General features: G+C 44.3%; 3 protein-coding genes and 5 long non-coding RNA genes across 24 annotated transcripts; 4 read left to right on the forward strand and 4 right to left on the reverse strand.

Annotated features, from left to right (window-relative positions):
• Positions 1-105,215: 105,215 nt before the first annotated feature.
• On the reverse strand, positions 105,216-152,627 carry SUPT7L (SPT7 like, STAGA complex subunit gamma). Of its 7 annotated transcripts, none has more exons than XM_083604579.1 (7): positions 152,536-152,627; positions 152,404-152,495; positions 136,766-136,890; positions 114,413-114,931; positions 109,989-110,313; positions 107,854-108,091; positions 105,216-106,387 (listed from the first exon to the last, which is right to left on the reverse strand). In XM_083604579.1, the coding sequence occupies exons 4-7, from the start codon at positions 114,823-114,825 to the stop codon at positions 106,125-106,127; spliced, it is 1,239 nt and encodes a 412-aa protein (XP_083460705.1). In that variant the 5' UTR covers positions 114,826-114,931; positions 136,766-136,890; positions 152,404-152,495; positions 152,536-152,627; the 3' UTR covers positions 105,216-106,124. The 7 variants fall into 7 exon arrangements, with proteins under 7 accessions (XP_083460705.1, XP_083460701.1, XP_083460702.1 ...); XM_083604575.1 differs by lacking the exons at positions 136,766-136,890; positions 152,404-152,495; positions 152,536-152,627 and adding exons at positions 115,445-115,742; positions 116,504-116,713; positions 118,685-119,171; XM_083604576.1 differs by lacking the exons at positions 136,766-136,890; positions 152,404-152,495; positions 152,536-152,627 and adding exons at positions 115,445-115,742; positions 118,685-118,810.
• On the forward strand, positions 118,425-137,549 carry SLC4A1AP (solute carrier family 4 member 1 adaptor protein; the record flags this gene model as incomplete). 3 transcript variants are annotated; one of them, XM_083604518.1, is made up of 14 exons in its annotated part: positions 118,425-119,409; positions 120,917-121,106; positions 121,438-121,560; positions 123,708-123,768; positions 125,675-125,814; positions 126,188-126,348; positions 127,636-127,705; positions 128,921-129,110; positions 129,603-129,714; positions 130,212-130,449; positions 132,310-132,408; positions 133,248-133,303; positions 134,849-134,918; positions 137,222-137,549. In XM_083604518.1, the coding sequence occupies 14 exons, from the start codon at positions 118,609-118,611 to the stop codon at positions 137,269-137,271; spliced, it is 2,361 nt and encodes a 786-aa protein (XP_083460644.1). In that variant the 3' UTR covers positions 137,272-137,549. The 3 variants fall into 3 exon arrangements, with proteins under 3 accessions (XP_083460644.1, XP_083460646.1, XP_083460645.1); XM_083604520.1 differs by having other exon boundaries at positions 118,804-119,409; positions 132,310-132,399; XM_083604519.1 differs by having other exon boundaries at positions 118,804-119,409; positions 130,215-130,449.
• On the forward strand, positions 130,465-132,300 carry LOC310758427. Its single transcript, XR_014545772.1, has 3 exons — positions 130,465-130,621; positions 130,990-132,075; positions 132,109-132,300. It is a non-coding gene; the product is annotated as an uncharacterized lncRNA (long non-coding RNA).
• Positions 143,155-166,369, forward strand: LOC310758414. Of its 3 annotated transcripts, XR_014545759.1 has the most exons (5): positions 154,591-156,205; positions 156,460-157,252; positions 161,403-161,625; positions 163,334-163,484; positions 166,216-166,369. It is a non-coding gene; the product is annotated as an uncharacterized lncRNA (long non-coding RNA). The 3 variants fall into 3 exon arrangements; XR_014545757.1 differs by lacking the exons at positions 154,591-156,205; positions 156,460-157,252; positions 161,403-161,625 and adding exons at positions 143,155-143,355; positions 161,248-161,336; XR_014545758.1 differs by lacking the exons at positions 154,591-156,205; positions 156,460-157,252; positions 161,403-161,625 and adding exons at positions 152,821-152,999; positions 161,248-161,336.
• Positions 163,321-165,084, reverse strand: LOC310758438. Its single transcript, XR_014545783.1, has 2 exons — positions 164,390-165,084; positions 163,321-164,349 (listed from the first exon to the last, which is right to left on the reverse strand). It is a non-coding gene; the product is annotated as an uncharacterized lncRNA (long non-coding RNA).
• A 1,909-nt stretch (positions 166,370-168,278) lies between the features above and the next one.
• On the reverse strand, positions 168,279-234,163 carry LOC310758390 (uncharacterized protein). 7 transcript variants are annotated; one of them, XM_083604625.1, is made up of 7 exons: positions 234,072-234,157; positions 218,578-218,656; positions 216,488-216,532; positions 216,355-216,394; positions 215,675-216,165; positions 190,057-190,110; positions 168,279-171,091 (listed from the first exon to the last, which is right to left on the reverse strand). In XM_083604625.1, exons 2-7 carry the CDS (start codon positions 218,635-218,637, stop codon positions 170,963-170,965), a joined length of 819 nt encoding a protein of 272 aa, XP_083460751.1. In that variant the 5' UTR covers positions 218,638-218,656; positions 234,072-234,157; the 3' UTR covers positions 168,279-170,962. The 7 variants fall into 7 exon arrangements, with proteins under 7 accessions (XP_083460751.1, XP_083460750.1, XP_083460754.1 ...); XM_083604624.1 differs by lacking the exon at positions 234,072-234,157 and adding an exon at positions 227,257-227,956; XM_083604628.1 differs by lacking the exons at positions 216,355-216,394; positions 216,488-216,532 and having other exon boundaries at positions 215,675-216,286; positions 234,072-234,163.
• On the reverse strand, positions 208,552-210,677 carry LOC310759258. The gene is made up of 2 exons (XR_014546289.1): positions 209,975-210,677; positions 208,552-208,709 (listed from the first exon to the last, which is right to left on the reverse strand). It is a non-coding gene; the product is annotated as an uncharacterized lncRNA (long non-coding RNA).
• Positions 234,164-234,184: 21 nt separating the features above from the next.
• Positions 234,185-240,782, forward strand: LOC310758415. Its single transcript, XR_014545760.1, has 2 exons — positions 234,185-234,323; positions 240,536-240,782. It is a non-coding gene; the product is annotated as an uncharacterized lncRNA (long non-coding RNA).
• The last annotated feature ends 3,011 nt before the right edge of the window (positions 240,783-243,793 follow it).

The raw sequence follows: 243,793 nt of genomic DNA on the forward strand, positions 1-243,793 counted from the left end.
CAGTTCGGCAGTTTTGAACATAGCTAGGGCAGATCTACTATGAAACTAATGAAGCTTAGTTTCAGGGTCCCTAATCCTGGAGGGGCCCCAGGAAGCAACTTTAGCCATGCATGTTTATAACATTTCCCTAATTTTTAAACATGCACCCGCCATAACTTGAAAGCTAAAAAGCGTAGGAATTTTTTTATTCACACCACTGACTTTGATGGATGAGATAATCCAATACAGCAATCTAATCAAAATCTGAGATATAGAAGTTATTTTTTATTTATTTTAAAAATGTGGTGATCTGCCATGGAACAACCCCACTAAAGAAGAGAACAGTGGTTACCCAGAGCTCATTGCTGGTTGTGAAGGGCCCCCCATAACAGTTCAAGCTTCAGGACCCCCAAAATGTAGGTCCACCACTGGCCATGAACTAGAAATAGTTCTGAAACTAGCTGACAAGATGGGGCCTTCTGAAACTCAAAGAATATGATGGTGCTGGAGGCAGTGGATGGAAGAAACTTTAAAGAGTAGCATAGATCATCCAGATACTTGCTTGTTCTTCTCTGCTCCATAAATTTGACATCTTTAAGTGCCCAAGGCTCTCTCCTTGAAAGGAATCTGCTCCTGGCACTTCCCCAGTAAACATGGAAGCAGGTGGGATCTTGTGGAGATGGGAAAGGTTCAGAAAAGGGCAGCCAAAATGATGAAGGGGGTGGAGCAACACACACACACAGCATGAGGAAAGGTTACAACAGTTGGGGCTTTATGGTTTAGAGAAATGGTAAGTAGGCAAGGACATGAAGGAAGTGCATAACACTATCCATGGTGCAGAGAAAAGTGGACAGAGAGAAGTTTTTTTCCTTTCTCTCCTAATACTAACACTTGAAGTCATCCAGTGAGGCTGAATGTTGGAAGATTCCGGAAATACAAAAGAAAGTATAGTGGTACCTCAGTTCCCAAACCCCCCCGTTGTCAAACGTTTTAGAAGCCAAACGCCAAAAACCCGAAAGTAAAGGCTTCCGTTTTCGAACTTTTTTGGAACCCGAACACGTAGCGCGGCTTCCACTGAGTGCAAGAAGCTCTTGCAACCAATGGGAAGCCGCACCTCAGTTTTTGAACATTTCGGAACGGTTTTCCGGAACGGATTACGTTCAAGAACCGAGGTACCACTGTATTCCTTCATGCAGAGCACAGTTGGAACTTGCTTCTGCAAGAGGCAATGATGGCCACCAACTTGGGTGACTTTAAAAGAGGATAAGGCTATCAATAGCTACCAGCCACGAGGACAATGTTCAGTGGCAGAAGCAGTATGTCTCCAAATATCAGTTGCTGCTCATCAAAAGTGGAGAAACTATCACTTCCCTCATATCCTGCTGCTTGTTGGACTTCCCATAGGCCTTTGGTTGGCCACTGTGAAAACAAGATGCTGAACTGGATGGGTCTTTGGCCTGATCCAACAGCGATCTTCTTATGTAGTATAAAAAATGCATTCATGCCTGTAATGCATATGATTCAAAGACGGGTCCCTGTTTGGTAACCTTCTTTAACTGACAACATTCAATGACTATCAGGAAAGGAAGCTCTGACTTGAGAAGCAGAAACACTGACAAGTGGCATTTTAGACTGTTCTTTGTCTGGCATGTTGACCATTGACATACACAATCCCTATTTGCAGAGACCCAATAAGTGGGTGCTATTTCAGCCAAGAGAGTCCTTGCACTTCAGGACGTGGGGACCTATTTTCCTTGTTCTCCACACCTCTTACAGTCACACGAAGCTTCAGCACAAGTTCCCTGACAGCTAGTTCAGACACCAATTTAAAGGCCTTAATGATGTGCATTCATCTTGTTTATTGACCCTCTTGACACAGCCAACTACACTAGTTTGTATTCTACAATCAGAAAATGTTCTGGGTAAAAGAAAGCCAGCCACAGATAATATAGCTAAAGTAATAATAAGAACCGTTGCTGTTGGTCTTGCAGACGAGGGGAGTGGAAATATATGTGGCTGCATGGATATTTCCCTTTTATACATCAGTTCCCAGTTATTGGTATATACTTATGGAAAGGAATAGGACTGCATTCAAACACATAATGTGTAAGTTCAGTGCGCCCATGCTATAACTACAGACAGTAACTGTGACAAACAGTAATTAAATGTGGAGGAAGTAGGCATGAGCAATAGGTTCAGTAGATTCTATGAACTCTAAATGAGGCCGGACCTTTGGTTAGTTTGGAAATTAACCTTTGGTGCCATTACCATCGTTCAAACCCTTTCAGAGAAGCTTGGAGAGATGCATGGCCAAAAGATGTGGCCCAGCTGCTTGCAAAACCTATCATTTATTCTGTTATAGTGTATTAATTTAGTACACAAGCAAGATTTATGTCCTTATGTATATTTGAACACTCCCACAGGATTGGCCTCTCCTTGCTCGTAACAATAAATAACACAGGACAATTATAGTTCTGTTATTTCCCAACTCGAAAGTCCTGAACTATAAAATGCATATTGTTGTGAGTTTGGGGTGTTAAGTTGGGTGCCAGGGCCCCTAATCCCTGGATCCAGCAAGTGTTAGAGTTTAATCAAGGCTTTTAATTCTTGGAATAGCCAGGCTAGCCTCCCGGTGAGGTGATTAAGGGGGATTAAGGGGCCTGGTGCAAAATGGTTGGGACCCCTTTCTAGAGCTGATTAACAAACATGCAAAAAGGAGCGATTTGGTAGTCATGGGAGACTTCAATTCCCCTGATACCTTTTGGAACACAAAATCTGCCAAGAATGTAAGGTCCAACAAACTCCTCCTTTTCCTCACTGACAATTTCATTTCACAGAAGGTGAAAGAAGCCACAGTGGGATACTTTATATTGAACCTGGTCCTCACCAACAGGGAGTAACTGATCAACTAAGTGGAAGTACTGGGAGCCTCAGGAGGAAGTGATCATGTTACAAGCAAGGAGATTCCGACTAAAGATCAGGAAGAACTTTCTGTCAATAAGAGCTGTTTAGCAGTGGAACAGACTTCCTCAGAAGGTCGTGGCCTCTCCTTCATTGAAGGTTTTAAGCAGAGGTTGGATGGCTTCAGTTGAAATTTCTGCATTGCAGAGGTTGGACTAGATGAGTCTCCTTTCCAACTCTACAGTCTTATGTTTCTACTTCTTGTTCATCCGTGTAAACAGGGTAATGGAATATTTAAATCTCGAAATGCATATACATCCTCGTTGTTGTTGTTGTTTAGTAGTTTAGTCGTGTCCAACTCTTCGTGACCCCATGGACCAGAGCACGCCAGGCATATCGCCCTTCGTGGATCACTGCCTTGCCGTGGCAAAGGGGCTTGAATAATTCAGAGTAGCTATGAGCTATGCCATCCAGGGCCACCCAAGATGGACAGGTCATAGTGGAGAGTTTTCACCTAACGTGATATACATCCTCAGAGACCACTTATTAGTTTTTTAAAAAAAAATGATTTCCTCATGTTGATTGATATGAGAGATTAATACTGACATTTTAAAAAGAGAGTGATATGCTAGGTTTTGTAAACATAAGGAAGAGGAAGTTTTCTGTGCCAGCAGGTAGAAATACACAGCTTTGATCTGCTAAAGTCTATGAACCACCTCCCGCATGGTTTTCTGCATGATTTATATTATAATGCTGTTATACAAGTTATACAAGTTTTTAGTGCAACTGCATCTGGAATGCTGTGCACAATTCTGGTTGCCTTACCTTAGAAAGGTTGAGCTGGACAAGGTTCAGAAAATGGCATCCAAAATGATCAAGGAGGTGGAGCAACTCCCCTATAAGGAAAGGTTTGTGTGTGTTTTTTAGTTTAGAGAAAAGGTGAGTGACAAGATAAAAGTTTGTAAAATTATGCATTGCAAAGTTTGTAAAATTGTGCATTGCAAGTTTTTCTGTCTCTCTCGTAACACTAGAACTTGTATTCGTCTAATGAAGCTGAATGTTGGAAGATCTGGGACTGATAATAAAAAAGTACTGCTGCATGCAGAGCATAGATAAACTATGTACAGTCATACCTTGGATTTTGAACACCTTAGCCCCTGAACAAATAGACTCCCGAACGATCGAAACCCGGAAGTGAGTGTTCCGGGTTTCAAATGATTTTCGGAAGCCAAACGTCCAACAGGACGTCTGACAGGGCGGGAGCTTCCTGCAGCCAATCAGAAGCCACGCTTTGGTTTCCAAATGTTTTTGAAGCTGAATGGGCTTCCAGAATGGATTCCATTCGACTTTCAAGTGTCACTGATGGCCACCAACTTGGATGGCTTCAAAATTCATGAAGGATAAGGCTATCAATAGTTAACCCTAATGGCTATGTTCTATCTCCACCGTTGGAAGTGGTATGTTTGAGAATACCAGTTGCTAGAAACTGCAGAAGGAGAAAGTCCCATGGCACTCAGGTCCTGCTTGCAGGCTGGCCACTGTGAAGATAGGATGTTGAGCTAGATGGCCCATGGGACAGATCCAGCAGGCTCTTTTCATGTTGCTATATTCTTACACAGGTGCATGTCCAAAAGAGCCATTTCTAGTAACACAGGTATAACATTTCAGCATCAACATGTTGCTCCATATGTACTACTCAGTGGCCTAGCATTGTTTTCATATTGCCAGAAATTATTCCTTTCCTGATGACAGAAGGCACCATGTTCACTGGGATCAGGGGGGCATAGACTTTGATGTTACAGGGGAACCCAGTTGGGATCAATGGGATTTAAGCATGTAGTGAATTACCTACCTTCTCTGGATTGTATTTCTAATGTCAGTAACCACTTCCAACAATATAGGTCTTTCCATTTGTCATTCAGTATTACAGATGTCTGGCTTCTTTTCTGTTGCACGAACAATCAATCATGTGTCATTTTATGTTAGCCTTGGGGATTTCATGGCCGTGAAGGTTTACATTAAGCAATCAAAAGTGTTCGAAACTAAAAAGAATGGAGAAGTATTAGTCAATTTCCTCTCAAGAAATGGAGATTCAAATGACTAAGCAAATCTAAGTGGGCAGGGGAAGGTACTGTATATTCCATCCCCCCGTCTTCTCTCTTATTATTCCATCATCTGTTTACCTTTTGCTGGATCTGCAACTTCATTTCCATTTAGTCCTCTTCCTCTCTCTTGGCCAAATACCAAATTTGTGTGTGTCGACTATTTGCAGTAATCTTTGAAATAACCTTCCCCTCTCTTATTATTCCAGACCTTGATTTGATCAGCTCGACAATTGCTATAGCAACCCTCACAATCAAGTTCTACCTGAAACCACTGGAAAAGTAATATCAACTCTTCTCAAAATTGAGTTTGAAATGCAAAAAGTCTCGGCATTCAGTTTGAAGAGATTGCTCTGCCATAGCAGGCGGTACTACGCAGGAACCTGCTTGATAGTCAGAGACATGCTATTCAGCATGGGTTTTGTTATTATTTCCAGTGCTTACGTTTCACACAGAGATCAGCTACAAAACTTATTTGGCATGTCAGAGCTCAGGCCCAGGACAAAAGAGTGTCTGAGGCTGCCCAGAGAGCACAGGTCCCAAACTAGAAATTGTAGAAGTGCCTGGGAATTAGGATTTAGGCAGATGTAGAGAACTGTTGGTCCTTCAGATGTTGCTGAACTACAGCTTCCCTTATTCCTGGCCATTGGCCTTACTTGCTGATGGGAATTGTAGTTATGCCACAACTGGAGAACCTAACTCCTAGACTAGGGCAGCATTTTGGGACCTTTGCCACTCAGCCTGACAGTAACAAAAATCTATTAAGGCTGTGCAATCTTATTAAATTTATTACAATTCTATTCTGGCCTCACTCTATCCCCTCCATGAGGATAGAGGGTTCCGTTTCAAAGTACTCTTGTGTATCACTTGTTATGAAAAGTTGGACCGCCCTGATCTGAAACCTTATATCCCAGGTTGATCATTGAGGTCCTCTGTAGGAATGTTGCTGATCATCCCTGAATTGGTGAGGCTCATTTGACAATGACTGAGTTTTTAGTGTCATCAGCTCAGTCCTTTGGAATGCTCTCCCAACAGAGATTCAGCTGACATCTTCTATATTAACTTTTAAATATTTGCTAAAAACTTTTCTATGCCATTTTCTGTAATAGTTAGCTGATGTCCTCTGTAATATTAAGTCTTTTTTATTGTATATAATGGTTGTAAACAGCTTTGGGATTTTATTATGAAATTGCAGTATGAAAGTATTTTTCTTAATAAAGGAATAAACTAAAATGTCCATCATAAAGAGACAACCAGAAACCAAGAAAATATAACAAAATGTGTAACTGGAACAAGTTTACATTCTACAGTCAACAGTCATAACTGTACTCTATGCTCAGTTTGAACTGTTTATGGCTGTTGGTGTTACAGGAAAAAATAATTATTTTATTTCATTTTTTAAAAGCAAAACACAGCATTCCACTATGTGGCTCAGAAAGAAGAAATTTGATTCAACTTTCTGTTGACTGTTTTGATCACAGAGGCACTGGGATGGCTGATAAAGGACACTGTGGCTGGCAGGCAGGGGGTTCTAAACCTCTGCTGTGCCTGTAGAATGGAGGTTGAGGCCTTATGGTCTTCTAGATCTTGCTGGACTACAACTCCCATCATTTGTGATCATTGGCCATACTATCTGGGGATGAACAAATGTCCGTATAGTTAAAGCTATGGTTTTCCCAGTAGTGATGTATGGAAGTGAGAGCTGGACCATAAAGAAGATTGATCGCCGAAAAATTGATGCTTTTGAATTATGGTGCTGGAGGAGACTCTTGAGAGTCCCATGGACTGCAAGAAGATCAAACCTACCCATTCTTAAGGAAATCAGCCCTGAGTGCTCACTGGAAGGACAGATCGTGAAGCTGAGGCTCCAATACTTTGGCCACCTCATGAGAAGAGAAGACTCCCTGGAAAAGACCCTAATGTTGGGAAAGATTGAGGGCACAAGGAGAAGGGGACGACAGAGGACGAGATGGTTGGACAGTGTTCTCGAAGCTACCAGCATGAGTTTGACCAAACTGTGGGAGGCAGTGGAAGACAGGAATGCCTGGCGTGCTCTGGTCCATGGGGTCACAAAGAGTCGGACACGACTAAACAACAACAAATCTGGGGCTGATGTCCAACAATACCTGGAGGACCACAGATTCCAAAATCTAGAAGTTCCTTGTGCCATGGATTGGAATCTGGCCATTAACTCCCAACAGAACCCTTGCTCTCCATGTTAAAAATAAAATAAGCTTAGGTTCCTCTGCTAGTCCTTTTATTTCCCCAGCCTTTCATCCTTCCCCACCTCCCACCATGCAACCAAATTAATTAGCACCGCTTCTGATTTTGTGATTAATAGAATGATTAGGCAACAGCAAGTCAGCAACAACCAGCCTGTGTTTCTCTCACCAGCCGTCTCCCGCTGGGCCACTTCATCAAATGCTGTCAGGTGTTTTACCTTCCCCAAAGTTTAGCTAATCACACTCTCCAAGGAGCTCAGGTCTGTCCACTGGTGATGAAGGCATTTAGAGGGGCAAACAAGTAAAAGCAGGGCAGTGTAAAGAAAAGGGCTTTTTTCTTTCCCCCCTGCTGATAAGTATATGGTCTTTCAGGTAAAAGGACTAGTGTAGAAGAGACTTCCGGGGGCGGCGCGAACGGTAATGGCGGTCTCCTTCCACTTGTGAAGGGGAAGCTCCGCAGAAACGGGTCGTCCGCTACGGCAAAGCGGAGACCCCTGCTAGAAACCCACAGGTGGGGATAGCCTGTGGTCGTGGGACTCGGCGGGCGCCTGTAGCGCTCCTCCGCTACGTGAAGGGACCCCGTAAGGAGCTCCGGATCGTGTCGGGGGTGGCGTGGCGTTGTGAGTCGATCGCTCTTTTTGCGGAGTGATGCCGCTAAGCTGCTGCCGGTGAGCGCTGACCCTTTTCCTGGGACTATTCGGCTACAAACTTCAACCCGTAAGTGGGGGACTTTATTTGATTTATGAAGATAAATTTAAGAATTTGGCACACAAGCGGGAGACGCAACCAGGAAGTCCGTCTCCCGGGTTTTGTTTCAAGAACAAAGCAAAGACTCTTTAAAAACCCAAGCCCCAGACTTTGGGATAAATAAGTTGCAAACTCTCACATCAAGCTTTGAAGACCCCCTCTCAATTTTATTGAGGGGAGGAGGGTGAAAAAATCAGCTTCTTCCAGCCGATTCCTTTGAACTTCGGGACCGTAGAACATTGAATCCCTGGCTACTGAGCTGCCAGGGTTTGGAATTTGAAGGCTACTTTGGAACTGTTACTTTATATCTCGCACTTTGCTGAGACAACTTATCTTTGCCAAAGAGTAACTCTGTGGAAATTTAAGGAATTAAAGAGGAGTCTGAAGGTCTTTTATAAATTGGATATTGTTTAACGTCTAGAGGGAACTTTTAACTTTTATGAACTGCGACATTTCTGAGCTTTCCTGACTACAGTATCCCTCTAGTGGAATAATTCGGTTTGGCAACCTACTGGGGGAATTTTCCATCTGTTGATTTGGGGATTTCCATGAGAAAGACAGACTGTGAGAACGACCTTGACGCATAGATAAGAAGGGTTATGAGCGGAAGGACAAGATCAGCCAAAGCCAAAACACTGCAAACTACTTTAACTTCTCAGCTGCGCAGATCCTCTGTCCCTACAATCCCTGTGGCACAAGTGGAAGATATAGAACAACCTAGGCCGGAAGGAATGGCCTCAGGTGGGGACTTTACTTCAGTGTTAAATAAAATATTCGAAAAGTTGGAAGGTTTAAGTAAACAAGTCTCTGACCAGTCAGACAAGTTAGACCAAAACACCGCAAGCATTAATAATTTGACTCAACAAGTAAACTTAAATGCACAAACTATTGGAAAGTTGGTGGAAGACACTACCGCAAACCGTAAAATTGCTGAAGAGGCAAAGCAGAAAGTTGAAGAAGTTCAGGGAGAAATCAAACCTATGCGCAAACAGATAGGAGAACACCAGGCACTGCTGTCTATGATCGAACTGAAAAATAAGGGAAACAATTTAAGGATCAGATCTGTACCGGAAATTGACAATGAAAATCTAACTGAGTACCTCACGAAGGAATTTACACAATCTTGGCCCTTGGAAGAAGAAAAGGACTTTAAAATTGTGAGTGCATTCAGATTGGGAAAGGGAGGGAGGAAGATTAAGTCGAGAGACTGTCTAATCTCCCTCAGAACGAGGGAGGAAAGAGACAAAATCCTGAGTGCGCACTTCAAGACGCCATTAGAGATCCAAGAATCAAGGTTGGAAATTTATAAGGATATTCCTAAGCATTTGTTGGAGCTCAGAGGGAATTACGGTGATCTGGTGCAACTTCTGAGAAGCAACAGGATTATCTTCAGATGGGAATTCCCCCAAGGGATTTCCTTTACCTTCAGAGGGAAAAAAGTTAAGATCAAATCGGTGGAAGATAAAGACAATTTTTTGCACGACTACGGAGAAGACCTTCAGAAAGGGATTGAAGAGCCAAGCGATCCAGGATCGGGATCATCAAGTCTAATACCTGCACCTGGGGAATTGAAAGATCCCAAAGACACGCCACTTCTGGGAGCAACAGGAGGAAAATAACACCATCTCAACATGTCTCTGCAACTACTAAGTTGGAATACCAACGGTCTAAACTCCCCGGAAAAGAGGAAGAAGGTTTTTCATTTATTAAAAAAGGAACAATTGGACATAATTTGCTTGCAGGAAACACATGTGATTAGGCTGCACAGAAAAGTGTTAATTAATAAAAAATTAGGCCAAGAATTTATCTCATCAGACAAGGTTAAAAAGAGAGGTGTGGCAATTTATGCAAAAGAAAGCCTATCACCAAAGCTTCTCTTTAAAGATGAACAAGGAAGAATTTTGGCAATAGAAATCCAAGCACAAGGAGAGAAATTTCTGATTTTAGGAATTTATGCACCAAATGAGGGGAAATCAGAGTTTTACAAGAAATTGCATGAGACGTTGATGGACTTTATTGACTATAACAATATTATTATGATGGGAGACATGAATGGAGTGGTGTCTACGAATATGGATAAAGCACAAAGACAGACCATAACGAAAGAGGGCAGACTACCAAAAACCTTTTTTGAACTGACTGACAATATGGACTTGATTGATATTTGGAGGACCAAAAATCCCCTAGGTAGAGAGGGAACATTCTTTTCTGAAGCCAAAATGACATGGACAAGGATCGACCAAATTTGGACAACTAGAGGCCTGGCACCTAAAATAAAAAAGGTGGAAATCTGCCCAAAAACCTGCTCCGACCATAATGCGGTAAAGATGGAAATGAAACTAACACCTATCGGCTCCTTCAGATGGAGGATGAATGACACCTTACTAAGAAACCAAGATATCGTAAGGAAGGCCCAAAAGACTCTGAAAGACTATTTTGAAATTAATATGAGAACTACGGTTGAAAAAAGAACGGTTTGGGACGCAAGCAAAGCGGTCATGAGAGGGTTCTTGATTCAACAGAATGCAATAAAAAAGAGATCTCAAAATGAGAAGAAAATGAAAATTTTGGAAAAAATAAAACAAGGGGAGAAGAAGTTAAGAGTTAAACCAAACTCAAAAGAGATTCTAAGAGAGATTAAGTTATATCAGGTGCAATATATGAAATTGATTAATGAAGAAATAGAGTGGAAAATTAAACAAATGAGACAAAAGACTTTTGAGTCAGCTAATAAATGTGGGAAACTATTGGCGTGGCAACTGAAAAAAAGACAGAAGTTAAATACGATCACAAATCTTGAGATCAACGGAAAAAACATACAGAACCCCGAGGAGATTAGAAGGTGCTTTCAGAGATATTTTAAACAACTCTATACGCAAGGGCCGCAGAAAGAAACTGAGATAGACCAATTTTTAAGAACCAATGGATTACAAAAAATATCTTCAGAAAATAAATTAGTATTAAACCAGCAAATTACAGAACAAGAAATTGAAGGTGCCATTCAGAACATGCAACTGGGCAAATCTCCAGGACCGGACGGACTAACCTCCAAATACTACAGAACTTTGAAAGATCTCTTAATTCAACCATTAAAGGAGGTGTGTAATGAGATTTTGGAAGGGAAAAAGGCGCCTGAATCGTGGAAAGAAGCATACATCACATTGATACCCAAGACAGAAGCTGAAAAGACACAACTAAAGAACTACCGTCCCATCTCCCTTTTGAATGTGGATTACAAAATCTTTGCAGACATTTTAGCTAGCAGACTTAAAAAAGTATTAATGGAAGTAATACATAAGGACCAGGCAGGCTTTCTCCCAGGCAGACACTTGTCTGATAATACAAGGAATATAATTGACATTCTGGAGTTGTTGCAAAGGAATATCAACACGAAAGCTGTTTTAGTTTTTATCGATGCGGAGAAAGCCTTTGATAATATCTCTTGGAGTTTTATGAAGAAGAATTTGAAAGGGATGGGAGTGGGTCAGGGGTTCGAAAATGGTATAGGAGCAATATATTCAGAACAAAAAGCGAAATTGATTGTAAACAATGTGGTGACTGAAGATTTTAGGATAGAAAAAGGAACACGTCAGGGCTGCCCTATCTCTCCATTATTATTTATCTCGGTCCTGGAGGTGCTGCTAAACATGATAAGAGGGGACCGATTTGTAAAAGGCATTCAGGTCGGAGCCAAACAATATAAATTGAAAGCCTTCGCAGATGATTTGGTTCTAACTTTACAGGAGCCGGAATCCAGTATGAAAAGAGCTTTGGAATTGATTAAAGAATTTGGTCATGTGGCGGGATTTAGACTAAACAGGGTAAAAACTAAAGTATTAGAGAAGAATTTAACTCCAATGGAAAAGGATAGGTTTCAGAATGAAACAGGTTTAACGGTGGTTAAGAAAGTGAAATACCTAGGGATTAATATGACGGCGAAAAATTTGAACTTATTTAAAGAGAACTATGAGAAATGTTGGGCAGAAGTTAAAAAAGATTTAGAAATCTGGTCTAACTTGAAGCTTTCCTTGTTGGGTCGAATTGCAGCTATAAAAATGAATGTATTGCCTAAAATGCTATTTTTATTTCAATCCTTGCAAATTTTGGACAAGATGGATTGTTTCAAGAAGTGGCAGAGAGACATCTCTAGATTTGTCTGGCAGGGCAAGAAACCTAGAATTAAGTTTAAAATTTTAACTGATGCAAAAGAAAGAGGTGGATTTGCCCTGCCAGACCTTAAATTGTACTATGAATCAGCAGCATTCTGCTGGCTGAAAGACTGGCTGCTTCTTGAAAATACAGACATTTTGGATTTGGAAGGTTTTAATAATGTTTTTGGGTGGCATGCATATCTTTGGTACGACAAGGTTAAAGCTCATAAGGCATTCAAAAACCATATTGTCAGAAAATCTTTGTTTAATGTCTGGATAAGATATAAAGACCTGCTGGAAAGTAAAACCCCAAGGTGGTTGTCACCTATGGAAGCTAAGGCTCAGAAAAAGCTCAATATGGAGGCTAAATGGCCAAAATATTGGGAAATTTTGGAACAAGAAGGTGACAGATTGAAACTGCAGAGTTTTGAAAAATTAAAAGACAAAGTGCGAGATTGGCTTCATTACTATCAAATAAGAGAGGCCTATAATTTGGATAGAAAAATTGGCTTCCAGGTGGATAAATCGAAATTGGAAACAGAACTGTTAGAACCAAAAACTAAGATTTTGTCAAAGATGTATAACTTGCTGTTGAAATGGAACACGCAGGATGAAACGGTCAAATCAGCAATGATCAAATGGGCGCAGGATCTAGGTCATAATATTATGTTTGCTGATTGGGAGCAGTTGTGGACCACCGGTATGAAATTTACGGCATGTATTGCTTTAAAGGAGAACATTATGAAAATGATTTACAGGTGGTACATGACCCCAGTCAAGCTTGCTAAAATCTATCACCTGCCTGACAATAAATGTTGGAAATGTAAAGAAGCTGAGGGAACATTCTTTCACCTCTGGTGGACTTGCCCAAGAGTTAAGGCTTACTGGGAAATGATATATAATGAACTTAAGAAAGTACTTAAAAGTACCTTCCCCAAGAAACCAGAGGCCTTTCTCTTGGGCATAGTTGGCCAATGGGTGCCAAAGAAAGATAGAACATTCCTTATGTATGCAACAACAGCAGCAAGAATACTTTTAGCTAAATATTGGAAGACACAGGATCTACCCACCGTGGAGGAATGGCAGACGCAAGTGATAGACTACATGGAGATGGCTGAAATGACTGGCAGAATCCGTGACCAGGGAGAAGAATCGATGGAACAGGACTGGAAAAAGTTTAAGGACTATCTACAAAAATACTGTAAAATCTTCGAGTGTCAATAGGATGTGGGAAGTAAAAGTAACAGGGTTTGTGTGACCTTGGCCAAAGGTGTGTGAAAAGAAGAATCTAAGAAAAAAAGGATAAGGGGTTATGAACAGAACAATATTATGTCATATTTTATAAGATGAGGTACGGATTAAAAAAAACGGAAAATGGGGACATAATAATTAGAATATAACATTAAGTATGGTTGAAACAAGGTTTTGAATTTGCTGAATCTGATTGGAGTAAAGTGGAACACAAAAAAGGGGGATGTGAGGAGGTCAAGACAGAGGGGTATGGAACTTTACAAATTTAAGAAAGAGTGTTTTTCTTTTTTCTGTTTTTTTATTTTTCTTCTTTTATTTTTTTTATTTTTTCTGTCACATATTGTTGTTTTTCTTGAGCTTTATGTATGGAAATGATACATTTTGAAATGATGAACTCCTTGTTTTCTAAAACTTTAATAAATATGTATTTTAAAAAAAAAAAAGGACTAGTGTAGAAGAATATGGTTTGCTATGGAAGGAGGAGAAGGTTGGTTTGGATTTTCCTACCTCACAACAACGTACTGTTGTATGAATCCCAATCTCTGACTGGCAAGAGACTCCAAGGATGCCTGCAGTTTCCCAGGGTTTTGTTTCCTTGGAATGGTTGTCAGTAGAGACTGTGGTGTCTTTTGGATATAATAATAATAATCTTCTTCTTCTTTGGTGATCACTTGTACCCAAGTAAAATTGTCTTCCATGAACACAGTCTTAACAATGAGTCTGTAAGTGACTGTGGAGGCCAATTCTGGATCCACATGTCCTTCCACAGTGGGGACATAAGTTTCCAGGCAGGAGTTGACCATGGTGAGGGTTTGCCAAATGTGCCTTCCTCTTAATGTGTTTCTCCCTTTTGTCCTGAATTTGAGCGTCTTCAAAGCCCATGACACTTTTGGTAAAAAGCTGTTTTCCAATTGGAGCACTCCCAGGCCAGTGTTTCCCAGTTGTCAGTGTTTATCCTACTTTTTAAAGATTTGCCTTGAATCTTTAAACCTCTTTTGTTGGCCACCAGCATTACGCTTTCCATTTTTAAGTTCGGAATAGAATAGTTGCTTTGGAAGACGATAATCAGCTATCTGAACAACATGGCCAGTCCAACAAAGTTGATGTTGAAGAATCATTGCTTTGACGCTGGTGATCTTTGTTTCTTCCAGTACACTGGCATTAGTTCACCTGTCTTCCCAAGTGATATGTAGCATTTTTTGGAGACACCATTGAAGTGGTCCATGTTTCACAAACATACAGTAAGGTTGGTAGTACAATAGCTTTGTAAACAGGCATTTTGGTTTCCCTGAGAATGTCCTGGTCCTCAAACACTATGCACTTCAGTTGGGAGAAAGCTGCACTTGCAGAGCTCAGGCGATGCTGGATTTCAGCATCAATGTTGGCCCTTGTGGAAAGATAACTGCCTAGGTAGGAGAAGTGACCGACATTTTCCAACGTTACACCATTGAGTTGGATTTGTGGCGCTGCAGAGGGGTTTTTTGTACTTGTTGGTGCAGCACTTTGGTTTTTTGGATGTTGAGTGATAGGCCAAGCTTTTTATAAGCTTCTGCAAAGATATTTAGGATTGTTTGGAGGTCATCCTCTGAGCATGCACACGCTACGTTGTCATCAGCGTACTGAAGCTCTATGACGGAAGTTACGGTAACCTTACTTATTATTATTATTATTATTATTATTATTATTATTATTATTATTTCTACCCCACCCATCTGGCTGGGTTTCCCGAGCCACTCTGGGCAGCTTCCAACAGAAGGTTAAAAATACATTAAAACATCAATCATTAAAAATTTCCCTAAACAGGGCTGCCTTCAGATGTCTTCTAAATGTCATATAGTTGTTTATTTCTTTGCCATCTGATGGGAGGGCATTCCATAGGGCAGGCGCCACTACTGAGAAGGCCCTCTGCCTGGTTCCCTGTAACCTCGCTTCTCACAGTGAGGGAACCGTCAGAAGGCCCTCAGCGCTGGACCTCAGTGTGGTTTTATTTACACATATATACAACCTGAGCCTAGGATTGAGAATCTCACAGCTTTAACACTCCCTTCTCCATTGGGTTTCTAGGACAATCCCCAAGCCTTAGCTTTGGATCGAGCACTGAGCTAGGCAAGCCTCTATGTCTCCAGGATTCAGCATGAGTCAAAACTCACATACACACCCTGGCTTCTTCTACCTTTCAAGCTGATGCCACTTCCAACTAGGTGCACACCCGCCAATATTTCTCCAATGAAAATAGGGATGTCTCTACGGCAACAGGGCAACCGCTTTGCCCTGTACATAACTGTGCAGGCAGTACATAACTGGACGGCTAGGGCCATTATCTTCCAGAGCTACTGATCTGACTAGTTCAACAGCTTCTACAAGACTGACTGTATCCTTACTGAATACAGAATCACAGGACTGCAAGCAGCCCACAGACTGACCCCACCCCAAACCTGTAACAATATAAAGAGTGCTACTGGACCATACAAAGGACCCATCTAGCTCAGCATCCTGCTTCCCACAGTAACTAACAGGATGTCTCTGAGACAAGCAGGCAGTGGTGCCATCAGGACCAGATTTTGGGGCATATGTCAAGGGCATCACTCATCAGGGTGAACAGGGGAGGCTCCAAACATAGCTTAAGGCAGGCTTCCTCAAACTCGGCCCTCCAGATGTTTCTGGCCTACAACTCCCATGATCCCTAGCTAGCAGGACCAGTAGTCAGGGATGATAGGAATTGTAGTCTCAAAACATCTGGAGGGCCGAGTTTGAGGAAGCCTGGCTTAAGGACATAAGAAGAACCTGCTGCATCAGGCAAGTGGCCCATCTAATCTAGTATCCTGCTCTCACATGTATTATTATTATTATTATTATTATTATTATTATTATTATACCGCCCTATACGTGGGGGTCTCAGGGCAGTGCACAGAATAAAATCAAGATATAAAACCACAAAATACCTAATAAAAATAAAACCAACCCAATAGCCCCCCACGCGCACACACACACACACACACACAAACACATTTTAAAAGCACATATGATTTAAATTGGAGCAACCAAAGGCCTGGTTATAAAGGAACGTTTTTGCCTGACACCTGAAGTTGTATAATGAAGGTGCCAGGCGAACTTCCCTGGGGAGACCATTCCAGAGATGGGGAGCCACTGCAGCAAAGGCCCGTTCTCATGTTGCCACCCTCTGAACCTCTCGAGGAGGAGGCACACAAAGAAGGGCCTCAGAAGATGATCTCAGGGTCTGGGTAGGTTCATATGGAAAGAGGCACACCCACTTATTGGAATGTTTACACAGAACTAGTATAAGACAGCTTCTTCTGTGGTGGTGGTGTTGTTTAGTCGTTTAGTCGTGTCCGACTCTTCGTGACCCCATGGACCAGAGCACGCCAGGGAGCCCTGTCTTCCACTGCCTCCCACAGTTTGGTCAGACTCATGTTAGTAGCTTCGAGAACACTGTCCAGCCATCTCGTCCTCTGTCGTCCCCTTCTCCTTGTGCCCTCAATCTTTCTCAACATCAGGGTCTTTTCCAGGGAGTCTTCTCTTCTCAGCAGTCATTACATTTTACCACTTACATTTGATGGAGTTCGCAATTATAATAAAGTGCATAATATACCTTATGATTATATAGGGTACATCTTTTAAACTGTGGGGCCTACTTCTGAGTAATCATGCATAGGCTTATGATGTAGATGCCTTCCAGTTGTGCTACACTTAGGGTGATAAGCCAAGGTGTGGGTGGTGGTGTTTTTTTCCACATTATGCAGTTTCCTGAAATCTCCAGTACTATTGACAAGAAAGCCTTTTCATGACTCAGATTTGCAAACCATTATGTTATCAGCCAGCGCGCTCTCTCTCTCTCTCTCTCTCTCTCTCTTTCTCTTTCAAAAAAAAAAGAAGAAAGCATGGTGGGAGGTGCAATAATAAAGAAACTTGTCAGCATCCAGCTTTTGGACCATGACACAGGTAATACAAAATTAGATTCATTAGTTCCCAAGCTTCAAGTGGGTTCCTGACTACCCTTTTTAGCAGGAAAAATTATGACACCATTATATGATTCCCCCCTTCCTCCCCCCAAAAAATCAATGTTGATTAATAAAAGTAATTTCAGGAAACTGTACCGAAGAATATTCAATTTCAAATTCATTTCCCATGCTTAATTGTCTGAGAATATCTGAGTGGTGATACAGTAATAGGAAAGCTTTCTCATCTAAGGCCTAGGTAGCAAATGGCTCCTCTGTACAATACCTAATTGAGGGCACATGATGGCAAATCAAAAGTGGCTCAAGGGAGACATGTGAAGAAAAGAAAGCATGAGAAAACACTGCCTTGGGTGGGTGGGTTTTTTAAAGTGTGTATTAAATTTGTTTAATTTTGACTTACTAAACTTTTCCAGTTGCCAGTGTTTGCTGGATAGAATTAATTCATTTGAGGCAGAGGCAGGGAAACTCTGGTCCTGCAAATATATCTACTCAGCAGAGGAGCCATTTGTGAAAGAGTACCCTATAGAATTCTCCAAAATCCCGAGTTGGAGCTTGTGGGCTTGTGGTGGCACTAAAAAGGCAATCTTTTACCAACGTGGAGGATCAAGGGCATCCAAGTAATGGCAATCTTGTATTTGATTTGGGGGACTCTTCTGATCTCGTCACATTGAGTAAGTTTCTAATGCGGATCAAATTGCCAAACTTGAACCACCCAGCCTTCCAGAAACTGGTTGTTTTCCAATGACAGGCCACCTCCAATCTAGCTCCAGCTAAGAAAACAATCGAAGCCCTATGCACCAGTTTGCCCTTTGGGATGTCATCATTTATTTGACAAAACAAAGAGAATCAGTCCATCCATTAGCTTAGCATTCCAGCTGATCATCATTGCTCCTGCTCAGAGGAGGGGGGGGTGTTCCCTGATCTGTGCTTCTCCATGTTCTCATTCCATCACACCATTGTTTATAAGATGGTTTAGTTTATCAACCTGCTTTGAGGGTGTTTGGTTGTTGTTGTTTTTATAATCAAGTGGTGTATAAGTTTTATGAAACAAATAGTAGTAGTAGTTGTAGTTTGGATTTGATATCCCGCTTTATCACTACCCTAAGGAGCCTCAAAGCGGCTAACATTCTCCTTTCCCTTCCTCCCCCACAACAAACACTCTGTGAGGTGAGTGGGGCTGAGAGACTTCAGAAAACTGTGACTAGCCCAAAGTCACTGAGCAGCTGCATGTGGAAGAGCGGGGAAGCAAACCCGGTTCACCAGATTATGAGTCCACCACTCTTAACCACTACACCACACTGGCTCTCTGGTAAGATACATTGGTAAACATCCCAAACAATTCTGGCTGAACTATTTCTGAACGGCAATACATCCATACATCTGATCAAGGCCACTTTCACCCTTCCATACTTTTAAATACTGCTTTAAATGTGTGGGGTCCAAATCAAGTGTGTGCCACTGCTATAAAAATGGAGGAAAAAAACAAATGAGTTGCAGACAGAAGCAGAAGCTGCAACGGAGTGAGTCCACTTCAGTTGTGTAATTAATGTTTAGAAATTCTCCTAATGGAACTACAATTCAAGATAAAATGGAAAGCAGGGTAGAGTAAAGTCAGGGAATAATGAAGGAATAGAACAGGAGAAATCAACCTCAGTGTTGCTGCTATCAATGTCTCAGCTGACATGGGACAACTCGCTCTCAACCCTGTTTCCTAATTGGTAAAATGAGGAATATAATGGCAACCTTTCTATGGTTGCTGTGAGACAAGATGAGATAAAGCCTCTTGACAAATGTGGAATTTGCAATACACATGACTGAGATGGGAAACAAAGAGGCCAGCCAAATCAATATGAATTTCTGCAGCATCCTTGACACAGAAGAACATAATGTTTCATATGCAAATACAGAAGGAGCTTATCATGAAAGGAAAGAGCAAAGGCAAGTGCTGGAAAGAGAACAGCCAGCAGGGTGAAACAATTCTCAAAATAGCCTTGAAATACCAAGAAACCTGGAGGTGGGAGAGAGGAGAGGCCACGGCCACCATCACAACAGAAGAAGAATGGGTGAACAAAAGCAGATGGTTCTGTGTTAAGATGTGAACAATGCTCCATTCTCCTCCTCCTCCTCCTCTTCCTTCTCTCTTTTTTTAAAAAATAATTTTTATTAACCAATCAAATCAAATCAAATCAAATCACATAAATTCCGAATTACAAAGCCAAATTTTAAATTTTTGTTGAGGGGATTCATATTTCAAGTTCCGAAGGGGGATTCCGATCATCTTCTTGCTACTGCGTTAATATCCAAATCAGTCCAAATAAAGTTCATAATTCTGTGGTGTGGGCCAAAAATGGCTGGAGTATGTAAAATCCAAGCAGAATTGGACAGAGCACTCGTTCTCTTGGGAAACTTGCAAGATGAATACAATGCTTTGTCTATAGAGGTATCATTACTACACTGGACAGTAAACAACAGTTTTGAGCCTGATAAGGACTTGAAACAGGAAGCCTATTCAACTGAACAAATAAATGAAACTGAAAGTGTAGATATGATGGAGCAATATGTTGTTTTTGAAGAAAAGGAAGGAGGAGCAGGAGATTTGCAGGAGTCAAAGGAGAGTTACAATATGAGGCCTGACATGATGATAAAAAAGGACAATAAAAATTGGATGTGGAAAGCCTGGTCTGAATGGGACTTTGGAAAATGGAGAGATCCCCTTTGGAGGAGATCTGAAGACCTGAGGATTACAAATTCGTTGAAGGTGAAAGCTGGAGCTTTGGGGACATATGGATCTGAAAGAAATTTGAAACAAGAGTTGGAGTACCCCATAGGCTTTGTTTCTAAGTATGGAGGACTGGCTGGAAGCAACATGGAGTCTGTTGGGTCGGAGCCCCTCCGAGACTTGGGGCTTAACATCAAGGACTATCAAAGAGACCGGCAGAAAGGAACTGAGAGAGATATAAGGTCCTCGGACGTGAGATCTCCAGGCTAAATAAATAACATAAAGACTGATGGATATTGGTTGGGGACTGGAACCGGGAGAAGGGTGGGTGGAGGTTGGGAATCCAAAGGGTACATAAGGATAATTTGCTTTTTATATTTTGTTAGTGGTAAGGAAATTGGGTAAATCGTGGAAGGGAAATTTTGGTCGACTTTAGGAAATAGGCTTAAGAATAATTAATGAGGTATAAGTATTGATGTGTGATTTTAATAAGGTAAAATTGGTTTTTTCTTTTTAAATTAATTGAAAATAAGGCTGTTAGAAATAAATTGAGGAAATGGAAAAAAGAAGTAAAGTAAAACAATAGTATGTTAGAACAAATGTTTAAGTTAAGGTAAAGAAATAAGTTAAGGACTTGCTGAACTGACAATTTAAATTGGAATACAAGAAGGGGAGGTGTGAGGAGGTCTGAGAAATAAGGTTAAGAATAATAAGAATCAGAAACTTTATGTGGTTTTTTCTAATTTTTTTTTGTTTAGTTTTGAATATTATGTATTTTTGTGTTTTTTTTTCTGTTTTGTTTTGTGTATTTCTTGTTTTTGTTTGTTGTGTGTTTCTTGAAAATGCCAATAAATATTTAATAAAAAAAACAAACAAATAAAGTTCATAATTCTATCCAGTCTTATCTTGCTTTTTCCACATCTCATCTTGTTCGTATATATTTTTTCTTTTTTTCTTTATGATCTCTTCTGATAATCTCCTTAAGCAGATAAACACCAATTATAATCCTGTGTGAATTTTCCGTTCGTCCAATCCTCATATCAAGATGGTTTCCATATATCATCACTTCATAAATAACATCGCTCTTTCCATCATTTATCTTGCAATCTGTCGTTCTTAAGTCCCTCTGAGGAGTCTCCCACACAATATAAAAGCAGCTCTATTCCTCCTCCCGGACTCAAGTCCTCCGACAGAGCTTGCTAACATGGCGACGGTATTTTTAACTGCGTCATTCCAAAGCTCTTATACTTTTCACGATCTTCTTAAAACATGCTTTGGTTAGAAAATTTATCTCCACACAGTCATAAATCCACAGCTTAAGTCATTAAAACGACATTTCTGACTTGTGAGGGGGGGATTCTTGTTTAACCACATAGAGGAAAGAAAGGAAAGTTTTTTCCCCCTCCCCCATCCAGTCCCTTTGCCATATCTTGGCATATCTTCTCATGATTTATTCTTGTTCCTCCGACTCGTCTTGTTTATCAGAGATCTCTTCAGTTAGCAGTCTTTACTCCACCTCCTTCCTTGAAATATGTGCATTCGCTTCCTCCTAATTGTTTCTTTTGAAGTTCTTGCAGCTAGGGGCGCGGATCAGAGACAGCGTCCAGGAGCGCCGAGATCCACAGGAGGGCATTCTGCCTAGTGCCTCCATCCCCACAAATTCGGGGGTGGTATAGGGCACAGCAGGCAAGGGCAGCCCCCCCACAACCTTGGGGGGGTAGGGAGGCTATTTACTCCCATCACAGCCTCCTAATTACCTTGTGTGGGTCGGAGAGATGTTATTGTCAGCCATCTTCCGATGCGCCCCTAGTGGCCCCTCCTCCCTCCTCTTCCTTCTCTTCCTCCTCCTCCTCTTTTTCTTCTTTTATTCCACCCCCTAAGGATTATTATCTACGTAGTAAAATGCAGCCAATGTTTACTCTATTTTTATCTTCAGAATTTCCATCAAAGGGTGGATCTGCCAGCTGATGGAGGTGTCAGCTAACAGAAGAGGACAGAGGAGCTGCCTCGCACCCAAGACTGAGGGGGCCCTGCACGTGGCACATGTGTGTGACACTGCATCATTGGGAGGAGATAAAGCAGGGAGCCTAGTGTGGCGTGGCTTCAGAGGCCGGTGGCTCCTCCTTTCTCACACTCAGGAGAAGCCTGCGCCATGCTCAGCTCCGTAATCTGCCTCCTCTACCCCCTCGACTTTGAGGGGGGCCAGCTCCCTGCCAAAAGGGAGGAGAAATCCAATCCCACTCCTATTTAAAGGTAGCCCTATCTAATTTGCACTTTCCAAACCAATCTGCCAACCGAAACACGGCCATCCTTTGAAACTGGCAATTCTCTCTGAATTTTGCAAGGCAGTTTTTCAGCCAAGCATATAAATGGGTACATTAGCAGCAACTAACACAAACCTGCATTATATTAGGATGAATCACTTTGCAAAAAATGTGTATATTAGGGGAAATTGCATATAATAATGTATATAATGCTGGTGGATTTTCATGAGGATGTTTTTAATTTTTAAAAATCACAAAATGGTGTGGAAATGTGGAGGGCTGAATTTAAGATGGGGAGGGTGATAGGAGAAAACTCTGTGCTGAGAATAATTATTGCAGGGTTCTTCTTTTGCAACAAAAGGCAACTATTCAAGGTGGGTGAAGTATCATTTAAACAAAAATAAAAATGCAGCCTGGAGAACATGTCTCTATTTACAGGCCTAGCAAATTGAAGGGTGCTTTACAAATAAAATGTTGGCCTTTTTATTGACAAGGCAGCTTATTCATTTGCAAGTGAATCTTCAAGCTCAAAAATACTAGAAAAAGACCTGAATCTGTTGGAGCTGGGGCTTGGCTCCCCCAAGAGGCATTGCAAGGTAAGCGGAAGCTAAGAAAAGGCATTTGTTATTTTTTCTTCTGGAGATGCAAGTTCATTAATGTGTGTGTCAGTCAAGAAAATGTAGAGGCTCATTCCACAATTGGCCATGAGCATTGGGTACCTGGAAACTCCGGTCTTTTGCGTAGCAGGTGCCACTGTCTGGTGCAGGATTTCAAACCCAATGGACATGCAAGCTGCTTTGTGACGGCAAATCTCCTGTTCGTGCCACTTCTTGCTTAGATAGATTTCCAAAGAGATTCGGACATCTGTGGGTGTATGAAGAACATATGCTCTTCCAGCGCACCTAAAGCTCTGGAGCTTAAAGGCATCATCTGCAGTTAAAAAGTATTTCCGTCCATCTCGGTGATATAATACTACAGAGTTGCCGGGGTGCATTATGTTTTCCAGCTACTCTCTGAAGCATCCATCACTGGGCATTAGCTGGGAGAGATAAGCCACTGTCACTTCTGAGAACTACAAAGCTCAATTTCCTAAGAAACGGGCAGGTCTGCAGTTGACAATTACATTGAGCAGACAAAAGCCAAACTGTCTGCTGGGTAGTTTCGAAAGATACCCCAGGCTTCAGGCTTCAAAGAACCGCTGTGCTACTGGCTCTTGTGACAGCCATATGTACAGGTGGAAGGGAGGTAACAGCTGAGCTATGAGCCAGGATGCCCCTCATTCAAGATCTCTGCTCTGCCACCAACTTTACGCAAGCTGTCCTTTCTCAGCTTCAGCCTATGCACCCACAGCCCTCAATGTGAAGATAAAAAGGATAAAAAAATAGTGTCTGGCTAGAATGGGAAAGGGTTTTCTGCCCAAGCACCATATTTTCTTGTGTGCAATTATATGGCTTGCCAGGGCAATTCCTCTGTTTTATGGTTCAAGTGGGGGTATAAGATGTACATTAAGGGAGGAATTCAATCTTACCCTAAGAAGATCATACCATCAGGGCATGCAGGACCAATTGCACAGAGACACAGGGGACACTACTACCCAAAAGGCCTGCTTTCAAGATGTCATAAGCTGGCATTCCACCAGCCGTGGTATGATCAGCAAGGCCTACCTAGAAGATCTCAGAGATCAATCAGGGAGGCAGTCTGCTAGGTATCTTGTCCCAATTGTTTAGGGAGATGTTAGCAATAAAACCTTGAGCAAAAGTTGGGAGCAAGGACAAAGATATTTAGAGGTGTGGCAATTGCTGTTCTAAAGGCGCAGCCACAAATGGCTTGAGACCAAGCTACTTGTTTCTGCCCTTACTATAACCTTCTTGGCATGTGCCAAGCCCTTTTGATATACACCTGGGAGCAATGCTGGACAGTCTTTTGTTTCCACAGCACCCTGTATGTGGAACTCCCTGCCTCATGCACTTCAATTTTATTCTTTGCAGTTTCCTGCCATTGCTTGAAACACTTTCATAAGTGTTTCGATTCTGCTGCTCTTCAAGTGTTATGCATTACCTATTGAAGGAATATCTAAGTTGTCGTTTTTCTTAGGCTGTTTGTGGTTACTGTCGTGTGATGTAGTTTATCATTTTACTGGTGTGGATTTCTGTTTTAATGCTGACTCCTTGCTGGATTCTGCTAGCCACTTTGATCCCCTCCATAAACGAGGAGGAAGCGGGATTTTAATATTTAATATAAATAAAATGGTTGGGGAAATCTCAGCCCTAGAACTGAAACGTAGCCCTCTAGGCTTCCCTATTTAGCCCTTGGGACTCTCCCTAGCCACACCCTCTCTCCAAAAGCCACACCTCTTTTCCACAAACCACGCCCCTTGCTGGTCCTGCTTTGCATCTTTATTGAATGTTGTTGCCTGGCTGTTCCCTTGAACTCTGATAATGCTTCGTGCTGGCCTGGATAGAGAGAGAAGTTGGACTGTGTGTGATGCAGTCTATACCACAAAGGTAACTTTTAATTTCATTGCTCTGCCCACTTTTGTCTCTGGCCCTGTCCACCACAGGTAAGTGGCCCCCGTGAGGTTAACAAGAAAAGAATATGGCCCTCAGACTAAAAAAGGTGCACAACATATTCCGACCCCTCTTTTGGCTTTCCATGGGTTCCAAGAGGTGTCTGCAATCCTTCCAAACACCAGCCATGCACAGTCAGCATCTTGGTATATAATAATAATAATAATAATAATAATAATAATAATAATAATAATAATAATAATTTATTATTTGTACCCCGCCCATCTGGCTGGGTTTCCCCAGCCACTCCACAAAGACCAAAAATACACTAAGATGTCACATATTAAAAACTTCCCTAAACAGGGCTGCCTTCAGATGTCTTCTGAATGTCAGGTAGTTGTTTATCTCTTTGACATCTGATGGGAGGGTGTTCCACAGGGCGGGCACCACTACCGAGAAGGCCCTCTGCCTGGTTCCCTGTAGCTTTGCTTCTCGCAATGAGGGAACCGCCAGAAGGCCTTCGGCGCTGGACCTCAGCATCCGGGCAGAACGATGGGGGTGGAGACGCTCCTTCAGGTATACTGGGCCGAGGCCGTTTAGGGCTTTAAAGGTCAACACCAACACTTGAATTGTGCTCAGAAACATACTGGGAGCCAATGTAAGTCTTTCAAGACGGGTGTTATGTGGTCTCGGCGGCCGCCCCCAGTCACCAGTCTAGCTGCCGCATTCTGGATTAGTTGTAGTTTCCAGGTCACCTTCAAAGGTAGCCCCACGTAGAGCGCATTGCAGTAGTCCAAGCGGGAGATAACTACTGGTACTCTTGGTACCATTGCCTTTATGTGAGAAGCTAACATTTTGAATCAGGGAAAGGACAAAAGCCACAATCTCAAGAACATGGTAGATAGGCACTCTGCATGAAAAGAAAACCTAGATCTATCACTGACGCCATAGTTATTTGTTTATATTTATTTTACGCATGAAATCATTTTTATCCTGCACCTTTCATCTCAGTGGGAATCTCAGCATGCTTAACTATTGGCAAGTTTGACTCTGAAAGCAGCAACTATTTTGCAGCGAAAAGCATCCCCTGCCCCTAGAGAGTACAGCCCTTTTAGAGAAAACTTGGCAGCCTCCCACAGACACCACTGTTTGCTAGGAAATGCCACCCCCATGATAAAAAAAATTCCAAAGTAGTTTATGTACAAGCATCAACAGATTCTGCTTCATTATTTCTAGGTAGTTTTCCACCTCCTCTCCCCCTGTCCCAACCTTTTTATTTTGTGGTAAACACATAAATCAGCATCATCTATATTCATTAAAATGCATGCCTTCTTCGGTGCAAAATTACCCCTGCTTTGCATGATTTTATCCCTCTTCTGATTAATATAAATGACTTGTTAATTATGTTTCCCTTAATAGAAAAATGTATTTGTCACACTGTAAAAACATCAATACACATAAACCTATTGATTTTGAAATGGGGCTAGATTTGCAAACAAAACCAAAAGCAGCCTCTTGCCAGCTTTAACAGAGACAATTGTCTAGCTACATCATCTGTGGCAGACAACCGTGTTGCGAATTGCCAAAACACCCCAATGAGCAGAATTTATCTTTTGTAAAATGAAAGATGCTTAACCATATAACCAGGGATTCTGTGATTAAAAATCCTTGATTCTGTGCAGGTTAATTGGTTGTATGTATGCTTTTTTTTCTTCATTTCTTACATTTAGACTCTCTTGACTCCCCAGAGAGCACAAAGAAACACACACAATGCTCTAAGAGTGTTTTCTGCCTTCATTACCTTCATACCAATATCTGAGCCTAATTTGTAACCCCCCTTGTTCAGTCTGCGTTCAAACAGCACAATCTACTATGGTTTATTTATTTATTTTTTATCATGACAGGAATGAACCTAACTTCCCCTTGGGCCATGGAATCCCATTTTCTCCTCTGCCTTGAATGTGAGAAGTTCAGAAGCTTTCACTCATGTGTTCAGTTAACCACAGTTTAGCATTGTATGTGGACCCTAAACTGTGGTTAACCTTCACTATGATTAGTTGAAACAAGGCAGCTTCTCAAACTATGATTTGAAGTTGGATTGTTTCAAACAAGCCATAGTTAATGTCAACCATGGTTTCAGTTTCAACCACTGGGTTCAGGTGAACACAGCAAGCTGCAGTTAATTAAAAAAAATTGAAGTGATCCTTGTGATTGTGTCAGAGCAGGGGAAAATATATGATTCAGGAGGGGAGACTCAACATGTTCTAGTCACAATAAACCATGATGTATTATGATGTCCAAACACAGCCATTGTCTCAAGCTAAGCATCTGTAAACTTTTCCAATAATTTAAAGTTCAGAACCTAGAAAGGCCCTATAAAATGTTGCAAGGAATCATTGTTCCTGGTGCAAAGGCATGTCAAATGCAACACAGAAGAGATGAGGAAAGAACATACTTACTAAGGTTCTACATTAACCAGTGGATAACATCCTTCTTCAGCCCTAGTTATACCACAGGTAGAATTGATACAGAGACATATTATAACTTAGCTTCAGTAGCATTCAGTGGCTAAAATTCTACTGCAAATATCTGGGTAGAGAAGCTCCTGGTGGAGCAGGTCATGATGGGGAATGGATAGAAAACAGAATTTCCCTTCCTTCAAAGGTTTTATTTATTGGATTCTTCCTAATCAACAGGAAGCTAACTAATGAAAAGCAGTGAGTAACTCATTTCTCTATTGAACACATTCTTAAAAGGGATGAGTGCCTGGTGGTCATTTGTTTGAACTTGTGAATGCACACGAAATATCAAGAGCTTCCAAACAGCGGCAATATTGTCTGCATGATATTCACACAATGCTTTTCCATTATTCAAATGACTCTGCCCACACATCTACAAATAGTCTACCCACTACATCCCAGTGTCAGATGCCTTGTTGATTAACAATCCAAGTCTCGCCTTAAGAAGCTGTTGAGATTTGTCAGAGATAATAAGCCCAATTCTCTGTACTGTGGCACCTGCATTAAGTTGTCAGTTATTGGTATCCCATTGGAGGGGGAAAAGAAGAGAAGTCTACACTGCAGCCAAGTATCAAAAAATGTCCTTCAGCTAAGTTTGTGTAGCCACACTTTCACAGCTAACATCAAGGAAGAACCAGATTCAGTGCTTAATCATAGCCAGCGATATTTCATCTCACATTCTAGTACCTGGCAGAGTCTCCATGGCCACATCAAGAGGCCTAGATGGCTGCATTTGGTCCCCAAACCTGAGGTTCCCTACCCCATGCTGTAAACAAAAACAAAAACCCAGATTCAGCTACCTTTAGAAGAGAACATATACAGTTGTTGCAATATGTTTACAAATGGGCAAGTGGAGCAAAAATAGAAGCAAGCAAGTCTACTGTCTCCCATCAGAGAGAGAGACCCTGTACCACAAGGTGCTCCCATCATCGATATCTCTCTCTGTGACTCTCTCTCTCTCTCTCTCTCTCTCTCTCTCTCTCTCTCTCTCTCTCTCTCTCATAAATACATGCACACACAGTTTTCCTTAAGTTGGGGTGGGGTGGGATGGGCTTTTAACATTTCCCAAGCTCTGATAATTTTATCCTAGAGAGAATGCCGTATTGAGAAACTATCTTCTGACAATTAGCAATTATAAAACGATGTGACCATCAGCTGGCCCTGCTAAGCCCTGTAGAGATGCTAACATTTTTCTCTTAAACTCCATACTCTGATCAGGCATTGCATTAGGGCAAAACCACAGTAATAGACCTATCTGCAGTGATCAAACCACAAAACTAGCACCATATGTTTGATAGTGTAATCTCAAAGGCTACTAAAGCTGCTAATAACATTTCCAATTGTTCGGTGCAGGGCTTCAGTACCCTGGATAGCTCCTTGGCCCTACCTCTCACTAGCAAAACATTTCTACAGAGAGAGAGAAAGAGAGAGAGAGAGTAATACAGTTTTAAAAAACATTACCGGTAATTAAGCTAAATAAGAACTATGCAAATTTACAGAATTTATCCTGGTTGCAAAATCCAAGTTTTCTTCATGCAGGCAGAATTTTTGTTGTCCAGGTACAAAATCTAAAGAATTTTGATCACTATTATATAGTGGTACCTCAGGTTAAGTATTTAATTCGTTCTGGAGGTCTGTTCTTAGCCTGAAGCACCACTTTAGCTAATGGGGCCTCCTGCTGCTGCCGCGCCGCCGGAGCCCGATTTCTGCTCTTATCCTGAAGCAAAGTTCTTAACCTGAAGCACTATTTCTGGGTTAGCGGAGTGTGTAACCTGAAGCGTATGTAACCTGAAGCGTATGTAACCCGAGGTACCACTGTACACATAACCTAGACTGTAACAGAATGCAAAAATACAAAGCTGCATTTACTAAATATGGATACCTCCTGACAGTCACCACTTCGCAGGAGGGATTCAAGTGGGAAATTTAGGTCTGAACAATGAAAGTGAAATAAAGCGCTCTGTCTCCCAAGTGCAGCAGTACTATTTAAAAAAAGAAAAAGAAATGGATGACTCGTGCTTAGGAAAGTGATGAATAAATGCATTGAAAAGTCTGGTGTGAACCGATGATTAACAGAAAGACATATAAAAGCCCTACACAAATAGGGGGAATGCTCATTGTAGAACCTCTCCACTCAATAAAGACTGGATACTGATATAATATAGATGCTCAGCATTATAGCCTGTGTGAGAGGGAGGGGAGAGAGAGAGAGAGAGAGAGAGAGAGAGAGAGAGAGAGAGAGAACAACAATACTTGGTGTGTAATACTATTCCCTGCCATGATTTTGCAGACCTCAAACATGAAATCTAGTTCTGGCACCAGAGTCAAACTAACCACTTTGTATGTCATTTGGCAGCCTTTTATCACATATACAAATGAAACATGACTGAAAGACAAGCTTTAAGCAGTGAATCAGCAAGTTTGGATGTCCAGACTCAACAAAAGAGACTAGTTCATGTTTTGTTTTGTTTTGTTTTGTTTTGTTTTGTTTTGTTTTGTTTTGTTCTGTTCTGTTTTAATTTTTTAAAATTATAAAAAAGAAAAAATAGAAAAAAGACAAAACACAAAAATGGAAAGAAAAAATACATCCATCATTCTCAAGTTTTTAACTTTCATTACCTTCTTTCTTTGACCTCCTCCTCCTCCCCTTTCTTGTATCCTGGTTAATAATTATCACAGCAAATCCTATCCATAGTTCATAATATTTTGTCCTTACATTATCTTGATCTATTTTCATCTTGTCTTATAGCAAACCTTAAAACTTAGAACTTAAATCTTATTTTTACCGACTTCTCATAACTATACCATTAACCTAATTCTTTAAACATTTTTACTAGAACCAAGTAGTTCCCCTTCAACATTTTTCTAGCATTCATCAATTATTTTAAAGCAGTCCTAATGATAAAAGAAAAACAAGTAAAACAATCCAATCTTCATCCAGCGTCCCTTCCTCCTGGTTCCGGATTTTGTCAGTCCTTTTTGTCCCATTTATCTAGCGCATTAACCTGGTGTCCTTATATCCGAGGCCCTCAAGTCTCTTCCATGTCCCTTCCGCGACTCTTCTTCATATTTTCCTTCCACTCGTAGGAACTCCATCTTAGTAATATTTTTGACCCTTTTCAACAAATCAGCCCCATTTCCATAGTCCAGACTAAACTCCATGTGATATTTAAACACCTGTTTCAGATTCCCTCCAAAATTAAAAGCCCCCACAGCTCCAAACATCTGACGGCCCATTACCAGACTCAGAAAGTCCAAACATCCCGGCATGGGAGGGTCATTCCAACCCCCCATTTCCAAACCAAACCTAACTTTATCTTTCCACATCTGGTTTTTTCCAAATTCATTTATCGAATCCAGAGGCTCATGATCCTGCAGGGCCGCAGCTCCCTCCATTTCTGACACCCAGGGTTCAGCAATATCCTCTTCTTTCATCTGTGCTGTCATGGCACACTCCTGTTTTAGTTCCTGGGTAGGCTCCATGTAGTTTCCTACTGCCTGTTCAAAATTTCTGGTCGCATTAGTCATCAAGTCCGTCTTCTGGCTTAGCTGATCCAATAGGGCATTTATTTTACAGAAAGCACCCAACAGAGCTTCTGAAAACATTGTCCTGCAAGGTCACGAGTCCTTTCCCACGATTGTAATCTGTAACAGCTGCAAGCTCCTTAAGTTGGTTACAATTTCACAGTCTCCCTCTAGGGGGACAACTTGTTTATTCTTTCTTTTAAGAACAATAGCAACAAAGTTTCTTTTTTAAAATATTCAGACAATATTTGTTCCTTTAAAATGCAAAAGGAAACAATGGAGTCACTATGTTACTTTTCTTTTAACTATCTCTCAAAAACATTTGTCTCTGGTCAATGAGCTTCAAACGTCAGTCCTGACACTCCGCTCCAGGATCAGGACGGTGGAAAGTTACTTTACTTTAAACTCACTTCTGCAGGTTTAAACAATCCAAAAAGAGATCCCCCTTCTTCTGCTACCGAAGGGGGGGTTCCACGATTTTAAATGATGAAAGCCAATCCTTTAAAAGTGAATTTCTATGCTCTAGTTATGTTGTCTTTGCTTTATTCTGACTACAAAGAAACGGAAGGCTGACTTCCTGTTTAGACCTTCCCGTTTCAGTACCAAATTGAAGTAAATTTTAAGTCCAATTCCTCTCTGCTGGCCGATCCTTATTTAAAATCCAACTGTTCGAGTTTTAAGCACTCACGGGTGATTCTTTAGATGCCAAATTGTCCCAGGAAAAAGGCAGCGCTCTCTGGCAACGGCTATGCGGCTTCGCTCCACGGAAAAAGCAGTAGACTCACAGCACCACGCCACTTCCCCCCTCTTCGCTTCGGAGCCCGTTTATGGGTTCCTTTGCGGGTTGGGGGGCGCTAAAGGTGCCCGCCGAGTCCCATGGTCACAGGCTTCATCCGCCTGTGATTTTTTAAAGGGTCCCCGCTTCGCCGTAGCGGAAAAGACCCGTTTCGTGCGGAGCTGGTCCCTGCAGTTCAGAGGGAGTCCGCCATTGCCGATGGCGCCACCCCGGAAGTCGAGACTAGTTCATGTTTTGGGGATATTATATAGATCATTGCTGGATTGCAATATGGACATTTTCCTCGGCAGTACAAATATAATAATATTAATTAACCTGTAGCACTGGTGTGGGGGATATACTATATGGCATCTTTGGTTTAAACTGTCTTAGTTTTTTGCCTATATGACAACAAACATTTAAACAAATAAAGACCAGATACAATTTAACCTCCATGTAAGCTTTATGGAAGGAAAGGGGGGTAATAGAATCACAGAACTGTCGAGCCAGAAGGGACCCAAAGGGTCATCTAGTCCAACCCTCTGCAATGCAGGATGAAGACTCAATAAACAGATTGTCTGGAGAAGTAGGAGCATGCTGAAGGGCAAGATAGCATTGGCAACCTTAGGAACTGTCCTTGTCCATATGTAACGCTGGATAATAGAGATTATTTTCAAAGGTTGTCAGTCTGGCGTGTATTAGGCGTTGTAAATTCATTCGGTGTTAAAGAGGAAAATGAGGCAGGAAAATAATTGCAGGAGGAAAACTTAATTTAGCCATTCAGAATTGCTAATGTCCTCTTGAGCGTAGTACCACAGAAGCAAGCAAGCTAAACTTGCAGAGAGCAAGAAGCTGCCTTCTGGCACCTTGTTCCATATTCCAATATATTATCCGCAGAAAGGGTCTGGGGCGGGGAGTGGTGGGAAGAGTGGCAATCCGAGAAAGAGGAACCTGAAATTTGTCATCAGAAGCAGAGGCTTGGCTAGCTGTTTTTTTATTTTTATTTTTATTTTTGTTCTTGTTTCCTACAGGGAAAGAAAAAGACAGGAGAATTGGTGTCAGCAATAAAAAAAAAACCCCAACTTGAATCTACTTCAGCTTGAATAGCATAAATGTCATTTCAAAATGAAACGGTGAGGGCAGTGTTTGGGGGAACTGTAAAATCGGAAAGAGACTCTGTTAGTGAGTGCTGCGGGCATCTGTCACCATTAACATCACCCGGCGCTTCGCAATGTATGAAATATTCCTGCCTTTAGGGTCATTTGGATGGCTTTGTTCCCTCCTCCTTTTGATTTTCTGATCTCCTCCCTCAATAATTTGACTTCTTGGTTCTTCTCTTTTCCTCCAGCTTTTTCTGTTTTCAGGGCCAGGCTTGACAGGACGACAGAGATGGATGAATGCATCTCGGGCTCTTTCAACATGAGGCAAAAAGCAGTCCCCGGGTGGAGGTACAAAGCAATTCAGATCAGGGCCATGGCATCAGGGGAGGGGGTGTTAACTCTTTTCTTCCACCCTGATTCCCTGACGAAAATCCTTATGCCATCCCCCTGCAAAGATGCTATTTTCCCAGAAAGAAAAATATGCTTTTGCATATATGTTTTTCCTATTGGTAAACACAGCAGCTTTAAGGAGGCAATTTACATTTGGGGGAAAACAGTGCAGGGGAGAAACGTTAGTCTCATCTCAAGGGTGGAACTCCTTGATTGCTATTTCAAAAAACAAAATTACATGTGGGAAGACCAAAGACACACTAGATCACTCCACTCCACTTCTTTTGTCAAATCTCCATCACCTGATTTCACTACCTTCCACATGGGAGGCCTGCTGTACTCATGAAGTCTCCCAGAACCTGACAGGAATGTGATTAAGGCAGCAGATCCAGCAATCATGTCCCAACGTTCTCCTCATTGCATAAACCTTTTAATAGGCCTGTCTTCAGCATTGCATCTCATCTTATTATTATGAGTTACCTGCCCTTCACCTGAAGGTCCCAGGCCAGAATACAACTACTAAAACACAATAATAATAAAAACAATTTAAAGCCACTTACAGAGATGAATCGGTCCTTAAAATATAAACCTCAAGTGTCAAAAGCTTTCCTCAACCAGCCACTCTGGATGGCTCTCAACAGAAAATTAAAAACACGATAAAACATCAAACATTAAAAACTTCCCGGAACAGGGCTGCCTTCAGATGTCTTCTAAAAGTCAGATAGTTGTTTGTTTCCTTGACATCTGATCTGAGGGCGTTCCACAGGGCAGGCACCACCACCAAGAAGGCCCTCTGCCTGGTTCCCTGTAACTTCACTTCTGTCAGTGAGGGAACCACCAGAAGGCCCTCGGCGCTGGACCTCAGTGCCTGGGCTGAACAATGGTGGTGGTGATGCTTCTTCAGGTATACTGGGCCGAGGCCAATGTAGGAGCTGGTGCAGAGAATGCCTTCCTGGGTCACCACCATCCATGCTTCTGAGGGCAGTGGAACAATCAAGAGGAGCTCCTCTGCCAGTTTTAGCACCTGTGGTCTTTGAGGTCTTGGGGGCTTGAGGCATTTAGGGCTTTGAACACTAATGCAAGCACCTGGAACCAAAGCAGCAAGCAGCACAGCTATTTAAAATGGGGATTAGAATCTCAGCTAAAGCATCCATGACAGTGGCCATCCCACCTCTGCTTAGAAACCTTCAAGAAAGGAGAGTCTATAACTTCATGAGGGAGTCTGTTCCACTGATAACCAGCTCTTACTATCAGAAAGTTCTTACTGATGTTTCTATGAGTTATACGAGATCTAAACTGATGCCCAGCTAGCAATCTGGAAGGTTAACCACAAGGCTATGTGGCCCATGGGCTGAAAAATGTCCCCTGTGCCTAGTATAAATAAAACCATGGTGCCAAGTTGAAACATAAGACCAGTTACCATCAGGCCTTGCAGTGGGGGTTGAGGAGACAGAAGTCTGTGGAGACTGCTTATTTGAGAGCCCAGAGTCCCATACAAGTAAAGACAATGCCCAGTTCAAATCTTACCTATAGCATAAGCTCACTGGTTAGACCTGGGCAGTATGCCTCAGTATGCAATATGGCATTATATTTGGGTAAATTGTGTGTGTGTGCACACTTTAGTCAAAGCTGCATACAAAAATTCACACTAAAATGGTGGCAGATTTTCATGAGGTGTTTTTCTAAAAAGAAGAAACCCTAGTTGCTGCCAATTATGGAGAGCTGAATTTAAGTATGAAAGAATGAGAACATGAGACAATCAAAAGCAACAGATCCTTCCATCCCTGATAGCAGCCAAGCTGGGAGACATCCGCTTCTTGGCAACAGTTATTTGCCTTTGTTGATTCCTCCACATGCCTAAATAAATAAATTAAAACACCAGCATCTACACAAGAAATGAGGGACCTCACCCCACCAGGTGTTGTTGAGGAGCAACTCCCCTCAGTCCCAGGCCACCTAGCCAGCATGGCTAATGGTTAGGGGTGATGGGGGAGTTGTAGTCCAAAACTTGTTTCCCATCCCATATTTGGAGCTTCCCTATGCTGTCTATATATCAGCCCATACACAATGAATACTCTGTACTGTGATTAAAATGCATGACTGCACCTCCCCTTCGTGCAAGATATCATCACAAAACATGAGAATACCTAAGACAATGGGCTTTATTTCCATTCCTTTTTTGTTTTATTAATGACAGCACTGACTCCCTCAGCACAGGGAATGACAGGAAGCAAGCCCTCCATCAGTCAGGTGTTTCAAAAGACATTGTCAACATCATGTTGTATTTCTGATTTTTGTTCCCTTCTCATACTCTCTTAGGCAGAAGCAAACCCTGCAATCCTCTTTCGGTTAAATCCGGGAGACTTGTTTCGCATTGTGTGAAAGGAGAACTCTTAGGCACAAGGCCACAGCTCAATGGCAGAACATCTGCTTGGCATCCAGAAGGTTCCAGGTTCAATCCCCAGCATCTCTGGGTAAGGCTGGGAGAGAAGCCTGCCTGAAATCTTGGAGAACCACTGCACACCAGTGTAGACAACACTGTGTTAATTGAACCAATGGTCTGACTCTTGTGAGCTTCCACTGTTCTTGCACTAGACATGAAATTGCTACCTGAGCGAGGGCAAAGGGAGTAACAGCCTGGTCTCTTTCTGCACCACCACCAACAGCTTGATCAACAGCAACCTTCCCCCCAACTTGGTATCCTCCAAATGTTTTGGACTACAAGTCCCATGAGCCCTAACAAGCACAGCCAGTGGTCAGGGATGATGGGAGTTGTAGTCCAACAAACATCTGGAGGGCACCAGGTTGCAAAAGGCTAATTTACAAGTGAATGCTGCCTAGCACAGAGATAGGTAATGGAAGTTGCACATAATGGCAGGGAACAGAAAAAAACAGTTGGCATTTCTAATTGGGAAATGTGAACAAAACTTTGGTTTATGACTACAGTGGTACCTCGGGTTAAGTACTTAATTCGTTCCAGAGGTCCGTTCTTAACCTGAAACTGTTCTTAACCTGAAGCACCACTTTAGCTAATGGGGCCTCCTGCTGCCGGTGCACCGCCAGAGCACGATTTCTGTTCTCATCCTGAAGCAAAGTTCTTAACCTGGGGTACTATTTCTGGGTTAGCGGAGTCTGTAACCTGAAGTGTATGTAACCTGAAGTGTATTTAACCTGAGGTACCACTGTAGTATAAATGGGGAAGCCTTAGACAGCTGTACCTAACACTGGGGGGAGGCAGAGAACATAAGCAGATCAATGATGCACACATTTTACACGGAAGAAAACCCTGCTAAATTTGTTGGAACCAGTTTCCAAGCCTGTCCAGAGTTTCAGTCTTCATTTCATAGTTAGTTTTTCTCACGTTGAAATACATTTTTATATGGACTATTTTTTCAGATGTATGTTGTACAAATTTTCTGCATCCTTAAAAAGAAAAGAAAAGAAATACAAGAGTCAGTAAAAATTTAACAATCATTAAACCTGACTCCAGAGCAGAAACTATGGAAATCTACCAGCCTGGTAGCTTCACCTGGATAATGGAATCCAGTGTTAGGTACAAATTGCTACACAACAGTAATTAGTGCACACTATTCAGAAAATAGGTAGTGTATTCTGAAAAGTATGTAGAAGCAATTTCCAGAAGATAATGCCACTACTTATAAACCCAGGAACAGACATGACTGTGTTGTGCTTGTAGATCGAAGGGATGTACTGCATTTCCACAAATAATTGCTACAATGCTGTTCATTCAGTTCTTACCATGTAGGTGGGGACACTTTAAGAGCTAGTCTGAGGAGGAGATTGTTTTGAGTTCCAATCCCTGGATGCTTTCATGCATTCCTTGTGTAATGTCCTTAATTGAGCAAGAGCTGACTCAGTTTAGGATACCTAGTGGCAAGTTCTCTCTCTCTCTCTCTCTCTCTCTCTCTCTCTCTCTCTCTCTCTCTCTCTCTCTCACACACACACACACACACACACCACATGCTGACCACAACATGAAGGGAAGACTTGCCCATGGGAAATATTTACTGCACACAGCTCAGCCTCAAGCATCCCAGGCAGGGCTTATGTTCTCACCCTGCATCACTTCAAACCTAACACTTCTTGTTTTTAAAATGTATTCAGTCCCTCTCTGCTCAGAGACCCATGGCAATGTGCAAGAATATATATATATATATATATATATATATATATATATATATGCATGCCTTGGTGCTGGAGGAGACTCTTGAGAGTCCCATGGACTGCAAGAAGATCAAACCTCTCCATTCTTAAGGAAATCAGCCCTGAGTGCTCACTGGAAGGACAGATCCTGAAGCTGAGGCTCCAGTACTTTGGCCACCTCATGAGAAGAGAAGAGAAGACTCCCTGGAAAAGACCCTGATGTTGGGAAAGATGGAGGGCACAAGGAGAAGCGGACGGCAGAGGACGAGATGGTTGGACAGTGTTCTCGAAGCTACCAGCATGAGTTTGACCAAACTGCGGGAGGCAGTGGAAGACAGGAGGGCCTGGCATGCTCTGGTCCATGGGGTGAAGAAGAGTCGGACACGACTAAACGACTAAGCAACAACATATATATGCCTAAAACACATCAAGAAACGGAAGTCAGAAAGCAGGCATTAATTCAAAACAGGAACTGGAGAATAAAGACCTATGTCTTGTCGCGTTTGCTAATTTCTGGACTAGGCTAAATGGCTGGATCTAGATATCTGCCCATGGAAGGCGGTGGGGGGTGACTCTCCCTAACAGATTGGGGGCCCTGCTGAACGGGGCAGGCTCGGGAGGGGGCTGAGGGGCCAGAAGGAGATAGTGGAAATTGAAGTGCAGGCACCTTCTGTGAGCAGAGCCACAAAAGATGCCTTCAGCTGATTTCTGCCATTCCCCCTTGCCCCTCAGGGAGCACCCACACCACATCGTATCCCATTTAGCATGGTCTCCCTAACCCCAGGTGAGTCTTGGGGCATGGGGATGTCAGGGTGAGGATGAGAAAGGAAGTGCCCTTGCCTCCAGCCACTTTGACGTCTCTGGATCCAACCCACTGTGGTCTTCATCCTCCATCATTACACTTTCCCCACGACAGAGAGCAGGATAGTTATTTTCCTGGGTAAAGTCATCACAATCAACAACCACCTCAGTTAGTTAGCAGCCAGTGTCAATCTCAAGTTTGCAGTCCCCTCCCCTCCTTGCAACTGCCCAATTGCTTGCCTCTCTTTCCAGCTCCATTTGGTACCAGGCTTTTTCCAAAGCGAAGCCAGGCTGAATTTTTACAGCTTTGTGGCTAATGCATCCTGACAAAAATAAAAAAGGCTCAAAGCAGAGTGCTTGGCGTAGTGGTCTACAAACACTGACTACACATGACTGACAGACCTCTAGAACTGCTGGAGCAGAGAAAGTCTTTGATTTTCCATCTCTAGTTCAGAAGCACAGTGAGGGGAAATGAGCATGAGAGTGACTTAGCATATATTCTAGGAAAAATGGACTGTGGGGGAGAGAAATTGAGAAAACAAAAATGAGACAGAAGAATGGGTGTCAGGAATAAATCACACAGAGTAAGTGAAGTTAACTCTTTATTAGAAGAAACTGTGCCAGGCCTAATGAGCACATTAACTCTTCTCAGCCAATCTTGCCTGTATGAGGCAGTTGTGGAGCCTAAAGGTACTTAACTCTCCAGGACCTTTCCCAAGCAATCTGAGTGTCTGCCAGTGTGCCTGTCTTTGCTGCTCCCTCTTCATACCTCTTCTGGTTCTCAGAGATCAGGGGAAGGGGAGCTTATTTCAGCAAGAGGGGGAGACACCCTGGCTTCTTCACCAGCATGACTCATCTCTGCCTCTCCTGCGTCTGCTTCCAGACTTCTCTCTGCCACAGAATCTCCCTGCTCACTAAACCCTGTTACCTCCTTCAGCTTCTGACACCTCCTCCTCCCAGGCTTCTTGCTCTTTTCTCTCTGACCGCTCATTGTCATCTCACCACCAATGCCGGGGCTCTGAGCCTTTGTCCCTTTAGGGTTCCCCAGTTGGTGCCTCCCACCTTTCCTCTGTGTCCAGCCAGTCCATAGCATTCACCAGGCTTCCTCAAACTCAGCCCTCCAGATGTTTTGAGACTACAGTTCCCATCATCCTTGACCACTGGTCCTGCTAGCTAGGGATCATAGGAGTTGGAGGCCAAAAACATCTGGAGGGCCAAGTTTGAGGAAGCCTGGCATTGACTATTAAAGTAGTTAAGTTTTTATTTCTTTAGAAAGATTTATCAACCACTGAATCAAAAAGCTCTCTCAGTGATGTGCATAATAACAATTGTAAATAAAACATAACTAAGATCCACAAACTATTTTTTTAAAAATGAAATATACATCAAATAATTATCATTAAAAACAAATTAAAAATCATTAAAACTTTAAAAACAAATTTTGTTAACTAAATTGCATATCTAGGTAGAATATAACAATATAAAGAGTGTGCTTGCCCAGGTAAGTTATGCCCCTAGAGGTCAGCAGGTGGGTACTTATTATTCACATATCTTCTAGGGATGCTAAGAGTCATCCTGGTTCTAGCAGGTTAGAGTCAACAGCTGCTATAATAAGATAAGGCCTTGCATTGTTTTGGAACCAAAGTTCTCAGAAGCGTTGAGTGCCTAATTCCCTCATATGGAGAGCCCTGTGTCCTGGAGTGCCCTCAAGAGCCGATTGAACTCCAAATGCGTCATTTCCTATTGCCTAGTTCTTTGTCGAGCATCCAGTAGCCTCCTAGCAAGAAACAGGTTCTATCAAAATCATTTACCAGGGAGATCGTAAAGCCAGATGCTTTTGCTGGGCAAACAAGTGCAGACATTTCAAAGCTTTCTTTTTAAAGAGATATGCCAGGGGCCTATGGGCCGAGAGTAACTAAAATCTCAAACTGCAGGTATCTCTGATCTACCAGTTTCCTTCTTGCTTTTCCACTGCCTGGCCTCCTCAAAGGAATGCTAGTTATTGTTCTTTTACTGTTGGTAAAGGTGAGACACATAGATTTTATAACAAATGTAAACATTCTAAAATATCCTTTTTTAAAGGGGAGGGAGCTGAGGAAATTTCAATGCATAAAATGGCTTTAAAAGAGGAATGGACACATTTGTGAGTGATAATCCACTAACAGAGGCATCATGTTTCTGAATATACCAGTTGCTGGTAATCACAATTGGCGCGAGTGCTGTTGTGCTCAGGTCCTGCTTATGGGTTTCTGCCAGGTATTTGGTTGACTGCTGTGAGAACAGGATACAGAACTAGACAGACAATTGGCCTGGTCCAGCAGGCTGTTCTTAACATACAATAACATCTAAAACAAATAGGGAACCATGACTGGCCATGTCCAATGTGAATTGCATTTTTATTCTATTTATAGAATTGCCTTTTGGAATCCTCAGTTCTGTCCATTTCTCGTTCCTGTAAACACTAATACAGACACATATTCTCACTCACTCTCACACACAGTGGATAATTGGTTTAGGGAATAATTTGGGGGTGATTTCGGAGGATATTAATTCGAGGAAGGACATTAATTTGATGAAATTAAGAGGAAATTCTTTAGAGGTTATCTGAGGTGGAGGTAATAATGGAGTAATTAATTGAAGGCAACTTGATCTAGAGCAGACTTGGGGAATTTATTTAAGAAAAACTGATTTGGGGTGATCTAGGCAAGGTAATAATTTGGGACAGGGCGTAAATCAGCTGAAAATGTATTTGAGGTGATGTTGGTGAGGATTGGATAGGAAATTAATTGGTTATTCTGTTGAAGCAGGAAAATGTGGGCTTCAATGAGTGGTTTGGTGTTTGGGGGCTCAGATCCCACCTCTGCCTTGTACTCAGTTTCTGGAGAAGTTTAATTGTATGTCAGCCACACCGGTTCAACTTCAGTGGTGTGGGTGTTTCGTTGCAGTAGCTTCTTCTTATTTGGCGATCACTTGTACCCAAGTAAAATTGTCTTCCATGAACACAGTCTTAACAGTGAGTCCGTAAGTGACTGTGGAGGCCAATTCTGGATCCACATGTCCTTCCACAGTGGGGACATGGGTTTCCAGGCAGGAGTTGACCATGGTGAGGGTTTGCCAAATGTGCCTTCCTCTTAGTGTGTTTATCCCTTTTGTCCTGAGTTTGAGCGTCTTCAAAGTCCATGACACCTTTGGTAAAAGCTGTTCTCCAATTGGAACACTCCCAGGACAGTGTTTCCCACTTGTCAGTGTTTTTCTTACTTTTAATGGATTTGCCTTGAATCTTTAAACCTCTTTTGTTGGCCACCAGCATTACGCTTTCCATTTTTACATTCGGAATAGAGTAGTTGCTTTGGAAGACGATAATCAGGTATCTGAACAACATGGCCAGTCCAACGAAGCTGATTGCTTTGACGCTGGTGATCTTTGTTTCTTCCAGTACACTGGCATTAGTTCACCTGTCTTTCCAAGTGATATGTAACATTTTTCGGAGACACCATTGATGGAATATTTCAAGGAGTTGGAGATGGCATTTGTAAGTGGTCCATGTTTCACAAACATACAGTAAGGCTGGTAGTGTAATAGCTTTGTAAACAAGCATTTTGGTTTCCCTGCAAATGTCCTGGTCCTCAAACACTCTGCACTTCAGTTGGGAGAAAGCTGCACTCGCAGAGTTCAGGTGATGTTGGATTTTGGCATCAATGTCAGCCCTTGTGGAAATAAAACTGCCCAGGTAGGAGAAGTGATCAACACTCTCCAACATTACACCATTGAGTTGGATTTGTGGCGCTGCCGGAGGATTGTTTTGTGCTTGTTGGTGCAGCACTTTGGGGTTTTTTGGATGTTGAGCGATAGGCCAAGCTTTCCGTAAGCTTCTGCAAAGATATTAAGGATGAGTTGGAGGTCATCCCCTGATTGTGCACACACTACGTTGTCATCAGTATATTGAAGCTCTGTGATGGAAGCTATGGTAACCTTACTCTTTGCTTTCAGCCTATTCAAGTTAAAGAGCTTTCCATCTGTTCAATATATGATTTCTACCCTGGTGGGGAATTTTGTTGTGGTAGCAAATGTGGGGTCAACTATGCAAGTTTGGTTTTTAGGTTCAGACCCAGCCTCTGCCTTGTACTTAGCAGCTCATGGTTGCAGGCACTCTTTACAGTGGCCGGTCAAACGCCTTTGGGAAAGTTTAAAAGAAGCAGGGCATGAGGGCATGAGCATTCCCCACTATGCTGAGCTATATTGTATCTCTATTTAACTTACAGCAATTCTTTCTAAAGTTGCATCTGTGATAGACAGGCCCTAGGCCAGCCTCCCAGTCATCCAGAAACCAATCAAGGCTGGATGGAGTGTCCTCCAATCTGGTGAGAGAGAGTGAACCTGGCATCCTAACTGTCAAATAGGGCTTGACTGTGAGAGCTCAAATGGGGCTGGCCTGTCAGTGAGCGCTAGTTAGAGCTTGGAAAGCATCTAGATAAGGATCAGTTTAGAACTTAGAGCTGAATTAAGGGTTAGCTAGGCAAGGCAAGGCAAGCCAGGTTGTTTCCCTGACGGGAAGGTAAAGATCCTGGAAACGGCCGGGAGTGTTTTACTAGCAGTGTAAAGAGCATTTGCCATTCAGAGACAGGTTTAAATAGAGAATTATCTCTTTAAAGAGCATATGTCGGCAACAAAGGGTTGTGCCTTATTAGAGTAACCTTAAGCTATAACCCTCAGTGAGTGTATGTAAATAAAAGTTTAGTTTTGTTCCAAAAGGGTCGCATCCTTCCCTTGATCCTTTGTGTGAGGGATAAGTGGTCACAAGTTTCCCTTTTCACATAGTTGCCATACTTTGCTGCTAGACAGGTAATCGGCATCTAGGGCATGGCTATTGTTGCAATCCCATTCAACGCTCTCACATCCCTTGAAGTGACCAATTAATGGCATACACTCCACCGACCTGTTCTGAGCTCTGTCTTGTTTCAAATCATGCCTATGCACCAGTCTAGGCAGAACAGTGCTTTCACTTTTGAAGGGCACTTTAACTCTGAGCTCCTTTGTTGCTGCTTTGAAATTGTTTTAATCGAATTTGCCTTTGCTCTGGTTAGATTCACCTAAGCCTTCGGTTCTAAGGCCATGTCTTTACTGAATGCCTAAGCTAGTTGAACAATCATTCTCTCTCTCTCAAGGGAACCCAGTGAACTTCAGTTATGTAAAGCTCTCTAACAAGAAAGTATAACCATGTTCGCCAACCTAAACTAGGATTCTATCGTGAAAATTATGACAGCTAAACTGATTATGACAAAGGTAAACCCTAAGTGTAACATAACTGTATTATTATTATTATTATTATTATTATTATTATTATTATTATTATCTTATACCCCAGCAACTCTAGGTGGCTTCCAACATAATAAAAACACAGCAAATGTGTTTTTAAAGAGGTTGTTTTTAAAATAAAAATTACTTAGTAGTATTGGCAATAATGTGAGCTGAGCATTCTACGGCAAAGCAAAACTCTTTGCTAGACTGTCCCTCGGCAGCTAATTAAAAGAGGCTTTGCAAAACCTGAGCTGCTAGATCAAACGGGACTTCCATAAAAGTTCTTGGCACCTTTGCAAATTAATTTTTGATTAAGATTGATAGATGTGTTTGCTTAGGCTTAATTTTTGCATTCGATTCTTGCAAGATTTCCTTCACTCTCTCCGTTGCAAACTGAATGGGGTACTTAAATTAGAATTGACTAGCAAAGTAGAAGCATAGAGAGGTAGTATGGCAGTGGGGCACCATGTAACGTACTCGCTCTTAGCATATATTTAGGAAGGAATATAATCCAAAAACAATGCGCAACATTACAAGTCAATTAGAATGCAAGTGTTCTCCAACAACACTCATAATTGCTGAACCAATTCAAGCTGAGTGGAGTTTGCCTGTAACTAATTAATATATTTACCTTGGTTTTCTTGTATTTTCATTGCTTTCATCTCTGGTCACGTGGTTGGATAGGAAGGGAGGAAGGAGGCTCCATCCCTTCCTGTGGATTTTAAAAACCTGGCAGGTATAAATACACTACAGGATATCTATGCCCTGAGAAGCTGTCTCACACAATCTGCCACCCTTGACTTCAATCATTCATCAACTGTGCACATAATGGGTATACAAAAAGCCGGCCAATATGCAAATTCCAAGTTAGAAAAATGTTACTATGACCCAGATCAAATGAGCTCCATGCAAAAGGGGGGGGGGGATCTCATAAGGATAAAAACCTTGGAAACAAAATTTGCACCGGGTCATGCTTGTCTCCGCATCCTGTTTGATGCTCAACTGAGGAACAAGAGATGATGCTGGGTTCATTTCACTCGCATTGATGAGAGCCAAACCTGTTTCTAACATCAGCAACCACAGTGATGAATTGTCCTAACTAATACGGTATTATTCTAGCTGCTTGTTACTGTGTCATTAGGCAAATAGCCCAGAATGCACAACGGACCTCTCTCAGTATGAGATCAAATAGGTAGGAAATGGTAGCTTCCGGTAGCCAGAGATCTTGACTGTTTGGAAAGGGACTCCACTCACTCATACAGCTAAGAGGGAGAGATGTCGGGACAAAATTGCTAAGAGTCTCCCAGTTGCACATCACCAAAAAACAGAATGAGAGAGAACACTGATTTTTGTAGTATGCTAATTTATACAGAGATGTGAATGTAGAAAAAAGTTACTCTTTAAGCTGGCATACCTCTCACTGTAGACTGTGATCTGTTGACCTGATCAGTCTGCTTTCAGGTGCTACTGATAACTGGTGAATAATTAGGTGGATAACTTCAAGATCCTCCTGTGCCCCTTTCTATGGCGTCATCTTTAAACCTGACTTGTAACTTGGTGGGAGTGCTCACTGGTAAAATTATTTCTGGCCTAAACAGGAGTTGTCACCTATCCTAAAGACTCCCGTACATATAATCCTGTAACTTTCATTTCTAAATATATGAGGTGGTCCTATGCAAAGAACTGGTAATGTGACTGCTGGTAGCAGCTGGGTTATACTTAGCAAAACAAAAACAAAAACCAGAAGACTTTGTAGTTGTAAAAATATAGAGTCTGGCAATTGCAGAAAAGGCAAGCCAGAATAGAAAGGCTTCAGAGATCCAAAACATTTTTACAATGTGTGACGGGACTCTATATCATTTATATCAGTTATCAATTATTTTGTGTTTTTTATATTGTAATTTTATGTTGAGAACCACTCTGAGATCTATGGATGAAGGGCAGTATACTAATTTTAAAAAATAAATTAAATTTAAAAATACCAATACAACTAACCACAATGCAAATATTTCCCCAGTCTCTGGTTTCAAATATAGATTCAGCACTAAACTATGTAGGGTGGCAGGTAAACTCTTTGGTGCTACCCATGCAAGAAATATGGGCCTCGTGATATTTCCACTAACAGGTGTCTCCTTACACCTTCCAAGTTTGATGACAAATTAAGAGAATGGTTATGCTGTCTCCTTTGTCATTTCTGATACAGTTGTACCTCGGGTTAAGAACTTAATTCGTTCTGGAGGTCCGTTCTTAACCTGAAACTGTTCTTAACCTGAGGTACCACTTTAGCTAATGGGGCCTCCCGCTGCCACTGCACTGCCGCACGATTTCTGTTCTCATCCTGAAGCAAAGTTCTTCATCTGAGGTACTATTTCTGGGTTAGCGGAGTCTGTAACCTGAAGCATCTGTAACCTAAAGCTTCTGTAACCCAAGGTACCACTGTATTTCTGTGTTGGTTGTTCTTCTTCTTGTTTGTGTTTAGATATCATATATAATGTAATAACAAAAAAAAATTAAAAGTAAAGTTAACAAAAGAAGAGATCTTGCCCCCAAAGAACTTAACATCTAAACTTAGACAGTTGGTAAAGTGACAGATGGAGAGGAGAGGAGGGTAGCAGGGGATGAATGTGAGCAAATGTGCTTTCAGTTCTGGCCTGTCCTTTGACCAGGCTGTCAAGTTCCAAGCCAGTGAAAGAACTGGTAGATCAAGTAGCTAAAAAATGAGACCGTTTCTTAAAGGCAATTCAGAATCTTATCAGATGATGAATATTAAATTCAGGTGCTACATGGGCAATTTCACATTTGCTGTGAGATAATGCAGATTTATGCTCACACACAACAATGGCTTTTGAATATTCATAGGCTTGCACCTGGACATTATCTGACAGAGCCATGCATATTCATGAATCCATCATCTGCAGGAAAGAAAAAGAGCTTCACCTGAAGTGTGAACCACAGGCATGAGAAATTAATATAATGAGTGGCCACTTATGGTTCAGGCACAGAGTCCCTTTGAAAGATATCAGATTGGGCACGCTTGAAGATGCGGGTTGAAGGGTTATAAAGCAAGTGCCTCTGGCAAAAATAGATAATGCATTCTTTTCCGAGAGGATTTGTGCCATCATCTGCAAGGCACCTGTGTCAGCCAGAGCAAGCGCAGCACCAGCAAATGTGCCAGAAAGCGAATTACAGCCTGCTGGAATTGGCAGAGCAACTTCTCAGGGCTTGCACCAGTTTCTCAGTCAAACCCAACAGAAGCAAGTTCTGGGGAGTGCCTCAGGAAGAAGCATCACATGTGTGCAACAACTCAGCCACACTAATAGTGGCTCTCATCTTTGAGATGGATGCTTAAAGACCTTGGCTGCATGCACACCACACATTCAAAGCACACACATCCCAAAAGAATCTCGGAAACTGGGAACGCTACAATTCCCAGCACATATAACAAATGACAGTGTCCAGGATTACTTGGCTGTGAGTACTGCCTGCCTTGCAGGCCTTTATCAGCCTGGCATGGGGGACCCCGCGGGTCCTGACTGACTCCAGCAACAAACGCTGCGACTGCTGAACTTGAGCTGGGGTGTTGCTGTTTTTGGTTTTTTGCACCCTTATTTTGCATCCTCACTGAACGTAGAGATTATGGGGAGTCTGCCCCACCCCTTAGAAACCTATCCGTGTGTGTGTGTGTGTGTGTGTGTGTGTGCGTGCACACACATTTTATTGCATCTGTGATCATGTGGTGAAGGTGCAGGATAAAATTGAATCCCTTACTCCTGAAGTAAAATGAGGTAACCGCCATTTGTCTGGGTAACCATAAGTGGCAGCGTGAAATCTGGAAGAATGAATTACAGAAGGCAAAGAAGTCTTCTCTCAAGAGAGCAAAGGCATTCAGTCTGTACTGTATCTCACAATGAAAACTACTGGTTGACTCCCTCACAGTATTTAAGCCTGCAAAATATGGGCAAAGAGCCAGCTCCTAACTATATGCAGCCAAACAGCAACCAGAGGCCAACAAAATGGCTTCCATTACAAATCTTTTGACCTGTCACTACGAATCACTCTGTTCTAGTGCATAATTTACTAGGACCCTCCTGAGAGTTTTCATCCAGTGTTTAGCAGAAGCTGGTGTCACGACAGCTACCCATTTCTAGGAATTACCAACAGTTGCATGAGTCAAAAAACAAATGCTGAAGACATGTCAGCTTATATTCCCTTATGCTCTATCACCCCACAACCTGCTTTTCAAAAAAAGAATTGGCACAACATGTACTTATGGGGGACCTTAAGTAACCCACCCTCCGGTGCTCTGAGCCTGCCCAACAAGTGTTTCTTTGGGGCCTCAGATAAACTCCACAGCAAACTCTTTGACCTAAATTAATCCAGGCAGATGAAAGCAATGTGTCTATGTAGAAATATCAGAAATACCAAAGGATAACACCTCTTAGTCTCTCCCCTAACAATATCTAGTCAAATGGTACTTTTAAGGTACCTGATCCCATACAGGAAAGCAGTATTTGTGTCTATTTTTTGGCCATATTAGACAATGCATAAAACGCGATTGTTTCGCTTCTCTGTTTTGTTGTTGTTAAATAGCAGCCATGGGGACTGGTCATGATTGGGACGGGGGTTAACCCTTTCTGTGGTGCTGCTCTTTGCTGCTTTGGGAGTAGCCCTTCTGATGTAAAATATGAAACAGGGAATTATGGATTTCACCTAGACTGATTTCCAAATCAGTCCTCTGGTTCTGGTTATTATGCATATCCATAGATACCACATACACACCCGTTATACATTTACTGATATGTTTTTGGTTTTTAAGTACAATGTTGTGGTTTTTGGAATGTACTTATTTTCTTCTTACCTGTCCCCATTGGCCCTTTCCATCTTGCTATATAAGCAGTGGAGAATGCCTGGCCCTGCAGGCCTAACTGAGCCCACCAGGCCTCTCCATTCCACCCATGGGTCTGTTTCAGTGAAGTCACACTCACCTGCCATGCACTCACCTGGCCTACACCTAACATCATATATGACATCAGGTATGGAGCAGGTAAAAAGGCCAAAGGGTTTGCAAGCCCTGATCATCCATGTGGCAAACAAACACCACTGGATGTCACTGTGATGTCAGGCAAATTGACAGGTGGGTGGCCCCACTCACCTGTCAAACATGGTCCGCAGGAGGCAAGGGAAATAAGGATCTGGCCTGTTGACTGCCAATTAGCTACTGAGCTAAGTCCAAGGTGCTGGAGCTGGTGCACAAAGCCCTATATAGCTCAGGACCAAGATACTTAAAAGATCATTTCGCACCTTACATACCTAGTCCATCACTGCAATCTGCAGGTGAGGGTCTCCCGCAAATATTTATCAGGAAGATCATTGTGTGTGATGTAGGAAACAGACCTTCAGTATGGCGGCACCTACTCTTGGGAATTTCTTTTTCTTTTCTTTTTTTGTTACTCTTTTTCTTATTTTGCCCCACAAACACACACTAATAAAAAGAAAAGGCACAAAAAAGAAAAAGAAAAAATCAGTATCAAAGGTAAATACAAAAACTTATACTAAACAAATATTAAACAATATGTATATACCATATTCCAATTCTTCTTTTCCTCCAATTGACTTCCTTCATCCTCAGCACAGTTCTATTTCCATCTTTAGTAAAACTGTTTGATTTTTACCCCTTTTTCTTTCTGTTTTTAGCTTTTACACCATAATTCGTTTTGCAAAACTTAATCAAAACAGGTCCAAGTATTAATTTGAGGGCATTGCTTTTTAAGGTATTCTCTATATTTTTCCCATTCTTTTTGGAATTTTTGTTTGGTCTGACCCCTAATTGCATCTGTCATTCTGGCCAATTCTATATAATCAAATAATTTATCTTGCCATTCTTTTTTTGTCGGTGTTACTTCTTTTTCCCAATTTTTGGCAATTAATGTTTTCGTTGCCACCATGGCGTAAAGAAATGTTTTCTTATTTTCCTTCATAATCTCTATATCCAATATCCTTTTCTTGGCAAAATTTTGTTTGAACATTTTCTTTAGTTCTTCATATACCATATCCCAGAAGCCATTGATTTTATCACACGGCCACAACATATGCAAAAGCGTCCCCTCTACTTGATTGCACCTCCAACATAATTTTGATTTTGTTTTATACATTTTACATATTTTGGTTGATGTTAGATACCATCTGTAAAACAACTTTTTCAAATTTTCTTTTATTGCCTTGCAAGCCGTAAATTTCCAATTCTCCTTCCATAATTTTCCCCATGATGATAGTTTTAATTTCTTCCCATTACATATTAGGCCTTACCACTGTTGTCTTTTCAGTGCCTTCAATGCATGCCCAAAAGATGCATTTCTGCAAGCAATTTATCTGAATTTTTAAAATCTTGATTTTACTAATATGTGGATTTTTGCGCACACTTTTCCCTAAAATACACATTTTAATATCCATTCTTGGGTTGGAGATCTGCATCACAAAATTATGTGAAGTGCAAATTTTAAAGCCTAGCTGTGTTTTAGTCCACATATCTGTTCAAGGCATGCAACTGAGGTGGGTTCACATAAAAATGCAGACCAAATGAATTCATCTCCAGCACTACACAACACTGTTTTATTTCTTGATACTTGACTTGGAGCAATGGAAAATGCTTGCAGGAAGAGATGGGGGTCGCCACCACTATTCCATATTCTATTTTCCTCATGGCTAAATTCTACAGTGGTACCTCGGGTTACATATGCTTCAGGTTACAGACACTTCAGGTTACAGACTCCGCTAACCCAGAAATAGTACCTCGGGTTAAGAACTTTGCTTCAGGATGAGAACAGAAATTGTGCTCTGGTGGCCCGGGGGCAGCGGGAGGCCCCATTAGCTAAAGTGGTGCTTCAGGTTAAGAACAGTTTCAGGTTAAGAATGGACCTCTGGAACAAATTAAGTTCTTAACCCGAAGTACCACTGTACTGCCAAACGTTAGTGGTCCTACAAGTGGCAAATTACTTTAAAGTGGACATCTCTCTAAAAGTGACTCAAAGTCACTGGCAGAAGAAAGCAAAGAACAGCTGCAATTATACAGCATCTCATTTAGTCAATGGCGATTTTCACAAACGTGTTTCTGCATCTATTTGAAACAACTAACAACAACAACTATTGCTAAAAGAGGAAGCAGATGCAAAGGAGAGCAAGATTCCTATATGTTGAAGGGGCCTAATTGCCAGCTTCCTCCAAAGTATCTTGTGGCAGATGGTTTATTACACAATGAGGAATATTTACTAGCTAGATTCATCATTCTGAATCATATTTCTTCTTCACAGGGATAAATGGGCACTGTTTTTAACTTGGAGTGGGCATCTCTGTTCTTTGCAGGCCAGGAATTATCAGAGTAAACATATTTTTAAAAACAAACAAGCAAACAAACCTCCCTACCAACTGTCTTCATGTGTGACGGGGTGATGCACACCCTCTTTAGTAATGCTCTCCATTTGGCAGATTTCGAGCGCTATAGCCTTGTGCGTTGCTTTGGGGCTAATCCTCCAACTGGTACAGCGTTAGACGCATGCTATATGGAGACTGCCTTTGATTGTCCAAACCTCAGGCGTTAGGTATGCAAATCATAGAGGATGGTACTGCGATGAGCACACTTGCCACAAAGCCCTCCTGCTGCTTAAGTTGTGCGAACCATATGTCCCTGTCGCTTTCCTTTCTTCCTTTTTTATTTTTAAATGTATGGAAAAGAATTAGCAGCACTGCAGGCATAATCAGGCTCCATTAGAAACAAGAGGGGGAAAAAATGTTTTAACTCATATGCAGCTATTGATTCTACAGGCCTATTTTATAGTTTTGTTTTACGTCTTTTAATTTTTGTCTGTTGTTTACCAAAAAAGAAACAAGAGGAAAAATGCTCCCTGTTGTGCTCCAAGCCCCCAAACCCATCCCTCATGGAAATAAAGACACAGTGGAGACAGAATTTAGTTTAAATGTTAATGGGAATATTTTGGCCACAACTTTATTGAGTACACAAATGTGACTGGTATTGACTTAGGCATTGGTATCAAAACTATAACTGGCTCCTGCCCCACACTGTAGGAAGCCTGGAAGGGTAAACAACCAGCAGGGAGATCTCCGTCAGTGTATATTGACTGGTGCTCACCCCTGGGGTTCCCGGGGGTCCTGGCTCAACAACTCTGGGCAATCTCTCCCCATTTTCCTAATTTGGAGTCCCCAAAAATAGGGGGCATCTTATACATGGAAAAATACGGTAGTTTGAGGAAGCATATTCTCCTAACAATATCCTTTCACATACCCTTTTCTACATCTCTTCACAGGAAGGCTGTCTATCAATACATATACGATGGTGCCCTCTAACAGTGTCATCGAACAGTAGGCTCATGTAGTTCCCCCTCATCTCTACTGATCACACCCCAAATATATATAAAACCCAAGTAGTAGCACCATTTTAGTACACAATAGTTCCACTTTCTCCTTTACTCAGATAGCTTCCCTATATTCAAACTTCTCTCTGCTATTTTGGCTTAGAGATCTAATCACTTTTAAAGATTGAGACATGCTAGAGGCAATGAGGAGGAGATCCAGGATGTGGCTTGATCTTTTTTTTGCCTGCACTGTCTGGGCGCCATCAGAAGGCATTAATTCCTCCATTTATCATGGTGCTATCATTAGAAACTTCAATTATTTCTGAATACCACACTGGCAAAATGCTTAATTTAGCGAGTTGGTGGTGTTAATCATTTGTGGATGCAAAGAACAATAAAAACTATCTGTGATGAGGGAGGCCCCATGATTCTCTCTCTTTTTATCAGGATGGATATGGAATGGGAGGAAGTAGTAATAAATATTCCAGTCATTTACATAGACATAAAGGTCAAATATCAGTGCAGGGAAATGTATCTCATTCGTCTTTCTCAAGCAGCACGCATACCGATCAGGAAGCAAAGCTTTTCAGCACACAATGGTACAGTAGGAAATATCACCAGAGGGCGAAAAGGTGCTTCAGAAATAGATAGTGACCTCTTTAGAGAGAAAGGACCCTTTACAGATTTTTCTTCACCCATTTCTTCCACCTTGTTACATATCTTGAACAAGGCAGATAATGGTTATTTCCACCCTGGCTGCTTAACCTGGAATTGCCATCCTTTGTTCATTCACTTTGCATGGACAATCCAGACCAAGATATTGCCTGCCTGTTAAATCTTCTTCTTTGTCTTGTTTTCCTTCCCAATTGACTTGTGGCCATTCCCTGTGTCCCTGCTTAAAATGCAGCTGCAGTGCAAACTGCGCGAAGAGCTGCGTGAAGTCTGGACGTGCTGAGCTCAGCGCGTCCAGGCTTCAGCACGCAGGCAACTCTCCGCAAGCCGTGGGAGCCAGGCGCAGGCTCCCACGGCTTGCGGAGAGCTGCGTGAAGCCTGGAGAGCAAGAGGGGTCGGTGCGCACCGACCCCTCTCGCTCTCCAGGCTTCAGCGAAAGCCTGCATTCACCCCATAGGAAGCACACACATTTCCCCTTCATTTTTGGAGGGGGAAAAGTGTGTCCTATAGGGCGAAAAATACAGTATTTATCTACTTGCACTTTGACGTGCTTTCGAACTGCTTGGTTGGCAGGAGCAGGGACTGAGCAACGGGAGCTCACCCCGTTGTGGGGATTCGAACCACTGACCTTCCGATAGGCAAGCCCTAGGCTCTGTGGTTTAGACCACAGCACCATTCTCACTAATTTCTTTCTTTCTTTCATTGCAAGGTAGTCTTTTGCCTATCTTCCTTTCTAAGGGGAAAAGAGGGCATTTGCTCTGCTCTGAACTCCTGTGAGCTGCAGAAACCGGTTGTGCTTCATGATGACTCCTCTGAGTTTCCCACATTGAAAACCAGGCTATAAAGCAAATATATGTAATAATATAGGAAGATGTCCCAGCTCATAAATACCAATTAATTTCAATAAAATGCCTCACCATAAAACACTCTTGTTTTCCGCAAAGTCATCACTAAATATTATGGTATGGCGATATAAATGAAACTCATTAGTTTGTTGACAGTCAATGGCTGCTCAGTGTATAAGAAGCCATCCAGCCCGTTATTGATGTTTTTTAAATAGGACAACATAATTAAGCATTCTTCTTCTTTTTTTGCACTTAAGATCATTTGAGCTGGATTTTAATAAGTGTGTCATTGGCAATGTAGCAGGTGAATAATATATTTCCTTTTTATAACAATACCTTTATTAAAAAAAGAAAATCGTAATTACATTTTACGGGGCTATTAACAAGAAGAGCACAGGCAGAAATAATACATATACTTCTCACCTATAATGGTGCCTTTCATCTGTGCAATTCAGATTCCCCTTTTAGCTACAAAAGACAGTGCCCATGAAATTGCTTTGAAAGGGGTTTAGTATATTATGCAACCAGTCCCTCCCAAAAAGCAGGACCAATTTTATTCCCATTTCCCATCCCATATAGACATGCAATAAATATATGTCCATGATGCATAAACAGAAACAAAAACAGGACAGCATATTCCACATCTCCCATTCCTACTAAGCCGTTATTACACTTTTAAAGTTCTTTGTAATATATTTGCCTCCCTGTTGGCCATTGCCTCTTGCTTATTTCTGCAATCAGCCTATTTTTAAAAAATCTGCACTGAAAGTTCCTGAATAACTGAAAGGCCCTTTTTGAGAGTACATATAGCATTTTTTTGTACCTATGTTTGTTTGTTTTTAAGGAAGAGGTCTGTGTAATATAGAAGAGTTCACACAAATAATTTTCAGAGAGAAAATCTGTAAAGGGATTGGTTTTTTTGTCAAATCACAGTTTTATGTGCTATACAAAATGGAAGCAGCAGTTGGGGAGGGCTGTGATTATTGTAATAGGTTTTAGCATTTCTGTTGTGCTAGTAAATTGCTTTGAGTCACTTTTGTGAGTTAAGCGACTAATAATAATAATAATATCAAGGGTGCAATCTTATCACCACTTACCTGGGAGTAAGCTCCATTGAATTCAGTGGAACTTACTTTTGAGTAGACTTGTATGTTTCCATAAAAGGCTTCAGCTTTGCAGAAGCACAGTCAGAGAAACAAAGGGCAAAGACACAAAATTGTATGTTTTCCCTTGGTTGCTCTTGCTGCTTTGTAAATACACATATTGCTTTTGTCTTGTTCTGTTTGCTAGGGAAGCACAATAAACCATATTATTTGCTTTTCATACTTTCTGGTTGATTTGGAATGCGGCGTAACTGCAGGCCACTCACCAAGGACTGGCATAAAACCCTCCTAGCTGCAAAAAAATGACTGAACCATTCATAGAACAGACCCCAGCCATCCTCCTTTAGGCCCATGTGGTTTAGCCACAGATTACAGACTCTTTAACACAGCTCCATAATATATAAAGGAACATGTCTAAATTAAACTATTGAAGGTGGTGAAGGTCCTGTGTGAGTGTTGGGAGGTGGTTGGAGGATGGATGGCGGCTAACAGATTGAGGTTGAATCCTGACAAGACAGTAGTACTGTTTTGGGGGGACAGGAGGCGGGCAGGTGTGGAGGACTTCCTGGTCCTGAATGGGGTAACTGTGCCCCTGAAGGACCAGGTGTGCAGCCTGGGAGTCATTTTGGAATCACAGCTGTCCATGGAGGCGCAGGCCAATTCTATGCCCAGGGCAGCTGTTTATCAGCTCCATCTGGTACGCAGGCTGAGACCATATCTGCCCACGGACTGTCTTGCCAGAGTGGTGCATGCTCTCGTTATCTCTCACTTGGACTACTGCAATGCGCTCTATGTGGGGCTACCTTTGAAGGTGACCCAGAAACTACAACTAATCCAGAATGCAGCAGCTAGACTGGTGACTGGGAGCGGCCACCGAGACCACATAACACCGGTCTTGAAAGACCAACAGTGGCTCTCAGTACGTTTCCGAGCACAATTCCAAGTGTTGGTGCTGACCTTTAAAGCCCTAAACGGCCTTGGTCCAGTATACCTGAAGCAGTGTCTCCACCCCCATCGTTCTGCCCGGACGCTGAGGTCCAGCTCCGAGGGCCTTCTGGTGGTTCCCTCACTGCGAAAAGCCAAGTTACAGGGAACCAGGCAGAGGGCCTTCTCGGTAGTGGCACCCACCCTGTGGAACGCCCTCCCACCAGATGTCAAAGAGAAAAACAACTACCAGACTTTTAGAAGACATCTGAAGGCAGCTCTCTTTAGGGAAGCTTTTAATGTTTAATAGACTATTGCATTTTAATATTCTGTTGGAAGCCGCCCAGAGTGGCTGGGAAAACCCAGCCAGATGGGTGAGGTATAAATAAATATGTTGTTGTTGTTGTTGTTGTTGTTGTTGTTGTTGTTGTAAAATCTATCACTTCACTACATATACCCAGACTGCTGCAGATACACGATGGATTGGGACAAATCTTGCCCAGACGAATCAGGGTGTTTCAGAGGAATCCTGTGCTTGCTCTAGGTGATTCTAGATCTGTCCAAAGTGCCCTGAACCAAAAGAGGGAAGCTGAAATGTCTTGTGGTGCCTTGGTGATACAGACATTAAAAAATAATAATACTGCAGACAAGTGTTTGCTAAAAGTGAAACTAACGTTTCTACACTTTCCATATAGGAGAGTGAAGTTGGGGACGGGAGAGGAGGGAGAGTTTCATTGTGACTGAAAGATTTAGTTTGTAAATAGAGAGAATGGTTTCACCAGAGCTCTCCAATCCCAATGCTTTGTAGGAGGCATGTTGAAGTAATTAAATAGATTTGCTCTGCACACACATGTAATAACTTCACATACATGTCTAAACAAGAATGCAAGCAGATCTGGCAACAAGCATGAAATCAAAGCGCCATCACTTTGAAACCAATTGCAGCACAAGTAATGGCTTCAAGGCAATGTTTATCATTTGCACTAAGGCAATGCATATTCCTTTTGCAATACCCAAATAACCACATCATCACCCAAGCAGGAGATGCTGGGCTTCTTTTGTGCTTCGTTTGCTATCCCATTACCCTGACTGGCACATCCCGGTGTTTATTTACTTTACTGATAGAACCTAATTGGCTATAATTGCCATAGCATCTTAATTCTAAATACAGGAATTGATTTGGGGATTAAATGGAATATGATAATTGCGTAATTGAAACGAAGTAGCTGGAGTCCTCACCCGGCTAAATGGATTTCATGATTGTGGCTGATTGCATCAGTCAGAATATAAATCAGGTGGATTTGCATGCCTGGCATTGGCTTGTTCCCTTCCTCCTTAGAACTCTGGATTAATATTCTTTAGCAGATCTAACGATTCAAGAAACTCTAGCACATTGGACCTCCTCGGCCTTCTCTGTAAGCTCCTAGCCAAAAAAGCTTCCTTTGGGCAGGACGCCAAGGATGACCACCTCACCATAGGCCATTCCACACCAGATCAGACATTTGCCTTTTACAGAGAGACTCTTGCATTACACAGACCATTCAAAACCTGAAATGGATGCAGGATTCAGGAGAATGGGTTCACAATGTCAGTTCAGATAAATGATGGAATTAGCTACTCACTCCTTCATCTGCAGCCAAGTGGCAATTAGCCCTGTGTGAGAGTGGCAGCACTCTGTTCTTCTTCAGGTCAACACACCACACTTCATTACCTGAAGCCTTATGGTACTGTTGTGAATGGCTCCCCCGGAACTTTGAAATCAGGAGAGCAAGGTGATGCAATTCCAGAGGTGAAAAGCGGGTGAAGCCATGGGTGTAAATGTTGACATTTGTACAGGTTTCTTTGCACACTGATGCACCCTTCTCATTATCAGGCATTATCAAAGGTCAAGGATACATTCCAGCCAGGTGAAAACACTCAAAAAGCATACAAAACAGGACCAGTAGAGGGTGGGGCCTGAGGAGAGGTCCAAGTGCCAGAGAGAGAAAACAGGATAGATGGATACCTTTTGCTGCCGCCACCCTGGGTCTGAGGTTTCCTACTCCTGTCCAATGGTCACAATCCCCAAATTTTGGCCTCACCATTGTTCAACACATATTAGTCCTTGTCCAAGATGCAGTGGTGGACGTCAACTTGCACAGCTGACATACTGATTAATTTTTAGTTCAATTATTTCATATAGATGAAATTCCAGCGTCTTTACCCAGTTTGATCTGTGGTAGTCAGAGAAGTCACGAGAAGAAGTCAGTCGGCAGATGGCCCTACCTCCAAGCTCATTGGTGGACCTATCCCAGAGGATGGTGACTCCCCTCCAGCCTTTTCCCAAGAACAGCAATTCACAGTAATTATAAAACTCCTGTTATTTGTGCATGGCATGGTCCAAAAATATTACAGGTAAGCCACAAGGAAAGAGAAATGCAGCCTGTGGGATAAATTGTGCTGCACTCAATTACACACTGGATTTAATTTCAGTGTTTTTGTGTTTATAAGGTTCAGATTGCTTTTGGCAAGGACCAGTAGGATGAAAGGGAAGGAGGTAGTAGATACTGGAGATGTAGGAGAAACTGAAGAGCATAAGAAGAGCCTGCTAAATCGAGCCAATGACCCATTTAGTTCAGCATCCTGTTCTCATAGTGGCCAATCAGATGCCCGTGGGGAACACTCAAAGAGTATTTGAGCACAAGACCCTCCTGTGGTCTCCAGCAATTGGTATTCTGAAGCATTACTGCCTCCAGCTGTGGAGTAGTAGCGCATAACCATCATTGCTAGCACATTGATAGCATTATCCTCCACGTATTTGTCCAATCATTTTTTAAAGCTAAGTTGGTGGCCACGATCGCTTCCTGTGAGACCGAATTCCATAATTTCACAAAATGCTGTGTAAAGAAGTACCTGTCTGTCCTGGAGATTCCAGCCTTCCGCTTCAGCCATGTTTAGCCTTCTTGAATCCTCTCTACGTTGCAAAGGGTTAGAACCTTCCTGCCTATGGCAAGTTGCCCAGTAAGTTTGGAGCTCTCCCATTTAAAAATTCCATTTAGAAGAGGAACATGGTCCCACATCCCCAGGCTTGTCTATTACTAAGGTCACCAATGCAATGTCCATGGATACAAATGTCTTCCCTGATGTTGCCTCACTGGAAATAGGCTTGAAAGAAGCTTTCTGTTGTAGCTAGCAGAATAGTTGTGATGTGTGTAGGTGGTGCCCATGACAATTTCTCTTGGCTGCAGATGTGCCCAAGTTAGTGATGTGCAGACTAGAACACTACAATGTCAATGTTCACTATAAATTTGCAGGGACTCAATGGTTGTAAAACACATGCACCAAACCAAAGAGCATCTGAGATAGCTGCTCAGCATAAATGCACTCACTCAGTAGCGCTTTCTGTTCTCATTAAATATGGCCCCAGTTTTTGGATTCAGAAGAGTGCTTAATGGGAAGAGACCAGGCCTGGAGATTCGGTGACACTTCATTTTGCTGACAAAGACAGTAACAAGAACTGAGAATGACACAGCCCTTATCGGTCCCTGTGACAACTTTAATGGCTGCAATGAGAACAGACAATTGAACAGTGCTGTACTTTGGGGCTTGTAAAAGTGTCAGCTCACATCCTTCCTTATGAGCCACGCCAAAGGCAAAGAGATGAAACCACAGCAAGGCTCCAAGGTGTTTACTTTTGTCTTCCAAGTTGTAATATGAGACACAGCATTTTTACATGACCAACATACCTTGGACAATACAGCCAATGATCCCACCATGAGTTCTGCATCCCATTCAAGGGTTAAAGCCCACTGCCATTATAGGTGTGAAGCCAATGGGTGGTTTTCAACTACATTTTACTCAAAGTAGACCCAGTGAAATTAATGGCCCTGTTAGTCATGCTTATTCATTTCAGTGGGTCTAATTTGAGTAAAATTTAGTTGACTAGCATCCAGTATAATATCCACTTCATTAATCTACAGGTGTTTAGAGAATTCCCTGCAGAGAATGCAGCTACACAGACTCAGATCAGAGTAGTCTGCCTCATAGTGTGTTCAGCCACTAAAAGGACTTAATGATTTTTAAACCAACAGGGTTTTCAAAGCAAGGCCAGCCTTAGGACACCTTTATTTATTTAAGACATTTGTATGCTGCTTAATTATTTGGATTTCTTAGTGCTGTACATAAAAAAGAATCTACAAACAATGGGACAAGATCGTACTCTGGGTCTTGCAAGAGGCTATTTAGAGTCAGGAGAGAGTGTATTTCATTTCTGCAATGTGGAGCAGGGCATATGATGGATTCATAGGTCAGGGTTTAGCCCTAGGGTGACTGTTGCCGATTCCCTTGCTGATACTAGCTATACTAAACAGTAGCCATGGAGAGAAATAGCACATGGGCACATGGCAATGTGCAAATGATGACGAGTTGAACAGCAAAAATCCCCACAACTTGGCAGGAGCAGGAACCTGTTTTGTACCAAGTCAGACCATTGCTCTATCTAACTCAGTACCATCTGCATTGACTGGCAGTGGTTCTCCAGGGTTTCAGGCAGAGGACATTCCCAGAGCTACCTGAAGATGCCAGAGATTGGACCTGGGACCTTCTGGATGCAAGGCAGATGCTTTACTGCTGAGCTATAGCCCTCCCCCAATGGGTTTCTGCTCCTTGTACTGACCCTTGCATTTTGATATTTAATCATCCCATTGGGAGGCTGCTTGTGAGCACATAATACTGGAGGTTGGTCCATTAGAGTAAAGGGGATAATGCCCCCCCACATTGATCTACCCTCAGTACATACCCCACCTCCCTGCCTTATTACTGACAAGTGGTCCAGAGGATGACATTGGCTTCCTCCTCCTTAGTCTCAGTATTGTCCTTGTAGAAGTCAGAAGAGAGGAAGTTGGAGACAAAGCTAGAATCAATCGGCTCTTGCTGTTCTTGGCTGCGGATGCAGCTGTCATAATCTATGGCTCCACCTGCTGTTGGCCTCCTGCATTACACCCTACCAGTCCCAATGGGCCCCAGTCATTACTAGCACATAGTGATGTGCTTTTCTTATGCTTGCATAGCATACAGCACTAACAAAAATGCCATTTTCTGCAAAACTATTAAGGGTAAGGATCTGATCGTCCCAGTGCATCCACAGCAATGATGCAGCGTACAGTGAAGCACAGTCTGCAAGCCCGACAACCAAAGATATTCCTTCTGTTTTAAAAAATAAAACAGTAGGGCGGTATGCAAATGTTTCAGAACTCCTTCATAAGGTTGTGCTCCCTCTAGAGGGTTCGCTTTGCAAGGCATTTCTCCACCCCCCTTTTCATCTCCCCAGTTTGCTCACGTCCGCCGTTGTTTCCAAACAACACAAATAATTCCTTCTCCCTGGACTCACCCACACACCAGATCAGGGAGCGATCAAGGCCGTCTGAATGTCAGGATAAATTTACACAGCTGCAGCACAGGCTGATGGCATCTCTTTCAGTTGTTTTCCTAATTAGCTGGTGGAGACATCAGAAGCATCGCCTTGAAAGGGAAGCATAGCAGGCAGGGCACGTATGGGGAGGAGGCCATGGGGAGCAAGAGACCAGTATGTGTGCAGAGAGAAATGCAAATGAGGGGACCAGAGCACTGTGATTGCTTCAAATTAGATGCAAAATGCACGCACACTTTTCATCAGCTTCCAAGGAGAGGGCAATGAATGTACGCCTTTCATTAAGGGAGCTACACACTTAGGAAGCTTAGCTGTAATGGGACAGCTCTATTTTGTTAAAGAGCAAGGGAGGGGTAAAACAAATCTCATTGCATATGACAGGACTGCTAAGTATTCCTTGTAAACCTATCCCCCTGATTGTACACGAAGCTATTCTTGTCTGATCTACAGGAATCCGCCAAGTAGAAAACACACCACTGAAGCAGGGATGCTCCTCCTGGACCACTGATGCTCCAGGGGCTGGAAAGATGGACTTGGACATGGGCAACCAGCCTTCGAGTCTCTATTGCACATGAGCTGCATGAGGACAGATATATCTAGACACTTGCTTTCCAACACATGGCCTCCAAGGGTGGCTTGCAAGAAGACTGAAGGAAAACAACACAGCAAATAAATAATGCAGCATCAAAACCCTATGATGACCAGCTAGAAATCAACAACCAATCACGTTGGTACTGTGGCTAAAAATCCTGGCAGCTTTTCCTTTTTTTTAAGGATTTTGACTAAACATGAGGGAGAACATTGTGTTTGATAGTGGAACAGCCTGCCTTGGCTGGGGGCGGGCTCTCCTTCATTATTTAATAATAATAATAATAATAATAAATTTTATTTATATCCCGCCCTCCCCAGCCGAAGCCAGGCTCAGGGCGGCTAACAACAATAAAACAGTACAAAAGTACAGCACAGACAACACTCTAAAATCATTCATTATAAAATTAATTAATTAAATTAAATTAATTAATTTAAGCAAACACTTGATAGCCTCCTATTAGGGATGCTGTAGAATTTTAACTACTGGCAGAATTTTTAACATGGGAGTGCATTAATAATGGCATCTCCAACAGCAGCCTGATGGGATACAGCCCACTTTATTGCTAAAAGACTTCCAAGATAGGGTGGGTGTCTTGCCATACAGAGGGCAATTCTCTGCTCAAAGGGCTTTCAAAGGGCTGTTTTCTATTTGAAGATATTCTCTGAGTCAAGTCTATTGGAAGAACTATTGGAAGGGAGAGCAGAAAGGGTCTTGAAGTTGCCATCAGCAGTTAGCACCTAGACAGCAGACTAGCAAGGCACACATGAACCACCTGATAACAATCTTCCCCACTGAGCTACATTGGGGTTTTTATCATTTAGATTAAAGCAACTATTTCTAAGTATGCACTGAGACCTAAAAAAAATAGCATATACAAAATGTATGCAGATCTCTTACCTTTTGGGGGTGCATTTATTATTAATAATAATGATTGCATTAAAAAGTCTCAAACTGACTTAGCAACGAAAGGAAACACATACAGAGAAAAATGATTAAAAGTCACATGAAAAAGGACATACAATACCTAGCTGCTAAAATGCCCATCCAACAACAAGTAAAGGTACCCCTGACCATTAGGTCCAGTTGCAGATGACTCTGGGGTTGCACACTCATCTCGCTCTATAGGCCAAGGAAGCTGGTGTTTGTCCGCAGACAGCTCCCGGTCATGTGGCCAGCATGACTAAGCCGCTTCTGGCGAACCAGAGCAGCACACGGAAACGGCGTTTACCTTCCCGCCAAAGCCATACCTATTTATCTACTTGCACTTTGACGTGCTTTCGAACTGCTAGGTTGGCAGGAGCTGGTGTAGCACCCTGCTTGTGGTTAACGCTTAGCTGGAATGAAATATTCAATGCAGCAATAGAGAAATTAAAATAATAATTTATTTGTCAGACAAATAAATGAGAGACACAGTGGTATATGGTTACCAAAGCTCTGCCCACTCCAGCCCTAATGGCCAGCACTTATATTTCCTCAGCCCAGCCCCCTTGCTCCTCCTTTGGCTGCCTCTGTCCAATCAGCCTGGTTGAAATTCCTATTGGCTGTTTGCTAGAACCAATCATAAAAGATACACCCATTTCCTATTACCTTTTATGGGAGACAAAGAGCTATATTTCCTTCTATCTATAAATGGCAAACAAGTAGCCATATATCTTACATTTGCCTCAACAAGGCACCTTAATTACCAGATCACCTCTTGCCCTTCTTGCCCTATTGCCCTCCAAAACAGATGGTTAATGGTTTTAAATTTTTATCTTAAACAGAGATCAGAGATCTTGGGTTCACATTCTCACACATCATCAATGAAATAAGAATCTAACATAAGAATCTAACATTTCTTACTTTCTAAATCCTTTGCATAATTACATTTAAGCCAATATATTTCATACATAACATATATAGATTTTTAGAAGCAAAGGCCTTTTCAAAGTAAAATGGAACTTAGTAAAAAACACTTTCCAAAAGCAATCCCTTAAATTTACACCCCCCCTTTCAAGCCAGCTGCTGTTTCTATTAGCTCTTGCCCTTTAACCTTAGGAAAATATGGCTCAAGTCTAATGGGAGGCACCTAGTATTATTTTCTGTTAAACAATAAATCCTACTATTTACCAACTCTTAATTGTGTTTTTGCAGCTTGATTCTATTCTGTAATATGTATGGTCAGTATGACCTTTTGCTCCCAGCCTGTAATTTTCTTTTACAACTTTGAGAATTTTGGCTCCTGCTATAAATCAGGGGGCCCTTGTCCAGGAGGATAAACATCTGCCAAAGCCAGCTGGTCTTCTGCCTGGCATAAAAACATCTTTAAGCTCATTTTTAAAATACAGGCCTTGATCAGATGCCTCACTGGGACCACAATGGGAGTTCACCCCATTGCGAATACAACCATACAATTCCCAATTTTGGGATGATGAACAAGCAGGAAATCCATTTCCTAGGTCAGCCCCCAAGCGTGGGCTGTGAGCTTGCTCACAAGAAGGGTTCTCAGGAGTTTAAAAGCAAGCTCCGCCCAAAATTGCATGGGTTATCAGACTCCATGCTGTCGCCGCCTCTGAGTCCTTGAGTCACATCCCAGAGCAGCCTCTTGACTGCAGGGCGAGCAGAACCTCACCGGGAAAAAGCTTTGCTCTGGCAGGCATGAGATGAGCTTCCATGAAATAGAATATACGAAAATGTTCCCACAAAATCCCAGCCCACTGCTAATAATGAAAGCACCTTGTATTGACAGCTGATATGGCAGCAGGAAATGCCAGCCTGACTATTATCACTTAGCTGATGGCAACTCTGACCTTTGCTGTGCCCTGCAGTAATTTGCTTCTGCAGCTGCCATGAAACTGGGTGGCAACCAGGGGAAGTGTGGAGAAATGATGTGTGCCCCAACCCCGCCCCCTCACAGCTTGCAAGGAGATAGGTCTCTCAACTGCTTTGTCTGCCCCGGTTCTTTAGCTACCTGCAGGCTCATTATGGTGACACTGGAAGCAGCTTAAACAGGATTGCTCCTGTCTGAATAGCTGGGCTTTCAATGACACTGGAGGTAGGGGGGGCGGGAGCCAGAATGAACCAGCATCCAGGAGCTTATACATTCTATGTATAACTGCATATATATTTTAGATATTGTTAACCTCTGGGTGCATATGGGGTATGAAAGGTTTGCAAGGCCAACCCTTGTTACAATGATTGCAATTAAAAAAACCCCCAATCTTCTCTTACCAGACAAATGCCTCTAATTCCCCGTCAAACTTCCCTGTGAAATCGATAAGCATGCGAGAGGAAAACTCCACAGCCCCACTGCCTTCTGTGTTATTAACAGCAGCTTGAAGAATGGTGCTGTGGAGTTAAAGCCAGAGGTGGACCAGTCAGTTGCTTGTATACACACAGAATAAGCCATATGGCAATGAATTCCTTGTGTGTCCATCCCTTCCAATCATACGTACAAAGGCATGAGGGTTGGCCTAAGTCATTTTGCTGCCTGAGGCAAAGGATAAGTCCATACCATGCTCAGAAGTCGACTGGACTTGCAGTTGAATCTTACTTTAACTTTGGTGATGGAACAGCATATTGCACTACACATGAAGGCAGTAGGTTAGGTTAGGTTAGGTTAGGTTAGGATGTACAGGGCAGGCCACCTGGCACACACCTCTGTGCTCCAACACCTACCTGATCTTCAACATCTACCATCTGAAGCAGCTGCCTGATTCTGCCTAATGGTAGGGCAAGCCATGCAAGGCACCTTATGCTGAATCAGGCGATTGGTCTATCTAAATCCAGTACCAACTATTCCAATATTCAAAGTTCCTTGTCGGGGGGGGGGATGGCAGCAATTGAACCCGGGACCTCCTGCATACAAAGCATGAGGTCTGCCACTGAGCTATAGCTTGGAAGTAAGAAGGACCATAGCTGAAGTAGCTGTGTAATCTATTTCCTTACAACCAAGGAAGATAACTTTCTGGGATCTCAGGCTACAAGAAGATGAGCAGGTTCAAGAGAACTAATGGCACAAGGACCTTAAGGAGGATATGTGGATGAGGAAATGAAGAGTAATGGCAATGAGCTTGTGGCAAGAGGGAAACATCGGGGGTTGAGGAGGACACAGAGCAAAATTAATGGGAATAACTGATTTCACATATCGAGGGTTCATTGAATTCAATTTAATGTTCTCTTTTCTTTATTGCTGCTCTTTTAAGTAGGTTCAGAATGGCTATGCCAAGTTCTCAGATTATAAACAAGGCTTAGATATGTTAAACGGAAGAGATGGAGTGACAACAATCAAGGAATCCTGGTAAAGGAAAGTTAATTTTATAGGCAAGGCTTGCTTCGATATGTGTGTTTATATTCCTGTATTTTGGAACTCTACATCTGTAGGTTCTGTTTTTAAAAGTATAATCTCTGGAGGGAAACACAGCATAGTATTAGTCCTAATGGGCAAAAAACAAAGGGCCAGATCAGACAATACCCTTGTCCCTGTCTTAATCATTATGAGGAGGGATAATGGAGATGTCCTGCTCAGCCCCACCTCCTCCAGCCCTGGGGGTGGTGATGCAAGACCTAAATATGGTCCAGGCACATAAACCCTATTACACAGTTGATCCTAGGGAGTGGGCTAGAGAAAAGTAGCTAACGGTGTGGTTTTGGCCTGCCCATATAGGATTTTTACAATGGATGGTGTCTGGTGTTCTAACCCTGCAAGTACCAGGTAGGGGGGAAGACAGCCACAATCCAACTTCCCTCCACACAAACGGCAAGATGTGGAAGTATCATCCCATCCAACTCCAAGACAGCACAGCAGTGGCATCTAGTGATCTACTCCTTATGAAATATAGTATTAGACTTCCTAAGGTGGGGGGGGGAGAGAGAGAGAGAGAGAGAGAGAGAGAGAGAGAGAGAGAGAGAGAGAGAGAGAATAGGAGTTAGAAGGCAAAGAGAAAACACATAGACACTCCTTTGGACAGTAATTATGGTAAGGTTGGACATGTTGGTGTATTGCCAAAATAAATTTGAAACAAGCCTTGAAGCACACCCTTGAGGCATAACTAAAACATCTGTTTAGCAATGGGAATTCTCCCCAGGAACAGGTGTCTGGAGGAGGAGCAACGCTGTGGGGTGTGAGGCAGTCACTGTTGGTCAGTGGGTCTACCAGAATATGTGAACGTCTGTGAGCTTGCCTCTCTGGCTGGATAGCTGAAGGGAGCAGAGATCTGTATATAGTTCTGTTTCTTATTTTATATGTAGACCAGTAGTGTTGTGCAACTTGTAAGGTAAGTAATAAGGACTTTAGAGAAGAACTGGGCAGGTGAAGTGATTGTTCCTGTCACAGGATTTCACCAAGAGAGGGCTGGACTGCTGCTGTTGTGAAGACACAGGAAGACTTTCTAAGTAACTGCTGAGACAGAGAAAGGAACCCCAAGAGTTGGGACAAACACCTTATCAGGGGCTGGACTGAGAAGGAATGCTGGGAGCCACCCTCCTCTTCTCCTGAACCTTCCCAAGGGCAGGAGGACAGTATTGATTTAGAACAGTGGTTTGCAGAGGGGCATAGTCCAGAGGGGAAAAGCTGCGAAATACTGGGTGAGGAACAACTAGAAGAGAAAACGCCAGGAGAGAGACAGCTGGCAGATTCAGAGTCCTTGGAAAGCATTCCTGACCTCCCCTTCACCTAAGACTAGACAGGCTTTGAGAGTGATAGAACAGAGCTCAGCAGCAACAAGCTATATTACCCGGCATAGGAGTGACGTAAATTAATGGGGGCTGAAGGGGTAAGCCTTTACTGGGAGCAACGCCATTTCTAGAGATATATGCATTCCTTTGTCTCTCGCTGTGATTATTCAAGAAACTAACTGGAAAGAATGTTCCTTTCATTTGATCTGCTTATTTACTGCCACCGGGGAAGGGATCCGATTCCCCGAAGCCTGACACACCTCTACCTTTCATATGAGAAGTCTCGCAATGAAATAGCGAAGGGCTGCAGCTCAGTAATAACTCCATCCGTTTTACATGCGGAAGGTCCCAGGCTCAATGCCTGGTGACACAAGGGATGGCTGGAAAATATTCCCCTCCTGAAAGCTTGGAGAGCCAGACAATACTGAGCAAAATGGACCAACGGTCTAACTCAGTATAAGTCAGCTTCCTGTGTTCCTAAATGCCTGAAGCAGAAACTGTCATTTTGCATCGTACCCTTTTAAAGTGAGTTGAACAGCCTCTTGCATAAATTGTGACGAATGAGCCTAGCAACCCCCATTTGCAGCAGGCATCAGGTGGTCCCGTGCATCAATCCTGCTCCAGCTTTGTTTGTTAAAGGAAACAATGTTAGGTGCCACTCTTCCTGGGCATGTGGATTAAATATGAAAAATTAACTTGGGTTCCCTGTGGAAGATAAGTTTCCACTGCAGCTCTTTGTTCTGAAAACATTCTCCAGCCTTTTCATAAAGAGATCAATCAACTGCTGCAGAAAACACTCCAGTTCAGAGTTTTTGGTGGCTGTTGCCTCCCCCTGCCCAATTTCCCTGACTTTCTGGATTTGTTTTAAGGCGAAAGAGAGGGAAAATACTTTTGGCAGTTCTTTGCTAGGTATTGCAAAGCTTTAATTCACTCTAGTCTTAGTGAGTTTACCAACCCACCTACCAGCAGAAGATACACAGAGAGGAAGCCTCTTTAATCCCTCTCTCTGCCAGTGGCCTTTTCACCCCTGGTGAGCAGGGCAGGCTGAAGTGAAATCTGTATTGATTTGCTGTATGATTAAGAAGCCCAGCTCTCTGGAATACAGAAATGGAGTGGAGCTGTGTTTTAATTGATTGGAGCAGTAATGTTTGTCAGAGAAGAGAAATGGGGGCAGTGGGTGGATTTCATCAGAACTTTTTTTTAAAGTGGGGGAAAGGTATGTACATATTGAATAATTTTTGAGAGGGTCACCGCAAGAAAGAGAAAAAAAATTGCTTTAATCTGCATAGTGCTTATCCACACTTACCTTTCTTCTGCTTTTTCTTTTCAATCAATTTTATTAAAGGTTTTCAACATGGAATACAATTAAAACCAAGCAAAACTAATATCTAGTGCAAAAATAATAAAAAGGAAAGAGATGGGGGGGAAACACACTCACACAAACACAAAATTGTATATTCTATCAATGTTCTATCTTAATCTTCAATTCATAAACAGAGATCCACATCTTCCCAGCTCCCACCTGGAATAGTTCCCATCTTTCTCAGCCTCAAACCCTGAGAAAAACCACTCTATTCTGTCTCTCACACAGATCTCTGCTATCAATCTTCTCTCTGCATATATCTTCATATCATGCCATTCATATCATACTTATAAGTAATATTATTTCATTTTAATACAAGACTGTCAACAACTAAATACGTCATGGTCCGCACTTTAAAGTTCTGTGTTCAAATGTCCTATTTTTTTGCCCCAGAGCTTTCCCCATGAAAAACCCACTCTTTAAAGCTCAAATGGAGCAAACAGCAATCTGTGGAAAACCCAAATTGACATTCACTCCAACTGAGCTCTAAAGAGTGAGTTTTTGTAGGGAAAGCTCCTGGGCAAAAAATAAATAAAAATGCTCAGATGTTGATAGCATGGATGATAGGAGTTGTGATCTAGCAACATCTGAAAGACCACAGGATCCCTACTCTAGGGCAGTGTTTCTGAACCACAAGTTAGCCATGGAGCCTGTGCAAGGCTTTATAAGTAAACTCCAGATAATCACTTTTAATCCTTAATGAGTACGATGAATACAGCTTACAACTTGCAACCAAACCTCTTCCAACTTGCAGCCAAATGCAGTAAAGGCTTAAGTCTTACATTTTAACACTTGAGAACTGCTTTCTGCCAGCTGGTGTAGATGTAGTGATGTCTCACTAGAAGGCGCTCATACAGAGAGTTGTTTTGAGAGACTGTTACAGGTCCCCTTTGATGCGCGGGAATATCCTGCAATCAGGTGGTCAGTGTTCTTACATTCCCATAGACAAAACTGTGAGTAACTGTTTAAGTACTATAAATTTGTCAACAAATATCACATTAATAGGGGTATTGTGCAATTGTTTTCTTGGGTGCCTGAAGTAATGGCTATAAAATAGGCAACACTACAGTTAAAATGCACTGACAGCTGCCAAGGACCCAAGGTCCAAAATTCATGTGATCCATAAATTGATAACTCACCATACCAAGTAAAATTGGACTTATTGGTCTCCATATTAAAAACAAAAACAAAATCCAGAGAATTGTTCCAGAGCACAGTTTCCTGCACTTGGGTATCCAGCTTTTTTTTTTGGACTACAACTCCCATCATCCCTAGCTAGCAGGACCAGTGGTCAGGGATGATGGGAACTGTAGTCCAAAAGAAAAAGAAAAACAGCTGGAGACCCAAGTTTGGGATACACCACTCTAGAGCAACAAGGGGCTGTAGCTCTAAAAGGGGAAATAATTTATGTTCTGCCTAGCATGAAACATGCTTCTTAGCAGTTATGGTTTGATTCCATTCAATGGGAGTGTCTACCATTTAAAGCAGTTTTATTATTCATTGGCATTTGCTAGTTTGGATGATAAGTGGTTTCACTGCAGCTTCTAAATAAAAGAAAAACTGAACTTCAGCTGAAGTATCCAGAGTATAGATGCGTTCAATTAATTTCATTAGACAAGGGATCTCCCCCAGGCTAAAAGGCTTCAAAGTGGCTGAGGAGATAAATTGTCCTTCCAATTCATTCTCATGGCCAACTGCCACTTGGGAGACTGCTTAGATTATTATTAAATTTTTTCCTCCCTCAGTAACATTGAAGGAGTTCTGCAAATAGATTCACAAACAGGAAACACTTCCAGAATACAAATGCAAAACTTCCCTTGATTGCTTTTGCACTTGACTTTTTGCAACACACAGGGAAATATTCTTCATATTTATCACTATGGGGGACTTGTTTTAAAGGGATGCCACACACCCCCACAGCTTCATAATTGCCTTTGCTTAGATGGATTGCTTTTTGCAGCATGGAAAGTCTGGGGAAGAAGAGGCTGAGAACAGGGATTTTCAGCAGCCTTAACAAAGGGACAGATATAAATGTGCAAAAGGGAGAAAAGTGAACAATCTTTTGGAGGATGACACCAAATGAATCCATAAAAAACAAATTGATTGGAAGTGAGGAAGACAAGGTGGCAGTGCTGTGACGGCCAGTAGAAGTGCAGGAAGCAATGTTACATTTTTCAAGACAAAGCGAATCCCCTTCGTCTTCTTTTTAGCTCAGACTATTTCCAGTTGTTGTTGTTCTCTCCTGCATATAATTTCAGACAGTAGCAAAGGCCTGGATGATGGAGACTAAAGGAAACACCCCTTTGGATATTTGTTGTTGTTTAGTCGTTTAGTCATGTCCGACTCTTCGTGACCCCATGGACCAGAGCACGCCAGGCACACCTGTCTTCCACTGCCTCCTGCAGTTTGGTCAAACTCATGCTGGTAGCTTCGAGAACACTATCCAACCATCTCGTCCTCTGTCGTCCCCTTCTCCTTGTGCCTTCAATCTTTCCCAACATCAGGGTCTTTTCCAGGGAGTCTTCTCTTCTTATGAGGTGGCCAAAGTATTGGAGCCTCAGCTTCACGATCTGTCCTTCCAGTGAGCACTCAGGGCTGATTTCCTTAAGAATGGAGAGGTTTGATCTTCTTGCAGTCCATGGGACTCTCAAGAGTCTCCTCCAGCACCATAATTCAAAAGCGTCAATTCTTCGGCAATCAGTCTTCTTTATGGTCCAGCTCTCACTTCCATACATCACTACTGGGAAAACCATGGCTTTAACTATACGGACCTTTGTTGGCAAGGTGATGTTTCTGCTTTTTAAGATGCTGTACCTAGTCACAAAAGTTTAAGAGTATAAAAGTAACACAAGGTAACATCAATAAATGTTAACACAAACAAAAACTATGTGTAAGCTAAATTTAAAATACAATGAGTCCATAAGTGACTGTGGAGGCCCACTCGCTGGATCATCACCTTGTCATGGTGAGTGGGCTTGCATGTTCCTATGACCCTTCTGAGCGAAGCCGTTGGGAATCTTGTACTCCTAGCAGGGTCACCCAAGGCGGTAAGGTCAAAGGGAAGGAGCCAGACAAAGAATGATCCAAGAAGTCCTCAACGGCAAAACAGGCGAATGATAACAAGCGGTATGTTACAACGGCTGTGAAGGTGGATGGAGGCTGCAACAGATAGGAATCTACCGTTTGTCTTGACTACTTCATGCCATCGGAACAGAGCCCTACTGCGAAGACTGTGCGTTGGTCAGTGTGCACTGATCTACACACATAAAACAAATTCATGCACAGGCGTCTTCCAAAAACCCAAAAACCCATGAGCATGCAGTTCATAAGCTTGAACTGATCAAAGCCCAGATGTGTTGCCTGGCCAGCTTTCACATGGTGAAAGAGAATGAAGAAAGAAACTTCACTTCCTCCTTCATTGGAGTTGGGAGACATGACCTAACTAAGTCTAGGAATACAATTCTGTGTTTTAACCCTTTCATGCATTATCTGGAACTAATATTTTGTTTGCAATTTCCCACAAGTTCATTGTTTGGAGTTCTCAAAAGCCCAAACCCCACATTTCACATTCCTTTCAGCTATGGCCATCTATCACTTGGTGAACCTAAACCTAATGGCGTAGGTCTTGTCTTGGAAGTCCATCACATCACATGCTGAAAACAAGCTATTTATTTTATGTGGAAGAAGCAGCAAGCCTGCTGATAAGTTCAGGCACCACTGAACACATCTGGAATCTAGTAGATAAATCTACGTTACGTGATTTCTTCTGGCTCAGGACCAACATGGAAGAAGGAAGGTGAGATGGACAGAAATGATGTATTGGGCAGAAGGGATGATAATAATCAATTTCCCTAATCTTCCGATACAATGAACTCTTGGAGACCTTTGTTGAGCAGTCCCCCAAAATGACACTTCATAAATAAAATTATCAACCTCTATGTTCTCGGTCTGCTTCTTCCTATGCTGCTAATGCAGGACTCTAAAAAAACAAATAAATCAATATCCCAGAGTCTAACGCTACCCAGGTGTATCCTGTGTCAAATCTATTTTGCTCTTGGATGGTCCTGAATCCAGAGGCTGTCATCTTCCACAAACACCAACGTGTACTTTTGCCTCTTGTCCCACTTTCTCCAGACTCCAAAGCATTTGGACACATGCACACATCCTACTGTAATGATAAGCTACCATGCATTAATAGCACTATTAGTAATATGTAATGGAATTGTCAAACCAGCCCATTGCTAGTGTAATAGGTAATTCTTCATCATTAACAGAAAGTGTCAGAGGAGCAGCCACCAGCGTCCGAATGTTTAATTTTCAAGCTGGAAGAATGCTGAAGTTTACCCCTGGAAGTTAAGCAGGGATGAATCCTCAGGCCTGGTACCTCCTAAAGACATTCACAAGCATTGTGAGTAAGGAGACTGAAAAACTGGCAAAGATTAAGGCTGAACTGATCAGACCTTTATATGAGTTTTCATTAAGATAGGAAAAATGGGTGAGGGCTGCTTCCAAGAGATGGGTGATTTGAAGAACTTTGGGGGTTTTTGTTACTGCCTTGGTTGCCCTCAGTAGCCTTACATTATCACCCTAATAATTTGAGACAGAATACCCCCATAGAAACGAAACTGCATCATGGCATTTTAATTGACATATTGGTGAGGGTTGCATTTTCTCTTCCACTGAGTAGTGAGGATTCACCTGTATTTAATGAAAAGGTGTCAGATGTAACCAACAGTGTCACGTAGATATTGAACAGGATGGGAACAAAATGGATCCCTGTGGTATGCCATATCATAGCTTTCATGGAGCTTTCATGAAAAGAACCACTGGATGAGGTCTCCAGTATCCATCCCAAATAGCTGAGCCAGATGGACAGCAAAGCTAATAAGTAGTCCATGAAAATGGACTCTCCCTGTCCTTCTCCTGCCATCAGGGTGACCAAAACTTTGTGTGCCAAATCCCAGTCTGAAATGGATCCAGATAATCAGTGTCATCAACTGATGCTTGAGGTGCCTGACCTATTTGAGTTTCTCGTCCAGAAATGGAAAATTTGCAGTTGATAGGTAGCTGGAGAAGTTGTGAGGGCTTTAAAAGCCTTATTTAGTAGTGGCCACAGCTACCCCCTCTTAAATGCAATAAGTGAGGAAGGGAAAGGGTCAAGTAAACACGCAGCAGATTGTTGAGCAATGATCCCCTTGTAGTTTTGACCCTCCTGTGCAGAACTTTCCCTTGTTTACCTCTAACCTTTCTGTGAACTTTTGTTCCTTCTGTACAGAAGAGCCTCTACAACAAAAAGCAACCATTTTACAATAATCAAACCAAACACTAAATGGTGGGACCATTTCATTCCTTCACGGGTAAATACTTCCAAAGAAAACTTTAGGTACAGGGCTCTGGACAAATGCTCTCTTATCATGTGATAAATGAACAAAGGACACTGAAGGGTGTAACATTGCTCCAGACCCTAGCAGAATGAATAACTGCATTAATCATTTAAGAAAACTGACCCAATACCTACTTCTCTGAAGCTATTCCTCTCCCATTTGGGAAACAAGGAGCAAAACCATCTCCCATCTCCTTTCCATCTCCTATCTCTTTCCTTTACCAAATATCTCCCCTCAGGACGAGTGCATATACATCAGGCGAAGCGTACGGAATTGCTCTGTAAAGTGCACTGGCTTTATCCAACTCTTTTCACCGCTGGCAAGGCAGGCCTTTCTTCCCATTCTGCTTAAAATTCCATCCCATCTCCACACAAGGGTGATGGGAGATTGAAAGAGGAAAGAGTTCTGCTCTACTTAACTGTGGTTTTCAGGGTTTGGTTTTGGCTTTTGAAGGAAAGATGATTGCTCACTTGGATACACAGAGGGGATTTTGCTGAGCGCTCACTGAAGACGGAGGACTTAGTTTACTTTGTGCTGCCAACTGGAGGCAATCCAATGGGTCGGGAATCTCACAAATTTGAATTCAGCCACACAGGGCCTGACAGAGTGCCAGGTAGAAGATTCTGGAGAGATCCTAGCCTCTCCAGAAGACTAATCCAAGGTCTTCATCAACTTTCAGTGTCTGCTTAGCAGAGAACCCTGTATGACAAAAAAGACGGTGGTCAGATTTAGTTGGAAGTACAACCTGTACTGTCTGTCAAGGGACAGACCAATGTATGATGTCTAAAGGAACTTGAAAACTATCTGCGACTGGTGCATTCTCTGCCTCCTTCACACCTGCCGCTTTCCCCTCTTCGCAACAAGGGAAGGGATTGAGTATTCAGACCCGCCTTCCTCATATTTACATTTTGATTTCTGGCTTTTTTGCCCCCCTCCCAATTTTCTCTTTCCCTCTGGCCTCTCCTCACCTACATGAAATTAGACTGAGGGGCACAAGTGTTCCTCATGCTGCTCCAGAGCTAGTTGAAGGATGAAGTCCCCCACATGGTTCCCTTCTTTCCCTCCCTAACCCCATGCTCTCGCCCACCATATTTAGGGTTGCCGCCTTTTCCCAACAGGGCTCCAATGCCTTTAACAGAACTGAATGTCAGACAAAAAACGTAGGGAGCATCAAGGCTGGCCTACTGGGACAGAGCCACATGAGAAGTAGCATTCATACAGCCCTCTTGTTTTTGTTGCTTTTCCCATTTGATCAGCTTGAGCAGGGATGCAGAACTGCCTGTCAAGACGACAGCTGAATGCCAAGCAGAATGTAGAAGGTAAGGCAGACACATATAGGCTGATATGCCTGTCACTGAGTGTTACAGGAGACATTTAAACAAGTCCCCTACACTTTCATTAGCCTGAGGCGCTGTATGTACCTTACACAGCTGCCCATGTAATGGACAAGCCTCAGATGTTCCCAACATGCTGGCTGTCAATCAAAAGGAAGCAGATGTCAGGATTCCACACAAACCTTCCTCTTGGCATAAATCGCTGCCTAGAGCGGAAGCATGCTTTCTCTCTGCCAATAGCTCAGCACTGCTTTCAATTAAGGAGCATCAGGATGTGTTCCACACATAAAAACCTCTCCCACTGTTACCAGACCTTTGGTCTGTGGGTATATAGGGCAGGGGTTGCCAACCTCTTTAGGCCAGTAGGCATATTTGATTTTTTGAGCAAGTGCCCTCTGGGCACTTCTCTCCTTCTGCCCTGCCCCATCTTTGTGGGTTGGGGGCTGGAGATATTGTTTTACAGCGATTCCTTTCCTGTCTACATGGTTCATCTATAGGGATGGGCAAACATGTCAGTTTTCATTTCTATTAGTTTTTAATTTTTCCAGTCTTCGGTTTGGCTCTTCACATTTCTGCAGCAATATCTGATTATTTTAAGGTCCTTGTCATAATTTGTTAGGCTTTTGGTGTGAATTTCTCCCGATAAACACATTATTGTATGCAGTTTTGATTAATATGCACATGTTTGCAAGCATCCCCCTCCAATGTAATGTATTTTTCATTCATATATGCATTTTTAATGCAAACCTTATCCTAATATAAGGTATACGTTTTTGGTTAGAGTACAACAGTATCATAAAATTTGGAGAATTGTGGGTTTTGAAGGAGAGCTATGTGTTGGGTTGTATATTGGTGTGAAGTACAAATGAGGCTTTCCTTATGGCTGCTTCGGAGGGTCATGTGGCCAGCATGACTAAGCCGCTTCTGGCGAACCAGAGCAGCGCATGGAAACGCCGTTTACCTTCCCACCAGAGCGGTACCTATTTATCTACTTGCACTTTGACATGCTTTCAAACTGCTAGGTTGGCAGGAGCAGGGACCGAGCAACGGGAGCTCACCCCGTCGCGGGGATTCGAACCACCAACCTTCTGATCGGCAAGTTCTAGGCTCTGTGGCTTAATTTACATATAAATCCCTAAACAACTCTGGACCAAGTTAGCTGGAAGACCATTTAACCCTCCTGTGCCTGGTATGGACATAAAAGAGCAATGGAACCTGGTTGGTTTTGCCTTGGTCTGATGATTTTTGGCTTGTGGTAACACAGAAGTGGGCTTCACTGGTAGAACCAGTGTTGTGGACTGCTCTCGCAGTTGAAATATGAGAGGCCTCATCAGTATTGACAATCTGAAAGTCCAGCTTTAGACAAACATTCCCCTGATCTGACTTGAACCTCCTGTTTTAATTGTTGTCTTAACTGTTTTAATTGTCATGCTATTTTAATGGTGTCTTATTGTACATTTTCACTGTTTATTTTAATGTTTCGATGGGATTGCTTTATTGTGTATTTAAATTTTGTGTGTGTGTGGTTTTATTCTTGTAATAAAAGAAGCCACTCTCCAAATTAAGCAGTATAAATGATGGCGGTAGTGGATGATGGATCACTGTAGCTAAGCTATATACATAAAGAAGCATATTTGCTGCCCAAACCCTTTTCGGCATGGTCTGTACCACCTGCTGCAGGCAGGATTGTAGGAACTATTTACCATCACATGAAATATTCCCACGCTGGAAGCAGCTGCCCAGCAATATGTGACAAATGTGAAGCCTTCCACTTGATTCAGTGGAGGAATGTAGCAAACCATTTATACCTTTACAGCACTTCGCCAAAGCAGGTTTTGGTAGCAGTCGCATCATTGCAGGTGCATGTGAACTGGACCTCAAAGGGATCCTTCAGAATGAAGGGGAAAACAGTATTATGACTAATTGCTAATCTTAAATGAATGCAGTACATTACTGAAGGAAGGAAGGAAGGAAGGAACACTTTGCTAAACAACATACATTATGTACCTATCAGATGTATCAAGCGCTTTTTGCTAGCACCCAGCTGGCAGAACTTCAGTTCCAAATACCAACCGTGGAAAAAAAGGGGAGAGACCATGTTGGCACCAGCAACACACTGCAGAGAACAGAAGGACTTGTAGAGACCTCTCCATCTAGCAGACATGAGGGCATGGCTGTAAGCTCTGTTGCTGGAACTCCTTTGTAACTTGCACTTTAACCCTGACCTTGCAGGTTATCACACTTCTTGTTCTGTATCTCTTTAATATCCCCACCTGACTTTGCAGTCTTTGCCATTACTCTTGGGCACGGGTAGGCAACTTAAGGCCCAGGGTCCGGATGCAGCCCAATCGCCTTCGAAATCCGGCCCACGGACGGTCCGGGAATCAGCATGTTTTTACATGAGTAGAATGTGTCCTTTTATTTAAAATGCATCTCTGGGTTATATGTGGGGCCTGCCCAGTGTTTTTACCTGAGTAGAATGTGTGCTTGTATTTAAAATACATCTCAGGGTTATTTGTGGGGCATAGGAATTTGTTCATATATTTTTTTCAAAATATAGTATGGCCCACCACATGGTCTGGTGGGACACTGGTGGTGCTGTGGGTTAAACCACAGAGCCTAGGACTTGCCAATCAGAAGGTCAGCGGTTCGAATTCCCGTGATGGGGTGAGCTCCCGTTGCTCGGTCCCTGCTCCTGCCAACCTAGCAGTTCGAAAGCATGTCAAAGTGCAAGTAGATAAATAGGAACCGCTCTGGCGGGAAGGTAAACGGCGTTTCCATGTGCTGCTCTGGTTCACCAGAAGCGGCTTAGTCATGCTGGCCACATGACCCGGAAGCTGTATGCCAGCTCCCTTGGCCAATAAAGCGAGATGAGCGCCGCAACCCCAGAGTCAGCCACGACTGGACCTAATGGTCAGGGGTCCCTTTACCTTTACCTTTACCTTTACCACATGGTCTGAGGGACGGTGGACCGGCCCACAGCTGAAAAAGGTTGCTGACCCCTGCTCTTGGGGATGAAGTGAAACTGTGTCCCAACAACTAATGTATGTCATGGTGTCAGAGCTGCCCGAGGTCCCAGCTCACAAAGGACCAACGCCACTTCGTTGTTAAATACGAAAGTCTTTATTGAAGTTCAGTTTCACTTCCAGAGCCGCAGCGTGCAGCTCTACGTCTCAACCTTTAGACCGCTGCTGCTCCGTCTGAGTCTCCTCCCCCCAGACACCAGTTTAAGACTCTAGCCTTACTCCACCTCTTCCTCTGTTCTTTCCGCCTCTGGTTCCGCCTGTCCGTTGGGGTCTCGCCCTTTCTAGACTCTTCTGACGCTGAATCCCCTGAGCCTTCCCCCTCCCTCCAGCGGGCTTTAGGAGCTGGTTCCCAATCCGGGTCTCCTGCTGTTCCCCGCGCCTGTACATTTGAACTTGGCGCGCGCGCCCAGCCAACAACTTTCCTCCTGACCGTTTCACTGCTGCTGTCACTGCTTCCCCCTTCGGGGAGGCTAGCTGCAACTGACCTCCCCTCCGTTCCCCCACTCTCCGATGGAGGCGTGGTCAGCCCTGACTCACCTTCTCTCCCCGCTGGAGGAGACGCTGGCCCTGACACATGTGACTCTTCCCCCCCACTACGCTCTGGTGGGGAAACTGGTCCTGATCCCCCGCTGCTGCTTCGGGGTTCCCCTCTGGCTCCTTGTTTCTGGTGCGTCCCCCCTGGGACCCCCCTTGCCCTGACCATCGGCACCCCCTTCTGGGAATCTTCTGATTCGCTGGAGAAGCTCATGGAATCTCTCGGGTCACTGCCATACTCCCCTACGCTGCCCTCGGATTCTTCCCCTTCGCTCTCCATTTCCTCTCTCCCCTGTGCTCCTGCTCCTGAGCCCCTGACACATGGGCATCAGCACTCACTGATTTCATCCTGTTAAACAACAGCAGTGAAACTACACATTACACATGTGTATCCTAAAGCCCAGTGCCCACATGCAGTGTGTCTGGAAGCCCCCCACCCTAGACTGCAGGGTGTTGCAGAGGGAAAGGCAAGCTGAAGAAATGTTTAATGACTATCACCCATCCCCACCACACCTCAGCTGCTCTTTCTAGGTCCCCCTAACAGAAGAACTGGCCATCAGGACTCTATCATACTAGCAGTTGTACCCTGTGCAGGAAATTATTGTGTGGAGTCCATTGCTCATTTAGACTCTGAGCTATGGCATATCCATGACTGCTGATTTCGGGCCACGATCCAAATCATTCCTTACTTTGAAAAAAAATCTCACTGAAATCAATGGAAGTTAATTCTGAATAAGCATGCTTCAGATTAAGTTGCAAACTTATTTTGTGGGTGTGGGTGGGTAGGTGTGTAGCCAGACATACTGAGGAGCTATTTGACAACGCAAATCCACATGGTGTAAAACTTTAAGTCATACCACGGAATTGCTGACAGGACTGATGATTTTTAATAGTGAGTAAAACATCTCACAAGTCACACTAGAGTAAAAAATAAATAAATTACAAGGTTGGAGAGCAACTCTTGACATGGCCTAATTTGAGCACTAGCACCAAACAAGTCTGCATTAGATTGGAAATTTTCTTCACAGTAAAGATCAATAAATGCAATTATTTGGCCTTAAACCTCATGAATTCTGAAGAGGCTCTTGGATTACTTAGAGAATAAATGCTGTTTTATTCTATGTCAAAGCTGATTGGAATAACAGTCACCTCAAGACCATATCAACAAGAATTAAACCTTTCACAAACGCTTCAGGGCTTTGATTTATTAAAAGGGTGCCTCAGAGACAGAAAAAAAGAGTGTTTCCTGAAATAGTGGGTTGTGCTATAACTAAAAGCTTTGTGTATATGTCAAAAATGGATGGAAGGGGCTGCATGCACAAATTATTTCTTTTCTTTCTTTAAAAACACACACTGACAACATTTTAAAATAACATGGTCTGAAGGGCTGGAAATGAGCCTTGTGCTTGTTTGCTCCCTTTTCTCTTGCCTGGCTTAATGAACCACTTCCCAGTTTGATCAAGCCATAGTTTATCATTATGTGAACTGTGGTTTGAGTGAGCCTTCCAAACCAATATTGCAAAACCACAGTTCGATCCTAGTTTGCAATTTTTGATTTGGACAGATCCTTGAAACAATAGTTTGCTGACTCTGTTATAACAGTGAACTACAGTTTGATCCAGCAAACATGAAAGTTATTCATTATGATGAACATGCACGGGGAGCAGAGATGTGGAAAGTGCAGAGGGGAGAAAGGAGCACACAAAGGGAAAGGTGAATACGTACCTCCTTTGCTAGACTTTTGAATGTGAGGAGTGTAATCTTTTTCCCCCAACAACTTTTTATTGAGTTTTATAAACAAGGATCATAGGAATAATAAATGATACAAATAAATAGACCAAGTCTTCTCATGTCATTTGTATATCACAAACGTGGCATAATAAATTTGCAGTAATATCTACAGAATATGGTTCATTATTAGTGGTCAATGTATAAGTTCTTGGTTCATGAAATGGCTTAAACAAAACAAAGAAAGAGGATAGAACAAAGCTGACAGATAGTATTCAACATCACATAGCTAAAAATTTAATCAGAATTTAATCAGTTGTGCTTAGATTTTGCATGAGTGTGAGAAGGTATAATCTGTCTGAGGTTAGTTTTGTTATTTTTGGTTTTATGTTTGTTTTATTTTTGTTTGTTTTAGTTTATACTGTGTTTATTTTCTATTGATGTTTTAATCAGTTTTAGAATATGTATTGATATATACTGATGTGTGGCATAGTGGTTAGAGTGCCAGACTAGGACTTAGAAGGCCAAGGTTCAAATTCCGAATTGGTCATGTAGCTGCCTGGGTGACCTTGGGCCAATCACTGCCTTTGATCCTCACCTTACTCTCAGGGTTGTTGTGGAGATTAAATGAGGGGTAGAACCATGAATGCCATGTTGTGTTCCTTGAAGAAAAGAAAAGAAAAGAAAAGAAAAGAAAAGAAAAGAAAAGAAAAGAAAAGAAAAGAAAAGAAAAGAAAAGAAAAGAAAAGAAAAGAAAAGAAAAGAACACCACCTTATGGTTGTATCATGAAGCTTGCTATAGAAATAACACCTGCCAATGATACAATATTATCTCATGAGCTAAAGCTGTGCCCAAGCTGACATTTTGAATGCATGTAGTTCAGCAGTCTCATAATAGGACATTTTTATGACTGTCAGTCAAAACTTGGGACAAGATGTTAACTCATAATACAAGGCACTACTCCATCCCAGAGTAAACAAAACAGAAGGATGGATGGATGGATAGACTGATATTTTCATCAGCAATCAGCCATTGCAATTTGTGTACCAAGTACAAACATATAAACACAACTAAGCAGATAAAATTGTCAAATTTAAAAGCATTCGAAGTAAAACTCAGACAGCATTGGTCATGGGCCTTATTTTAACAGCAACTACTAGACGTTGTGCACAGTGGCGGAGCTTCATGCTCCAGCACTGGAGGACGGAGAGCGGGCAGGGGAATGGCTAGAGCACGTCCTGGGGGTGTGGCACGCTGCCTGCGGGGGCATGGGCGGGGGAGCAGCCATGATAGCATCCCACCGGGATCGCGCTGCCAGGGGCAATGCACTCCCCCACCCCCCTCTTCCTCCACCAGTGCTTGTGCAGTCTTTGCTGCCACCAGCTTATCTTGGTCAGCAGTAATTGGCTGAATGCACAGGATGAGGTAATAGTATTAATAATAGGGTGACACTATATCAAGACTTAAAACAGATAGAAATGTTTTGTTTTGGTTTTTTTACTTTAGGACCTACTTTTAGTAGGTCCAGGTTGGCTGAATCTATTTGTGAAAAGATAAAACTACCCGGAATTGCATATGAGGTCAAATGCTACTTCATTGCATGAAGTGGTGTCCTTTTAAGACTGCGTCAGCAAAATCTAGTCTTTTGCCTGTAGCCATTTTTCTCCCTCTGCTTGTTGCTTCCTGCCATGCACACGGCGATACAGAATGGACACTCTCATTGCTTATGGAAGCAGACCCTTCAACTGGCACGTGCAAATTCCTCCCCTTTTGAAGTAACGGGATCAAAGCATTGACACATGACAGTACAGAGAGGATGCAGGAGGAATGTAAAATAGGCTCAAGGCACCAGCATCAGGGAAATGGCTTTTAAATGGACACCAGCTCTACGTAAGCTTGTGCGACAAAGCCAGGATGTTACTGTTATCTCTGCTTGTTATATTAACTCCCCCTCTCACTTGGTAGCATCTTGCCCCCAGATGCATCTGGGGAGTGAAATGTTTATAGATGCTCGGTTCACCTGAGCCATTAAGAATGGGGGAAGATATGTCACTCTGGCTGCAGATACACTATGCATTTAAAGCACAAATACACCCCAAAAAATATCCTGAGACCTGTAGGCAGTGGCAGAGCTTCATGTTCCAGCACCAGGGGATGGAGAGTAGGCAGGGGGGCGTGGCTGGTGCACATCCCGGGGGCATGGTGCATGTCCTGGGGGTGTGGCATGCCACCTGCAAGAGCATGGCACACGTAATGGGGCCATGGTGCGCCACTCGCATGGGCGTGGCACACTACCGCAGGGGCATGGCGTGCCGCCTGCGGGGGCGTGGTGCCCAGCACAGGTGGGGCAACAGCCGTGATGGCACCCCACCAGGATTGCGCTGCCGGGGGCAGTGCGCTCCCCTCGCACCCCCTCTTCCTCCACCAGTGCCTGTAGCTCTGTGAGGGGTAAACTACAGCTTTGTGGGGAAACGTGTGGTTACACCACACAACAAATCTGTCATGCAACATTTGTTGTTGATTTAATTCTAAATTTTTGAGCAGGTAGCTGGATGCAGGGCAAATACTCCTGCTCGTGAAACGTAGCATGAAGAGACAAGGGATCACATCCTCCGGAAAGCTGGTCTTGCTGTATCTATCACACAGGTCTTCCTGAAACATGTGTCTGGGCCACTTCACACATTACATTTTTAGTGTACAGTGGTACCTCGGGTTACAGATGCTTCAGGTTACAGACGCTTCAGGTTGCAGACTCCTCTAACCCAGAAATAGAACCTCGGGTTAAGAACTTTGCTTCAGGATGAGAACAGACATCGTGCGGCGGCAGCAGGAGGCCCCATTAGCTAAAGTGGTACCTCAGGTTAAGAACAGTTAAGAACGGACCTCCAGAACAAATTAAGTTCTTAACCCGAGGTACCACTGTATTCCCAGGAATGGGCATACAGAGCCATACTGTCTCTGACACTGGAAGCTGAACATAGCCATCCTGACTAGTTTTGTGGAAGCCTGTTAGGGACTGGGCAGAGAAGGAGAAGGACAATGGAGAGGGGGAGGGGGATGTCAGGGACTGGGCAGAGAAGGAATGGTGGAGGCCACCTCCCCATACTGACCCTTCCAGGGAGGTGGAAGAGGAAGACAGTATAGGTTTACAACAGGGGATTGCGGGAGTTCACAGCTCAGAAGCAGATGAGGGGAAAAGATGGGAAACAATGGGAGAGCCAGAGCAGCAGCTAGCTAGACATTGTCATTAGAAAGCATTCCACACCCATCTCTCAGAACCTGGTGAGCCTTAAAAGTAGGAGAACAAAGAGCTCAAAGACAGAGGGCACTTAGCAGCACCTGTAAAGAAGGCGGTGATGATGACGAATGAGGAAGTAGGAGAGACGGGGGTTGGAGATTCACTCAGGATGCCATTATCCAAGAGGCTGGGTTCTATAGCCTCTCTCTGTAAAGTCTGAAATAAAAAAGGACTGTAAGAAACTTTACCTCGTCTTTATACTTTCCTCAGCAACCAGCCAGGAGCCGCTGAAAGCATCCTGATGGAACCCTTGGCATGGGGTCTTCTGGAGGTCCACTCACATCAGTGTCTCCCATATTGGTGGGCAGACCCTCCCCTTCTCATCCTAGTTATTGGAAGAAGGTAGTTGGGCAGGCTTTCCAGAACAGGAGGGCAGTCGAAAGAATGGGACCAGTCTGAGGGGTGCGGTTATAATAGTATCGCTCCAAGATATCATATCTGATCACAATGGCAACCACTGAGCATACACTGAAACACCAGAAAAAAGTATTCAGTGCACTGGTATCACCAATGGTGGGCCTTAGCAGCTGCCAAGAAGAACCACCTGGTAATACACAACTTGATTTGAGGGGTTAGGTTAGTTAGTGTCACAAGCTACCTGTCTAGCAAAATCACAGCCTCCCAAGAAGTACCTTTGGGCACCTTTCCTTTAGAATTTGCATGTAAACAGTATAAATTCCCATCAGTGTGTCCATTCTAGGGTCTAGGTGTATCTTCTCATGATTTAGACCTGCTTTTCACTGGCCATAAGTTTGGTGTCAGCGTCACGGTGCCATATTTGCGTACAGATTCACACGCGTAGTACTTCCATCTGTAAATGCAAGACATGGAAGGGGCTCAAGTGAAGCCCCCTGTTATGATCTCACGCCCTTTCTGAGGAGAGAAATTACTCACTTTTATTCGCCCATAGAGACTGAAATCGGAATTCATTGTCTCTTCAGTATTACCCATGCTAGAAAATTGATTTTGCAAAAATCCTAAACTTTACAAGGTGCTCTGTTGTCTACAGTTACCAGCACTAGTGAAGAATGGCATCTGGGCAGAATATTTTCCCACACCCACCCTCCAAGGATTTTTCTCTATTCTTTTCATCATTTCATTTTTTTCTCCCCTTCCAAACACGTAAATTGAGTTTTCCAGCAAATAATGACAGAGCATCTTTGGGGGATAGATGTCAGATGCTTCTGTGTCTGCGTGTGTCGTCCTCTTTTTTCTATTATTCCTCCTCTACATCTTCTATTTCAACCTGTCTGCATTACAGACAGATATTGCTTTCTGTTCTATGGAGGTCATTATATTTGTAATTGGAAACCTCACCATTTCCCCCTCCTCCCACCCCCTCCAGATACAACCAACAATAGAAACTTCAGTGTCAGACTCAAACTTCAACGAAAGAAAAGAAGTTATAGTCACAAAGGAAAATGGGTTTTTCCTCCTTTCTCTAAATCTTTAAAATAAATTGAAATGCTGGCTAAAGGGGTTGAATTAGATGGCCTAGATGTTAAGACTCTGGTGCAATGAGTTATGAAACCAAAGAGAAGGGTGGGTGTCTTTTAATGCACTGTACCCTTAAAGTATAAAGAAGGTGGTCTTCCTGTGGGAAGGGTAAGCTGCTATCTTGTTTTTTCTTCCTTACTTTACATCTCTGAAATAAACTGAAATGCTGGTTAAAAGGGGTGAATTATTTGGCTTGGATGCTATGATTCTGGTGTCCACCAAGGACAGCTTCCATACGTGTGTGTGTGAGAGTGAGTGAGTGAGTGGTGGGGGGGAATGTAGAGCATAAAACAATATGGATTTTCTGTTATGGTTGGCCATGTGTCCTACTTTACAGAGTGATAGTTCTCTATCCGAGGATAAAGGTAAAGGGACCCCTGACCATTGGGTCCAGCCGCGGACGACTCTGGGGTTGCAGCCCTCATCTTGCTTTACCGGCCAAGGGAGCCGGTGTACAGCTTCCGGGTCATGTGGCCAGCATGACTAAGCTGCTTCTGGTGAACCAGAGCAGCGCACGGAAACGCCGTTTACCTTCCTGCCGGAGTGGTACCTATTTATCTACCTGCACTTTGACGTTCCTTTCAAACTGCAAGGTTGGCAGGAGCAGGGACCGAGCCCGCCGACCTTCTGATCAGCAAGTCCTAGGCTCTGTGGTTTAACCCACAGCGCCACCCGCGTCCCTCTATCTGAGGGTACGATACGATAATCTTTATTGTCATTGTCCATAGCTGTCAACCTTCCCTTTTTTTGTGGGAAATTCCCTTATTCCAGCGCCGTTTCCCGCTGCTTCCCGCTGCTATCCCGGATTGTTAGATATCCCGTAGACTGTCCCTGGGACAGGTGAGGCAGCTGGTCCCTTATTTTCGAGGCTGCTGATCCCTTATTTTCAAATCTGAAAGTTGACAGTGATGGTCATTGTCCCATACAGAACAACGAAATTGAAAATCTACATCAGATATTCAGAAACCAACAAGCCTGCTATCCCAGCCTGGTTAGCCCCCTAAAAACTCTGATACCCCATAATTAAATACAATATACTCCCATAGAGACTACCTTACACTGTGTTTAAAACCAAAATCACATTTGAATAGGAACTGTTTCTCAGGCGGCTAGTCCTAGTCTTTATAACCCTGTACCTTCTTCCAGAAGGCAAAAGCTGAAAGAGATCATTTCCGGGGTGTGCACTATCCTGCACTATCTCTGCAGCTTTCTTATGGCACCTGGAAGCATAGATTTGATCCAAGGTAGGGAGAGTGCACCCATTTAATCTCTCCGCCATACATCCGGGAAATCCTGGACATGTCCTCTTTTGGAGACCTACATGTCCCTCTGGGGAAATTGATAAATTTAAATGCAAATGTCTGTGTTTGCATTTTTTAAAAAAATTAAAATGTGTGCGCTAGTGGCTCGGGTTCAGGCTTGGGCAGCTCAGCATGTGGTGTGTGTGTGGTGAGGGTGGCGGACTTTGCCCCCCCAAATCTCAACAACTCAACAAATGTTTGGATTTCTACAGCAGGGGCGGCAGCAGGGGCCTTGGAGTTGCCTGTCAACAGTGAGCATATAGACAGGAGACTTAGCAGGCACACAGCTCACTTGGTCACAGTCTTCCTGGCCACGGTGAGATGTGTTGTTTTATATTATTTTTAATACTTACTTTGCGTATGAATTGCTTTCCGTGAGGCATCCCAAAACAATTCACAATATTATAAAAATGCCTGTAGAACAATTGCATATATAAAAGCAGGTTAAACATTTGTATAGATAAATGTAATTAAAAACAAGTATGTATGTTTAGTTCAAATCCAGTACAGATATGGGATATGTACAAAAGATATCTAAAGGATTACTGTAATAACATGGCATCAATGGCGGGCCTTGAATAACTTCTGTAGTGTGATAGATAATTATAAGAGAGTATAATATTGATGGAAATTAACAAAAGAAAATGATAAATAATGCGCTAGACAGACTAAGTGGTAGATGCATGATGGGGTGGCCGGACGTCATTAGAAATCCAAGAAGAACGCAATGTGGTGTGATGTAACAAATATTACTATTTTCTTTTCTTTCTTATGGTTAACTCCTTTGTTTGTTATCTCGTTTTAGTCTCAATAAAGCATTAAAAACAAAAACAAATCCAGTACAGATACCAGCTGAGGTAAAACTCTCCACTTCCAAGGCTTGTTGAGAGAGGAACTTCTTCAACAGATGCTGAAAGGACAACAGAAATGTGTGGTATATCTCTTTAAATCAATGTTTCTCAAGCAGTGGGCTAGGACCCGCCAGTGGGCCTTGGTCACTTCCAGGTGGGTCTTCATATCCTTGCCTGCTCCACCTTCTAGCTGTGCCATATATCCCTTTAGCCGGATCAATGCCAGCACTAGTAATTCCTTACATGCAGAGTGAAGGTGGCTGGGAGATAAAGAAGGAGAGGAGGGAGGGAACGAGAGGGAGAGAGAAAAGCGGAGTCTCCCTCATCTACAGGGAAATAATAAATAATAATAATAAAAAAATTATTTATACCCCACCCTTCCTGGTTCAAAAACCAGGCTCAGGGCAGCTAACAACAAATTTAAAACACTTGATTGTAAAAGCAGCATAAAATACAGTATAAAAACATGAATAACAATAAAATTCAAAGTTCAGAAATAAGTTTAGGGGAAATCCATCTAATAAGCATTAGATAATCACCAGGGCTAGTTGGCTGAATTAGTCCTACTTGGGCCAGCGAGGAGGTCAGGGGAGAATTAGTTGTGGGGTCTCAGAGTGGGTTCTCTTCATAAAAGGGGAGGGGGAGGGAAGAGAAGTGAAGTGAAGGGAAATATAAGATCAGGCTGAAAGAGCCAGAGAAGGAGTTGAAAGAAATTAGAAAGTGAGATAAATGGATTATTATTATTATTATTATTATTATTCTCACCATCCATCAATTAATTAAAGGAAAGGTCCCCATTTTGTGACTGGCTCTCACCCTGTTGTTGTGACTGGTAGTAAGAAGTCTGAGAACCCCTGCGTGAAACTATAGTCATTATTTCTATATATGCACGTCTATATATCATAGCATCATAGAGCTGGAAGGTTCCCCAAGGTTCATCGAGTCCAGCCCCCGGCAATGCAGGCATCTCAGCTAAAGCATCCATGAAAGTTGGCCATCCAACCTCTGCTTAAAAAACCTCTGTGGAAGGAGAGGAAGGTCATGCTAATATAATGCTAATACGATATGCTAATATATATGCTGATATAAATTAGCATCTGCAAATATTACACAAAACTGTGTATTTTCTGTTCCTTCTGGTGGCTTCTGAAAGCTACTATAGGCAATCTGCTTCTCCAAGAGGAAAGATGCCAGAAAAAACGAATCCCCATTCCAACAGGCAAGAGCACGTGGTTCTTTTCATTACAGCGGTTTATTTGCTGTAAAAGCAGGTGTTAACTTGGCGCAAAAAAATACACACGCATAAAAGCCAGGTTTGGCATTGTTTGCTCCTTGTTAAGATGATCCAGGCCCCTGTGGGCATCTGTTTCCTTAATATCCTGGTGCTGAGAAGCGCGACATTTTCATAATATAAGCTGTTGTAGGAAAGCAATTCCAGCCCCAGATAAAAAAAAGAAGATTACACTTGCCACTCGAGTTACGGCATTAGAACAACCGATTTTTATTTATTTTCATTTCATTTTCCCTGTCAGCCGCTGCTGCACTTCTGCAAAATGTTCTTGGGAGACGTTAATTGTATTTTGCATGCCTGGATCCCCCTAAGAAATGACAAACCTTTTCACTCACAAATTAGATGTCTCTTTTCATTTAAACTCCAGAAAGGGAAGCTATAATTTGGAAAAGGAGAAAGTTGGGGGCTGCCGCCTTCGCAAGGGCCCTTTGCGTACAATGGGAGCTGACAGATGGGTTTAAGCGGGGGAGCTGCACCCTCTCTGCCAATCTCTGAGATCTTCATTTAATTTGGCCCCCAGCTGATGAACTTATTAAAATTAAAGTCACAGCTCATGCCTGTGTGAAAAAGCAATATAACAGAAAGACGGGAATAACAATGACTAAGCTTGGGTTCACGGGGCACTGACAGGCAGATCAGGACCAGAGTTTAAGGGGCTTAGATTTGTTAATGAAACTACCTGTACTTTCCAGGAGTAATATAGTTACAGGTGGCTTCCTAAAAAGGAATGGGGGAAGAAGTTTGATTCAGTTTGCATTTAAAGGAGAACCCACCTGACTGGCATCTTCCAAAACAGGACGTGAATCAAAACATAAGCACCCTTTGAAATTTGCACTCCTCCAAATTTTGCAATGCAGTTATCCAGTCAAGTAATGTGCACAAAGATGTGTATACTAGGGTGAAATATGCAAAAATGCATACAATAAAAAATGCATTATATTAGGGAAAGTTGCCTTGCAAAAAATGTGTACAATAGGCAAATTTGTATAGAAAATGTACGTATTAGTAAAAATTCATACTAAAATGCTGGTGAATTTTCATGGGGACTTGTTTTAAATGCAAACTGTTGTCGGAATGTGGAGAACTGAACTTAAGATTTAAGGAAAAAACGAAAAACAGAGAGAAACCAAAATTCACAGATTCACCCCTCTCTATTTTTCATTATTGTTCTTGACTTTTCCCTATGCAGTGATCTCTTCAAGGATCTCACTCAACCAGTGAGATACACTGGACTATGTAACATGGGGTAATGTAGAGGTCAGTCCATGTCTCCCCCAGGATGCTTTGCTACCTGAGGTGAAAGACAAGATGACGCCCCTCCAACCGTTCCACATATAGGAGACAATTCAACTGGCTGTTGAATCTTACTTCAATGCTGGTGGCAGGCCCACATCCTCCATTGCACCTGAGGGCAGCAGGCTAGCTTAGAAGGCCAGGTCAAATCACTGGGCATGCACAACTCAGTCCTTCTACAACTCCCTGCCCTCAGCAACTGTGGCGGCTGCCTCACTACTGTAGCCCTGGATCAACCTGGTCTGAATTCAAGTTTAATAGCTAATATAATACATTTTTCCACCTTCGCCGCATCAAGCAGTTGGTCCCTTACCTTTCCTGCCCCGACCTGGCCACAGTGATCCATGCGACGATCATCTCCAGGCTTGACTACTGTAATTCGCTCTACACGGGGCTGCCCTTGAAGCTGACCCAGAAACTCCAGAGGGTCAGAATGCTGCAGTGAGGCTCCTCACGGGGTCTCTGCCATGGGAGCATATTCACCCAGTGCTTTTCAAGCTGCACTGGCTCCCGGTAGAGTACAGGGTCAGATTTAAGGTGCTGCTTTTGACCTTTAAAGCCCTTCATGGCCTAGGACCCTCGTACCTACGGGACCGCCTCTCCTGGTATGCCCCACGGAGAGCCTCAAGGTCCAAAAATAGCAACACCCTAGTGGTCCCGGGCCCTAAGGAAGTTAGATTGGCTTCAACCAGAGCCAGGGCCTTTTCAACTCTGGCTCCGGCCTGGTGGAATGCTCTGCCTCATGAGACCAGGGCAGGATCTGATTTCTTTCCGCAGGGCCTGTAAGATAGAGTTGTTCCGCCTGGCCTTTGGGTTAGAGCCAATTTGATTCCCTCCCTCTCTTTCTTTTTTCTTTTCCTTCTCCTCCTGCGATGAGGCTACACTTTAATATTTTTATTGTTTCAATAGTTTAATGTTGTATTTTAATTTTGTTTTTAAGTTGTATTCATTCAACTTGTTTTTATTATTGCTTGTTAGCCGCCCTGAGCCCAGCCTTGGCTGGGGAGGGCGGGGTATAAATAAAAATTATTATTATTATTATTATTATTATTATTATTATTATTAGGCTATTATTCTAACTTGGAGAACCTGTGTGCGAGGTAGAAGTCATTACAGAGAAGGATGACCAGGTTGTGGGGGCGGGCAATAGTGGTACAGTGCTTTTACCCTCATGTCCAGCTTTTGGGCTTCCCACAGGCATCTTGTTGGCCACTATGGAGAAGAGGAAGCTGGAATAGATAGACGTTGAGTCTAATGCAACATGATCTTATGGGGCTTTTTCAGATAATGGATATGGTCTTTCTCAGGTGTAAGGCAAAAGGTAAAGGACCCCTGGACAGTTAAGTCCAGTCAAAGGTGAATATGGAGTTGCAGCGTTCATCTCACTTAAGACCAAAGGAGCTGGTGTTTGTCCATAGACAGCTTTCCAGGTCATGTGGCCAGCATGACTAAACCACTTCTGGCAGAAATGGACGCTGTGATGGAAACCAGAGTGCACAGAAACACTGTTTATCTTCCCGCTGCAGCGGTACCTATTTATCTACTTGCCAGTGGCGTGCTTTTGAACTGCTAGGTATAATAATAATAATAATAATAATAATAATAATAATAATAATATAAAAACAACAATAATAAATAGGTTGGCAGGAGCTGGGATAGAGCCACGAGAGCTCACCCAGTCATGCGGATTTGAACCACCAGCCTTCTGATCAGCAAGCCCAAGACGCTCAGTGGTTTAGACCACAGCGCCACCTGCTCCCTTCTCAGATGTGCACAGCACCTGCATGGGGAGGGAACTCCATGTGGCCCCTTTTCACCCCCACCTCTCACCATCTAGCTTTCAATGGAAAGAAATATATTATTTGTTGTGATTTTCCTAATCAACAAAAATGAGGGTTATACGTTTAAAAACAAATTTGTGTGTGTTTGGGCTAACATGAAAGAGTGGCAGCTCTCAAACCCTCTTCTCATTCTTATACCTTTAAGCGACAAACCCCAAGGTACTCATGTAAGAAGCTCCATCCTTCCTAATTCTCATTCACTAACCCCTTCTGCTGCAGCCAGGTTCTGGATATACAGTGGACGCTCGGGTTGCGAACGTGATCCATGCGGAATGCACGTTCGCAACCCACATCTGCACGTCTGCACATGTGTGGGTTGTGATTCGGCTCTTCTGCACATGCGCAAAGCGCGATTTAGCACTTCTGCATATGCGCGACCGCCGAAACCCAGAAGTAACCCATTCCGGTAGTTCCAGGTTTCGCCGGTCCGCAACCCAAAAAAACGCAACCTGGAGAGTCTGTAACCCAAGGTATGACTGTACATTTAACTTTTTAGTGCTTTTGTGGATAGTCACCTTTCAATAACTCTCCTTCCTAGTGTGTAAAAGTCCGTGACCAGAAACAGCCAGGTACTGTGTTCATCAACCAGCTTCACACTGTGAACTCCAAGATGCCGTTCTCAGGCAAGCTGTTCCTGCTTCAGTAACAGACAAATAATCTCACACTATACTTGTTGTGGGGCTCTTTGTATCAATCAAGGCCACCAGAAGGAAGAGCATCTGCTTAGGGGGCTTCCAGAAGGTTGCTACCTCACCCCCAGCATTCTGCTGTGCTAATGTAATAAAATGGAAAGCCAAAAGCTACACTGGGTCTCTGCAAAGATTCTCGCTAGTCCAAACAGCAGGCTAAGCATCCTGAATGCCTCTTCCTGGAAACCACAGGAAGAGAAGTACTCTTGTGTTCAAATCTTGCTTGCTGCTTACGCACAGGCGTTTGGTTGGCCACTGTGCGAACAGGATGCTAGACTAGATGGGCCATTGGCCTGATCCAGCAGGCTCTTATATTCTTAGAGAGAAAAAGGGGCCCATTCTCAAACAGTGGCACCAGCTATAGGGGGCAGAAGGGTTTTTGGAATCCTCAATATTTGTGAGGAGAGGGGCGAGCCCCCACAATATTGAGGGGGCCCCAAACAGATCAGCCTCCCACCTGCAAACACGACCTCCACATTCTCCATCCCCCACCGCTGACGCAAGAGCGCTGGCGCACCGGGCAGGGGTGGGGCACAGAGTGTGATCTTTATTTTCTGTGCCCTTCAGCCTCTGCCGCCACCAGGGTGCAATGGGGATCTCTGGAGAGGTGCCTGGATCGCTAAACCACACTGGGAATTGTAGCTCTGAGAGGGCAATGCTGGGGGGGGGCTAAAAACTCTTAACGCTCTTAACAAACTACAGCTCCCAGAATTCTTTGGGGCTACCATGAGTGATTAAAGTCATATCACACTGCTTTAAATGTATGGTGTGAACATGGCCCTAGAAGGCAGGCGAACCCAAAATCTCACATTCACATACAAAGCTTCCCTTGCTTCCGTCTCCCCATTTTCCCTCTTCCTGCAAATAAATATAACAGCACTCTGCTCAGAATGCTGCCCAAGCTATTGGCATGCTTATTGGATGTATCCTTCCAATTTTTAAGTTACTCCAACCAGTAACTTAATTTTTTATATTATTCCAACCAGAGTAATATAATGCTTTTTTAAAAAAAAACCAAGGAATGATGGCAGAATCAAACTTGGGTGTTGAAAAGTCTAGCAAAAGAGTTAATTGGTTCCTATCTGCATAAAAAATGCAAACATGTCAAAGAGGGAAGTAGCGTATTTGAGCAGAAATGTAAGTCATCACCATTACTATGAATACATTGTTATTATGTTTATTGTTGCTGAAATACATTAGCATTATCTTTTTAAAGAAATTTACATATGCACAATGGAACCCTTTTGTATCTGCCAAGCCATAAAGTAGACCAATTTTAGAAGTGGATGCAAATTAGGTTGTTGGAGGAAATGATGGAATCTTAGCCAGCAAATGTAGTTGTGTGTAAAGCTGCAAACCTCTGCACACTTACATGGGACCAAGTCCCATTGAACTCAGTCGGGCTTATTTCTTTAGTTATTATTACATTTATCATTGCATTTTTATCCCACCTTTTCTCCAAGGAGCCTCAATGTGATATACATGGCTCTGCCTCTCTCTATACAGTGGTACCTCTGGTTATGTACTTAATTCTTTCCGGAGGTCTGTTCTTAACCTGAAACTGTTCTTAACCTGAAGCACCACTTTAGCTAATGGGGCCTCCCGCTGCTGCCATGCCGCTGCCGCGCAATTTCTGTTCTCATCCTGAAGCAAAGTTCTTAACCTGAGGTACTATTTCTGGGTTAGCGGAGTCTGTAACCTGAAGTGTATGTAACCCGAGGTACCACTGTACTGTCTTCACAATTGCCCTGTAGGGAAAGTTAGAAAGAGAGAGAGTTTGGATTTGATATCCTGCTTTATCACTACCTGAAGGAGTCTCAAAGCGGCTAACATTCTCCTTTCCCTTCCTCCCCCACAACAAACACTCTGTGAGGTGAGTGGGGCTGAGAGACTTCAGAGAAGTGTGACCGGCCCAAGGTCACCCAGCAGCTGCATGTGGAGGAGCGGGGAATCAAACCCGGTTCACCAGATTATGAGTCTACCACTCTTAACCACTACACCACACTGGCTGGCCAAGAGTTGGCAACCGCACCAAAGTCACCCCAAAGTGGGGATTTAAACCCTGGTCTTCCAGGTCCTAGTCCAACACTCTAACGACCACACTAGCTGCATGTGCATGCATAGGATTGCACAAAAGTTGTTAATCAGAGGCAAATTTTGCATTTAAAAACAACAATTTATTTTTGTTTATCATGTTTAATAAAAGAGGATGTTTAAAGTGTTTTCCCTTTATAGCCTTCACATGGCACATGCTGCTAATGGGAAGCCATCCTGGAGCTAATGAAGGGTTAGGGAATTGGATTTTTGTTAGCAGCAGATTGGGGGGGGGGGAGAGAGAATTTAAAAACCTCATATGTCATAGTCTTACTGAAAATCAGGGGGGTTGCACCTATGAACAAATGAAAACAAATAAAAGCTGCAACAGCAGGTGACACCCCAGACATCATGACTAGCTTGGCGCTCAACCAGGCTTCAGGCCTAGTTTTAAGGCTGCTTTGGTGTCTCTGGCCGAAGATATGTGACAGGACATTTATTTACATAGATTATTGAAGTTCCATTTTACATATGACGATGATGGACAGATTTATTAGTTGCCCAGTACAAAAACTAATAGATTCAAGGTGTATTATTTCTGGAAAGAGAAAGGCAAAAGGCTGAATCTTAGCTGGTGGGTGCAGTGGCGTACCGTGGGTTGCCAGCACCCAGGGTTGCACAGAGGGGGTTGGTGGGAAATGGATGGAGTATGCATGTGCATTCAACTGCCTAACAGCATCCACGTCACCCAGGAGACGGCAGCAGCAGAGATAAGAAAAAAAGAGTCGTTCCGTTGTCTGTAGAGGGCACTTCCTGGTCTGCATGGAGATATGTTTTCAACAGAGCCCAGTGACAGAAGTGCGCAGCTGTATTGAGGCAGCACCCAGTGTTGAAATTTTGTACCTGGGGCAGCAGTCCCTGTGGCCCCTCCCCCATGCTACACCACTCAGTGGATGGCACCTCTATGGACAGCTTTGAGCTGAACACAAATTGACAATAGTGAATGCCTTGCTGTGTAATGTGCAAAGCAAGAACTGGCCAAAAATTGTCCATCATGAGACATCTGAAGAGAAGCACCACTTACCTTTTCAATATGAGAGATATGTGACTCATGTCCTCCGTTCTTATTTATTAAGCCATGTAAATAGCACTTTACAAAGAAGGCTCCCCTAAGAGCCACGCTCCCTTTAAAAAGCATGTGGAGCGTGTGTGCAGCTCTTGGGGGCTTTTCCCCAAGGAGGGAGAGGGGCAGCCACACGGCTCTTTAAAGGGAGTGCTGAGAAGAGCCTCCCGCCTGCATTCACTCCATAAGACACACACACATTTCCCCTTACCTTTTAGGAGGCAAAAAGTGAGTCTTATAGAGCGAAGAATACGGTATTTAAAAGTGAGTCCATAAGTGACTGCAGGGGCCAATTCTGGATCCACATGTCCTTCCACAGTGGAGACACGGGTTTCCGGGTGGGAGTTGATCACAATGAGGGTTTGCCAAGTGTGCCTTCCTCTCAGCGCATTTCTCCCTTTCGTCCTGCATGTGAGTGTCTTCAAAACTCATGACACCTTTGGTAAAGGCTGTTCTCCAATTGGAGCGCTCACAGGCCAGCATTTCCCAGTTGTCGTGTTTATACTACAGTGGTACCTCGGGTTACATATGCTTCAGGTTACATACGCTTCAGGTTACATACGCTTCAGGTTACAGACTCCGCTAACCCAGAAATAGTGCTTCAGGTTAAGAACTTTGCTTCAGGTTGAGAACAGAAATCGTGCTCCAGCGGCGCGGCGGCAGCGGGAGGCCCCATTAGCTAAAGTGGTGCTTCAGGTTAAGAACAGTTTCAGGTTAAGTACGGACCTCCAGAATACTTATTACTTATTAAACAACACTAGCGCTACCCAGAGTTTAATCTTACCTCTGATATTTTTAACTTGCTTATTTTGAAATGAAAACACTTGACAACACTCTATGGGGTTGCTTCGGCAGTGAGGGCATGCCCTCGGGGTATGACATTCTACTCCTTTGTACCCACTTCACTTTTAAGATGAATGTCGGGAGCTAAAACATGTCACGGAGAGATTAATTTTTACAAATGACTCTGTGTTCACAATATGCGTGCGTTTCATTGCGAATTCCACCCAGCCGTCCTGGAAAACCTTTCGCTCAGTCGGAGAAAAATAAGGCACCAGAGGTGGGGAGGAGCGGGTAAGATGCGGTGAATCATCTGAGGCAATAATGCCAGAGTACACATTTCCGAGGTAACTAAAAATGCACATTAACTCAAAGGCGGGATGGAGAAGTTCATTTGCAGTCACAAGTAATAGCTTTTTCCTCCCACCTCACCCTACAAGCATTTATTTGATATCAAAGCAAAACCCGGTAAGTGACTCCCAAGGCTTGTTTCCACAGCTATCCTAAGGAAGACCAAAGCAATCGTGAAGCCTTTCCTCCACAGGAAGAATCCCTCAAAAGAAGCATTTACTAATCAGAGCAAAAGCAAATAAAATAATCCTGTCCCCTCTTCCCACTCCCTCTGGGATTCTGACTAACCTTGAGTTCAGAGACACTGTTTGGGATCCTGCTTATCCAACCGAGGAGGCAATTTGTTTGTTTTCTTCCATTATAGTGTGAACAATTGTCCTCGGGCCCAGGCAATGAAATTTCAAGGACTGCAGTCCTGACCTCTTCTTTCCTAAAGGATTTGCCAATAGGCTTCATGCTGTGCGCCTAGTTGGACTTGGGGAATCCCAATACGCAGTAATGCTGAAAAACAATAATCTCAGCCATCCTTGTTCTGCGTTTTCTTTCCGTTTCTGGACTGTCGTTTCCCATTATTTCTTTTCTGACATCATCTCCTACTCCATCAATCAACTTTTGCAAATCTCTTAATGCAAGCCTTGTTTCAGATGCCTTAGCACAGTGGTTCTCAAACCCTCCCCCCCACACATGGACCACTTGAAGAATTGCCCCCCCCTCCCCTGCCTGTTGTAGCAATTGTAATGTGCTATGCTAGATGCCGCATGATTTTTAATTATATTTTTATTGCTTCTTGTATTTTTTTAATAGATTGTACTTTGTCGTATTCCATAGAATTCAGAATGCAATACAATAATAGACAAGAAATAAAAGAAGCAATAAAAATACAATTAAATATCAATAAGAATATTTAATGTGATGGGTCCCATTTTCATCACCTAAATGATGGTGGTCATGGAGCACTGGTGGTCCATGGACCAGAGTTTGAGAACCCCAGATTCAGCATGCATCATTCTGTGTTTTACTAAATTTGTGACCCCCACTTTGCAATTGTCACTGAGGTGAATAATGACCTCAGTGGGAGGGGCAGGATTTGCTTGCCTGAAAGGTACAGTACCATCCTATTATAAAAGGGGAGGGGGCAGTTTCAAACACTCAAAGAAGCACCAACAGTAGGGCTGTCCTGCCCATGAGGTGCAGTGAGGTTGCATCTGGGCAGCAAGGGGTTGCAAGGGGGCCACCACCACACTGACCCTGTTGCATGCCCGCTGCTCAGTACTGCCAGGTGCTTGTCACCACCTCCTGCCCCTCTGCTGCTGTGGGCACACACACCATCAAGGCCACGCCCCTCCGCCGTGGCCTGAACGCCACCATGCCTCCTCCACTGACACCTAGCAGTGGCCCGGGTACCCCAGTACACTGGTGGTGGCGGAGGGGGGTATGTGAAGCAGACCGGGGCTCTGTAAGTGTGGCCATGGGTGGATTACTGTGGTGGAGGGCATGGCTGCAGCAATGGAGAAACAAGAGGAGGTAACTGCCCAGTAGTGGCAAGCAGCGGGCACTGGGCAGGGAGAGTCCGGCAGTGATCAGTGGGCATGTGGTAAGGAGCACAAGGGAGTGGCACTGCCAGGGGGTTTGCATCAGGCAGCAAAATGTCCCAAGCCAGTTCTGACCAACAGAACAATAAAAGGGGGGGTGAGCCCTTACTGTCATTGCAACCCAAAGATGCAAGACCCTTCTGTTGTTGTTGTTGTTTGTTTGTTTGTTTATATGCCACCCATCTGACTGGGTTTCCCCAGCCACTCTGGGCAGCTTCCAACAAATTATAAAATCACAGGAAAGCATCAAGCATCAGAAACTTCCCTATACAGGGCTGCCTTCAGATGCCTTCTCAAAGTCAGGTGGTTGTTTATTTCCTTGACATCTGACAGGTGGGCATTCCACAGGGCGGGCGCGACTGCCTTGTTCCCTGTAAACTCAGTTCTCGCAGCAGGCTGGCCTTACATCCTCCCTTCCCCAGCACCAATGCAAGGTGCCCTGTATAGCTGCAGCTCTTAGAGGCAGCTGCTTTTCACAAGGCGGGCGAGGGCCTGATATTAATCAGCACCTCTCCTCCTCTTCCAGATAGCTGCCTCCCTTCAACGTACCTCCTTCTGCTGCCGCCTGCCCGATTCAGTTGGTCATCGTGCCAAAAAAAAAAAAAAAGGCCTTCTCATGGTGGCCTTGCTGTACAACTCCACTGTGAAGTGATCCCAAAATGATTCCTCTGGCAGATTGCACTTTCTCCTCATCAATGGTAATGATAGCAATCGAGTGCTGAGCAGCTATTGAAGGGGCCTCATCAATATGAATAATAATAACAGGGCAGTTTTCTCATTCTATGGGGAGTTTCCATAGCAACAAATGGCACCACTTCTAATCTCCAGTTTTAAAAACCCCATCGAAAATCACTTCTTCTTTTTTTGTAATTAAAAAAAAAAAAGACGTGTGAGAAATACCTGTGACAAACACTGGTTTCCATTTGTTTAAATCTGTGCAACCAGCACCACGGTGTGGCCATAGTGGATAATTTCACTCCAGCTTCACAAATAATAGCTCTTAAAAGTAGACATTCCTTGGCATTTAAATATATGTATATATAGGTCCCCTGGGTCTAATATTAAGGTTCTTTTTCAGGAAACTGAAGAGCTCGTGAGCGTGTCCAAATAATAATGAAAGCAATGGACCTTTCTTATTTATTGCAGGACATATAAACAGATTTATTGACAGTGGCCTCATTCGGGTGTCAGTTTAAACCAGAAGTAGGGATATTTTTTTCAGCCCAAGGGCCACATTGCCTCATGCACAACCTTATGGGGGCCACGTGACAGTGGCTGGTGTGGCACCAGATGGGACACTTACATTTGCACTGTAGGCCGCAGCCCAACAACGCAGAAGTCACTGGTTTCTACATGTACATCTCTCCATACAGACAAGCTGGAGGTATGGTTGCAGTTCAAGGATACATTCCAGCTAGGCCAAAAGTAAAATAAAGTAGAGCAGGTCCAGGGAGAGATGTGACCCAAGGAAAGTACAGAAGGCCATAGAGAGAGACCTGGAGGGCAACATTTCACCCCTTGGACCTTAATTAAACTAAGCTATGGTTTGAAGGTGAACATGGCAGTATGCTGTTGCACGCTGCCAAAATCGCCAGCGTTTTGCTCTTCCCTGTGTCTGATGCTGTCGGAAGCTAAGCCATAATGTGGCTTCTTGGCACGTCTGCAACCCAGGATTTATGGTGTGTGTGTGTGTGTGTGTGTGTGTGTGTGTGTGTGTAGGTAAAGGACCCCTGGGCGGTTAAGTCCAGTCAAAGGCAACTATGGGGTTGTGGTGCTCATTTCACTTTTCAGGCCAAGGGAGCCGGCGTTTCTCCACAGAGTTTTCCGGGTCATGTGGCCAGCATGACTAAACCACTACTGGCGCACGGAGGACCATGACTAGTGCCAGAGTGCATGGAAACACCATTTACCTTCCCGCTGCAGTGGTACCTATTTATCTCCTTGCACTAGCGTGCTTTCAAACTGCTAGGTTGGCAGGAGCTGGGACAGAGCAGCGGGAGGTTACCCCATCACGGGGATTCGAACTGCCGACCTTCCAATCAGCAAGCCCAAGAGGCTCAGTGGTTTAGACCACAGGGCCACCCGTGTCTGTCTGTCTGTCTGTCTGTCTGTCTATCTATCTATCTATCTAATCTCCTTCCTTTCCCCCTGAACCAGGACTCAAGGCTGCTCAAAAAAATAAAATAAAACAAACATGGATAAAACACAGAAAGCTACAAACATATAAAAGATGATAGTGAGAAAAAAAAGTACTTAAATGATACCAGAATTAAAACAATATAAAAACAAATCTATAAAATCTGGAGCACTTCCACCTACGAAGACAGTTTACATTTGTGATTTTTAAAATTTATTTTAAAAGGGTAAGGGGAGGCACAATAGAGGTGTACAAATTTAAGCATAGTGTGGAGAAGGTAAATAGAGATAATTTTGTCTCCTTTGTTAAATCTAGACTTCAATGGCATTCAGTGAAACTGATCGGCAGGAAATTAAGGACAGAGAAAAGGAGGAGATACCTGGGACTCTTCACTGACTCATCTCTTCCAAGGATTCAGCTATACAGCTGCAAATAAAACGTTTTAAGTGTGTTGTAAAGTGCAATATACAAATGTGACACTAGATGATGGTGAGTTGTGGCAAATTCAATATATTTTTCAAAACGTTTTTTAAAAAAGCATTTTCAGTGTTTTTTTATGTGTGTGTAGATTCCACCTTCACCTCCCTCCTTCCACTCTCCTGCTTCAGCTTCTGATTCCGGACTTCTCTCTGCCACACACTCTCCCAGCTCACTAAGCCCTGCTATCTCTTCAGCATCTGACACCCCCTCTTCAGTCTTCTCCCTCTTCTCCTTCTGACCACTTACTATTGTCCCACCACCACTCCCCAGGCTTTGAGCCTTCTTCCCTTGATGGTTCATCAGCTGCTTCCTCCCACCATTCCTCTGCGTCCAACCAGTCCATGATGGTTTGCAGATCCCACATCTTCCAGTTCATTCATGGGTTTTCAGCTCTTTCACAAAAATGGTAGGTGTCTAAAATTTTCGGCAGCATTCACCTAACCAGCCCCACCACCAAAATTGACGGGGGTGGTTGTTCCAGAACAGCTTGTGAAGATGGAACACTTGGAAGAATGCAATGTACCACCCTTTGAATTACCTATATAAAGCCAGCTGCCCTGGCCAGTTTATGAAGGAGAAAGATTTTATTTTGATCCATGAGATTTTATAGGGTCAAACTAGTTTGAAAATTCATCCCCCTGTGACCTACTAAATCAGGCTTGAAATGTGCCTTTTGCTTGGAAACGTATGGAACATTACAAGAAATGTTTGAAAGCTTCCCTGTCCAAACACAGAAGCAACACAAAGCAGCACTTAGCAGAGTGGGAGGGAGATTTTTACTTTGCCAGTATTTTAAACAACATACATGCACAGTTGATGCATTTCCACTCTCTCTGCATAAACAGCCCTCTGAAAAAGAGAATCGATATTGCATCTCCCACTTACACTTCTGCTATATTGTGGGATCAATAGAGGTTGAATTTCCCACTTTATTTAAATGTAAACTTTAAAGCATTTGCAGAGTATTGTATGGTGGGAGGAAACACACGCAAAAGAACTTGCCCTAGGTTATATCCACACTGCAGCCTGAAACTAGTGTGACCATCATTTCCTAGTTCCTAGGGAACTAATGGAATTGTAGTTAAGAACATAAGAGCCTCCCGATACAGCATCCTGTTCTCACACTGGCTATTCAGATACCTGTGGGAAACCTGCAAGCAGAACCTGAGTGCAAGAACTCTCTTCCCTCCTGTGGTTTTCAGTAAGTCCACTTCACTTCATTGTGGGGAGGAGTTGCGGTGGACCATGTGGCCACCCACTCTCCCCCAGGGGCGGGGGACAAAGTCCCACGTTGCCTGGGGATCCCGGCGGCATCAGCACTCTGCCAGCCAATCTGCTGGCTGGTGGGGGCATGGCCAGGACCTTTTAATCGGAGGCGCAAGCCAGAGGGGTTCCTCTTGGCTCACTCCCTCAATCACCCACCCTCCCTCCCTTTTTTGCAGGTTTTCATTGGCCTTGCTATGGACCTTGGTTGGTCGCCATTGAGGGGCCTGGTAGGAATTTTTCCATTTGGCAAAATTGGCATGGGCCATTTGGTTTTCGCCTACCTCGTAGCAATCATCACAACTTTGTAAGGTTTTGCGGTTAGGCATTGTTTGACCTTTTGATGGGGAGGGGAGGTGCGGCCATCACCTGCCCCTCCAAGGGTATTCCGTTAAAGGAATCCGGGGGTGTGGATCTTGTCCAAAACCTGGGCCGGGGCACAACTCCATCAGGAACACCTGGGGAAGCTTGAGTTGGTCTGCATCAACAGGGCTCCCCCTTCTGGTGGTTTACACTTACTGGACTCCCTGCGCTACGGGCCGGTGTCCGATATAGCTGGGTCCATTCAATGCCTAAGCCAATACCACTTACAGTCTGTAATCAATAAAGTTGTGGCCAAATTTGCCCAATAACATTAACCTAATATCCGTGTCCTGGTGTGTTCTATTCCTCAACGAGGGGTCGTTGCGGGGTCTAGACACGCAAATGGCATTCAGAACCATACTGCCTCCAAGTCTGGATGCAGTTGTATAACCTCCATCATGGCTGAAAGCCATTGATAGCCTTATCTTCCATGAATTTGTCTAATTCTCTTCTAAAGCCACCCAAGTTGGTGGCCATCATTTCTTCCTGTGGCAGCGAGTTCCATAGTTTAGCTGTGTACTGCCTGAACAAGTCTTTCATCTGTCCTGAACCTTCCACCATTCAGCTTCATTAAATGTCCACAACTTCTGACGTTATGAGTGAAGAAGAAAAACTTTCCTCTACCCGCTTTCTCTATGCCATACATAATTCTATACACTTGGAACCTCCTGCTCACCTTGTCTTTAACCTAAAAGTCCCAGATACGGCAACCTTTCCTTATAAGGGGAGTTATGTATAAGGGAAGTTGATCATTTGGGTTGCCCTTTTCTGAACCTTTTCCAACTCTACAATATCCCGTTTGAGATGAAACGTCTGGAACTGCACACAGTATTCCAAATGCTTTCACACCATAGATTTGTATAATGGCATTATAATATCGGCAGTTTTATTTTCAGCTCCTTTCCTAATGATCCCTAGCATGGGATTTGCCTTTTTCCGCCGCTGTCGCACACTTCATTAAGCTACCCACTACGAACCCAAGGCCTTGTTCCTCATCAGTCAACCACCAGTTCAGACGCTGAATGAAATGAAATTAAGGGGTTCTGCCCCAACATGCATCACTTTGTTTGCCTTGAATTGCATTTGCCATTTACAACCCATTCACTCGGTTTGGAGAGGTCCTTTTGGAGCTGCTCTTAATCTCAATCTCTCTCTCTCTCTCTCTAACAACACTGAACAATTTAGTATTGACAGCAAACTTCACCACTTCATTGCTTACTGCTAAGCTAGGACTTGCTGATCAGAAGGTCGGCGGTTCGAATCCCTGCTACGGGGTGAGCTCCCATTGCTCTGTCCCAGCTCCTCCCAACCTAGCAGTTCGAAAGCACGTCAAAGTGCAAGTAGATAAATAGGTACCACTCCGGCGGGAAGGTAAACGGCGTTTCCATGCACTGCTCTGGTTCACCAGAAGCGGCTTAGACATGCTGGCCACATGACCCAGAAGCTGTACTCCGGCTCCCTCAGCCAATAAAGCGAGATGAGTGCCGCAACCCCAGAGTCGGTCACGACTGCACCTGATGGTCAGGGGTCCCTTTACCTTACCTTTAACTCTAGATCAGTTATGAACAAGTTAAAAAGCCCAGGTCCCAATACCTATCCTTGGGGGCTTCTGATTTCTTCATCTTTCCATTCAGAGAACTGTAACTTCTGTGAGCAGAGCCTGGGAATGACTAAACGAATTCTCAGCCAGTGATATATCTTATAAAACTAATTCCCAGAGTTATTTGGAGGACACTATGACAATTAAATGGCATAAAACAGATCTAAGTTAGTAGTGTGGAGCATAGCAAGTGCTAAGTAAGAAGAGAAAACTCATCTTTTGGTTCCCACATCACAAGCCTTGGAACTCAACATTCAATGAGCAAGTTCTCGATAGCCTATCCTTGCAGAAGAAGTGCCTGGGACACTAGAGCTTTATAATCCAGCCAAGTGGGCCCCATGGAGCTGATTGACCAGATGTAAGAGAGAGTAATGCAGAATGGTCAAAGTAAATTTAAGAGAATATGGAGGAGAGTTAGCAAAATCAAAGACAAAGATATAACTAAACATGGTTTAGCACAGTGGTTCCCAATTAGCTAATTACTGAGGACCCCCTATTTTTCAAAAGCCAAGTGATACACCCCGTGGTTCAGGAATTCTGGAAACAACCAAAGATTGAAGCCGTGCAACATCATCATTATAAAGTTCCTATGGACTCGCTCTCTATGTCTGCACCTTAAATTCTACCTACCCCAGCTAGCGGACCACATTATGTTTTTATTCTAAGATTTCAAATTCAGTAAGGACATTAACACTGCACTCCTGGTATCACAGGGAATATTTATTATTTTTATAAACTAAGTTTGCCAGTTCATTTTTTAAAAAAATGCACAGCTAGAGAACATGATTACCATTTTTCAATTCTGTTTTTTAACACTAACCACATTTTAAAACATGAGTAGGTAAATGATGGGTCATGTGAAATCTTTAAGGTAGCTTTCTGCAGTCCAAAGGAAGTTTTCTAGAGAACCCTATAATCACACCTCTTATTTAAAGGAAATCTGATGGTAATATATGTAAATGTTTCAGAGAAAGGAGATCTGATTTAAGTAAGGCCAATTACACCTGAACATAGCATGCCAATTTCTGAAGTCCTCCAAGTGTTTCATCTTACAAAGCCATGAACGAAGCTTTTAAATCTGCAGGGTACCATCCAAATTGGCAAAAAAAGTTCAGGTTCCATTCAGTTGTAGCAGAGGTATGTGCAGGACTGGGTGAATTCTGCAATTCTATACAACTGCATGGGGCCCAAAGGTTAGGGCAGGGCTCCAGGCCTCAGAGATTTATTGTTCCTCCATATGACTAGCAGAAGACAAAGAAATATTTAAACAAAGGGGGGGGGAATTTACTTAACCTGCATAATTAATAGAGGTCACAGAATTCAGCTTTTTCTGATGCAGAATTTAGGTTATGCTGGTACTCTTTTAAAGGGGAAAGTATACAAAGGCCAGCATGTATGTACATCTTATTTATCCTGCTTCGCCACAATGAAATTGAACCACAATTAGGAATAACAAAAATATTAAGAGAAATACAACATCTGGAACTTGTTCTTCCAAAAGATAAAGTTATGGTAGTCCAAAGAACTCCATAAATTTCACTTAGGTTGTCTTACCAATTATGGTTTCCACACAGATTCATACTGAACTCAAGTTTCTTCCAAATTTTCCATTTCTTAAAAAAGTCCATCTCACAGATTCAGTTTAAACATTCTGTCAACTATTTGTTGCAGGGTTTTTTGAAAACAAAAACCCAAAACAATTATTGTCACTATTCAGGTTACATCACAAATAAATGCAAGCACCAAACAGCTGTCTTGCTTTGTTTTATTTTGTTTTGTTTTTAAAAGACACTAGCTGGATTCCATTAGAATTCACTATGGAATGAACCAAATGTTATTGTACTGACACGATAAAAAAACCAGCTGCCCTGTTCTCCGCATCTGCCATCCAACCTTCTTCTGCCAAACCGTCCAATGATACCACAACTGAGTTCAGGCTGAGGCTGCTCAGAGTTCTAAGTGGCTCCTGGTTCCGATTCAGCAGGTTGTGCTGCCATCGCTTTCAAGCGAAAATTCACATCTTCTTCATCTTTTTCTTGCTGCGTTGGTTAAAGACCGGTGATGATCCCATCAGGCTGTCAGGGGAAGGAGAAGCATAGCTGCTTTCAGAACCGTCTGGGCTCTGCGGCATGCCAGCTTCACTCATGCCTGACATGGGCTCCTCAAACACGTCGCTGCCCAGGACCCCATGGTGCCCATGGACGTGGCCTTCCTCACTCTCTTGTGGCTCTATTTTCACCGGAAGGTTCCAGAGAGGGGAAGTGTTCACTTCGCCACCTAAAAGGCAGTTGGGGGCGGAGTAGAGAAAGAGAGAGACTTTACTCATCAGATGAGCAAAAGATACAAAACATAGATGTGATGAAAACAAGAGACCAGGTAGACTAGCTAGTCTGCATAAATAACATGTTAAGGAATAGGGAGTTGGCATATAAAAACTGCTAACACTTTACTCATGAAGTCTTATTTTTATATCAGGATTAGGCAACGTGTGGTTGGACTGCAAATCCCTTCTTCCATTGGCCATGCTGGCTGAGGCCGGTGGGAGTTGAAGCCCCACAACCTCTGGAGGGTCATCGGTTCCCCAGGCCTAGTATATATGGAAGGTTTCAGAAGTTTTGGTGAATTCTGAGGAGAAAGTGAACTAAGTAAAGAGAAGAGTGAACTATTCTGAACCAATGTACTCAATGGAGACTGGGCTGCTAATCCTGGAGACAAGGAAACGTCCAACAACAAAGGAGAACGTGTTAAAAAGCCATTTTATCATCCTAAGACAGTGTAGCTTTAATGTGCTCGGCAACAGTACCCACTGGATGCCTGGTGGGACACTCTTCAGCAACTTGGTGAACAGCCTACAGAGCTTGTCAGGGAAAGAGCAGAATAATGGCATTTTTCATTGATAAGCAACAATCCACCATCAGAGAATCACAAGGCATTTTGTATACTTCTAGAATGTTAGCCTCTTCCCTCAAGCAGTAAAGCACTAACGTTGAACTTTTCAGTGGAATCATTTGCATCCCCAAATGACTTAGGGATCCCTCGCTACATTTCACATTTCAGAGGCCATACACAAGAGCAATGAGCCCCAGCAGAACAAACAGACTTGTGTTTTCAAAGCCCAGTCTTCTTCTTATGTTAGAAGTTAAAACAGAGCGGGATATCTAGACTCCTTTAGCTACATATGCAGCTAAGATTAGAGTTAATAGGAGAAAAGACATGAAATGTTTTGAGGGGGTTTAATTGGGTTTCTTAATTGCATGGCACAATGGATTCACACCAATGAAATTAAGTAGGCTTCACAACCATCAAAGATGAAAAATTATAAAGACTATTGCCCTTTGTTTGCTTAGCCTTTAGAAGGGATTAACATTCCATTTTCAAACTTTATTTTAACTACTGCTAGGAACTTCACTAAATTTTATTGCAAATTTGAAGGCAGAAGGGTAGGGTCCACTTCATCACCAACAGTTCCCTTGATTGTAGCAACATTTTTTCCCTAGCTTTATTCACCACTTTTAAAAAATCAAGAGGCTCAATAGACAACCAAAAATGTGAAACATGATGGAACTTCTAAACTAATATCCAAGTATCTCCCTTCTACTAGCACTGTTACAAAGGCACTGCCTTCAAATGAGCCACACTTTGTAGCATTTTCCATTTCAAAACAAGGATCAACACAGCACTTAGAAGCATCTTGGTTTCTTCTGTTATGAGTCAAGGGTCTACCATGCAAAGGAACTATGTACCTGAGGTCTGTGGAGACACTTCTGCTTCCAGGTTAGCTGAGAAGCGCTCACTCTGAGCTCCAAGCACTCCCACAGGCAAAGACTGGTCCCCAGATGCCAAATCCCCCTCCAGCTCCTCACTCATGGGAAACGTGATGTCACTAACTGGCTCCTCTTTGATCTTCACGGGTTTCATGTCTTCTGCTGCCTTCTCAGGGTTCACAAGCTTCTCATACTCTTCAGAAAGTTGCTTGCTTACCTGTTGGTAACCACATGGCAGAGATAAGAAGGTGTGGTTTGTGATAAGAGGTGCATGGCATCCATCTCCTTCATGACCAGCTCACCCCTACCAAGGTAAGTTGTCTATGATGGAAGATGGAGCCTAGGCTGGGCTATGGTGGAGACAGAAGGCCTTATATTTCTCCCAGCATGGGCTTGCCTCCATCTACACTCCTGCCTGACTGGCTTGGATTGTGCAGAGTGGGGAGGCAATGTGTCTCTGCGCATGGAGTGCTTGGCTGCATCTAAACTGTACATTCAAAGCAGACTCATGCCTCATGCCACATGCCACTTTAAACAGTCATGGCTTCCCTCAAAGAATCCACAGAACTGTGGTTTGTTAAGGGTGCCGAGTTGCTCGGAGACCCCTATTCCTGTCTGAGACCTAAAATACCCAGGCTTCCCTGGGGAAAAGGATTGACTGTTAAACTATTCTGAAAATTGTTGCCCTGTGAGTAGGTCTCTGAAGAACACTCAGCCCCTTAAAAACAATCAGATCCCAAAATTCTTTGAGGAATCCCCTTGCAGGAATCACATCTGAGAGGCAAGGCAAATGTCTTAAGTCTGTGTCCAAGCATTATCTCAGTAGAAAAGAACATGTGAAGAATAGCTATCTTCCACTCTGGTGGCGCTGTGGTCTAAACCACTGAGCCTCTTGGGCTTGCTGATCGGAAGGTCAGTGGTTCGAATCACCATGAGGGAGTGAGCTCCCATTGCTCTGTCCCAGCTCCTGCTAACCTAGCAGTTCGAAAGCATACCAGTACAAGTAGATAAATAGGTACCGCTGCGGTGGGAAGGTAAACGGTGTTTCTGTGCGTTCTGGTTTCTGTCACGGTGTTCCATTACCCCAGAAGCAGTTTAGTCATGCTGGCCACATGACCCGGAAAGCTGTCTGTGGACAAACACCGGCTCCCTTGACCTGAAAGTGAGATGAGCGCCACAACCCCATAGTCACCTTTGACTGGACTTAACCGGCCAGGGGTCCTTTACCTTTACCGTTTACCAGTAATATAATAACACCAAGGTCACACCAGAGGTTCACTGGTGCTGACTGGAACGGTAAGGAGCTCCAAAACTGTGACCTTGAGGTTCTTACAGTGAGGAAGGAGCCTTGGCCCTGCATACTTGAAGGAGCGTCTCTACCTCCATCATCCAGCCCAGACACCAAGGTCCAGCTCTGAGGACCTTCTGGAGGTTTCCTCACTGTGAGACGTGATGCTACAGGGAACCAGGCAGAGGGCTTACTCGGTAATAGTGCCCGCCCCATGGAACGCCCTCCCATCAGATGTCAAACAGATAAACTATTTGACTTTTAGAAGACATCTGAAGGCAGCCCTGTATAGGGAAGTTTTTAATGGTTGAGGTTGTTTGTATTTTTAATATTTTGTTGGGAGCCGCTCAGCGTGGCTGGGGCAACCCAGCCAGATGGGCAGCATATAAATAATAAAATTATTATTATTATTATTATTATTATTATTATTATTATTATTAGCAATATTGCCATGGCTCCTGTAACCCTGGAGAATTATAAGAAGCAGCTTTCAAGCAGCTGTTATTTTCACTCTCCCATTGGCTTCATAAATCTACGCCTCTTTAGGAGAACTCCAGGAATCTCTGCAAACAGATATATTGCAATCTGCAGGAACGTACCCATTTGAGATAAAGCAATGGGAAGCCCCTCCAGGCTAGACATTTTCCCCAACAGAGAGCAATTCTTGCAGGTGTGCAGTGCAATCTATCCCCCAAGCTCCCTGAGCAACGAACAGCTTCGCCTTTATCGATAGAGAAAACACATTCACAATTTCCCTGTACTATGAGAACCATGGGAATTAGCTCTCTTGCCTTGCTGTGAGCATACTGCTTCCTTCTCTTCTCACCTGCAGCATATAGCTATGATAATCCTTGATCCGGTGTTGCCAGAACTTCTGCAGAGAGAGCACACTGCCAATGCCCACTTCGTGGAAGACCTGCTCCATGACATCCGGGAAAGGGCTTTGCCCAAGCCGGGCTTCTCGGTCCACAGCAAAGCGCAGGAGCTTAGTGAACTTCAGGCAGTATTCGTGGGCGATGTCTGTCAAGGTTTCCAAGACACTCTCGTTGGCACACTCGAAGCCCGCATGGGCCAAAATGGTGGCAATGGACTGGTAGAGAAGCTGGCGGCAAGAGGTCCAACTCAGCTCCATCACTGGCTCTCCTTTGCCTCTGAAAGAAGACAAGGCAGCACCCAAAAGACTTGGTGAAAATGGGGCTCTTCTGGCTAGTGTCACCTGGGACAAACATTTCAAGCATGCTTAAGGTTCTAGCTAGCTTGAGATGGCTGGCATAAGACAAAGGAAACTTTTCTCCCCTGAGAAAAACGGTTTGGTGCTACTTCAAAGTTAGATTCTTTGAAGTAAATATATATATATATAGCAAAGGGAACACGACTGCAAATTTCTCACGAGTTCAAAGTAAAGTGTTTGCTTTGAGGTACGATATGTAACTCCTGCAACTTTACCTCAAGGCAACACATTCATATTAATTACAGTGAGGCTCAAAACACCCTACTTTTTAAGGGGGTCTACACAGCTTAAGAATCTAGAGCTGAATTCTTTGTGACATTTTAATCCATGGATGACTAAATGTTTTGGGGGCAAGGGCTGCATTCACCCATGAGCTGTTTGACAGGAGTGCTACAGCCACCCCACACTCTTACATGCAATCACACACCCACAGACAACACGCACCAAGTACACACAGGATACAGAGAAACACACACACACACAAGCCACCATGAAAACACACCCAGTTCATCAAGTGATCAATTTTATGACTAGGGATGGGATGATCTGCATCCCCAGTAGAGTGTTGGGATGGGCAGAAGTTTGAACAGTGTCTGATGATGATGATGATGATGATGATGATGATGATGATGATTTGCAACTGCTACCCAAAATCACAGTGGTCTTGGGAAGCCAGAAACAAATGCTGTTAGAAGGCCAGTTGGTCCCCCCCAACTTAATCCGAAGTATGGTTCTAGACCAAACCCATTTTAGACTTTCAGCTCTAGTATCTTATTTATTTTATCTATTTATAGAAGTATTTCTATACTGCGATATCATAAAACAGCAGGGCAGTGCAAAGAAGTAAAGCCTTAAACACCATCAAAACAATACATGCAATCATTAAAGTGGCTGGTTCATCTATTTAAACACCAGCAAAGGCCAGTCGGGATTTTTTCTTTAAAATCTTCAAAGAGACGTCTGAAAGTCAGAAGTGAGGATGCCTGCCAAATCTCTGCAGGAAGACTGAACCACAGCATGGAACCGGCAACACTAAATACCTGGCTTCTAGTGGAGATCAGCTGGACCTCTGTAACACATGGGACAACTAACAGCACTCCTTTGGATGATCTCAGCAATCGAGCTGGGATGTAAGGGCTCATGTGGTCCTTAAGGTATCCTGCACCCAAGTTGCTCAGAGCTTTGTATATCAACACAATAACCTTCAATCTGGCCCAGTATTTATGTGTTCCTCCATGTTTCCACACTAGTGTTGCTAATGATTATGACGCCTGGTCCAGATTTTTTGACATTTATGGTGTGGCAGAGGAAGCCTGCCTGCCTGGCTGAAGTCGGGTACGGACTATTACCTACTCAAGTATTTTTTAAAAAATTCTGTACCATGCAAGCTCGTGATCTGAAATGAGTTGGGCATCATCCAGGTCTGGCACTAACACATGACATACTGGGGTTCATGGCAGGGCCTACCCATTATGGGGGACAGGAAATGTGCTGATGGGAGCTGCATTCCATGTTCCTGAAATAGCCGGTTTCAAAAACCAATGGGGCTGGGCAATTGGGCACACAGCCCATAATTTCAGATCAGGCCTGCCACCACACCAACCCTCCAGTTCTTGCTACGGGACACAGTGCCTGCAGCAAGGGCTTGGGGAAGGTGGTATATGATTGGCATGGACTGGATCCCCCTTGTACTGCCAGCTTAACTGTACCATCCCACGTAAGTATATTGGGGGAGTGCTGTAGCTCAGTGGCAGAGCATCTGCTTTGCATGCAGAAGTTCCAAAGTTCAATCCCCAGCATCTCCAGGTAAGGCTGGCAAAGAATCCCGCCCCAAGACCCTGCAGAGCCACTGCAAAGTCTGGGTAGACCAGGGGGCTCCAAACTGTGGTCCATGGACCACCTGTGGTCCGTGAGCTTCATTCAGGTGGTCTGCAACATGTCCATATTCATATTTTTATAGTACAATGGTACCTCGGGTTACATATGCTTCAGGTTACAGACTCTGCTAACCCAGAAATAATACCTCGGGTTAAGAACTTTGCTTCAGGATGAGAACAGAAATCGTGCTCCGGCGGAGCGGCGGCAGCAGCAGGCCCCATTAGATAAAGTGGTGTTTCAGGTTAAGAACATACCTCCGGAACGAATTAAGTACTTAACCCGAGGTACCACTGTATAGCTGTTGCTTCTCTCATTTCATACACTGTATTTTATGGTTTTGCCATTTGAATTTCATGTAAAGCATGTGCTCTATTGCTGATCAAGTTTTGGCTGGCTGGGGACATTACTGGATAATGGAATTCCGCCATCTTCTCATTCTCATCTGGTTCTAAGATGTATAGACTACCCCCCTCAATAGAGTACAGTGACAAATCTGCCAAGCCTTATAAATCAGAGTTCAGGTTAATGAAGTTTCAGGCATCATAAACTGGGTCATTTTCTGTTTCGATCGCTGAACATGACAGGCAGGCTATCTGTCAAATGCCCCCAGCTGAAGTGATGAGAAGCGTTATTTAACATGAGGCAAGGCAAGTAGAGAGATCCTGTGGCCCATTTCCTGTTTAACCAGCATGTCAAGGTAAAAGAATTTGGTGCATCTGGAAGCGGTGGAGATTCACGCACATAAAATAATGGGCTGAAGTGATAGGCCTTTCCAAAGATGAGCAGAATGCTCAACTTTAGAAGGCAAAGGTTGCCTTCTTGCAATTGCTTCAATTTTATGAAACATTACACTGCTGAGCTGCATTTTCTAACCAGTGAATTACTGCAGAATTCTGTTACATGACCAAAGTGTCCTTCCAGGTAAAATAAAAGGTGGATGTTTGTGGATTTAAAGCATGATTGAATTAGTTACTGATCCTGGTGGTGACGGGTGACCTCCAATGATTCAAAAAGATGGGGAGCTTTTTCCTTATTTCCCTTTTCTGATGTTGGCTCAGCTGTGCCAAATTCCCTCCTAATAATGCCTGAATTCTTCTCTGCATTGTGCCTCCCTTCCTTGGCCTGCCAGTGTAAAACAGCAGCAGTTGTCAGCTGGACCTTAACCATCAGCACTAGTGTAAAATTGACAGCCCCTATGAGCAAGTGGTCAACAAGCCTTGCCTTTGGCATTGCCAATTTGCAGCTCCATCACCAGACAGGGATGGTGAAATCTGAAGACAAAGTAGTCGTACTCCTCCTGCCTGTTCCCCCACCTCACCCCCCAGACACCCAGCCAACCACCCTTTCCTTCACATGGGGTGTAGCAGTCCTGGAGTCCTGCTTGTTTCTTCATTTAAAGTCATTCATAGGCTGCTACTCCTCCCTAAGGAGCTCAGAGGAGCATACAGTAAAAAAGAAAACACACAGAGGCACTAGAAAACAAAAGAACTCGTGAGAGTCCAAATAACCATGAGGGTTCCAAAGCCTGATTTCCAAGCAAAAGTTTAACTGCCTTCCTGAACGCTGCATATGCAGATTGCCAAGATGGCCTCAAATGGGGGCGGGTCAGGGCACAGCAGTTCAGGGGCAGGCGGTTATCACGTGCAAAACGGGAGGGGTGGTCACAGGATATAACTAACCACCTCCATATCTGAGGCCCTGAGGCTCTAGGTAGGAATGGAACTCTTGGCAGAAAATCTTAACCCAACCCTTGATTGCCCATACAGAAAATAACTAAGGCTAGATACTTCTGAATAAATGCCCAGGATTATTGTTAATTGTTTAAACCACGATGGGAAAGCTGTCGCGTTCCATATATTTTTTAGCTGCACTTCCCATTACCCATGACCATTGGCATGTGTGCATGATGGGAGCTAGGCTCTGACAACATCTAAAGAGTCACAGGTTGGCCATTCCTGGTTTAAAATGTGGAAACACCAAGGGCCTTTTCCACTAAAGAGAGGGCTCACTCAGCAGTTTAAAAGAAGAAAATATTGAGCAGTGTAGAACGCAATAACAAGAAAGAAACCTCACATTTGTGTGGCTCAAAGCCAAACCTCACATGGCCAACCACTGCCCCCAAAAGACCCCACATCACGTACCTGTAAAAGTCGCTTTCTGGATCGCTGTGCCGCAACTGAAACGGCATCTTGGGAATCTTGCTGTCAAGAGGAAGCAAGTCATCAGGGAGAGGTGGGGAGCCAGGGCAGGTGGGCAAAGGCTCGCTTTCTTCCATCTTGATGCCCTCCGCTTGCTGCTGGCTCTGACTCTGAGCCAGGGCAATGAGGCTGCGCAGCCGTCGGTTGTGCTGCATCAGCTGGATGGTGTGAATGGTGAGGCTGCATGGCTCCGAGGGGATGTCCAGCATGGTGGTGGGCTTGGGCTTGTTGGCAGAAGGCTGGTGCAGCAGGGGATCCTGGACCTCCACAGTGCGGAACTCTCGCTGGAGCAAATCAAAGGAGCTGCGGTTGGCTTGGCTGGACGAGACGGGGATCTCGCCCCAGTAGCGCAGCATCTTGCTTGCTTGTTAGCACGAAAGCTGTTGAGATCACTTAAGGGACTCTCGCCTGAAGAGCAGCTACTCAGCAGGTCCTTTGCAGAAACAGGGTGGGCATTTTAACCTGGTTCGAAAGACAGGAAGAAAAATCCAAAGGTGTGTCATCAAAAGTTCTCCTTCACCATCCAAAAGCTCAACTGAGTAATAATGCAGCCTTCATCAGAAGCTGAGCAACATATTCTTTAGGAAGTTATATACATACCCTAGAAAAACAGAAATTGCTGTGAAAGCGGCCTTACAGAGGATCTATAGATTCCAATTAGCGCTAGAGACGGAGTTGGTGGAAAAGGCTGGGATGAGCTCAGGCTCCCCAATACTAGTGTGATATTGTATGAGAACCAAACCATAACTGAAAAAGCCATGACTCTGGTCACATTTAAAACTCCAGCGGGGGGGGCCCTCTAATGGGGTGCCTGCTTTTAACATTAAGAAGGTTTTGGGTAAGAAGCCTAAACCCTCTCTACACACTGCTGTTTTAGACCCATGGCTTCCTCCACCCACCTATTTTGATAGTAAAACCATACACTCATTGCTTCATGAGATATGCAAAGTAGACAAGAGAACAAATGTAGCTCACCCATCAAATCTGGTTTGGCCCTGAAACAAAATAGCTGTCAAATGACTGCAGAAATTGGGAAAACGCTCCTGGGGGGGCCGGCAGACCCCCAGTACCTCCGAGCGTCTCCCGATAGGCACGTCTCTGGAATGGCATGTCTCTTCACTCCAAAGTGCCCATCTGAAGCACTTCTCTTATGAAAAGTGCACCCAAGTCTTCTGGCATCACGCAGCAAGAAGATAGAGACATCCGTAGATCTAAACTCCGTTTTATTCACAATATATACAGAGTCCATAATCACGTCTGTGCCCTCCAAACTCTGGCAGAAAACAGAAAGCAATCAGCAAAAGCGAAAGTACAGTCCAATAACACTCTCAGACAGAAGAGATAAGACAGTCTTCCATTCCCACACTCTTCTCAGACATCTCATGTGATTTATACTAATCACACTAACCAGCATCAGTTACGTAAAATCCTAACATACGCCTGTTAAAAGCATGGGATTGGGGGAAGGGGTGGCAGGCTAAAAGCTTGGAGGTGGGATTTCCCCCCATTGTCCAAAATGCTGAGCTGAGTTTCCCCAAGACACTGAGGTGCTTGCAGGATGGAGAGGAGGGGGGGGGGAGGATTACAGACGCAGCAGCTTCCAAATCTATTGTGCAAATTAAATACTGCAAATCTCTTGTTTCTCAACAGAGTGCAAATTGGATTCAGGTTACACCATCCATGGCTCACAGACTAAAAAAAAGTCTCAAAACAATTGATATGACAGTAGATTTCAATTTATTCATGCTCTATGTAAACTATTCAATTCAAGACAGCTCCAAGATTAAGTCCCACAAACAGCTTCTGTTATTTAGGTTAAGGCAGAAAAGAACAGAAGAGGAATTTGATTGTGTGTAAATCATTCCTTGGGTGTAGTTACTGAGTCCCTTTGCCAATTCCCCTTACAGGTGTTTTTGTGTGTTTTTTTGCCATACCCTGTGGTTTCCTGGCCAAACACATTGCAAAACGCCTTCCAGCTCAATGCTGTGCACACTTCCCTGCATGTAAGCCCCAATGGAATACAGTAGGACTTACATCTGAATTACAAGGCATAGGATTTCACCGTTATGCTATCATACAGAGGTTGGTATCAAACAGCTCAAACAAGGCAGAAGTAACTTCTAAGGGTTGTCTCAAGATTTGCAAGTAGTTTTTGTGGATAACTCTATTGATTCAATTCCATCAAAGCAAACTTCAATCTCCTGCATATCCAAATAGGGCTGAGGGAGACTCCTGCCTGAAACCCTGAAAAACCAAAGCCAATACAATACTGAGTTGGCTGGACCAGTAGTCAGACTCGGCATAAGCCAGCTTCCTATGTTCCTAGCTTTAATAAATGCTCACAAGCACCTGCTAGTCAATGCAGCCACTGCCAAAGTCATGCTAAATAGCTGAGAGGACGCTATTTCTATGTTTCATTGGTTTGGAATGTGTGTTTTGCCAAGGTTTTTTGGGGGGGGCAGGGGTTGGATGCATTTTTGAGCATCACCTTTCCCCCCCTGTGAAACTGACATTTCATTGTGCTTGGTGTAAACAAAATCTGCCCTTTTTCCCTTATGGGGTATCCAAGAGTCCGTATGGAGTCCTTAAGTGGGTTCTCTATCGGTAGGAGAAAATAACAGAAGCCAACCAGAGAATACTGAGAAGCAAAGCAGCTTGTAAGCCTGATCTTTATTAAACTGTTGCAACAGGGTCCTCACTCACCAGATGCAGGGAGGAGGAACCCAGAACAATGGTGTGCAAGCCTTTATATGGACTTTTGAAAGTGCCAGCCTGTAGCCCAAGACCACCCCCAAAACATCATACATACATCACAGAAAGAGGTGGTCCCCACAGAAATACATTGGGGGGGGGGTGTTGGTCTAGAGCAGAATCCTGTCTGGCAGGAAGCCTGTTAATGGTCACTGATTGGATTACCTGGGCATCCTAGCCATTCTTTTGTGATGATAAATACTTCATTCCTTAGTCCAAGTCACAGCCTCACCCTATTCATATCTTAAATGTGCCCTTAATGCAGGATTTGTGAGCACAGAGACAATGGGGATGTTTTCCCATTTCCTCCCTCCTTGCAGAGAAACATTTGGTCAGTTTGGGGAAATCAAAATGGTTTCAGGACTGTCTTCCTGTACTGTTTCAGACATGTGGTTTATATATTTATGTATGTGTTTGCCTTGTACATTTAATTTATATATGTGAGACCTTAAACTCTTATAACATGCTCATTGCCATTTCTTAGATTTCCAAATGTGTCCCCAGGCCCCAAAATGGTGGTGACCCCTGGTTTAGATTGTTTGCTTGGGGAACACCAGACAAAAAGAGTAGGTGGGGGCACAGATTCTCCTCAATGGTACATTTACATTTGAAAATGTTGCTGTGCAGCAGCAGGGTGCTTCTTTATTCGGATACATATGTGCTAAATGCAAGTCGTTTTAAGAACTGCTTCACATATGAGAGCCGGTAAGTAGGTATCTGCACACTTCAAGTATTAGCCGTGTCCATGTATTGCAAAAGTTGTGTCGTCATTTTAGGGACAGCTGAACAACACATACTAAAGGAGGCTCAGAGGGAAAGTGGGCTGACTTTCTAGTATTGAGGCAGGCTGCAAGAACGTTGAGGGTTCGAACGAAATCAACAACACGTGCAAAGTGAAGCAAATCTGCCCCATGGTGGGAGTTACTCCAGGTGAAAAGGAGAGGTCGCTTGAGCGTGCCCAATAAATTTCCACTCAGGTAAAGGGTGCATAGGTTTCCTGTACACAGAGAGACACACACGGTGTTTCAAAGGCAGCCAGGAAAGCCTTCTGCCCCCTTCTCAGTCTCTCGGATGACCACCCTCCATAGAACTGCAGAGTTGGAAGCGGTCCTAACGGAGCGTTCATCTAGTCTGACCCCTGCCATACAAGAAAACGGCTTTGACCGGGATGCCCACCACCTAGAGTCCTCCGCAAGAGCAGTAAGGAGCCCTGTTGAATCAAGTCAAAGGCCAGCGGCGAGCCGGATGCCCCCGAGGGTAGCCCACAAGGGCGACCTGAGTGAAGCGGCGGCGGCGGCGCTCTCTCCAGGAGCTGGCATCCAGAAGCATATCGCTTCCGACCCTCCATCCTTCTCTCCCCCTCGCTTGTAATAATGGTGTAATAAAACATGGCTTTCCAGCCTTTAGGTAGCAGAGCGCGCGCGCAGGCACACACGCGAACATGCAAACTCGGGACCCACTTACCCCCGCGGGAGGGCGCGTGCAAAGGCCGAGCCCTCGAAGACGGTGACTCCCTTCCCGGAACCAAAGTGCCAGGGCGGTGGTTTCCGCGGGGGGACGGTTTGAGAACCGGACGCGCTAAAATGGCGGATCCCTCAAAGGAGGGCTGCGAAGGGATGGGGGATTTTAAGAAGCCAACTCTGCCGCCTCCGTTGCCGCCGCCGCTGCCGCCTCCAACTGGGGCAGAAGACCCCAAGAAGGCAGCGGTTCCCAAACCCCCGCGAGGCCCAGCTCCTCGCCCTTGCCCCCCTCCCGACCTCCCGCAGTACCAGGAGCCTCCGTGGGGAGGGTGCCCTGCCAAGGAAGAGGAGGCCTCGTTCGGCTACAGCCTGGAGGTGGTGAAAGGCGGCTCCGTGCTGGAAAGCGTCCGCTTGGCAGGCCGCAGCTGGCTGCTGGTGGGCCGCGCGCCGGGCTGCGACCTCTCCCTGGCTCACCCGTGTGTGTCCCGCCACCACGCCGTGCTCCAGCGCCGCCCGCCGCCCGCCGGGGATGAGGAGGAGGAGGAGCGAGGCCAGGTCGGGGAGGAAGGGGAAGAGCAGGGCCCCGAGCCCGGGCTCTACGTCTACGACCTGGACAGCGCGCACGGCACCTTCCTCAACAAAGCTCGGATCCCGCCACGCACCTACTGCCGGGTTCGGGTGGGCCACGTCCTGCGCTTCGGGGGCAGCAGCCGCCTCTTCGTCTTGCAGGTAAGGAGAGGGTAATCATGATAATTTATAAGAATAATTCATTATTTATACTCCACCTGGTTTCCCCAGCCACTCTGGGCGGCTTCCATCAAAATATTAAAAATAACAATAAAACATCAAACATGAAAAACTTCCCTAAACAGGGCTGCCTTCAGATGTCTTTAAAAGTCCGATAATTATTTCCTTGGCATCTGATGGGAGGGCATTCCACAAAGCGGGCGCCACTACCAAGAAGGCTCTCTACGCCCACCTGTACCCTTGGGTGCAGGCTGTGGTGTTAGTTTCTGTACTGGCCAAGGGGGTATCTGCAGTGCAATCCTACACACTTTTACCCAGAAGTCCTGACTGCATTCAGGAAGACTTCGAATCGTAGAGCTGGAAGAGCCCACAAGGGTCATCTAGTCCAGCCCCATCTTTTGCCCAACATGGGGCACTTACCCACAACCCTGAGATTAAGAGTCCCATGCTCTACCAACTGAGTCTGCCACTGCCTGGACAGCTTTTCATAAGGGAAAGTGAGGGTAGCATGCCAGATTTAAGATGCTGTGAGCACCTTCAAGCAGGGCATCCAACACCTAATTCTTGCCTGTCGTCCTCCTTCTCAAGGGAAAGAATGCCTGGTGGAGCACCTTCAGACATGGACAAATAACACACACACTGCCTCAGCTTGCTATGGCAAGCAGAATTATTGAAGGCTGGATATAACAAGAGAGTTATTTGATCAACTAACACAGAAAATAGGAGTGTCTCTATAGATCAAATGTATTTGCTGTTTTGGTTTGTATTTGGAATTGAAGTTGTTTTTAAGATGTATTCCTTGTTTTATCACTTGCTGTTTGCCACCCTGGGCTCATTTTGGACAAAAGGCAGGATATAAATTTAATAATTGAACAAGTGGCTGCATATTCAAAGAGCAAAGCTGTTCACTGTCTATTATCCTGTAACGGGTAATGATGCTGAACTGCACTTGCAGATGTCCCAATTCAAAGTGATGCTTTTGACCTATAAAACCTTAAATAGCTGAGGACCACAATACCTCAAGGACCACCTCTCCTCATATGAACCGACCCAGACCTGTGATAATCATTGGAGGCCCTTCTTTGTGTGCCTCCTCCGTGAGAGGTCTGGAGGGTGGCAACATGAGAATGGGCCTTTTGTCTGTGGCTCGCCTTATGTGAAGTGCTCCCCCCAGGGAGACTCACATTTTCTAGCTGTTTCACCTTATGGTGTAGAAATGTTCTTGATTTCTCATTTTAGCGAAGGGAGAGGCTCTGTGTTTCACTGCATCCAATTTAAAGAGGAATTAAGAATCTACCTAGCAGCTCATTTACACATATTTACCATTCTATAATAGTTAAGATACTTGAACTTTAATCCTAACTACATTTGTTAGAGAGTAAATCCCACTGAACTCAATGGGGCTTATTTCTGGTAAGTAAACGAAGGTTAAAGCTATCATAACTTTTTAACTGGCATTCAATTTTGTATGTTATAATTTAATCCACAGGGCCCAGAGGAGGATCAAGAACCAGAATCAGAGCTGACTGTAACCCAGTTGAAAGAACTTCGTAAGCAGCAGCAGGCCAAGTTAGAGAAGACCATGCTGGGCGATGATTCTGATGAAGATCAAAAAGAAAAGGATGAACACAGAAATGAAAATAGTCGGAGTACTGATTTCACTTGTTCCTGGGGACTGGGTAAGTTACAGTATATTGCTGGTAGACTCTTAACACTTACCTATGCTTCATCTTGCACCACTGAAACTTGTGTGGTGTTAGTTCATGGAGCTTGTTTCTGTCTTCTGCTTTCATTGCAATAAAATTATATGTGAATTCCATGTTTACTGAGGACTGGGGTTATTTCCTACCAAAAAGGCTGTTCAAAGGCTTTGTACATGTGGCTTTTTTCCACCTGTAGGTATCTGGGCAAGGTTTATCTTGCCACACTCCTAGATCATAAAATGAGGCTGTATTTTATTCTCTTCTATATCTACTCTCATTTATAATTTTATTTGCATTTGTTTTTCAGGGGAAGATGCAGAGGAAGAGGAGGGTGAAGAAAACCCTATCGCCATCGAGTTTCAGGAGGATCAAGAAGCCTTTTATTTGAAAGATCCCAAGAAGGCATTGCAAGGTTTTTTTGACAGAGAAGGTATGTGTGTTACCTGTCATGCTTGTCTACCAGTGGTAGGTCTGCTTAGCAGAGCCACTCAAGATGTTAGTATGTATATATATAATGCACTGCTTTTAGCATAAAAGCCCTCCAAGCAGCTCTGAACAAAACCATTAAAGCCTCAACATATAGAAGAGTGGCAAAAATACTGTACTTCAGATCAAGAAATGAGGAAGCAAGTAATTTCTGGGTGATCCAAAAGAGCAAGCAGGTCATCCTTTAAATACCCTCGTCCCAGAAACAAATGGGGAGCCAATGTAGATAGGCCAGCTGTGGTGTAAAATACTTCAAATGAGAGGCCCCAGTCAGCAGCCTGGCTACAACTTTCTGCAGCAGCTGCAGTTTCCAGGCACTCTTCAAAGGCAGGCTACTCTGAACATGTTGCAGTAGTCTGATTAGAATACAACTAAGTCATTTGATGGTGACAATATGTGTATTTTCAAGTAAAGGTCACAGCTGGTTCACAGGTCAAAAGCTGTGCAAAGATGGCCCTGTCCACTGCTGCCACCTGACCAATCAAGAAAAAGACTGGGACCCAGACTGCTAATCTGATTCTTCAGAGGGAGAACTACACTCCCCCAAACAGCATTCCTACTGTCTAAAAGTACTTTTGTCTCAGTTTGTTTGCCCAGTCAGTTACATATCCTAGACTCTGGTTCAGGTGTTCAATTTCCTCTCTGAAATCAGATGGAGTTATAAGCCCCATTATATGTTCCTCCCCTGAGGAAAAGGTGGGTCCAAAGCAGCTGTGGGCCCATCCCTCCAGACCTGCCTTTGCCAACACAAAGTTCCTGCCATCTGCACATTAGCATGGACATTTGAGATAGAGAAGCCTTTTGCCAAATCCCTCTGTGCATCCAAGAACCATGCACAACCCAGGGTTCAGGGTAGGCTATGCATATAGAGGTCTACAACCAAAGAGGTCCCTCTTTCAAATGTCCATGCTTGGATGGCAGGAGTTAGGCCACAGGCAAAGCAGTACAGACCTTTAGGCATTAAATTTAGGAGTAGAGGGGGGAGGGCTAGCACACTCACTCCTGCACCCTCTACACAGTCCCCCCCCCCATGTTCAGCTGAACACCTGAATAGAGCTTTACTGTGCTTCTTGATCTTTTAACCTCTTCTGTGTTGCTTACAGTCATCCTGCTTTCTGCAGGAGAAATAAGAAAGAAGCAGATTGGACAGATCTGTATAGCTATATCCTGGTTTAACTTGAAAGTATTAGTCCCTCCGTGGCAATTCTGCTTTGCTCTTGGGGGGGTTTTCCACACACATCTTTGTAACCTAGAGTGGTACTAGAAACAAATTAAAGTGATCAACCTATTGTGCTTAAGAACTTCAGGGTGCAGAAGAGGATGGCTGCAGTCCCAAACAAACTTACTCAGAATAAGCCCCATGGAACACAGTGGAACTTATTTCTAAGTAAAAATGCATTGGATTGTGCTGGCTATTTGGTTTTAGACTGAGCATGAGATATTACACTTTAATGAAATTCTACTTATTCTATGAGCTACTGCAGCTCATTAAAAATTGCGAGTGCCAATTCATCTTCGGCATTGGTGGGGAGACCACTAATTTCCAACGTTTAAATTACTTTGTCAGCTTAAGCTCCTTTATGGAAACGAAGCTTAACTGCAGCATTATCTTTGATCTGTACAAAGAAATGTCTGAGAAGTTTGTTAAAGCTTTGATCTAGCAGTGATATATTCACCAGTCTAGATTTCTCTAAATGTGTCTGACTATAGATGTGTCTGAACCACTTACAGATGCAGGAATGTCTGTGGAGTTAGGGTGATGGATCATTTTAAGACCTTATTGCTAATTGATAAATGAATCAATATTAAATATAGCATTGCCTTAGGAAGGATTTTTACAGATACTGTGCAGTTAAATTTTATTCCATGTAATTAAACTGCTCCAATTGCTGAAATAACAATGATTCCAAATACTTAGCCAGTTAATAGTTTAATACTGTTACCATTCATAAAAAATTAAAATAATTTACAAAGGAGTAAAGAGCAAGAATTTAGGTTAAATGTAGCTCAGGCTATCTATTTCACTACAAAACAAAGCTGCTGATAATGTATGCAAGTAAATCAGCTCCTCTCCCTCTCTTTTCTTCCTAGGTGAAGAGTTAGAATATGAATTTGATGCACAAGGAACTGGCACTTGGCTCTGTAGGGTGAAGTATGTATGTATTCTATGTAATAATCTTGTATAGTTATGTCTTTCTGTAAGTCAGAGAGGCAGAGAAAGCTGTTACCGTATTTTTCGCCCCATAGGACGCACCGGCCCATAGGACGCATCAAGTTTTTTGGGGGGGAAATAAAGGGAAAAAATTTTATTTCCCCCCCAGGCGCTTGTGGTGCCGGCAGCGGGGAGAAGTGCTCTTCTCCCCGCAGCCTGCCTTCAGACCAGGTCCGGGGACAGCGGGGAGACGCGCTGCGCCTCCCCGCTGTCCCCGGAGCTTGCGGGGCAGGCAGCGGGGAGAAGCGCGCTTCTCCCCGCCGCCCGCCTTGAGATCAGATCCGGGGACAGCGGGGAGTCGCGCTGCACCTCCCAGCTGTCCCCGGAGCTTGCGGGGCAGGCAGCGGGGAGAAGTGCTCTTCTCCCCGCCGCCCGCCTTCAGACCAGGTCCGGGGACAGCGGGGAGGTGCAGCGCGACTCCCCGCTGTCCCCGGATCTGATCTCAAGAGCAAGTCAACAATACAGTCGTACCTTGGTTTTCGAACAGCTTAGTTCTCAAATGTTGTGGCTCCCAAACGCTGCAAACCCAGAAGTGACTGTCCTTCCACGGCTTCCGATCGACCGCAGGAGCTTCCTGCAGCCAAGCAGAAGCCACGCTTTGGTTTCTGAACATTTTGGAAGTCGAATCGACTTCCAAAACGGATTCTGTTCGACATCTGTGGTACGACTGTAATGCCATTTACTTAGAGGTGTGGTAGGTTCCCACTTCCTAGAGGTCTTCAAGTTACACGAGAGTAGATTTCAAGGTGAACATTAAGGAAAGTTCCTTAATAAAAATAGGAGTATAAGTGATGGAAACAAGCTGGGGGGGGGGCTTAAACTCACTGCAGGTTTCCAGAAAGAGGCTGAGTAGCCAGCTCTGGATTTCTGTATTGAGAAGTGAGTTGGACTAGCTGATGTACAAAGCTCCATCTATGATTCTTTATTTATGGCACTTGATAAGGTTATGTGGCCTTCACCTTATGAAAGCAACATGCTTCAAATAGCTGGGAAGATTGCTGTCTTTTAGAAAACTGTTTAAAGGATGAAACTGAAAGGTGACTGGGAGTGGCCGCCTGGACCATATAACACTGGTCCTAAAGGATCTTCACAATTCCAAGTGTTGGTGCTGACGATTAATGCCCTAATGGCTCGGCCCAGTATACCCCCATTGTTCAGCCTGGACACTGAGGTCCTCATCTGAGGGTCTTCTGCTGGTTCCCTCACTGCGAGAAGCGAAGTTACAGGGAACCAGGCAGAGGGCCTTCTTGGTAGCGGCACCCTCCCTATGGAATGCCCTCCCTTCAGATGTCAAGGAGATGAAGACATCTGAAGGCAGCCCTGTATCAGGAAGTTTTTAATGTTTGATATTTTATTATGTTTTATATATGCTGTAAGCTGCCCAGCGTGGCTGGGACAGGGTATAAATAATAAAATTATTATTGTTACTATTATTAAGGAAAAGAGATGAGGCAATGAGATTTCAGTTGAAATTAATAGAAATTGTTACCTATTATCTTCCTGCGAGTGCTCAGTTGATTATACAGTCTATATCCTATTTTACTATGGGAAGGTCTCCACCGGAGACCTTCCACCGGAACCTGCGTGCTTGGCCTTCTCAAGCTGAAAGTTTAAGGCCTAAATCACTGAAACAGAATGCGTCCAACTTTCGAAAATTCTCCCTCCAGACTGAGACATAATAAGTGGCCTTCTAAACCTTGTATAATTAATGTTGAGATGTTTTATAACCAAAGAGGCCAAGGTTATTTGAAAGAACAGTTCTGAGCAGTACACAAGCTGACACTGAGCAGACATGTCAGGCCATTTGTTGATCTTTCCTTGAACTGTAACCTTCTGAATTCAATAGGCTGCCTATAGATGATGCTTCGGGGAAGCAACTTGTGGCAGAGGCTATTCATACAGGGAAGAAAAAGGAAGCAATGATCCAGTGTTCATTGGAAGCCTGCAGGATACTGGATGCAAGGGGTGTGCTGCGGCAAGAGGCAGGTAGGTGGACTAGCCAGAGGCTCTGGCCATGCAGAATTCTTTTTGGAAATAGTCTTATTGACAAGAGCTCTGAAGGAATTTAAATCTGTAAAATGTGGTGTAACCCTAAGCATTTTTATCTTATTAACTTATTATACCTCTTATTACCGAGCTTGTATCTTGCTCACCTACAAGGATTGCTGGCATGCCTTTTTTGCATTTTATTTTCGCATCTATTGGATGTGGTAACTTCACATCTTTGTGTCCATTTGCATACTTGCTTGTTTTTTGAAATGTGCATTAGATCACCTGTCACTAAATCAAGTACAGGTGCGTAACTGGCTTCAAGCTTTTCCACTTTTCTTCATGTATTTTTGTCTTCGTTCTTTCTTAGTATCCCGAAAAAGAAAAGCGAAGAATTGGGAAGAGGAAGACTTTTACGATAGTGATGACGACACATTCCTTGATCGGACAGGAGTTATTGAACAGAAACGTCTGAGCAGAATGAAGAAAGCAGGAAAGATCGATGAGAAGCCAGAAACCTTTGATTCATTGGTAGGAGCAACTTCAGCCAGGGATTCGTGGTAGTTAGTCGAAATTTGTGCCTGCTGCTGACCCTGTGCCTCCAGGCCAAGATATGGGGTATTGACTGATGTTACTGTTGAGTTTTGGAGGTTCGCTGAGCATCTTCAGGGTTCAGAACAACTGCAGGGGCAAGCTTCCCCCCTCCACCTCAATTCTGAGCTGGTGGCAGGGAAGGTGGAGCTGAGAAATCAGAGGGTCATCTTGCTGTTTCTCTAATATCTCTTAAATCCCAGTGGAAGGCCACCTAGAGTCCCCACCTGGAGTAGAGAAGACCTCATGCAGAGGCTTGGAATACACCTTTTTGCTTTCTAATTCTTTCCAAAGTCAGTGCAAAGTCTACTAGATTCCTCAGCATTTTCCCATGCTCAGGAGAAGGGATTGTAGCCAACTCAACCACTGTTCATGCGGAATGACTTCCATGACATTTCACCTCCCCCCTGCACTTACCTCAGATCTGCTCCAAAGGATATGGGGAATCCCCAGTGCAGATTTGGAGGAGTGCAAGGGTAAGTCCCATTGCACTTTCAGAAATCATCTGGTGTGCACAGTGATTTAGCTGGATAGAACCCAAGGTATCTTGCCAGAATTTTAAAAATTCTGTCTCCTGAATTATGCTCTCATAAATTATCATTCCTAAGAGTGCTGCTGCAGAGGAATATAAACCACTTTCCACTATCATGCTATTTGTCTGGTATCAAATTTCAGAGGGGTTAGCCATGATGGCGTGTTCATTTGTTCAGAAAGAATCATTTTTTGGTCTTCTAAACTGAAGTAGTACAGAAGGAAAACACTTCAGTGTGGCAAAGAAAACTTAATAATGAGCCAGTGACGATTATTTAAAATGTTTTCATACCACTGTATAGACAAGGATTTCTAGGCATTTTACATAAGTTCGTGTGTTTTCTCTCTCTCCCTCTCTCTCTCTCACACACACACACACACACATCAATTGCAGGTGGAAAAGTGACAGATAAAAAGCAAAGTTAAAAGACTGAGTTAAAAATTTCAAGATACTTTAAATGCCTGGTTAAATTTATTTTAAATGTTTTGGCTGACTTTCATAAGACAAGAAAGTTGCAGGTGGTCAAACTCCCTTGGGAGAGCATTCCACAATTGGGTTGTTGCTACACTTCTTTGTATTTTTGGGCTTTTCACTTCACCAGCATTTGGGAACACAAAAGGTTGCTACATTTTTATTTTATAGTTTTGTAAAGCTATTACAGATGCTCATCACTTTTCAATTGTCTCTCTCTGTAGAGTGCAAAATTAGCCGCAACTGAAAGAGAGCTCTCTGAAATAGCAGAGAAGCTGAAATCTTCAAAGACAAGTAAGGCCACATACTTTATTCAAATGTTGGGGTTGTCTGCGTGAGAATAAGGCATAATTAATTTGTAATATTAAGGGTATTTTGTTTCTGTCTTCCACAAATGAAAGACTAAGCCAAGTGTAACAGCATGTTTAAAATTATTTAAAATGCCTAATACTTGCCTTTCTAAAGAAGCTGATCAAGTTAAAACTCTCAAATTCAGTTCTGTGGAAAGCATGTTACATTTAGTGGAAGGAAAACAAATTTCATTCTGGGATAAGGAACTTCAATATGGGCAAGTGATAACACACTTTTGGCATAACCTTCAACTTCCTTCTTTCAAGTCCTTTTCCAATCAGCAGCCCTCGAGATGTCCTTAAAGGTTAGTTATACATGCCTAGCAGTATGCCAAAGGAACCAACTTTATCAGGCCCTTCATTTCTTTGTTTAATACTAAGTCAATTTTTGCACAGATAAACCCTGCATTTTCCCAAATACAGTTATTAGATTAAAGAATTCAAGCACATCTGTAGTCTTAATTGTATTCATCTCAGAGAGTTGTATTGGGCATCTGTTCTGTGTTCTGTGTCAATAGGAGTATAGCATCTAGATCAAGGGAAGTAATAGTGCCACTGTATTCTGCTCTGGTCAGACCTCACCTGGAGTACTGTGTCCAGTTCTGGGCACCACAGTTCAAGAAGGACACTGACAAACTGGAACATGTCCAGAGGAGGGCAACCAAAATGGTCAAAGGCCTGGAAACGATGCCTTATAAGGAACAGCTAAGGTGGCTGGGCATGTTTAGCCTGGAGAAGAGGAGGTTAAGGCGCGATATGATAGCCATGTTCAAATATATAAAAGGATGTCACATAGAGGAGGGAGAAAGGTTGTTTTCTGCTGCTCCAGAGAAGCGGACACGGAGCAATGGATCCAAACTACAAGAGAGAAGATTCCACCTAAACATTAGGAAGAACTTCCTGACAGAGCTGTTCGACAGTGGAATTTGCTGCCAAGGAGTGTGGTGGAGTCTCCTTCTTTGGAGGTCTTTAAGCAGAGGCTTGACAACCATATGTCAGGAGTGCTCTGATGGTGTTTCCTGCTTGGCAGAGGGTTGGACTCGATGGCCCTTGTGGTCTCTTCTAATTCTATGATTCTAGCTACTAAAATTTTGGACCACTACTACCCATAACTAAATTGGGATGGCATGATTTTTTTCTGTATTTGTATTTCCTTTAGCACAATCGCATTCAGCAGCGCAAGATTCTTTGGACGAATTCATGACGGAAATAAAATCAGGATGTGCTTTAGACAGTGTGACGCGTAGAAAGCTTCATTTGCGGACTTTTGAGCTGAGGAAAGAGCAGCAGCGATTGAAAGGATTGATTAAGATTGTTACACCAGCTTCATTGCCGGAGCTGAAATCCGAGTGAGTCTTCGTTTTATGGAGTGGTAATCATTTTATATTTTCCTTGTTGAGCTATAGTTCTTTGATGACTACCCAAATGTGCATGCAGAGGAGTATGGAGATGGTGGGAGGCAGGTTTTGGCACTGGAACTTCCCAAAGAACTGGTTTCCAAGTCTATTTTGACGTACAACCCTGGTGAGCATTAATTGTGATTAATGGCAGTGCCAACCCTCAGTCCCCATGGATAACGGCAGGGGAGAAAGGAAATCTTGTTTGAGAAGGGAGCCTGCAATTCTGTTATCTGTCCCTGATGGGCTTCATTGTCTCTGCACGAACCTAAGGCCACACCGTGAGGTTTGCAATGAGAAGGAACTTTTTAATGTGGAATCTCCACATGAGAGAGAGAGTGCGCACACAGCCATAGCTCTAGTGCTGGTCCTTCAGAATTTGATACTAAAGCTCTGTGTGCACTTCTTATTCTCTTCCCCTCCCCCCCCCCAAATGTTCTGTAGGCTTGGGAGTCAAGATTCGGAAACTCAGAACAAACCCAAAAAGCTGACTTTACCCATGTTTGGTGCCATGAAAGGAGGAAGCAAGTTCAGACTGAAAACTGGTACTGTGGGGGTAAGTAAAGAAAGCAAAAGCTATGGGTTCTATCAAAACGTGTTCTTCAGTTGACTGTAAGGCTTCTTAGCAGAACGGGAAGAGAAGCCATTTTGACCATGTCCCATCTCCCCTGCTGCCCCCCAACATTTTGGAGTGTTGAGAGCAGGGGAGGCAGGGAAGGGGAAATAGCTGGATATTGCTTCCCTCCCCATTTTGCTGATTTAATTTATTTATTTTGTCTAGTCAAAGCCATTGCAAAAGATAAGCTCTGTTTAGAAGTTGGATCCATTAGGATGGGCATTCACAGATAGTTGGACACTAGGAGGAACTATTGTAGAAACAGTTCAGCTTTGGGCTTACTTAGTGAGCCTGTTTATGTTTCTACAAATCTCAGTAAGTCCTTAATAACAGCTGTTCAAAGGCACATTGCCTCATAGCATGGCATATTCTGTTCCATATATCAGTGGCAGATGATATAACAACTACGTTCATGGCAATTTTTGTTTGCCCCACAGAAGTTGCCTGTCAAGCGTCCAGATATACCTGTAAACCTATTAAAGATGAAAGATGAGGGGCCAGAGGAGGAGGAAGAGGAAGAGGAGGAGGAGGAGGAGGAAGAAGAAATGAAGGCTGTAAATCAAGGAACACAAAACCCAATGATGCAAATACCAGCACAAGAAACAGTTAGACAGCATAAACGGCCTACCAGTTCTTATGATTGCAGCAACGAGGAAATGGAATTTGTTCATGGAGGTTAGTTTATTCTGTTCCCCTTCATTTTGAGGCTCTTAAAAGCAGTAGCGGGGACTGTTGGAATGCTTGATATGTACTCCTGCCAACAACAGTTAGGTTCAGCTATGTTCATTTCCTTAAGTGCCTCTGAAAACCCTGCCCTGAATTCTTTTGAAGAAGTATGGACGTCAAGGTGGGACGCGGGTGACGCTGTGCGTTAAACCACAGAGCCTAGGACTTGCCGATCAGAAGGTTGGCGGTTCAAATCCCCGCGGCAGGGTGAGCTCCCGTTGCTCAGTCCCATTTCCTGCCAACCTAGCAGTTCAAAAAACGTCAAAGTGCAAGTAGATAAATAGGTACCGCTCCGGCGGGAAGGTAAACGGCGTTTCCATGCGCTGCTCTGGTTTGCCAGAAGCGGCTTAGTCATGCTGGCCACATGACCCAGAAGCTGTACGCCGGCTCCCTCGGCCAATAAAGCGAGATGAGCACCGCAACCCCAGAGTCGGTCACGACTGGACCTAATGGTCAGGGGTCCCTTTACCTTTACCTATGAACGTCAAGAGCTTGGTACAGAAGTGCACATCGATGGGGTAAATTTCTTCCTTTGGGCTAAATGGTCTTAAGGCCTTGGGATAAATTGTTCTAGAGAACCTGTGGGACACTGCTGTCTTGGAGTGTTGGGTGCAGGTCTTTTGGACCAGCTCCCTTCCTCCTCAGCTGGCCAGAAGCTAGCATATGTATGCTAACCACTGCTGTTGGGACAGTACCCTGTGACTTGAACCTAGTGCACATATCTGTGCGGCTGGTTGCAAAAATGGCTGCCCCCATCTCAACATTTCAGACCATTTCAGAGGACTCTAGTGATGATAGAAAGCATAGGCTGCTCTATTCAGTCTCTCAAATAGTTCAAGTTGCTAATAGTATGTGTAGAGCAGGCTTCCTCAACCTCGGCCCTCCAGATGTTTTGAGACTACAATTCCCATCATCCCTGACCACTGGTCCTGCTAGCAAGGGATCATGGGAGTTGTAGGCCAAAAACATCTGGAGGGCCGAGGTTGATGAAGCCTGGTGTAGGCTATGAAGAACTCAGAGATATATTAGCAGCATTACTATTTTATAAGTGTTAGGTTCATTTTATATAGGAATATTTTCCTTGCAAGGGTTTCTTTTTAAATTCAAAGTACCAAATTTCACAGGCATCTCCAAAGACCAGTGAAGCAACAGGAATAATTATTGCATAAATTTCAAGGTAAATTTTCTTAGGTGATGGGGATTTTAGGTTCAGTCTAGTGGGCACAGCACCTTCACACACCAAAATATTGTTATGAGGCTTTACAGAGCCCTTACGTTCCCGCCTTAATCCCTCACCCTTTGGGGAATGCACAGATCCTGCATTAGTTGATTTTGGGAGAAAGGATGAGAAACATGGACAGATCTTCCATTTTGCTTAATGGCCTGAGACAGTGCCTGTGCTCAGAAGGTAGCAGGGTTGCTGTGGGTACTGTGTTTTTACTTGACTGGCTCAGACCTTCTGTGTTTGTGTGTAGCACAGTGTACCTGCTTTGATACCTCAAAACAAGTGAAGTAGCAGGACTCTGAACATTTCTGATCCTCTGGCATTTTGCAGCATCGTTGCTTTGTAAGCCTGTTTTTTAGATAGATAGATAGATAGATAGATAGATAGATAGATAGATAGATAGATATGAAAACTAATTTCATTGGATAAAAGCTATTATAGTATAGCATTGATCAGCTTTTTAAAAGAAATAAAGGCAGTTTAATTGTAAGTTGTTAGAATTCGTTAAGATTTAATTTGCTAGTTCTGTGTTCATTAAAGAATCTGGTTGGCTAAGTCTGCGGGGTTCCATTTTTCTTTTACAGGAGCTCAGCCACAATCAGAGCCTTTGAGCAAAGATGCAGTGACGCCAGAGTGCAGCTCCCCACTGAATAAATCACAGAAGAAGCCACAAGGTGAGCCAGGTGAGTACGAGAGAAAAATGGATGACAGCACTGGTAGATACAATCATATTCTGTTGGTTTGTACAATTGGAGTGGGAAAATATATTTTAATACTTGGAACATCTTGCAATATAAGATAGCAGTTCCTTCAGCTTGTTTTCTGAACATCTAATCTGTTGTAACAAATAAAACCACAATGCTTAAATAAAATAATAATCCTGATGAGATGCTTTCTTTTTGGCAAAATGCATAAAGAAATTATTTAAATGATCATTGTGTGAAGTTTCGTAGTGTGTTAAAAAAGTTGAGAAAAAGTTTTTTTAATAGTAATCATATTTTTAAAGGATGAATACTTTTCATTCAAAAACAAATAACAACAAAATTTAGAAGGATTGAATTTAGAAGGATTAAAATGTATTAAATTTAAATAAGTAGGATGGATTTGTTAAAATTTGGAAAACTAATAAAAATTAATATATTTTTAAAAATTAGAAGGAGAATGGAGGAACAGCGCATTTGGAATGTCTCCTTTGTAGTGCTAGGCACATAACTAAAATATTCAAGATTTTCTGGAGAAAGGGGGGAAATAGCAAGCAATACTTGGTTTAATATATCACTGCTACAGGTATCAAAATTGCTAACCTTTACTTTGTGAGATACACCCCAAAAGCAGTTTTGCTGTCCTGGCTCTGGCTTGTGTGCATTTTGTTGGTGGGGCCTAAGGAGCCGCGGTGCTTAATTTTAACAGCTCCCTGGCCATTTTTTTTTTTACATACATAAATTTGTCTGAAATTTGTTTTGAATAATTTCTCTGAATAGAGTCGGCAGCATTAACATTGTTTTTCTTATTTTTTTCCTAGCACCTGAGACATCTGCAGGAAAGTCCAAGAATAAGAAAATGAACATTGCAAATACGGTGAGTTGGAGGAACTAAAGCATATAAATAGGATGAAGTGCACTGTAACATACTGCATTCTCTACCTGGTGCATTCACAGAATTGCTTGATGCCGGCATTAATGGGAGATGGTGTCTATAAGAGGATCAGGAAAAGATAAGACAGTGCTAGTGCTGTGTTGTCTGGCACCCGTGCAGTCCTCCTGACTTGTATAGTGGTTAGTATAGTGGTTAGTACTCTGCGTTGTGTGTCTCACGTCAGGCTGATAGATATTGTGCTAGTACAGGGACGTCCAACTCCCAAGAGACCGCGATCTCCCAGAATAAAAAGCTGACAGTGATCTACCCTTTTGGGGGAGGGGGAATAAATTTGTTGACCTTTTTTTTTAGGGGGGCAAGTCAGAGTTGTTGAGCTTCTTTAAGTGGGGGGCAGGTCGAAATTGTTTAGCTTTTTGTGGGGAGGGAGGCACGTCAAAATGTCACTAGAAGTTTTTGCGATCGTGTGAGAATGAAGGAGGAGGCGGGGAAAGGTGTTCTCCCCACCCCACGCAGAGGAAATAGAGCCCGCAATCGACCGCTAGCTGCTGGGGATCAACCAGTCAATCGCAGTCGACCGGTTGGACATCCCTGTGCTAGTATTACTGCTAGATAAGACACAGTTGTGAAAAGATATAGCTGCTGATTATTTTGGAATGGTAGCACAACTCAAATTGCAGGAAGCTACGCCACTTAATTATAATGCAAATAATTTTGAGTTTTTTTAATACTAGCATGGCAGTGCTTTAACTTTCTCATCTAACAGAAATCATTGGCAGGGCATTGCAACCAACACAACTATATGCAGCCAGGCAACAACTGTTGTAGGGAGAGCAGGCTTGTCAATCCCAATTTGCAAGGCTGCAATAATGCTTTTTTCTAGCAGCTTATACTTTCCAGTACTTTGTGCCAACAATATCGTTCTGTTTTATTGTAAGTAACATTAGATTCTCCACTATAGCATCAAATATAACCATATGATGTTTGTGTTTGTTAAACTCTTGTTTGTCTTTTGTCACAAACTATCCTCTTTAGAAAGTCTAAGAAAACCCTCTCTGCATAAAGAAAGTGGGGGAAATGGTTTCAAACTTAACACGTCATTCTTTGGCCCAAATAGTTTACAATCCAATCATAAAATAGAATCTGTCTAAAGCAATTTGAGTTCATGTTCTCAAGATATTCACACTAAGATATTTTCCCAAGTTTAATAATAATAATTAAAAATTAATTTATTATTTATACCCTACCCATCTGGCTGGGTTTCTCCAACCACTCTGGGCAAAATGTTGTTGTTGTTGTTTAGTCGTTTAGTCATGTCCGACTCTTCGTGACCCCATGGACCAGAGCACGCCAGGGCAAAATATTAAAATGCATTAATTCCTCAAATATTAAAAGCTAGTAGTAATAATAATTTATTATTCAAATAAGTGCTAGTAGAACCTTTTTAAGGGGGTGCATGAAGTTGTGCAGCAGAAAGAGGGAAGGGAATTGTTAGAATTACAAAGCATCTTTTTTTAATCTATTCTGCAGTCTCAACGCACTCTGTCCTCAGAATATCCAGAAGATGACCCAGACTACTGTGTGTGGATGCCACCTGAAGGTAATTTATAATTTTCCAAAATCATATTTGACCTGATCTATTTGAAGACAATGCAAAATAGGGGACTTGGGTTGCTGAGAAACGGAAGGGGGTGCATGAAGCTGTGCAGCTGAGCAGAAGGCAGCATATAGACAGCCACTTGAAGTGTCTTGCGTATGGTGTAGTCTAAATAATTTTGCACCACAGAGTCTCTAAATCTACTCACCTTTGTCTTGCTGAAGTATAGGGCAAGCAGGATGACATCAGGACTAGTCCTGTACACTGATACTACAGTTTATTTGCTATCCTATGTAATGAGGCCGTGGAAGAGCAAGTACAAGCAAATAAAGGATCTAAGCTTGCTCTGTCTGAAGGAAGACTGACATTGGACCTCAGTCCTCCAGATCCCAGAACATTTCCGACTACGTTATTGCTGTTTCTCCCTGCCTGCCTTCCCACCATCCTACTCAGGTCACGCTTTTGCCCTTGGCCCAGCTTGGCCAGAGATAAAGGCAGCAGCAGTAGCACCTGAGGTTTAGGGAGGACACAAGCATACAAAGGGATCCAGTGTGCAGACAGAGTACCCTGTGCAAATATGTGCTGCAAAGTTCTGTCCCTAAGTCATGCTGATGTACCAGTTGGTGGTAGATGTTTCTCAGGTATAGAACATCCTCCATCATGGCTTGAAGTACTGTTTTGTGGGGACAGGGAGTGGGCGGGTGTGGAGGACCCCCTGGTCCTGAATGTGGTAACTGTGCCCCTGAAGGACCAGGTGCGCAGCCTGGGAGTCATTTTGGACTCACAGCTGTCCATAGAGTCAGGTTAATTCTGTGTCCAGGGCGGCTGTCTACCAGCTCCATCTGGTACGCAGGCTGGTACCCTACCTGCCTGCAGACTGTCTCGCCGGAGTGGTGCATGCTCTAGGTATCTCCCGCTCTACGTGGGGCTACCTTTGAAGGTGACCCGGAAACTACAATTAATGCAGCATCTAGACTGGTGACTAGGAGTGGCCACCAAGACCATACAACACCAGTCCTGAAAGACCTACATTGGCTTCCAGTATGTTTCTGAGCACAATTCAAAGTGTTGGTGCTGACCTTTAAAGCCCTAAATGGCCTCGGCCCAGTATACCTGAAGGAGTGACTCCACCTCCATTGTTCAGCCCGGACACTGAGGTCGAGTCCTGAGGGTCTTCTGGCAGTTCCCTCACTGCAAGAAGTGAGGTTACAGGGAACCAGGCAGAGGGCCTTCTCGGTAGTGACGCCTACCCTGTGGAATGCCCTCCCATCAAATGTCAAGGAAATAAACAACTATCTGACTTTTAGAAGACACCTGAAGGCAGCTCTGTTTAGGGAAGTTTGTAATGTTGATGTTTTGTTGCTTTTTTATTCTGTTGGGAGCCGCCCAGAGTGGCTAGGGAAGCCCAGCCAAATGGGCAGGGTATAAATAATAATAAATATTATTATTATTATTATTATTATTATTATTATTACTGCTTAGAATGATTTAAGCGGTCAGGTAGAAAGAGAGGGGAGTTTGTATGTTCCAAGGTCTCCAACTGGAATGCATAGTTATCAAGAATGCTCATCAATCAATTGAAGTAAACAAATGCAACTTCGAATTTTCTTGCCCCAGATGCCCTTGTTTGATACACTACCTACATATAATGTAGAGATTACTTAGGTGTACTTAAAAGTAGCAGTGCTGCTGAATTCCTCTGATTAGTCTTGTATTGTGAGCAACCTCCATTCTAAGAGTTATTTTTTGAAATTTCTGCCTTTTGTAGAACAAGATTAAAAGCCAGCTTTATGAATAGGCTGGAACATTGTATAAGCCCATATATTTTTGCATCCCTTGCAGTTCCTTACCTGCCTCCCACAGGTCCAGCCAACCATTTCACTCCCTTTTTTGGCTTTGCAAATGTCCTTTCGCTTCTCACATACTTACTCTGTGTCCCCATGAATATTCCTACACCTTTAGTTACTTCCAACCTCTGCAGAATAATGTAAAAAAACAAAAACAAACCATATACCATTAGTGGAGGTCACACCTGGGTGATGTCTAATATAAGTCCCCATCTCCCTCTCCTTGAAATGGACATTGACCTGTTGCATAACCAAAATATTGCACCTCTACTGAACCCCATGTCAGGAAAGTTTTACACTGCTTGTGATTAACTTAACATGCTGCCAAGTATGTAGGGTCTAGGTGACTGTGACTTGTCGACTATTTCTGTTTCTCTGTATATTGTTTTCACTCCTGGGCACAAGAGAGTTTTTTGAAAAGGGAAAAAGAAACATTCTAATCTTCCTCTTTTGATGCAGGTCAAAGTGGTGATGGTAGAACTCATCTGAATGCAAAATATGGCTATTAAACTTCAGGTGTTGGCTTTGAGAAGTGAAGGCCTATAGTACCGCAATCACTACAGAGTAGAAGACTCCATTTACATGGCAAGCAACAAACTTTTGCTCATTGTGTTTAAATTCCTTTTAATGATTCCTGAGCCTTGCCACACATGCTTCTTCCCCCACTAAACGTGAATTTGTGTATATTGTGCATCAAAGTGTGTATATAGTAGTGAAAGCTATGTATTTACAAAGCAAACTTATCTATAACAAGGCTGGCTTTTTACAATAAAAACTAAGAATCCAAGTGCTTTTCTTTCCATTACAAGTATTGGGGTGGGAAGAAGGAAATCATACGCTGGAGAGATCCAGGCTCAAACTTCTGTTTAGCCAAGAAACTCACTATAGGACTGCTTTATTTATTATGAGTTTCCTATGCAGAAGGCAGTCAAGTGACGCTCATTTTGTTGTGTATGGCAATCCTGCATATGTGTATTTTGTTACATGTACATAGCTGATTTTAGGAGGGTTTCTCCCTATTTATTCCAACATAGACCTCTGCTCCGCTTCCAGATTCCCTCAAAAATACAATTGCGAACAGTAGCCTCCAGATGGAGCTGCTCAAAGCCAAGCTATGTTTAGTTTTATTCTCCCTTTTATAACTTTGGTGTTGGGTTTCTGTGAAGGTTCTCCCTTTCGCCTCTCATCACCAAGTGAAATGCGAACACATTCATATAATATAACTTTATTATATTCACAACCTGCAAGGAAGAAATGCCTTCATCATTAGAAGTTTAGACAATTTCAATCCTACTGTTTACCATTTATAAAATGCTCTTTCTTGTTCATAAGTATATAATTTTTGTATAGTCCACTTTACATACATGTGCACCTATGTTCTTTTTAACTTCTAGTTGCCTAGGAAATGCACTCTTTTTTTGTTGAGCTGTTGCATTTCCCCTAGGGGTAGAGCAGCAAAGACTATGTCTTAGGTTATGTAAGTTGACAGAGTGTGGCTCAGAAAGAGTATATGCCTTTCTGTATAATGTATAATGTCACAGCTTCAATCTTCAGCACATCTAGTAAAATAATAATATTGATAACCTGGGTGTAGGAGGGATGAGGAAGATATCTGTACATTTAGGGGTACTCTCATTTTCCTACTCATATTGAAATACTGCCCCTCAATGAGGCCAAACTTAGATTCACAAAATGTTTAGGGATATGCGTACCCCATAGAAAAAAGCATTGTGTGACATATGAGTCACTGTGAAAGATGCCTTATCAGTTCTTAAAGGTATAATCTTGGTACTGTTAGCAGTGGAACTGAGCTGAAGGGAGCTTTCACAAATACATATCTGTCCATCCCCAACTAACCAGTCCAGACCAGTTAAGATTTACAAGATCACTCGCATAGTTTATAGTAACATGCTTCAACCACCTTAAATGGTAAATACATATCACATGACCTTGACCAACCCGTATATTGGCAGCAGTTCATCTGAATTTCGCACAATATTGGGAATTCCATGTGGTCAGAAATCTTAAGTTAAAAGGACATTCAAAATACATTGCTTTAGCTTTCCCTCCCCAGTTCCAGTCAAAGCACGGTGTGAACATGGCTCACAGAAGATACTCTAGCACTGGTTTAGCGGATTAGACACCCATAGTATTGAAGCAGTTACAATGTGCAGGTGTGATTTGGTGAGGGGAAACTGGCTTCAGGTGAAGCATGTCCTCTCGGCCCAATTCTTCAAGTTAGAAGTGAGACAATTGCAGCAATCCAGACATTGGGCTCCAACTCCCATCTGACCCAGCCAGCATGACCAATTGCCAGTCTGGACAGGAGTTGTAGTACAGCATTTGGAAGGCCAAAGATTCCCCACTTCTGCACTAAGTGAATATCAGACACTGCCTTTCAGTGCCTCCTGAAGACCCTGTCCTTTCAATAAACCTTGTAAGTTGAGATCTTTGCCTGCCTTTGTCTGTATTGGAATTGTTCTTGAGAAGTTTGATTACTTCTTGTGTGCTGCCTTGGACTCATTTGGAAGGAAGGGTAGGATGCAAATGTAATGACTAAATAACACATCCCATTCCTGGATGGCTTAGCATTCTGTTATGCTCCTGCCTCTCTTACACAACAGGGGCTGCCAGATACCTTTGTCTTTCCGCCTTCTGTGAGCTCTGCTTCAGCTAACTCGCCCACTTCCAGGCCACAATTGTAGCCAGAAGCTGTGTAACGAGAGCACAGAGTTAAATGAAAAGGAGACGGAGCTCCTGGTCGCCTGTAGCTCAACTCTGCACAATATTACTCAGCAACCTCATCCATCAGGAAGGAAATGGAAGCCACCTGGAGCCCCACAGTAAAGGAGGAGGAGGAGGAGAAAAAGTTAGTGGCTGAACATTAACATGGGGTAAGAGGACCAGGACTGAGATTAATCCAGACAGCAGTGTCCCGGGGTCAAATAATACCCACTGATCATTCCAGACTTTGTTTACTTAAATATTTATAAAATACTATCCCGTACCAAAGATGATAGATTAGAACTTGCTTTTGGAAAGGTCCTTTTAAAGAGTACTAGGGAAATTCATATTTAGGAAAGAAGATACTTGTCGCGAGCCAGAAGGGTTGGATCATTAAAAGCAGAGCAAGCAGGAACACACAAATGTAGCAGACCCCTTTATTTGTGAAGGTACTTAAGTCAATAATGTGTAATCTTGCCTGTTAGTGGCAAATTGCCATCCAGACACTTTTCAGGCCTATTGATACTCTGCTGTAAGTAAAATGGTACTTTGCTGCCCATACTAACTGCTACCCATTAAACTCTGATCACATGGGCTTTGTTTGTCCTTTTGCATACAAACTTCTGAAATCTTCTGAAACTTAAAAGTGTGTGTTTCATAGCTCTGCTTTTTCCTCCCATGTGAGTGGGTGGGAAGCTGTTATTTCAGAACCCTTTAAACAACCAGTGTGAATTTCACCCTCATAAATTTTCATCTCCCTCTGTTAATAAAATAAGCATATATTTTTCTTAAAAACAATTTGGCTTTACTGCTTTGACCTTTCCGCAAACCATGAAGGATTTATCGTTGACTCAAAACACATCTCCCCAACCCAGAAGGGAAGCTAACTTCTAAAATGCTGTTTTTGTAAGTCTAGGTTTGGAAATGTCAAGTGGGCAACCAAATAGCATGAATCATAGGAACCAGTTCAGCAGGCAGAGAGCAATGTGTGTGCAATTAACACTAAAAGAGGTAGAATTTCATTGTATACTGAACAAATCCTTTTATCAGCTGGCATCTGATCTTCAGTTTAGCTTAGTGTTATTAGGCTTTTATACGTCTGAGTTTAATTCTGCCCTTCCTGTTAAAACTCTGCTGTTTAAAGTATGAAACATATTTCCTACAGCAGTGTGAAGGGCAACTAGGAGATGCATGAGCTCATGGCTGACAAGCAACCCTGCCCTCCTGAAGCTCATGTTTGGTGTATGTCTTGATAGGCTAGTTTTACCTTCCCTTGTCCAAATCGAAAGGGCTGCATGCATTTCCATCTTTACAGACTGACGGACTAGTTCAACAATTCCCTGTATGCTAAGGGTATAGCCCCTCTCCCCATCAAAGTCACACTTGTGAAACAGTGAAGCACTGTAATTGACCCAAACAACTCCTTTTCCTAAAATAAAAATTTGGTACAAAACTACAAAAATAAATAACAACAATGGAGAGAAAATAATTATCCATAATGTAATCAGGTTCAAAGTTGTATGGAAAGTTCATCAATTGACCTTCATTCAACCCAGAATACTCAGCCATAGTTCTCTGTATGTGACCAGAGGATTTCTAGCATTCCCTTCTTCAGTGGTGTATATAATAAAGGTAAAACGTGGGTGGTGCTGTGGTGTAAACCACTGAGCCTCTTGGGCTTGTCGACGGGGTGAGCTCCTGTTGCTCTGCCCCAGCTCCTTCCAACCTAGCAGTTCAAAAGCATGCCAGTGCAAGTAGATAAATAAGTACTGCAGTGGGAAGGTAAACGGCGTTTCTGTGCACTTTGGCACTCGTTGCGCCAGAAGCGGCTTAGTCATGCTGGCCACATGATCCGGAAAGCTGTCTGTGAACAAACGCCAGCTCCCTCTGCCTGAAAGCAAGATGAGCACTGACTCCCATAGTCGTCTTTGACTAGATTTAACCATCCATTGGTCCTTTACCTTTACCTTTTTTATAATAAAGGCATGTCACGAATCCTGGAAATCCAGGAATTTGTCTGATTCAGATCCTTTCTTTAGATCCTTTTTTGATTCTGTGTGTTTGCTTTTCCATCAGTGCTAGATTCCAAACCTCATGATACCAGCAATGGAAGAGACTGACTGCAGGAGATCTCCAGTTCTTGGTGATCCCAAGTCATGGAGCAACAAAAAGAAAGGCTGCAAGATCTTTATAAATTACTGATTTAGGCTGCCCATAAAAGATGAGCAACAGTGCCATCTGTGGGTCAGAGAGTAGGAGTTGGCAGGTCATTTCATCAATTTCTTGGGAGACATCCATCCAAAATGGAGACATGGGGGACCACTGTTAGGATAAAAGGGTACAGGCATGACTGTTGTGTGTCACATGCCTGTTTACTTCCAGCACAGTTCTGCTAGGAACTTCCGTTTTGTATATTGCTTTTGTATAGCTGTTTTGCTGGACACGAAGGGAAGCAGACATGTTTTTTTCCTTTGTTCCTGCTGCTGAATAAAATGCTGTAAATATGCTTACACATGACTCTGTCCGCCACTTCCATTGTGAGAAGATTTATTCACTCTGCTAATAGAGCGTGCCAAGTCTCTAAACATATCTGAGGCTCATGTCGCTGTTTGATGCTGTTCCAAGGGAGACCGGTGATCGCCTGGCTGCCGGCCTGCCTGATGCCCCCGTCTCCCCCGGTAGTATCCCAACAACCACATGGGGGAAAATGGGTCCTACTCCCCTAGTCCCTCCAGCATCATAGTGAGTGCGTATTATTTTTTCTGTGGAGGGCGATGAGATTGATGTGATGGCAGTACTTCTTGATAAGGGTGGCTGTTCTTCAATTAATAAGAAAGCAACAGTAGATCTGTGCAGAAGAAAGACTGTAACCTGACAAACACACACAGCTGCAATCCATAGGATCAAATATATGGAGCCCAAGTTGTCCTCCCGTGTAGAATCTGACATCTGGCCACTCCAGAGCAACCGTTGGTGCTACTTCATCTGTATCCCAGAATATGTGTGGTTCTGCTGATGAACTGCACAAAGAACTTTTCCAGCAGAAAGCTAATGGTGGCATATCCATATGGCATCCTGTTGGTTAACCCTGTAGCTAGCGGTCCCAGTGCAACTGTGTAGAGGGAATATATGGGCCTGAACTGGATACCTTTGCCTGCATTCTGCAAGCAGAGTGGCCTGCTTTTGTTACTACAGCACAGATGAAACTGATTGTCCCTGAAGTAGCTAAAGTCAGTTGACAAGGATCAGGGTGCCAAGCTATGGGCTGAAAAATGAGCCGTTAGAGACCGCAGGATAGGACTGCCATATGTCTGGATTTTCCCAGACATTACTGGTATTTCAAAGGCAGAATTGATGGCTGGGGGGGATTTCCAAAAGGCAGCACTTTGTCCTGGATCTTAGGCAAGTCAATCAAAAAATCACGATTGCTCAACAACTTTTGGTTTTTCCTTTATAAAGTTCAACACGTGGCTTGCTTCTCTTAGGAGAGCACGTTCCTGCTACCTCGAGATAATCTGCCCTGTGTCTGAAGGCTGCCACAAATAAATAACCATGTCAATGTGACATGACAAGAAATTTTCAAAAGGCTGGTTTTAAAAAGGCATGAATTACAAAGCCAATGATTCGCACAGGATATTTATATCTGGATTCTGAACATGCTTACTGAGAATAAGTTCCATGGATTCCAAAAGAGCAAAGAGCCGTCTACCAGAAGCACACAGTGTCCCACTGGTTTGTGCAAAATACCTTCATGAAGCAGTGAAGTCTGAGTAAGGGAAAGAATTTAAGAGTTTGTTGAGGGAGTGAGAGGTGGCATTTGGGCAGTTAAGGAGACAGTTGAGGATAGGCGTTGCAGAAAGGAAAACCTGGTGAGCCAGGAATGTGGGGGTTTTCCTCATAAATGAATTTAATGAGAAATAAATAATGGGTTTGTATAGCTGATGAATAGAAGGGATGCAAGTTACCTCTGCGAGAACAACTGGATGACCAGTTGATGGAAAAGACTAGTAGGCAACATCCTGTCCAGCTGTGGATATAAATTTAATCTGACTGCTAATTTCCTGGGCTTTGAGATCTTTGGTAGAGAAAACCAAAAAGAGAAGCTGAGACTTAGAATGTCTGTATAATACTGGGTTGTGGGAAACTTCGTTGTAAACTTACACTGCAGGGTCTGTTATTTTTCATGATGGAGAGATGGATATCAAATTTTGCATCCAAAATGGCAGAATTTTGCAGCATGTGTATCTTGCACGTTTGTAAGCCTAGGGAACCTATTTAACCCTCATGTTAAATCCTGCAGAGAGCTCTCCAAGGTCTCAGGCAGAGGAGGGATTTATTAGTCCTCCTGGCCTGAGACCCTTTTCACTGGGATGGCAGGGCTAGAACCGGAAACCTTCTCCCATGCAAAACATGAGCTCTTCCTCTACCACTGAGACCTTCCCCATATGTTAACCCTTCATCATCTGTTTTGTTGCTGTTGTCCAATTAGAAAGAGACAAGTCATAAGGGATGATACTGAACCCCTCGACCACAAACCCTCACAGCTAGAAATCCTAACCATCCATTCCTGTCTACACTGAGATTTATTTCTTACAGCTCACTGCCCGTTCTTTGTTGGCGCACTGTTTAGGGATTCCTGGTCTGGCAAGAAGCTTATTTGGCCAGCAACTGGGACAGAAATAGGGCGCTGAACATTTCCTGCCAATCAGGGGAGCAATGAAGGAATCCTGAGTCCTCCATGTCAGCCCAATGTCAAGTTCAGAATGTGTTAAAGAAAGGGGAAATTCAGCAGGCTTCTACAACAAGCAGAAGCTGTTGGAGCTGCAAGACTGTTAGCATTTTGCAAAAGCCCCAAAAGGAGTAGCTTGTTGTAAACCAGCTGGTTCCACAACATAACACTCATAGACAAGATGAACAAAATCTCTTCTGGTGGGCCTATAAAGTACTTAGCACTCAGCTATACAGCTGCAAATAAAACGTTTTAAATGTGTTGGAAAGTGTGACACTAGATGTCGATAGTGAGCTATGCCAAATTCAATGTATTTTTCAAAAAAATATATTCCTTAAAAAAGCATTTTCACAGCGTTTTTAATATGTGTGCAGGTTCCATCTTAGAATCTACTCTGTGTCAAAGTTTTCAGGTTTATCGTACTCAGGCAAACATATTCCTTTCATAGTCTTTTTGCCCATACTCCTTGCCAGAATAGATACACTGTTTTGGATTGAAAGCTTGAAACTTTTAAGCCTCTAATCGCTCCTTAGGTGTATAAACAAATGCAGAGGTTGGAGCAAGGTTAGTGGGGTTGTTGGGAATCTCCGAACAGACCCAAATAAAACCCGCTAATCAAGGAATAAAAATAGAGATGGTCAAGGTAGCAATCGGGAAATATTGCTCCAAGCTTATTTGCTGTTTCTCTCTCCCATTCCTGCCCACTTAGCACACAATGGCTAAGGTGATACACAAGGTGTACAAGAAGAAGGGTTGGGGGGAGTTAATCTCATGCAATCAAAGGTCAGGCAGAGTAGAAATGAAGGGAGTTTGAGGAGACAAGAGATAAAGGCAATAGCGAGTCCCCCTTTAGATGTGGGGGGAGATGGGACAAGAGAGTTTTGCTGATTAAGAAACCATAACAGTTTGTAACGATCTCCAGCTGCAGGAATGAAAGGGCTGCTCTGGGATTCATTAATATGAGGAAAGGCCTCCAGTCCTTTCACGGAAAGCACAGACAAATGCGGAGATCAATTAAAAACCGGGGAGAGGGCACAAGCAGAGGAGATTATTTTAACATCTGGCCTGTGTGAAATACATTCTTTGGAACAATGGCTGGCCCCATCTGACAGCACATGCTCATCGTCTAAGCCTTCTCCACGCCCTGGTTGCTATGTCAGAGGCCGAGTTCCTAGAGAGGTAGCAAACCTGTGCCGTACTGGTCCAATCTCTACACGTGTAACTGAACAATAGAGTGCCTCCAATCTGCCAGTATTTTGTGAGAGGGGTTCAAGAGCATACCAGAAGTTTTGATTTGCATGGTTAGAGTCAATTATGAAGGAACATTCCCTTCTCTGAATCCCACCCTGCAGTCTGATGTGGTACAGTCCAGACACAGGTTTTGCTGCCGCAGAGCGAGCCACTTGCTCCCATACAGGGGAGCTCATGTGTAAAGATCCATGTCAGTGGCCTTGCTCTCAATGCTATCTAGAGATATTTGGTGGGATCTGATCTACCTGTAGTTCCTGATCTACCTTTTCCTCACTCCTGGTCTGAGGGGACTGAATTTGAAGTCCAGTCTCAGCCATGAAGTTCACTAGGTAGTCATCAAGGTGTCCTGTTGCTCCAGAAGCGGCTTAGTCATGCTGGCCACATGACCCGGAAAGCTGTCTGTGGACAAACACCGGCTCCCTCGGCCTGAAAGCGAGATAAGCACCACAACCCCATAGTCGCCTTTGACTGGACTTAACCATTCAGAGGTCATTTACCTTTTATTCTCAAATTAATCTACCTTAAAGATGTTGTGAGAATAAAATTGAATGGTCCCACATATGCTACCCAAGAACTCCTTTCAGGAACTGTAGGATACAGATGTGTTGACTGAATTTCTGATGTCAGCCTAGATGGTGTGGTTCAAGCTTATGAAAGTTCCAGATTGTCTCCATGCCTGTAAGGTTTGCATGCATACAATTCAACAAAAGCCCCCCAAGGTTTGAAAGGTAGGGCTCGATAAGAGCTCAGAGGATCCTTAACAAGAAAGCTGGGGGTCTCAGCACTTTGAAAAGGGCCACATAATTCTCCGGGAACTCCCTTGTTGTCATTTGTACATTCAAGATGCCAAGTGAGTTCATCCGAAGACTTCCTGGAGCCTTGTAGCTGGGTTCAGAACCTCTGCCTGCAGGAATCCTGGCAGATCTCAAGATAGCCCCAAGAAGGGAATGTTAATGCAACTTCGACTGAAATATTTCAAAGGGGAGTTGGCTAAAGAAACATGTCTCCGCTAGGTTGCCTGGGTTTATCGTTTGCATCTCTCATATCTCTGGCCAGAGAGGAAGTTTCCTCTATTTTCTTCACAAACACATATAGCGGTGCCCAGTCCTTCATCCAATTACAAGGCCCCTCACAGACTAAGGTTTATGAGTTGGATCCAGAATCACCCTTCAGTTTGCAGGAGGGACTGACTTCTAGCAGAGGAAGGGGGAGATTATTTTTATTTTACTGATTCCCCTTTCTCCTTGGGCTGCTTCCCATGTTGTTCAAGAGGGTTCCTCCAACTCTCTGGAGGAACTTTGCAGGGACCTGCAGAAGAAAGGAGCAACAGGCAAAAATCACCTCCTCTCCCTCCCTCTTTCCTCCATGAGGAACATCCCATGGGCAATTATCTAGGTATGGAATGGGGGGAGTTTTTCTGAAGCCTGGGAAAGAAAAGCAATGAATCCAATTGTCTCCCGCTGCTGATGGAAAGCTCTGTGATCCACCAGAGACTTCCATAAGCACTAAGGGGGGGGGGGAGTGATGTTTGCCAAGTCCCTCCTTCTGCAGCCTCTTGCAGACCCAAAAAATCTGCTGCAGGGGGTGGTGAGATTCTTTGGAGCAGAATGGAAAATGGTCATAATGGTATGTTTAAACTAAGCCTAAGATACATGAAGCCTGAAAGATGTAAGTACAGTGGTACCTCAGGTTAAGTACTTAATTCATTCCGGAGGTCCGTACTTAACCTGAAACTGTTCTTAACCTGAAGCACCACTTTAGCTAATGGGGCCTCTTGCTGCTGCCGCACCGCCGGAGCACGATTTCTGTTCTCATCCTGAAGCAAAGTTCTTAACCTGATGACTATTTCTGGGTTAGCGGAGTCTGTAACTTGAAGCGTATGTAACCTGAAGCATATGTAACCCGAGGTACTACTGTAATATTACCAACACATCCTTGTGGTTATAACTAAATTGTAACTACTTTCAAGACAAGATAGGGAGATGAAGTTTGGCATGTTTTACTTATATATAGGTACACTGCTGATGGGATTGGTAGGTGGGAGATATAGAATGCCTGAATTTCTAAAGCAGGAAGTGGAAGAAGAATCCACGTTCTTCCTCTTCAAAAGAAGAACACTGCTGGATCAGAGCCAAAACCCCATCTCGACTAGCATCCTTTTCTCACAGGGGCCAATCAGATGTCTATGGGAAGCTTGCAAGCAGGACCTGAATGCAACTGCGCTCTCCCCTGCTGTGTTTTCCAGCATCTGGTGTTCAGAATCATAGTACTTTGAAGGTGGATTATAACCATCATTACTGCTTTAGAAGGAAATGGTAAATATTTAGCAGCCATGCTGTGTGTTGTTTTAAACCAATACAATGGACGCTCGGTTTGCGAACATGATCCGTGCGGGATGCACGTTCGCAACCCACATCTGCACACGCACGGGTTGCTATTTGGTGCTTCTGTGCATGCACAAAGCACCATTTAGTGCTTCTGAGCATGCACGATCACCGAAACCCGTTCTGGTACTTCCAGGTTTCGGTGGTCCGTAACCCAAAAAAACGCAACCTGAAGCTTCTGTAACCTGAGGTATGACTGTATATGATTTTTATATTGCATACGTGTATTGATGGCTGATGTGTTTTGCTTTGTGTTTGTTGTCTGTGCTCGTTTGGAAGAAGTGTGCTCCATAAGTATACCAAATCAAAAAGTAAATTGTGGTTAGTAGCTGTCAATAGCCTTCTCCTCCATAAATCCCTTCTCATCCTGCATCTTAAAAGAACCCATAGCAGAGGTTCCTCCAACGAGCTCAAAGTCCAAGGAGGTGCTTTTGTCTGCACCAGACCATATGAGATATTAAAGGTCAAGAAGACCACTACTGTGAACTTTAAAGAATCAGTGATTATTTTTTTAAATGACCAGAGATCAGAGACAGTATCTGCTCTGCATGTGGGCTTCAATCTTCAGCATCTCATGATAGAGGTTAAAGAGATCCTGCCTGAAAACCTAGAGAGCTGCTGCCAGCCAGTGTAGGCAATACTGACCAATGGTCTGATTCAGCTTCCTGTGTTCCACTGCAGTCCATTGTCTGCCAGGTCTTGTTGAAAGCAGTTGTATTTTGTGCCTGTTGCAGTTCCTTTTGAAAAGCAGCTCTGCTTCCACTAATCCCATCTAGAGGTCACCAAGGAATGTATCATGTTGGGCCATGCAGTGCGCTCTGGTTAACAAATGCCACTTGGGTATCCAGGAGCCCAAGTTTAGAAGCACTCACCAATATTCTTGCTTCACATATTCCAAGGTTGATCCCAGGCTAAGCTCTGATGATCCGCAGGACTCAAATTAAAACCTGGGTGGAGTCCCTTTCAGCTGCAAAGAAATAAACCGCTTGGTGTACTTTTCAAAACTTGATCTTCTCGGTCTTTGGTCTTGGCTCCGGGTTTCAGTAGTTGTTGCTCCCTGAGCATTAAATAATACCAGGGCTTTATTAAAAGCATATTTGCCAAGGTTTTGCAGCAATTGGACACACATGCCTCCCCCACGTGGGAGCTCAGCCTTGATGAATATGGTTTCAATAAATGAGCAGCATTTCATTTACAAGCTATTACTGTGTTGTTAAATTTAAGATAAAAAAGAAACAAAGAATACCTCCTTTGGAACGGTCATTCCACACGAAGCAATTACCTTGATAGAAATAGGAAGGTCGAGGCAGAGCAAGAAAGAGCAGTTGCAATGGAGAAGTGCACTTCTCAAACAAATCACTTTTGGTTTCACTGAACATCATTTTGACCCACACGGGAACCAGCGTAAGAAGCTGCAGAGTTGGAAGATCAATGTTTGTTATCCAGGCCCTCCCCTCAAAGTGTTTATAAGGTAGAGTAGGGGAGACTCAAGGCTCTCCAGTATTGGATTTAAAATTAAATTCAAAAGGGATGCCAGCTATACTAAAAAGTGCGTGACTATTTGCACAGTAGCAGAAGATGTTGAAGGCTAGACGTCTTCACTCTCAATTTCTGCTGTCTCTCCCTCCCATACATGCACAATCACTCGGCTCAGCAATTCCCTCATTCAAAACTATGGAATGTTCCAAGGCACAGGAAGCAAGATGGTGCAAGCTGGTTACTGGTTCCTAGAAAATGAACTGCAACTCTTCATCTTATTGATCAGTCAGCCTTGACTACAACAGCAGTCTTTTTTGGCTGACTGTCCCACGGCTACATATGGATTTGTACTCAGAGAATGGGTTTGCAGGGATGGGAAACCTGTAGTCCTACAGCAGTTCCTAGACTGCAGCTTCCATCGTTCCTGGTATTAGCCATGATGACTGGGGCTGATGAGATTTGGAGTCCAACAACACCTGGAAGGCCACAGGTCCCCCAGCCCTGTGATATACAAGTACAGTCTCTTCCCCTCCACACCCAGTCACCATGCCCCTTTGTGACCTCATAGGTGGTCTGCTGTCAGGAATGAGCTAGCTCCTAGTGGAACTTTACAGCCAGCTGCAACAGAGAGGGTTAGATCTGACGCAGACTGAACAGCACATGTGTCGTGTGCTTGCGTGTGGCACAAGAGGATGTCACATGGGTCCTGTGAGGACGTCCAGATGTTATCAGAGTGCACCAAAGGTTGCAAGGTAAAAGAATGTGGTAAACCTTTGAATTGCAAGGCTTGCAGGAAAGCCAGAAACGAGGGGTTTAATGATCCCAGTGAAGGGAGAGTCACCACAAAGCCTTTTGAGCTTATGCATGCAGACCTTGTAGGTATGCCACAGCCAAGTCTGGGCAAGGCCAAGTGGCTGATGGTGCTGACAGATGATTTTAGCAGGAACGCATGGGCTTTCACGCTGAAAGCTAAGGAGGAAGCAGCGCAACTGATCAAAGATTGGGTTGCAGAGGTGGAACAGAGGTTCTCCACCAAGGTGCAAGGTTTCCAGTTTGACCGTGGGTCTGAGGTCACTGGGTCTGCTCTAAAGGGTTTCTTTCGCCAGAGGGGGATACGTCACAAGGTGACTTCGCCTCAAGAGAGTGGCGTGGCAGAGCTTAGGAGTAAGGCTCTGGTTCGAGCATCCGAGATTCTACTGGATGACTCTGGTTTGCCTCACAGTTTTTGGGGGGAGGCGGTAAAAACGGCCAATTTCTCGATGAACAGGTGCTACAATGCAGTGGTAGGTGACACCCCGTATTTCCTGCTTCATCGGCAGAAGCCGCTTGTGCATTTCTTTCGCACTTTTGGTTGCAGGGCCATGGTGCCTGTACCAAAGTGGTTGCAGCAAGAAGGTGGTCCAAAATACCAGGAAATGATCTTCTGTGGGTATGAACCCGCGACAAAAGGGTGGAGGTTCGCATACCCAGAAGGTGATCAGACCAAGCTTCTGGTCAGTAAACAGGCTGAGTTCTTTGAGCAGACTGGTTGGGCAAGGCGCAAAGCGCGCTCTGACGTTCACTCAGATTGTCTGTCTGACTCTGAGGAGGAAAGAGAGCCAGAGCCTGAACCTGCTGGTGGAGACCAGGTCCCTGAACAGAGTAGGGCGTCTCCACAGGTTGCTAAGGGAGTGTCCAAGAGTGAGCCCTCATCTCCTGTTAGAATAATGGAGAAAGCTCACAGACGTGTCAAGTCAGAGGGGGAGTCTTCTGATGAGGAAGACGCACAAGCTGACCCCAGTGGGTCAGGAGAAGAACCCCAGTTTGTGCCCAGGCGGTCTTCAAGGGCAACAAAGGGAATTCCACCTGAGAGGTTTCAGGTCACAAATGCGTGGGTTGGTTTCGCACAGTGCGAACCTGAGGTTTGTGAGGTTCAACAGGTGCCTAACAATGATGCCAGGAAGGGGCGGAAGGCAGTGGGGAAGGTGTTGAACACTCAGAAGTCCTCTCAGAATGTGATTCGAGAGGGGGTGTTGAGGGGGCTCAGAACTTACAGGGTTAAGAGTTCTGAGTGATGACGCCTCACATTCTGAGGGTGGGCACAGAACACGGAAAGGGAGTGGTTTCTGTGTGTGCTTTCAGTCTGTGTGTTACGTTCCAAGGAGAAGGAGCAACATGGGCGAACTCTCACCGGGAAGATTTACGATGTGTTGATCTGTACGAGAATAAAGACTTTAAGATAAGGAGAGCTGCGTTTCGGCCTGAGTTATTGCTACCACACGACAGAACGTTCAAGCTTCTACTTCTGTGTGTTTACTCTGCTGGAGTCAAAGGCTCCAGGGGGGAAGAGCAGAGCTGCGCGGAGGAAGTGTGCCGGACCCCTGGACTAAATTGACTCCCACTTCCAATAGCGACTCCCTCAGACATTGGAATGCCGGTTGCCAAGGGAACGACTGAGAGCGGGCTGGAACACAGCCAAAGCTCTCAGAAAGCTCAAACAGGCGTGAACAGACACCAAGACAGTTTTTCAGAACAGAGAGAGGCTGGAGCTGATCCAATAAGTCTGAAGAGTCGGCGAATGGGAGGGCTGCGAGACAGGAAGCAAAACAAGAGACGTAAGGGGCGACGGTTCAATATATTCTGTAGGAACCAGAAGCAGTCTTCAGAAGGGTCATCTTGAATGATAATGGAGTGGCTTCGTTAGAGCTGCCCAAACCTATCTGTTTTTGCAATAAATCCTCCTTTTTAATTACCCATGCTGGACTCCTGACATCTGCAGCCAAAGGTAATAGCTGGAGAGGCATCAGCACAGCTTTCAGGTTTCATCTGTTCATGAATATCCACCAGTTTCCTTTCAGACATCACAGTCATGCATATGCATGCACCATTCACAGTGACCACATTTGAAACCACCACCCCCCCCCCAAGCATATGCCAGCCAACATCCATGAATAACGCCAACATACATATTCACTGATAATTCACTCTCCATTCATAAACATTTGGGCCTCGGCTTCAGCCATTTTACATCCACAAATATCAGCCTGCTTCAGCCTTGTGGCATCCACTGATTTTCAAATACAAATTCCACCTACCAGCATCCAGCATCTTCCATCTTCCACTAGGTCCATCTCTAGATATCATCCAGCTTCTGACCATGGATATCAGCTGCATTCAGGCTGCAATCCTGCTCAGCAGGTGAACTTGCCTTATTAGTGCTCCATAGCATCCCACAACCAGATAGCCTCCATTCATCTGCGAATGGGCCTCCTACAGATAGAAGACTGGGCATCTGGATATCACAGCTGTTGCCCACTGTACATTGTTGTTAGGGAAGGGGAAAAGGCCCTTTTATATCCACTCATCTGCCATTACCTATTGTGACATCAGAGGTAGTTCCTAGCCAATGGTTGCTAAGTTTAGTAATTTAGTTCACTGAAATTGTAAATGCTTGTATGCATTACTGTGTGTTTAAATCTGATTGGCTGGCAACTGAATTCTAGAAAGTTCTCTCCAGTAGTTCTCATGTGGTTGGCTAACATTGGTCACATGGGAAGTATCTAGTTAAAGAGAGACTCCATTTTATGTAAAGCAAGATGACTGTGTTTTAGAATCCACTGTAAACACTGCTAAGTTCCATAGAGTGTTGGAGTGCTTCTTTGCTTGAAAGAGAGCAAAGCTGCAGGAGAAGGTAAAAGCGGTTATCTCTCAAAGGAGCTGCAAGGCATAGCCTAATTGTGATACAGAAGGCTCAGTACTGAGCTCTGGAAAAAGAGGAAAATACAGTTGTTTGGAAGTTAGAAAAAGAGACTGTAAGCCCATGCTTGACTGTAAATATGTTTTGATTCATCTACAACTATATGTTTCTGTAAGTAAAGTTTTGGAATGCTAAAGTCTGGACATTGGTTTAATTTCCAAAGAAGGGTTTCAGTCATATACAGTGAACCCTCCGGATACGAATTAAATTCGTTCTGGGAGTCTGTCCGCAACCCAAAAAGTCCGTAGGCAGAGGCGCTGCTTCTGCACATGTGCAGTATACACTTCCGGGTTTGCCTCATTCGTAACCCAAAAGTTACGTATCCAGAGCGGTACGTAACTAGAGGGTCCACTGTATATCATTTGAGGTTCTTAGCTGCAATTGTACTGCACTTACTTCAACAATGGTAACAGTTTGTGATACCTCACAATTGTGGATGTACCTCAGCAGCGATTTATTTGCGCGCTTGCTTATTCTTGAAAATATTTCTTATAGCCCACTCTCCATCTGTACTGATACCAAGGGGGACCAACCCATAAAACTGCTGTAGGGGACCTTTCCAGCACAAGGGCCGCATTTCCTTGCAGGGAACCTGCCAGGGGCCAGTGCAAGGTAGCAGCCAGAGGCAAAGGGGAGAGGAGCAGCACATGTAGCTCTTGTGTTTGTCCAGTGGGCTCCACTGCAGCTGCGCAAAAGCCAGTGGTTTCTATGCTGCTGCCACCCATCAATCTCTCAATCAAGTTCCGCAAGAAGCATCATCACAGTTCAAAGAAACATTTCAACCGGAGAAAATGAGGGAAGTGTGGAGCAAGGCTAGTGAGGGGCATGGTGTGGGGAGCATCCTGGGGTCCAGAGAGAATGGCCTGGAGGGCTGCATTTGGCCAGCAGGCCAAATCTCCCTTCGAAGAAGGTTGCAAAGATTAGTACTATGTGCTAAGTCCCATTGCACCGAGTGAGGTTTAGTTCCAAGTAAACATGCATATAGCACATTGACCGGACAATTTTGGCTTCTCCATAAGGTGGCAAAACAGGTGCTGGATTTCAATGGAGAGGGAAGGAAAGAAACCACAGCATTTCTGAATCAGGGGAAATAAAAACACAACACATATACCCAGCCATTGACTGCATCCTTAGATATTTAGTCCACTGTGTGGCTTTTTGGCTTTCTTAATCCATCCTTTGTTAATCCACTACAAACAACTCCAGATTTCTGCTGAGACAATGAGTCTGAGGCCCTTTGAAGAGAATGGGTGCTGGTGAAGCAAGCAATATATTTCCTAAAATAAACAGATCAAAGCATCATTCTTCCTTTCGTATGTGGCATGAACCCTTTCCCCCAAGAAATTCTTCCTTCCTTGCCACCATCACACACTTTAATTAACGCATTGCAACCTGCTGACCCATGGAGGAGTTAACGCAGTACAGTTCTGGTATGGCACAGGTAAATATCTAACCACATACCAAATAGTAGGCCTGGTAAACATTATTTCACTTGGAATGTCAAGCACTTAGGAGTTGCAAAATGCCCATATTTATACAACTTTTAACCCTGTTCTTTGATTCATCCTCCTCCTTATCCACTGAATGAAGAATTTCTCACACAAATAAAACAATCCAGTAATTAAATCCCAGAAGAATTGCTGTATCAGGGGGTGCTTTGGGTTAATATTGCCTGCAGAAGCATGAATGGAAAAAGAGATGCTGTATTGCCTTGCTTACTTTTTAATTTCTTATTACTTTTTTTATCCTACCTTTTCTTCCAAGGAGCTCAAGGTGGTGTATATGGTTCCCCCATCACTGACTGGCAGAGGCTCTCCAGGGTTTCAGACAGGGCTCTCTGGAGATGCTGGGACTGAACTCAGCATCTCAGCAAAGCAGATGCTCAAACTCTGAGCTACCCTTCCCCTAAGGCTGTGGGACAGAGATCTTTACATGCCTTCCCTTTCCTCCCAGTTTCCCTGTCTTGGCCTACTGGATCCCAAAACCAAATAAACTTTCTAACACAAGTCAATTTCATACAAATATCTCTGAGGGAGTTTTAAAAACAAACCATGAAACCCAACGCAGGCCAAGTCCTAGCAAGACAGTTTGACAAGTGGAATCCGGAGTGTTCTAATCTGTAGGCCTCAGTGTGAGCTGGAAACGATCATTGCTGAGCTGTTGTTGATTCATCTCGGCAAGCAAAGGAAGGGGGTCTGTGTTTGGACAGATGTAGGTTGTATATCACAGACAGGAGACCTAAACAGTATGCTGAATCCCCAGCTGTCTATTATGGATTGTTTTTACCTCCCCCATTCTCCATGACAGTTTTTCAGGCTCCTTTTAAACATCTCCAAAGCTCTTTTATTCCAGTTGATGCTCAATGAACACTTTGACTCGCTGAAAGCTGCATGGATTGAAAATTGTGGTTATAGCCATGCCAGGAAGCCAAAATTGCTGCATCCCATCACGTAACCTTTCCCTTCAGAGTCACATCAAAATAGCATTTTTTTAATGCAGATTGATCAGATTCACTTACTGCCATGCACAAATATATAAATATATCAAATATATCATCCTAAGAATGTCATCCGTGGAGAGGCAAAGTAGGTTAAACTGGGCTTAAACCAGTAGGTTAGACTGCATTCAATTTCAGTGGTCAGGACTCTCAGGGACTCAATGAAGGCTGTGTCCTGGCATGGGGTCCACCTCAGGTTCTCCCATTAACATGGGTGCACAGCCTTGAAGCCATTCCGGTGAGACTGTGATCACCGGACACTAGCTTGATGTCAGGTAACCGATCTTCAAAAGAAAAACTCTGGAGCGCACTCTTAAGTGCACACTTTCAAGTCCTGAGCCATTTCTGATGAGGCAGCCTTTGTATGGAAGTTGACGACACCCAGGACAATCATCCAGCGGGTCCTCAGCACCTGATCCAAGACCAGCTTGGTGATCTCAGGGAGACAGTTTGGTGGGATGGGATGGGCACAACACCAACAGTATTCCCAACTTGTCCCACTAGAACCAAGTGCAATTTCCAGAGCAGCAGCCATGATAGTCCATTACATCAAAAGCACCTTAAAGACTCACAGATTAAAGACTCATAGATTTATTTATTGTAGAATAAGCTTTTGTGGACTGAGGCCCACTTTGTCAGTTATGTATGAAGGAATATATTGCAGACTTGTTAAGTTGTGGGTGAACATATCAGACAACACAGCAATTCTTCAAACAGCTCTTGTTTATTCACAGGCCAGGACAGAACTGAACTGAAGGGCCCAGTCAGCCTGCTTGTATAGAGCTCCAGTACCACGTTACTGTAACAACTTTCTAAAACTATCCAATCACTGAACGTCACTTTTGATCCTTCATTTGCATAACTATCTACAGTATGCCCCTGCTGACCCAGGGTGAGAACTTCAGTACATAACAAGACTGACCTGGCATTCCATAGCAGCACCACAAGGCCAGAAGCCACATTGACACAGGGCATCTCAGATTTCCAGGGTAGGCGGGAGATTACCAGATGTAACACAATTCAAAACCAGGCAGGGAGGAGCTCCCTTGAAATTTGGGATTCATTAAACACCAAGGACTATGTTCTGGCATATGCCTTAAAACCTCTACAAGATGTTGCCATGTTGGTAATACAGTGGGATTCAGATACGGCTTATTTTGAAATGAAAGCTCACAATTCTTAATGCACCAAGATGACAACAGCAACGACAAATTCAGTGTAATATTGCATAGATGCAAAAGCCTATGCCAGATGAGCAGTGAAATGAAGAAAAATGTGCCGAGGTCCCTCCAACTTGCCTCCTCCCATGACCAGCTGTAAATATTTATCTGGCAGCCTTTAATGAAAGACATGGGCCGAAACAATGATAGTTTCAACATGGCTGCCCTCCAGGGCTCCAAACTCGAGGGAGTTCGTTCTTTGCCACAGCTTTCTCAGCCGATGGTGCTGTAGGTTCCTAGGCAGTCAAGTGGATGCTTTGGGGGATGGAGGCAGGGTGGGGATTGCAGGAGACCCATATAAAACCGCAAACTCTGAAAGAAAAAGTGTGAGACTGCAATGGAAGCCTGGCTGCCCTGCCTTTTAATGAGCTGGTGCTGTTTTGAAGCTGGAGAAACCTTCCAGGGGCGGGGAAGGAGCTTGCTTGGCGAAGGGGTTTTAGAAATCTTTCCCTGCAGCAACAGATTTAATGGTAAATAACTTGCATTCTTTTCCTTCTGAAATGCCTGATTATGTACACCCTCCAGATAAGTTGTCGCCTCTCTAGGGCAGCATGTTTGCTCATTTGTACCGTGTGCTATATAAACTGTTCGGAACAAGAGCATGAAAAGAATATTACTTAACACTTTCGTTGTTAACAGAGTGGGAACACCGGCAGCTGACTTACACCGAGTTAGCTGGGTGTTACTACAGTGCTCTCTACATCTGACTCAGTACTGTCTATACTAAATGGCCGCGGCTCTCCAGGTTTTCCGACGGATGCCTTCCCCAGACGTACCTGGAGATGCCGGTGTCATAGACTGGCTGGATGCAGAGGAGTGGAGGGAGGCAGTTGGAGAACTCCTGAGGGAACCTCCAACGGAAGAAGGCTCAGAGCCAGGGATTGGTGGTAGGATGGCGATGAATGGTCAGAGGGAGAAGGGGAGGCAGGCAGACTGGGAGCAGGAGCACAGCTGTCAACGTACCCTCCTTTTTTTATATAATATATTTATTAAAGTTTAGGAATTTATATAAAACAGAAAAAACAGAGCAATAAAAAACAAAAACAATAAAAATACATACAATCCAAAAAAACACATACAAAACAAGTATAGTTTCCATCCCTTATATTCATAAAACTTACTTTCCCGACCTCCTCATACCTCCCCTTTCTGTATTCCATTCTCTAATTAAGTCAATTCAGCAAATCCTTTCCCTAATTTCTATATAATTTTTGACCTTTCTTTTCTTAATCACATAATCATTACAGCTTTTAACCCCTTAATTTCTGAATCAACATCGTTCTAGCCTTCAATAATTTTGCAATGTTTCTTAAGATAGTCCTTAAATTTCTTCCAATCTTCTTCCGCCGTCTCTTTTCCCTGGTCTCGAATTCTGCCGGTCATTTCTGCCAGTCCCATATAGTCTATCACTTTCATCTGCCATTCTTCCACGGTGGGTAGATCTTGTGTCTTCCAATACTTTGCGATGAGTATTCTTGCTGCTGTTGTAGCATACATAAAAAATGTTCTGTCCTTCTTTGGCACCAATTGGCCGACCATACCCAGGAGAAAGGCCTCTGGTTTCTTCAGAAAGGTATATTTAAATACCTTTTTCATTTCATTATAAATCATTTCACAGAAAGCCTTAATCCTTGGGCAAGTCCACCAAAGGTGAAAGAATGTACCTTCAGTCTCTTTAAACGTACCCTCCTTTTTTAAGGGGAATTCCCTTATTCCGAATAGGATTCCTCACAAGAAAAGGGATAAGTTGACAGCTATGAGCAGGAGGTGTTGGATGCTGAAGAGGCAACAGGGTTTAGTGAGCAGGAAGAGGCTGTGGCAGACAGCAGTCCAGACTCAAGAGGCAGAAGTGGAGGTGGGGGGGGGGGAGAAGCAGAGATGAGGCAGGTTGCTGAAGAATTCAAGGAGTTTCCCCTTCCTGCTGTGACCATCTCCACTCCTCCCCTCAGTCTCCCAGAGGTGTGTGTGTCATAGCTTCCCCATCTTTGCTCAGTTTTTGCTTTTATGCGCTCCCCACCCCTGCCCTTCAGACACGTGTCTGCATCATTGTCCCCAGGCACTGGTGCACCAGTAGGCTTTTTCTTGTTTGATAAGCCCCTCTGCTCTTTCATCTCCTGCTGATGCAGTTTCCTCCTTTTTTTTTTACAAGACCAAGGGCAGTTTCAGACAGGTGTTTATTGTGGGATGGTTGCTACTCATCTACGCAAGGTTTTGTTTTGTTTTGTTTTGCAGAGCCCACATGATGTCCTTGCCATCAAAACACCAGCCTATATTCCAATCCACTCCAAATCCAATCCAGATTTACCCTGAGAGAAACGCAAAAAGTGCTTTTTAAAAACTGCTGCCAATGATCCATGTGTGATACCTGAATGGTCTATTTACAATGCCCTGTTTAGGCAGCCCAGTTTAGGGAAGCTTTTAATATTTAATAGGTTGTTGTATTTTAGTGTTTTGTTGGAAGCCGCCCAGAGTGGCTGGGGAAACCCAGCCAGATGGGTGGGGTATAATAATAAATTATTATTATTATATTATTATTATTATTATTATTATTATTATTATTATTATTATTAAGCCCTCACCTGGAAGTGCGTCAGATCTACATCTCAATGGTGCTTTTTGTACTCAGGTTCTAAAGCAACCTAGCTAAAGCTCTGATCCTCAACTTTTAGAAATGAGTATTTTCAGAGGGAAGAATGGCACTCTGCTTTTGCTCAAAGGAACCTTTCCCCATTATGCCAGACTGTTCTTGGAGCAAGAGCTGATCATGGCATTGCAATCTACAACCAGGGGAAGTAAAAGCAGTGTATATCTCATGACATGAAGGAAAGCCGCAATGGGTTTGCCCACATCATAACCCCAGAAGTGGAGTGCATAGCAGAAATATGTGTTGGGGTTATGCACGGGGAGATAACCAAAGGGCTGGATTTATTTCCCTTGTCTGCTAGGAATGTGCCCTGCCCACGTCCTGCAGAGTCAAGGCTTGCTCAGCTGTAATTTTCTCATCATTCACTTTGCAACCTCACCTCCAGCAGGTGAGCACAAGGTAGATGGCCCATCTATCATTCTAATGTCCTTTAGGGTCGACTGTTACCACAGTGATCCCATAGACAAGACAGGGTGCACTTAGCCTGGCTGCTGCTTTCATTTCATTTCATTTCATTACCTTGCATATCCCATCTTTCTCTCAGTGCAGGACCTAAGGCAGCTTACAGCATTGCTCCCTTCACTGTAATGTGAGAAACGGCTGCCAATCTGACAGCAGCCGGGTGGAGGCTGGTTTTTCCCCATGATTCCTTTCTTCTCTCCCACAGCCAAGTGGGTGAAATGCCAGCTTGAGCCGTCACCACTCACACTTGCGGCAGTTCAAGGGCAACATGCAAGGGGAGACACTGCTATGGCTTTCCGAAGCCAGATGTTGCGCATGATGCCAGCTGAGTGATGCAAACTGCAAATTTCAACAAACAGGCTGGCTGTTTTAAATCTTCTCTTAAGCACTGGGCCTGCAAGAGAAACAAAGCAGATATTTTAATGCCTGCTTTTCTAGAACACAGATGAATGATGGAGACTCCTGTGGAATTTGAAAGCTTGTGTTTTTCTGCACATGGAGGCTATCATATTGCCATGGTTCTCAATGGTTTCAGCCAGGGGATATTCTCAATTTTATCTGGAGATGTAGTGCATCTGCCTTGCATGCAGAAGGTTCCTGGTTCAATCCTGGACATCTCCAGCTAAAACTGAGAATGTCCCCTGGCTGAAACCACAGAGATCCATTGCCAGTCAGAGTAGACAGTACTGAACTAGATGGACCGGTGATCAGACTTCATATAAGACAGCTCTTATATTCCTATCTTCCGTGATTGCAACGAACAGGGGTCCTGAATTTGGCTACCATATACCCCCAGCAAACAAGCTTGATTCAAGTTGTAATATATATTGTGTTATACTGTTGATGGATTGAAGCAGTTAATTTGAGCATCAAGGATCATAAAGAAATAACTATCACAGGAGTAGTCAACCACTGGAATGAAGGCTAAGGCCATCTCCATGAGCAATTTTTGTGGCCATTCAAATACACCAGGCATAGACAAACTCGGCCCTCCAGATGTTTTGGAACTACAACTCCCATCATCCCTGACCACTGGGTCCTGTTGGCTAAGGATGATGGGAGTTGTAGTCCCAAAACATCTGGAGGGCCAAGTTTGCCTATGCCTGAAATACACCTTTGGCCTTTCCAGCAATCGTCATCGTCATCATCATCATCATTATTCTTATTATTAGCACCTGGCCTATTTATCCATCTAAATTGAGGTTAATAAATTTGTGCCCTTCCAGAAGCACTTGGACTCCAACTCCCATCATCCCTAATTAGGCTAGCAAATGATCAAGGAGGATAGGAGTTGGACTCCATCAACATTGAGGACTGCCGGCTGCGTAACCCTGATTTATGCCATCAATTCCACTGCAGGGGTATGAATGGCAACTGCTAGACACAGCAACCTTCCAGACTGAACACAACACTGGAAAGAAGAGGACAGACAGCTAGAGATCTCTCTGGTATGCATATCTCTGAATCCCAATACTCCTTTGTGGTTGTTAAGAGGTTTCTATTATTTCTGTCAGCAGTTAACAAAGACATCTGGCTCCAGCGATCTGTCTGTTCTGTGGATCTGTGCAAGCATGGAATTCTGTGCTGGATAAAAAATTCTGCATGCTAAGAATGCCAGCTTTTGCTCTTTCAAGCAAGTATGTGTTTCTGCAAATATAAGCTTGAAGTCATGTGAGCAGTGGATGGCGATATATCAGAAGTCAGTCATGGATGAGGTCAGAGTCGTACTTCCTGTGGGTGAGTGGTGAGACTGAGGTTCAATATTGTTCCTATCAATAGCAGGATGCATTATGCACACTGAGGGCTCAGCCATACTCCTACTTGTCCTGGGCCTAGAAAGCATGACTCTAAGCAGTTTTGCCTTCGTCTTGCCACTTTCCTCCGGAAAACCTGCTCTTTAGCACCAAATTGGAACGAACAGCAATCTGCACAAAAACCAATTGCCATTTGTTTCCTGGGGAAAGCGGCAAGGCAATTGGAAGTTGCCCTGAATATTTTCCATTTTGCTTGATAGCAGTGATTTATTCAGATTACAGAAGCTGGATGAAGAATTCAAACACAGAACCTGTTTCTTTCCATCCTTTTCCAAAGAATGGAATGTACACAACTTGGGCTATGGGGAATCTAGATATTTTACCATACTTTCTACATAAGTGTTATACATCAAATATTTCCACAATGCTGCTTTTAACAGTCTACATTGACAAATACATGTTTGATAAGCTAGATTTGAACCCAGCCAGCAACAGCAAGCCTACTGAATCCTTGTTGGCCCAATCTGATTCCTACATAACCATCAACACATGTTTTGAACCAGATGTGAACCTGAAGGGAAAAAACAGACAGGTCAACAATAATTCAGTTGCACAATTGTCTGAACTGCTCTTGAGAAACTTTGAGGAACTGGAAGGGGAAAAAAGAACCTTCAGTGATCCAAATCAGGGTGTAGATGGCTGCGACTCTTTCTTTGGCCCAAATGTCAACTGTTGTAATGTTGCAAGTTTCCTAGGCCTGAATCATTTGGTTAGTTTTCATAACACTGAGGTTTTATTTTAATTTCCCAACATCTCATTCCGAGTTTCCATTGCTACAATATCTAAATGCCACAGCTGGCCCAGCCATTGGGCAAGTGGAGCACTTGCTTCCAAGTGCTAGCTCTACAGAGGAGCTGAGCAGAGGGCTGAAGAAGGCAAATGAGGATTGCTTCCAAGAAGCACCTGGCAACTGGAAGAGACTAATCTGGACTTCAATGGATCTTCAATGATAGTTGCAGCAGTGGTAAGAAGACTACAGAGTTCAGGGATGAAGACTCAACAGCCAAAGACAGAATGGAACTCCATTCAGGGCATCGCAAAGGCTGGCCCTAACTGCACTTTGATATATACAGCTTCAAATATAGGATACCTTGTGAAGTCAGTGGGATCCAAGTACCGTAGATTCCAATGCCAGACAAATACATGCTTTTAATACTGAGCACTTTGAAAGTGCCAATGGTTTGGCTTTTGACTTGTTGTTGTTGTTGCTGTTGTTATTATTTACTTTTGAATAAGAACTACAATATTATGCCACCCATCTGACTGGGTTTCCCCTGCCACTCTGGGCACCTTCCAACATATATAAAATCATAATAAAGCATTACACATTAAAAAGCTTCCCTATACTGGGCTGCCTTCAGATGTCTTCTAAAGGTTATATAGTTACTCATCTCCTTGGCATCTGATGGGAGGGTGTTCCACAGGGTGGGTGCCACTACTGAGAAGGCCCTCTGCCTGGTTCCCTGTAGCTTTACTTCTTGTAGTGTGAGAACCGCCAAAAGGCCCTTGGTGCTGGACCTCAGTGTCAGGGCTGAACGATGTTTAAATTACAGTAATTACATTGAAATATGCATGTATACATATACATTAGCATATGCAAATTATATGCAAATCTTCCCCTCTTTTACCAGGAACAAATTCTCCTTTTTGGCAATGTGATGGTGGTCACCCTATGCAGAAGACAGAGACAATTTGAGCAACCTGAGCCCAGAAGAAAGGTCAAGAGCTCCTGAAACTTAAGAGGAAGCCACCCTTTCTGGATTTGTTGACAACGCTCCAAAGGTTCGTTTTCCTTACAGAGACTAAATGGGTCTTCAGTATTCTCTACAACTTCACTGGCCTCATACTCAGAATGGGGTTGCAAGGAACTTCACGTAGCAGACAGATGGCTGCCCAGCCAATTCAGTAATTAGAATACTAAATTAGGCAAATCACAGGCTAAACAGCAACTCCCCAAGTAGCAGGAGCGGATTGGAGGGCTCCAATTGAAAATTAACAGCGTCTCCGAGGAGGGAGAAGCCATTGTGGCTGGGAAGCTGGCACAGCTGGGAAGCTGCAATGCGGCGGGCAATGCATTTGGACGGGACTATTACTGCACGTCAAAGCAGGAGAACACAATGTCTGGGGCACGCTAATGACACCAGGAGAAAAAAACAGTAGCATTTTATTGTTCTTGGGTAGTAATTGCTGAAATGATTTGCTGTCGAGTCTAGGAGCGTAAGTGGCTTGATTAGCAGCATTGGTTGCAAGAGAGAAAACAGTGGCTGCAAGGAGCTGTTGAATTGTTCAGCAAGTGCAAGGAGGGAGCTCATTAAGAGAGAACACGACAACAAGGAAAGAAATAGAAATGCACTCGCCCCTTTGAAACGTTCGCAAAAGATGTCAATTCTCAGCAACTCTATAGCTGTAAAACCATTCAAGGTATTATTTAAGCCAGGGCTCACTGGGGTTATCCCTAAGCCTGTTAAGAATCATGTTTATAGTGCTGTGTTTAATCCAGTTTTTTAAGGGGAGGCCTTAAAACAAAATCTTACGCCACTTGGTAGCCAGCCTCCCCGGCTTCCCACATTTCAAATTAAAGCTTAGGAGAAGATGTTGTGGGCTAAGTCCTCCTGTGGTGCTTTTGCAGATCAGGAGGTACAGAGAGCTGAAGAGGCTGGGGAATGTTTCGTAGGGGTGAGGGAAACACCACAAGAAAAGTTTCCAAAAAGGACAAACAAAATTATCAAGTGGGTGGAGTGACGCCCTTATGAAGACAAGTTGCAGCATTCTAGGCTTTTTTAGTTTAAAGCAGGGGTCGGCCAACTTTTTCAACAGGGGACTGGTCCACTGTCCCTCAGACCTTGTGGGGGGTCAGACTATATTTTGAAAAAAATATATGAACAAATTCCTATGCCCCACAAATAACCCAGAGATGCATTTTAAATAAAAGCACACATTCTACTCATGTGAAAACACGCTGATTCCCGGACCGTCCATGGGCTGGATTTAGAAGGCGATTGGGCCGGATCCGGCCTCCAGGCCTTAGTTTGCCTACCTATGGTTTAAAGAAAAGGTGAGGAAGAGGCAACATGATAACAGTTGGTAAAATTATGCACAGCATGGAGGAAAGGGATAAAGGAAAGTTTTTCTCCTGCTCTCATTAACACTAAAACTGGTAAAACAACCAAGACTGCAAGATTCAGGACAGAGGAAATAAATTACTTCTGCACACGGCACTTAAACTATAGGACTCGCTTGCGCAAGAGGCAGTGAAGTCCACCATCTTGGATGGCTTTAACAGAGGCCTGGACAAATAGATGGCAAATAAGGCTACTTATATCTACTAGCCATGATAGTTGTGTTCTGCCTCAACAGCCAGGAGTGAGCTCCCGATGCTCTGTCCCAGCTCCTGCCAACCTAGCAGTTTGAAAGCATGCCAGTGCAAGTAGATAAATAGGTACCGCTGTGGTGGGAAGGTAAAACAGCGTTTCCGTGCGCTCTGGTTTCCACCACGGTGTCCTACTGCACCAGAAGCAGTTTAATCATGTTGACCACATGACCCAGAAAGCTGTAGTAGTTTAGTAGTAGTTTGGATTTGATACCCCGCCTTTCGCTCCCCTTCGGGAGTCTCAAAGCGGCTAACATTCTCCTTTCCCTTCCTCCCCCACAACAAACACTCTGTGAGGTGAGTGAGGCTGAGAGACTTCAGAGAAGTGTGACTGGCCCAAGGTCACCCAGCAGCTGCATGTGGAGGAGCGGAGACGCGAACCCGGTTCCCCAGATTACGAGACTACCGCTCTTAACCACTACACCACACTGGCTCTCATTTGTCTGTGGACAAATGCCGGCTCCCTTGGCCTGAAAGCGAGATGAGCACCACATGCCCATAGTTGCTTTTGACTGGACTTAGCGCTTCCGTGTGCTGCTCTGGTTCGCCAGAAGTGGCTTATTCATGCTGTCCACATTACCCGGAATCTGTATGCCGGCTCCCTCGGCCTATAAAGCGAGATGAGCGCCGCAACCCCAGAGTCGATCACAACTGGACCGTTGTAAAGGGGTCCCTTTACCTTTAATAACTGTCCAGGAGTCCTTTACCTCCCCCTCTCCCAGGAAAATCAATAGCTTTATTGGGACCAACTAATGCTCACAATACCATGTGCAAACTTCTGAGTTATACAGAACTCATTCCCAGGCTGGATGCTGAAGATTTTTTTTAAGGGAAAACATATGCTTCTCAGTGTGGTGTTAACCGCTAGGGTCCTTTACCTTTCTACCTTTTACCTTGATGTCTACAAGCCATGATAGTCATGTTCTGCCTCAACAGTCAGGAGGCAGTAATACTTCTGAATACCAGTTGCTGGAAACAGGAGAGGAGAGTGCTCTTGCGATGCGGTCCTGGCTTGTAGGTTGACCCCTCTGAGAACAGGATGCTGGACTCGATGGGCCATTGGCCTGATCCAGGAGCCTCTGTTTATGTTCTGAGTATCCATCCCCTTTTTGGGATCTAAATAAGCTGCTTTCACCTTTGAAGGGAAACACCTGCACGCCGAGGCAACAGGATGAGGGCTGGGACTCAAATGTTACTGGAACTGCTCTGTTAACCGCAAGCTCAACCGCCGACCAGCTGTGCTCAGTTTACATCATGAAGCAACCTCTCTGAACAAAATAGAAGGCATTTAAAACAACTGTCATCCTTTGGGCACACGCAGTAGATTTCATACATATGAGCAGCTGCACAAATTCACTGAACTACAGCTCCTATGTTAGTACCACCCAGACTTCATTCATCCTCTAGCAGTTCAACATTAACAGAGGACTTGTTGAAGCACAACCCAAAGTTGGCATATGAAGCAACAGCCTTGCACAAGACCTCCTAGCAAACTGACATATGTCACCTTGAGTTCCATCATAGGTGGAAGTCAGGAGATGAGCAATATAAATGCCATCATAGCGAATCACAGTGGGAAAGGTAATCCAAAACTGCAGCCAGCACAACTAGCCTTTAAAATAAATACTGATTTATTTTTATTTAGCCTTTTCCAAAAAGCTACCATATTAACTTGGTATTAAAATGATCATGCTGGTTCAGGCCAGATTTTCATGTAGTCCAGCATTCTCTCCAGTAACAGCCGTTCAGCTATACTTGGGACACTCGGACAAAACTATATGTTATTCATGCTTTTTAGAAAGTGTGCTTAACTGGGCCACTTTTAAAGAAAATAGTTGTCGGCAATCTAGTCTGGGAAGAGTTTCCTATTCCTTTCAATAATGCCCCTCCAGCTGCAAACAGCACCTTGGGGGGTAAATAGCAGCTCCTGGGGGGATTTTTGGTGGGATCCTTGTGGTGGACGGGAAAATTAGGAATCTGGTGCTCTCCAACGATGCTGGATGACAACTCCAATTATCCCAGATCCTGACCATTAGCCATGCTGGCTGGGGCTGATGGGAACTGAAGACCAATAACATTTAGAGGGCTATAACTTCCTTATGCCTTCTGTAATATATAGTTTGGCGCTCAGATACAGATCATGGGTACAGGTGATCATGGGTGCAATTCTCGCTGATGGCATGCACTACTTCCGGACACAAAGGACCTGGCTAACACTGATAGCACTATTCTCCTGAAAAAGGGAGTAATATATGTATATGAAGAGCTTTCATAATTGTTCAAAGATGTTCACCAAATTTCACAATTGAGGCTTGCAGCTACCGGGTAGCCAAGGACTGATCAACTCCAGGCCAAACTTCTCATGCCTCAGACTGCTTCTGTGTGAACAGGATGGATAATTGTCTCTTGAGTATGAATGGTTGGATCTGGGGGTGGATGATGAAGGGGGGAGAGGGAAAGAGAGAAGAGGAGTGGCCCACCCAACTTTTGGTTTTGGCCACGCCCACCCTCAGAGTCACTTCTGCTCAACTCTGGTACATGATCTCCAATTCCTGTCCTCTCACCAAGGGAGTACAGCCCAGGTTGCCACCCTGGCCTATAGATCATAATTCTATTCTCACAGCAATGTCTCTTCTAACTTTCAACAGCAAACTGTTGGCAGATGGCTAATCTTTTCTAAGTATCAGCTGCAGGGAGTCACATTCTCAGTGCTGTGTGAACCAGTCCTTGCACACACACCCCCAAAATTCTTCACTGCAGGGCAGTGTCCAGTCATTTGCGCGCGCGCACACACACACACACACACACAGTCATTTCAGGCTCTTGTTTCGTGCATGCGAGATGTGTAACCTAGTTGCTCACACTGACCTCACAACACTGTGGAAATACCAAATCTGCTGTTGCGTATAGGGTTGATGACTCCCTCTGGGGGCGGGGCAGAATTGTTGCTCATCAAGGCTGACCAGCAAAACGTGGCAAAAGCAGCCTTTTCTTTTATTACAGCAAAAACTGCAAAGGTCAAGCCTGTGCAACTTCCCTGAACTTGCGTGACTGATTCCAGTCAAGCTGCTCGGGTTCCCTTGTTGTGGGATGAGGAATATTTAAAACATGGGAGTCCCGGGGGCCCTGTCTATTTTGAAATAGTAAACTAAAACCCTGCTTTTCATGTCCTCGGAACTCAGAGACAAGAAAACCAGCAGTGAATATAGCAGCAGTTAAAATGTAACTTTATTGTTCTGATTGAAAAACCACAGAGAGAGAAATGTTACAAAAGTACTAAAGAAAGGCAACATTAACAGAGGTTCGTCTCCCCTCCATTCCTTCATCCTGGAGCATCATCTGGGACGGCATATTCTGGGCCAATCAGAAAGAGTCATCCTGTTTAGCAAGGGGGGGGGGAGCACTCTGTAGTGTCTGTGGGACAAGCAGTTGGCTCTAGGCAGGGGAAGTAGCACCCCAAACCTTTCCTGACCATGATTCATGCTGGCTGTTTGTAGGCCAAACCTAACTTGCAGAAACGGCAAGCTAGGTTACATTTGCCCTTGTCATATAGGGAGGCTAAAGCCCATAAAGATTACAAATCCCACCATGCATTGTTGACCATAGAGCCTGCAAAAATAGCAATAAAAGACAAGGAAGCAAATTTCCCCTCTTTTAACTGGAAATGTTTCAAAAAAAGACCTGCCTTATTTCATTCCTCGTTGATTTTGTTCTTATCAGAGCAAGCCAGCGGACAAAAAGCAGCCTGCTTTTTATTTCATTGATGCTGGTGAAAAGAAGGCTGTGCGCACCACCAAATTTTTCTTTCATGGGATGGGGCAGTAAAAAAAACAAACCAAAAACCCAAAGCATTGACTCCATTATCACAAACATTCCATCCACTGCCACCTATGTGCAGGGAGGACTTAAGGCAGCAGAGTCAACTCGTACTCTTGGAAAGATTCTGGACTTGGGATTCCATAGGGAACATGAGCAACTGAGGTTGGCTTTTTCTATACAGAATATGTTCTATGGCCAAGATTAAGATCTAAGGCCCAGATTCAATTAACCCAGCATGCTAGCAGGAGCTAGTACAAAGGCAGTGCAATGGGGCTCCCCCCCGCCTCCTCCGCATCTCCCCCAAATCTGCTCTGGGGGGTTAGGAAGAGAACCCCCTAGAACAGTGTATGCGGTGAAGGGGGTAATTTTGTCTGGCAAGCAGAAGAGCTTGCACTGATGGAATGATCAGAACAGCACGGCACTTAATTCCTCCCCAAGTTTCAGAGAAGTTGTTCATGCTAGGGCAGACTCACATTTCCCAAATATTGTTTTGCATATATATTTTTTCAAAATTAAAAATGGTGATTACACATCAGAAGCGGGTGCTCGATTGTACACCATATTATTATAGTACACCGATAAGACTGATGTCTGAATACACATCTTTGAAATCACAGAACTAGAGAAAACAGTGTAGGCCCAAGAGACACTTGTAGATTTCTTCTGGTTTGAAGGGGACCCTGTAAATAGAGGCAGCAAATTCTGTGGGCCCTCCAGATTTGGCTGGACTACAACTCGCATCACTCCTAACCATTAGCCAGGCTGGCTGGGACTGGTGGCAGTCCAACATCACCTGGAGAATCATAGGTTCCCCATCCCTGCTGTAAAATCTGGGCCATTTAACAGCACCAAAAACCAGCCCCTCTTACGTCAATGCAGACAAGCAAGAAGAAAGATAATCAATGTGGAGCAGAGGGGGCTGCCGTCATGTTAAAGCAGCATTCCGGCCCCCATAAAGATGCTGTTAGTAAAATATATTTTGTCTTCCTCTTTCTCCCTCACTCAGATCTACAAAGAGTCAACTGAACAGCCGGCTGAGAGCCGATGTTTGCTCCCAGTGCCTATTATATCTCAACTAGTGCAGTGAATATAAATCAAAGGCAACCCAAGCACACATTATTCTATCCCCTGCAGTGCTAACCCATGCAGCTGCAGGATGTGAGCAGTGATCACATGGATGGAGCCAGGCACATGGTTGGGAACCCAACCATGCACTTCTGGTTTTCATACATATTCCCCAGCCAGATGGGGACGGCGCCCAAGGAAGTGATTCTCTCATGGCTCAATAAGGGGTTTTCTAGCCAAACTGAGAGGAAATTGTGCCTCTTCCAGCCCTATCTTCTTTCCTGAGTACCTTCTGGCTAACATCTGCCCAGACACAGAACATCCTGGGGCTCCATGGCATATTCTAGACTGCACAGGTCAAGAACATGCGACGTTAGTGAACTCAGCAGATGAGAAAATTCTTTTGGACGTACTCTAGAAGTGTGTGTTTGTGCCATGTCTCAAGGTGACCCTGGGGCTGCACAACCTCAATGTGCTTCTTGTTCCAGCCTTGTAATGTGGTTGCACAAGGAAGATCTGGTCCACCCTCCAGGGGCAGCTAAGCCAGATCCACCTTGACCTTTAGTTGATGAGACAAGAGAGCATTCTAATTCTTGGCAAGGTTCACTGGGCTACAGAGAACAACTCCCATTAGATTTGGGGAGGGAAATGATAGAACCCTGCTTATTCTTCACATTCCACCACATGGATCACTGCTCATTCATTAGGGCAAGATGCCAACTTTTAATTGTAAGAAAAACAGCTTTCTGCGTTATCAGACACCACCTTGATAATTGTACTATGGCTTATGAGCTGAGCTTGCTCAATGCACAGACATTCCCTTTCTGCAAATCTTCAGAAGTTACGACGGCATGAAAAAGAGGCAAGAGAAAAGCCACCCATCTCCTGTTACCAACAATCTTGGTGGTTATTGCAAAACAAAACACAAAAACATGCCCTCCCACACCCAGTCCCTGCTGGGAAGTTGGTTGGAATGAGGATTCCTGAGTGTTTGGCATTATCTCCTTCAGTAGGCACATGATGGTTCTTCAACTGGAGCTATCGGGCTCAGAGGCTTCAAGGTGCTCAGGGATCGGAAGGCGAAGGCCGAGGGGTCGTACACAAAGTGAGGTGGTGGTCGGCTCCCATGGATGTGCTGCATGGAAAGGATAAAGGTGAGAAGGACAGGTATCAGAGCACGTGAGACTAGTGTGCACAAGGGAAGCTGGCAGTGAGCACCCTATTTATTTAAACAAGCACAGAAGAATCAAGGTGGCCCTCCCCCTTCATAATACAAAAGAAAACCAGCGAAGCAGCAATCATAAAAGAGTAAAAATGAAAAAGCAGGGAAGTGCTGAACACCAGCCATAAAACTGGCTGATACTCAGGCAGCACCACTGAAAAATACATCTAAACAAAGGTGCTTTAAACAAAATGTCTATAGGCATAGACAGGGGTTTAGCTGTATTTCCTGTTGCAAGGAGTTCCATAGCTGAATGCCACCACCAAGAAGGCACTGACCCTCCTTAGATTCCCTTCTGCCACATATTATCTAGGCATAATCTTCACTGTTTTTTTCAGAGCCTACCAGAGACCTTCTTCTTCCAACAAGCCTTTTAAGTGGAGATCTTCATCCCAGTCTGCATCTGTACTGAAATTATTTTAAACTGTTCTTATATGTGGAGTGGGTCTTAAATGTTTGCACTGTTTTCAATATAAGTCATTGTTTTCCATTGTTTCTACCAAGGCTTTTTTTTCAGCCAGAACTTACCAGAACTCAGTTCCAGAACCTCCATCTTAAGAGAACAAGGGAGGCGTTCATGGTGAGTTCCGGCACCTATTTTTCTAGAGAAGCAGCGCTGGTCACTGCACTAGTGTTTTGGTTGTAACTGTTTCGTTTGTTTTATAACTGCATATTTTATTTTTGTGGTGAAAGGCGGGCAAGAAATCTTACGAAACTAAATAACCAAATAAACAAATAAATGTGTTGCCATTAGCTGGCATGAGCTCTGCCAAGAAAAGGTGGGTTATACATATTTTAAAATGGAAATTGGAAAATAAATAAATGAAAAGGGAAGTGAAGACAACACGTAGAGCTATGCAGGGGATACAGCAAGGCACAGCTTCATCCTCATCTTAATTGTATGCTGCCTTTCCACAAAAAGGATCGTGCTTAGAGCAGCTTACAATGAAGAAAAAAAGAAATACATCTTCAAATCAGTCACAAGAACGATCCCATAATAACGTGATAAAACAACAACATAAAAGCAAATACAGCAGCATACAGAAAACAACATTTCAGTACAGTGGTACCTCTGGTTAAGTACTTGATTCGTTCCGGAGGTCCGTACTTAACCTGAAACTGTTCTTAACCTGAAGCACCACTTTAGCTAATGGGGCCTCCTACTGCTGCCGTGCCACCAGAGCACGATTTCTGTTCTCATCCTGAAGCAAAGTTCTTAACCTGAAGCACTATTTCTGGGTTAGCAGAGTCTGTAACCTGAAGCGTATGTAACCTTAAGTGTATGTAACCCAAGGTACCACTGTACTATAAATGCAACATCATCACCTTTCCTGGCAACAGCAAAAATAGCAAGAGCGCTTGAGTTTCACCTTGGTCCTAGAAACACATTTCCCATGATGTTGCTCACAGCCACTCTCCTGCAACAGATTCTTATAAGGATTCCAAGATGGAGGGGGGGGGGAAGGCAACAGGAAACACGTATCCCATAATGTTGGTGCCGTGATGTTGACTCTAGACACCCTGCTGTTTCTTTTCCTGCTTGCTTGCTTGCTTCCCTCTCTCCCTTCCACACACCAGTGTTCTTAAATGCTAGCGTTTACTCAACCAACTTGAAGAGACGGCCCTTTTGCTAAGCATTGGGATTTTCCTTTCCTTTTCCGTAGCACCAGCTAGCAGGTCTTTTATCCCAAAGTGACCTCTGACACTTCATGGCCATGTCTGTCAAGAGGTGGTCACTGTATCCGGAACCCCAGTCTTTGATCCATGCATCTTCCCTAATGGATTCTGACTTACAATCAAACAGTGAAAAGGTCACAGACAGAAAGGTCTTCTCTGTTGCTGACCCTGCCAATAGGGTCAAATCCCTTTGTCAGCAGGGGAAAGGGTCCATTAGATTATCTGGTTCATTCCCTGGTTCTTAACATAGGAAACAGGAGATGCCCTTGGTTCAATGGAAGACAAAGATTCAGCCTTCTGACAGCACTGCTGTATTCTGCCTCACTGATCTAAACATACAGATTTCTGCATGGGCATTGAGTTAAGAGTTATGAGTCCAGATTTTGTTGCATACACTTTTGGGGGGACCTTTAAGGAAAGAATATTGGTTAATATCCAATGTGAGTCATTCTCAGAGTAGACCAAGGGGACTCAAATTACTTCAGCTGGTCCATTTTGAAAATGACTTACATTACATGAGACCCATATCATATTTTATTTTTTCACTTGTACAGACTACATTAATAAGCAATATCAAATAGGTAACATCTATAGGGATGAGTAAAAATATATGTAAGAAGCAATGTCTAGGTATACTTACCTATACATTGATGAACAATACACCAATTTTGAAAAAATTGGTTTTTTTCAACACCAATTTTGAAAAAAACAGGGGTTTAGCCCAAAGCCATGCATTTATATGGTTTTGATGCCTTCTCTAGCTCAGGGATGGCAGATAGTTTGGACTACAACTCCCATTAGCTCCAGACATCATGGCCAATGGCCAGGGATGATGGGAATTGTAGTCCATAACAACAGGAAGGCACCACATTAGCTACTCCTACTGCAGCATCACCTATAGATCCAATATAGCTATTTTATCCATTCCTTTTTGATAATGCATAAAACAAATTGCCAGGACAGAGTTGATGTGCGAAGTTGGGCAAAGCAACCATCTTTCTATCTTCCATGCTCCCCATATCAAAGGGGGGAAAGGACAAACATGTACTTTCTCAATGTATCTTCAGCAACCTGGTTAATGGTATTTTCATTTCTTCCCATATATTTTGGTGCGTGAAACAAGCAGAGAAGAGGGTCCTTGCCAGAGTTCATAAAATTATCCTGCTCAATGAGATGCAATGAGTAAACTTTGGATCTTTACCACATTTATATAAAATCTGAAATCCCAATAATCTCATGCTGTTGAGCACTCACACTAGGTATGAAAAAGGGCCCGTATGTCTACACACTATGCAGCATTTTCAGGTTATGCTGTTTGTGAATTCTATGTAACATAATGAGGTTTGTATAACAATTAAAGCAATTTCTAAAGCGTTTCCTGCAGGTCTGTGTGGATAGTTGAGGCATTTTGCTGTATTTTTCTTCACTGATCCTCTTCCAAGTGGTCTCTGAAATCTGTAACCTTCAAGCTGGTGCATGTAAAGATAATGTACAGATTCAAGGGAGTAAATCCTTGGAGTTTATAGCTGCAGATTAAGACTTTTTCAGTGGATATTAAATCTGAAGTAAAAGGGGTTGTTTGTGAAACTGCACCAGAAGGTGGCGCAATTGCAGTAAAGCACACAGTGACTTGAGCACACATGCTTTTAGTGTTGTGGCATAGGTCTCTGGAATTCTGGTCACCACAAGAGAAGTCAGCCCCAACATTGTAAAATTTTTGTTTGTTGAAAACTTTTTGTCCCTCCCCTCAAGTCTTCCCAACTTGGCCCATTTTATTTCTGCAGCTTTTAATACTTATTGGCTTTGTTTTATGATTTACACTATGACTCACTTTCTCTTTTTGTGCACCACTTGGGTATTTTTAAAAAATATGTACAACGAAACAAATAAATTGAATATATTGATTAAACAGTAACAGTCTCTGTTTGTCTCTGTTAGAACTTGTGGGGGTGGAAATAACCTGTTCTTGCTCTAAGAGTCAAAGATGTGCTGCATTTCCTCCCCCTTTCCCTGTTAACTAAAACTCAGTCTAAGTTTTAAAGCAATGCAATCCAGTGGGAACTATTAAACAGAGTCTAGGAATTAGTCTATTTCTCTGTAGCACAGGGGTAGCTAACATGGCGCCCTTCAAATGTTATGAACTACAATTCCCATCATTCCTGTCCTTTAGCTATGATGGCTTGGGCTGATGGGAGTTGCAGTAAAAAAATAAAAAAATTGTAGGGCCCCACTTTAGTTACCAGCTGCAGCCACCGAAAACTGGTAATCGCAAGATGGTTGAAAGATGTTGTAAGTATTACCTTCATCCTGTACTACAGCATTCAATAACATCCAGTGGGAGAGTGTTCCTCTTGTACCATTCATCTCTACTAGGGCTGTACAAACATTTGCAAATAATCAACTATAATTAAAATTTGGGAAGCTGTATAATAACCCAGTCTGATGGGACAGGCTGACCAACCTTAGATATAGAAGGTTGTAATGAACATTTCTCTCCCCACCAGGCATAACCAATGTGATGTTGCCAAACATCATTGGCGGATGGTAGCTGGAGTCCGACAATATCTGAAATCCATTGCATAAGTTACCCCAGGTTCTATGTGATTCATCTGCCCATACATATAAAGGTGCTGTTATTCTAAGTTCCAGTTGGACAGGTAGTTCTGCAATGCTTGAAAAAACAATAAAAGTTTTTCCTCTTTTGCAGTTATGTGGACTCAGAAAGAGATTCAAGTGACCAGCCTTTTGAATCCTTCTCTACTGTGACAGCAGCCAGTAGTTAAAATTATTAATATCTCTGAAATTTGAGGAAGTATGACCCCAGGTGCCTCAGGGGTTAAACAGTGAAAGCGTCAGGAAACTTCTCTGAACAGGTGCCATGAATTTAAATCAGCAGTACTGGCTTTGCAATCCAAAATATTTCCAATTCAAGATGTTCCCATTTCTGTACCGGGAGGGCAGAAATGGAATAATACTGAATGTGACTCTGCACACTTCTTGGTCCATCTAACTAACGTTTAGGCCTCTGAGGTTAGCATTGTCAGAGAGCTATGACTGAAGATTGCACAGCCACAATGGACTTTTTCACCTGTAGAATTCAATTGGCAAAGATCACTGATGATTAAACACTACCAAACACCCAATCAGGGATAGGGAAGCTGAGGCCCTTCAAATGTGGGACTCCAACTCCCATCAGCCTCAGCCTACTAGGGACAATAGTCATGGGAACTGTAGTCCAACAAGGTCTTGTGGTCCAACAAGCTCTATATGCAGAATGCCTTGCTTCAGCTGCTCTGAAAAAGCTCTGACCAAACACCAAATTCAAATGATAACAACTCCAGCTATCATCATTCAGTCTGACAAAAGGTTATCCTAGCATTCACTGACACAATAGCCAGTGGGTGGGTGGATAGATCTAAACACAGGGGGGAAATGCTAGAAATCAGTCATAAATTAAATTGTTACAACGAAAGGAAAAAAAACACTATGCAAAATTGCATAGAAACGTTTTGTGCTCTACAGTGCCATCTGCTGTTGTATGTTTATAACACATTCAAAATGCTGGTTTTTTTGACTAATGTAGCTGAGTCTGGCGTCTGGAGCCCTCGGCCCAGTGAATCACATCTCATGTTTGCTTCCAGTATTGGCAACCAAACATGAATCTACAACTACACTAAACCTGATTTATCAGAGACTGCAAAAATTTAGCTGACTTGAAAGCATAGTAGTACAGTGGTACCTCGGGTTAAGTACTTAATTCGTTCTGGAGGTCCGTACTTAACCTGAAACTGTTCTTAACCTGAAGCACCACTTTAGCTAATGGGGCCTCCTGCTGCCGCCGCGCCGACAGAGCACGATTTCTGTTCTCATCCTGAAGCAAAGTTCTTAACCTGAAGCACTATTTCCTGGTTAGTGGAGTCTGTAACCTGAAGCGTATGTAACCTGAAGCGTATGTAACCCGAGGTACCACTGTAAATGTCTTGGAATCCTGATTGACAGGGGAATTTGACCTGTAAGTTGATGGACGCATGGAAATCTTCCTCCAGCTTTAGAATCACTATAGGTTTGCACATACAGCAGAAGGAGATGGTTAAATGAATAGAGCACTTCACGTAGCATGGAGTGGGGTGTCATTTTTGGAGCGCTCCTCCACGTAGAAACCTCCCTGCAAGCAAAAATCTAGCACTACAAAGATAACGTTTTTGGCTCAGCTACTTCCCTATTGTCTTTTCACTTGTGACAGGTCTTCTTTTGTTCTGCTTATCTTTTTTAATCATAATCATCCCATTCTGCATTCCAAAGCAGTATCACCCATTCTCCTGGCAGCCCCAGCTAGCACAGCCAATGGTGAGAGATTATCTGGAGGCTCACAGGTCCCGGCTTTCAGAAACTAGCGATATCAGCGAGGGTGGCAGTGGGCATCCGGCCTGCTCTTTTCCACGACTGTGCATGGTCAAGCAGCAGCTTTTCATTATAAGGATTCCGATATGAAACCCGCTTTGAGAGAGATCCTCCCAAGTTGGCGTTTTTATGAAGGAAAATCCTAGCGCTGCAATGTCTGACTATCCATAGCTTTGCCCCCCAAAGTCATGCCCAACACCCCCATGCACACACCCTGTAACCTTGGCGAACAGCAAGAACACAGCAGGAGAGGCACATTTCGAGAGCACTCACCAGCTGCCTGCTGTGGCATTATGGATGGTTGTATGCACTGGCAGGCCTCAGAGTGGGAGGGTAACATAGCAACCTTTATTCAGAGCTAAAGGGGCAGAATTAATCAGACAGATTTGTCCCTCTTCTGAGCAATGAAGCTGCCTGCCAGTACAGAGAGAGAGAGAGAGAGAGAGAGAGAGAGAGAGAGATGGAAATGGACAAAGAGGCTGGCACTGCCCTCCATTTTGAAATGCCAACCAATCAGGATCAGTGAACATGCAGCAGCTGGATGTGGGGGTTTTGTGCTTTTTTTGTTAGTATGTGGGGGGGGGGTTAAGTTGCAGGTAGACAACGTAGCTGACAGGCGAGGGAAGGATGACACTTGTTAACTACTCAAAACTCCAAGACGTAAGGCAGAATAAGGTCTGGAAGCTCTCATGGGGTCCCGATAATGGGAAACAAGCAGGAAATCTAATTTGGCAATAAATAAATAAATACTGTGGTAAAAAGGGATGGCAAAAGCAAAGGAGAGCCTTCAGCAGAAGTTGGCCTGCGATGATAGCCACTTATCAGGCCTCTACAGTTTCAACTATTTATTTATTTGTTTTTGCCAATTATCACTTCACCAAGGGCATCACGTTGAATGTTACCATGTCTCTCCAGTCTTCAAAACATGGCCACCTGTTTTAACACACCACAATACCCAGAGGATTTCAAAGGGTATCCCAAATAAGATGAAAAATGGAGAGAACCTATGCGAGGCAGGAATCCACAGATTCCCAGATTTCAATTTATTTATTTTTAAGAGTAGGTTTCAATCATTTGTTGACCCTGACATATATAGCAAAATGCACAGGCACTATTTTACTCCGTTTTGTGTTGTTTTGTAAGGAACTAGCCTGCTCTCCCAGTTTGTGTTTTACTTTGCTACCACCCCCACTCCCAGAGGGGGGGTGCAACCCTGCATTTTTGTCTGTCAACTACAACCACAACCAAGTACACAAACAGGCATTGTGGTGTGTGGTTTTGAAGAGAAGGGCTGTGGCCCCAGGCAAGTGTTTTAGAAAGAAATTCTAGGCTCAGTGACCAATGAAGATGAAAAAGTGGAATCATTTGGGTAGCATAGCATCCTAGCTCCCCTAGCCCTCATGCTCTCATTATTGACATTATTATTCTCCAGCTTACTCTTCCTTTCCCTTCCTGTTTTATCTTCTTTGTGATTACACTGCAAGCCCTCTTAACAGAGACCTGTCCTCTCATACTGCAAAGTGCCATACCCGCTGAAGGCCCTGTTAGCAAAACCACTTGCATAACACAGACAGAGTCCACAGAGAAAAGAAATCATGATAAACACTATACTGAGCGGTATATAATTTGAGGAACAGGGAGGTTTTGTCTTTCTTACTTTAGGCCTTGTATATAGCAGGGAGACATTCAATCAAATGTACAGAGGAAAGACTCCCTCAGAACCACACAGCCAATGAGGGCATGTGCTACCTCAGCAAGCAGCATGCCACTCTGGTTGCTAAGCAACACATCCACCTGTCACCCCCTAGGCTAGCAGAACTTTGAAACTAGTAGAATTAATCCTTAAATTACAAACCAAATGATGCCTGCTGCAGCACTTGCAACAGGTACAATAAAATTATTATTAATGAAATAGGAGTTGGAAGAATGAATGTATAAATAAGAAAACAAGGAGCAAGACTATAGGCTTTAAATGTAAGAACCAGGGATTTGTGCTAGATGCAGAAGGGAACAAGGAGCTAGGAATGCCAAACTGTGAAGGAGCACAAAGTAAGCAGCAACCAGTTTTTTTTTTAGAAAGCCAGTATTTCAAAGCAACGCCGTACAAAACTAACAGCTGTTTATTTACATATACATACTACTTTTAAAGTTCAAAAAGAAAGTAAAACAATGCCAATTTTCTCCCTGCTCAAGTTCTTCCCTATTAAGGCGTCTCTGTACAAAGTGTCCCATTTTTTTATTCAGCCTTTCATAACCACATTTGGAAAGTTTTGTATGCTGTCAAGTCCACCGCTTGTAGTACCTCCCAGACCTTTGGTAGCCCATTCAGTTTTTAGAGGGTTTAGCTGCCTTTCCCCCAATGTCTTGCAAATACTATTCTCACTGTGACTATTAAAATCAAAACCACAAGTTGGTCATTATCAAGTGGGCATTGTCTTATGTGAAAGTCCCATTTAACTCAGGACTTATTTCCAAGGTAACACGAATGAATAAGATTGTGCTCCACATTAAGTCTATGCAAGACTGCAGCCGTAGAGAACGGATCAGTTGCACATACAACTCTTAACATTTCTTCATCACATTGAGTGTGTTAGTGAAGCAATACTCAAAGCATTTTTGCAATTTCCACAAAGATTGGACCAATTCCCTTTCTTTTAATGACAATGTCAACAACAGCCATTGCTGGTCCAGAATATCTTCTGTAGTATCTAAAGAGTTGGGTGCCATTATGTGGCCATGCTAAGGTTTTCTTAGACTGGAATACAGAGAATCTCAGCTTCTTATTAAAACAAAAGTCAAACTCCTTTACAGCCTCTTTGTTGCTTCTCTCTGTCATTTGCACCTCTGCACTTATCACTGATAAACTTAAACCAAGTTTCCTCTTAATTTATTTTTCAAAACTGAAGCAGGTGCCTTCAAATACCTGGCTAGTTAAAAATAATAATAAAACAAAACAGTGAAACTATTGGTGAAACAGAAGAAAAACATGGTATGGCAGGGATAAGGAACCTGTGCTCATTCTGATATTGAAGACCAGGGTTTCCCAAACTTAGGTCTCCAGCTGCTTTTAGAGTACAACTCCCATCATCCCTAGCTAGTGGTCAGGGATGATGGGAATTGTAGTCCAAAAACAGCTGCCAACCCAAGTTTGGGAAACCCTGTTGTAGGCTCTGAATTCCCATCTGCCCACAGCTGGCATGTCCAGTAACCTCTGTAGGACCACATGGGCTCCCTATGCACAAGATAAGGTAAAACTTGAACACTTTGAGCATCAGCTCAGTAGGTTTGTCCTGGATGTGCAATATAAGCCCGCAAGAAAAGCCTGCTGGATCGGACCAATGGCCCATTTAGTCCAGCATCCTGTTCTCACATTGGCCAACCAGACGCCTGCAGGAAACCTGAAAGCAGAATTCAAGCAGAACTACACACTCCTCTCCTGTGGCTTCCAGCAGCTGGTATTCAGGAACATTACTGCTGTCATGGGTCAGCTTTGCCTGCTGAACAGCAGCCTGGAGAAGGCGAACTGATACCACCTGCAGCTGATCAGCCTTCAAGGACACAGAGAAGACAACCAGCTGCTCTGGCCTTCTTAAACAGAGCTCTCAGCAGTCGTCAGCTGCTGGAAACAATGCCTGTGGTTCCTGGCCCAACCTTGCTGCGTCCTGCTCTCCCACTGGACCCTTGGGCTCTGTGATCATCCGGATTCCCTGACCTCTGGATTGTCTGACTATGCTGATTGTTGCCTGCCCAACCCTCAGAATGGACTTGATTTCGGATGTGGATTCTGCTCTCAGGCCAGTGTTCCACAGAGGCTCCTAGCCCCTGCTTACTCAAAAACGGGACGACGACAGTAGCCATGATGGCTAGTAGCCACTGACAGCCCTCTCCTCTGTGAATTTGTCTAATCCTCTGTTAAAGCCATCTAGGTTGGTGGCGATCACTGCTCACCGGGGGACTGAATTCCATTGTTTAAAGATACAGTCCATGAAAAAGTATTTTCTTTCAACTGTCCCGAATCTTCCAACCATCAGCTTCTTTGAACGTCCACAAATTCTAGTGTTATGAGGCGGGAGACTTCTCTCTCTCCCATTTTCTCCATGCCATGCTTAATTTTATAATCTGCTATCATGTCACCTCTTACTTGGTTTTTCTCTATTCTAAAAAGTCCCAAATGCTGGCACCTTTCTACACAGGGGAGTCATTCCACCTCCTCGATCATCTCAGTTGCCCTTTTCTGAACCTTTTCCAATTCTATACTATCCTCTTTGAGGTGAGGCAGCTAGAACTGGATGAGATGAAAGCCTGCAGGAAATGGCATAAATGGGAGTCATTAGGAGGGAGCTTTTATGCTGTGACTTTGAATGCCTTATCACCTTCAGTTCTGGGAGCGTTGACAAGTGATGACTACTCTTGATGTACGTACTTGTCCATTTATAATCGACCCGTTTAAGATCAGTTAATTTTAAGCAGATTCAATTTCTTGAAACTCATGTGCATGAGGAAATAGTTTGAAAGAAAGCATTGCTTTCAGATGATGGACACATGTGTAGTGGCAAGCACTGAGATGAGACGATCCTCGCAAATGCAAGAAGGAATGTTCTTAAGATGGTGTAGTTTTTATAAGTACTAAAACAATCAAAATATATAGACTGCTAACTTCAGAAACACTTTAGTTGATCTTTTTAAATAATCATCATCATCATCATCTAGTCAAAAAATTAACAAAAAACCAATACTGTACAAATTGAGAAAATGCTGCCAAGGCAATTACGTTTTAAGTACTTTTCTGTATCTGAAACCCCCAATCCATTGATTGGTACTCAACACAACTTCTGCCATAGCTGTTTTAGCATCTTGTGACTACTTTTACTGGACTGTCGTTAATGTTCCTTTAGAATGTTATTTGTTTTAACTTCCACCCTGAGCTTGCCTGAGGAATGGGAAGGTATAAAGTAGGTCTAGTAAGCCGAAAGTTATTCCATCCCTAAACTGCACAGCTGGACTTGTTCAGTGTTACACAGAGTGCTTTGCCTCCCTTTCCTGTGGGCAATCTGCATACCTGCTGATATCGTGGCCCTTCAACTTATTGCTTATCTGAACACTTTCTAAACATTGGCACGCATATTTAAGCTACAACCCAACTCTTCTGGCTCATCCTAGAGTTTAGCATCCCAAGGTCTTTCTGTTCTTGGGTTTGACACCCCAGTGTCTTTTCCTCCTGCTGCCACCTTTAGAAAATTGTTGAAGCCAATGCCATAAGCAGAGAACAAATTGCTGCTCAACTCCCCCTTTGTATTTCTGCAATGTTGCTAGGGGGTGGCGCCATCTGAAAAGGTCAAGTAAACATACCAGTGTCCTCGCTATAAGGGGGTGGGGGGGGGAGAGAAGCACAAGTGTGTTTACAAAGTTGTCAGGTGGCCACTGGCAACTGTACAAAGGGGCAACTAGACAATGTTCAAGCTTCTTTGAAAAGCTCTTCAAAGAGAAGCATTATGCTCAGTTGCACATAACCAGGCATAGTAGGAAATTAGCCAGATCTGGGTTCTCACTGACGCCAACTCATGATAGTCTCATTTCAACCCCTAAAGCCCTCTTTTTTGGGCATGGTGCTTGCATTAATAAAGCACTTCCACTGTCCTATGATGTAAAAGAAGCTTTCCAAAAGACCATTTTTTACATGTTCCAGCTAAATAAACCCCATGTGCTGAGCATTTGAAGGCTTACATGCAATAAAAACTGTTTACTTATCTACAGAGCATAGCGGTATAGGTGAAGAACACCGTTCTAAAAAGTAATTTAGTCATGAATTACTCTGGTTGTTGCTAAACCATTTTTCATGCATTGACTTGCATGGAAATCGGAAGGGCTGTGGCCTATTCACTTTCTGATTTTTCCTTACTTGGGGAATGGGGACATTGCTCCTGAAAATAGGCTACACCATCCCTACAGCACTGACCTTGCTTATTTTGTCTCTCCATCTGGCCAGTCTTTATAGAGCTCTCAAAAAGCAAGCTCTTGGTACTGCCGCACTGGTAGAACGCACAACAATATGGAAGAGCCATAGCTCAGTGGCAGGGCATAAGCTTTGTGTGCAGAAGGCCCTGGGTTCAAACCCCAGCATCTTCAAGTAATACTGGGAGAGACGCCTGCCTGAAATCTTGGAAAGCCACTGCCAGTCAGAGGAGACAGTACTGAGGTAGATGGACCAATAGCATAAAGCACCATTCAATGTTCCTAAGCTTAAAAAGGTAAAGGGACCCCAAACCATTAGGTCCAGTCGTGACCGACTCTGGGGTTGCAGTGCTCATCTCGCTTTATTGACCGAGGGAGCCGGCGTACAGCTTCCGGGTCATGTGGCCAGCATGACTAAGCTGCTTCTGGCGAACCAGAGCAGTGCACGGAAACGCCGTTTACCTTCCCGCCGGAGCGGTACCTATTTATCTACTTGCACTTTGATGTGCTTTCGAACTGCTAGGTTGGCAGGAGCAGGGACCGAGCAACAGGAGCTCACCCCATCGCGGGGATTTGAACCGCCGACCTTCTGATCGGCAAGCCCTAGGCTCTGTGGTTTAACCCACAGCGCCACCTGCGTCCCTTGTTCCTAAGTTTATTGTGCTTTTAATTGATCAACTCCCCTTCAAAGACTTGCTGCATATGCAACTGGGGCTGCAGTCTTTCTCTCTGTCTTCCTTTCTCCCAACAATTTTTTTTTAGTAAAAACACAATACAACATCAAACTCTAAAAAAAATTCCCCTGAACAGGACTGCCTTCAGATGTCTTTTAAAAATCACATAGTTGTTTATCTCTTTGACATTTGCTGGGAGGGCATTCCACAGGGCGGGCGCCACTACCGAGAAGGCCCTTGGCCTGGTTCCCGGTAACCTTACCTCTTGCAATGAGGGAACCACCAGAAGGACCTTGGAGCTGGATCTCCGTGTCTTGGGCTGAAGACACCCCTTCAGGTGTACAGGGCCAAAGCCATTTAGAGTTTTAAAGGTCAGCACCAACACTTTGATTCATTCTGGGAGCCAATGTAGTTCTTTTAAGAAGGCTGTTAATAGTCCCAGCAGCCACTCCCAGTCACCAATCTAGCTGCCACATTCTGGATTAGTTGTAGTTTCCAAGCCACTTTCAAATGTAGATCCACACAGAGTGCACTGCAATAGTCCAAGCAGGAGATAACTAGGGCATGTACCACCCTGGCGAGATAATGCACAGGCAGGTAGGCTCTCAGCCGGTGTACCAGATGGAGCTGCCTTGGATATAGAGCATAGGAACATAGGAAGCTGCCTTACAACAAGTCAAGCCATCTGGCTCTGAACCATCTGTAGGGAGTGGCAGCAATGGAAGAGTTGTCGCTCGGTGGCAGAACACATGCAAATCATCCCCATTTCCATCCCTGGAACCTCCAAGCAGGGCTGGGAAATACTTCTGTTGAAATGCTGGAGATAATCTGCCAGTCATCAGAATGACCTTGATCAGTAGTTTGTCTCCCTTAATCTCCAGTTAGGGCTGGAAAAGATCCTGGAGAGCTGAAATACAGACCATCAGCATGTGCCCTCTGCATCTAAGCTACGGCATCTTTGGAACACCAGTACTCTGCCAACACAGGCACATGTCGCTTTGAACGGGTACTGCTGGTACATGTGCTTGTAAGACTTTATAGCCTTTATGTCTAATGCAAATCAGATGCTAGCCTCGGGATCTGCAATACACGGTATGAATGGCTGCCTTATGGAGTAAATGTGCAGGGGGGTGGGTGGGAGAGAATATATGCAAGCACCCTGTATACACCCTGCAATTTGCATTAGGCTCCAGGCACTGCAGTTGCTCACAGCTAACAAACCCAACACAGGCAATATTATGCATGTAGAAAGAATCAAAACTGAAAAGAACAAAGTGCATCTTTATCATCTTTCTCTAACCAAGGCTGTTGGCACAGGGACTACACATGCCGACACTAGGCCCTTGCCTCTGGATAAATCACTTCCCTGGCAGAGGCCAAGGATGAGAATCATGGGCACAATGTACAGCAGAAGAATTAATGAAAAGGAGATCCAGGTTCCCACACTCATCAGAAAGATAGGCAAATATAAGAGATCTGTTGACAGACTATGGTGTGGAAAACTGTAACCTCCCTGCAACCCAGTCTTTGGGGAGGGGGACCCCCAAAAAATTCATATATATGAATGAGAGCCATTGATTTGGCCTACATCTCCTGCTTCCACTCCTACAGCAGCATGACCTTAACTTTTTTACTCTATTCCTACATTTAATTTAATTGTTAACAAGGCCCCAAATGGGACAAATTTCAAAAAGCCTCTGGGCTGACAGATAATGCCAAAATTAAAATAAAAGGCAAGATTCAACTCCCACCCTCCACCCACGTAATGAAATGATCAAAGTCTAATTACCACCTTGCTGGAGAAATAAGCCACGAAGAAATAAGCCTCAAACTCGGAAGAGCAAAGAAGGACACCCAAATATTTGCCCCTTCCATGGAGCATTATCTGATACTGATGGCTCTGTTAGCAAGAGCATTTCAGCTCTTGTACATGAAGTTTCTGCCTCATATCTAACTTAGCCAGTTGGCTTGTTTGGAGGACTAAGGATTCCATGCTTAGTTAAAGTTGCTCTCTATTCCGAACGGAAAGAGCTTAGAACTGGTGCAGAAGAACTATCATTTGCAAAGGCAACCCATGGAACCGCAGGAAACAGATTGCTATTCTGTGAGAATGAAGAGCTTGAAAGTGAGTGCAGGTCTACAAAACAGGATCCACAGAAGATGAAATGAGTTGCAATAATCTACATCAACTCTCACCAGAGATTAGGCTTATTTTCAGGAAATCCATCAAGGAGATGGCGCTTCTCTTCCTATTTTGCATCCTTCTCGTTCTTGCTTTCAAGCCTCCTCATCTCTTGCCTTATCCATTTGGTCATTTCCAATAACTTTGCTATTTCAGATCAAACCTGGAATTTTATGGATTACTCAAAATGGCATCACCTGTTCTCCCTTCCTCCTGCACAAGGCTAGAGCTCCCATCTTGCTACACTATTTTTTCTCCCACATGTGGGTAGTGAAGCCAATGAATTTGTACTGGCATACATTCTGGATAAAATAATACTATGAAAATGTTACATAGATGGTACTATACCCTTTTGCATGCAGAAAAAGTCTCACTAATTTTTTGGAAAGGGTGTGGAAAGAGACCTATATATATTTGGTTAGAATGTCAAGAGGTAGAAAGGTGTTATGTGAAACATCTAAAACATAAAGCATATGATTGATTTCTTTGAATATAGCACCACACCAGAAGAGTTGGTAAAGTAGCAAAAAAACTTACCTATCAGATATGTATGATCAAAGGGATCACAAAACCAGAGTAATATTTTGCTGTGTGGAAGGACTTTATTTCTTACAGGGGAAAAAGAACAATGAAACACATGCTTCAGTTTGGAAAAATCAAGTGGGATCAACATTATAATTTGCAGTTCTTGGTGTCTGCAACAAGGGGCTGGAAAAGGGACCTCTGTTGTTTTTAAACAAGAGATAAAAAAGACGAAATGCTATTTTGTTGTTAAACTGTTGGCCATTTAGAATTCTGCACTGGAAAGTTTCTTAAAGAAATAATAATCACTTCCTCTCAGAGGATCCTTTAAAACTGCCAAAGATCGTGTACTAAGTTATACTGTTTTAGTTTGCTTAGTGGTTATCAGCCACTTTACAGCTTTATGATCTCTCAGATTATGCCCACAAGCTGTTTAGAGATGAGATTTACATAAATGAGCCACAAACTTCCTGTTTATTTGTCTTGGAGAGTTAGGTCATATCAATCAACTTCCTTATTTCTGTGAAATTATTTTCTGGTGCCATTTGTGAAAGGGATGCCCACCGCCACTCCCCACAATAAACAGGAGGTACATGCTGGCTAGAACTCCATGAAAAATTACCCAGCTAAAATCTTTTGCCTGGAGAACTCAGCAAAATCAGGGGAATGTTTTGCAAAGTAGCTAATGGGATTTTAAGTTAACTTTTCTCAAAAGCGAGTCAATTACTAAGAAGAATGCTTACAAAATTTAAGGAGGGCTGTACCACACACTGAGAAGATAAAAGAAGCAAAAATCACCAGGTGCAGGAAATAATCTATTGCCAAATCGATTCCCAGCACATTTCAAACATCCATGCTCTTCCTCTTGGGAAAGTACATCTTAGCTCTCGCTTCCCCGCCCTTATCACAATAGGAGGATATTATGTGATGAAAGAAGCATTCCAAGAACACAGCTCTGCTGTGGCATTGCTGGCCACAAAAATGCTACCTCTATAACAAATTATTGTTTTAGTTAAGTGGAAGGGGCTGCAGAAAATATTCTTGCCATCATGACCAACCCAATCTAGTACTTATTTTTTTTAACGACACTTTTGTGCTTCAGTGAAGGACTTTAAGTAATTATCTGCTCCTCAGCTATTCTCTTCTTTCCTTCTTACCTGCTCTCACGCAGGTATCCACACTGCCTTGAAGAAATGTGTATTAGCTTCCCAACTTCCCTCTCTAACTCACCCTAGCATCCACATGTCCACCCGGCACTTGCCACCCCCTCCTCTCCATTTTTGGAATTAAATCCCTCCTTCTACCACAGGGGTGAGGAACTGGTTCAGGTGGGGGGACAGACAGTTATCTCCCCCACCCCTCGAAGGCCAAGCATGTCAGGTGGGCAAGGTCTCCCACCTACCAATCACCTGACATCAGAATAGCACCAGGTGACCCTCTTTTGCCTGCTTGGTTCTATGTCAGACTCTGCGGGTAAAAGCACAGCCCACGAGGCACCAACAATAGGCCAATCAGCACTCGCAGAGTGCTAAAAATGGAGCTTCCTAAGACCTGCTGATCAGTGCACAGAGCTTTGGAGGCACTGTCAATCAGCTGACCAATGGGCTGCAAACCCCATTTCAGTTGAGCTAGGTGAGTGTGGCTTGGCTGAAATGGAAGCTGCATGGTACCAGTTCAGATGATTTGTCCATCTAGTTCAGTATTGTCCACATTGGATGTCAGCAGCTCTCCAAAGTTTCAGAATGGGGACATTCCTAGCCCAGCCTAGAGATGTCAGGGATTGAATGTGAGGCCTTCTCTGCATGTGAATCAGATACTCTACCAACGACCAATTATCCTTATTACTGAATGAAGTGATAATCATCTATTTCAGTTCTTCCTAATGGGCACAACTAATGCGTAACTGATTGTATACACCACATATCTACATATTAAGCATGCATCCAACGATGAAATGATTAGCACTAATGCTGTGATTAATGCAAACCACCATCTAAGGATATTCAGATGTTATTCCCAACTGGCAATAATAGTAATAGAGTGGCCACATGTTCTTCCATTTGAAGGGCTGTCAAAGCCAAGTATGGGTTAAAGGCAAAAAGCCACAATAAGGGACAGCTGGGGCCATGGAAGTTGCCAGTCAGGCGTCAGCAGAACAAACTGAGCAGGCACACAGATCACCTTGTTACAGTCTTCTTCCTACCTATGATGAGAGGTGTTGCGCTTCCATTTAAAATTATAGTCATTATTTCCCTCTTTGTCACTAGTCTCAATAGCTAGCAGTGTGTTTTATCAGCTAGAGCTAGGGTGCCAACTATGTCCATTCTTGGACAGGGATAGCCTGTCGGTGGTGATTCATGCACTTGTGACCACAACGCAATGTGATCTATGTGGGGCTACCTTTGCACCTCATTTGGAAGCTCCACTTGGTGCAAAATACTGCAGTTACAGTGTTGATAGGGCCAGCCTATCACCAGCACATTGCTCTGGGGCTCAAATGCTTGCAGTGGCTGCCCATACACTACCGGGCCAGTTTGAAAGTTCTTGTATTGTAAATTGTAAAAGGTTCTTGTATTTACAAGGACTTTAACAACATGGGTCCAGAATATTTTAAAGACTGCCTAATCCCTAATATCCCAGCCTAATCACTTAGGACTTGGGGGAAGTCTCTGTTGGCGGTCCTCCATGGTTCATAACTACTAGATGCAGTGCATTGGGCGTAGTTGGCCCCAAAGGATTAATAGATGTGGATAGAAGAAAGCAACCAAATTATATGAAAGTACATGCAAGCCCTTTCTTCCATGGAGGTACATTAAGGCCCTTAACTCAGGTCCCTTCTCCCAATCTCACACATAATTCTTTTGGACAGGGAAAGGCTGGCAATGGTGATTCATGCATCAGAAACTTCAGGATTCCTGCACATGGCTCAGAATATACAGATGAACTCCCTGATGCTCAAGTTCAGGAGTGTCTAGTTTCCGTCTCTGCCTGCAGTCCTCACCCAGTCTTCACCCTCGACACAACCCCTTTCTGGAGAAAAAACCATGAAAGTTCTTCTGAGGCAACTGCAACAGATTGAAGATCAAGTTTTCTGCTATTCCAGAAGTGGACCCGAGGAGAGCACAACATTTTGGATGTCTCCAGCCTGCCAGTGTTTTGTGGGAGTGATTCAGCTGCCTGCCAGGACTTTAGGTTTGCACAACTGAAGTGGATTGAATGGCCCCCATCACCCGAGCACAACAAATCCACTTTAAAATACACAAGACTTTTTGCAGTTTGGCAAGTGTCATGGAAATATAATGAAAAGTGTGAGTTAAGTGAAAGACGTGTAAGCATGCTGCAAGGAAATCAGAATGAATGCAAGACGAAGGTTCATTGCTATATTACCATCCCACAAGCCAGGAAACTTCATTGCCCAACCCCAGGAGGAAGAAGACAAAAATGAGAACTATCAAGCAATAGCCACTTACCCGAATTTTGATGATTCTTGTCTTTGTGCCACAATTCTTCTTAAACAGCATCTTCTGAAAAAGAAGCAGAATCATAGGGTAAGAGTGAGCAGATATGCAAGATATAAGCAGTGTAGCTGCACAATTAATTTGGGTGTTAAATAATGCTGGAGTGCTAAAGTGAGTTGGAAGTTCAAACAAACATTTAAGAACCACTACTGAGACCCATGGTACCAAATGGGGTTTTCTTCCTATTAATAGGTGGTGGCATCCAATCAGAACAAAGGCTTTTAAAAAATCCTCCCCCTCTTTCTTATGGGGCTTGATGGGGGCACACTGGCTATTTTATTCTGCTTTTTAATGAGTTTTGCAACAGCAAACTAGCCCTTAAATACTTTGCTCTTAAAGGAAGTTCCTGTTTTCAGAGCAACTGCATGGCAGGCAGTCATTCCACAGGACGAACTTGCATCACTGCTAAATCTGATGGGGGTGAGTTGGGGAGAGAATGCATTTGCTGAATTTCTCCTAGCCATTAACTGTAAGAGGCACAAAGGTTAAGAACCTTGCTTGAGAGTTTCTGAGAAACCTCCTAACAGAGAGTTATGGAACAGCAGGCCACCAGAGACAGGTCCCTTCATTACCAGCCAACAGTGGTGTCTTTACGAGAGATTAAGCTACAATTTCCATTTTCATAATCTGGAGGTGGACTGAAATAAAGATGGGTTCTTCAAAGAGTCAAAAATAAGACAATCCCCCAAAATATGCAATCTCTGTGTATATATAAAGCAGTGGTCAATATGGCACTCTCCAGAAATTGCTTGATTACAACTCACATTATCCCTGACCATCAGCCATGCTGGCTGAGGCCAATGGAAGTTGTGGTCCATCAACACTTTGAGGGCGCATGACATGTACTAGGCTCACAAATGCAGCTTCTCCCATAAGAGTGATGCACAGGGCCTGGAAAGCACCTGATCTGTACCTTCAATGCCCACCACCCAGAGGCACGACACATTTTAAAAGTGTATTAAAAACTGACATATAGGGTAACTGTATTGGTTTCTCCCAAAGAATCCCTGAGAATTTTACTTGGGCAAATGCTGATATTTTTTAACCTAAGGGCTGAACAAGCACCATGGATACTCGAGGCACAGATTGTTCCTTCCCTAGAGCAGGGAACTTGTCTGTTTGATCCGTGGAACCCTAAATGCAGTGTGATCTTGTCTTTTTCATTCTTTGGGACCAACAGAACTGCAAGTTCCACTATTGTGAAGTATTCTAATGTAACTTTTGGAACAGCATAATGGGCTGCAAGTGAAACTGAGATGTGTTTAAAACGATGGACACCGATTCTGCAGTGCTGCAATGTGTGAGTAAAATACAGAGCTTGTGGTTATATTGATCCCATAATGAGAAAGAGAAAAGAAACTCGAGAGATACAAGAAGGGACCAGCAAAACCGCAAACTCTGCTATTAAGAGGTTAACCTACATCTGTCTTTTACTCACACGTTGCTTCTGCTCAATGTAGCATTACAGAAACAATGAATATATATCCTTTTCAGTTTTATTCTGAGCACATTACAAAATGGCAGCCCTATTCCAAAAGTGACATCATAACATTTCAGCATGAAACAGAACAGTTTAGTACTGTTCAGCAAAACACTCCAGTACAAATGAGATCCTTCAGAAGCGGCACGCCCAAAACATCCCTACCCAATTAGGATCAAAGCAAGCTGAGCACAAGAGAAAACTCCACAGCCAGAAACCATCAAGTTGTCAAAAGACTCTACTTCAAACTTAAGCAATTCAGCGTTCAGAAGTCTCTTTAATTAGAAGTCTGATCAAGCAAGATTTCTCGAACCAAAACAACAACACTGACAGCCAGAAATGCGAACCACCCAGTATGAATCCCATATTGCATTGCAAAACCAATTATCAGTGTGAACCAAATTAACGAGCATTTGGAACTTTGCCCATCAGTTCTCAAACTTATATCAAGTTATTACCTTAGCAGTGTTCTAAAAGGCAGGGAAGGGTAGATGACAGATTATGGCTCACGAGGCAGTTTCCAGTAAACCACTTACTACTACCACAAAACATGCGCTCTACCAGTTAGCTCCACCTCCTGATCACCCAATGGAGCCTCTCTCCACAAACTCACCAAAACATAGCTTGCTCCTAGACCCAAGCAGGGCTGCCAGCTTAATACATCCCTGGCTCTTGTACCCTTAACAGCAGCTTGATGTGTATGTACAAGCGGCACATGATAATCCCTCTTGCCATACTGTGCCGTGTTTCACCTAATGATTTTTGCAAATTAAACTTATGTGAAAGGCACTGAAGCAAGAACACAGTGGCTTCTTCCCCCTCATCCCAACTTGAGTTCCAAGCCTGTGGGCTAAACTCGTCCCCAGAGCTTCCAGGACTAGAAGGGGTTCCCAGGCAAAATACGCCAAGCGGTTGGAGTGCTGTCCCAACCCATGCGTGCAACCAGCCAACTCTGAACATAATTTTCCTGGAAATGCCTGTATAAAACAAACTCGGGCTTTGTTTCCAGCGCTGCTGTGAAAAGTATCATCAAGCTGGTATTTACTGGGCAAGCTCAGCGAAAGGAGGGGTTTGTGGGCACAGAGAGCAGGGGCAGAGGCCCTAGTGTAATAAAATAATAATAATAATAATAATAATAATAATAATAATAATAATAATTTTATTATTTATACCCTGCCCATCTGGCTGGGTTTCCCCAGCCACTCTGGGTGGCTTACAGCACATTAAAAATTGTTGTGTGTGTGTTTATATCTATATGTCTATGTAGTGTGTACACACACACACACACATATAGTGGAAAGGCAGGTGATTACACAGAATCGAAGAAACTTGACGTTGGCATGTATTTTCTATAGATGTTCAATGTAAATAAAAAAACCACCTCCCTCAGTATTAATTTGGCGAGATTCTGAAGAGTCGGAAGCAGATTTCCCCTTACAAAAATGCCAGTACTAATACTATCATCGGGAGAAAAGGTCATCAGGTTTACAATATTTTTTTCTCCTTGCCACAAAACCACGGGCTTGTTTTGAAATTCCCCTGGATGAGAAAGCAATTATTTTGTCACTCAAGGGCAAGGGTCCAGCTCCCACTCCTGGCTGGCATCTCAAACTCCAGGTGGACACCAGAGGCCTAGGCGATGGGGAGAGAGAGAAACACCTGCATAGCAGTTTCAAGCGTGGGACTCTGAAAGCAAGACAAAATGCTGCTTTTTTAAAGAGAGAGAGAGAGAGAGAGAGAGAGAGAGAGAGAGAGAGAGAGAGAGGAAACAGCTGCTGGGATCCCTTTACTCGCTCTTGAATGGAGCTCATCAAGCAGCAGCCTCTTCCCCCAGCATCTGGCCTTTGGGTCAGTGTCTAAGGGAGACACTGTGTGTGTGTGTTTCAACAGAGGTGAGGGGGAAGAGCCAATAAACAACTCTTGCAGCTTTTCAGTTTAGAAAACAGACAAGTAAGTGGGAACATGATAGAGCGGGCAGGGAGACGTTTGGAACTCAGGGTCATCCAATGAAGCTAATCCACCGACATGAATGTCATTAAATGAGAAGGTGACAAATTCAAGGCTATCTATAGCCATTAGCCACAATGGCTATGTTCTGCGTCCATGGCTGGAGCCAGTGGCCGAGACTCACAAGTGGGGATTGCACTCAGGTCCTGCTTGGGGGCTTCCCACAATCATCTGGTTGGCCACTGCGAGAACAGGATGCTGGACTTTTGGTCTGATCCAGCAGAGCTCTTCTTATGTTCTTATCCACAAATTCTTGTGTGCAACAGCATGATGCATACTGCTTAGGGTTGCGGTATCTCCAAGTCCCTCAGATCTGGGCAGGTTTTAGGCACATTGCTTTCTACTCAATGCAAATCAACTTGCTGCCCAAATTAGCACATATGCTCTCTTTTTCTCATCTGAGCAATAAACCAATCTTTCCTACTTCCTGGTGTGACGTGTTCTTTACCAGCTATGAAGGTGAATTGGGGTGCATTTATTTTAAATGGGCACAAGTTCCAACGCATTTCCATTCTTCTCAGGGTGTAGGTTGGATTCATGTGCATGGTGGACATGTATGTAGATTCTGACATACACTGCCTAACATCCTGCTGTTACTACTGCTTCAACTCCATTTGCCAAATTCACTGTTAGCATCTTAGCATCTACATTAATTAACTGGCTTATAATTTACCCAGAGAGTATGATCTTTACAAGATTTAGGAGAAACAGAAATATATGCATCATACTTTGAACCTGACATTTGGCCCCTGCACTTTCCCAATCTTCATTATATAAACGGCATTCTTAATTTCTTCCATCTGTGATGGTTTTGCAAGAATTTCCTTTTGCTGTGTATTTAAGATGTGGGAGAACCAACTGGAAAAAAAATGCTTTCAAAGTCACACACCATGTAGGATCATTATCCTTCCTATGTAATTTGGAGTAATACTTCTGAAACTCTGAATTTATTTAATTTGGTACTGAACAGACCGTATTACACTCACCTCTAACCAACAACATATTGTTCTGACTTTTAAAAAATGAAAAGTCCATTATCTGATACAGTCCCTCACCCTTTTCCCAATATACTTGGTGCATACATGTAAATCCAAATTCTGCCCTAATTTAATTCATAATTAGCATGTTGCAGATGTTTTCTATAAAGACCTGAGAAAAAGGATGTTGCAAATTGATTTAGAAGAGAGACTTTGCTGTTTTCTGAAAATTCTCTTCCTGCAATGTTCTAATGCATTCCTTATGGAAGGCATATGCTATAACCCTGCTTCGAATGTACCCTTACACACTTTCCATTCAATGTCACGTGAAGACGTTACAACCCCATTAAGTTCAAAACATTTCTGAAGTCCAACACCTATCTGTATTTTACAATTTTTATCATTCAAAAGTCAAATATTTAAACACCGCAAACCAGAATTTCAAACCCCATCTGTTAGCTGTGTTGCCAAAAGATACTGGAGCATGATGTAGAACAACAATTGTATCACCACACACTATTACTCACTGGGCAAAGAAACAACCAAATTGTGAACCAAAAGCAAATTTGGTGTACTAATGAGGAAAATGTCATGTTCTTTGGGATTACCGGTATGCCTTCTACCCATGATTTGCATTTGCCCCCAGACCTACACCACAAAGGTTGAAGGTGGCAGCAGAAAGTTCTGACCAGTTGCTCATGTCAGGGAAGAGCTGTCCTTCTCATGTGTCCTGCATGCCTTTCTTCTCCAAGTCTCATAAACAGGCTGCTGGGTCCCACCAGTTGTGCTTCTGGTGTTCCAGAATGTAAAAAGAGCCCTGCTCGATCAGAACAAATGCCCATCTAGGCCACAGTCTCACCAGATGTTTAAATCACTATGGTGCCACTTTGATGACACCACTTTGGTTTCCCCCAAGGTATTATGGGAGCTGTGGTTTTTTAAGGGTGCCGAGAGTTGTCAGGAGACCCCTATTCCCCACCCAGAGCTACAATTCTCAGATTGTAGTTTAACAATCAATCCCTCTTCTGGGAACTGCAGTTCTGGGAAGGTAACTGGGCTCTCCTAACAGCCCTCAGCACCCTTCACAAACTACAGCCCCCAGAATTCATTGGGGAATTTAAAGTGGTGTCATCATGGTGCATTAAATATATGGTGCCCTTTATGTGGCCCTAAGTCCCAGCATCCTGTTCTCATGGTTGCCAACCAAATGCCCATGTGAAGCCTGTGAGCAAAACCCAAGCACAACAGCACTCTTCCGACCTGTGATTCACAGAAAGTAGTATTTCAAGGCATGTTGCCTTCAACAGTGGAAGCAGACCAGCTACTAGCTATCCTATAAGTTGGAAAGTTAAGAAGGGTTTCTCTCCTAGTTCCTCAGTTCAGTTTCCCCCCCAAACCATTTCGCCACACTGGTTTCCCCCAGCAAATTCTGAAAACAATAGCCCAAAGTCAGGCTGAAAACAAAGCCAGAGGTTTCCTTCATCCATCCTCGTTGTACTGTTAACAGTTTCTATTTTAAACCAGGTGTTGGAACTGAGTTTTTGACGTTCTGCTCCTGGCGCTGCCACAAGGGCATGTCATTGACGGTTTGACAGGATCCCCGCTGCTATTTCTCCACACGCAAGTCAGGCCGCAACCAAGTTTCCAAGTGCGAGAAATTCCAGAATCCCACTGGCCTCAGCCACAAATAATTTTAGGGGAGCAACCCTAAGAACACTTAATCTGGCAATAAACCCTTCGAAACGCAGCCAACTTACCTTCCAAGTAAACATGCATAGGTTCTACAGGTCTTAATGCTTAACCAAATCGAGGCTTTTCCAAGGCCTGCAAAGCTGCATCATAAATCTTTCTGTTACCAAAGCAGGCTCTTGTCTGAAATTGCGTTCACTTCCCGTCTCCACTTGGACTGGAGATAACTTAAAACAGTAGGTGCTGACCCCATTCATTTTTACTGCGTTACAAATCTGCCAAGAGCCCTGGGGAAAAAGGGATGTCCCTTTTTTCCAGACGAGATCGTGGTGGCCATTTTGGGTGATGCGCTCCTGCCCTGAAAAATAACATTTTTTTCTGGGCCAGAGGGAGGCATAGGTCATGCGACTCACCCAGAAGTGCATGCTGGAAGACGCACATCCTGGTTTTGTGTCTCCAAAAGTTGGGCAGAATGCTGCGTGAGGATCCTGCAAGCAAGATTGGAGCAAATATGGGAAGAGAGGCACAAGAGTAGTTTTGCACCTCAAAAGCAGCAGACACAAGTTTTTCCTGGCAAAAATGGTCCCCAGGGAAATCCTCTTGGGCCAAGATGCACTAAGTGCAGCCCTTTACAAACTAGATTCAACTCCATTGACATAGATTTGCATCCCTTCCCCTGAGCCATTTCAACCCCCAGACAGAGTATTGCCTTTTACAGATTAGCAGTGAGAAGCACACACAGCTTGCCTTGCAACTCTGAAGGGCCGCTGCAGCTTGTTCTCTCTTGCCTTTCCAGAGCTTTCTTCAGCTGCTTTCTCCACTTCTCAGGGAAGCAGCACAGCATTAGTTTATGTGCATGCACACAAATGGCATAGCTGAAACAATATGAATCTCGCAAACTGTGGCACTATATAACTTTTAGAAGGCAGATTTAAGGTTTAATGTTTTATTATGTTTTAAAATATGTTGGAAGCCCCGCAGAGTGACTGGAGCAAGCCATGCAGATGGGCAGGGTACAAATAATAAGTTACTATTATTTATTATTATTATTAGCTGCAGATGTGGGTAGGACCTGCATTCTTCAACCTGAGGGGCTGAGCTGGCAAGTCTAATACAGTTTTGATCCTACCATGAATTCTTAGTGAGAAGTACACAGACAGGCGTTATGCCTGAACTGGGAATTCCAGTAATGAGCAGAAGGTGTGGGGAGCTCAGCACCCCGGCTGCCGGTGTCCCTGTGGGCAGAAGCTCCAGCTGTTCCCAGGGAAAGGGGAGAAATTAGGGTCATTTTAAAATGTGAACCAAACTCATTTGCACTTCCCAAAACAACGCCAAAACCAAAACACAGGCTGTTTCTGAAATTTACACTTCTCCAACTATTGCAAAGTAAGCTCCCGACCCAAATGTGTACGTTTGTGTCAAGGTGTGAAAAATGCATGTATTGGTGAACATAACAAATATACATTTTATTAGACAAAACAGCACAGAAAAATATATATTGGCAGAAATGCACACCAGACATTTTTGTGAGGATTTTTAAAAAAAATGAAACAGAAGTGTGGCAAGCTGAATATAAGATCGAAAGAGAAATTGACAGAATTCTCCACGCCCAACAACTCTACCCACAGCCTTCCCAGACTGAACCAAACACACTTTCAACCCCACTTCAGACCTTCCCACAGCAGCACTGCCCTCTTCCCACAGTTGCAATGAACACCTGAAGAGAGCTTAGGAGAGGCAGCTTTCTGTTAAGAGTAACCACTTTTTTGTGGCATGGCTCTCCGGCTTTTTAACAGGTACAGAAATGCGGCAGGCAAAAAAAAACAACAAAAAACAAATCTGATAAAGAGATGCTGTAATGGGAAAAGCCACATCTCAGAATTACGGTAGTAATTGCTGCTAGAAAGAACTGAAGCCCTGTTACAGACCAAATAGTGAAAAAAAGGACAGGAACCCTCAGTTCTGTTCTGCAAGCTCAGTACGTCAAGCCTAAGTCCATCTCCTGCTTGTAAAATAAAAGAAGCACACAGCACTGAGACGATTTTACGCTAGCACACTTTTAAATTGCTCCCACAGGCTTTTTCTGTTCACATGAGGAATCTGCTGCCTGGTTATCTTCACACCTGCTGCTACAGCAGCTGCACAGGGCATAGAACATGGAAACCAAGCAAGGGAAATTTTGCCATGAGAGGTGGAAACAGCCTGGCTGCCTGTTCACTGTTTTAGAACCTTACCAATTTGTTAAAGCAAGTTTTCCAGTAAAACCAACCTGTGGCAGTCACTGCCTTTTGTGCAGGAAACCCTGATCCCAACCTCATTGGAGCAAGTTTTACACTCTGAAGATACGCTGCTGCTGCACAGGCAGAATGGCTGCAGAATCCAATGGAGGGAAGCATAAACCAGAAAAGGCAAAAAAATAAATAAAAAGTGAGCAATCAGGAATTGCCACCACCCATGGAGGGAAACAGTGAACTTCAATGATGGGGCCTTCTCCCCAGCACTACATACAATGCTGGGACACCCCAGTCCTCTAGTCCCAGTGGTACAGCCTGCCAGAGAGACAGGGGTTCGAATCTGCCCCCCATGTTATTCACACACAGTTTCAGAGCACATCACACACAAAGGATGGGGAAGACGCAGCGTGGCACCAACATAGGGGCAAAAAGCCTACAGAGAGAACACAAGTTGACGTCTGCTGTACTTGTGCATCAGAAGTCCTCCCCATGACACACTTTTCTCAGCAGCATTGAGAATGTTCTCTCACAGCTATAAGCAGATCTGCCAAGAGGAGAGAGGGAGGAGGCAGGACTCGTGAACTAAGCAAGACTTTTCTGTGTTTCCAGGAGCTCTCAACTTAAGTCTTACCCAACACGCCTGCCGGTGACAGTTGTTAGGAACAGAACACAGAGCTAAGCAGTAACAGACCCAACCCACGAAAGGAGAGCCAGTGAAGAACAATAGGAAATAGCCCCTGCCCACCGCTCTCTCCGTCCCTGTTAAATGTTGTGTCTGGCACACAGCATGCCGGGGGTTAATGCCTGGCTAGGGATGGGAGCAGCTGCAGTGTGGTGGGCAAATGAGGTCAGGCCACCAGACAAAGTGGCTATTGTGAGGCCAGAGGCTTCTGTTTGATGGCCTCCCACCTACCATCTCACCACGTGGCAAACTGGAGCAGGCCAGGGAGGGTGTGTGCAAATATTTGTGTGTCTGTGCGCGTGCGCGCACGCGCACACACACACACACACACACACACACACATATATATATATGCATGCACATGCACACGCATGCTCAAAGAGAGAGGGGGCCAAATACATATGATTTGCCTGCAAGCAATTGGCTCAAAGAGGAGAATTCTTTGCTGAGTTTCTCCCTCCCTCCCCATAGCCAATCCTAAACACAGAAGAACAGCTCCCCACTGTCAGATCCTTTTGCTCCCAGTTACAATTTATGGCAGGCATAAGTTGCACAACCTGTTAAGGTGTGACAGGAGAGCTCCTCCCTCTGATTTTTTTTTTTTTAACCTACATTTCCATCCCACCTTTCCTTCAAGTTGATCAAGGTGGTGTAAACAGAGCACCACACACACACTCGCAGCAACCTTGTGGGGCATGTTGGAAACAGCAAATGACCCACGGTCACCAAAAGAACTGCATGGCTGAGTGGTGATTTGAACCTTGGTCTCTCAACTCTTTAGTCCAGCACTCTGGCCACTATGCCATGCAGAGAGGGCACTTTTTGTGGGTTTGCATTAGTGGCAGTCAGATTTTATTTTATTTTATTTTTTACAGATGTACATCTTTTCTTCAAACTATGGAATTCACAACAGCAAAACACACATGTCAGAGACTGCCTCTAGGTCCCGGCTCACAAAGGACCAACGCTAGCCGGTAGAACGGAATAAAGTCTTTATTGAAGTATAGTTTCCATTTCCACATCTTAGCGTGCGTCTCTACGTCTATTCCCTAGATCGGCGAAGTCCCATCTGAATCTCCGCCTCCTGTACACCAGTTCAAGACCCTAGCCTTGCTCCACCTTTTGCGTCTCTCCTTTCGCCTCTGGGTCCTACCACCCCCCGGGGTTCCTTCCTTCCTGGATGCCTCGGATGCGGACCCTTCGGATTCCTCCCCCTCCCTTCGGCGGGCTTTAGGACCTGGCTCCCTTTCCGGGCTGCTCATTGCGCCTCCCTCTGGTACATTTGAACTTGGCGCGCGCGCGCTGTCTCCGACCCTCCTCTCTACCGTTTCCTCGCTCTCTGACGCAGGCGTGGCTGCTGCCGGAGAGCTGCCTGTCGCTGGTGCCTGGAACTCCTCCCCCCTGCTGCTCTCTGGTGGAGTAGCTGGTCCGGATTTCCAGCTGCTGCTCTCTGAATCCCCTCTGGTCCCTTCTTCCTGGGGTGCCCCTCTTGGTAACCCCCCAGCTCTGCCCACGGGAGCCCCTTTCTGTGAATCCTCCGATTCGCTGGACAGACTTAGAGATCTCGGACGGCTATCATCGCTAACCTCTCCTTCCGATTCCTCGCCATCCGTTCCCTCTGCTCCTGAACCCCTGACATCCATCCCCCCCTCGAAGCCCCCCCTTCCCCCCTCCCCTCCTTCCGGTGTGGGTTCTGGGTGCTCCGTCGTGGCAGGGGTGAGTGCCGGATACAGTTCTTCCCTCGTGTCGTACATTACATCGGGCAGGTCTGGCTCGTCCTCCGTGCGCTCGTCGACGTCGATCTCCTCTGCTTCCATCTCCCTGCCTTCGTGTTCAAATCCCACGTCCTCCCCCAACACGTCCATGTCCATCTCTCCCCCGTTCCCCTCTGAGGGTGATGCCTGCCAGGGACCCCCCAGCCACTTCCTGCGCCACTGCTCCTCTGGTTGATTATCCCACCAATAGGAGCGGTCTGAGGCAGAACCCGAGGGTGAACCTTCCGGAGAGCGTATGTGTGGTGCCGTCTCCTCGTCCGAGTCGAACCCCTGGAACGTGCTGCCTGAAAGTGTGGGTGTGAAGAGCCAGTCATCGAAATACTCGGCTGGCATGGGCCTGTGTGGGAAAATGGCATGGAACTCTTCCTTGAGAAGAGGCTCGTCCAAGGCATAGCCCGGCACCCAACTGTTGGCGCTGGCCGGGGTATCCTCTCTGGCAAGAAGGTATTCTACTCCCTCTTCCCCCCATCTCGAGTCTAAAATCTCTGTGGCTTCGTTGATGCGCTCCCCTCTTGGCGACCCCCGTTCCCTGGGTCCTTCTCTGGGCGGATCTGGTGCTGTGCCTGGCTCGTGAAATCTATGCGGTGCTTTGTAGGGCGTGAGCACCGATCTATGGAAGACCGGATGCATTCTGGAACCCTCCGGAAGCGCTAACCGGAAGGCCACTGGATTGACCTGTGCCTGGACTTGGTAAGGCCCTAGCTGCTTATGCCCTAGCTTCTTCTTGGCCAACGATCTGGTCGGCACTGCTTGCGCTGCTAACCAAACCCAGTCTCCCACCTGTATGTCTTCCCCTACTCTCCTGTGTCTGTCAGCCTGCAGTTTGTATGCGTGCTTTGCCAGTTCCAACTGCCTCCTAAGCTGTTCGTGGACTTCCTGCAACTCTGACGCTAATTCTTCCGCTGCCTGCGGCTCCCCCTCCCCCACTCTCTCTAAACCTGGGAAGGTTCTGGGATGCCTCCCGTTGTTGGCGAAGAACGGCGTCACCCCCGTCGACACGTGCTTCGTATTGTTGTAAGCGAACTCTGCGAGGGGCAGGTAGTCCACCCACGTGTTAGGCTGCTGATTGGCGTAGCATCTCAGGTACTGCTGCATGATGGCGTTGACCCTCTCCGCTTGTCCGTTGGTCTGCGGGTGTCTCGCCGACGCTAGATTGATCTTGACGTTCAGGATGCCCATCAACTTTTGCCAGAAGTTCGAGATGAACTGCCGCCCCCGGTCGGATAGAATAGATCGTGGCAGACCGTGGACCTTAAACACGTGGTCTATGAACAGTTTGGCGGTCTGTTCTGCCGTGGCCACCTTCGCACACGGAATGAAGTGTGCCATCTTGGTAAACATGTCCACCACCACAAGCACTGCCGTCTTTCCCCTCGAACTGGGCAGATCCGTGACAAAGTCCAGGGCCACCCGTTCCCACGGCTCAGACGGCGTCTGCAACGGTTCCAGCAATCCCGCCGGCGGTTTGTGCACTGACTTGGCCCTTTGGCAGGTGTCGCATCTCGAGACGTAATCCGCTACTTCCCCCCGCATCTTGGGCCACCAAAAGTCTCTGGTCACTAGTTCTACAGTCTTTTCTCTGCCAAAGTGCCCGGCAGTGGGGGCGTCGTGTAGCTGCTGCAGCACCCTTGCGCGGAGGTCATTCCCCGGCACGTAGAGTGCTCCCTTGCGGATGAGCAAACCGTCTCTGATCTGGAACTCGTCGTCCTTCACCGTGCCCTTGTGCACCTCCTCCATCTTGGCTAGCGCGAAGGGGTCCTCCTGCAACGCTCGACGTACGGCGTCCAGATCCACGGTCGCCGAGGCGCAAGCCCACGCTTCCGGTGCGAAAATGTGCTTGGCTGCCGACGGTGCCTCCTCCTCGAGGTATTGCGGCTTTCTGGACAAGGCATCCGCCATGATGTTGTTGTCACCCGGGATGTACTCTATCTTGAAGTCGAAGTCCGCGAAGAACTCTGCCCATCTAATGTGCCTCTGATTCAGGAACCTCGCCGTGCGCCAGTACTCTAGATTCTTGTGGTCCGTGCGTACCTGCACTGTGTGTCTGGCTCCGATAAGGAAGTGCCGCCACGCTTTGAACGCTGCATGGATGGCTAGCAACTCCCTGTCCCAGATGGTGTAATTCTGCTCCGACTTGCTGAGCTTCCTTGAGTAGAAGGCGCACGGCCTCCAGTCCCCCTGCTGGTCTTGTTGCAACAGTACAGCTCCCACGGCTCTGTCTGAGGCGTCCGTCTCCACCCTCATCGGTCTGCTGGGATTCACATGCAGCAGCTGCTCCTCGGAAGCGAAGAGACGCTTGAGTTTCTGAAAGGACTGCTCCGCTTCCTCCGTCCAGATAAACTTCTTCTTCTTGGAGCTGAGCGTGTCAGTGATGGCCGCCGTTTGCATAGCGAACCCCTTGATGAACTTGCGATAAAAGTTGGCAAAGCCGACAAGCCGCTGGACTTCCTTCCTATTGCGCGGGCTTTTCCAGTCCAATACTGAGCGAACCTTGGCGCTGTCCATGGCGAGCCCCTTGTCCGACAGTTTATAGCCCAGGAAATCCACCTCCGTCACGTCGAACTGGCACTTCTCCAGCTTGGCGTACAGCCTGTGCTCCTTTAGTCTCCGCAGAACTTCCCTGACATCCCTCTCGTGCGCTTCTCGCGACTCAGAAAATATCAGGATGTCGTCCAGGAAGCATACGCATTTCTTGTAAAGGAGTCCCGCCAACACGTGATGCATAAAGGCTTGAAAACAGTGAGAGCCATTTTGTAATCCGAAGGGCATAACTCTGTATTCGTAGGTGCCCAGTGGTGTGAACATGGCCGTCTTCCACTCGTCGCCCTCCCGCACACGAATCAGGTTGTACGCGCCTCGCAGATCCAACTTGGTGAAAACGCGTCCTTTCCTTACCGTCGCGAGCAGGTCGTCTATTTTGGGCATGGGGAAGGACGAGGGCTTGGTTTTCGAGTTCAAAATTCGAAAGTCAACTACAAGCCTCTTCTGGGGCGTGTCTCGCTTCTTCACAAAGAATACTGGACTGCCCCCTACAGCTTTCGACTCCCGAATGAACCCGCGCTTCAAATTGTGGTCTATGAACTCCCTAAGTTCCTGCAGTTCGTCCTCAGACATGGAATACAGTTTCCCTGTTGGCAGCGTTGCCCCCGGCAGGAGATCAATCTTGCAGTCATAGGGTCTGTGGGGGGGCAGTTTGTCCGCCTCCTTCTCGCAGAAGACCTCCAAAAACTCCTTGTACTTGTTGGGCACCGCTTGCACCATGCCTAGGTGTAGCTGCGGTGCATCCTCTCGCCCCTCTCCTTCCTGGCAGGTCTGGATGCAGTGCGCTGCGCAGTAGGAAGAGCAGAAGGTCAATTGCCGCTGGTACCACGCTAATGCCGGGCTGTGCCTATCCAGCCAACTCATGCCCAACACTATGGGCGTGTCCGACAATTGGGTGACGTTGAAGCTGATGACTTCTCGGTGATTCCCAATTTGCATCACCATAGGTGGTGTCTGCTGCACCACCTGCCCCCCTAGCAGTTCCCTGCCATCCACTGTGACCACGTTCAGGGGCAGTGTGGCTGGCAGTAGCGCTATGTTGTGTTGTTGAAGGAATTCCAGTGCGATAAAGTCCGCATTACTGCCAGAGTCAATCGTAATCGGCACTTCTAAAGTGAGACCACTGGGCAGCTGGAGCGATGCGGTGAGCTGCACCACTGGTTTGGGCGGGAGGGGATCCGTGGGCTTCAAAATCTCTGGGGACTTCTTCACTGACTCGCCTGGCTGGCCCCCAGTGCTTCCGTTTCCCTGCCGTGGTTCACTTTGCTGAGTTGCTCCCATTACTGTCATTGAAGCTGCAGTGTGCTTGTGGAGCCTCTGGGGACACTCTTTCGCCATGTGCTTCGAACTGTCACAGATGTAACACTTCCTGTTCCCTCTAGGCTGCTTTGTTTTGACTGCTCCCGGTGTTAAGGCTCTGGTGGCTGAATGAGCTCTAGCACCGCCGATCTCCATCGGCTCCTCCCCCCCTGCTTGCGGAGGCGTTGATTGCGCACGCGCGACATCCCTGGGCAAGAGGGAGGGCACTCTGGCTGGTGTGCGTCCCCAACGCCCTTCTCCTCTGTCCCAAGGGCGGTCCTCCAGCCTCACCCCCACTGCAAGCGATCTGTCCACCACTTCCTGGGTGCTTTTGGGTCTCTCCCCCCGCGCTATCTCATCCTTGATTTGGGGGTTCAATCCTTCCCAATAAAGATCTCTAACGGGGGGGGAATCCTTGTCCCACCCCAAGGCATTGACCAATGCAAAAAAGCGGGAGTGATACTGCCTCACGCTGGCTTTCCCTTGTCTCAGCTCAAATATGTCCTTACGGGCAATGTCAATGTCTATTTTCGATAGAAAGCAAGAATCCATCGCTTTAATGAATGCAGCTGAACTCTGGAGCGCTGGGTCCATATCTCTCCACAGATTGCGCAGACATGCTTTCGCCTCTCCATGCAAATGAGACAAGATAAACCCCACTTTTTCTTGCTCATCTCTAAACTCTTTCTCCAGCAGTATCAGCGCAAACTGCACGTCTGCTCGGAAATTGGGGTACTGCTGCAAATTCCCATCAAAGTGAGATACAATGCTGCCTCCAGTCCTTCCCAACCCGATTCCCTCGGATCTGGAACCCGTTTGTGCCTGCTTAGTAAGCACTTCCAACCTGGCTTGGAGATCTCGGCATGCAGCAGCCGCTTCATCCTCTCTTTTCCTGGAGGCGATTATCTCTGCGCTGAACTGCGTTACCGCTTCTCGCAGGGAAGCAATTTGCTCTTCAGTAGACATGTCGCTTGACTTTTGTGAGCTCCAAAGGCACCAGTCCTCTTTCCTCCCTGCTTCGCTCCCCACACGCCGCTTGAGTCAAAGAGAACTGATGAAAACTTCTGGGAGATGGGACTTACTGTCATTGACTGCCTCTAGGTCCCGGCTCACAAAGGACCAACGCTAGCCGGTAGAACGGAATAAAGTCTTTATTGAAGTATAGTTTCCATTTCCACATCTTAGCGTGCGTCTCTACGTCTATTCCCTAGATCGGCGAAGTCCCATCTGAATCTCCGCCTCCTGTACACCAGTTCAAGACCCTAGCCTTGCTCCACCTTTTGCGTCTCTCCTTTCGCCTCTGGGTCCTACCACCCCCCGGGGTTCCTTCCTTCCTGGATGCCTCGGATGCGGACCCTTCGGATTCCTCCCCCTCCCTTCGGCGGGCTTTAGGACCTGGCTCCCTTTCCGGGCTGCTCATTGCGCCTCCCTCTGGTACATTTGAACTTGGCGCGCGCGCGCTGTCTCCGACCCTCCTCTCTACCGTTTCCTCGCTCTCTGACGCAGGCGTGGCTGCTGCCGGAGAGCTGCCTGTCGCTGGTGCCTGGAACTCCTCCCCCCTGCTGCTCTCTGGTGGAGTAGCTGGTCCGGATTTCCAGCTGCTGCTCTCTGAATCCCCTCTGGTCCCTTCTTCCTGGGGTGCCCCTCTTGGTAACCCCCCAGCTCTGCCCACGGGAGCCCCTTTCTGTGAATCCTCCGATTCGCTGGACAGACTTAGAGATCTCGGACGGCTATCATCGCTAACCTCTCCTTCCGATTCCTCGCCATCCGTTCCCTCTGCTCCTGAACCCCTGACAACACATCTCACGGACAGCCAGCCCCAATGCCAGTGAACTAGAGGCCTCTATTTTCTGATTTCTTTTTCTCTAACAACTCTAACAGCTGTGTTTGCCACTGAATGTCCATGCACCAGATTAGGACTGGCTGAACCCTACCGCCATCATCATAATCATCACAATTTCCTGCTCTTAAAGCAGCTTTAAGTCAACAGTCAATGAAATACACATTAATAAAACAATAAAACAGTTACACACAAGGCAACTGCCATTAAGCAACGTTTCTAAAGGTAAGCAGATTTTTAAAGGTACATTATGGGGCAGGAAATGCGTTCCCCAGGTAGGGAACTGGATCTGGCTGGGGTGGCCAATTCCTTATCTCTCCCCCATTCCCCGGGGCTAAGCTCGACAGGTGGGCAGGGCAATCTACCTGCCAGACCGCTGACATCACAATGGCATCAGGTGACCCATTTCTTCCCCAAGTCTGTGAAATCAAACAGTGTGGACGAAGGTATCATGCTTTGCAAACCCTGATAAGCAATCAACAGTTGGGGCTCGCAAAGCACCATGCAAGTGCTGCCAATCGGCTGTGCCTGCAAATCCCCTTTTGGCCCAACCGTTTCTTATTTTAATTCATTGCATTTCTATCCCACCTTTTCCTCCATGGAGCTCAAGGTGCGCTGTTGTTTTGCTTTTGGCTTAGCTATTTATTTTGTGCTTTTATCCTGTATTTTTATCTTGGCGAACCTTCCCGAGATCTTCAGCTGAAGGGTGGTAAATTTAAAGAAAGAAAGGTTCTCTCCCCTTCGCATTTAATCCCCACAACAACCCTGTGAGGTAGGTTAGGCTGAGTGTGAGCGATGTCACCCTTCATGGGGGAGTGGAGATTGAAATCCTGGCCTTCCTGGCCCTCGTCCGGCACTCTAACCACCACACCACACTGGCTTTAGCTTTACAGTGGTTTCTTTTGAAGTGATGGGGGCGCTAGAAGTCTCTTAAATGCTATAACAAGCCTTGAGCTGAGCTATCTATACCTATCTCATATTAAGAGGTTTGTCTCTCAGCATCAGGGCCCAGCTCCAGCTTTCGAGGGACCCTGGGCAAAGTGTCCTCTCAGTGCCCTGTCCCCTTCTCTGTCAGTGGGTGCTGGTGGGCAATGAAAATCTCTTAAGGAAAATTTATTATCCAGGGGGCACAGTGACAAAAATGTAGTCTTCCCAAAATTAAGGCGATGTAATTTCATTCATAGGGAACCCTAGTGGTCCCTACTAGAAGATCCTCCCTACAACAGCTACTGCAAAGGGGGATTTTGAACCTTTGTGAGGACTAGCCCATTTATAAAGATAAAGATAAAGGGACCCCTGACTATTAGGTCCAGTTGTGACCGACTCTGGGGTTGCGGCACTCATCTCGCTTTATTGGCCGAGGGAGCCGGCATTTGTCCACAGCTAGCTTCCGGGTCATGTGGCCAGCATGACTAAGCCACTTCTGGCAAACCAGAGCAGCGCACGGAAACGCCGTTTACCTTCCCGCCAGAGCGGTACCTATTTATCTACTTGCACTTTGATGTGCTTTCGAACTGCTAGGTTGGCAGGAGCAGGGACCGAGCAACGGGAGCTCACCCCGTCGCGGGGATTCGAACCGCTGACCTTCTGATTGGCAAGTCCTAGGCTCTGTGGTTTAACCCACAGCGCCACCCACATCCCTTAGCCCATTTAGTACATCCCTAATTATTTCCTAGAGCCTCTACCATAACTAATGCAAGCAAATACTCTTATTCAACAATAATTAAATTGTGTAAAAAGGGGGGGGTACCCTCCAGCAGGCATTTTTCCCACACAGATTAAATTTATCATTCCTATTCCAGGCCACACCATTGCTATGCTGGCTGGGGATGTTGGGGAATTATAGTCCAAAACAGCTGGAGGGCACCAGGTTGGGAAAGGCTGATCCTACAGCACAGCAGCATAAATGCCTAAGAGGCAGTCAATCTTCACATGCCGCTATGTTTATTTTTGCCGTATTAGGCTCATTTGTATAATATGCAAACAAGTCAGCTTTTTGCATCAATAAGCAGCGTTGTTTGGAACCATCAGCAAAGACGACGAACGGGGTGAAGAGTCTGTTTAATATGATTAGGAGCTTCCTGAGGATGACAGCAGAATAATAATTAGAAAGAGGAAACATCATGGACCATCCCGCCGTTCTCCAGTTTCCATCTCTGCTATCCTGTTCCCACTGAGCATCACGTACATATTGAATGACACACAGGGGCCCACGGGAGCCATAGAGGGGCTAATGGGATAAAGGGATCTCGCTCTCCAGTGATTTGATCCACTGACGCAACATATAATTAAACGGCTGCGATTGGAGAGGGTTTTCTCCCTGATGCTCACCAGCTAATTGCTTGACTGCCTGTACTATGCCTGATGCCAGGTAGTGGGGTCAGCTACATACAGTGGTACCTCGGTTTAAGAACAGCCCTGTTTATGAACTGTTCGGTTTACGAACTCCGCAAAACTGGAAGTAGTGTCCCGGTTTGCAAACTTTACCTCAGTCTAAGAACGGAAGCCGAACGGTGGCAGGAGGGAAAGCACACCTCAGTTTAAGAGCAGTTTTGGTTTAAGAAATGACTGCCAGAACGGATTAAGTTCGTAAACCCAGGTACCACTGTATTCGGAGCCTGTTTTACTAGGCCTTAAAAATAGCTTTGGTGTAGCGCTGTGCTTCTCAAAGGAGACAAACTCCAGAAGCTCCTTCAATGGGAGATTCTGCTGTCACAAATAGATGTGGACTCAATTCAAACTAGGTTTGGCCTTAGCAAGCAACTGCAGAGAACCATCATAAGGTAGCACTCCTTCTGTTAAAGAGTGCCCATATTTGTTGCCCCCATGAGCTCCGAACCTCTTGAAATGGCTGCATTTTCCTCCCTCCAATGATGGGTTTGTGTATGTGCAAGGGATGTTTCAGTCCCCCCCCCCCAAGGGCTTCTTATTCCCAAGTCACATTTCGTGTACCGTGGACAAAGGAGAGAGATAAAGTGCAACTTTCAGGGGGAGGAAGGCAGAGCTCGCCCTCCAGCCATTGGTTGCAAGGTTAATTAGAGTAAGTTCTTCTACGGCTTGGGTTAAAAATCAGAATCAAAGAGGAACTCAGGGTCATAATGTTCCTCGCACATCAAAGGTAAGCATTATGAGTTCTCAAGAATAATAGTCAAACTTGTGATTTATGCACTTCAGTGTCATCTCAACCCCAAATGCTGGGATGGGTGAGCTATGACAGGGTATACCAGAGGAGAGAATCTCTGTCAACGAAACACAGCGGGCATTATAAATTCTGAAAGAAACTGTGCCCCTGAGAGAGGTGAATGGGAATTTTGCCTTCAACATCAGCAGATCATAGCACTCTTACCAACAATGTTTAGCTGCTCTCACTCTGCATTTTTTATTTCCCTGTGACAACGGCATCTTCACAAAAGGCTGTATGCTTGGGAAAATAAATGGAAATCTTGCAATGTCTTCAGCACCATCTCCTCTCACACAGAAGTCAGTCATTCAGTGGTAAGTCGACTGCCAAATGCTTGAGGAAATCCCTACACACACACACACACACACACACGCCTGCCAAAGTTTCTGTATGTAAATATAAGGAGTCCATTCATTAATTCACATCCACCCAAACTCCTGATGACTTCTACAACAAACACTATAGACGAGCATATTGGAGCCAGATTTCCAGTGTATAAATAGGTTCTTCAACAGACAACAGAAACTTTCCATAGCTGGGTTCAATTCCGTATTAAATATTCCACTCATTTGTAAAGGACCATCTCATTTTAAATTGTGCCTCTTTATCTCAGCTATCAGGGCAGTTCATAGCATTACAAAACAGCAACAAGATATAGAACACAATAAGACTGGCTCACACTTGACAGGAGCCTTCACACACACATTTGAAGTACATAGACTTCACCAGCCAGATACATAGGCACCATTTGTAGGAATCTATCCTGTCTCATGGGTAGTTCTGAGAAATGCATCTAGGGCAGGGATGGGGCACCTATGTCCCTTCAAATGCTGCAGAACTATAACACCCATCAACCCTGACATTGGCCATGCTGGCTGTGGCTGATAGTAGTTGTAGTCCAGCAACATTTGGGGGGCCACAGGTTCCCCATCCTTGATTTAGGGGCTGCCACCGGGTATTAGTTGATCCCAAAGTATTGCCATCAACCCTGGAAGAAGCCCAGGATCATGGAGACATCCACAACAAAGCTTATCCTTCATGGGTACACCACTGCTTAGGAAATCTGTTTTGCATAGGTTTTTGTCACATCTTTCTCACTTCCTACATTGACTGATCACAGGAAAACAGAACGGGGGAAACTTGCAGGTACATCAAAAAACCAAGCCAAACACCATCTGCCAAGCAAAAAGGGTTTTCTGTTTTTTTAAATAATAATAAAAGTAGTCCTGGAACACTTCTGTAGGATTGCCCTGAAGATCTGGGTTCTGCAGTTGGATGCACATGAAATGTTAGACCTAACATGCCAGAGTGAACATACTACACCAGCCCTACTGGTCCAGCTGGGTTGGCACCAGTAAGATTTAGGACAGGAAGCTTGGACTCTCCCAATAATTCATTTGCCAACATTTGCTTGAATGATGAAGCAGCCGTTCCTAATTTCTGAAGTCATCGAGATAACCCAATCTCTAGCTGCATTCCCCATGGCTTTAACAAACAGAGCTAACAGCTTGTTTGGCACACAAGCACACATTCAGTCTAACCCAAGCAGTTGTGGATACTGACATACAAGCACTCCAAAGAATGGGCACATTGTTTACGTGGATTAAAACAAGGAGCACTGTATGTGGAGTGATTTGAGTGAATTGCAGAGCAGGTTGGAGAGTGTTCACACCCTCAAAGTACGGAGGACACACCACTCTGGCACCACCCGGATGCCAGAGTATGTGCAGCAAGGGCTGTCAGCGTGACCTTTCCTTCTGGAAGACAGCCAGAGCAGCAGCCCAAAACTAATACCCTCTTACCAGGCTGCTGAGCTCAAGAGTCAAAAGGTGGCCACAAAGCCGGGAAAGATTCCAGTGAGCAGGCCAATTCCATTAAAAACAAAACAAAAACAAAACCCTGATGGCTTCAGCTTCAGAAGTATTATTTATTGCCAGATGCTGGGATCTCTCTTACAGGACAGTGCTAGCGAGTCAAGACTGCTTTCCTCAGAAGTTTCCAATTGTATCATTTTCATGCAATTAACCAATGCAGTGGTACCTCAGGTTAAGTACTTAATTCGTTCCGGGGGTCCGTACTTAACCTGAAACTGTTCTTAACCTGAAGACCACTTTAGCTAATGGGGCCTCCTGCTGCCGCTGCGCCGCCGGAGCACAATTTCTGGTCTCATCCTGAAGCAAAGTTCTTAACCTGAAGCACTATTTCTGGGTTAGCAGAGTCTGTAACCTGAAGCGTATGTAACCTGAAGCTTATTTAACCTGAGGTACCACTGTCAAAACAAAAAAAAAAATTTCCTTCCAGTAGCTATGGCAGACCAACACGGCTATCTATCTGTAACTGAGGTACCACTGTAATTTCCTTCCATCTGATGGGACATCCCACTTGTGCAGGCCAAAAGCCAATCTAGACCAGCACTATGTTCTCACAGCAGCCAACCAGATCCCCAAAGGAGGCCCACAAGCAGCACCCAAGCACTAGAGCACTTTCCCCACACCTTTGAGTCCTAGCTTGAGATATATATATGTGTGTGCATTCGATCCATAAGAAGGTTGTGGTCTCCCTCCCTCCAATTTCCTGACCTCCCATGATCCGCTCCTTCAAAATTAAACAGTTCTGTTATGATCTGAGGGCCGAACCTTTTCTCTTCCTCCTCAACCAACCCAGAAGAGCTCAAGGCAGGCCTGACCTAGCCATTTAGGAGAATGAGATGGGGAAATACCATTTTTGGATGTTCCTGTTGGAGGAAAGCAATCACAAGTCCCTACCACTAAAGTCTTGCACATTAAGTAGAAAACAGGCCAGGCAGACTAGATCGTCTTTGCTTTTGTTTGTTTGTTTAAACACATTCAGGTGTTTTCTGTATTATTAATAATAGAAATGTAGAGTTGGAAGGGACCTCAAGAGGGTCATCTAGTCCAACTTTCTGAAATGCAGGAATCACACCTAAAGGATCCATGACAGATGGCCATCCAACCTCTGCTTAAAAACCTCCAAGAAATGAGAGGCCACCACTTTCTGAGGTGGTCTGTTCCACTGATCTTACCATAAGAAATATATTCCTAATGTTTAGTCACAATCTCCATTCTTGTTATTTGAATCCATTGGTTTGGTTGGGTCCTACCCGCTTGCTGCAGCTTTTAAGAGTAACCCTGCTGCTGATCCTGTTAAAAATATGACTGGTATGGGGAGGGTTACAACTCTCTGTTAATCTGGCTATGCTACAGCTACCTGTTACAGGCCCTTGAATCTAACTCTTCTGACTCCTCTTCATCTGTTTATACTGCAAGATCAGACCAGCCTACTTCATCTGTTAAGAGCAAGAGCAAGCGCTCACCAGGGCTTCTGTTGAATTTCTGGAATTTTGCTCCTTCCTCTCCCCACTGACCACATGCCAAGGAGACCGTCCTCTTGCAATTTTGAAGAGAGTTGCAACAGCAAAGAGAAATTCCAGAAGGTGACAAAGTTTCTCTTCCCCTGTATCACAAGTTGTGGCTTTCAAAACGTCATCTTCTACACAATTTATTACTTCTTTATTTTTGTCATTATTGAGTCCCTTTAATCCCCACTCTCCACCATCAGGTTCCAGGATGGGTTACTTACACCCATTTAAAATCCAATATTAAAAACATTAAAAACAAATGGTAGTCACAGGAATGGGCTGGGTCCTTTAAAAATCTTTCTCTCAGGTGTCAAAGCCCAAGGCAAAGAGATGCATCTTCAGCATATGGTGGAAACTATATACAGTCGTACCTTGGCTCCCGAACGCCTTGGGAGTCGAATGTTCTGGCTCCCGAATGATCGGAAACCGGAAGTGATTGTTCCGATTTTCGAATGTTCTTTTGGAAGCCAAACGTCCAATGGGGCTTCCGATTGGCTGCAGGAGCTTCCTGCAGCCAATCAGAAGCCATGGTTTCGATTCCAAACATTTCAGAAGTTGAATGGACTTCTGGAACCGATTCCGTTTGACTTCCGAGGTACGACTGTACTGAAGCTGTAAGATGCACCTCTGTCGAGAGGGAATTGCACAGCCTAGAAGTTGCCACAGAGAATGCTCTCTGCCACCACAACCTGAACTTTTGAGGGTGGTGGAACTACCAAGAGAGTCCCCTCTGCCAATACTAACACTTGAGAGGGTCTATAGGGAAGGAAATGGTATTTTGGGTGTTTGAGGTCTACACAGTTTAGGACTTTAAACGTTAATGTGAGTACCTTGAATTGGGCCTGGAAAGAAACTGGTAACTATGACAACTACAGGTGCTCAGTTCTCTTCCGTCCCTTTGTAATGGCCATCACCTCAAGTCAACCAAAACAAGTTGTCTGATCTCTCTCTCTCTCTCTCTCTCACACACACACACCATCTGCCTCCTGTCCTACAGCACTTCCCCATAGGCTCCCCTGAAAAGAAGAGTCTGCCCCCTCCATCCAGAAGCAAGCAGCGGCCCTGGGCTTTCTGGGACATGAAGACAAAGGCCTCATTAAAATGCATGCGGCTGGCAGCATGTCCCGGGTATAATTAGGACGTTGCCCAAGGACAGCGATCAAGGGGTGGAAGAGAGACCACTGAATACGCTGTAGATGTATCAGTGCCTTTGTACGCAAGCCAAGCTGTTTCAGTCCCATTTAGACAAAAACAAAATGGAAAGGGACCTGAGGTGGGAAGAGAGCCAAATGCAAAGGAACATGCACACTGAAGCAAACGCTCCTCTGCAAAGGCACCACAAGCAGCCTAGCATGACAAGCAGATGGGGCAGCTGCTTTCTCCAACTGATTACAGGCAAACAATACGCCACCAAGCCCAATGAGCGAGGCAATGGGACACCGGTGGCCTCGGCCAATGAAACCAACAGGCTGAGAACATGAAGCGTTTCCAGAAAGGAAAGAAGGCCAGGAAAAAACAGAACCCCTGGCAAGTGAACACAGGAAGTAAGATTTCACGCAGTGCAGAAGGTAGTTACTAGACCACCAGGAGCTAAAGCAAGGATGGAGAACTTCTGGTGCTCCTCAGATGTTCTTGAGCTCCTCAACTCCCATTAGCCCCAGCTTCCACATCCAAGGATGAGGAACAATGGGATATCTAGTGAAGATACATCTGGTGAGCCAGAGGTTCCCCATCCCTGGGAATAAAGCCTATTGGGTTCTTGGGAGCAAGGGAGCTCAGGGTAGTCGAAGCAGTTCCAATTGCGCCTCATTGCAGGAGGGAAAGTCTGAGCAATTATTCTACCACATAATTTGTGAGCCTACTGGCAGAGAAACTCTGTGTGCCATCTTGGGGAGGGGGTCTTTCCACCTGCCTCATCCCACCTCCCAGACCCGGGAGCCTTCCTAGGGGAGCCTCAGCCAGAAGGAGGACTGCAAGTGGCCTCCCAGACCTGTTGGGTTTAGGTACAGAATAAGAAAGTACATAATATGGTTGATTGGCCTATTTGTAAGCTTTTAACATTCATTTTTTAACGTAAATGTAAATTTTAAACAAGAAGTCTTAATGGTTGAATTGCCATTTTCTTTTCGTTTTGCTTTTCATTTGTATACCTTTCTATATGTATTACTGTCACAACAGGCTGCTTTATTTTCGTGAACTGTGAACTGACTACAAATGGAATCAAATCAGGTGGAACTTTCTGGCGGTAAGAGCTGTTCAACAGTGGAACGGACTCCCTTCACTGTGGACAGTGGACTATCCTTCACTGGAGGTATTTAAGCAGAGGTTGGACAGCCATCTCTTATGGATGCTTTAGTTGAGATTCCTCAACCCAAAGGGTTGGGTTGGATGGCTCTCAGAGGCGCTTCCAGCTCTGCAGATTCTAACTGCATTCGTAGAATATTTCGTAGATCAGCCAACTGACTGTCAACGCAACATGGCCTTACCTGCTGCATTTTTTCCAGGTCAAGGCTGGGCCTTCCGACTTTGTCTCCATAACCTTGCCGGTGCCGCTTACAAGGCATCGCTTGCTCATAGCTGGCTCCGACGCTGGTGAAGATGAGAGGCCGGGACGTCGGGGTCCGTACCAAGGGCTGGAGTCTCTTGGGAGGGGAGGCACTGAAAAGCACTGGGCTAGGGGTGGCATGCAAGCCGTCCGCCACTTCCGCCACCGGCCGGAACGACATGCCGCACAAGTTCTTCACCTCCTCGTCGCTGGAGGAGGTATTGCAGCTGTCGCCGCAGCAGGAGAGCCTGTTGACCTGGGACCACTTTCGCTTCTCGGCCGCAAATTCACAGCTAATACGTTCCAGCTCCTCTTCAGAGCTGTGGCGGTCCAGCCCAGGAGGAAAATGGGCTCGTACTTTGCAGCACTGGTTTTCTTGGTTCTGCAGCTGATTGGTTGCCAGGGGGGTCAAGGTGCAATTCCGTCTTCTCTCTGCAGAAGTAGATTTTTTAAAAAAGTGACTGAAGAGATCTCTGTCATGGCTGTCACATGATGGGAAACTGACCACGCCAGTATCCCTCCTTCCCATCAAATGACTACTTCACCAGGGACCCTGGAAGGGGAGGTGGGGAAAGGTTATTTATTAATTGAATAAATAATAATAATAATGTCCACACACACCCCACTTTGGCCAGTCTCCAAGAACCCACTGGTGACTCTCCTGCAAAAGCAACAGCTGTTGAAATCAAGGCTCATTTGTGGAGAAGGAAAGGTCCAGCTGGTTTTCTAGGACCCAGCAACTTGCTCACTATACCTTCAGAGCAGAGCTTTGCAGAGGCAGAAGAAAGTGAGCTGAGCACTAATACAATGAGAGAGAAGAGACAAGAGTTGCGGGTGTTAGTGAAGACACCAAGCCTTTTGAATACTGAGCTTCGACCATTCTGTAATTATGAACCTTTGTCTATTCCTTTGGGATCCCTTTTGAATATAATTTTTTAATTTAATATTGAGGTTCCCCAAGGCTCTCCACCCACCCACCCAATATACATACAACAGACACATTCTTGTTGCCCCTGAACTTCACTACCCTTACCCATAACCAGGGTGCCTGTAGGGTCCTCATACATTGTTTGAGCTCCTATTTCCCACTGTACATTTAAAGAGCATGGCTGATTCTTGAAAACCACATGCATATCTAAAGTGGAGAGAGAGGTTGGGTAGAGGAAGAAGTCAAGTAGAAACTTGAACACAAGATGGTTAGCTATTTGTTTTATTTTAGAACTTACATCCTGCCTTCTTTTTACCAACTGAACTTGCAAAATAGCGTAACATTTCAAGCAACCGCAACCATAAAGGAAACGGTATGAAAAGAATGGCAAATGAAAGGTTCAGTCAAATGCCATTTTGAACAGTAATGCAACATTCCCCAACTTGGCAGAAATGCATACGGCACAGAATTATTGTTAGAAGAAACTTGGCATTTTATATTTTTTACACGGTGCCAACAAGCAGTACCAGATGTTTTGTATCTACCTTGCATTTCCAACATATGATGCTACGAGGACTCTTCGTGCAATGTATTTCCCCTACAAAGTGGCAAAGTACGTGGACTTATATTTCGTAACACATGGTTGGGCCATCAGTATCTCATGGCCAAGTATCTGCATCAAAGCCATTGCACTATGGGTTGTCGATCACAGACAATATATTCTTGCCGCCTTTGATAGATACCTTACAAAGGTAGGTAAAGGTAAAGGACCCCTGGACAGTTAAGTCCAGCCAAAGGCGACTGTGGGGATGTGGTGCTCATCTCACTTTCAGGCCGAGGGAGCTGGCGTTTGTCCACAGACAGCTTTCCGGGTCATGTGGGCAGCATGACTAAACCACTTCTGGTGCAACAGAACACTGTGACAGAAACCAGAGCGCATGGAAACACTGTTTACCTTCCTGTCGCAGGGGTACCTATTTATCTACTTGCACTGGCATGCTTTCAAACTGCTATATCGGCAGAAGCTGGGACAGAGCAACAGGAGCTCACCCCATCATGGGGATTCAAACCGCCAACCTTCTGGTCGGCAAGCCCAAGGGGCTGAGTGGTTTGGACCACAGCACCACCTCCGTCCCATATGATACCTTACAAAACACCACACTGTTTCCTGTACAGAGATTCAAGCTCCACATTTGAAAGAGTAAAGGAAGCAGCTCATCAGCCAGAAGAATCTAAACAAAAAGTATAAAGTATACTAGTGGCAATGCAGATAGAGGTCTACCATGGTGTGAATATTCTGGCTTCAGGAGAGCAGATCCCAGCTGCTTCGCTCCTCCTTGCTCATTTTACTGCTGTACTGCACTGAACCAAGCAACAGTTAGGCTTGGGGTGTCGTCTGAACCCCCACTTAGGGTTTACCTCTCCCAGATGAAGCACGGGCTGTAAGCCATGGGACAAACCTTGGTCACCGCTCATGGTTAGCCTGGAGACAGCTAAACCGCAAGCCTTGTTTTGGATGGCACACTAAGCCAAACCATGGCTTCAGCTTAGCTCAGTGCAGCATTGCAGCAAAACGAGCGAGGAGGACTGCAAACTCCACCCAACTATGCAGTTCACTGAGTGGGCCTTGGTCCAACCACCATCATACAGCCCAGGCTACCTCCATTGTTACAAAGATAAAAATGGAGTTACTGCCCTGAGAAATCTACGGAGGTAATAAACAAGCCACACTTTATGTGTCCTTGGCGCATTTTGCAGTCTCAGAGCTACCAAACTTGGGAAAAGTTCTGTGTAGTAAGAGGTCAATGGAAGGAGGAGTATATGGTGGAAGTTACATATAACAGAGTTGATAGAGCATGCAGGCATTGCAGATCAATAGTGGGTAAGCCCTGCACCCTACGTGCTTCCCAGCTTACCTTTGTCAATCTGAGCAAGTTCCTGGTTCTCTCCCTCAGAGTCATCACTGTCTTCCTCATCACTCGGGGGATAGGAGATCTAGGAGAGAAATACATTAGGAAATAGTTTAATATAAAACAGGCATGCACAGATCAGTGTAATTCTGACCCTGGTCCCTTTCGCATGCATTCTGTCCTCTTTCGGCAGTTTTTTGGTGTGTTTTTAAGGCATGCATCACATTTATATTTGACTTTCTTTTTTCTTAGAACTTTATTAAGCAATCAAAATAGTTTGCAATGAAGCAAAACAAAGAATCAGGTGGCAACTTGCTATTATTGGTTGGATATGACAATGGAACATGAAGTGGTTCAGTCTAAAGTCAGACAAGGAAATAGGATTACTTTTCTTGAAGGAACAACGAGGGCTAGTAATAGTGGATATGTGTATGTAATCAACACCAAATTAAATCAATGAAAATGTCTCATCCTTAAACATAACAGCTTTCAACCTGCTGTTAACAGTATTTCTTTATGCTCTTTACCTTTGGTTTATTTTGATTATTAATAAAAAATAAAATAACTTTCAAAAAAACGCTCACCCACCCAAGCATTTTAAATGAATGTTTTATTTCTGCCACTGCTGCTTCAGTTTTGCAAGTCACTTTTATCTGTTTTTTCATTCTTGTCCTGTTGTTTTTATTATGTCATGTCAGCAGCTTGGCGGGGGGTGGAATTTGAAGGACAAGATTTAACATTTGCTTGAACTAAATAATATCTATGCCATCTCCCTGGAGAGCCATGGGAACTGTATGACCTGGGGATAGCCAAGAATTCTATCACCTTCACCAGAATGAAATCCCCAAGAATCTATAGACAGCCATAAAACAAATAAAACTGCCATAGTGTAATATAGATCTTAGCTAAGCTGAATGATCACGCCAGAACCCAGAGAATAGTGGTTTTCCAAACAGAGATGCTATTTCAAGAGCTCGGGTCCCCTTAGATCTCACATAATCTATGTTTGAAAACTGTTGCACTGGCCACACGTTCATTTCAGGGCCCAATTCAAGGTGCTCACGTTAGTGTCTAAAGCCCAAAGTGACAAAATCCCCAAATATCTGAAATGCGGCCTTCTTCACTGCAGACCGCCTCAGGTGTTCAGGTCTATTGGGTGGATAAAAAATTAGTATTACTCTTATACAAAGGCACCCAGAACCTTTAAATAAACATTGCTCAAAGTAGAGAGTGTGCATGCAATTGCTTACATGTGGCTTAGTCAAAGAAAACCAATATATTAAGTACACACTTTTGCACAGAAATGGGAAAGGAAAACAAATAGGATGGAGGCTGCTATCCAGAAGCACGCATGTGCTGGATCAGGAATATGCTACTACTGTTCACAGGATTCCCTGAGCTATCGGCTTTGTCTCAGCAAAAAGCTGCAGCTGTGTTTATTTAAGGAAGAAACTTGGACTGTAGCTGGAGGGCTTTGCTGCTGCAGCCTTGTTCACTCCTTGTCTCTGCTCAAGGCTGGAAAATTCCCAAGTTTCCTCCAATCACAATTTGGGGGTGCCATTTCCCCATAAAAGTGCATGCTGGAAAGTCTAGAGGGGAAAAAGGAGTTACAAGCCTAGGGAAGGCGAGTTAATTTAAATGTTTAGATCTGGGGTAGCCAAGATGGTACCCTCCAGATGTTACAGACAACAACTCCCATCACCCCCAGGCAACACAGCCAATGATCAGGGATTATGGGAATTGTAGTCCACAACAGCTGTGAATCTCTGACTGTGTGGCCCAGGCAGGGCTGGATTTAGGTTTGATGAGGCCCTTAGCTACTGAAGGTAATGGGGCCCTTTATATGTCCAGCTGTCCTTTGTCAACAACAAATTGTCGCTGTTTTTTGTGTTGAATATATGCTATATGGTAATTTATGGACCTAATAAGTATCTAAAGCCATTTGCACACAACAAAACATGTATTTTATCATAGTAACAATTAAGAAGAAGTATATTAATAGTGAAATAATTATTAAGCTCTGACTGTATGTAAGTTTGATTTTATTTGTTTTTTATATTATATCTAGGAAATGAACATCCAGTGGTTTTTTTCCTTTAAATTTTTTTTTGGAGTCCCCAAGAGAGTGGGGCCCTAAGCTATAGCTTGTTTAGCTTATACGTAAATCCAGCACTGGGCCCAGGGAACAGTGGGAAGTCGCTGAAAACCGTTGGAAGAGCTGGCCTCTTGCCAAGGAAACATGCTGAGCACAAATATTTATTGAGCAGGTTAAGCTGGTGGTAAGGGTCCTAGGGAGTTCTTGTTTAAGATGCCAGCATCATTGTTTTCTCATGATCAGGCCTCCAATGTAATAAAAACAGCCCTAAGATAACTATCTGGGGCAATTATATTGGCTCTATTCGTTGGGTGGGGCAAATAAAGGGTTTTTTATTTTTATATTAGTTTTCCGCTAACAAAGCTTGCACATGTGCACTTGGCCTAACCTATGAATCAACGCTGCCTATGTAGGATCTTTCGTGAGTTACGCTCAGATTGTGTGGATGGAGCGTTGGTGGGTGGGGAACAGCAGGCTTTTGGTCCCCATGTTGGGTAAAAGATTCCAGCACAGCAGCTGGTTGGACTATATGACCCTCGTGGTCCCTTCCACCTCTACCATTCTCTGATTCTCTTATTCTATACTCCCTACTTTACATAAGTTCCTACAGATTGAAAAGCAGAACACTAAATGCTTGATGCAGCCATAGACAACATTACTTCTACGTATTGCCCAACAAAGGCAATGTGCTCAGAGAACAACGGACTGTTAAAACAGTCAAACAGATAGAGTAAATAAAAGTTATAATCGCTGCCGTTTAACACCAACCGTTCAACAGTTAACGGTGTGTGAACTGGGCCTTGCCTCCAGTACTGTTTACAGGTAGTGCAATACTAAAATTAGTCCCCAAGTTCATCCAACAGAAGCAAAGAGGGAGGAAGTATTCCTCTTAAGGGAACTCGTTTTCTGAACAGGAGGGGGTGAGAATAAACTAGAACACAGATGAAGAGCAAAAGGAAGAGGGTGAGAGAAATAGCCTCTCTGGGAGATGGGAGGATGGAAACAAATCCTGTTGAGCAAGACTTTCATCAGCTGAGTGAGAAAGCTGCCTAGAGCCCAGCGGAAAGATCAAGCAACAACTGCACAACCGACCACAAGAAAATTCTGAATACTCTTGCTTCTCCAAACAATACTCCCAAGCATCCTGTTCAACTCTGCAAATGAACCAAGTAACAAACTGCACAGGAAGGATTGTTCAGCAGACTGGGAATTGGGAGAGACAGGGAGCCAAACTGCTGTAAATGGTTAGAAAGGTCACAGTTTACAGCAAGGGAGTCTCCAAGCTAAGATGTTAACCTTGAAAGTGCTGCCTTCCAAGCTTGTGTCCAATTAGTATGTGGGCAGGAGCCAGTGTTCCAATCATTCCTGACAAAGCTATTCCAAATTATGGAGTAGGCCAGGGGTAGCTGACATGGTGCTCTCTGGATTTTGTTGGGATTCTGACTCCCATCAGCCCCAGCCAGGATGGTCAATCATCAGGAATGATGCGTGTTGTGGTCAAAGGACATCTAGAAGGCACCATGTTTGCTATTCAAGTCATGGAACATGAACCTAGTTTCCCACAGGCGGCAGTCAAGGCCACCAACTTGGATGGCTTCAAAAGAAGAATGGACAGATTCATTAGAGAAGGCTATCAATGGCTACTAGCAGAAATGTTTCTGAGTACCAGTTGCTGGAAACTACAGGAAGGCGAGTGTTCATTCTCTGGTCCTGCTTGCAAATTTTCCTACAGGGATCTGGTTGGTCACAGACAGAATAGGATGCTGGACTAGATGGACCACTGGTCTGATCCAGCACTGCTCCTCTTATGGTCATAGACCGTAATTCTCAACTGCTGTCATGGTGAGTTTTATCTGGGTCACCATGCCAGTGGTGGAAGACACCCTTTCTGAAGGACTGCCATACATGCATATGGCCAGTAGAGCCAATTGAGAAGAAAGTGAAGAGAGATCAGACAAAGGAAGAAAAAGTAAAGGAAGATAAAGGAGTGTGTGTTTTTTAATGGGTACAGACCAAGAAAACAGATCGTCATGGGAAGTTCCTTTCTGTCACATAGTCAACTGTGGATTGGCATTGGTTTTCTTCCTTGTTTGCTCACTCTCATAATTGTAAATTTGCTGTTACTTGCCTAAATCCATAGCACGGAGAAATATTGTTAAACATCTGTAAGACTAAAGAGCGGCTGCCAATCTGTCACTCCCCATCTACAGCAGAGGTCTGTGCCCATTTGGTTTGGGTGGATTTAACCAACCCACTTCTCCATTTACACAGGGTGGTTTTAGCAACGGTTGCATATATGATCCCTATCTTGAGAAAAACAAGCACTTGAACTGCACCACGTACAATTAGCCAACAGGCAGCACCCAGAACTCCTGCTTCAGAACTCAGAGGTGGAACCATGCAAGGTTAAAAAAAGGAGGAGCTGTGTCTAGCTCAATAATGTTTGCTCACTGGTCCTCAACCCAACAGTTGACACAAGGGCAGAGGAACATTCTTCCTTCTTGCAAGGATAAGGAAACAGGCTGTCTTCTGGCGCAGTCATGTCACGGATAAGAGTTTACAACTACCCTGGCAACTCTCCCTCCACCTCTTCTCAGGAAAACTCCCTTTACACTGTGATAAACCAGAGCCCTAGGATCAAGGAATCAAACATCCACACCTTAAGATAGCATAGAGATCCAATTATGCCACTTAAGTTCACACAAGGATAACATGGCTGCAGAATGACCTCGCAGGAATGGAGGCACAGATTAATGGGGGTGCTATCTTTAATAAAACCTAAGCCCTCTTAAGGGGTTGCAAGGAGAGCAATGGGATTATGTGAGGGGGGCGGTCTGGATGAGTGCTAGCTCCACCCCTTCCACCACCAACTTCATCACCTTCCAACTTGTGAACACAAGTGTCTGAGATGGAGAGTGTTCTGTATCAATGGAAAATTGGGGTGCTAAAACATGCAGGGAGCCACTACAGACACAGAAGGCTCTCCACTGTGATGGAAAGTGGAAAAGCAGCAAGAACAGTGACATTTATACATATTTCCCCCCTCAAATGCTCTCATTGTCCTCTTTACAACTCTTGGAGGAGGGCTGTATCCTGATGTTTTTAGACTACAGCTCCCAGGGCCAACAGAAATTGTAGTCCAAAACATCTGGACCATACCAAGTTGGAGCATAGCTGTCAACTTTCAGATTTGAAAATAAGGGATCAGCAGCCTCGAAAATAAGGGATCAGCAGCCTCACCTGTCCTGGGGACAGTCTATGGGATATCTAACAATCTGGGATAGCAGCAGGAAACGGCGCTGGAATAAGGGAATTTCCCACAAAAAAAGGGAAGGTTGGCAGCTATGAGTTGAAGAAAGGTAACCTAGATGATTCTAACAACCATTCTGACTGAAAGGGAGCGGCTTTCCTAACACCACCAGCAAGTTTATGGCCAAGTGGAGATTTGGACCATACTTCCAAGCTCACATTTTGCACTTTTGGGGATCACACAGTCACCCATGCTTTCTGTTTAAGCAGTTGTCTATTAGGACAGAGAAAGAACGAATATACAAAGACAAACATGACTTCAAAACACGAATGCGGGGAAACTTAACATATGGAGTTAACTGCTCCAGGATGAGGTTTTGGCCAAGTATATAAACATGAATTTCTAAAGAGAGATTTTGAACCATGCATACTTTCTCATGGCTCATGCTTATTATATTTTTCTTTCCCCTATGCGAATACAAGCATGTATTCCCAGGTGTTAGGAGAGGAGGATGGTGGCAGTCTACCCGCCCTCAAGGTTTCAGATTACATGAGATTATTCCTCGGAGGCACACTTCTCTCTCTCCGGGTATTGGTTTATAGAAAGTTAGTCAAGACATGTTCCTAATATCTGTTACTTTTTTGCAGGTTACATCTTGGAGATATCCAAGACCAGCTTGAGGTTGGACAACCAGAAGCGTGTAAGAGGCATCAAATAGTCTATCCTCTTGCATAGCAATCAGGTAGCAATACAGCTGCCCCCATGCAAATATACCAGTTGATTCAAGGGTCCTGTCCTTATTTTAAAATCTCACGTTGTCAAAAGTTCAGTGTTTCTATAGGTGGGTGTGAAGGAGTACCAATCTTTCTACTCCTCTGGCCATTCTGAAGACTGCAAACCATTCACTTTTGCAGCTGCTAACACCAAACCTTGCAACATCATAGCCTAGGCTATGATTCTTTTTGTGATGCTCAGGTGAGAGAGACAACCCCATAAACTGACTTTTGTGTACAAGTGTAGTTACTTTGGGGCACACCTCCATGAAACAGACCCAAGAGAGATTATAGATTCTGTCCCATAACATATATTTTTTCAAAATTGTATTTACTACCAGCTAAATCCAGGGACGCGGGTGGCGCTGTGGGTTAACCCACAGAGCCTAGGACTTGCTGATCAGAAGGTCAGCGGTTCGAATCCCCGTGACGGGGTGAGCTCCTGTTGCTCGGTCCCTGCTCCTGCCAACCTAGCAGTTCGAAAGCACGTCAAAGTGCAAGTAGATAAATAGGCACCGCTCCGGCGGGAAGGTAAACGGCGTTTCCATGCGCTGTTCTGGTTCACCAGAAGCAGCTTAGTCATGCTGGCCACATGAACCGGAAGCTGTACGCCAGCTCCCTCGGCCAATAAAGCGAGATGAGCGCCGCAACCCCAGAGTCCGTCATGACTGGACCTAATGGTCAGGGGTCCCTTTACCTTTACCTAAATCCAGGACTGCAATCCTTTATCCAAGTGAAACAAAACATATTAATATGCCAGCTAGCCCACAAGCACTGGATATGAAGAGACATTTAAACATCAGGCACCATTTTGTTCTCAGAAGTGTATACTTTACTGTGTCCCTTTATGAAGTGGGCAGCATCATTATTTCCATCTGCTTTTTTTAAAAAAAGCAAAAGTTACTAATTTCCAGTTGCCTATGTTCAGAAGTTTGCTTCAACACTCCAAGCCCGACTCAGTGCTATTAACTAGAAGCTATACTAAGAACCAGAGGCCTACTGTATATATTCCCCATTCCAAGACATATTTATCTGGAGGGGGAGGGAAGAGGGGAAAGAAATCAAGTTTGAACAAATGCTGAACTTTTTCTGTTCTCCAGCTTGTGCAAGTCTCCAACGCCTTTTCCTCTCCAACTGTGTTCTTTTGAGAAGCAGCAGTGGCAGCTTTACAAGAACTTGTGCTAATTCCTTCAGGACAGCTGCTTAAAACCAAAGCTTGGCACAAAAACTTGACAGACGCTGGGTCTAGAAAGCCAATCTAGACCCACACATGCAAGGTATAAGGGCGGACCTCAACACTGCTCAGAATAGGCAGTCACAATTCTACCCCCAGCTAGCTCCTACCCAGACACTGCTCTCCTAGAGATGCCTGGAGACTTTGACTTCAGATAGCATGGCCAAGTTCACTGTGGAGTCTGGAAGTGCTTCCCCAACATGGTACCCTCCAAATGCTTTGGACTGCATCTCTCAGCACACCTGTGCTGGCTGAGGGTTATCTAGAGCACCCACAGCTCCCTGGGCCCTAATCAAATGTTATATTGGGGGGGGAGGAAGGAAAAGAAGTCTGGCCCTGCAGACGGGAGGGAGGCCACATTTGAAGCACATGGTCTCCTCCAAAAATTCCTGGGGACTGTCATTTGTTAAGGGTGTTGGGAGTTGTGGCTCTCCAGGAATCTTTCCAGGAATCTTTGGGAGAAGCTTTTGAATAAATGTGCGTGCAATGTGCGGCAAGCATATGGTGCAGATGTGTCTGGAGTCCCTAGCCTTTATGAACTCCCTGACAATATCCAGACAGACACAGGCAAGTCCATAAAAATGAATTAACTTGCTCAGTAATTTGCCAACAAAGAGAGCCGTAAGGGGCAGGTAAGAGGTACGGCCTGATCCACTCATGTTTACTCAGAAGTCAGTCCTGCAGAGCTCAAAGGCTTGCTCTTAAGGGCATGCAATCCTAAACATGTTTCGCCACAACAAGTAATTTCCACTGTGTTTTATTTTATTTTATTTTATGGGGGGGGTGGAGATATGCTTACTCTCAAGTAATTCGGAAATATCTACAGACTTAAAACAGACAAAACCCGTGCCTAGCAAAGCACTTCACCAACTTCTAAATATTGCCCAAATGTTTTATTTATTTATTTATTTTCAGAGTGGCACAGCCCCCTCTCTTTGCAGGAGCCACTCTCGACCTCAAAAAATGTCTCCCTTCAAATATAATCCGCAACACACAAAATATGCACTTTGCTAAGAACCCTTGCATCCACACAGTGCACTTTTCGAGGCTCGAGGCTGTCCAAGGAAGTGCAAGGCCTCCTCCATCCCTTGAGCTGCTGTGTGGACAAAGACAACCTGGCCCTCGAAAGGAACAGGCCTTATTCAAGTGCATACGCAGCTCTCACGGTTAACTCGTGCCACGAGCAGGATGCGAAAGGGAAAAAACGAGCCCTGGCCATGCTAACAATATACAGTATAGAGTTTCTGCAATCAGTACAGCTCAACGCAAAAATAAAAAATGAGACGTGCTTTGGAATATACAACCAACTCCGCGCTCCCCTTTTTTTTTTTACCTTTAACTGGAAGGGCTGGATCTCATTCAAACTCTGATTCCTGAGCTTCTTCGTGAGGATCTTGAGCATGGTACAAATCCAGAGAGCCGGGAAAGAGTTAAGCACCCACGCACATCTAGATCGGCTGCCGCTGCCGCCGCCGCCGCCACGCTTGGAGGCACTCAGAATAGCTTGCATTCAGCAACTTCAGGTACACCCAACTTGTAGTTTGGAGAGGGCAGGATCAGCAGAGAGAAATTCGATCTTGCGCCCCTTTCCTTCCAGACAACAGCCTGGATGGGTCTGGGTTTTGTTGATGAAAAATACTGCCACGCACAGTCTTTGGTTTTTGTTTCCCCCTTCCTTTTCTTCCAACACGTATATAGATATTACACAGCAAATCCTTTCATTTGCTTCGCAGGCTGCAGAGGCAGCCGAGGTAAAGGAGCAGCTATAGCGGGGCTTAGTAAGAGAGGCAAAAGCGGAGCAGCAGCAAGAACTTAGGGAGAGATGAGCGAGCTCTCCCTGCAGAGGCCCGGGGCTCCGCTCATGGCAGCGAGTCTAACGTGCCATGCCGTTCACTCTCTTCGCCGGCAGCCCCTGGCCAGCATCGCTCCTCCTGGGCACACGCGCTCTTCCTCCCTCGCGCACCCGGCCCGGCTCCTTTTTCTCTCTTCCACGCTCCCCTCTCGCTGCCTTCGAGCTGTGTGAAACTTGTAACAAACAGAACACGCATCCGAGGCGCCCATTGGCCCGGCTGAGGAGGACTGTGTCAATTTCAGTGGGCGGGGCTTCCATTTAAAGGGAAACCAAAAGGAAAAAGGGGAAAGTCGCCTTTCACGCGCGCGCGCAACCCTCCCTCCGGGCTGGGAGATCCAGAGGCGCCGGATGCCATAAGCCCTGGCAGCTGCAGATCCTTAAATCCGAAAGGATCCCCCCGCCTCTTGAAACTAGGGCTGGAGATCACTAGTAGCACACAGTGCGTGCGTGCGTGTGTGTATACACGATTTGAAAAGTTTTATTCAGCACTTCAGAAAGTTTGCTCTGGATCCTGGTAAGGTAAAGGTAAAGGGACCCCTGATCATTATGTCTAGTCGTGGCCGACTCTGGGGTTGCGGCACTCATCTCATTTTATTGGCCGAGGGAGCTGGCGTACAGCTTCCAGGTCATGTGGCCAGCATGACTAAGCCACTTCTGGAGAACCAGAGCAGCGCACGGAAACGCCGTTTACCTTCCCGCCGGAGTGGTACCTATTTATCTACTTGCACTTTGACATGCTTTCCAACTGCTAGGTTGGCAGGAGCAGGGACAGAGCAATGGGAGCTCACCCCGTCACGGGGATTCAAACCACCAACCTTCTGATCAGCAAGTCCAAGGCTCTGTGGTTTAATCCACAGCGCCACCCACGCTGGATCGTGGTAGGATGCCGTGAATCACTAACGTCGTATATTTATTACAGAGACTAACAAAAAAGAGATTATTTCCAGCACCATGTGAAGGCAGAAGCTGAAATGCTTTGCTAGCAATAACTGATCTATTTTGTTAGCCGCTGAGATATGCATAGCACCCATGAATGTGCATACGATGAAGAGCCTTGTGGCACCTTCAGAACTAACAAATTCATTATGGCATTAGCTTCAGTGGCCTACACTCCAGCAGAGAATTGTATGGTTGGAAGAGACCTCCAGAGTCATCTAGTCCAATCCCTGCAATGAAGGAATCTCAACTTTAAAACCTCTGAGGAAGGAGAGTCCACCACCTTCCCAGGGAGTTCGTTCCACTATCAAACAGCTCCTACCATCAGAAAGTACTTCCGGATGATTAGTAGGAATCTCTTTTCTTGTAACTTGAAGCCATTGGATTGGATCCTACCCTCCAGAGCAGGAGAAAAGAAGCTTACTTCCATCTGACGGCCCTTTAGATACTTGAAGATGCCTATCATATCTCCTCCCAGTCTCCTCTTTTCCAGGCTAAACATACCCAGCTCCTTCAACTGCTCCTCATAGGGCTTGGGTTCCAGACCCTTGATCATCTTGGTTGCCCTCCTCTTCACAGTACTCCAGGTGTGAGCTGAATGAGCCCTTGGTCACCCTCCTCTGCAAACATTCCAGCTTGTCAATATTATTCCTAAATGGTGGTGCCTAGAACTGGACACAGTACTCCAGGTGTGACCTAACCAAGGCAGAATAGAGAAGGACTATTACTTCACTTGATTGGAACACTATACTTCCGTTGATGCAGCCTAGAAAAGCATTAGCTTTCTTTTGCTGCTGTCTCACACTGTTGTCTCATGTTAAGCTTGTGGTCTACTAAGACACCTAGATCCTTTTCACATGTAGGACTGGCAAGCCAGATGTCCTCCATCTTTTATTTATGCAGCTTGTTCTTCCTGCCTAAGTGCAAAAACTTACATTTGTCCCTATTGTAAGTTCACCAATCTGTTTAAGGTTACATTGAATCTTGATTCTGTCTTCTGCGGCATTAGCTACGCCTCCCAGTTTGGTATCATTTGCAAATGTGATGAGCATCTCTTCAATCCTTTCATCCAAGTCATTTATAAAGATGTTGACAGACAGACAGGTTGTACATCCATAGCAGTGACCAGAGGAGGAATGACCTCCCAGACGTCTTTATCTGCCCCAGCTGCAACAAAACATCTCTCTCCCATATCACTCTGTACAGATACAGCAGGTGTTGTAGCCTTCCAACAGTTTGACTTCACCCCCAAAGGCGCACTCCTCCACTGTCTCCCAAGAAATAGGAATTCCAATGAACAACAATGGGCCCAGGAACGAACCCTGCAGCACCCCACTTGTCACTTTCCCCCAGGATGACGGGGAACCCTTAGTGAGCACTCTTTGGGTTGGGTCAGTCATCCAACTACATATCCACCTAACAGTTACCTCATCCAGTCCACATTTTATCAGCTGTTCTGTAGTGAGGCAGTATACAGATGATAGCTTTTTAGAAACTGGCACCGCAATACTCTGTGCATCTTTCCTGAGAAGTTAGCACCGCTGCATTCATCAGATCTTATTTTCTAGTGCAGGGATAGTTAGCAGGGTGCCCTCTGGGTGTTTTGGATGGCAACTGTCATCAGCTAGCATGGCCAATGGGTAGGGCTGGTGGGAGTTGTCAGTGCAAAATATCTGGAGGCCACCATGTTGACTAGCCCAATAGTGTATTTAGAACTCCACTGCTGGTAGAGCTGTTGCTGGGCATGGTGTCTCGCCATGGTATCTAACCAAACTTATGTTTGGCATGATTTCCCCCTCCCCCCGCCACCCAAAAAAGCCAGAACTACACCCAAAGAAGCATGTTTAACTAAATGAAAGGATAGGTACATTTCTACGTAACTACATATGTGTGCACGTGCTTCTTTTAAAGGCAGAGACAGACTACCATTCTGATCAGAGAACATTGCCACACTCAGTTTGCTTATTCAGGAGACTGGGGCAACCAGCAAGGGAGGAGGAAATCCTCAAAAAATATTGAAAAGCATTAAAAATACTCAATTAACTGAGGTTCTGCCCCCTCTAGCCAAAGCCTGCTCCCCATAATGTCCTCTTTGGGGAGGATTTTTACCCGTTATCTCCCCCCAAAAGCTCAACAACTTTTGGGGTCGATCTCTCTCAAAAAACGGCTCGCCCTAACAAAAATCCTGGCTATGCCCAAGGGAAGCAGCTGCAACTAGGAAGACAGAGCAAGGACATTCTCCTTCCTTGAAACAGGGTTCCACTTGTACCCTTACAGATTGCAAAAGTACAGCAGGCTTAAAAGGGGAAGTTACACCAGAGAAATGTTTGTCATACACAGCCTTGTGGTGTGTCCTCTTGAAGAACCCAGGCAGGAGCGCCAAAGGAAATTTGCTAATGACCTTGCGAATACTCCCTGAATACTCCCATTATTATCTGATGGGTGCTGGGCACTCTGTGCAGAGCGGAGCAGCTCCATGCTATAATTATTATCTCACGGCTGTTCATCTGTCGAGTTCCAGCAGGTCCTGAGCTGAGGTCCTTTGAGCTGAAGAACAAAGGCACTTACCACTGAACTGCTCCAGGAAACCTTGCAGCATATGAAGATCATTCTGTTGTTCAGATCTGGTCTGAAGGCACACAAGGCCATTGCCTTGCTGGAGCTATACTAACCTGGGTCTGGGTAGTGCCTGGATTGGATAACTGTCTGGGAACCATCCTACCTTGGATTCCATGAAGGATGAAAGGTGGGAAATAATTGTAAGAAAATAAATAAAGGGCATTGTTGTTCAGGCCTTGGCTGTTTATGAGATTCACATGCTTTTCCTGTTTTTGGAAACACTCCCATGAGCTAGTAGATGGATTGGTATTTCATTTCAAGCGAATATTTTACATTGGCTTTTTAGTTGTTATTACTCACCCTGAGACTTCTGGAGCAGGATGTCTACACACACCCCAATAAATAGAAAATCAAAGGCCTAAATTAAATACTTAGATTTTCTTATGCCTTACAAGTAGGACCATGTCAATGTAAAGTTCATCCAAATATCTGAATATACAATGCTAGATGTTCCCAAAGGCTAATCAGATTTAACCAAATAGCTGACTGTATAAACATTTGAAATTGTAGTGAACTAAGAATCAAAATACAGGCATATGCCATCAACAGTGTACGTTTCCAAACTTAAAAATGGAAAGCGCAGTGCTGGTGGTCAACAAAAGAGGTTTAAAGACTCAAGGCAAATCTAAAAAAAATGTAGTATAAACACAGACAACTGGGAAACACTGACCTGTGAGTGCTTCAGTTGGAGAACAGCCTTTACCAAAGGTGTCATGGGCTTTGAAGACACTCAAACTCAGGACGCAAGGGAGATACATGCTAAGAGGAAGGCATGCTTGGCAAACCATCGTCATAATCACCCCCTGCCTCGAAACCTATGACCCCACTGTGGAAGGACGTGTGGATCCAGAATTGGCCTCCACAGTCACTTATGGAGTCACTGTTAAAACTGTGTTTCTGGAAGACAATCTTACTTGGCTATGAGTGATCGCCAAAGAGAGAAGAGAAAGAGAGAAGAGATTATTTTCGTGCCATTTTTTTAATGAAGAAGGAAAAAAGCCTCTCGCCAAAGAAGAGAGGGGGGCATTTAAAATCCAGCTACTAACACTTAACATCCAATCCGTGGCACTTCTAACTAAGCCAATCACCGTGCCACAAGAAGCCTCCTAGCCTCGTAACAGATGTGTATCAGGAGGTGGGGATTCAAGAAGTGCAGCTTCTTGAACTGTATCCATGCATCACAAAGAACTTGATCATCATGCAAGCCTAATGGAGGGTGGGTGGGAAGACAAGAGCTCTCATGGAAGAAGGAAAGTCTACTCTGGGGACATCTCCTCCAGATGTTGTTGGACTCGAGCTCCCATCATCCCTGGCCATCGGCCATGCTGGCTGGGTCTGATGGGAGTCTGATGGACTCTAACAGTGTTTGAAGGGATACAATGCTATAGCCACCCATGGTCAGTTCATTCCATTTCATCACTCCTAATTGATTTCCCCTCCCAATCCCAAGAGAAACAAAGGAATTGTGAAATTGAACAAGCATCTTCTGCTCTAGAAAGTTTCACTCCTAAGGGAAGCGGCATTCTTTGTTGCCATTTTAAGGACAAAAAGGGTAAGAGCATCTGTTGATGTATATGAATATATGCAAGCATTTTCATTTGAGAGGGAAAGTAAAATTCAAATCAACTCCCAGCTCTGTTGTGTTGAGGGTTCTTTCCCTCTTTTTTGACTAATCCTTCTCCTCTGCCTTTAGGAAGAGCAAGACAACAACATACATTTAAAAAAGTGATGGGGGGAATTTCTTGATGCTAGAGGGCTCAAGCACCATCTAGCGGCATCATCCATTCATTACATTGTCAATGAACATTGTTCCAAGCGTCAAAATCGGAACCCGTCATGAGCAACAAACCCCACATAAAATACGAATTCAGCTGTGTCTGTGTAACACACAAAAATAAATAAATACACGTTTAAGATAATTAAGACAGGCAAGAAACTAGAGATGTGTTTGGCCCTAACTGTGGTTTCCAAAAGCTTTTCAAAAAAGTGAAGTAGCAGTTAGGGTGGAGCGTGAATTTGGGCCTGAATTTAACTGTTAATCATCCTGTATATGTTCAAGAGGAGAAGCATGGGGTTGTAATAGTATTACTCATAATAGTAAAAAACAAAAAAAACAAAAAAAACTCTAAGCAGTTTATGCAAAAACAATAAAAATAAAACCACCTTCAATTTTTAAAAAAGTTGTTTTGTCCCCAGCCTCCTCCCTGCCGAGGGCTACAAAGGCCACACTGAGAGCAAGGAGCACCCCTTGGGCACCTTTGCCTCAGTCTCCTTCTCCTGGGGCTCTTCCCTCCCCCCCCCCCCGCTACTAACTGCCTCTTTCCCCTCAGTCACCATGTCCTTTTGTGACATCAGAGGCAGTTTGTAGCTAATGGCAACAGCGCAACCTTCCTAGACCTGACAGTTGGGGCACCACAGCAGTGAGTTGCTTATTATTAAAAAATATCTACAGTTCAACCTTCATATGTACTGATACCTATTTGTGCCCCAACTTCAACCCACAAATATCCACCGGCTTCCGTCAACTGGTTTCTGAAGGTGAATTTCAACAAGCGTAAATCTACAAACATCCACCTGCTTCAGCCTCATGGCATTTCACTGATATCTGAATGAGAACCCATTGGCTTCCACCCACTAACATCTTCCAGGTTCAGTTAGGTCCATCACAAGATGTGAGCCAGTTTCTGACCGTGGATGCCAGCCACCTTCAAGCCACAACTCTGCTCAGCAAGTGAACTTGCCTTATTATCGTTCCACAGCATCCCACAGCCAGACGATTGCTTCTGTCCGTCTGCTGATTCCCCTTCTCCAAGTGGCAGAGTGAGCGATACTTCCTGTCCCAGCTGTTGCCCACTGTGGTCTGTTGGGAAAGAGGAAAGGGCTCACTTTTATACCCACCCAGTTGCCATGGGCATTTGTGATGTCACAGGTAGTCCGTAGCCAATGGCAACCGCTGGGGATGCATCACCAGAATCTCCTCAGGCCTCACAATGGTAGGTGCACCTCAGCAGTGATTTATTTGCATGCTTGTTTATTATTAGAATCATAGAACTGTAGGGACCCTAGGAGTCATCTACAGGAATCATAGCTGAAGAATCTCTGACAGAGGGCCACCCAACCTTTGTTTAGAACCTCCATTGAGGAGAGTCAGCCACCTTCCAAGGCAGCTCATTCCACAGTCGAACAGCTCTCACTGTCAGAAAATTCCTCCTAATTTTTAGTCAGAATCTCCTTTCTTGTAATTGTCATCCATTGGCCCAGGTCCACAACAACTCTCTTCCTCTCCCGTGTGACAACATTAGCTGGAAAGGAAAGGGGGGAACCTGGGCTCTTCCTGTTCCCGACAGCTGTGGAGGTAGTCTTGCAACCCATCCTGTATAATATAGGATCGTCCTGTATTTCTGTGTAAAATGCTACATCTTGTATTGATTCACTGCAGGACACAGTTTGTCCCGTATTTCTGTATTCTGCTACGCACTCTTTCTCTCGGCCAAGTAGGGGATCCTTTCCTCATCCTGCCCCCAAGGAGGACTGAACCAGGGCAAGGCTTTCATGTTGTTGCTTCCAGTTCCCTGCAGTTTTGGCTGAATTAAGGCAGCCATCTGCAGAGCTGCAGCCTGTGAGCTCTGGGCCCTGTCCTTCAGCGAGCAACAGGTTCTGAGGCTCTAGAAGCAAGCTGCTTTGTGTCAGCGAAGCCCAGAAGCCCCATTTCTAAACAAAGTTATCTGCGTGACATTTGAAAGGGGAGGGTGTGGGATGAAATAGCTCTCCACAAGGATTGCTCCCCACCTAATATTTTCTCTCTCTTTCAGAAATTTAACAAAGCTTGTTCCCTCATCAGAATATGCCCTCCCCCATTTATTTACTTATTTGCCCTGGCCTGCATTTATTGCTATACACATGCATATATGTGAAAGGGTGCATGAAATATCATTTATTTAACCTCTGTGTAGCAAAGCACAGACAGATGTACAAATTCATGTGTATGTGTATGTGTATGTGTATGTGTATGTGTGTGTGGCAAATTCCAGAGGGGCCACCCTGTTAGGCTGAAATAGATTGTAATGTATTGCTTTGTCTGCACCAGGTGAAAAATATCTACCACTGCAGCCCCCCACCCCCACCCTGTATTTTGCCAAAACAATGCTGGCAACTCTAAGTGGAAGCTGCTCCAGCTCTGGCTTCTTGGCTTCTTACTTACAACTCCAAGGGGTGGCAGCACCGACTGACAGCTTCCTCCTCTTTAGTTTCAGTTTTGTAGAATACAGCAGGGAGGAGGAGTGTCGGGACAGAAGCAGAAGGAGGTGGTTCTGCCTGTCATTGGCTCAGGTGGCACCTACCCTTGGTCTCCCTGCCTTCTGCCCTCTGGAATTCCTCCTCTAAAAGTGTAGGCCATAGCTGAAGGACCTGCAAGAGAAGGAAACCGCAGGAGCAAAATGCATATGTTTTTATGCTGGAAAGCTCTCCAGCCAGGTAAATTGCAAACATGGAAAGGCAACCCAAACATAAGCCGCCTGTGGTATAGTTTGAGTTTCTGTTATGAGAAGGGCTGAACGGCAAGGGGCAGCATAAGACCTTCACACTCACTCCTAATTTATGAAATGCGTAATTGTCACCAGAGGGCAGCAAAGGAGCATTAATGCTTGCTGATGTGCGGCCAGTAGATGTGTTACAAGAGAAAAGGAGCTGAAGAGGTTATGGAGGGCATTCAGAACTGATGAGAGTGCGATACTCTCCCCAATGCTTTTCAACATCTTTATGCGCCCCCTCGCCCAGCTTGTCTGGAGTTTTGGGCTGGGTTGCCATCAATATGCTGATGACACCCAACTCTATCTGTTGATGGATGGCCATCCTGACTCGGCCCCAGACACACTGACCAGATGTTTGGAAGCTGTGGCTGGATGGTTACGTGGGAGCCGGTTGAAGCTAAATCCTTCGAAGACAGAGGTCCTGTGACTGGGACGAGACGATATGGGATTGGGGGGGCAACTCCCATCTCTTGCGGGGGTGCAATTAGTGCCCGCACCGTCCATTAAGAGTTTGGGTGTAATCTTCGACACCTCCCTTTCAATGGAGGCACAGATTGCAGCTATAACAAAGGCGGCATTTTTCCATCTCCGCCAAGCTAAGCAGTTGGCTCATTACCTCTCTTGCCCTGACCTAGCCACTGTGATCCACACGACGGTCACCTCCAGACTGGATTATTGTAACTCGCTCTACGTGGGGCTGCCCTTGAGACTGACCCAGAAACTCCAACGGGTGCAGAATTCTGCAGCGAGACTCCTTACAGGGTCCTCGCCGCGAGATCACATTCACCCGGTGCTATACCAGCTGCACTGGCTCCCGGTAGAGTACAGGATCAGGTTTAAGGTGCTGGTTTTAACCTTTAAAGCCCTATACGGCCTAGGACCCTCGTACCTACAGGACTGCCTCTCCTGGTATGTCCCACAGAGAAACTTACGGTCTTCAAATAAAAACATCTTGAAGGTCCCAGGCCACAGAGAGGTTAGGCTGGCCTCAACTAGAGCCAGGGCTTTTTCAGCTGTGGCTCCGATCTGGTGGAACACTCTGTCACAGGAGACTAGGGCCCTGCGGGACTTGACATCTTTCTGCAGGGCCTGCAAGACAGAGCTGTTCCACCAGGCCTTTGGCCAGGGCACAGCCTGACTCCCTCCTTCCCTCCGCAATCTTCGCGGAGCTCTGGCCGAATGGTTGCCAGTGGTTTAATTTGAATTAATTTTATAAGGAATGGTTTTAGAGTGTTGTGTTGTGTTGTACTGTTTTATTGTTGTTAGCCGCCCTGAGCCCGGCTTTGGCTGGGGAGGGCGGGATATAAATAATTTATTATTATTATTATTATTATTATTATTATTTCTTCTGCAAGGTGATGTTACCTGTTGCAGAGCTGGAAGCAAGAGCGGAGCAGTCTGCCTCAGAAGGTGGTAGACTCTCCCCTGTTGCAGTTGTGTAAGCAGAGGCTAGATGACTGCATGTTGGAGATGCTGTAGCAGTGAACTTCCTGCAAGGACAGGGTTGAACTAGAAGGCGTTTGAGGTTCCTTACAACTCTATGATCCTAAAATACCTATTTGCAGCAGGGTTGGCTCACCTGTGGCCTGCGAACTGTGACTGGACTTCAAATCCCATCAGCCCTGGCCAGCATGGCCCCTAGTCAGGGATGATGGGAGTTGCAGTTCCAGCAACATTGGGTGAGAGGGAGACACAGGTGAGCCACTCCTGCCCTACGAGGTCAAAGTTCTTTCCACATCTTTCAATGCACCCTGGTTTATTTTTTAAATGTTCAGCTCATATTAAACATTAACTAGAAAAGACTTGAATTATCCAAAAGCATAGCTGCCTGAGTTCTCTCCATGAAGCTTAAAAGAAGCTACAGAGCTTCCTTTTACTGAGGATCACCTCCCCCCCCCAAAAAAAAAGTGGTGGCTGGTGTGAATTGGGAGAAGGCATAGCAAAAGGTAGGAGGACCACCACTAGGTGGAACCAGAGCCAATAACAGGCACAGTCAAGCAATTCTGTCCCCCAGCCAGCCCCCTGCTGAGTTCTATGAGGGCAAAACTGACACCAAGGAAGAGGACGCTGACAAGTAGTGCCACCCCCTGAACTGGTTGCCCGTAAAAAAAGAAGGCAGGCAGGTTGGGGCTGGCTGAGAGCAAACTGCGGCTGAGGGGGCAATGCTCCATTTGCCCTAATAAACCAGCCTACACTGGGCTATCCAGACTGGGTTTTATGTTTGGCTTTTCGTAGGCGTTTCATGCAAAAAGTCATTGATAGTGCAATAGTGGTGGATTGATACTGGACTGTCCGCACATCGTTCTGTTTTATCAGTTGTTCTGCAATGCCTCCCCAGTGTTACCTTCTGGAGAGGCACTCTTCTGCTGCAGCACAATGAAAGCAGGATGAAAAATAAACTGGGACGATTGGGCCAGAGATTTTGGTTATAATATACAACTAGCTGATTGGGAAAAAGTGTGGAATGAAAATATGAAATTTACTGCATGTTCGGTGATAAAGGAAAATATTATGAAAATGGTATATAGATGGTACATTACACTGGTCAAGCTAGCAAAAATGTATAAAACATGTAACAAGTGCTGGAAATGTAAAGAAAAAGAAGGATCTTTCTTTCACATGTGGTGGGAATGTAAGAAGGTTAAGGGTTTCTGGGAAATGATATATAATGAGTTGAAAAAGATGTTTAAATATACATTTGCAAAGAAACCAGAAGCCTTTTTGTTAGGGATAACAGGAAGAGAGATCAACAGAAGGGACTATAAACTTTTTCAATATGCAGTAACAGCGGCAAGAATATTAATGGCCAAAAAATGGAAACAACAAGAACTACCGACACTTGAAGAGTGGAGAATGAAACTTATGGATTACGCAGAACTGGACAAAATGACTGGGAAAATTAGATATCAAAAGGATCACAAATTCATTGAGGACTGGGGAAAGTTTACGGACTATCTGAAAAATATATGTGAAGTACAGACAACGTTAGTGGGTTTTAAAGAAGCTTTGTGAATGTTAAAGACGTATTGTAAAAGAAAAAATAACCTGATAAGTGAGTACCAATCGGCAATATGAGAAATGGAAAATGTGTAATGAATAGATAATATGGATGATTGGTGGAGGAGCTGGTGGAAGTACAAAAAATGTGAAACATGAGATTAGGATGTGTTGAATAATTTGTAAAAGAAAATCTAATAAAAATTTATATATAAAAAAAGAAAAATAAACTGGGACGTTCATGGTGCAGAAAGTTACAGGGGAATGTTTCTGCTCCGAAACACTGGAAGGCACAAACAGTTATCAAAAGTGAGACCCCATATAACTGCCCCTGATACCCTCATGAGGAAATCATCAGGAATGTACAATAAAAAAGATGTTTGGGGGGGCATTTAGCTAACTCGCTGCTATCTATCCTGACTGGCAGCAGATCTCCCCAGGTAATGTTCTTTTCCTAGCCCTTCCACCCAAAAGGCTTTTACTGGCAACGTCAGAGATTGAACTTGGCCTTTCAAACATATGCTCTGCCACTGAGTCATCGCCTCCTCTGGGATTATTCCTAACCTTTTCTGGGTTCACCCTGTCAGCTTATCAACTGATACGCCACACGTGAGCTTACCTGCGAGGTGATTGCTTGGGTGCATGTACCCATGCTCTGGTAACCATTTAGAGCGGGAGAGGGGATTTCTCTCCCCCCCCCCCGATGTTGCTGAACTGCAACTCCCATGAGCCCTAGCAAGCATGCCAATAGCCAGGGAGGATGGGAGTTGTAGTTCAGCAACATCTGGAGGGCCAAAATTCTCCACACCTGATTTAAGAGTACGTATTGAAAAATGTGTTGCCATTAAAAAAGACCCAGAAGCTACCATTGATCCAGAACAGGGCTGCGAGGTTATTAACCTGGGCAGCTTGATCATATGGTGCCTGTGTTTTGTCAGTTTCGCTGGCTCCATGTTACTTCTGGTCCCAAATGCTGGGTTAAGCCCTTAAAGATCTAAATGGCTTGGGACCAAGTGGCCTGAAATACTGTTTACCTCTATATTCACTTACCTGGAACTTAAGATCCTTTCCAGAGGACCTGCTTCATTGCCTGCACCAAATGGAGGCGGGTCACCGCTAGGGAGAGGGCCTTTTCAGTAGTGGCACCCCAGTTGGGAACAGCCTTCCCTAGGAGGCTGGCTTGGTGCCATCTCTGTGGTCTTTGACACCTTTCTGTTCATCCAGGCCTTTTAAATACATTATAGCCAGAGCCACTCAGTGTATCTTGTGGAAGATTGTCAGTACTGTCTACAACACTAACTGGCAGTGTCTCTCTTTCGGGCAGAGAGTCTTTCGCAGCCCTACCTGGAGACGCCAGATGGGGACTGAAGCTGGGACCTTCCTCATGCCAAGCAGATGCTCTAGTACTGGGCTAGGGCCCTGCCCTGTGTGTGCTGACTTTGGAGTCAGCCCCATTGGCCTCAAGGGGACATACTTCCGAGTCAACATGCATCAGACTGGGCAGTAAAACAGCCCTCCCTTAGCACAATGACCTCTTGTAGGGCTGATCTCGGGGAACAAGAGGTTTTTAAAATGTGGCATACTGAATCTGGTGAGCCATTGTCTGTTGAGCAAAGGGTGAGCTTACATCTATATAGAAAGGGAAAGGAGTAATATTGCTTTATCTGTCCTTGCTTTAGGACAATGGAAGCGGAGAGAGGGTGGAGAGGCTGGTGGGGTTCTGACAAGTGTTGATCTCTGAGCTAACCAAGCCGAAGAGCCACCGCAATGGTACCCTGCTGTGCAAACTGCTGCTTATAGGAGACGTTGTCAATTCAATCTCCTGCCAAGTGTTACCGTACCTGATTTAAAGGGAGAGTCGGTGGAAGCACCCGAGGAACCTTCGGTGCAGAAAGAGATTGATTATGGAATAAAATTATAACATTACAGCTCTGAGCATGTCTTCATATCCAATCTGTAGAAGGTGATTGCATCCCAATCAATTTATGGCTACCAGTTTTCAACAACCCCCCCCCCCAATCTCCACCCCCCACTTTAGCTTCTCTCTGAAAATCTTTGAGGAGGAATGAGTTTGTCCAACATTTTTCTTTGGAGATTTTTAAAACCTGTCTTTGCTTTCCACCATGGACAGCTTGACGGTTGCATTTGTGCAAAGCGAGGAAAAGGACAAAAAGCAGCTGCAAGTTAAGGATACAGTGGTACCTCTAGTTACAAACTTAATTCGTTCCGGAAGTCCGTTCTTAATCTGAAACTGTTCGTAACTAGAGGCATGCTTTTGCTAACGGGGCCTCTTGCTGCCGCTGTGCCACCAGCACACAATTTCCGTTCTCATCCTGGGGCAAAGTTCTCAACTCGAGGTAACTCTTCCAGGTTAGCGGAGTTTGTAACCTGAGGCGTTTGTAACTCGAGGTACCACTGTAATGGTGACACTTAATTCTTTGGGCTTGGGTGGGTGGGTGCTGGATGTAAGAAACTGTGTGTATTCTGAGTTGGTAAGACTTGAGCCCACAGCAAATCCTGCCGTAGTACTTTGGGATCCCAGGCAAAGGAAGTCTCCAAGGAGCTCAAGGGGGTGTACATGGTTCTTCCTCACCTCATTTCAGCCCCACAACAACCCTGTGAGGTAGGTTATCCCAAGGTCACCCAGTCAACTTAGTGGCAGAGTAGGGATTTGAACCGTGGTTTCCCAGGTCTACAGCTCAGTACTCTAAGCACTACACCACACAAATGCTGGCTCCCTCGGCCTGAAAGCGAGATGAGCACCGCAACCCCATAGTCACCTTTGACAGGACTTTACCGTCCAGGGGTCCTTTACCTTTACTCTTTTTTTTTACACCACACTCTAAAGGACAGAAAGAGTTTGTTCCAGGAACCCATGACACCAGTTACTTCAGAAGTCTTGCACAACAAAGCTGCTTCCCCAGAAGTTCCGACTTCCTGCAGTAAGAAAAGTGATGAGGAAATGCTCTGGGCAGTGCAGGACAACACCTGCTTAACACAAGTAGTCTAACTTTTCCGCAAACAAATCAGAATGAATGCTCAGTATAAGTCATCTGAAAGTGACCTTAGTATCACATTAAGGAATGTCTCAGTGGGAGTCAAGCTGTGAAGCACATCTTGTCTCCTTGGTCTGATCTGTCACTTTATGGCACACTTTAATACACACAAAGTGGACAGACAAACAGAGGTTTGCAGTCGGGGGGGGGCAATTTCAGGTGTGGAAGGGCGAGATTCAGATCAACGTTCAGAAGATCCATTCAAGATGAAATTACAAAAAGAATATTTTAAGGGCATTTGTCATGGGGCAGTTCATTATTTTCAATATTTCATTTTATTCCTGATTTCTCCTATCTCATAATGAACCCAGTCATCCACACAGGACCGTCACATACCTCCCTTTTTAAAAGCAAAGCTCACCCAACACAACACCCCAATTGTTTTGCAAGCATAGCCAGTACATAAGTCTGCCTCCAAACTGTCTCTGTTTTGTGGGTAGGAGTCAAGTACATCCTGGAAATTTAGGTTTGTGCAATTAAACTGCTCTGTCACCCTAGCACAGCAAATCTTATTTAGAAAATAAACTGACTTTTTGCCGTTAGGAAAGTGATGAGAAATGCACAGAAACGTGTGAGACGAATGAAAGATTAGCAGGCATATGTGTAGTAATAATAAAAATAATAATTTATTATTTACACCCTGCCCATCTGGCTGGGTTTCCCCAGCCACTCTGTAAACACCCTGTATGCAAATCAGAATGAATGCTGAATAAACTGAATGCTGAATAAGGAGATCATCTGGAGGAGACCAAAGTGAATATTTGGAACAATAGTCTGTCACACTCAGGGTTTATCCACACTACTGAGCTAGCCAGATATGGATGCTCTGGTGCATAAGACTGGGGTGAGGTCTGAAGCACGAAATATCACCCCAAATATCACCCCAAGGCAGGGGTTTCAGCTCCTATACTTTCTATATTTCTATGGGCTCAGACCAGAGCAGGACTGTGGGTCCTTTGCCCTCACTTCCTCTTGGATTCGTGTGTACTTCAGCAACAGCAGACAAGGAGCAGGAAGAAAAGGACTCTCTGTATGGGGAAGACTTTCATGGGAGCAATGTCACATTTATATCTTCCGTGGTGTGTCTCCCTCGTTGCATCCATTTGTGTGTGCTGTGGGGAGGCAGAGCTGCACGAGACAGCGCACTGAAAGGCACTGTCGAAATTAGAGGTCTCTCTCCGAAGCAAACAGAACTTTGCAGCTCGGACTCATCTCTGCTAGTGCCGATTATTTAAGATGATGTCCCTTGTCAGATTCAAGGCCTCGCGTGGAGGCTGAAGAGGGGGAGAGAGAGAGAGATCTCAGCCACCAAGAAGATTATCTGGATGTGACAATGTTCAAACCCACTGGGCCCTGCCATGCTGCATTATTTAAGCCCAGTAACCAAATTTAGTAACCAGCCCGCAAGGCACTCTTGAGAAAAATGCGGTTTCCAGAGATTCATTTCCCAGCAGTGGTGAATCTGACCACAGCTACGGGCTTCTCGCTTTAAAGGAGCCGCAACACACCGCTTTCTCCCTTTGCAGGGCATGGACTAATTCTTCAAGGACTGATTTAAACCCGGCAGTGTAAAGTTATATCATCACTGACAGAAATCAGAGTGGCCGAGAGAATCCTGTGCATGCAAAACAGCCTCACCCTCCCTCAACTTTGCACCACGCTTCTCCAGAAATGATCAGAAATGCCGACTTCTACTTTTAACTATGGATCGCTATGACGACTCTTCCCATGAAAAAGAGGACGTGTCCTGGAAAAAGAGGACATATGGCAACCCTAGAGGAATCTTGCTCATATAGAAGACCAGGAGAAGCTGAGCTTTAGGTAACTGCCACTTAAAGAAATTGGCAGAGCCTGTGTTCTTCCAGAAACTGACTACAACTG

The sequence above is a fragment of the Podarcis filfolensis genome (assembly GCF_964270895.1).
Source record: "Podarcis filfolensis genome assembly, chromosome: 3".
Taxonomy (NCBI): Eukaryota; Metazoa; Chordata; class Lepidosauria; order Squamata; family Lacertidae; genus Podarcis; species Podarcis filfolensis.

What these genes read in the sequence shown, in the direction of transcription:
- SUPT7L (XM_083604579.1), bottom strand. Translation starts at nt 114,825, where the DNA reads ATGCTGCGCTACTGGGGCGAGATCCCCGTCTCGTCCAGCCAAGCCAAC. An exon ending in CCAGAAAGCGACTTTTACAG is followed by an intron (nt 110,314 to 114,412) that starts GTACGTGATGTG and finishes GTCTTCTTTCAG; the next exon opens with AGGCAAAGGAGAGCCAGTGA. An exon ending in ATCATAGCTATATGCTGCAG is followed by an intron (nt 108,092 to 109,988) that starts GTGAGAAGAGAA and finishes GGTTACCAACAG; the next exon opens with GTAAGCAAGCAACTTTCTGA.
- LOC310758390 (XM_083604622.1), bottom strand. Translation starts at nt 227,433, where the DNA reads ATGCAAGCTATTCTGAGTGCCTCCAAGCGTGGCGGCGGCGGCGGCAGC. An exon ending in TCCAGCCCTTCCAGTTAAAG is followed by an intron (nt 218,657 to 227,256) that starts GTAAAAAAAAAA and finishes TTTCTCTCCTAG; the next exon opens with ATCTCCTATCCCCCGAGTGA. An exon ending in CAAGAATCATCAAAATTCGG is followed by an intron (nt 171,092 to 190,056) that starts GTAAGTGGCTAT and finishes CTTTCCATGCAG; the next exon opens with CACATCCATGGGAGCCGACC.